This window comes from Parambassis ranga, chromosome 15, assembly GCF_900634625.1.
Source record: "Parambassis ranga chromosome 15, fParRan2.1, whole genome shotgun sequence".
NCBI lineage: Eukaryota > Metazoa > Chordata > Actinopteri > Ambassidae > Parambassis > Parambassis ranga.
Window position 1 is genome coordinate 18,570,184 of NC_041035.1, and position 246,674 is coordinate 18,816,857.

Sequence of the window (246,674 nt, forward strand, 5' to 3'; positions counted from 1 at the left end):
ATTTTAAGGATAGAAGAACTTCAATTCAATCTGAATCACTCTCACACACACACACACACACACACACACGGCTCCTTCTTTGTCTTTTCTTTTTCAAAATACACACTGTACCGTCACCAAAAATACAAATGTCAGACTGCCGAGTTAGGCAAACGCAGGTCTATAGAGTTTAATGCATCTGTGTCACAATCATGTCACCCCCAAGAATCTCAGAGTTGCTAAAAGAAAGAAAAAAAAAGTCACTGACTCAACCGTCAACTCTCAGAGTCTGGTCGTCACAGAGTCTGATGTGCAGAGTCGTGCACCTTTTTTTTATTTTTCTTTCTCCAGTGAAAAAGTTTGATGTTTGTATTGCATCAGTGTGATATAGGCCGTTCAAATCCTGCACACACACACACACACAGTCTGAAGAAGCTGCCAATGGACTGAATAATTGTGTTAATTGATGTTTATATAAAATAATTTCAGTTTTTGAAGCTCTGCTTTTGTGCCATGAGCCAATTTGTGCCCAGCAACAGCTGAAGATGCAGCTGATGTAAAATTACAAAATAACTCATTTCCTTTCACATATCTTTGCCTCCTATTCGGTATTATATACATGTCTGTTTGAGATTTTGTTGTTCCCATTTATAATGTCACAGCAATGGCCGAAATAACACGGTAACCAAGGCAACAAAATGATCCATCATTTCTAACAAACTTGTAAAAAGCTACAAATTGCTGTGCTGATCTGGCTGATGTGTCATCTCTGTTAATAAGCATAAGAGGGTGCCTACAAGCCAGGCGAGAGCTGGAAATCTTTGGTGTCCGTTCCGTTTTAACGCGCTGTCCCTACATTAATAAATAATGGAACTTTAATGGATGAATAATACATCAAAATTACAGTCCTGGTCCGGATCTGTCTCCTTGCTGCATGCTAGATTGTCTATTTGTGAGGCTACGGTGAGCTGAAAGCCATTTGCAATGCTTGGTCAGTTTGTGGGGCACCTCATACAGTCCTAATGTCCTCATAAGCAGCAGTAGCTGACCCCGCTTAATGAGGATTAATGCAGGATCAGATTGGAGTTTGTGCCTGTGCTCAGGCGCACTTCCCACCTGCCTGTTATTGATTGAAGGTTCGTGTCCCTGTAAAATAAAATAAAAAATATATAAATTGTTGGATAGTGACAGGAAGAGAAATGAGGGAGCTGGATTGTACGACCATGGAATAAATGAGGTACAGTAATAGAGGAGATTCCAGAGAGGGAATGGTGATTGTTGCTTTTGACATGGAACAGTGCTTCTAAAAGCTTATTGGTTCTACATTTGTCAACACGTTGCTAAGGAGACACGAGTCCAGGGATAAATGTAAGGAATTTTTTAAAAAAAAATCCAAATTATTTACTGTGCTTTAATTATTTATATAGCAAAATCTAAAATTTTGGAAGCTTTGATTCTAACAGATCCACACCAAGCCACCATATCTGTTCTCTTCCTTCCATTTCCCAGGTTCCCTCTCCAGCCCATTAAGCACATTCATGAAGGGTCAGGTATTGAGTGGCCTTCGGATCAGGACGGGCAAATTCTTGCACAACTGATTTGGTTTCACGAGCTGGAAGGATTATTTCTTGTGTTGATTTTTTGTGCTGACAAGCACACATATTGTAAAAATTCTCATAATATGCTCTAAAGCTGCAGCAATTAGTCAATATTTTTCTGGGCACTGGTTTGTCCATACATGTCAGAATATATGAATCGATAAATCATTTTAAATAATCCATAAATCAAAAAAACATCATCAGCTCCAGATCTAGTAGCTGCAGCATTAAGATTTCCACCTTTAACGCCAAAAACAAACGTTCGTCACATCGTGTATCTCTCAGTGCGACAATGTCTCGGTCTGAATTCAATTGCTGTGACATTTTATGGGATTTTTCCGGAGCTCCTAATTATTTGACAGCTAAAGAATAATTTTCTCCAACATAAAAGAACAAGCCAACCACATCTCTCACAAAAAGTTCCAGCAAAAAAACTAGCAATATTTCCATCCTCCTTCCCCGCCATTAGTACGACTTTTCCTCAAGTTTTCTGCATCTTTCTCTCCTTTCCCTCTCAGCGGTGATGTCCCATATTCATAGGTTCATCACATCTAAATATAGACTTTAACGGCTGCTGAGCAAGAGCCAGATTGAGGAAAAAAAAAAAAAAACACAAAGAAAGTAGGTGCCACCGAGACAGGAAGAAACAGCATGGGAGATGGGTGTGTGTTTCACTGTCCACTGGAATGTATACAAGAGGCCAGTCCGTCACTGGGAATGAGGAGGCGAGCCTGGTGGCTTGGTGAGGGTGTTGGGGGAAGTCTCGGTGGTGGCCACTAGTCATACCGGCCCTTCAGTCAAGCCCTCCAGGGGGAGGGTGGTGGCATTGTCGGTGGGCTGGGAGTTGTCCTGAAGGTGCGAGGAGGGCACGTGGGCGGCTGCAGCCAGACTGGCATAAGGCAGGTGGCAGTCGGTGTGCAGAAACGGTGGGTAGTGCTGGCGGTAGCAGATGTACGCAAACAGCAACCCGATCACTCCTCCAACAAAGGCATCTGTGAAGACACCAAAACACATATATTTTAAGGTATGCATCCTGGGCTAATTTTAGCCTGTGTGGAGGAAGAGAAATAACACCAGCTCTTATTTGTAGAATGAGCCCAGTTAATTAGGCGTTACTGTATGTGCTATAGTGCGTCACTGAGCATTCATCACGCCTGGCTCGTTTAGAAGTTGATGGAAGTAAAGAGAAAGGAAAAGCCATGAATCTGAGCGCAGGGCTCCTTTGCCCCTGGACAGGCTGTCTCTGTCACTTTGTCATACGCTGAATACTTTTGTATTATATCTGCCCCCCTTTAAGCTATAATACATCACATAATATCACACTGCCTTAGTGAATATAAAGCCTATATTGCTGGATATATATCAAAATGACACAGCCAGCTGGTGACTGAAGCAGCTGAGGTAGAGACTTCCATAGCATCAAAATTACATTTTTCCATAAGTCTCCTTTTATTTTCTGCTTCTGGGTAAAATGAAAACATTGATTTCCACCAATCAGGAGGTAGCTCTGCTGGTGTTTGATCCACTCATGTCCACTGAACTTAAAAGACTGTGATTATTAGTTTGGTGGCCTCATTCAGACAGCGACGTGAGGTTCAGGAAGAAGAGAAACTCCACATGAACATCTAGAATATTCATCAGGCATGGTGTAGCAGCCATGCTAAGGGGGGGCTCCCAGCTTGTGTTTACACTGCGAGCAGATTGTGGCCCCTCAAGTTTAATGGGCTGCACCCCTGCTGCTGCGTTACAGTCAGCTGAGGAGGGACAGGAGGAAAAGTAAACTCGGCCTGTAACTACTGCCTGCTTTGGTCTACTGATGTCTGCTCTAAACAAAACAAATACATCCATAAAAGCTGACTGTTGTGTAGCCGCCCTGCAACCCAGGAACATATGGCTTTTTTAGAACTAATTAACACCATATGACGGAGCTGTCATCGTATTATCACATATTCTCTCCCACATCCCACTCACATTTGCACCCCCCTTCAATTTCAGTTCAAAAGAGATGAACACTGGAGCTTGTAATTATAGTGTTTCTCATTGATGCAGTTTTTTAGGAAATCAAAACCAGCCTTTATGCAAAAACTAAAATAAAGCAGCCTGTTGGGCAAACAAACAAGCACAGACCCCCTTCGTTTATCAGCCATGCTGATTGAGTTTAAATGTTGTGTGAATACACCAGTACAGCTGTTTTAAATGTGGGCTTTATACAGTCTCTGTATCATAATTACAGAAGTGTCTCAGGCTGCAGACTTCATGCAGATGCATCCTTCTCCAGCTGACACAAGCACGTTTAACACTTTGGTGAGTTAGGAACACAGGACCTTTTCAACAATGGTTCGGATTGATGCAGGTGTGTCAGTTTTTTGGGGGCAGACCTTGCCAGTGGTGTTTATAGTCGCAGGTCCGGGACAATGCAATCATCATGGCGCTGTAAAGAGGCAGCACCATGGCACAAAGACGCCAGCTGCGGCCTCGCCCCTGATCGGTGAAACACTGCAGCTTTCCCGCCAGGTAGAAGGAGGTGAAGCCAAGACCGGAGAATGCAACTGTGGCAGATAGACAGAGAGAGAGAGAGAGGGAGAGAAGGTTAGGTTTAAAAATGAAGTCGATATGGTTGCAGCCCGTCCTGACCGGGAAAATGTAACATTAGGTCGATACTGCAGTCCTTGAAAATGGAAAATGAGCGTTTTTCTTCAGCTGCATCACTACATGGTTATGAAGGCAGAGACTCACTGAGATGGCAGACAAAAATGGCATCTGCATCTTGTGTGATTCATTGTGCATTGTGCAAACATGATGTCAGTTCTAATGTGCATACAGAGCGGGTAAATGACACTCAGTCACAAGCTCTAACTTGATACTTATGTGAGATATGTAAGCTGTCCTCTAGTGATTAGACACGTGTTAATGCTAGGTGTAATAAATGTAAATTAATGTTATGTTCTATAAGATGATAGTTAGATATCTACGTGTTAAAACGAAGGATACTGGACTGGCTATACAAAGATATATAAACATCTCACACTGAAGGAGACGTTTTGAACAATGTGCCTATTTTCTGCAACGTTTACAGTATGTGGCATCAGTGTGTGTCATACATCAGACTTTCCATGTAAACAGTGCTTACAATGAGGACAGATACAGTATAAGAGGCATATAATGAGCATAGCTGGAGCATGTTCTCCTCTGCTCAGATACAGCTTGAGTTCAGAGGGAAAAATAAAGGCCTGTGTGAGAGATAAATGGAACTGAGCTGCTGGCCTTGCACAGGAGACCCCTTGCTGATGTTGGTTAGTGTGAGAGAAACAGCGGCGGCCTAATTGCATGAATTAAAGGTTCTGTGATGGAGCCATAAGAGGTAGTACTGAGACAGGGTCATTAGTTTACTGCTACAGCAGGCCAAATAGCACCCATCAGCACCCATCAGCTGCCCATTCGTCAGTCAAGCTACAAACTGGCCAAGAATACTAAGGACACTGGGACACGTGTGCAGCCTGAGAGAAAGAGAGAGAGAGAGAGAGAGAGAGAGAGGGAGAGAGAGAGAGAGGGGACCAATGGAAGAGGGAGGCAGACAGTCTCACAGACAGTCCTGCTGCCAGCCAGAACTCTCTATTAAAAATCTACATTTTCCATTAGGCCATTTGTATATTGGATGGCCGGTGTGGGCTGATATTAGTTTTCTATTAAAAAGTGATTATACATTGGTAGTCATGGATATATTGTAGTTTGCTTGATTGGATTTTACTCTACTCCTGCAGAGGTGGTTGGACTGCATTGTGTTGCAGCCAGGATGTCCTGAAGGCAGTGTTGGGGGAGTAAGGGATTACATGCACCGACGTTAGAGTACACAATATGAGTAACTGTACTCTGTTACAGTTACAGTCTAAAGAGATTAGAATACATTACATACATTGTTAAAATCAGTGGATTGCACGGTACTTTCATGTGTTTATTCACTCAGGGGGATAAAACTAGTTACATAAAAATCATTGTCTTCATTGCAACAAAGATCTTGTTCACAGCAGATGTCTGACGACTGTCTCCTGCTCGCTTGTCTCACTGTGTGGTTATGTACATGTGTATGATGGTGAATAGTCATTGGCGTGAGTGCAGCCGGACTGATGGAAGCTCAGAGTCTGAGGATGAGGATGAAGACTGAAGCGTTGTGCTCCTCAATCATGATGCCGGTGTTGTGCCAAAAAGTGATCATCTGCAGCTATAAGGCTCTTTGCGTTGTCCCTTTTTTGTGCTGATTTTTTGGCAGATGATTACTTTTTGGCACAACACCGACACACAGTTTACATCACTTGAATGAGTGAGTTAGCTATTGGCTGCTAGCTAACTCTGTGCAGTCAGTTAAGAACCTCTGTTTTATGTAAGTATTCAAACATTGTTTCATGTGTGTAAAATGAGCTTGAGTGACTGCAGGGGGTGATTGCGGCATTCAATTCAAAAATGCAATTCAACGTGTAAGTAATCCAAGTAATCAGAATTGAAAATGTAATTACATTACAAATGACATTTTAGGGCATGTAATGTGTATCCTGTAACTGCATACTTTTTTAAAAGTATCCTTCCCATCACTGCCTGTAGGCACAGGATGTGACAAACTCTGTGGATCAAAACACATGTATAAGAATTGTCTGTCCAGGAGAATAGATGGAAACATTTGTACTTATCTACAGGAGGACAGGTGTTTTGAAGGAATGAATATTAGATCGCAGAGGCTGTCAGACTTTCATCTCCCTGTAACAACACATTGTACAGCTCTGCAGCTCACAAAGGTTTTCACAGAGCAGCTAAACTGGACACTAGATGGAAAAATCAAGAAAGAAATCAACAGAAGGGTAATTTAAAGTGTAAGAGGACAGATTAAATCATTACATTTTTAAGAGATAGAGAAAAATCCATTATGTTCAAGGCTAATTGGATCCTAGTTGTGTAAAAAACATTGTGCAAAGTCATCATCACCACTCACACAGTTGTACCACATGGGCTTTACAGACAACAATTCATTTACTTTCATGCTTTCTGGCTCCGCTCATCAGCCCGCTCCTTCTGTTTGGAGGTTATGAACAAGCCATCCAAGATGCTCGGCCTCAGCATCCCTCAATGCCCATCCATCTCACTTCCAGACGACCTCTCCGCATTACCAATCACACAGCGGCTCACACCATTCATTTTAATAGCTCTAACCACAGCTAAGACAATTACATTACTCATTTGGGAAGACAGAACTAAATTATCCATGAACCACAGACTCAGTCTGCTGACTGAACACTTGAACTTTTAACTCGAAGCAGCTTTCAGTGGAGCTGAGCCCTCATCGCTCTGCCATTAATCACAGTTTGGTAACACTGACAACACTGGTATATATTAATTGATCCACACACATGTGCTTCTCCTGCTTTTATACTTCTGCATAATGATTACTCACATTATATTTGTGAGGACAGCAGCAGTGGTCCTGAAAAGCCCTCTTATTTATTTAAAAAGATGCAACCTGGAGTTTATTCAAAAGCAAAAAAAAAACAATACATCCAATTTTTAGAGAGTCGTGAGAAGTTATGACAACCTGACAACACATAAGGTGACTTCAAATAAAAACTGATAGGATTTACTGAACAGATTGAACCTAGCCAACCAATAAAACCAAACAAAACTGTATTACTAAAGCTATGATAAGGGAAATTATTCATTGTAGAAGAGCAGCAAGCTTGCAGTTTTATCTCCATACTGTACACAACCAATGTTTGCTGACTCAACGAGTCAACATCTTGAGGATTACACTAATAGAAATGCTTTGATGATTTGCATAATCATGCACGAGTGGGGACAGCAAGTATGCATCCTGCACATACTACACACAAACCCATTTTCCCATGTAAAATTAGCAGGATAAACTGACCCAGTGGCTTATACAATGAATAGTAATAGTAATAAGCAGCGGAGGGCGACCCTCATGAGGCAAGCAAGAGTCCGCGAAAGGCTAGAGGACATGGAGGAGGCTCAGAAAGAGAAAAACATCATGGTTTGCATTTCAAAAGTTTTTAAAAGCAGTTCCTCTGAGACAAAACAAAGATCCGTAATGAGACGGATGAGTGAAGCGTAATTGCTTTTTTTCCATCTTTGAACAAGCACAAGGCTTGTTGAGAATTTTCAGATGATACGACCTATTCTGACTTCTACGTAAACAGGAAAATGCCGTATGTACACAGACGAATGACATAGCAGTCATATGATGTGGTTGTGTGAGTGTAGTTTGTAAAGCCGCCTGACTCATCAGCATGGTAGTTAAAATGGCAGAGAAGCTTGTTGCTGGAAGTAATTATCCTGTAACACGTTTAATTAATACTGTGATGTGGTGAAGTGGTGGTCGAACACTTTGCTACATGACAACATACATGTACGGCATGGAGATTCATTGAGATACAACATATTTGTTGCTTTATTATGTCAAACTTTTTGGAAAATCCAGACAACAGAACTATGAGAAACTCCATCCTAATGACAGTGTTGTGATGCATATATATGCAACCATATAAACCCATTAACCATTAGCAGAGCCTTGCAGAGGCAGTATGTGACTGCAGGCTCTCACCTTTGTTCTCATGAGCCACTTAATGTATACAAATGTATTTTTTAATCTTCAGTATCGTTATGTAGAAATGTTGTTTCTGAACTCAAACAGGGAGAAAGTGCGGGATGTATATAATTACACTCTCCATCTCCCAGCCTCCCCCACATTCTCTCCTATTCAGCCCTTTGACCCAAGCAGGAACTGCTGGGACACCACTCTGACTCTTGCCAGAAGTAATGCATATTAACCAGCCACTTAGGCACCAAGGCAGTTTCATCCATTAACATACAAAAGCTCAACAGAACCTCCTTATTAGCGCTGTGTAATTGCTGCTTCACTCTGCACTGAAGTGTGCCTGATTGTGTTACCACAAAAAATATGAGCGCACACTTTGCAGGATTCACTTCAGGGGCTGAACTAATATGATGGACATGGCACGTTAGGGTTAATTTAATATAGATTGTGTGCATAAGTAAAAGATGGTGGAGATTTAAAGATGGGATTAGGTTCGTCTCATGGGCTTCATTTAGGCTTTGGAGAGATTGTAGATGGTAAAGATGGCAGATGGTTTTTAACAGAGTATATTAATTGATCATATCTAATTACTTAATATGCACAGGGGGAGAGGGTGGGGTGAATATTAACAAGAAACAGACAATTACAGTGGATGCTTTAGGGCGTCTGCTTGTATATCTGTGCAGTGGGTTCAGGTTTGTTTTTCTCTTTCTGGGACCTGTCTCCTCCAATTCCTTCTACTCAGTGTCTTCTGCTATCAAGTGAAGAAAAGGAACCTAATTACAGAGAACGTGAGCAGCTTTTAAAAACTTTGAAATGTAATAACAATCGTTTGCCAGCTTCAGAAAATAGCTGTCATCAAACACTGACGTCCTGTGTGTATTTATATCCTCGTCCTGACTGATGATGATGATGGATTAGTTTAGGTTGTGCTTTTTGTCGCACGCCACAGCATCCTGTGAGGATATAATCTGAAGGTCTGTGAGTGCATCTCTTGTCTGTGTGAATGCAAAGCTTCACACCAGCCAGAAGTGATGTTGTGTGTTACCTTCAGACGCCACTTTAAATAAGACTATGCTCACTCTTGTCATCTTGTCTGGCCTCTATTTTTCCGTCTCCTGCCACATTTGTCTGAGTAAAAGCTTTGTAACTTATGTGTAGTCCAACAAGCATTGTCTGGGAAAAAAGAGGACACAGACAGGAAATTGGATTTCTTCTTCTGCTGGCATATGGGTGCTCCGTGTGTCCCCATCGCACTCTTCTCTCAATCACATTCTTACTCGCAGAGCAACAACATAAGGCTATTAGAGCTGTCGCACAGATGAATGTAATCCACACAGAGTGCTGCTGTGAAATACAGAGCATCATCCCTCTGTGCCATTTCTAATGGGACACAGGCAGCACTTCAAAGCATTTCTTTCTTAAAGCAGGTATTTGAAAATCTGTAAGCGTTAATATTATGCAAAAAAAAAAAAAACATGATTCTAAATCAGGTTGGACCATGAAATTACAGCCATCTCAGTTTTTACTGCCACATCACCTACTTCTGTTTGACATATAACACGCAACACTGTACATTACAATTATGGGCCAAGGCAGACAAATTGACAGCTTAAATATGATAAAATATATTAAATATGATAAGATTTCAAAAGATTATTAGACTGTAAAATAAAAGTTAAATATGTTATAGTGTCAAGAGTTTTTTCTTTCCAGCCTGTGAGGATTAAAGCAACCGTCTGACAATTTACATATTCTGCCACTGTTCATAAATCCAGCAGAGTTACCTTGTTATAATGTGAACATGAGCAAACAATGAGGACACAGGTCGTAAAAGACATAAAGATTTTTTTCCCCTTTGCATGATAAATAGTGAAAAGTTCAATGTGATATCATTGTAACTGTGATATGCAGTTGCTAAAGCAACAGCGAGGAAAAAACTTTGAAGCTATGCAGTCATGTGTTTTATGTTTAGTGAAAGCGAGGCCATTAAGGGGTGTTTTCAAAGATATATCCTCTTAAATGCTGTCTTTATGCGCCTGGTTCCACCATGTAACGGCCTATCAAAGGATTATTCACATCTGTGCAGCCCATAACAGACACTGTGTGCAATACTGTTTAACATTCATCTGTCGGACAACAGAAAAACATGTGAATTATTTAACACGCTGCAGAAGTGAAAACAGCTTGGGAAGCACTGTGGCTGCAAAGATGTCCAGTGTCCCACGTTAGTCTGCACAGCTGTGCACAGCAGGAAGTCACGTGCAACTGGTGCGTACTCTCATCTACAGCTTGTAGGAGACTCAGACCTAACAAGCTGTGAACTGATTCAAAACTCAATTCAACATGTTGTAAGAGAGGCAACACGAGGAAGCACCTTTCACACTGCCAATCAGCACACATGGTTATTTTCTACTCGGTTACTAGCTGCTGTTGTTTGCAGTTTTAATGAGCCGGTGTGAATGTGAGTGACTTCTGTGCTGGCACTGTGTAGTGAGTGCAGTGCAGTGATACTCACAGGACGAATGGCTGCTGGGGAAGCTCTTGCGTCCCTCGATGATTACCTCCGACACCCCGTTGCACAGCATCTTCGCATTCCCTTGTCCATCTGGGAAACAGCGCTCGTAGTAATCCGGTCTGGGCCTGAAGATTCAAGTGCAGCACAAGAGACTGTTTCAGTATCATCACTACAGAGAATCCCATTTTATACGTCAAACACTTCAAGTAAGCGTACCTGCCAACAATCAACTTGATAGTATTCGTGAAGACTCCATTCAGAGCGAGAGCCAGAGACACAGCTGGAAGAGGAGACTCATACAGAATTATAAATGGTAGCTTTCTGTGGTTTATTGTCAAAACTGGTTAAACAGATGACAAAATTACATTAAACAGGAATATATTTTTCTTTTAATGCAACAATTGGTTATGGGGATTTCCCTCACAGCTGGACAGATTCAGTCAAGATTTATGTGTGAATCACAGAAGCAGAAACATCAAGCAGGGTTTAAACTGAGTGCATGCTTCAGCAGCAGCTAAAGCATCAACATGCTAACATACACACAACAGCAAGTGACAGTTTCTTATCAGCACAAAAAACAAGCTAAGGGCTAGGCTACAGCTGAGGCTGATGGAAGCAGGGATGAGGTGTTTAACCAACATCTCATGTCAATCAATTATAATTATATCACACAGGTATCTAAAAAGGGAGAAAATGTTATCCATACTCAAATACTGCAGCGACAAGTTTCTTAAGAGCCTAATAAGTCTGGGAAGTAATTACTTCTCCAGCTAAACTCCCATCCTATCAAAGAGGATGACTGCAGCTGGTTGACAGGTAGGCATTACACTGTGAATGTATGTTCATTTAATTAGCTCTGAAGAAAGCCACTGGGGCTCATCATCAGCCAGAGTGTCTGCCCCCGTAGGTTAATCCCAGTAGTCTGCGGTGGAACTGAAATTACCCCTTGTCGCCAGCACTCAAATGTGTGAGAGGAGCCCAGTGTCAATGTTATTTAACCGGCTGTTAAACTCAGTGAAGATCAGATGGAAGCTCAAACTGAGACACCTTCTGTTTGACCAGTTCAAAATGGGACATTTAGCTGCAGAGTGTTCTCTTTGTCGGACTTCTCGTGTTGCTAGGAGGCCGAACTGATGGTCTTTTTTCTGCAGACAGCAGCTGTGTGTGACAGTCCATGTGTTTGATCTCCAAAACTTACTCCTGGCATCAGATGTGCTGGTTTCATTTCCAGCAGCATGCATACAGTCACATGGTACAGTTCCCACCATGCATTAAAGTGTCTCCACTTTAGCCAGAACTCGCCACACATCTGTTAAATAAAGGGCCTGAGCTGGGTTGGAGTGATTGGCCATTCTTGTAGCTCACCACAGTGCACCTACTGTATTGATCATTCTAATTATGTACTCGACCTTGATCAGCCTCTCTGCCAAAGACATCTACACTACATTTCATTGTGCTTTTGCCTCTGGTTGACAAGACTGGCCTAGAGTTTGCTCTTGTGATTGCAGTATAGGGTACAGTTTAAGGAAATTAGAGGCCTATTGAATAAAGACGGGCTGGATCTGTCTTAATTACTATCACTGACAAGATGAATGATAAACTACGGCTGACCAAAACATTTCTACTGTTTCAGGATTTTCTTTAACATATGTATGAGGCAGAGTGCAACAGGAGGCATGCAAGGATGGATGGATGGATGGCTGGATGGATGGATGATGGATGGATGGATGGATGGATGGATGGATGGATGGATGGATGGATGGATGGATGGATGATAGATGGATGGATGGATGGATGGATGGATGGATAGATGGATAATGAATAGATGGATGGATGGATAGATGGATAATGAATAGATGGATGGATGGATAGATGGATGATGAATCGATGGATGGATGGATAGATGGATAATGAATAGATGGATGGATGGATAGATGGATGGATGGATGGATGGATGGATGGATGGATGATGGATGGATGGATGGATGATGGATGGATGGATGGATGGATGGATGGATGGATGGATGGATGGATGGATGAATCGATGGATGGATGGATGGATGGATGAATGGATGGATGGATGGATGGATGGATGATGGATGGATGGATGGATGGATGGATGGATGATTGATGGATGGATGGATGGATGGATGGATGGATGGATGGATGGATGGATGATGGATGGATGGATGGATGATGGATGGATGGATGGATGGATGGATGAAGCTCTGGCACATTATTAGTTACTAATATAAACCATGCTCATACAAACATTATTACATCTGACTGGTAGATGACTTCCTCTGCACACAGTAAACAATAATATCTCTGCGTGCTCGTCTCATTTCACAGTCAGAAGATGAATAACATTATTCATGCTTTGTAACCAAAATTAAAAACAATCACTACAGAATCACCTTTGTGCCTGAGAGCAGACGTTTGGAAAAAATATAATCAAACTTCCAAAATGGCTTCATTACACCCTGACTGATAGATAATCATATAATTAAGCAGCAGGAGTTTGGGAATGATAAAGGGTTATGAGCCAAGTCTACACAAGGGAACACTGCGATCGAATAAAGACACAATATGATAGCAGAATGCATTGTATCAGGGAGGACACGCACTATATTTGCAAATGTCTAATTGGTATTCAAAGGATGAAAATGTAACTCGGTCATATCTGTTTGAAAATTTGATTCATGAATTCAACCCTCAGGGGCAACTTTGAACTCAACACATATAAGGTGCAGCTACGTCTGTGATTTTTGCTTACAAACAGGTCTGTAGTTAGCTACACAGCCAGCCGAAGACGTGCTCTCTGGCACCTCTTTCTCATTAGGTTGTGAGGTAGCATTGATTCAAAGCAATCTTCAAAACCATGATCATGCAGAAACGTGTCAGAATAATGGGCTTCCTTTTATTCTTTGTTCTTCTGAGTGATGCTGTATCCCTGTACGGCTTGCAGAAGTGCTCCTCCGCAGGCGGTAATGGGCCCTGTTAAATTCTACACAGTGCTGTAATCTCTGCACTGATGCACTGAGCCACCCTCTCTCCACCTGATTCATCTCTGCGCGTCTCTTTAATTGGATTTGTGCTAAACTTTCTTAATGCTCCCTGATATGCCAAAAGCCTCCGCAGACCTCTCCACCCAGGGGAAAATGTCAAACAGGGAGAAAAAAAAAGTGCTCAGTGCTAGAGAAACGCTCAAATGCTGCTTTAGAATGAAACAAAGAGTGTGATATTTTACATAGTCATGACTGATGTGATGAAGAGTAACACGTGGCTGCAGTACAGGGTCACAGAGTTGAAAGATCTGCGCCATTAAACACAATCAAGCATTTCTGTGTGACCAATTAGCCATGCTTTTAGGGAGTGAAATGAAATGAATATGAGAAAATTTTCATCATTAATATAGATCCAGCCTCTACAGTACCATAGGTGCAGCAAGTATGATATTAAAACTATATATACAGTCCACATTTCAAGTCTGCTCCACCCACCTAAACAGGCCTCTTTGATGTCCGTCCTGTCCGTCCTCTGAATTATCTTCACCACAAATATCACTGCCAGCGGTGTAAGGAATGAAATTGCCTGTGAGCAAACAAAAGGAAAATGTACAGTTATTAATGTGTCATTAGACATGTACCGCAGCGTTCCACTGAGTCTGTTTTGCAGGTTAATCGTAAGTGACTTCTGCCTCTGGGAATGACCTCAACCTATCCATTATTCAGAGTTCATTTTAACAAGGCAAACTAAGGGGCCAAACAGCCTCCTTTATTGCTCAGTGGGTCTTCCTGCCTGTTACGGAGAGAATTTCTCCCCTAACTTGATAAGAGATTTGGGCCTCCTAAGCACCTAGGTGATTATTCATGCCTCAGGATGTATTAATTACTTTCGGGCCAGAATCAGTATTTTCTTCGCCTTAAGAAACGGCGGTAGCACAAACAGTGACCGAGTTTTGGTTCCATTATTATAACACACATATTTCATTTCCCCCCGTGTGCTGTTCGTTTGCTCAGCTTTGTGTATATCTGTGTTTCTCTGCCAATTATAAACTCATTTCGCAGCTCTGTTCTCTTGAAGTATCTGCAGTCACTCTCATAAGAGCTCTAAGAGTTGTTCACTGAATTACAATGATTAAACCAGCCACATTTATTTACAGTATGTCCCTGTGGCAAGAAACCTTAGCTGATACACTATTATTACATTATGTATACATTACAAACACTCTTGCAACTTTATCATTTCTTTAACAACACTAAAACTTTTTTCTTTTATTTTGTAATTCTCTCTTTATTCACACTGGAAACACTGGGTCCTTGATCAAGACAAGAAGCAGGCAGACTGAAGTAAGAATTCATTTTCCAAACCCCCATTAGGAAACTATAGCTCAATTATTTACCACTTTGGACTTTTGTTCCAGGTGTTTGGGCTGATTGACTGCTTATAGCGCAGCTTTAACACTGCTGGTGTGACTTTGTTGGCTGATTCTGTGGCAGACACTAATAGTATTTTCCGCTTTAAGAGGCATCTCCAGAGCATTATACAGTTATCAAAGATGAGAAGAGCATTACTTGGGAGGTTGTGCATTGCCATGGAAACAGATGATATCTTAAAGGTTTAACAATAGATGATTATTCTATTACATTTCCTTACAAAACAGGATTTATACAGCATATTGTCATTTGACTCTAGACCATAATGATTGGATGATTTCAGGTGCTTTGCCCACCCTGCATCAGTCCTGCATCGGCTCAGTGTGTTTCCAGTGTTGCTTCATTGTGAGCCTTCTTTTGTGGTTGGCTGCTCATTTTCTCTATTTTGTTTCATATATTTCAGGTGTTTTTGCTTTTTGGACTTATTTTGGATTTTCATAGCTCTCCTAATTTTAAATTATTATTATTATTATACTGCAGTGTACTAAATAAATAAATGCTGCTAGAATTTGAGCATTTAAAGGATTTTATTCATTAACTGCCTAATAAGCAAAATTCCAATACGAGCCCAGGATTTAACTGAACAAGAACGTGTCAGAATATTTTCTAAAAGTTTCTTCTTGTGTGTTTTATTAGTTCGTTAGCGCACACAAACTTTGCAGAAGTGGAATCGGTTTCATATACTGACAGTGTCAGCATGTTTGCACTTTCTCTGATCTGAAGCGTGACCTTTAGTTGTACTGATCCGAAGGTATGCACTCTCAGATCATGGCGGCCGATAACAAACACTATGCATTTTTCCTGCTACTTCTCATAATGAGAACACCCAGCAGTGACTCTGCAGGCTACAATACAGATATATAGATATATATATATATATCTATATATCTTAACAAGGTCACAGTGAGTAACGATGTGGCTTCATGTAAATCCCCTCTACGGACGTCTTTTAACAGCCAGATAAATTCTGCACACCTCCAGGGACTCTGTCAGACCAATGACATTGAGGGCTGTTAGGTATAAGCAGTGGCTGTGAGGCCTGCTTTTCAATTCATAATTTACTGTATCAACAAGTCTTCAGCACAGATCTGTGGACATTGAACTAAATATTAACTGTCAGCATGCTTATACAGCATGTTGGAAACAGAAATAAATAGGGTGCAGATAAGCTGTAGATGTTTATGTACTGCTTTGGCTGGGCATTCAGCTCTAGAGACAAATAGTCAGATTGTGTTTGTATATGCATGTGTGTGTGTCTGCTTGACTCCTTTGTGTGACTTATGCCCTTTCAAGTGCTTATCAGTGCTTATACTCGTCAAATATTTATTGATGAGAATTTGTTTTTCCATCATTTATTTATGAGCAGATCTGCCTCTGTGTATTACTTTATTTTATAAAGGCTTCTAAATATCATGAAGAACTGCTAAGCTTATCTTACAGGCAGTATTTAGATTTAGTTAGACTAATAAGTGGGTGGAAGGGTATTACCTATGCTAAAGCTGCTGTCTTAATTTGAAATGATTGACAGTCGGAGCTCTTTGCCATCTCTGCAGCTGTTTCTGCACACAGCCAGATGATTGATGTGTGTGGAGGAGCACAGGATAAAGTGGAGTGCCAGTCAGTCAAAGGCTGACAGGTTGCTAAGAGGTGAGCCAAACAAGCAACAGGCAGGCCTCTTATGTTAGTTTGATATTTTGATTAAACGGTCAGTGCCTATTAGAAAGTCTTCTGACAAGGCAGCATGTAGCCAAAGATGCCCTGCTGTATGCACATAAATACACATATTAACCTGTCTGAGCAGTGACATGAAACTGTGGACCATTGGGTAAAAAACAAAAAAACGATTTCAGCAGATTTTTATAAGGTCATTATTAAACAGAAAAAATTTGATCACTGTGATAATACTGACAGACATAATGTTCTGTCTCTGCCTTTCAGCACAAATACATTTTTGCAGGAATTCAAATTGTACGAGCTTGTGTGTTTACGAAGGACATTTTTCTGAGAATGTGGAGCGTCATAAAATAAAGTTTTTATATTTATTTTCTGCTGTGTGGTCTAGAAATTACTTATATTGTATATTGGAAATGTGCATGAGTAAAGGCCAGGTAAAACTGTAGTCAGAAGGGATTCATGGTGATGGTTAGACTGCCGCATTTAGAGTTTATATATATATTTATAGTTTATATATGTATGTTTTTTGAGGGTATTTGGTTGAAATGAAGTATTACAGATTTATTTTTAGCTTGTTTTTGGGCTCCTTAGTCATTTATTTTGCCATGATGACTCTCTAAAAAATATGACCATTTGTGTCTGTCAATAACATATGACTCACAGCAGTGTTTAGTCATTCACTGTAATGGCCACTTTGTTGTACTTTAATTGAATTGAAGCCAGCAGTTCCGGAGAACTTTGCTGCAAATAATATATATTTTCAGTCTCTGCCCAAGTGGCTGCAGATCCATCTTAGCGCAGAACAACCAATATTGCTGATTAAAAGAGGATGATGTTTACATTGGAACTGCTAATCACCACTGATCATATCCATCAGCAGGATTTAGGCTTTACCTCAACAGTAGAAATAAAAGTGATCATCCAAAATGAAGGACGGAGCACCACACAGATAGGAATTAGGCATTTAAAATCCACAAGTGAGCAAGTACTTAGTGGAAATCAACTCTGGACAGTTAGACAGCAGGTACTTACGAACATGACCCTCTTGGGAATGCGGTCTGACTCAACTAGAGGATTCTTGTAGAGCCACAGCTCCTCTGGTTGAATCACTCTCTCAAAAGGCTTCAGAAACTCTGTAACTCTGAGGCAAAGAACAAAATGTACATGGATCAGTGACACACAGTGAGAGCTGCACGGCTTTAAATGTCTGTACAGCACATCAGCTTCCTGTTTGATGCAGAGGTTAAAGTAAAAGAACAGTTGGTTCTGTTAAAAAAAAGGAAAAACACAATCAAGGCGACATCGCCCAAGATCACCTGCACTGTTGTCTTGCTCACTTACTGACTGGGAACAAATTAGCATGCTGGTACTTCCTCCAGCTCTCCCTGCCCACCCTGAGATCTGTCAGCCACAACCTTGTTCTCTGTCATTTCAACAAGGTCGTTTTGTCACCGCACGCTAAAACAATTCAAGTCTCTGCATGCTCTGTTCCAGCACTTTGCTCCACAGTAACTCTCAACCATGAATACAAGTGTTTGATTATTACTAAAAAATGTACCTTTAACCATGTGAATTCAGTCCTTCTCTCTGTGCTTCATAGCTGACTGCTAATGTTGTCTTTGCATTATCTCTCACCAAACTCAGGCCCATAACCAACTGAACCCTAACTCAGCCCAGTGCAGAGGACTCTGATGTGTGTGGCCCTCATTTGAGATCCCAGAAGCCCGGCCTTGGATAGAGTGAAGTAAACCCTTGAATTAGGGGTTATGCTTCAAATCATGAGCAACTCATAGATGATAGGTGAATGAACATAAACTGGAGTTTGAAGCATGCAAAGAACATTGTTCCCCCCTGCTGACAAGAAGGATACTGGTTCCTAGAGTCTTTGTACTCCAAGAGGGGACAGTTGTGGGTGTAAGATCCTTGGGGGATTTTAACTAGCCTTTGGTTTGAAAGTTCTTGTATCTATGTTGAAATGACAGATCTTTATGGAATACAACAACCTCTGGAATATAACCCTGTGCAGGAGGAGCACGGTGTGCTGCCATGGTCAGGCAGGTCACGCTCTCCATTGCCAAAAGGATCATTTCATCAAAAATGACTCTCTCTCTCTCTCTCCAGTTCCACAAGAATCAATCTGCTGTTAGCAGCAGTGCACTGGTAAGGGAACGGATTTGCAGCAGAATGTATATCCAGTCCTGTAAGAGGGAAAGTCAAACACACAGGACGCCATGTCGGACTTGTTAGTACAACAAGTCAACAACCATCTACGGCTAACAGGAGGGTTCTTGCCAATGAGCCACTCTGGACTTCCGAGACAAAAGCATGAAAGTGGACGATCTATGTCTGGTTGTTGACTCGGTAACAGTAATGATGGTGTCAGGCCAATCATTATTCTTCAGAGTAATAGTCCATCTTTTAAATTATGCTACCTACAGTCAAGTTTTCATTTCCTCCTCAAACGAATTAAGTGCCGGCATCCATAAGAGGAGAGCTGTCCTGAACTGACAAGACTGATAACTCAGACGGGACAGGAGGAGGAAACAGGACTGTTGGCAATTAAAAGCCAGGCAGCTAAAGTAGTTCTTTCAGTAACCAGTTAGGGTTGGACCCTGTGAAAGACCTTGTCCGTTATAAGTTCTGTAACAGGATTTATAATCCCTGATATCTAACATCACCTTTTCTCATCAGTTGCCTCGTCTACAGTAAAGGATATTACATCTTGCAGATCTAAAATCTGGAAGAAGTTATAGGGTAATGCTTTCCCCCAAACAACCACATGCCCTTCAGCCATGAATGTATCTGCTCCAGTAGTGAAGCTCACAGGCCAGCAGCAAAGACATGAAGATATTCTGGATCCATGCGCGCCTCCACAGTGTGAGGAAGAGTCCAGTGGTTAAATGGCACATAAAGGGGACAGATGTTCTTGTTTTTCCACTCTTTACACTACAGGGAAATCAATTATACATTTTTAATCTCTGTAATCGACATCCACTGTATTACACACAGAGGAGAGTCTGTTTGTTGGTCTGCTGTTTGCATGTTTTGCATACGAGCCGCCTAATCAGCACCAGCTCGTTTTACACCTTGCTGAGTCCGTGTGAACGATTGGCTTCAGCCGCATTACATTAACCGTATGTGGTGTACAATAGATTATAGTGCGCTAATGACACACAATATGCTTCCTGAATTACTCCATTTTCCCAGCTTGTTCCCTCATCAGCTTTCTTGTTCAGTGACTAGGAATGTTATTTTAGGATCAGGGGATTAAAAGCAGAGTGAGACATAAAGCATGGACAGATAGAGTCAGTGAAGGTGAACCTGAAATAACACACACAAACTAAAGCATCCATTGTAACAACATTTAACACACACATGCAACAGCCTCTGGGTCATTAAATACTGCAATGATCGCAAAGCTTATCCTGCTTTCCACCCTTAAAGTCTTAATGGGTTTAAGGAATAAACTCCCGGAGGTAGATAAACCTCATCTGCACTATGTTTTATTTCATTGGGAGTGATGCAGTGGGCACAGGCTTGCTAATAATAAGATTAAATTAAAATAAATAACATATTTGAATAATAATAGCTAAATCCTATTATCAGTAGTTTTTCATTGCTAAAGTGAAAACAAAGTGCCTCTTTTATATCTAATATTCCTCCTCCTTTTGAAGAATTTGTATCAAACCTCCTCCACCAACTCAATGCCACTCTGGCAGGATTTCCCTGGCCATCTTCTCTTTTCCAATGATAAACTTTATTAAAAAAATAATCTCCACAGGTGCACTTGAAGCACTCCAGACTCCAAACGTCATGAGCACAGCTGGAATTAATCAAGGCTTCCTTTCTTGTTTCCAGGGATAGAAGTGTCTGGTGTTTTGTGGAGGTTCGGTGTAATTTAAGGGCTGGGGTGATCACAGTAGTAGTGCATCATTTGCAGCCTAAAGAGGAGACCTGTGTGTGTGTGTGTGTGTGAGGAAGGACAACATGGATTACAGCCACATTAGTATAGTCAATATCTGAGATGGGAGAGGTAATGACATACGCAGCATGGGCTGCGATTTATCATGCTGGGGAATAATTGTAATCACATTGATTTGAGGAGACAGACAACGAGGGTGGAGAGCACCAGCAGGATGCATTATAGAAAGAATGAAACTAGCACTGGCACATTCAGAGCGTCAGAGTGTCTGGTTAACTGCCAAAAGAGCTGTTTTTTTTCCATGTGTGATTTATGGCTTTGAAATTTATTTCCTGCTAAATGCTTCTATTTGTTTTGCTCACACTGGGAAGATACATCAAATGACTGAGAAGAGACATAAAACAGAAAGCGAGGGGGGAAACTCTCTGATGAGGCCCAGACACGATCTTCTGACCAGAATACACAGCTTGATAACTGTCCGTAAACACAAGGCTCACAGAATGCCCTGAACTCAGCACCGCCTGCTGGCTGTCTGGGAAGTCCCTCATTATTCTGTTTGCTCTCTGCAGAAACATCACTGAGCAAAGTATCATGAAGGCTTCTATCAGGACCAAACCCTTAAAGATTCACTGACGAAGAGACACATCTTAAGTTGAGTGTGCAAACTCTGAAAGTTTAAAAGAAGTGGAAACCTTTAATTTTTTGTAATTATAGGGACCATTTATTCTCAGTGGTACACCACATACATTTTTATAAAATGTGCATTACAGCTACCCTTTAGACTTGGCTTTAAATCTTCATGACTGACCTTTTCTAACTCAAGTACTTTATAGAATTTTGTCTCTTCTCTATTCCTCTTCATTAAAACTCTGAAATTGGGCCAATTTATCATCACCAATTCCTATCCATCTCTGCTGCATGAATATCCAAAATCTGATGAGCCACAGCCACGGCTAAAGAAATAAAACTGAATTATTTCTCACAATATTTCCGCTCTTCACTGTACCGAACCACTCGGGAGATTTAGCACACAACAGCACATAGAACAATGTGAGCAGCTAATTTGAAAGCTTGTGATTTACAATGCACTGTGGGCAGAATACATATCCTCTGCTGTGCCACAGTGACAGAAAGTATAAAAAAAGTCAAGAAATTCCTTCTTAATTAGTTAAATCTGCTGTGAAGCAATTAGGCATAGAGAAGAGTGTGGTAGCTTAGTTGGATTAACTTCAGGCATGCTCCCATTTCCACCAATCTAAGTAAGATTTTTTGCTCATGTTCGTGCAGCAGCCTATCACAGATATATCCAAACCGAAGCTGAGCTTTTTCATCAATATTGATCGCATTATATCTGCTAGCAGAGCGGTTGGTTGAGCTGGAGCCAAATGCCCAGAGCCCTTATTAAAGTACAGTCACACAGCATTTATCTAAAGGTGCAGGAGGCCACAGAGCAGGGCTTACACTGCGTCGCTCACTTGCCTGACAGAGCGTCTGACCTTTAACCCCAGAGGGAACAGAAAGAATTAGGGAGCCTGACAGCGTCCAAGGCCTGTGTCCAGTGTGCCTAACTCTGAGCCATGCTTGATGTGGTTTAAGCCATTTTCCTCACTTTGTTACACCTTGAGTTGTTCAATACCTGCTGCAATCCAGGGACACATTCGGAAGGATGCAGAGCATTTTGACCATTCACGTTTGATTGCATTTGCACTCTCAGGAGGCAATCAGCTGAGGTACTAAGAGCTAGTTGTGTGTAGTGAAGGGATGGGGGGGGGGGTAGGGTTGGAGAAGGAGGAGGTGGGGTGAGCCCATCTGGCAGATTTGGGACAGAATTCAAATCGACATTTTGCACCAGAGGTGGGTGTTCATTATACTGCCTTTCTCTCAGTCTGATGGCACCCACATGTCAGCCCCCACTTATTACCCCAGTCATCTAATCATACAGCAGAGAGCTATTGAAAAGTGACTTATGAGATTTACAAGCTATTAGGATCAGAGGTTATGTGGAGCCCTGGGGGAAATCCGCATCCCTTTTTCTGTTTTGTGCGTCTTCTGGTTCATTTACTGCGGGTAAATTCCCATTCCTCCTCTTACACACCATCAAATCCAGCCAGAGAATACGGCTGTTCAATAAACCTAAACGGTCAGTGCTGAATGTTGGGAGCTCGGGCCTTGACGTGTTTTATGTTTAAAAATATGTACTGATTGAAGAGAGGAGAGTTTCTGGGAGAAATGTAAAGTGCTATGAAGGGAGAAAATAGAAGAGCAGACTTTGCTGGCTTTCTGATTTCTGGCCGAGTTGATGTCCCAGGGTGGCTGGCACACAGACAGCCGGTTCTGGCCAAATCACTAGTGCACTGCTTGAATGGCTCTCTAGATTGTCTGAGCAGGGGACTTGGGTTGGTGCACAGATCAGCCCTAAATTAAAAGGGCAATAATCCACAGACTAAGAGCTTTTAAAAAATCATTAATGTTTTCAGAATATCATCCATGCTCTCATTCATCCAGGTCATAGTCATTTCCAAGGGTTTAGATCGAGGCAACTGGACTCAAGGATTGTTTTTGAAGACGGCGATTTAAACTCTTGGAAATATTTTCAGAATATGTTTAAAAAAATCTGTGTTCTGGTTAAGGGATTTTCCTTATGACCGTATTTTACGAACTATAGGTTGCACCGGAGTATAAGTCGCACCAGCCAAAAAATGCGTGATGAAGAAGAAAAAAAACAGATAAGTTGCACCGCACAAGCGGGCCAGCGTAATCACTACGTTTTAAGCGTAACGTTGCCTCCTGAATTCCTCTTAACTTAAGTGGTGCGGCTGCAGGGCATTGAGAGTGAGACACACGCATTTCAACAAGTCCTCACGCGGAGAAATTAGCTTCACCGCACAGAAACTCCTATAAACACCCTGTAAATTAGTAAAAGGCAGACTACTGTGCGCTCATATAGCTCTGGAATTAGCGACATATCGACCATGAGCGTCACCTGTTATAGTCCGGAAAATACGGTAATGAGTTTAATTCTTTAAAGACCTCATAATCAAATGGTTATTGGAAGATTGACATCATGAAGCCGATTTGAGCTCACTTCTAACTTAATGTCTAAATTGTAAAACTAGAAAAATGCCTTTTCAGAAGTAAATGCATTCGTTTGCTGCATACTCAAAGACTGAATCACTCTGAATGGCTGAAAATGCTGCAATCATCTCTGAATATGCTGAAAGAGGTTGATAAAACTGAAACTGTAAGTGAACAGAGCAGCACCCTTTTTAACTGTTTAAGGATGAAATTATATCAGAAAAAGAGGAAAAACTGGGATGCAATGCTAAAAACATACTAGATGATGTAAAAAAATGAAGTATAAAACAGAAAATAAAGTCACATATTTTTAAGTAAAAACTGTAATGTCATTTGTGCTTTTCTTCAACTGAGCAGAAATGTTATTCATATACCTGATAATATGTAATATTACAGGGAAATAGGTGCAGCGACACTTTACCAGGGCAATATCACTTTTTCAAAAGCGGTTTAAGAAGTATGAAGGCCAAAACAAGATAAAGAGTCAAAGGTATTGTAAATAGTTTTTACACTTAAAAACAGTGGTTAAAAAAGTCCTTCAAAGTTGGATGAGTTTAGAGGGCTCTTATATTCACTTTATTGTAAAAATCCTTTTAGAAAAAAGTTGAATAAGAAGAAAAGAATGAAGAAAAGCTGAAAAGCAGCCAAAGAGCTGAATAGATAATAAGCTGAAAGTAAATGTAGATGTAGCTGAGGGTCAAATTTTAAATGATTTTTAAAAGAATGTCCCTGTTCATCCTTTTTCTTAAGCCACTTTGCAGGTTCACAGGTGTGCTGGAGGCAGGATACACCTTGGACAGGTCACCAGTCTATTGCAGGGCTAATATAGAGAGACAAACAACCAGTCATGCCTAAGGCCAGATAAGAGACCCAATTAACCTTGTTTTGCAGCAATCAAACTAATTAAGGAGTTGTGGTTTTGTCATTGGCTGTTTCTAACCAGACCAGCTGGGGCCCTTCTATGTGGAGTGAGCATGTTCTTCCTTTGTCTGCATGGCTTCCCCACAACATTGTATCCTGGCGCTCACTAAATGCCGGGAAAAGCTCCAGCTCCCTATGACCCTGTACAAGATGAGGTAGATTGGGAAAATGTATTTATGTATGGATGAATCAATGGGTGTTTCTCCCTGATAACTTGGTAAAGTGGGTCAAAAACTTGGAAACACTGTGAAATAATGAATACATCTTTCTGCTAACACAGTACAAGTCCCCTGGAGCTATGCATGCGCAAAATATGGTGTGACAATATTTTAACCTAGGAAAGAAACGAAAAGTAAATCATTGTAATGACTGATGGAGGTGAGCCTCGATTTATTATTAATCTGCATCCTACACATTCGACATTGCTGGAAGGAAACAGGTTTTGCTTAAGTTACAATTTCTTACCCAACAGAGAAAAAAAATTCATACATCTGCGATTCCTGCAAAATCAAATCTACCTCCTCTGCTACTGCTGGATTAAAATAAAGACAAGCGGGTATCTGTGATTTAATAAAGTGCTGCTGCTGCTGCTGCTGCTGCTGCTGCGATTCGATTAAGGGTGGGTCACAATGGAGAAAGAGTGAAGCTGAGTGACAAACCGAGGACACATTCTGGATTTAATCATGCCACTTTATGTCATTCATCATTGGACCCTCAGACCAGAGCACAACGCTGCTGCCTCAACAACTAATGTGTGCTTATGTGTGGTGTTGATTGAACAGGGACTGGGGGGATAGCTGAACTTTTTAATCAGACTAGCAGTACCTAGCAGATTGTCTTTGGGTTCCAGGCACCTAAAATAATCATATTTCACTTTTTTTTTGGCTGAAAAGAACCCAGACAGCAGGAAAACAAATGGAAACAGAAAGTTTCAAGCCAAGAGGTAAGGTTGTGTGACTGAGTGTGGTGATTGGTTTAAAGGCTGAAGTCTGGAGACAGAACTGAGGTCTGAAGGGACAAAGGCTTTATGCCGAGGCAATGTTGTGTCTCTGAGGGGAAGTATGTTCTCCAGCATAGTTAAGCTGGATCCATACTCCGCGAGACAAAGACATTTTTCCCCCGTGCAGACGGTACGCCCACAAAATGACGTCATTTTTTGTCTCTGACCGCCCGCTGATCCGCACTCCTGTGCACAGGGTCCGGGCCGAACTTTGTCTTTCAAGGCTGTGCGGCAACCATGCTGCGATTGGTCGGAATTTATTGTGGGCGTGATGAAAGTGGAGAAGCGCAAGAGCCTCTCCAGGTATATAGGTAGGTGTATAAACAGCGCTGATTCAACAGATTTAGATAAGACCATACTGGTTTGCATGATGAGCAATAAAAGAAAGAAAGAAAGGCAAGTCAGGGTGATTTGTCACCAATAACTCCAGACAGCCATTCACACATACCAGATGGTGACTGTTACCATTCTATATACTCCTACATACCCGGGCATAATAGGCTCGTTAACAATGTCTGTATATCTTTGCTATTGTTACTTTTAATGTCGCATCTTCACAGCTCATCACCGGACAGTTTGAAGTATCGCAGGCACATTGGAACACAGTAGATGTGCAAATGTGGTCATAAAGGCACAAACACTGAATCTTTGCTATTGTTACTTTTAATGTCGCATTTTCACAACTCATCGCCGGACATCTCACGCTGTTGCAGGCACCCTCTCTGTATAATGCCCTCTTGCCATGGCACAAGTCCTTGTGGTGTGTTAAAAAACTCAGTAAAGTCTTTCCTTATAGTTTAGTGGGCGGGCCGTATGAGGAGTTCTGCACACACACGTCTCGCGGAGTATGGTACCTCAGTGCGGAAAAGACCTTTTTTTTTAATCTCTTACCACCCGTGGAGCGCGTTCTCCGCTCTTTGTCTCGCGGAGTATGGAACAGCCTTTACAGTCAGAGTCTGGAATGCAAACAATGATTTCATTATATTAAATTTAAGAAATAAAGTATTATATTATATTGCTTTGGAGAAAAGTTTTCCTAATATCCTCATCTGAATTACCCACAATGCAACCTGCATGCCTAATATAATCACCTTTAATCAATATGATTAGTTAAATGTGTTTTTGCTTAAGGTTTCTTATAGTGTGCTCTACTGCTTAGAATCCTGTTATAAATGTCACATGCTGTATCTCCATTTCTGTTTGTGTTAGTGGTTACAGTCCTGGTCTTGGCTGAACGTGTCAGGAATGCACAGCATCAGTCCTGTCACAGGCAGGGGAGAGAGGAATGGAGCAGGATAGATGCTGAGTGACACTCAGCTAGCTCAGGCATCCCTGGAGATATCCCTTCTCAAGTTGGCTAAAGGGGGAGAAAAAAGCAAAATACTACCCTTCGCTTGTCACGCAAAACCCCAGGGTAAGGGGAAATGCTGGGTTTAAAAAAAATAATCATTAACCAATGATACCAGGGAAAATGAAGGTGTATTAAAAAGCTACTGTATAATGAGAAGCAAAATGAGGGCTCGCTCAGTCAGACTACAGGTGTCTGTTCACGATAAAAGCCCCAGAGGCACTTTCAGAAAGGTTAGAGGCCCGTTTTTGAGACAGGAATTAGGAAAGGCAGCAGACAGAAGCAGGCAGGACATGGCCATGGGGACTAGGAGGGATTGCAGACTTGGGGAATCATGGAGGTAGACATGGAAAGATAAGTTTCCCAGCCCACAGCAGGAAAGAAAGAAGCAAGGCTGCTATGCACTGAGGGTTTGCCAGGAGGCTCTGTAAACGCTCCGCGGGTCCAGGGCTTATATTCATTTAGCTTGCTGAGTAAATGCATTGACTTTAGCAGCCCATTCACGTTAAAGCTCATCAGATTCCTTGAGCTTCCTCTCTCTCTAATGAACTGTCTAGAGTACATTTTTAACTGTATAATGGTCCTATAGTAATCTAACTCAGAAAACATTCTCAACACTGCTGCTGCCTTTTCTCATGTACCCCACCAGCAACATCTTTTTTTTTTTTTACTTCCTATTTTTTCCACCATGACTTTAGTTCAAAAATAATCAGGCAGGAACTTTTCAAGAAATAGTTTGGGACATGGGAAAAATATGCTAATTTGTTCTCTTTCTCAGAGTTAGATGAGAAGATTGAAAAGTTTTTCTGTGAACATTCACAGCGGAAGCAGCTAAATATAGAGCTACAGCCAGCAGCCAGTTAGCTTAACTTAGCAAAAAAAACTGAGAACAAGAAAAAACATGTAGCCTGTTTTCCCTCAAAAGTTCCAACATACATTCACTAACAATGTTTTTGGTTACACGAGCACTGCATTTGACTTCTGAACACCTGCTGATGATCATCAGTGACCGATGATTGGCAGCACCTGGCTGCTTTGTAAAGACCTGGTGCATATTATTTAAAAATAGACTCTTATTAATGTTTGTCTACCCCTTCAATAACTTTAATTAAATATAATACTTCATGTAATTTGTACCTACAGTACATTACAGCAACACTCACCCTGGTGCTCTGTAATTATCCGGCGACCTTTAGTGAAACCACAGGCACTGAAGGGTGAATTCAGATAGGAATTATGTATTTATCAGCTAACCTTGGAACATTTTTAATCTGAAAAGTTTCACTGCTTTGCAGATGAGGATTATCAAAGAGGAGATAATGAATTCTGCCAGTGGAATATATGGCATTTAAAGTCACCTCTAATGCCTCACATTTGTGCTTCAAAACTAAGCACAAGGTACAAAAGATGTGATGGGTGGGTGTGCATGTGCTTTTGCCTGAGTGCGGAGGGTAACCATGCTTGAAGAGAAGAGAGGGAGGGAACGGGGAAGGTTGGAAGAATTAAACACAGACACCCCGATCACTCACACAGGCTCGATACAGATATGGGAGTGGGATACAAGGCTGACATTTATCCCTGCTGTCATGCTAGCAAATGTCAAAGACGACAGCAACAGGAAAAAGATTTCAGCTTCAAAGGACGGGCGTATGTATACACCACTTTACAACACTCACAGACAGTTAAAGCCGGTCATTAGCCGCATCAGGCACTCGCTACACAAATACTGTTTTCTTTCAAATATGTACAAATGCCTAAACACACACAGTGAAGCTGACCTTCCATACATCTGCTATCACATAATTAAATGCTCTTTTTGTGTCTTGGTTCAGTTGCCTCAAGTGAGTTCATTTTCACATCTAAGGCTTAAATTTATTGTTTTCATCCTCAAAATGCTGAGATTCCACCACATAAAATCATACATGGTCATGTTGGTTACAGTTTAAGATAAAGCCCATTTTAAAGCTCCAGTTTAACCTCGTTTAGACAAAAGCTGATGTCAGCAGGTTGTCATAAAGGTTGTCCAGACTCCCACTGCACATTAGCATGACCAGCTTGGACAACTCTAAGTTTACGCAACCCCAAAGAGTAAAGTATGCTTAGCTAGTATATCCATCCTTCATTCCATCCATCCATCCATCCATCCTCATCTTCTACCACTTATCCTGGGTTTGGTCATAGGGACAGCAGCCTCAGCAGGGAAACCCAAAGCTCCCTCTCCTCAGCCTCCCTCCTGTGGTTGTCAAGACTTTTCCAGGCCGGCCATTAGATGTAATGCTTCCAGCATGTCCTATGTCTGCGCCCCGTAGACCACCTCACCAGGGAGGTGCTGGGAGACATCTGAACCAGGTGCTCAGATCACCTCAGCTGGCTCCTGTCAACATAGAGGAGCAGACCCCACCCCCCTTGCCTCTCTCGTCACCAGAACAAACATAAGCAGGGCCTACAATATTGTGGATACCACACGACTCCACCTGTCAATCTCCTGCTCCATTTTCCCCTAACTCGGGAACAAGACCCCAATATACTTAAGCTCCTCTACTTGAGGCAGCATCTTGTCCCCAATCTGGAGAGGGCAAGCCTGTTTCTGGCTGAGGACCATGGTCTTAACTAGAATATATAAGATACATTTTAGATATTGTGTATATGCTTAGGCTGGTTGTGGGTGGAGTTACCTCAGGTCACCCAATCCCATGTATTAATAAAGATTACAAAGGCAACAAGGCTAACAGAGGAGTGAGGGAGATGCCAATCAGCCCCATCTGTACACACACCTACACAGTGCCGAGGAGAGATCTAATTAGCCAAAATAAAAGAAACCACCTGTGTGGGTTTGCTCGGCTTTTCTTGGGCTTATTGGTTCCGACGTAACAAGTAATCATACTCATTTTCTAAGCGTTTATTTAAAATGTGAAGGCAATTCTTCAGCACTGCTGCTCATGCTTGAAAAACATATATTTTCACATTTTCCTTGAAATTAGTTTTAACACCCATTATGCTATTAATTTATGCTAAAGTATGTTATGCTGCATTATAATAAGTCACTGTTTCATTTAAGAGTTTTTAAGTTACAGAATGTTGTGCATGCCTAATGAAACAGAGCCAGCATTAATGGGATTACTTCCACCTGTGTGCGTCCTGCTCTGAAAACTGTGTGGAAACATTAAAGACAGATCTTCCTCTTGTTTGTTTTTACTGTGACAGTGACAGTGTCACTTTAATTTACCCTAATGCTGAGGTCGCCAAATGCCACACACATGCCATTTAACTCAAGGACAATTCAATCATGCATCCACACAGTTCAGAGACCAGAACTAATCAGCCTAATTACTTTTAAAAAAAGCAACCGTGTGTGTGGCACTAAAGTGTCTGGCATTTGCAGATTAAAAGGTTAAGTTTGACTGGGGCCAAAAACTGTTGGCAGCTGGAAGGTAAATTTCATAGTGTATGAAATTCTGATTGCAAACCTCCTGATTTAGTTGCTGTCAGTCATTTCCAATGGGGACAGTAACAATACAGAGATGTGAGGCAGCTGTGGGACCTTTGGATTTTGGATAAATGTTATGGTATGGATTAATTGACTTCTAGATTAGATGTGATTTGTAAGGCCCCGTTCACACTGGAGAAAGTTAATCCAGCTAGAGTAGGACTGTATCTGGATAGTCTTTAAACTGGATACGCTCAGACCTATTTTCAAATCTGTCCGCACTCAATCCGGCCTAATCCGGTGTGTTTGTGGTCCTCCAAACCGCTAGGTAGCGCCTTGTAATATACAGAGTCTGTAGGACCGCGTGTGCACATGTGTCGTGCGTTTTTTTTTTTTTTGTCCTGTCGCTCGTTACTTCGTAATTTTTTTTCGGTTTTAAAAAGCAGTTTATTCCTTTGTAGCCCTGTGGAAAATAAATAAAAAGCTGTCATAGTCCGACGGTTGTTTACATATGGTTTTTGTACGTGAACCGGAAGTATTGTCTCTAACCAGAAGTATCACGTCGCTAGCCGGATTCGCTAGCTGCATTTGTGTTCAGACGTAAGCCACATTTGAGCCAATCCGGCTAGATCCACCTCCAAGAGGTGGATTGAAATCAAGCTGGATATAGCCGGATTCGCGGTGTTCACACTCAGAAAAAAATCAGGATATATCCAGATACGGCCCGAATCCCGCTCTAGCCGGATTGATTTCCCCAGTGTGAACGGGGTATATGATACATTTAGAAATGTATAGTCAGACTTCATCCACCCATCCATCCATTTATATACAGCTTACCCGGTGTTCGGGTTGAAGGGGCAGTAACCTAAGCAGGGAAACCCAGATTCCCCTCTCGCAACTCATCCGGGGGATGCCAAGGTGTTCCCGGGCTAGCTGTGGGATGTAACCCTCCAGCGTGTCCAGGGTCTGTCCCGAGGCCTTCTCTCATTTCACCATGGAGGTGCTCGAGGGGCATCCGAACCAGCTGCCCAAACCACCTCAGGTAGCACTTGCTCATAAAATATGGGTAGAAAGTCTAGATGCAGAAAGTGACATCATTGTAACAACTGCTGCTCACACATGGCTGTGCTTGATGTGATTTTCACCTCTTGTAAAACACTCAATCTGGAATCAGAGGTGACGTGCCAACATTGGTGATGCTGGTGTTTTTTTTTGTACACAGCTGTAACTACAGTCACAACAATATTTTGTACAATATAACTTAAAACTGTAAAAGTTGTGGATGCGTTTCCTTCCTTCGACCATGACGTACGCTGTATGCAATCTTCCTTCCTGTAGCAGAAAGAGCTATCACACTTTCGTTCATGTTCCAAAGGAAACCATCAAGGAAAGAGTGGTCTGACAGCAAAACCTTGAGGCCCAAGGGACATGCACACACAGACATGATGAAGGCTTTCCCACAAGGAGAAGGGCTTGCTTGGTATATTTTAGTTCAAGGCTTGGACCAGGGGACTGCCTGTGTTAGAGGGAGGTTCTTTCATCTCTTCTGCTTCCTTTGTTTAGGAAGAGTAAGACACAGGAAATGATGGGGCAGGTCTAAGAAAATACTAGATAGTGGGGCAATAAATGGGGAAAGTGACAGAAGAAGGTTTAAGAATAGAAATATCATGATGGGAGGAAGTGTAAAGCAGTGCAAGGATCTTCCTCCGACAGGAGCTGTCACCTTCACACTGCTTCCACACTTCTACAGCACTGCCGCACACCTACACCTACACCCACTGAGCAACACTTTCAGATATTCTTCATCTGCTTAGATTTAATTTTTACAGAACACATCTAGACAAATTCAATAGAGCAGAATTAAGATTTGCCATCGTTTCCACCTCATGTACTCAGAATTGTTCAACTTTTGTACACAGAATTGTTCAAATGTTGAACATATTCTCACATATAGGGACCTGTCACCATCTATTTTCTTCTATTACTCCATGTCCACATCCTCATACAATATGCTCCCTCCCTAAATAGAGGACACTCTAGTGTGTGGTTCCATATGCTGCAAGCTGCAATGCACAATTTTCTTGTTTGTCCTGCAATAGCTCTTTGCTATATGGGCCAGATTTTGGTCCCATGCATCATTAAACCTTGGACCCTGCTATCCTTCTTGGACCAGTTTTTCTTGCCACTGCACAAGACCTGCAATTTTGGAGATGCTCTGACACCCCTGTTATGTACCCATCACAGAGGCTGTGGCTCAGGTGGTGGAGTGGTTGTCCGCTAACCGTAAGGTCTGTGTTTCAATCCCCTGCCCTGGGCTGCAGGCCAACCATATAAATATCATTTTACAGATGCAATAGTAGGAGAAAAATATCAATGAGACAACAGAGTAGAGCAATAGTTACATTTCACCATAAGATATTCTAGCTAAAAATATTACCCATAAAGTTCTAATAAGCGGCTTTTGTGACATTTTTAAATGCCCTTGTCAAACATGGTGGCAGCTGAATGGGTTTATTATTGTCACTTTGTAATTCGTGTTGTGAAAAAGCTGGGAATTAAGTCGAATTTGCGAGTGATATGTGTGATATAATATGATAAATTATTAATTCACATGACTACACCATTAAAGTTGTGAAGTTTGCCTATGACTGTTCTCATATCTTTTTGTGATAGAAGTACACGCAAGAGAAAATAATGCGCTAAAAATCATGTAGATGTCAACATCTTCTTTGACTTGCTTCTCCTTTCCTCTCATTTTTTGTGCCTGCAGTCAGTTTTCATCATGTAATGGATCACTTGGCCCGGAGGGTAATTTTTACAAAAAAACTTGGTGTGTCCCTTCAAGACAGAATAGTGACATGCAGAGAATAACTGAGACTGATGTTGTGGCCGTGGAGGGATAAAGCGATGGGGTTGAATAGATGACAGCGAGGACAGCAAGACATAATGAGCTGATCAAATGATAGGGGAGAATGAAATGCCAGAGTAGCTTAGAGCGGTGACAGACCGAGCTGTCAGGGAATCCCTGGACCTGGTGCGACAGTCAGCTGCCTCCACTCTCACTGGAATTATTTTTATTATTCCTGCCACAGCGACTGCATAGTTTGCTGGTTGCTTTCCTGCCTTCCTTCTTCATCTGTCCTCTTCATCTCTGTCGCTCGTGTTTCCATTAATCTATTTTCCATAACTTTATGTTTACAGACCACTCTGACTCTGAATTCTGATCAAAGATGGCACACAACACACAAATCCTGTTAAATACCTCATACTCCGCCTTTGTTTTCCTTTGTATTTTGTGGACTTATCTGCCTTTTGTGTGGTTTAATTGGATGTTATTGAATAGCCGATTTATAAAAGCTTCTTCAGTAATTAATCAAGTTGCTTTTAGTCTATGTAATCAAGCACAACAGTGGGTTGTTGTAGACAAAGATCTATAAATGAACATGCCTGGAGGCCACCTTTTTCCTCACACATTGTGTTCTGTCAGTCTCTCATCCATTTGTGTCATTCCGTCGGTACATGTTTTCATACCCTGCAACCACTCAGCTGTCAAGTACCAGTTGTTCCTTCATCTCTAAGATAATGAGGGTCACCGATTGAATGACCTGTGACTCACTGCCTGAGACGTTAACTGCCAAAATTAGATACAAGAGAATACACTATCATAACCATGCATACACTGAAACGTAAATAACTGGCAGATGACTCTAGTTACAAATCTGTTAGTGATTTCTGGCCACAAGAAACAGAAAGAGGCACAAGAGTAAACTGACAAATGGTAAATGTATTTACATAGAAACAGAGCAGTGTGAGCTCTGGAGCCTTCTTCCTCACCAATATTTACTTGTCTGCATCTGCAGTTCAGTCAACTGGATCCTGAAAGCTATATCTGGGTTTAAATGTTATATATATATATATATATATATTGGACTTGCTGAACAGCAGCACTTACGCTCTGTGCTATTACCTACTGTGTACTTTACTGCACTGGAGTGTTTGCTTGGAAATTTTCCCACTGGGAAACAATGTTTGGACTAAAGCAATATAGACAGTGGAGGTAAAATCTCAGTCTTTCTTGGGGCTTATTAGAGGTGGATATGGCACATTTTCGTCCATTTTGGTCCAGATACAACACATAGATGCTTTTATGCTGAATGGACACACCAGAACATCATGCCATCCATATCATTAAACCTACCGGTAATTTGAAATTCAGCCAGTGTTGTATTTAGGTACAGTTAATGCTGACAGAACATGCTGCTTCACATTAAACGCATTCAACTGGCAAAACATGGGGGACTATAATTAAAGAGCGGTCACAGTAACTGCAATGTCACTGCAGAAAGAGCTGGCTGCGATCAAGTTTTCTCCATTTTTTTCCTCCTATGAGCGGGCCATTTAATTTTTAATGGAACAAGAAGGTGCAGCAGCAGTGAGCTGTTAGAGTAGATGGAGGGCTGCAGGCAACAAGGCTGCACACATCCTCCTCAACAGGGTGACCATTTCCATTGTGACCTGCTGTGTGTGGACAGCTATTTGCTGCAAGAAATCAGATTGTGGGTGCAGTAATTTGTTGGTTTACTAAAACAATGTGTTGCTTGAGCTGTTAACAGATTAAAGTAGCCATTTATGGAGACATACAGTTGGCTAATTAATGGGGAGTAATTCAATTTAGAATTCTAACATGATTTAAACACGTTTTCACAAAACACTTTTAACTTTTTAACGGATTAGAAGCATTGATGACGTCACAGCCAATCCTCTAAAAAGAGATTTTCTCAACAAATGTAGCAGCACTCATTCTTAACATGTAGGCTTAACAATCGGCTTATTTTTAAATAGTCTAAGGCCTGACATTCTCCTCTGCCCCAACATCTCGCAAGGCTTTCTTAGACTTCACCAAGCCCATCCTCTGAGAGGAGAGGATGATGTGCTGTGAACCCAACGCTGTTTTTGATGGATGAGTTTTCTAGGGCCACATGCTATTAACCTCCTTGACAACAATGTCAGAAATTATCCTTAAAATAAAGACTGTTAGATGATATTTAAGCTCATCACACACTGGATATTCTGGCATGCCTCCGCACCACAGCAACTGACAAACTTCTGCATTATCCTCAGAATTCCCTACAATAAAGGCCCAAATTGTTCCTCCTGGCACAAACAAATCTCTATTTTGTTGTGTACATCAGGCAGTAAAACAACTGCCCTCCTCTGTGGCCAGTCACTCCATCAAGAAGCTTTTAGATCGTACTGATAGGAGTTCTCAGAGTGGTTTTGGTGCCTCAGTATTTTCTGAGCCTCAGGTCTTAATCTATAAAATCTCAAAACAATCTCCATCTCCCTAACTGCATGGCATCCATCTTATCTTCGTCCGCTGCCTCCTTCTTTTTGTCTGTGTCCTTCCTGCTTTGTCTGCTGTTCTACATTTAATCAGTGCGCTGGTGTTTATAAGAATAATCTGCTTATTCAAATGTCCATCTCAGAGCTTTGGAGCAAACACACAGAAACCCAAAGCTTGTGCTGATTTATTGAGGACACAAGGTCTGTCACACAAGCACTCATGGAAGAAATGAATTCTTAGTATTTGCCTAAGCTCTTACTTGTTATACTTCGGATTACAAGGAAAGTGAAATGGCACCATTCTGATTATCCTCTTGTTCTATGTTGAGAAGCTAACCACAAAAAAAAAATTTATCCGTTTCTGACTCCTTGTTTCCTTCGTTAAATGTCAGAGATCAATTTCCATTTAGATTAAACCTTTTGCCTTTTACACTAAGAAGCAAAGCGTTGATGACTGCACAGCATTGGCAGTTTTGTAGCACAGGGTCAACCTAACATCACACATTTGGTCCGCCGCCAAGGTCAGTGTACCTCCCGGGGTACTCAACAGACAAGCAGCTTGGCAAGCAAGGGCATATAATAAGTTACATCCCCTTTAAGGCAGGTTATCTTTGGCAAAATGTGAATGTGAATAATTCAGGGTTTAAACTGTCATGTTTGTGTGGATGTTTGTTACAGTCAGCACTATAAATCAGAAACACAAACAGAATGATCAAATTGAAATGTGTGATCTCTAATGAAGGACACCTCTCATATCTGAGCACAGTGATTAATTAATTCCCATCCTCCCCTGGTACATGTTCACAATTATGAAACAATATGAAGAGCAAATGAGGAAATCAGATCTTATTTTTTTCCCCCTTCCACACAGTGAAATGAAGTAATACTCTAACGGGATTTTAACGAAGCAATGAAGCAAGGAGCAACGTGATTTCTAAATCTCATTGGTAAACATGCTCGGATAGGCCATTGTCTCTCCGAGATAAAACCCCAGCGCACTACACCTACACTGAACAGCAGCCACAAAAGGCGACAGCTAAAACTGTCCTTTACACCTCCAGAGAAGAAAACAACAGATTCTAGTTGACCCCAATTATCCTGCCTTCACCTCGGCCTTGGAGGTGAGACAAGAACAGGGAACTGCTGCCCCTCAAGTCCAGAGGACGATTCTCGCTGATCTGCTGGGAATAAAGCTTGTTCGATACAACAATTACTGCGAGACCAATCGAAATGTCTTTACTCCACTCTGTCAAAGTCCATGATTACACTTTGCCATCAAAGATAAATAGGCACAGAACTCAATTATCTTCTTCTACAGTGTATCCATTAAAGTTAGGGGCTTTCTTATACACATTTTGTTCAGCATGCGTGTTTAAGCATAACTACAGCCGGCCCTGGATGCCTGTGTTTGTTTACGGCCTTAGCTGAATGTAAATTTATTAGCTTGCCATAAGTAAGAGAACAGATCAATTGTACTGATGGAGCTTCATACCAAACACTTTATTATCCTCAGTGTGCTTTCTGTGTAGTGAAGAGGGAGTGTGAAGAGTACAACCCACTTCATTACAGTGATCAAGGACTTTGTGACTAGAGCTTGTGTGGCAGAATACAGCACTTAGTTGATGATGATGAGGATGATGACAATATTGTGTGAAATTGCTTTTTATATGGCCTCGCTTCCTGAACACCAAATCAGCCAGAAATGTGACTCTCTCTCTCACACACACACACATAAAAAGCCAAACCGAGCTGCTCCTTGCCTCCGCTCTGACACGTTTCATCCTTTTGCTCAGACCCCTACACTTGATTTTGCCCATGTCAAACACTGTGAATGCACAGCATCAGGCTCTGTAATCCATTTGCTGTGACAGCACACAGAGTTAGACCCAGGTCGCCTGGGGACAGATACTAATGATAATGTACACAGGCAATGCAGTGCTCCAAATCAGAGGGGCTTATTTTTGACTTTTTTTTCTCCCCCCTCAGTGATGGAATGAAAGCTGCAGCAAGGTGAGTCATTTTAGATAACAGGACTTGGGGGGGGGGGTCTTCTTTTAAGATCACATCAAGCAGAAATCAATAAATGACACAATCATGATGCAAACTGGCTTAATACCTTCAGGACAAACAAAGAATTAATAATTTATGTTTATGTTCGTTTTGAAGGGCGCCTTAGAGGCACAACTGTCCTGCAAAATACCATGATAATAAAAAGTATGACTGTCTGTGGGTTCCTTACTTTCTATGGGCTCCCTTCTTACCATCAGTGATCAAAAGAAACAAAGTGCCACACACAGAATGGTGACTGATGCACGACAGGAAGTCAAATTCTGACTGAGGTTCAACTTCTTTGTTTGCAACCTGTTAACACAGCAGGGATCTGTCCGTGGTGCTGATCTGCGGAGCGGCAGAGAGAGCCGCTGGACCAGCACCACACCGCGGCACAAACACGGCGTCCACAGTGTCTAATTCACAATAAGCCATGTGAACAACGTGAGTCACGAAAATCAACACCAACGCTACGGGCGATAAAATGAAAGAAAAGTCAGATACTTACACAAAAACTCCGAAAAGCAGAACTCGGATTCCAATCTCCAAAGCCAATTCCCGCATGTTTTTCCTGCGGTCTGGAGGCGACACATTCATGGTTCTGGAAAAAAAAAAAATCCGTCAAGAGAAATTCACAAAGGCGGTCCCGGTCAGTTCTGAAGAGTGTTCACTTTTGTAATCCACCTTTAAAACACACACAAAAAAAGCCAGCCCTTCCAGAAGCGGTGCTCCTTAATCACGCACGCCGTGCGCCTCCATTGCAACTGGATCACCTGAAGCAGTCTTCCCGTTCCCTTCCCCGCTCCTTTCGCCTCTCTCCGCTCGTCTCCGTCTGTTTCAGCCCCCTCGGGCGATTTTTTTATTTATTGCAACTCTGTTGCTGGCAGCTGTTATTCTATCTAGAGACAGTCTCCCCCTCTTTCACTCCATCACCAGCAATTACTTCATCTGACTTATAGGAGAAGAAGTCCTGGGCGAAGAATGGCACAGGTGTTAGGTTAGTACTGTGAGGGAAAGTGGTGGGAGACGGCAAAGTAAAAGGGAGAGACTCCGAGCGTAGTCTCTCTCTCTCTCTCTCTCCCTCCCTCCCTCTCTCTCTCTCTCTCCCTCTCTTTACTCTAGAGAATCTGATGACTACAAGAAGTTTCTGGAACACCACTGAGGACCTCAGGAGGTGCCGGATGAAAAAATTCATCGCCTGTGGCCAGTAATGCAATACTGTGCTGTGTTTCTTTTTGTCTGGCCAAGAGACATTACACTTGAACAAACATCTCCCCATAAATAATGAAGCACTCACAGAGCAATGTGACACAAACAAAGCAGAGAGCAGCTCCAGTGGCGCAGTCCAGGTAGGTGTTCATGACCACAACACTGTCATAACTGTCCAACGGCTGGTGGAACTAATCCATCAACCCCCGGTATTAGGCAGGCAGCCTGACACAAGGTATTACATTACTGTGCCAAAAGAAGGCCAGTTCAGGGGGAGCCCTGCTCTCTGTTGGCTCTTCCCCCACCACAGTGTCCAATCATACCGCTATGAAGAATCTAGCACCTCGGGGTCTAAGCAGCCAGACACTGATAAAGGAGCGCAGGCAGCGGCGTACCTGTGGGCAGGGAAACCTGGCCAGCACTTCATAGACACACATGAATTTTTAATGGTCTCTAAAACTGGCCTTCCTCCATTACCTGCTAGTCCAATACATTCATCTTTGTGTATGTATGTGTGTGTGTGTGTGTATCATGTGTGTGTGAGGGAGTAAGCATTGTGGAAAAACCCCTGACCCAAAAACTTTCCTGCCTCATTTCTAGGTCACGAGCCCCACCAGCTGAAAGTGTGGAATTAGAAACTGCATTCTCACTTGTTAACAAAGCATCCTGTTAGCTACATATGATGAAGACAAAGGAACGTATACAAGCACACACACACACACACACACGCTGTGGAGATTTTGATCTTTTATAGAGCTCTGGGTGATGTGCTTGGAGTCTTTGCCAGCTTCCTAATAAAAACAAAAACAAAACAAGAGGAGATGTGGTGGTGGGTTGGGAGGTGAGATCCAACTTCAAAGCTCTCTGACAGCCATCACACTTTGCAGCTTTTAAAGACTGTGGCATGTTTATTACAAGGCATTGGTATGTTTTTTTTTTTCCACCGTATCGCAGCACTCCACCGTTATTCTGGTCAGACAGCCTTTCCTAACATCAGAAACACATAAGCATTTAATTTCCTACTCTGCTCTGTGTGGTTGATACTATGCTGATTGGTTCTTTGTTATCGACAAAGCACACAGGAGTTGTTTGAAAAGGCGCCGCTCTCTCCTTTCATCTTTCTTCTTTTATTGTTTAACTGTAATTATCATTTGGATGTTTCCTTGACCCATCTGAGTGCTTGTTTTTTTTATATGCAGAGAAGGCAGTGAGTCATATTCCCTGTGGTTGTGGTTACTCTGCAAAGTTGACATACTGTGGCTCCCTTTGAAACAGACTGCACCTCAATAAATCCAAGATGAATGCATCAAAGTGTTCCTAATCACTTCATTGAGTTTTGGTGCATGTACTATCCAATGTTTGAGGATATTCTCTGAAACAGAGTGACTCATCAGTCTACGCAGGGATTGGTTCATTGCTTCCTGAGTTCCTAGCTGTATTGGACATCACTTTTCATTACACGTTGGGTTCGGTTTGATTGGAAAACATCCCTCATTCATGCTTTATAGAGTGAGTTGTTTTATTGTGTGGGGCAGCTGTGTAAAGTGTGATGCTGTTGCATAAAGCTGCATGCTACTGTGATTAAATAAGATCTAAAGGCAACGGTGTGTGGGAGCCTGGAAAACGAAGCTGAACCTAGGGTTGGGCGATATTGGCAAAAACATTAATCAACAAAAACATTAATTGTGGCATTTAGCCGATAACGATTAATTTGACGATTAATTGATGACAATTGCACTTACATGTTTTTGACTCTAAATCGCCACATTGTTCTAAAATCATACTGACAAATCATCAGTCAAGTTAACTACTTCATTCTAACAGGTTAAGCTGGTAAGTAGTGATTAGGCACCAACCAGCCATGTTTGAAATCTGTATTTTCAACAGATGCACAAACTGCTTCAAAATAACAATGAAGCAAACGTTTAAAGAACGTACTGCTCTGCATCATTTAACTGAATACCACTGCCTTCTGCCATTATTGTTATTGTGGGCTCACATGTGCGCACTTGCAGGTGATGGTGAGAGTACATCGCACACAAAATTGCGTCATCATGACGAGGCACTAATCTCCGTAATCAATAAGTGGCAAATATTAATCGGTGACAGTTTTTCTGGCGATTAATTGCACACGATATGATTTTGCACAACCCAATACAAATGTGGCATAAAAGGGGGAAAGCCACTCATTTTTTTTCTATAATTAGTAACTGGATGAGGTCCGAGCCAGAACTGCCAGCTGTGTCAGTGGAGAGACACATTTCATCACTTTTAGAATGGCTGGCATCCAATTCACACTAAACGAATTATTCATCCAGAAAGGTCCATTTTGTAACTGAGTAGTCTTCAGGATTTTGGGGTTTGTTTGTTTTTTACATGATGAAAACTGATTGAAGCTGTAAGTGACACAATATCCCCAATCTCCCCTGCACACAGTAAAAATAATGTTTGTTCTCTACCACAAACTTGTTAAATTAATTTATCATGTTCGACAAACTGCACCTCGAATGCACAGCTCAGTTTCAGTATCAGCATTGCACAGGAGGCTGAGCACGCTTTGTAGAGGGATGCAAACTAAATCAATTGGAACTTGGAATCACAAAGAGATGGAGGACTTCAGGGGTCAGGAAGCCAGGGGACTGTTTAAAGTTACTGGAGTCAGCATCAGTGTAAGCAGAGATGAGCAGTGCAAAGTAATACATCTACTTTAGGGTACCAGCCCAAGTGCTAGTTTCAGAAAAAGTGGGTTCTGTCCCAGAAATGACCCTGGAGTCTTTGTTGGAGGTTGCTATGGAATTCAGTACTGTGCTGTTTTTATTCTTTAGCTGTGTCGATTTTGTTGACCTGAATCTAGTATAATAATAAGATAAGATAAGATAAGATAAGATAAGATAAGATAAGATAAGATAAGATAAGATAAGATAAAACTTTATTAATCCCGAAGGAAATTCTTGTGCCAGAGGTATTAAGTTACATTAAATGCAGTTAAGTACAGAGTATAAGTGTCACTATAATCCAAAAAGAGTACAGTACGCGGTATGAGCACAATATATGATACATGGATACAATATGGAGATGTAAGGTGCTAAGTAAACATAATATAGGAATGACAGTGATGCCTGACATGATTATCTAGCGCTTCTCCCTACAGAAAGGGGAGGAGTTATACAGTCTGATGGCCACTGGCAGGAAGGACCTCCTGTGGCGTTCTGTGCTGCTCCTCGGTAGTCTCAGTCTACCACTGAATGTGCTCCTGTAGGACAGCAGTGTGTCGTGCAGGGGGTGAGACGTGTTGTTACGAATACTGAGGAGTTTCCTCAGTATCCTCCTCTCCGTCACCTCCACCACAGACTCCAGCTCCACTCCCAGCACCGAGCCAGCCTTCCTAATGAGCTTGTTGAGTCTGTTGGTGTCAGCCGCCTTCATCCTGCTGCCCCAGCACACTACAGCGTAGAAGATGACGCTGGAGACCACCGAGTGGTAAAACATCTGCAGCATGGTCTGGCAGACGTTAAAGGATTTGAGTCTCCTCAGTAGATACAGGCGACTCTGTCCCTTCCTGTATATTGCCTCTGCGTTTGTGGACCAGTCCAGTTTGTGGTCAATGTGGACACCCAGGTATTTGTAGCTGTCCACAATGTCCATGTTGGTACCCTTGATGCTGACCGGGTTAGGGAGTGTCTGGTGCTTCCTGAAGTCCACCACCAGCTCTCTTGTCTTTGTGACATTCAGCTGCAGGTGGTTCTGTCCGCACCACTCCACAAAGCTGTCCACCACACTCATATACTCCGCCTCCCGACCTCTGCTGGTACAGCCCACAATGGCAGAGTCATCCGAGAACTTCTGCAGGTGGCAGGACTGTGAGCAGTGTCTGAAGTCCGATGTATAGAGTGTGAACAGGAATGGAGACAGTACCGTGCCCTGGGGTGCCCCCGTGCTGCTCACTATCGTGTCCGAGACGGTGTTCCTCAGCCTCACAAATTGTGGTCGACCTGTAAGATAGTTAGTGATCCAGGTGACCAGTGGGGTCTCTACCTGCATGTCCAGGAGCTTCCTATTCAAAGTTAATAAAGGTCTATTAATATTTATTTCCTAGTTGCAAACAATATAAGCAGCCTATGTATGATATGGTATCACATCTAAATAGGCTGCACTAAAACTTCAAAACTGAACTGCAGAGGTTGATTGTAGTAGGCTGACAGAGAAACACAGCACTACGTGTTAAATTACATTTATTTTGGCACCAGGTTCTGTTTTAATCACTAACAGTGGATATATTTTTTAACCACCCCAAGGCAAAGAGTAGGCAGAGATCAATACACCATTTAGTCAGACTGCACTGCTTCACAACAACTTGACTACATGTTCACCTCCTGTGGCGTGTTATGTTAACAGCTTGGTTCAAGCCAAATTATGATTTATGAAATTAATTATTACTTGAGCTTGGGACTTACACAATATTAATAAGTAGCACAATGTGCAGAGGCCTCAGATCAATAGCAGTGAGTTTATTTAATTTGAACACTATGTGACTAGTAGTCCTGTGGTCATTCTAAAGGGTAATGGATACAGTGACCTGTTCAAATTAAGTAACCTTTGTGTCAAACATGTTGCTAACCAGCTAACCCTGAACTCCACCTGTGTGGAGACAGATAAAGTTCAATAAGCTGTCTATATGTACAATTGCAGAATTTGGATTTATCCAGGATAATACTACCTCAATATTTGCACCGGACTTTCAAACTGCTAGATTGCTAACATGGTGCTGATAATGCATTATTGTATTGGGTTAGTAATTTGACATCTGCACTAAAGACATTTGGCACCTGGCACCTGTTATAATCTGAATTTTTAATAAAGAAGAAACTATATTAATGTGTCCATTCATCCAGAACATTTGAACTCCACACAGAAACCAGGAACAAGAATACATCTGAAGCAGGAACCTCTTGCTGTGAGGTGACAGCGCTAACCACTGCACCACAATGCCACCCATATTAATGCATCATGGAGGTTTTTCCCCATTGTCAGGCTATGAAGCTACACTATATGTTTATGATTTTGCTAAACCTGTACAGTCAGTCACCTGCAAATAGGCAAATGATAGGAAGACACTTTAAAAATCTCTCTATCAGTGTCCCTCATTTTAGTGTGCTCTCACTCTTGCTGTAGTTCTTTAAGCATAATACAGTCTGACTAATCCAATCACTATCACACTTATCAACGCTACTGCCATCAGTGAAATCAGTAATTAATGTCAAAAATTAGTCCTGCCTTTGAAAATGGCACACACACACAGTAATGAAATATTAAAGTGCGACAGGAATAGGAATATTCGTGGTGCTCTTTTTGTCTGGCCAGGGCCTACTGAGGCTTTATCTGATTTGCAACTCTGTCACAGTGTCATCTATTATTTTTTGTTATTGTAATGTGAGTTCTTGGGCAGCTAATGCAAAGAGGGATTTACTTCTGGGTGGATAAATCTCCAGTCTATGTGAGGGAAAGGGGAAAAGTGAATCAGAGGTGAAATGACTGCACCTTTTTATAGTGTGAGTTTATAGTATGAGCACGCTCTCACAACATGTCCAAGGCGTGCATATATATATATAAATATATATATTTTCACAATGTGTTATGCAGTTATTTACAAACTATATTTATCCACAGTGTGCTGACAAACAGAGCGTGACTGTGAACTACTCCATCTTCTCTGCTCATATTCGGATCAGATATCACAGCTTCTCAGAATAACCCAGAGTTACTCAGAATAAGAATCTGATCATTGATCAACCGCTTTAACACCTCAAGCAAAACAAGGGCACTAGAAAATACATTGATTTACCTCTGAGATGTTTCTGGCTAAGAAAAGAAAATATATTGATTACAGAGCCTCCTGTTTGCTGGTGATTACCAACCTGTTTACAGCCCTGTGGCCACTCCACCCACCTGCCGTATGCTTTAGGACAACCATAATACTGAATGCAGTAAAAACAGATGGTCTTATTAACGTCAGATTGTTGACACACAATTAAGAATTAGGAAATTCTATAACCCTCTTCATTCATACTTTACCATCTCTACCATTTAACCAACTGCTTAACCAGCTGACCAGTACAGCCGAATCAAGTGGGCATGATGTCCTTCTCCTTCCCTCGCCCCCCTTCAGATTTAAAATTTAGGCTATGATTTGAGTTAAATTGAGCATAGTGCTAGCTCAGGTAGGGCAAAAATCCCAACACCAGCCATATTTAACCCTCCATGTTGCTTCCTCTGCATGCTGCATTGCCCCTCATAATGTGTCTGACCTAATCAATGTCATGCCTGTTGTCAACATTGCCGGCTCTGTTATGTACCCTGGGGCGGGCTGCTGCTTTCTGGCTTCATGGCTTTCCTTGTATATATAGATTTTATGTATATAGAACTGTAAGGAGGTTCCCATAGAGCAGAACCATACTGTCAAATTCACTAGCAGATTTAAAGTGGATTTATGTCCGTGTTAACAGAGGATTCATTTTATTAGCAGCATACTTAAATTGTCTGCTTCCAGAAATTTAATCTCTTTGAAGAATAGTCTACAAACACAGGTGTTTTCACTTTATCTACCAAATAACAGAGTGGTTGTTTATGACTGACCAGTGCTGTCTCTTGGCAAACCTCCCTCCAGGAAATTATATGTGTACACTCTTAAAACATTCATTTATACATTATTATATTCTTGTTGTTGAGAATATTTTGTGTTTTAAGACTACAAGGGACACATTGTTTATAAAATATAATAATAATACTCACACAGTTGACACACCCATAGAGCCTCACATCGTGGTATTTCTGAAAGCTGGGAGAAATGAAAAATGTGAGAAAAAAAAAAAACAATGGCAATAATTAACCCTGAAGTAAAGTGCATGAAGAAATAAAAGATCGCAATCGCTTCTTCTCGCTATTGGTTAATCACTGCAAAATCTATTAGAGAGAGAGGGAGCTGGGAGCCAAGAGATATGACTATCTAATTAACTGAACAACATCCTAAATCCGGTCTCAGTTCAGTTGTTTAACTCTGTTTAACTCTTTGGTAAAGGTCAGCGATGACGCCGGTATTACATTCACTGCCTTTCACTGTAGAGCCTAATTACTCCTTCAGGTTCAGAGGATGCATTAGTCTAACATCCGACACTTTCTGCACAGCTACCACTATTTGCATTGATCTCTGGATTGTGGCCAACATGCTCCATATATGGTTATAATGAAACAAGTGTGAACCTCAGGAAGATAAAGTAAAAACACACATTTCCACTTAGAAAGGGTTGAGCTTAGTTCCACAGTGTGCGAGGGTGATGCATCTGCTTTGTTTATTAGGAGAAATTCTCTGCATTCTCCCCACGTTCCTTTTAAAATCTGGTTTGGATTGTGCAATAAAGCCAAAAATCCAATAAACCCACAATAAAATGATAAACAAACAAATGAATGCATACTGACATAAAACAAAGGGGGAAAACAACAAAGAAAATAAAAACACCATACTGTGTTCGCAGAAATGTCCAATTAAAGTTATTACCCATGAGTGTTTCTAATTTGAACTCCCCAGTGACGGTGAACCTCCGCAGGGAATGGGATGCCTGAGAATGTGTAATTAAGTAAAAGAGAAGTCGGATGGGTATCAAACACAGGCTGCCATCCTGCCTGTGCATCTTCTCTCCTTCAAGCAAATTACGCTCTCTCCTTTCATGCTATGCTGCTCCCAGTAATTTTGTTTTAATATGATTCTAAGAGAAACAAGCCAGGTCCTACCGCGCTTCTTGTTATTCATGAGAACCCAACCTGCCATCTGTTATCGCAACCAAGTCTGTGAAAAACCAACTTCAATGTTTTACTCTCACTCTGCTGCATGTCTGAGTCACAGACATAATATTGCAAAGGGAACCATAATACTGCCTTCAACTTTATGAACAGGAACCAAAATGAAGACCAGCCAAGTGCCAAATGTGAGTACATTTTAGTTTAAGGTATAAATAATTTGGAATTATGACACTGTGTTTTGTACAGCTTACTACTTTTATGTTGCTCTGTCCCCACTGGCATCATGATGCAGTCTTACCAAAAATCAGCACGTTTAAAGGTTTGTTTCATCCTTTGCAAAAAAGGAAACTAAAAATGTGCACATTTTTATTTGCCTCCAACATCTACTCGTGTTTTGGAACCACAAAGGTCAATTCATGACAATTAAAACCACAGAGAAATAAGAAACATGCTCAGCTATTATCTGTGTTTTGTGTGTTCTCAGAAAATAAACAATGGCCTCTGTAAAAGGTGTGTGCCACCTTGGCATCGAGGTGCTTGGAGGAGGCTCCTTCCTTCCTGCACGGAGCTGAATTCAAATACAGCTAGAAAAGCCTGGACAATAAGCCCTCCATCCTGAAAGGCTGGTTACCACACAGCATATTTAAATCCATGACTTGCTCAAGATGAATAAGCGGTACACCGCCACTGAGCATCTCCCAGTATATGTCAATGCAGTTATGCACAACAAAATGACAATGGCGACAGCTTGCTAGGGCCTGATAAGAAATGAATTCAGTACAATGTGACAAGCTGCCATTTTTGAGACAGATCCTGAGAGATTTAGCCAGCAATTTGTAACTGTGTATGAGACTCGGGTTCACCATTTCCATCCAGAGGCAAAAAAGAGCAACAGCTGAAATGACCTGAGGCTTCGGCTACCAAGAAAACCAAATTGCAAGACAAGGTGATGGCCTCCATTTTCTGGGATACACACTATTACAGGGACTGTTATTAACTGCCGTCTTAACACAGGTTCAGGGGAAATCGAGAAATTTGGTGTGGGAAGCTGATAAGTGCCGTTTCACTAAGATAACTCTCAAGCCTGCCTTATTTGATACACTCATAAAGTGGAATACAGAGGACACTAGTCGCCAAATGTCATGTAAGATGATGGTCAAGACATGATTGCTCCACAACTATCTATGTGTGTAAACGCAAGAGGACTCAGTGTGCTCAGTTTGGTTTACAAGGGTCATTCAGTAGTTCATTGCTGAGTCTGTCTTACAGACATCAAGTTTTTCCAGCTCATCAGACTGTGCAGACCTTCCTCCAAACCACTGACTGTGAAAACCAGACAGTTTCTCTGTCTCGCAGTAAGCTACTGGCAGCTGGTTATCCCTCCTTCAACATTTTTTTTGTTCTCTCTCTGAATGCTGAGTTATATGTTTTATATGCCTCCAGTCTTTCATGCTGTTTTTTTTAAACATGTATGTGACATGACAAATACATTCATGGTCTGATAACAGCCCACATCCTGCCCCTGGCCCTGAAAAAGAGCACAGCAGCGCTTCCGATATGCATGAGCCGCTGTGTGTAGCCGACAGAAAACACACCTTCAGCGGGGAAGAATGATGGGACACTCAGAGCAATACTGGAACCCCGGCGCTTCTTGGCATGCTCTAATGCAGAGTCCTTCCAAAGGTGTTTGGTAACTGCCACTAATAGGGTGCACATTAACCTCGGCCAGCAATTGTCTATGTACTCATAACTGCCAAGGGAAGCAGCCGTGGAGGAGCAAGTGTGTAATAGACTGTGCTTTCTTCACCTTCCTGCCCATTTTTGGCACCAGCTTCTTCCAGATGACAGCTGGGAAGTCATTAGCAAATGACCAGATTCTTCAAAAACACAGAAGAACCTCTCTCACTCAGTGTGTAAAGATGCAACTGCTCAGTGTCGAGGAAGAGTTTCAGGGGACAATACTGGCGTCTGAACAATATGAAAAACTATCAGTGTTTGCATCTTTAAAGGGAATCTTTCTAAAGTCTGAGATCAAATAAAGTGGGAATCTGTCATGCTGTGTAAAAGCATTCCAGTGAGATCCCCTGATACACATTACCAGTGTTTTGTAAATCAATAATGATGGTTTGTGTATCTACTGCCAAGCAGCAACGTTTTGGCTGCTGCCCCTGAGTTTCATAAAAAACCTATGGCGGACATGGGAACTAAAAGTCAATAAAAGACATAAACAAGCATTACACATATTACAAGGATGTATTACTCTGCCAACCAGTCGAGCAAGGATTTATACGTGTGCTTCTCCAGACTCATAAAAAAAAAGACTTTCATTAATAATGTTTGTGCACAACATTAGTTAAGTTAACCTTTGAACTTTTGGCTATAAAAAAATAAAAAAATCTCTGTACATATTCAAGTGAAAATCTGGTATGATTCTTCAGTTATATTCAGAAATGAATAGTCATTCTTTTGTATTGATGTAACACATCATGCAAATACACCAGAGAAACATATAAACACTGAATTTACAGAGATTGTTAGGATCATACAGGGTCAACACGTGTTGCCCATAATAACAGCTTTTACATCATTGATGTGTTCTGGTCAGAATCACAACTTATTTACCTAACTGAATGTAGAAAAGGTGTCAAATGTGTGTAGAAATGTGTTCCATCCTTTTTATGAAAGCAGATGTGTTGACATGTAGGAGCTGGAAATCCCCAGGTGGTGCTAATCATTGACATTTAATTTAATGAGCCTTCAAGTGTGTGCATACTGGCTCATTAGCTTGATTTACACAAACTATAAACTAAACTCACAGCTGGCCTTGATTTCATTTGTTACACCTGTGGTTTTCCTGGTACAGTGAAAATGGCTGGAGTCGAAGAATTTGGTAAATTAGATTGTAGTTTTACTTAAAATAAATATATTTAAATGTTCACAATAAACTTGGCTTACACTCGTTTTTAAGAAAACTGTTGTATTACGTTGTCTGTAAAAGTGCTGTCTTAACAATCCAGCCCAGCTGGTGGCGATAATGCGCCACTACACTGGCTTACCAACCGCTTTTACCAGAAGAAGAAGAAAAGTTTTGGACACAGGTGGAATGGAGAGGAGGGTGAAGAAGAAGAAGAAGAAGAGAGAGGGAGACAGGAGCGGGGGAGGACAGGTAAACCTGTGATACCTGTCCTTTTCAGGCCAACAGAGGTGCTCCGTAAACAAAGCAATAGAACCGCAAACTAATGTTTAAAATCATATCGGTCATGAGGAGATCTATTCTACACATGCTGCATACCTTTTCAACCGGAAGACGGTTGACTACAAATACTAAGAATTTGCTAACGGTGCATCAGACAAAGCTAGCTAGGACCATGCTAAATACAAAAATGAAGGCTAATACTAAAAATTACAGCGCTGTAAAATCCTCAACTCAGTGCAAAAATGCATTTCAGTGTAAACTATAAATGATGAATCTTATCTTTGCTGTTTTTGAAGTGTTGTCCAAGTCTCATTATCCATTCTTGATGAATTTGATGATTCCAAACAGTTCCAGGTCACTTCCGCTTCCGGTGTTAGCTTAATTGACAGTGAAGTTATACAAACTTTTTAGCAACGGCCAAGACATAATATAGATCATAATATCGAACATTTTAATGATTTGTTGAAATGGGAATGTCTTCAGGTGGGGAAAAGCAACAACCGTATAATTGGCCTTAACTTAAAATATGACAAGCAAAGTTACAAATTTATTGTTTGGTAATGCTAAGCACGTTTAGCCGTAATGTTCATAGAAAAGGGGCAACCGAGTATGAGTGTTCTTACCTATTGGGGCTCTGTGAAGCTGACATTGTTGAAGTATAATGTTGTATTGCTGAAGAATAAAAACTCTAGTAGGTCAAAAGTTTGAAAGGTTCAGTAGCACTCTAAAAAGCTCAAAACATATGAAATACAAAAAGGATGCATGTTTATCCACACAGCATCATTTTTAATTAATAAGGAAAACACAGCTGTAATGATGGCTGCTTTCCACTGCATAGTGTTTGTCATAACTTACTGAAACTTTTATATACATATATATGTATATATACATACATATATATGTATATATACATACATATATATACATATATATATGTATATATACATATATATGTATATATATGTATATATACATATATATATATATATATACATATATATGTATATATATGTATATATACATATATATATGTATATATATGTATATATATGTATGTATATGTATATATATGTATGTATATATATGTATGTATATATACATATATATGTATGTATATATACATATATATGTATATAAAAGTTTCAGTAAGTTATGACAAACACTATGCAGTGGAAAGCAGCCATCATTACAGCTGTGTTTTCCTTATTAATTAAAAATGATGCTGTGTGGATAAACATGCATCCTTTTTGTATTTCATATGTTTTGAGCTTTTTAGAGTGCTACTGAACCTTTCAAACTTTTGACCTACTAGAGTTTTTATTCTTCAGCAATACAACATTATACTTCAACAATAAAATTCAACATATATATGTATATATATGTATATATACATATATATATGTATATATACATATATATATGTATATACGTATATATATATATATATATATATTAGGCTCAAGTTATATATGTGACAAGCCTGCTGTAAATATCTTGGTTCCTTATATAGCTGCCACAGTCTTAGTCTGTATTTGCGTGAAATATCCACTAGAGAGCAGCAGAATATCATTGATGATCACAAACCAACGTGGTACACAGAATAATGTGCATTTTCTGATGATAATTCGCTGACATGACACATTTCTGTTTGTTTTTTCTTAGGCTGTCCATTTAGTTTCAAGACTGCGCCATTGTGAGTATATTTTTTTTCTGTTTACCCATTAAATTGGTTTTTATAGGACAATATCCTACTAGCTACATTTGATAATTTAGCAGCTCATTAATAAAGAAACTGAAGCTTTGTCATATTTTTCCAGCATTGTAAGAAAAACTTTTTATTTTAAACTATCACTATACTTACTCTGAAACTTCTTTTGAAAAAAAAAATGCATAATTAGTGTCACTAAAGTTTCATGTGATTGTGGGAGTTCAATATATTAAATCTAATCAAACTTTCTGCCCAGTTTTTTTTTAATTATAAGGGTTTAAACTTCCTGATGTTTGATCTTATGTTGTGGTTGGTTGTAGTTCTTTGTTTGTACACTAGGTGTTGCTGTCACACTGGCCATTCTCCCCAGAAACATGACCTCTGCGATTAAATAATGAATTATACATTTAATCAGTGTAATATATTAGCTCACGACTTTATTAGGAAGGCTCATAAATAGATCTCTTTAATCTCACTCAATTCCACCCTGTTTGGTGAAGCTTCCAGATGATTTGTCATCGCGTCCCAGTGTAATTGTTACATTTTTCACCGCGCACTATAAGGCCATGTGTCACATTTGGTGTCTATATAAGAGGATTTAATTAAACAATATATATATATATACAGCATATATGAAACATACCGGCATAATCTGTGAGTGAGAAAGTTTTTAATCGAGAAGAAACAAATAATTTCGCATATTTAAAACTTGTGGAGCATGCGCTGGAGTGTAACCCCCCATGTTCAGGAGGATATGAGACATGTAGGAGCTCCAGCCATGAGAAGCTTTGCTGTGTGGTGAACATTGGGAAGTGATCTTTGCAATCACCAGGGCGTTGGTGGTGACAGAGTAAAGCTAACGGGAGAGAGAGGGAGAGGGAGAGCGAGGGGAGAGAAGGGAGAGAGGGAGAGGGGAGCAGATACTTGGTAACGCATCACAGCAGGACAGGCAATCGAATCTAAAGGCGCTCAGCCAGCGACGGACACGGACGAGGAAGGTAGGACAAAATGATAATGACATGATCATGCTGCTGTGAGATGGCAGACACGAAGCTGAGTTATTGCGATTGCTGCGGCAGAGAGAGGGTTCACAAATAGGATAATGATTTTTCAACATGGAGCACATGTAGCTGTGCGTAATGTATGACTTTTACGCACACCAAGAGTTCTCTTACTTTACGGTTTGCTTATGTTAAATTTGTGCACTAAAGAAGAGTTGTGAAGTAGTTGGTAGATACGTAAAGATGCTTTCATGAGCCATCAGCCCACTGGCAGGAGGAGCGATTTGATCATTATGGTTTTATTAAATCATATTTGCGTCCACTTCTTTCAAGTTATGTCGTTTTTCTCCATGGCTCCGTCCAACTGTTGCTGTTGTCTCGTCAGAGGTTATTATGTCAAGAGTATGTGAAGAGTCAGTGAACGTGAGGTAATGTGCATGCTTGCGCAGAGGTGTCAGGTGTACCCTGTTATCTCAGGTAGCCCTGGTGACTCAAGAGGTGCCTGCTGGGAAGCGCCTCCGTGCCCACTTATTTATTCATGTGTCACCTGAACGCAGCAGTGACGCCGGGTTAAAGGGGAGCACCGCTCACTTTAAGAATGGCAGCTATGTTTTATATATTATCATCAGAAGCGTCAGGCGTTGAACATTCAGTTTAATAGGTCCTGTTTACATGACACATGTGCAGTATGCAACACAGGTTTTGAGGGTTAGTCACTGTTCACTATTGTGGTGCCCTATAGGCCAGGCTATGGAAAAATGCTGCTTGCATTTTTAACCCTGATTTAAAAGATTATGATTAAATGAGATTATTTGTATGATTGTATGTTTTAGTATTTATCAGTTCAACAAAAGACCTGAGTTATTAGATTTATCTAGATAATAGATAGATATACTTTGGGAAATTGGTAATATTTATAAGAGGTTATGAGAGTTATGAGATTAAAAATGAGGAAGACCATAGAAAAGAAACTTATACTAATAAATGGATTAAAAATTAGTCGTAGCCTCTCCTCCCTCTCTTGGCCTGATGGGCCAGTTTTACCAGAACTCTGTTACAGCTTTTTCACATCCATCTCTCTGCCCTGTACCATGTCAGTAGTTTGGACTTTGTATTGACCATCTTAAACCTTTGCTGATTTTGAACCGCAGTTGTTGACTCCTCACCTCTCTCTCTCTCTCTCTGCGCTGCCGGTCTGACACAAACTTAATTGTGGGACCCTGTTTTTTTTTTTCCTTGACCATCCGCTCCCGTTTGAGACAAAATCAATCCTGCTGGACTCTCAACCTGCAGCAGCGCCCCCTAGGTGACCCCCCTATGTCCAAGGAGTGAAGGCATTTTTTTAAATGAATCATACCAACACATATTAGGTGCTTGCATCTATAAGCAGTATACAAACATCATTATGAGAGAGCAAATAATTGAGGACAAGTACAGAGAAATCACTTTTTTGGCCTTGAGCACCACATCATGACACCACATGACTCTTGTGATAATCATGTAATGATGTGCTGGTACTGTAGTTCTGCCTCTGTGGACATGCTGTCTCTTCTCCTGTTGTAATTTACAGCATGGAAATGTTGTTTGTTCACTACAGTCCATCAGTGTAAGAGTGACCTGGAGCTGAAGTTTGCTGGAATGCACATAATTTGCACAAGAAATGATTATTAATATCATCAATATGCCACCTGCGTTCAGACAACCCAAAAATGCCATATTCTGTATGAGAATGTTCTTTGGTTTTTCATGTGGGGGAAGCTCGCCTTTGACAGTTGCCCTTTCTGAGTCTCTGAATGCTGAAATGGAGAGTCCATATCTGACAGACACCATGACTGACAGGTTCAAATGAAACCCAATATGAGGGATAGAGGAATGAATTGCAGATACAGTGACTCTACTGGACTTTTTTTGTATGAGGTCTCAAACAGGAAAGGAGCCAGGTATGAGAACAAGAACGATTGGCGGTGCTGTAAAATTGATGTTGTGGAATATAAGGGTGAGAAGGACATGGCGAGTGATAGCTATTAGAGATGGAGCATCTCATTTAATCCTTTTGTGTCCTAACTGTTGTAGCTCTGCTAGTCTGGGGTCTGTGAGTGGAACTGCTGGGAAAGGTTCAGTGTTAATTACCAGGTGTGAAAGCGTCTGAACAGTCTACAATTAGTGGCTCATGAATACATTTATTTATTTGTATTGTTCATTTATCATCAATTATTTCCTGTAGAAAACAGAAATAGTTTTTATTATGATCTTTATGAGACGACTTTTGGAACAGATGCCTTTTCCTCTCTGCTTTTGTATCCACACAGTTGTGATTATGATCATTGTACGCTCTCCACATTTCTCATTTCTACACACACACACACACACCACCACCACCTCTCTCCTGGTCCAGCTGTGTGTGGTCATTAAATCAGCCAATGCAGCCGAGCAGAACTGAAGAAAACAGGCTGGAGAAGAGGGGAGGGCCTGGAAGATGATTCTGCTTCTCAGCCCGCTGCCTTACAGGGGAGCTGTCAGTTCCTGCATCCTGAGAAACCCTGCTGTTCTAGATTCATGATAGTAGAGACGCTTATTACAGTCGACCTGATCATTGGCAGTGATGTTTTAGAGAAGACGACTGCTTAAATAGTTGAACCCAACCATCCAGAATAATCCTGTTGTCTTCTATTCCCTGTGTCCCTGTATTGATTCATTATTGTGGAAGTGTGAAACCATTATGAATGAAAGTGGAAATTGAAATTTCCTGAAGGAATGCACTGAAGCTTTTAATTTCTCACTGTGAAAACATGAGGGGATTCATATCTAAGCCACTAGCGTTTAGCATATCCAAATGCATTCTCCTCTGGAAATAAAGCGTGCCATGTAAAACAAACAAAACAGCAATTTAATGGCAGCTTTGTTGTGTGACAAATCCTTGTTGCTGGTATTTACGCCTGGAATCCTGCCCTGAAGTGGGGCTGAAACGGCATGGAGGAACTGCGGGAGAGACAATGAGGCCGGAGTCAAGATTGGGGAGGCAGGACTGAATAAGGAGAGAGGTGAAGTGTAGAGCTGCAAAGGTCATCTGTGCTAGAGAGGAGCTACTAAATGGTGTGTTTTGATCTTTCAGCCAGAATAGAAACCGTCAGCTGTTGGCAGAGTAGCATGACTGCATCCTAACAAAGAAAGAGACAAAAGGAGATGAATGAGTCTCTACAGGCTATCAGCTGCCCTCTGACACAGCTGTCTGTGTTTATGTTGTGTGATATACACGCAGGCCTATGCCGGGACAGCTTTACCAAGCTCATTGCAGCGGATAATGGCCAAGTGGAAGGAAGGCTTGGTGAAGAAACAGGCTGACATCAACATCTGGGGGGGAAGAAGTAATCACTTCACATTATGGAGCGTTTGAATTTGCTTAGTGTCACATTATTCTAGGGAGAAAAGGAAAAATACTGGTTAGTTGAGTCTACAGTATAGCGAGATGAATAATGCGCTAATGTAGCAATTACAGGATAAAACGAGGGACAGTACATCTCATTGTCTCATAAAAAATGTTACAGGCTGTGAACTGGGGTGCAGATGAAAACATTGTGATTCAATACAGCAGGGACCAGGAGGGTCATGACAGCTTATTGATCAGTCCTTTTTTTTTTTTTTTTAATCGGTAGATGGATGAGAGGGAAGAGTCAAGGAGTGTGTCATTATGTTCTCGCCACACTTTGTCCCTTAAAAGCCTGCAAGCAGAGAGCTAAGATTGTTTTGTCAGTCTGCACTCAGGGAAGAAGGGAGGGGGCAGCAGCAGACATGGCTGCTGGCTTCCTACTCACTTTTTTCTCTGCGATGGTGTGCTGTAGTGTTTTTTTCATTCATGAGTTGTGTGTACACATTTTAAATACAGCTCATATGGTTAACTTTTCTTTGCAAATGATTGCTGATCTCATGACTCCAAACAAAAACGTGCTGCCCTCTCTTCAGCGTGTATCCAACATTTTATGTCCATCAGCCTTTCAGTCATAGCTCCTTAACTTCCACTTGGAGCATACATCTCAGTGTCTGACACATCAGCGGGTTCCTACTGATCACACTACCACACTGATCAACTCCCACCTCTTATCATTACACACTCACACTATATATGCATCATGGTACTGGTCAACACAGGACAGGGTGTGTGTCTGAGTTGTGCCTGCTGAGGCATTTTGTGACAGGGTGCTGTAATGCGGCGCCTCACAGCGCTCCCATCCTGTTGTGGATAATTACCATCACCTTTGGTTCTCCCCCTCCTCCTCCTCCTCCTCTCTCTCTGTCTCTCTCTCTCTCTCCGGGTGTTTTGTAAAGCACTACTGTCAGTCCACACAGGATCAAAGAAGACACATGCAGCATTTCCAGTGAGAACATTCTTGTCTTGGCATGTTTGCTGTTGTCCCCCTTTCTATTTTTTTTTTGCCTGGTGGGCAGTTAGAGATGCTTTGAGGTGAGGATCCAACCACCTTCTGTACAAGTCAATCAGTAGTATTCTGCCTCATTGCTGCTGAGGTTGAATCTGTTCTTGTCCTGACAGTTAGTGTATTAACATCTTAAAGATTTGGTGGTTTTAGTAACTTCTGTTCCAAATTTGAACATCAGCACCAGCAGCTTCATACACAACATGATCAACAGTTCACGCAGAATGAAAGTTCAGTGGCAGTTTGATTAGGATTTCTACTCAGGAAGCACTGCATGCGCTGTAATCTTAATGCCATTCTGTTTACACTGCAGTCTTGTCATGTGAGTGAGGTTTGCTGAGTAAAGGCTTTCAGAAAGTCATGTCATGTTGGAGATGAAGAGATCAGGAGGGCGGGAAGGAAGACATTACTCAGCTCATCAGAGCAGCGCTGTCCCTCCTTCTTCCCTGACAAAGCCAAATGTCTGCTAATCTGTCCGTGATCATTCTGCTAATGAGTGATGGCTTTTTCATGAGGACGGAGGGCGGCAGAAATCTCTCATTGATTTGCTGTGATAATCCAGATTTGGCTGCCGGCTGAGAGACACTGCTCCCCTCTGAGGAGAGTGCCTTTGAGGTTAAAGCAAGTCAGACACAATTGCAATGTAATCAATACTATTGAGTGCTGTAAGCTGGAAGATACAGCTGTGTGGGCTGGCGGGCTTCTTTGGACAGAGCACCCCAGGGGTAGATATTAGTCTTTTCTTCACACTGCTTTAATCACATATTACTGTCCGACAAGCTGTACGTCCCGACTCTTTACACAGACCCTTATCCTGGTCACTCCAAATTAAAGGTCCTAACAGCTGTATTTGGCTTTTAAGACAGGATTCTCCTGCATAACTGTGGGGAAAGAAAACTCAGGTGAGTAGTCCTTCATGAAAGCCAGAGCAGTCCTAGGTTAGCCTGCCATTTGAAACAGAAATAATTAAGATAAGATATACTTTATATTTTTTGCACGTAATATGACCACGTAACTAATACACAGAAAACAAGTGTTTGTTCTGCTGACATTTTACATCAAGAAGCTGCAGACGCGATTAACTGTCAGATCTTAGCACAAAGAAAACTGTTTGAAATGACTACAGAATAGATATATAATTGGACAAGCCATGCTGTGCGGGGAATTTTAAAAGAACAGACATGAGCCAGTGTAGATAAGACCAGGAACAAAGAAGATGACTAAGAAAGTGGGGGGAAAACACAAGGAAAATGGCACGAATCTGGTACAAGATGTATTAGCAAGGGGGGGGTTGACCAGTAAGGGAGTAAGGGATTGATAGATGGTGACAGTATAGCCAATGGAGTGGGACAGTGCCACAGCAGGGCCCAGCTTGCAGCGAGGACCACCCCCTGCTTTGCCTTGTTCTCTGCAGTTTAATTGCCCCAGCCCCACCTCCAGACGCTCTGGTTTCATTTAATTCTGTTCATCTGCTCTCTGCCTGATGCCATTCGACTTTTAAATGTTGCAATCTGGATTTTGAAACTTTATCATCCCAACAAGGTTTTTTTATCATTTTACAGGCTTGAGCAGCATTCTGTGTAGTTAACAGGCCAGGATCTTTTTGGTCATAACATTTTTTTCCATTTGATCTGCATGAATTTATTGGTACGCTCACATTTGCTATAATGATATCATATGTATATATAAAACCTGATTTTAAATTTTTGATGGAAGCCACAGACATGGCCAGCTCCTGGGGAGTTTGATTGCCACAGCTCCACCTTCTCTCCCTCCTACCACATTATCAGTGAAGTGATTGCACCATATAAACCGTTCATTGTATGTTCACACAATAGCTTGAATCTGCTACGTTTAAAAAAGAAAGAAAAAAATCACTGATTACCATACAATTTCCAGTAGTGTTATTTCAATTGCTGCTAAAACATAATAGTGGTTTTAGAAGGGGTATCACATGGTCAGATGTTCACTTCACTTTAGTCACAAAGAACTGTTGAAATGTTTCGGGACATGCACAATTTGAAATCTTGCCATCTGGGCAGAGCCCCGAGACAATAAATGAAAATGAACTTCAAAAAAATACAGTTCAAGTGCCCTCAACCCCAAAGTCCTGGCTGTGCTGCATGTATTTAGGAAAAAACAAAACAAATGAACAATTTATAAAGATTATGACTCTTAACCTGTGTGTTATGCCATTATTAAGCCATAAGGTCGCCCTGCTGTGCTGCTGTTCTGATGGTTATCTTAAACCTTATATTCTACATTTATTTGCATGACTATATATTAAGGCTTAAGGTAGAAATAAAGTACGAAATTCCTACATTAATATTTAGTTATGATCAGTAAACTTCAGGGACAGTTTGCTCAGAGCAGCAGCTTACTTTGCTTATTCTTCAGGCAGGTGTGACAGGAGTCTACAGTACACCTCACGACAGGACAACAGGCAGGTACTGTAGGTCAGTGTGACAACCTAGTCTTCTGGCTGTGGCTGTGTGCGTCTGCAGCTTTGTGGGGGTGCTTCTGTGTGAGAATATTTAATATTAAATCCTCCTGCATCCTGGTGAGAGCACAGAGCTCTATGCTGCTGCTGCTGCTGCTGCAGTGTGTTTTCCATGGCTGCTCCAGCTCTCTCAACCCCAACCTGTCTGTCTCAACCAGTATCCATCATTCATAATCACCCACTCATCATCTCAGAAATGTCCCTTAGCATTTGGAGTAAGGATTAGTGAGGAGTCCTGAGAAGGTGTGTGTGTGTGTGTGTGCGTGCAGTAGTGTTCTGAGTTGTCAACAACAAATTAAATGTTAATGTACTATGCAGTATATACAGCAGAAAAACAGACCTTAATGGTTTAACAACAAGTTTTAGGCTCTAACATCTTTTAAAATGATGAGTTTTACAGTCTCATTTTTTTCATTGTGTTTATACTAAAAGAATCAATAGAGCACAGTCAAATTCCATTTAGGAAAGTAGACAACATATATATAAGTACAGAGGAGATTGTGGAGAAAAGAACTTTGGTTAATGGGCGTTTAAACAAACCCAGAGCTTGTTCACTGCTCTGTACATTTTATTTATTTATTTTTTTAGTGTGGTGGAAGTGAAAATGGGCTTTATTGATTTACTGATCAACCCAAACCAAGCATTGAAGTAGAACATGGAAAACACTGAGATTTTGCCCTCAAGTCTTGTTGCTTGCTATGTTGTAGTCAGGCTTGACAGACTTTGAATGTCTCCACATTCAGGTACATGAGGCGCTGCAGGGTGTGCGAGTTAAGCAGCCTCCTCAGTTATGATGGTAGGCTAAAAAAACTAAACCACAGAGGAAGTGGATATCTCTGCATATTTCTGTTAGAGGTGTTTACTAGGGGATGGCCCTGATCTGACTTTGAGTCATCACAACAAAACCTGGGCTTTACATATCAGCTGATAATCACCAACAATCGACCTCAATCAATGTTGCAAGTGCAAGCATGAATACCTCCATAGAGATGTTTCTTTGGCTTGTTTGTCATGTCTAACAGCATACTGTGTCTGCTCCTGACACACGAAAAAGCCCCATGGATCAGCTGTAGTCAAGATATTTAGTCAATATTTGGGCTGATAATAAATTTAAAATATCCAACTGGTGCTTCTCTTGTGTTTTTCCACTGCAGGAGCTTGGGGGCAGATTCAGAAATGCCCCCTAACTGGCTCGTTCAGCATGTTTCTGCTGCCGGATATCCTGGATTCATTTTTGCCAATGTTAAGTTTAACATTTACCATCAAGCCCCATCTTGGTTATTATAAGAGATGTATAAGATTTTTATCTTTACCCAAGCAGCATGAAATTGAGCGCACAGTGCAGAATTTTGCAGATTCAGGTCAAACAAACTGTCATTCACAGTGTGCATAGTGTAATGATGAACTGTGTGGTGGATGCTGACTCCTCCAGATTCATCACCTGTAGCCCGCAGAGTGACCATTCACACTGTCCATTGTTTCACAACTTTTTGACCATTATGAGCAAATTTCAGGTACTCATACACTTACACATTCACTTTGTGCTGCCATACTTCTTCATGGTCCAGCGAAGAGAGCTTGTTGCGTCTGTGTGTGTGTGTGTGTGTGTATGTAATAAATAAGGAAGGGAAATGAGGAAGAAATAAGGCGAGTAGACACAGCCATGCAGGATGCATTGTTATAGAAATTGGAATGCAATAATTCTGGGGAAACAAGAGTCCAAATGAAAACAAATGTGCCTATTCAAACTGACACACATGCACAGCTTATATAAACACGCACAGAGACATATCTTTACAATGACAGAGTATTCTTTTTACCTGGCATTTCTTTCTCACTCACCTATAAATTTTAGCTCTGAATTGAATCTACTGCACAGTGTTTATATTCTACAGCACCACAGCAAAGAGAAGGCAACACAAGGCAGACTTGGAATTGAATTTTATTGCCTCTTGCACTAACTTGTGTAGTTTATTTACAACTTTTTATTTTGCCGTCAGATACCTGAAGGACACGCTTATGCGTCTCTGCAGGATTTTTACCATGAGCTTGGGCGGCTTCAGGGAGGAGGGGAATTTAGAGAAATAACCTTTCAAAATTAACTTGTCACATGAATGAGTTTGCTGACCAGTAAGGCCTTGCTGGGACAAGTGATGACAGAAAGAATGGCAGATGACAGGAGGATGTAATGTGGAAAAACATTGTCCTCCCTGAGCTTCCTCCTAACTGGAAGCCTCGTGAACCTGCTAGTTTCAGCAAGTAAACGCACATAAACGCATATATATAAAGTGTTTATCACAATGTCCCTCAGATAGGCAGCCACCAATGAAGCTATGCAGCAATTTACAGTTAATTATTGTCTTAACTGCTTTGCTACAAGCCAATTGACAGTAAGCACCTCTCAGCAAACATGCAGCTCACAAATACGCTGTAAAGATCATAATTATACTCTCCACATGTTGACTGACATTATTTGTCGTTCATATTGACCTTAAACTGTAGCTGCCCTGGTGTCATTGCCACTGTTATTTTCATTTTTTAACAGTACACTGCATCTTGATAATGGCTGTGTGTGTACACTGTACTGTAAATGAGCTGTTGCTTATGAATTTTCTTTCATCAACACCCGACCCACACACAAACACTCAAGAAAACACGGTACCTAATCTTTTTTTGTTTTTTTGTTTCCCCTGTCCTCTATTTGTACTGATCACATCCTCTCCTCACGTACATGGTAATCACCTAACATAGAGGAGCTGCAATGTGTTTGGGTATTATGTGCTTAGACAGAAACAGCAATGTGAGTAATCAGCCAGTCCAATAACCGTCTGTATTCTGTGTTTCATCAGGTGCAGGTGATGTCGTGGAGTGTGGGTTTAGGAGGCAGGATGACAGTTGCCAAGCTCCTCCTTCCGTTCCTAGTTCTCCACTCTTTCTGTGAAGGTGAGTGTGCCTGACTATACAAAATGAATATGTATGACTCCACCAAGACTAGCCTTTTTTTTCATTTTTTTGTGTGTGGTGGGGTATTTTGCTGCATAATTTGCACACTGGCTGGTAGAGTACATGCATTTCATTTTAATTTATGCTTCCTCAGTGGCAAACAGGTAGAGAAAGGGGCTGTTTTATGAATATGAAGCTGAATTTTGTTAGACAAACAGAAGATTATGAATACATGTGGTTATTGTAGTGTCTTTATCTTTCACACAGTGGATTCACTCAGGGAGAATTGTAAAGACTTTTCTAGTGCTTTCGTCCTTCTTCTCAATTCTATTAAGCACCTGAAAATATTTTCTGTCCTTACACAATATATATATACACATACATTCCTTTATACATTTTCTTCTACACCTCTTCCTATCACTCCTGTGCAGGATCTATTTATTTTTTTCCACTTTTGATCTCCTTGGTATTTCTTCACTCTTGCTCTCCACCCATGACTGCATTGCATAATGTCCACTTCAGCCTTCAGACCTACTTATAAACACTTTCATACTTGCTGAGTAAGTCTCTCTAAGGGCTGGAGATGGAGCGAGGGAGAGTGTGTGAGTGTCAGTGTTGTGGAACGTCATGGTAACAGTCACACGGTGACAGGCAGGAGACACCTCCAATCGCACACAGCGCTGAAGCAGCAGGGAAAGTTATTAAGTGAATGCCGCAACCTCTTTCCATCAAGCACAATGAGTTTATCAAGGCTCTCCTGCTCTGCAGTCCTCCAGGCTCTCACCTCTCACTCTCGCCTAACACCTTGTGTTTTCTCTCTGTGGTTCTACTTCACTCCTTCTCTCTCCTCACTTCCACTTGCTTTCCTCTAAATAACCCATTAGCACACTGACCCTGTGTGTCTGATCTAGCAAATTGGATTGATGATCATCACAGTGATTGTTTTGTCGCTGTAATCAATCTGCATTGAACTGTCTGAACCCGACAGAGGGCCTCGCTGTAACTAATCCAGAGGTATCAACATCTTATTAATCCCCATTCTTGCCCACCTCTCAAAGCACGGCCCATGTTCTTGATGCTAGTAAGCCAGAGATGAGCATCTTCTTTTGCACAGACAAGCGCACGACTGAACGGAAAGCTCCTACTTTGAAAGCATCGTTTCACTCCATCAAGCACTCTCACTTCAAACGGGCTGGCCTTCCCGTCTTTCACTTCAGCGTCTCTGTGGTCTGCCACCCGGCTCAGCTGATCAAAGACCATCAGCTTTGTTCCCTGATCTTTCCAAAATAACAGCTTGTATCGCTCTGCCCTCCGACACACATACACGGCACACTATTAACTGTTTAACAGACACTGATGATAAACTGGAAGGATTTCCCTCCCATACAGAGGAATCAATATGACCTACTAACAATTTGGCCTCAAAAAACATCCAGCATCAAGGTCAAGGTTTTGGAATTACCCCCTTTTGCTGTGGAGTTTGTGACGTGTCTGACATGCCCGTGCAGTCGTTAAACAGCAATTAAACTTTTAAAATAGGTGAAGGAGGTGAAACAAGAGAAAGTACAAAAGACTAAAAGACACGTGAATGCCATTACAAAGATCTTAGGTGGATTCCAAAGGCTTTTGTTGAAGTGTGTATGACTATAAAAAAAATTGCATGTAAGGAAATGTATACTGTATTTCTGATGACATTTTCACTACCTTTTACAAATGCTTTTTCCATTTTCACTATTCATTCAAAAAATTTGGCACACAGGGTTCTTAACAGAAGAGATTAAAGAATGGATTTTGCAGGACTTAAAATTATTACAGGCTTCTTCAGGCTTAACCTGCAGTTTAGTCTTTTAACAAAGTCAAAGCTGTTAACCCATTTTAGATCTCAATACACAGGCTGCACAATAGCTTGAAACAGAATTAAAGAATTGGCAGTGTTTACAAAGAGCAGTGGCATCAAATGGGAAAATGTGCAGGTTGTTACAAAATCACATCAAATTTAAACAGCAAGGTTAATCAACGTGGCATAGAGCCACATGTTCAAATGGGTGAGGTCAGGTGCTCCTAAAATATAGGGAATAGTAATTATATGACAGTGTCATATTTATATATACACTGTGTATGCTTGCCCAGTGAGATAATTTCCCTTCTTTTTCTCCACAGGCTCCAACCAGCCTCCACGTTTCGTGAACTACTTTTTCTCAACGTACCTTCTCATCTATGAAGACACGCCAATTGGTGAGTGACGTGTCAGTGTGTTGTATTTGGTGTGTTTACATGCTCTATAGAAAGTTCAGTAGAACTGCCTTTGCTTTGTCGACATATTTCCCGCAGGGAGATGCTCTGTCCTCTGTATCCCCTGAATATAAACAGTGAAGGAAAGAAACAAGAGAGAGATGTCATAACACAAGCTGACAGTGATAGCAATCCTCTATCCAGATGTGTATGTGTGGTGTGTGTCTGTTGCTGTGATGAGAGCGAAACTTTGTCCAGATTTGGTATCTCCATATATGTTGTGGGGATGGGGGGGTTTCCAGGATATTTCTCCCAGATCTGTTATTCCCGGTCTTATTTTTTTTATTTATTTTGTCGTTTTGTTGATTGACAGGGCAATTTGAAGATGTCTGGCTTTTCATCGCCTCTCAGGGTGTCAGTGGCTATGAATTAAAATCCTTTATACTAGATGGATTTTTTTTTTCTTTTTTAAGAAGTTTTTTTTTATCACATGACCTTTAAACTCTGCCAGTCTGTCACAACACACCCAGTCTGAGTCTTAAAGTGTTTGTGTACATCTGGTTGTTTCCTGTGAGTGGAAACTTGTCGCGCACATTTTCTTTTTTTTTATTTTTGGTGGAGGGGTGGAGTTCTCAACCTCCATCATCATGAATGCCACAGTCATCATTCATCTATTATCTTCTCCATCATCATCATAGTTGAAGTTTTTTTTTTGTATATATTTTAAATGCAGCCAGGAAAGGTTACAGTATCCCACAGAGCCTACACTAAATCATCATCATCATCGCACCATTGCCCTCACAGTTTCCTGGCGTGGCATGTTTGTCCAACAGGACAAAGCAGATTCTGGCAGGCGGCCATCTTTTCATAAAGTCAGCTGGTGTTCTAACCAGTGAAGGGCATGGTTGTGTTGGTGGGTGGCATTGCTGATTTCCCTAACTGCTTTGTTCAGGTCGCCCTCTGGCTATGAATCACTGTCCTCTCCTATAAGGCAGCTGGGCTGCGGTCCAGCAGCACTTTCCACTGGTCCAGAGAGCTGTCAGTCATGTCCTTGGCTCGGCCTGTAATGGCTTCTTCGGTGGTGTGACTGTGGGGGCGTGCTGAGTGATCAGACACTGACAATTTGTCAAAATTATTGTTTATTAGCTCAGCAGATGTCCTCATCTAGGAGGCCCTCCAATTCATAAACACATGAAAGCACAGATGCACACACATCTCCAAGCCTCAGCCCGAGTCAAGTGTCTGTGTGTGAGAGTCGCTAAAGATTAGTTTTCACCCCAGACCTGTCTCCTCACCCACAACCTCAAGACTACTTATCATCCAGCGCACTGCCTTAATAGACTCGCCCAACAGCAATTTCAAAGCCGACATCACTCTTTCTGTTGATTTGAATAAAGGGCCAGAATAAGAAATACATATTTTCTCATCTCAAGTTTCACTGCAAAGATTGTGCAAAGAATAAAGAGTTGTTAAATTGGGCTTTCAGGGCACAATGGGGGCAGTTTAATCATATTCAAATCTTCATACGTGCCTCTGTACTTCATTAGACCATTATTTCACCACACATTGAGGAACGTAAATGAGTACCTGTCTGGCTGACTGGTAGCCAAACCACATGACTTGAGCACAATGATCAGGTTTCCTTCAGCCCCTCTTATTGGTCCCGTTTGGTTACCATGGTGGTTGTTGGCTCAAGTTTTGGCCGTGATGTAACAACATATGGTTCATGGGAGCAGGAGGCTGTGTGACACTAAGACCTAGTTTGTGTAATAACTGGTTGATTGACATGTGCACAAAGGGACCTTTCAAAATAGACTATCCTGTGATAAATGTGGTCTACATGCATGCATGCACACAGACACACACACACACACACACACAAAAACATTTTTTGGACTTGTCAAGCAGTAAATTCGGCACACAGATGCCCTCTGAGCCTGCAGCTTCGACTCCATGTGGCAGCAGAAGCACATTATTTATTATGTAGATGAGGGAAGACATCCAAACATGGATATTTGATCTGAGAGCACAGCAGCAGCAGGAGGTTTGGTTTGGGAACTGGCACAAGGTGTTTGGAAGATGCTACAGATGTGGACTGTGTTAAACAATGAGACAAGTGTGTACTCACTGTCTTTCACTACAGAGTTTTATTTATTTTTTTTATTTGTATTTGATATTTGTAACAAAATCCTCCTGTTTATTCATGACCAGTTTGTGTGTGTGTGTGTGTGTCCGTTTGGTGTGCATGTGCATACACGTGTTTATGGTTTGTGAGTGTTTTTTTTTTATTTTGTCACATCTAGGCAGTGAGATCATTCATTCCTGGAGGGGGGAGGGCAGCTAAACAGAGGCGCTGATGTTTAAATGCAGTGGCAGATAGCAGTGTGTGTTGTGTCAGGAAATGGGATGTGTAATTAGACTGAGAGAACACTTTGATTAAACGCTCTCATCTCCTAATCCACTTTGCCCTGATTCGGCAGATTAAGCTCTCTACTGAGTAATTAACTTGTGGAAACACAACATTTGTTGAAAATAAGAAACTTCCACACTCTGCTGGGGAAGGTGTGTGTGTGTGTGTGTGTGTGTGTGTGTGTGTCTTGTAATTTATGCCAAATGAGCGTAAGGTTTTGCGGTCTGATTCAATTTAAAAATGTGACTCCAGCTAATGTTATTACAACACGTGTTCATTTGTATGGGATGAGATATTGTGTACATGTAAATCCTGGAAGTGAGAGGGCACCAAGAGAAGGCTTCTGTATCTCTGTGTGATTCATTCATAAAAATCATCCTATATGCAGCAACAGATTCTTTTCATATAATTTGCACAAGAAAAGCACACAGAAATGTTCTGTTGCACAGCAGAAAAGCAGCTTTCATACACAGCCAAACACTGCAGAGCACATTCTGCCTGCTGTTTCTGAATACCTGCTCTTTTTAATTATTTATTTCATACCTTATATATTTTCCTTTTATGTGAGCACAGATCCAGATGGCTGAAGCCTTGTATCAAAAAACATGTAGAACATTTGCTATCGTATGAGGATGCTGTTCAAACAATTAAAATACCAACCTTGTGCCTGAACTCCTACCTCTCCCCCTCTCTCTCTCTCTCTCTGCTCCCTCACATTTTCTCCTGCCACAGTAAATACCTCGCACTTTTAATTAGCTCTGTGGCATTCCCAATTCAGTAATAATTAAAGAGCAAGCAGTAGCACCAAGGAGCAACTTATTAAAGTCTTCCCCCTAAACGTGTTGATAATGTCCATGCACTCTCTCTAACCAGCCTGTTCTCCCTCTGTCAGCTGTCTGGCACAGTCTGCATTAACCATGCCTTCTGTCAAAACTGTCTGTCTTTTCCAGCTTTCTGATTGAATGTATTCACAGTGTGAGCTTGCCTGCACTCATAAACAAAGCAGTGTTCAGAACTATTGATGGCTGTTCTGGTGTGAATGCCTCTCCAAGGAAAGGAAGGAGTCTGTTGCAAACTCGACTTAAAGGATTTAGCATATGTTTAAATTGACGCCATTTTCTTCTTTGTTGAATATCTTTAGAGGTATTCGTCACAACAAGATGGTTTAAATACCTACACGAACTACACGATGCTAAGAAAAGACTGTGAATACTACTTTGAGGCTTTACGTAGCTAAACACAGTGATCAGTGACCAGACTTGAAATGACTGTATTTCAGAATGGTGCTACTGCCATATTTTACCAAATTGCTCTGTCCTGCCATCTCAACACCATCATAAATCTGATATCTTTTGATTACACACTCCCAGCTTTTTATGTGCAGAAACACATTTGTTTCATTGAACAAATGTAATTTTCTTTGTTGATATAGTGCCTAATGTAAACCTGTCTGCATGCATAATCATATGAAATGATGGCACACCTGAATAGCCTACGTTATTTTAAAGAAAACAAGGTATAGCTAGTACTTGAGAAATTGCCCTGAAAACCACCTGTAGGGTTCAAAGTGACTGATCTGGCAAAAACATGCTAATTATGCAACTTCAAATGTGAATGGACGGTAGGTCCATTCACATGAACGGTAGGTGAATGGACGGTAGGTTTTATTAACGTCTTTTACTTTGACAGAAATGAATGTAAACTGCAGCTTGACTGGTCGGTGAGGTCTGCATCTGTGAGGCAGTAATTCTTCTTCTTTGAATGCTGCTTTGAGGCTTTTCTCCTCCTTGAGAGGTTTTCGTGCTAGGCGATGGGAAATCCATAATTGATTCTCCGTTAGTGGCACCTGGCAGGAGATGAGGGAACCCGGCTCAGTTTTTTTTTTTTACTCTGCTGATCAAATAATTGGCCAGACCATTACCTGCTTGGAGAGAAAAGCCTCCTTACCTGGCTGACACTCCTGGAGCAAATCACTGAGACCCAGACAGGTACACACTCACTTTCAGTGTCTACGTTAATTAGCTCTATAATACATTCTAGATAAAAAGCTTACTCTTTCTCTCACTTGTATCAATTCAATTATGCCCAGCGCAACAAATTTTCTTTTACTCCGGCACATTGTCATCCACATAGACCCCCCTCATGGAAAAACTTTTCCACTTTCCGTCCTAAGTTTATGAACATGTGTGAGGTAAGTAGAAAACTAATGGATAAATGTTGCCTGTAAATGAAACACACTCTGTTACCCTCTTAGAATCTATTTAACATTATTTAACAGAATTTATTCTGTCTAAGCAAACAATCAAAAGCGAATGTGTTTTCTTTTTGACAACGTGTGAAATCGAAGGTTTGAAACTGAAATCTTGTCCTTCATGTTTTATTAACCAGGAATCAAAGCCTAAAACATCAGAATAAGTGTAAATTTCCTCACCACACTGGCTGAGTGTTTTTCAAAGAACTCGAAAAACATCCAAGAATATTTTGCAGATTCCTTTGCCTCTGCACACGCGGTGTTACAGAGCAGAAATAGAGAGCATAAAATGAGGAATAAAGGAAGATGAGCAGTGATAAAATGAAAGGGTAATTAGGCTCCTGTCAGGAGAAAAAACAGGGGGCAGTTCCTCTGAGAGATGATTCAGTGTTTTGGGATGCTGGCTGGTATCCAGGACTGCCTCTTCTTGCAGGATGCATGCTCTGGATATTTATTATTGTCCGACTGCTTGCAGGGCAGCACATTGGTCTGTTTCTGTTTCTTGTTTAGCCCAATTGGAATTCAACATGTGTGTCCTTTCTGTATCTCTGGCAACTGCGGCTGTATCTGTCACTGTAGGTTTGAGTTGGTGGATGCGCTATATGAGAGTGCCTGTGTCTCAGTTTTTATAAATCCTATCTACCAGCTGCAGACGTGAAGTCTTCCTTCCTGTTGAAGTTTAAAGCACCTGATCTCAGTTGGAGATGAGTCCTAACATGTCCTGGAGGTATTGTTAATGACTGCAAGTTTTTCCTCTCCACATGAAGAGTCCTCGCCTACCTCTCTTTAGGAAGTGGATGCACTTGATCTTTTTTACTTCCTGTGACAGCTCTCTGCTGTTGTCGTTGAGCTGTTGCATTGACTCCCACAGCATTGCCTCTCCAATAATGCCAGCAGACTGCCATCCACGAGGGACCTCTGTTTTGGTTTAGTCAATCATTCCTTATCTTTCCCCGGTGGTGCCTTGCTTCCCCCCACCCTCTTTCCTCCCCCAGGAAATAATGGGGTCCATGGTTCAGCAGTGTCTGCAAACATGCCATCCATCATGACGCTGTGCAGCACTATATTGTCTGCACTTACCCAGCATGTGATGTGTTATTATGGCCCATGCAAACACATGCTGGCCTATTATTGCAACAGTTTCCACAGATCCCACAATACTCGGAAATTATTATAATTTCCATCACTTTTCTTTCTTACTGTAATTTTGTCCTTGTTTGTCTCCAACATGTGACGTGTCAGAGGGTTTCTGAGAATACAGGCAAAAGTGTATCATCCGTAGCTGTAGTTTTGGTCATAGTAGGTCCATAAATATGTCAATATTAGATCAAACCAGCCTGCATCTTATTAAAAAGTGGTATTTCTTCAGAGGTAGTATTTCATGACTCGTGACCAGAACAGAGAGTGAGAATATAGAGAGTGGCACAGACCAGGATGGTGGATAACTGTAGTGTGTGTGTGTGTGTGAGTGATATTTCTCTGGGTTGTAAAAGTTAATTGAAATTGTCTGTGGGAATGTGGCGCGACACCAGGTTGAGCAGCGCTGCCAGGGCGCCCAGCACTGAGCTGACAGGCGTCACTGTGACGGTGGCAGTGGTTAGATTACCTGACCAGCTCAAGATGTGCTCTCACACAGCGACACACACAGAACACTGTTTTAGACTCCAAATAAAGGTCTGCCTGGTCTGAGGCCTATGATGCTAGCACTTATACACCCTATCCTGTGTCACTTATATCCATAATATTTTCAGTGTGTTTTTGTATGAGTGGTATTTCTGACCTTTATCTGTAATGCCTCAGGTTTAATCCCAGAAGTCCCAGCATGTCAAATGATTAAAGTATCACGAGGATGAACCCTCTGAGCATTGCTCATGTATTGTCCATGTTTAAGTTCATCCTTAGATAAATAAGGATAAAACACCTTTCATTTACTAAAAAAGCACAACTGTTAGCTATCGCCTTTTCCCTCTCATTAAAATCATTGTTTCCAGTTTTATTTGTTTACTTATTTGTGTGATTGTATGCGTGCATTAATCTATTCTCCTGTACTGAGAGGTTCATTGCTGGGTGGCAGATCAGCTTCTTGCAGCTGCTTATCTTGCCCAGGTGGGTCACGGCTGATACCTGCCTGAGCCACGCAGAGCAGCTAACCTGGAAATTGATGTTTCACATCAGCGACCACCTCTCTCTGCTCCATTGCAGGGAAGCTGTAGAAATGAGGAGGGGGGAGATGCATATGTGTGTGTTTCTCTGTGTGTGGTTGTTTTTTTTTTTCTTCTCTTTGCTGTTTTGAAGGTAGACATGGATGTGGCTGTTACTGTGGCGACACAAGCACAGATATATGGTTGCTTTTTAATGCTTATGCAAAAAGACACTTTACTTTTGTCAAATACAGGGAATAATAAGTTAAATGTCATGGAAAATTAGGAGGTTACAAGTCTTAAAGAAAAGAAGAGTCATGTCTGTTTCATGTCATGTCTGTGTTTTGGGCACTTTTAATCAGCATATCTGGCTCAGTCTCACAGTCATTGCCAGCTGTATTGTGTTTTCTGTAAAACCTGCTCATGCTAGATTCCGACGTGCCCCAGTAACATAAAACTGTTTCATTTTACTGTACCTAAGTTACCACAACATCTGATCAATTCCAGAACAACATATTTGCTAAGCCCTTTGAATTCTGGTTTTGGATGCCATGCTGGATCAGCTGTTATTAGCCGCCTGTAGTGTAATATCAACGCCGGTCGTCGGAGGCTGGTGTACATTCTATGAAGAAAGGTTATCTCGTCCTTGTCTTGAAAGCTGACATTTGTTCTCATAAAGGCCAGTGTGCTGGTGCCAGATAGGATTAATTGACAAACGGGGTGCATGCACTCTGTCCCCCATTTACCGACCAACCTCTGGCTCAAATCTGCTGTTGTTTACTGGATTGTCTGTGTTGTTTATATTGCTCTGAGTATAATTCACTGCAAGGTGATGTAACAAAAAAGACTTTTCAGTGCAGATTCATGTGTTTACAGTTAAGTGGCAGCTCTTTCTGAGTATAAGTATGTACAGTGATCATCCAAGAAGGCATGTGAGTGTTTATATATTCATGCATGTGGTTGACAAATAGGACTGCAGTGTAATGGAACTCTCTCTTATCTGAGAGTGGAGAAGGTGTCACATTTAACAGGCCTCTTTAGAAGCAAGGACCTTTTTTTGAGAATAGGGAAGCTCTTCCTTTTTTATAACACATTCTTGTTCTTTGTCTCTTTCCCTTCTCTCTCTGCTATTTGTCTAGTTGCAGTGTTTTGTCTCTTACATCCCTTTCTGCTGTCAGTCCTGGCTTTTCTAGCTGTTGATGTTTTTTTTTCTGCACAAATTGTATGATTGTTTATACTGTACCAAGATTGTTCATTTCTAACCCACACCTGTCACCATTATTTGGCGATGGTGATGAGAGTGCAGCATCTCTGCTGATGGAGAGGTTTGCACGGTAGTTTGTGCAATAAAGTGCAGGAGAGGACAACAGAGGGAGGGAGGGAGGGAGGGAGGAAGAGGAGTCTGATCAACTGGAGCAGCTGTCACTGCCCAGCTCTCCCCTCGTCACTTCTGTCCCTTTCTCCAGATTGACCAAAGAGGTCAATTGCCAATTTGCCAGTGCCGATGTCTTTGTCAGGAAACAATATTAATTTTGGCTAATTAGGACCTGAAGCTAATGAGCGCTACAGATAATGAGTTCATTTATAATCCATAAAACAAGTGTGGCGTGTTATGGAATGAAAAGAAAATGCTGTAATAGTGGCAGCCGGACATCAGGTTTAGGCTGCAGTCTGGACACAGCATCCGCTTTGACTTACTCATCCTCCTTTCATCCTTTTCTGTCTCAAACACACACACACACACATTTGAGGCTCTGGCATGTCTGCATTGCAGTCCTCTGCTGGTCAGCTTTACAGACAGTGATCATCTCGTCCCCCCGATTTCTTCCATAATTATCCTTCCCCTTTCCTCTCGTTCTCTCTTTCTTGCTGTGTCTCCTTGTCTCTTTTTTTCCCTGCCTGTCTTATAGAAAGCAGTGTGTGATGAAATAAGGAAAGAGAAGAGAGAGAGAAAAAGCATGGGAGAAAGAAATGAAAAGAAAAACAGGGTGGAGAAGGCACAGGGAATATTGAGGGAGCAGGAGAGAAGGATGGATGGAAGAAAAGAGGCAGGACGAAGGAATGAGGGGCTGGCAGAAAATGTGGATGTAAAATTGAAGTGAGACACACAGAGAGAGAGAGATGGGAATAGATACTGGCAGAGGGGCAGATGAGGGTGAGAGGGGCTCCACAGCAGATGGACATAAGAGAGTGAGCACAAGAGATGAGGAAGATAGAGATGCAGTAGTATCTCTGTCTGTAGGGCAGATAATGTCCAGCTGGCCTTGGCCTGGCTATACAGGGCAGAGCTGGACCTGACCAGGATCAGACATACTCATGTGACGGCTGGAGCACGGCGGCAGCTGTTAAATCAGTAAATCCTCTCGTCAGTGGCAAGTCCATCTCATCTTTGGGCAACAGAATGCTGACTATCAATTAAAAATAAGTAAAAGGTATTTACATGTTACCTTAAATATGCAATAATATCAACAATTTGGTGTTGATTGAGCAGATACATCTGCTTCAAAAAAAACTGGTGGTCCTATGTCAACATAAGACATTGTGCAGGTGGGGAAAAAAAAGATTTATCGGGATGAAAAACCCTTAAAATTCATATAATCTACATCAGAGTCTGTATTCACTGACTTATTTAACTGCTTAGAAAAACTCCATTGAATGTTTAACTGACCTAAAACTTATGGTACATTAATTATATTCCTGTCAGTTTTTTTTTTTTTTCGTCTTTGACATTTTAAAATTACAGTTTGATTCATTCAGCTCAGCATGCCATGTTTTACTGTGAAAAAATATGTGGCTGAAATATAATAGTTCAATGTTAAAAAAAAGTAAGGGAGCTTTGGGGACGGGACTCGTTACCCTGGCAACCTCCAACACTGAGCAGACATCATGGTCTCTGTTTTAATTCTAGGCATGGCAAACAGGTAGTTCATCCACACACAGTAAAACACACAAGTAAAAATTTAGAAAACGGGTATCACAAAATTGACAATTTATTTACTTAATACGTAATTGTGAAAGTGGACTGGCTGATTTTTATGAGTAATTGTTTTCTCAGTAGATGACAAAAAAGTTTGAAACCATTAACCGTTAATAGTGCTCCTTTCTCTGGAGAAGATGTGGTGGAAAAAAAGAAATGATTGCCACAAAAACTATAAAGGTATAGACCTTTAAATTGCCCCCGTGCCCTTTTCCTCTTGATGATTCCTTCACCAAATATAGAAGAAGAAAAAAATACTCCAGCTCCCCATCTCACTGTGTCAGTGACAGCGAGAGCTGTAGGTCAACTCCGAGAAGCCACAGCCTCATTCTTGACCCCAGCTCCTGCCGTTCCCCCACATTCACATCCACATCCGCAGGGCTGACAGAAACAACATCACCCCTATATTTCAGCAACACCAGAGCCAAATGATAAACATGTAAACCTGGGAGAGAAAAAGATTAAAGGTTAAAAGGGAGACGCTTTTGTTTTAGGGCAAATGTGTTTATGTGTGTGTGGCTTCACAATGAAGGTGGCATGTTCCATTACCTGACCATGATTTAGATGGTTCTCAGGTAATAGTCAGCCCTGGTGAGGTCAGCAGAGGGCCACTATGGGAGAGAAAGCTGTGCAGAGAGAGGAGAGGGTGGCAAATAATAGAATACAAACAGGATTAAAAAACTGAAGTGAGGAGGAAAGCTGGACGAAAAGAGCAAGACGAGAAGTCAAAAAGAAAAGGAAGGAAATGGGCAGGCGTCACACTGCGTGCCATTGGTGATGGACGTTTTGGCATGTTGGCAGGAGTGGTGTGGTTAGGGGTGGATGTGTGTGTGTGTGTGTGCGCCTGTGTGTGTGTGTGTTTGGGGCGGGCGTTTGCTTTTGTGGCGACGACAGGCCAGACCGGCTCAGCCGTCACTCCAGAAACCTCAGCAGCACACGGCCACCTGTCCACTCCTATCAGTGCTGCCTGTGTCCCTCTGTCTGGCCTCCACAAGCAGGACGAAGCGTGACGAGAGGATGACAAAAACGAAAGAGAGAGAGAGAGAGAGATTGGGGAAACAGACCGGCTGTGATGGGATGGAATAGAAAATAGCAAGAACAAAGAGCTTTCTTTTGTGATCGGAGCTGTGTGTGAATTTGCAGTGACAGGTCTGCCTCTCCTCACCAATGCGTGGGATGACTGTCCACTAATGTCCTTCACTGTCCTCCGACTTTCCCAGTGTGATTGGTTAGTCACAGCCTTGTCACTCAGTGTTTTCATCATTTCACCATTTGGGTGTATTAGAAAGCCAAACCAGAGCTGGACATCCAATCATAAGCCTCGTCCCTCTTAGTTCACTTTACATGGTGCTGAATCGCTCCCATCGTATGCGAGGTGATGAATGATTCATATCTGTACAACAGAGTCAACAATATCTCTACAAATTCCAAACGTCAATTGTTTTACTTTTTGCCTTTTTGACATTCTTGCACTTGAGGTGTTCATAACGCAGTCTGAGATGATGTACATCTTTATGCTCCCTGAAAACAAAATATAAACACACCAAAATCTTCATTCTTCCTCACAAGGTTAAAGCACAGTAAGGATCTTTTGTTTCAAGCATCAAGTACATAAAGCATTTGTTTTCAGCACCCTTCTGCTCCTGCTGGCCTTCCACTCCAAAAACAACTTTTTGTCTTTAGTGAGAAAAGGATGGATGGACACTCAGATTTCTGCTGCAAAGCTGTGCCATGCTGGTTGACTCTCTCTCTCTCTCTCTCTCTCTCTCTCTCTTTTTTCCTAACATCTGAGATTTAAGTTGGCGAGATGAAATATGTTAAAAAAGGAAACCTTTAAACGCCATAGGCAGCACAATGGCAGCAATGGAAAAGGACACAGTCAGCTTTTTTATGTTACTGTTGAAGACAACCATTTACATTTACACACTATTAGGCTTTCATTTATGTCAGTTGATGGTCAGGTAACATTTCAGTCTCAAAAGTTTCAATTTGATGTGTACAGCATCTTTTACAGTTATCACTTGGCTCTTTACAGAAACCTAGAGCCTGAAACAGTGGCGAGGAGGAGGAGGAGAAGAGGGAGGTAGAAAGGACAGGGAAAAATGAAGAACAAACATAAAACATGCATATTATTACAAAGGACAACATGGCAGGTTATTGCTGTTATAAGGCGAAACACTTTGTTATTGTGTGGCATTTATTTATATTGCAGCTGATATGTTGTTAATTATACAAGTACTACAGAGATGATTACCACAGGCAGGTGTAGACAATAAATGTGTGTACCTGTTAGTGTCATTGCTCCTAAATGTCAGTTCTTTCCATGAACATGTGTAACTTATGTTAACAGTGTACACACACAAATATTCAGTGTGTGTGGTTGGCGGGGTGTGTATTTCTCTCAGGAATGGCTAAAGGAAAGGCAGAGGGTGTTCTCCTTCCACCCGTGACAGATTTAGTCATAAATCTGTTGGATTAATACACAGCCTCCCAAGGACTCTCGTAGTGTGTGTTGTTGAAACACAGGAGTCACTTAAAGCCAGACCCCAGGCACTATTTGTCTTCGGCTCTCTTCCCCATCGTGGTTATTGATGTCTGCGTGCACACACACACTTACACACACACAAAAAAAGAGAGAAGGCCAGTGAGAAAGAGAGAGTGAGAAGCAGGGAATACATATAGATGATAAGGATTTGTGTGATAAACTAGATTTATTCAACACATGAATATAACTTCTGTAAAGAGTTTCGGTTATAATTGTGGGGCTATATTGTCGGTTTTAAGTTGTCGCATTTGTGTATTTGAGACAAAGTAGCTTGAAAACGTGAACCACATTTTGTCCTTCTTTTTTTATTGTTAGCGTTCTAATTGACCACCCTGGGGAAAAAAAGGCTTTACTGTCCGTCTCCCTGGCTGTCTTCATCCTACAGGAATATAAGCTATTTGCATGCATCATCTTTTCGACTATTAAAGATGCCCCCTGAACACATACACCTCTCTTTGTATGGAAATGCAGGTCCACTGCATTATTGTTATTCCAGGTAGATCAGCCAAGTTTATTTCCAAGTCCAGGTGGCTTCCCAGAAGCAACCTGAATCTGCAGACATTAACACACACACACACAGCACCGTGGGCAGAGGAAGCATTGATGAGTCCATTTCCATCTTATTTCTAAAAGGAATAGAAGTAGGATTAATTTACTCTGTGTTTGACTGGTGCTGCTGGTATAAGCTAATGCATGTGCCCCCAAGAGGTATCTTAAAAGGAAGAGCTTGAAACAATGACTTAAATCCCCTGATGGAATCTGACACATAAATCACTCTCAAAGTGCTTCATATGAGCCACACTGACTGTGAGAGTTGGGGTCGCACACTGGTGTGACTGCAGAGGGCTTAGAAGTGCATTCTGCTTGATCAACACTAATATGCAGCTTACATTTTCACTCTTCAGCCGTGAATAGTAGAGGAAAGTTCACAGCGACCTTGGGCTGTTTAACTTAACTGCTCATAAGTGCTTCTGTGCTTGAGCCTGGGTGTGTGTAGTTAACAATACACTGCCTTTTCCTTATTTTTTACAAAGGTTAAGTGGGGTTCCTGCATAAGTGTACAATTGTAGTTTGAGTCTACAGATCCCTCTGTGCATTCTGATTGTCCTGATCACAGCTGCTCCTGCCGCCCCATGCTCAGGTGTGCACCTACGCGTTCTTTTTGTTGGAAGCTGCACAAAGCAGATCATTTCCTCCTCCTTTCCCACATTGCTGGCTGTCCCTTAGCTCCTTTTTTCCTCCTCCATCCGGCTGGTTATCAGCAGGAGGTTATTCCTGTTGGGCCTGGTTCTTGTCAAGCTTTTTTTCCTGTTTACAGGGAGTTGTATCTTGCCACTGTTGCCTCATGGTTTCTTCTGAAGCACCTGCGACAGCATTAAAAAGCAGTCGATGCACACACATTTGTTAATTTTGTTGAACTTTTTCTGCCGAAACACCTCCACAATGTTGCTGTTTATAATATATATATATAAATAAATATGGTAAAGCCATGCAGACGACAGACCAAAACCACAGCATGGTCACTACATCTGCTGTAACTCTGGTGTCTTTGAAGCAGAGTTTTAATGGCAGGCAGTCGGTTAGCACGACCTGGTTCGGTGTGATCGCTGTGCCTGTTATTGCATACTGATGGATACGATGGTGGGAAGTAGCATTGTAGCTTAGAGTCACACTCTCATAATCACAACTCATCTATGTGACAGATGTGAAGGCTTTCCATTAGTGCTTTCCTCCTCAGAGTGTACTGTTCAATTTTTCTTCACATAGTAATCCATGAAGTGAAAAATGCTCCACAAAAAGTAAAAAAATACACTTCTCCAAATGAGCTCATGATGCCAGTTAGCCAATGACTGTTTGCCTGTGTGGATTTTTTGATGGGAGTGATTGATGTGAGGCAGCATGGCTTCAGCCTGCTGATGTGTTTGAAGGCTCTCTTTGTCAGCGGATAGACAGTGCAGTAACATGAGTGGCATCACACTGACTCATCAGCCTACTGATTGCATGACGTCTCACTGGCCCTGCTTCAACACGATCCATCAAGTATTTATACAGAGCAGGTGAAGATCAAGATCCTCTCCTCCCTGTCCGCCTCTGTCTCAGCGCTGTGCTGAGTGGGGGCCTCATCTTTGCTTTTGTTTGCCCCTGCTCTGGTGGACAGCTGAGCGTTGGCCGTATACCCATTAAGCCATAAAATTCAAAGCTATAATTCACAGCATGCCTGAAATTGCAGTCCTGACAGTGCCTGTCCCAGTGAATCAGAACTCAGATGAACGAGAGGTCTGGAGATGTCACCCACATAATAAACAGGGCATTGGCCTACAGCCCCTTTTCTTTCTAAAGCCTGAGGCCCCATGGCAGAGCCGAGGCTAGTCCCCGTCTAACACGCGCCACTCATATTGATCCAGCAGGGATTGATGTCCTCCAGTGGCTGATTTAGCTGCCCCCCTTCGGCCCCCTTCCCTTTCCTTAAAGGATGGGCTGAGTAAAAAAACATGCAGGTGTTCCGGTGCATAAGTCCTTTCCCTCTCCCTCCACATTTTTAGTCTGTAGTTTGGATGTTTTCTCTTTGTCAACAAATATCTTGTTCTGTATTTGCATCACACAGACAAATTAATTGGGAGTGTGCTCATGAAATATTTCATAAATATTCTTTTTTATAAACCCAGAGGAGGAGACACTTCTCCATATCCAGATTTATAGCACACTGTGAGGGAGGTCTGCTTCGTTTCCCTCACAGCGCTCTCAGACATTGGGTTTTACCGTACCGTGTGAACACAGAAGCTAAAAGTGGAGATTTGTGATGAAAAACTGAAGGGTTTGAGGACAATAGGAGAAAGAAAGGTGAAGCAGAGAGATGATTCCTGGAACCCATTGGTCTTGTCACAAGTGCAGTGTTGCAGAGTAGAGAAGGAAGAGGAGGGGCAATGTTAATATGCACTGTATCATTCATAACAGTAATACTGGCATCACTTAATGCTAAATAGCATCATTTGTCAGGGGAAAGGGCTCCGTGCCACAGTGTTACAGATAAGCGTTAGAAGGATACCTCCATAACACGTACACAGGATAAATAAGTATACTTAAACCTTGACCCTCAATCCTGTGTGCTTCTCTGTGACTCTTAACCTTGTTTTAAGAGTAAATATTCATTTAGTTTATCAAATTTTGACATTTTCTTCTAACGTTTTGTCCTCAGGTTATAAACAACAACCAGCCACAGATACACTGTACTTTTTTGACCTTCATTAAACCATTTTAACTCAACTTGTACCTGATTGTCTGCAGAATGTAACCCAAATTTAAAACATAAAATGGCACACATGGCAAGTACCTTAGTTTGCACTCTTTCAAGGCAAATCTTCATAACATTCCTAGTAAAATTATCCCAAACTAAGCCCAGCTATTTGGCTTTTAATGTTTGAAACCATAGGCAAGCCAAAAAGGCATTAAACTGAGTGAATGCTTATACTATAAAGTCTACATTAAATCTTCATATAATCATAACCACAGACTGAGCACAGCACATATTGCATGCTTCCTCTTAATCTGAGGAGTCAATTCCACTCATATGCTCAGTAGGTTGGTCTTGCATTGCTTCCCTTTTCCCAGAGTAGGAGTTAATCTTCCACAAGACTGTGGTTCTCATACATAGTCTCCTGAAATAACCATTTGTTATCCTTCACTCGAGTGATGTCTACCCTCATGGAGCAGACAATTCCTTCACAGTCGAGAGGGCAGAAAGGAGGACGGAAAAAAACTGTTGTTATTGATGACTATGAGGTAAAATGCTTAATTTGTGCCGTCTTCAACCAAATTATAACTCATATAGAAAGCAGCTGAATTAGCATAAATCTCATTAGACTGCAATGAGACGGGTTCATAAATCGTTATATTAATTAGTCATTTTTGCCACCCTTTCATAGGAAAATGGAGTGTATTAATAAAACGAGAGGGGTGTGTGATTGTGAAGCCTAATTGGTCGCTGTGTTAAGCAGTTCGGTGCACAAGTGACAGGCTTGATTTAGTTTGGCTTCGCTTCTATTGTCTGACCAAGTAGCTGCACAGAGGGAGAATGGTGGGCATGTACATGTGTGTCTACTATACATGTAGTGACTGCATGTGGTATGATCTGTTTATTTACCCTTACTGGGCTTACTGAACTTGTTTTGTGTGTCATATTCTCTTCGAGGTTGCTTTGGCTTTAAGGTTTGAAAGGAAGGTGGAGAGATTTGGGCAGACATGCACAACAATGGAGGGCTACCAAAAATTAGGCAAAGACTCCAAATTCAGAGACGTCCTGTTGTGTGACAAAGGCAGCGAGGATGGGCTTGTAAAAAAACAATGGAATTAGTGAGAAAAAACAGTAAGAGTTTGGACATGTGATGTGTTAACTGAGCTGATGTCTGCAGGACCATGGACAGCGTCTAATCCCTACAAGTACCCACAGTTTTTTTCTTTGTTTTAATAATAATAATAATAATAATAATAATTGAAAACTTTATTAGTCCCACAATGGGGAAATTGCTTAAGGCAGCCCAGCAAAGAGCACCATACACCAGTGAGTACACTGGAGGCTATGCAGGTAAAGTGTCTTGCCCAAGGACACACAACAGTGACTGCTATACCACTGCGCCACTGCTGCCCAAAGTTAATGTCTTGCTGCAGGTTGTATGTACTTCTGTGTAAAGCACATGATATATATTCACATTGTTTTGGATGTTTTACTGATGGCAGCAGTAAGTTGAACCCAGTAATGAGTCTCGCCCCTGCAGGGTCCCAGGTCCTCAGTGCAGCTCTTAACCTCAGCTTTGCCCTTCTCATCACACATCTGTCCAGCCTGGTGGATTAGCTGGCCTGGTGGTGGTGTGCCACCTCTGGCTTTGATTAGTCAGCTTGTCTGGGTTCTAATGTCTGTGATGAATGAACCACTGCAGCTCTCATTGTAAACCCCCCCCCCCCCTTTGCTCCAACTCCTGCACATTGTGCTGGATTTTTGTGGGAGATTTGTTTTGTTCCCGTTGCTTCTAGGATGTGATGAGGATTAGCTAAACTTTTCAAACTAAATTATAGTCAGTTGCAAGAGTCCTGGATGTCATGTTTTGTAGCTTAGCAACTATGTATTTCAAGTTCTTTAAATTGATCAAATTCCCTATTTGACCAACTTCTGTAATTGTAGGTTCGTCTGTGGCCCAGCTGAAGGCGACTGATCCTGAGGGGGAACCCCTCATGTATGGGGTCTCAGGAGAAGAAGCCATGAGGTATTTTTCTGTAAACAGAGACACTGGTGTCGTCTGGCTGCGACAGCAACTCGACCGTGAGGTACGAACACCAAACAAACGCCTTCATTACCAAAACAATTAGATGTTGATGATGAAAGATACAACGCTGCTATGATTCAGGGGTGACATGTTTTTAGCTTGTCTGCTTTGGTTTGCTGCACTGCTCTTCATGCTTCACATGTTCATGAAAGGTCAGTTCTGACGTGTGCTTCTGTGTCCGTCAGACCAAGTCAGAGATGCAGGTCGAATTCTACGTGAGTGACTTGCAAGAGGTAAGAAAGAGATTTGCACTGTGATCATAGTCGTGACACGTGCCTTCACATGCTGACATGCTGGATGTAGCCTGACCACATGTCACATGCGGGCCTCACGATCTGTCTCTTTTTCAGTCTCTCACTGTTTCTCTCGCACATGACACCTGTCTCACTCAACACAATTTAGCTGCAGAAACATACTGACGTTCAACCTACTCTCCCCCTGCGGGTAATCTGTCACACACTTCTGTTTTCTTTCTTCTAAATCTTGGCTTGGTGTGTGTAATGCACATTTTCAGTGACTGCAGTTCCCTGTCAGGAAATGTGTGGAGGTGTCTTTTGGAACTGTTTTACCAAGGTGTTTCCTCCCTCAGGTGGTCAAAGACACAGTAAACATCCAGATTGGAGACGTGAATGATAATGCGCCAAACTTCCACGGGCAGCCTTATACCGTCCAGATCCCAGAGGTAAGGATGAGAACATTTCATCTTATTAAAAACTAAACAGGAATCAGAGGTTGTTATTCACTTTTTATTAAATAAATCTTACAAAACATGAAAAATTGACCCCTCAAACAAAATTGCTTTGATCGGAAAAAAAACTCAATTTTTGAAACAATATAAAACATGAAATCCACCTCACTGTTCTGCCTGTTGTCGTAGTAGAAACTGCATAGTGGCTACATCACATTTTTGATTGCAAATCGACTATTCATAGTGCATTTTGGTGCCTGCCTTACTGGAAATAGCTGTGTTTTGCTGCACCTATGATCCTCCTACTGTTTGAGGAGTTGTCTTCTAGCTGATGTTTAGAGAGTGTGCGTAGCCTCCTTTATAGGGGGGAGAAAAATGCTCTGTACAGTGGGGACCTCAGCCTCTATTCTTCTCTCAGTTTCTCTCACTTCTCTGTCTGAATCTGCTACCTCCCGTCTCAGCTCTCACTTCTCTCCATCTTTGTGTCTCCTCTATGCCCTCTCCCTCATCTAATCCTTGATATGAAGTAATTGCCAGAGTGGAGAGGAGGACTTCAAACAGGGGCTAAAATCCACACACACACACAAACACACACACATCTTGTTGGTGTTTATATTGAGCACATACCCCTTTCTGAGTCTTCACCAAATCTTCAAAGCCATTGGCTTTTTCTTTCCACAATCCATAAAGTCAGGCAAATAAATGGGAGAACTAAGGACTGTTTAGCCGAGGCTGTTTCTCCCACCAGGCAAGATTCTCCATTGCGACCACCGCTCAGTTGTGCAGGACTAGCTTATAGTCCACATGCAGACTTTTCCAAGCCCTGCAAACAATAGGCTTCAGTTGAGCCTGAAGAAAGCCATTAAACTGGGCTGTGTTTGACCCTCAGTCGCTCACATATTGTTAGTTTCCTTGCATCACTCGCTGAATTACCGCCCATTTAAATCCTGCCATCGTCACTATAAAGGTTTTTTTTTATTTGAGGCTATGGAACAAAGAAACGTAAACCAGCTGATGCCTTCTATAAGTCACTGTATGATGTGCAAGTGTGCTTTACTTATAGATTTGTGTGGCAGTGCTGTGAGACTTGTCTTCATTCAGGAGTCAGTTTCTTGCTCGTTGTGTTCCTTCACTTTTCACCACAACTTCCCTTACTTGCATTTTTATGGCCTCATTACCTCTGTGACCCGAAATGACCTCTAGCGGGCAAAGCAAACATGCAGCGACATCACTTCATCATGCTGTCACTCACTGTGCACGCCACAGTAACTGGGGGTTAGAGGGCCATCAGCGCGACTAGATAGTGCTGTTGAACTTTAGTGCACAGAGGAGAAGATTGGAAAGGCTGATGGACGTGAAGGATGGCAGAGTGGTTAAAGTGACAGAAAGGCAAAGGTTTAAATGATGAGAGTTAACACACACAAAGTCACACAAGCCAAATGAAAACAAAGGGGCTTGAAGAAGCAAAGTGTATAGAGTATTTACTACATATAATGTACATACTAGTATGAGCCATGACTGGAGATAATCCACAGCTCCAACGTGCGATGATGTGCAAACTTTCACCAAGGTCTTGCATCATTCCATGTTGGTTTAGACCAGTCACCACCATCTGCCTTACAGCACAGGGCTGTGTATCTATCAGCACAAATGGAGGCATGTTTGTCTTGCCTAATGAAGGCACTGGTAGCTTCATCTTTGTGAAAACAAAGGCGCAGCAGTCTCTAAACTCCCGCCACACAGTCTGTTGTGGCGCTGAAACTAAAAGCCTGCAACCAGCAAAAAAACTGAGATTTATGGGATTATTTCTATACTGTGCATGAATACAGTTAAATGTGATTCATGGCTGGGCAGTGCATTGCTTCTTCTTCAGACTAGATAGTACATGAGAGCATGGTGCCTACAGTACATGGACATAAAGATATTTCTTGATTATTTTAGTGAACATTTTTAAACCACTAATTCTACAGATGCTCCTTTAAAAGCTGTGGAAACAGTCAGTGTAGGAGGTTTTCGGAGATGGGCCTGAACAGATGAAGCAATGTGAGTGGCAAGGTGAGCAGGGAGAGTGGGGGAGAGTGTGTGTAAATGTCGTTTTAATTTGTAGAGCCATAAAGAGGGTGAAGGAGAGCAGGTGGGCGGCTAGCATTCCCTCTGTCAGTGCTAATGAGCTGGCCAGATTTACAGCATCCACACACTCAGGAAGCCAGCAGCTAAGACCGGCTACAACGAGGGACAACTATCACTAGAAATAATGTTTTGATAGAGCAGCAGATGGGCTACAACCCAATTCCATTATTGGACGAGATGATAGAGCGAGCCTACGACATACTGAGAAGTGTTTTTCACATTCCCAGGTAGCCTCCATAATACCGAGGCCTCTATTGACAGACTCAAAATGTTTTGCCCAATGTTCTGAGCAGTCTGAGCAGCTGTGAGGCCATCCGTGTGGTGTAAGCAACATCCCTCCCCAGCTGCCTGACCCTCACACTCCCCCCACTGGGAGTTAGTCTTTCTGTCAGTGCCACTGCAACAGTATCAAACAGGAATGCTAACAACTTCTGTAACTTTACACAGTATGTGATGTCTCCTGCAGTTTCCACAAACACAATATTCTTTAAGTGTTCTGCTCCTCTTTCTCTGCAGCATTACACTCATACAGTAAATATGCACACAGTTTCTTTATGCCATTAGTGAAGGAACACTTTCACCTCATTTAAATGGATTAATTCATGATGTGTCGATGTTATTCAAACTTTATTTCTAATGGCCTTAGCAAGGTATAATTTTATTGAAGTTTATTTTTTTTCATGTTGAGCCCTTCCACTTCTAACATAGCAGAATTCAAATTCTCTTTTTCAACCTCTCAATACTCTCAATCATGCCTCCTTTCCGTAGATACGCAGTGCAGTGGAATCCTGCCTCCGATAACACAGTAATGATGCTCACAAGATTGCGTAGCCGACTTCACACCAGTGTTGTATTGCGGCACATAGATGGATTAAATGTATTGGCAAACAGGCAGACAGGCATGAGCCTCCGAGTGATGGATACCCAAACTTTATCTGTTTACTGTCTCTCAGGTATGTCAAGCAGGTGAGCAAATCCCTCCTCAGCCTCTATTTTCTATCAGCCATATCTCAATGTCCCTCTCTAACCTACAGTAAGCTCTGATGAACTACGGCTGATGTTATAGAACACAGCTGCCCAAGGTGGAAACCTCTTTAGGTGAAAGTCAGACATCTAAAAAAATCCCTCTATTTTAGTCTGGTACTAAAAAGTTTCTGCACTTTGTTTTTACAAGATGCTTTTTTCCTAATTGAAGCATATTAACATGGTTTTTGGTGGTAAATTATGGCTACCTTAATCTCCAACCCTTTTCTTGTCACCTATTTAATGCATACGAGGCATGACAAAGGTAGTGCTAAAGGAAGGTCTGGTGGTGCTTGCTTTCACCAAGCTGCAACCTCTGGGCTGAGAAATGAAGCCCATGTTGAAGTGTTAAAAATTGTTGTTCACCTCACAGCCTTCAAAAGCAAGTCAATCTCCATAGAGTCCATGTGAAAACGTCCAACTTCACAGCAGAAATCAGCCTCAAAAACTGTGTGTGAACCCTTTTTTCTATGGAGGGTGATGGCTTGGAGTGGAAGGCTATAGGACTTCCTGCTTCTGTGACTCCCTGCCTATTTCAGCCCCACTCAGGATCCACCTCTTTGCCTGTATTTGGAGTTAAGGTTGACTGAGATGCTGCTACCATGGTGCCAGTCAGAGACTAAAAACAGCTCTTCAGAAACCTACGGCCAGTGTTGGGGAGTAACGGATTACATGTACCAACGTTACGTATTTAGAATACAAAATATGAGTAACTGTATTCCGTTACAGTCACACTTTAAAGAAATGATAATCAGAATACAGTTACATTGTTGAAACCAGTGGATTACACAACAGTACTTTCACGTGTGTTTTCACTCTGCTGGATGAAACAAGTCACATAAAACAATCATCATCTTCTTACAACAAAGATCCTGTTTACGGCAGATGTCTGACTCCTTATCGCTGGTCTCATTGTGTGGTCATATACGTGTGTATGACGGTGAATAGTCAGGAGTGAGAGCTCTTACCGCCAATACATCTTTGATCAGAGCACGCATTATAGTTACCATTGCTGCAAATTCTGCTATCATTCTACCAATCATGTTGAAAATTAGGGCCAGTCAGAGAATGAACCCAGTCAGAGGGAGACTGCCTGTTTTACTTAATTCTTATAATTAATCTGTGAGTTGTGTGTTGGATAATTGTATGCTTTGGCGGCAGAGTTATATACATTTTGTATAAGTGACATAAACCAGCTTTGTTTTTAGCCTCCAACTTTTTGGCTTCTACTTCCTCCAAACACTTTCCAGTGTGACAACATTTTTACAGACAAAATCCACAAACGCACACAAATGCACTCGTATTTCTGGTAATACTGGCAGAGGGTGTTTGAGAGCTTCTATTATGCCTGTGAATGAGCTGTTTAGTGCTTGATGTGGGCTCTGGCAGGAAAACAGAGGCACCTGCTATTTGATGTGCCCTCTGTCGCTGTCAGGTAGAACATAGATGAATCTGTTTTACTCCTTTCTTCTTTGGCTTTGTTCACTTCTGAAAGCTGGAATTAAATCCCTAATCTTTTATCGCCTTCTGCCCCATATCTTACAGCATCTAAAGATAATTTGTTTACCAGGTAACACGAAAAATATTTCAGCTTTTAAGCTGCACCTACAGCATATGGACCACTGATGTCTCTGCAGTTGCAAGGCTGCCTGGGAATTTGGAAAAGAAACTTTTTTTGAAATCACATTCAGTGAATATTAGTGATTTGCGTACGTCCTGATATTTACATGCATTTCCCACCTCTTTCTATATGATGCACAGCCAGCGCACACTCTGCTGCCTAGAAGTTGGATTTAGCCGATCATTATTTCAGTATCATCGCTCCTGCTCTCTCCTAAAGTGTAATTGAATCTAGTGGTTACCGAGCTGAGTGGTGGCTGCTTGACAGGCGCAGGCCTCAAAGAGAATTCTGCCTGACACTAAGACCCTGAGCCCCATAGGGAGGGATGGAGGGATTTAGGGAGAGGAGAAGAAAAAAATGGGTAAAGTGAGAAGGTTAAATGGGAAGCAGTCAATATCCTTTTTACCTCGGGCACCGTTTAGAACTTTCTACTACACAGATTTGCTGCTAAGGATATAATTCGAAGCAAAAGTTCTCTTTATTTACATTGTCATTTTCTCCATTTTTGACGCCGTGTAAAAAGCTGCCCCGCCTTATACGAGTACAGCTTAAAAAGAAAGTGTTGAGACTGTGAAGTATTGGTAGTTGTGCATAATTTTTGTTTATGTTTTTAGAGTTTTCTCCATCTGCTGTATGATTATGTCTGACGGCACTGATTAGAACACAGAACATGATCATCCTCTACAAACTAATCTAACTCCTACACTAAGACTCTGTACATATGGCCAATTTATCCACAGACCTGGGATGTTTCAGCAGATGTTTGCTCACATATTTCATGCAGAAAGAGTCCCTTAATTTCAGTTACTGCGTTGCACTGATGGAGGGGGGGGGGTGGTTGTTTTGGTGTGTTCATGTTTTTCTTAAAAGGATATAAGTGCAGGCATTCTCCTCCATGAATAATGATTCATTTGTAGACTTCAGTACACCTTTCAGGGCAAATAGCCGCCTAAATGAGTTGTCAAAGAGATTGTTGGGCCTGTACACCATTTTTCCGCGCATCCTTTCCAGTCCAAGGGGTTAACGCAACAAATACTGCCGGAGCGTCACGCAGGCTGCCATTCGTGAAGGTAAATCACCTTCTCTTCCTCTATTTATCTTTCTGTCATTTACTTTATCCCGCTGAGCATGAAGAGCACCTTGATTTGCGTGCTACGCAGAGATGGGTGGAGATTTGTCTGTTGTGAGTGACCGTTGAAAAGTGTACTTTAGAAGAGAGAGAGAGAAGCACATAAAGAAAGAGGGGCAAGACTGACGGTAGAGAGAGAACGGCTTGCTCTCCCAAAAGCCATTAAAGTTTGATTCACCCACTCCTCACTCTTTGAATAAATCAACCTGTCGTTCCCTCTCTCTCTTTCCCTTTCTTTCAAGTATGTGGTTCCCACCCCTTCATGCCCGCCCCCACCCTGCCTTTGGCGCTCTCCTTCCCTCTAACACTCGCTTGGCAGGATTGTGAATTCTGACAAGGTTTTGCTAACGTGGAAGACAGTTATTCATCGTGTCAGTCCCTCCATATTTTGCAGCTGCTTATGTTTATGTGTGTGTACAGCAGAGAGGGAAAGAAAGACGGCTCTCATGGCTGCACGGGAACAACAATGGGACCAATCTCTGGGAAGAAAAATGGAAGAAACGAATGTGTGGGAAATATTTGTTCAGCTACAAGTCATACCTACAGTCTCACCAGGGCTCCAGTTGGTATTATGCAAATTCCTCAATGATTCTTTCCCTCTGACTTCTTCTCTGACTCAGTATGTACCTCCCTCTCCCTCTCCCTCTCCTGTCGACTCCCCCCTCACGTTTCTTCCACCATGGCTTGAATTTCCTTAATAGAGCTTCATAGCCTTTCCAATTTGCTCAAATCTGTTTGGGCTGTCACTTCCACAATTGAGATAGTAAGTGGAGCGAGTGTAAAGAGAAATTAGGCATCATGGTGAGGAAAGGGGAACAAGAAAGAGACATACTATTACTACCTCCGGTTTCCCACATTTCTTTCACTTTAAACCATTTACAGTGAGATTTTGATCTATGGTATCTGGTTTAGGATTCTTTTCTTTTGTTCAATTTGCACTTCTGGGCCGTGTTGCAGCAGACATATGTACTAGCCTGCCACAACAAACTAATTAATGTGACAAACAGATGTTTAAGCTCCAACTTTCTCAAGTTTGCTTCATTTTCAGGTTGTCAGTCAGATGTGTCTCGCATGGTGTTGTGTTTGGCACTTCCCCTCATAGAGTAGATGATGTTCAGCACAGTGTCCTTTTTCTTTGTTCCTCTGGATCATGGTGCAGCGGTTATTGATCACATTGATTATATTTTTTTGACTCTTGATGACTAAAATTGGGCTAAAATGTCAAGAAAAGATGCCACACTGTGTATCATAATTTATTATGCTGCAAAGAGATTTACCCTGGACGTTTACGCTTACCACTTTGCTTTTAATAGCATCGCTATCAAATGTTATATTTCAGCAGCACTCCTAGTAAAGCTAAAAAAGCAATTCATCATATCGTAAAATCACTGTGTGCTCCAGCGCCTTTTTTTAACAGGGCTTTCAGCTCAGTGTTGTTTTCTCTGCAGGATTGAATCGAGTCTTTGAGCACACAGCTCGCACAGCTTTCTCTTATTTTCTGTCACATTTTACAGTCTCACCATGACAGCGTGCAGTTTTACATGGATTTTTATTTAGTGTTAACCACTGATTACACTGTAAAAAGAACTCATGAATTCTTTTCCTAAAATATGCTTGTATTGTATATTGTATGCTTGCTTTAGTCTATTTTTCTCTCTTGGTGTGGTTTATTTTGTCTAGTTTGTACCCTATAGTCACACTTGGGTATGAACCTGAATATTCAGTTTGGGACCTCCAATAAGAAGTTGCCATTATCTGGCCAGCTCCTGGTGAGAGAGCATACTAATTCAAAAGCTATGACTCACATTGGATTATGGTTAGATTTTACTTTCTTTTTTTAGTAAACCCAAAACATGCTGCAGGGTGAATCTGTGCGTCAACACGTTGCTTTCGCTGGTATACTGTATGCAAACAGTGTAATAAAGGATCATTCTGCACAGGTTAATCTGTTAGGCCACAACACAGGATCTACTTCCTGTCTTCTCTCGTGTTTGTTCATTCAGCAGACGATGTTCTCGTGTGGTTTGAATCGACCGTGTTTGGTCCACTTTGATTTTTCTCTGTGTAAAAAAGAAACTAAACCAACCAACTTGGCAAACTCACCTGCACAGATAAACTGGATCAGATACATTTAGTCAGTGAAGAATGTGTTTGCACATTTAGATTTAGTGTAATTGATTGTGAACTGAAATTTATCAGGTCTTCTCTTTTAAACGGTTTCTGTGTTTATTTGTAGGCGTCTGGTGCTTGTTTTCTTCAGCTTTGTTTGTGCTGGAGGTTACCTCAAATATTTTTTGGTGAGATTGTTGTTTTCTGTTATTATATCTGACATGTCTCAGACAGAAGCACTTCTTTCTCTTAAGTAAGCAGGTTTTATTTCCCCTGCAGTTACCCGCTAACACCGATAAAAGTAACTCTCACTTTTTGTCCCAGTGAAACCCGTTTTTGTCCTCCACCCCCTTCCTCTCCACCTCCACCTCCTCCTCCTCAGCTCCTCAGTTCTATGGTGTCCCCAACATAAGTGCTTTGATGTATAATTGAGTTGTGCACCCGACCGCTCCTTTCCTCCTTTCTTCCACTCTTCCCTTCTGCCCTGTCAGGACCCAACTTATAGAAAAGGTAGGTTAAAAGGGGAGAAAAGAGGAAAAGAGTACAAGTGGGGAGGGGAATTGAGACACTGCATAAGTGAGATTTTTTGGCAGGAAAGAGGCTGTTTGATTATAATAAAGTAGCTTTATAGTAAAGTGTGAGGCAGAACTAATACAACAGAATTTCAAGAGTCCTTATGATAAAATGCTCATATGAACGCTTGGATGAGCAGAGCGGATTGAGACAAAGACGCAGACAATCCACGACACTCGTCTTGCTGAGTGTGCCCTAAGTGATGTCATGTCTCATCAACAAGATGTAATTTAATTTGACAACATCACATTCTACTAATTGAAATAAAGAGAGATAAGAGGGGAATGGAATGATGGAAATTACAGGTTGGGGTATTTGCTGCGTTACAGGAAGTACCCATTGACATCTAATCATCACTTTTATACAAGGAGATGATTATATATGTTGCCATTCTGCATTAGTGTTATTTATACAGAGCTAACATGCACACTGCCTTGTAGTCTCATTTACCCTCTGCTGTAATGAAGAAGTGCCAAAGCGAAGGTGTGTTTTTTTTTTTTTTTTTGTCTCACTCGTGTCCATCTCCTTCCCACATGCAGCACTTTTCTGTGCTCTCTCATCTCTGTCCCACTGTTCTCTGCTGCAGAGCTACATGAAGTGATTGCAAACGGACCCCGGTAGTGCAGAGGTTTCTCTGTACTGGCTGTGCAGATCAGTCTGGCTTCCCATCTGTGACTTTTAAATTTAGTTTTAACCTCTTTTCGCGTTCTTTTCATGGTATTCATCACAGCATCTTAACTGTTTTGCTGTGCACAACCCATGCTCTGTGTGGCAAAAAAAAATATATATATATATATATATGTGTGCTCTTTTTAGTTGCAAATGCGTAAAATCTTAATTTGGACGAACCAGGAGAAAATGTCCTGAAAATGTTCCTGTTTTCAAACTTCCATTCAGTGACTAACTGTCGCAGCTTTATAGCACATAGAGTAGATGATACCTTGATCTACCCAGTGTAGTGTGGAAGAACTCATCATCCTTTACAAATGCTTAATGGGCTAGACAGAAAAATGGAGGCCATATGTTGACTGACTGTCTACATCACCTTTCTTAGTTCTCTTCATATGTAAAACTTAGGAAATGTACTGCAGCCCCGTTGATAGTCAGACCAATTCCACTTTACTCGCCCTTTTTTCTATTTACAACAAACATCATGGATATGGATTTGAGGCAGAACACCTGTTTACCTGTGTACCTACTCCACTGTCTTTTGTTGACATTAGTCTGGTTGTCCCTCGGCCTTAGTCGTATGCTTTGTTTCTCTGAGTAGTTCTGGATACAGTTTACTCTGAAAATCCATCTTAAACCCACAGCGAGCAGACTAATTCTTATAGAACAGAGAAAGAATTAGGATGGCTGGCCAAGCTATATTACACCTATAGCTTACAAGCTGCACTCAGTAGTGGTGTTACCATCTCTTAATTCGCAGACAGAATTATAAACTGTTTCTCTCCTTTCATGCAGCTCTGAAGCTTTAGCTGCCTCATCTGTTGCCAAACTGTTAACACTAGCTGTGGGTATAATAGTAAATCTACAACTAATGAGGAGATTTTCTTGCATTAGTGTTGCGTTGCTTTTGGTGTTGTGTCACAAAAGGAATTATTCTATTCTGTTCTGTTTTTCAGTGCAGAGCAGAGGAGGCACATGTGAGAAAGAAATGTGGGTTACTGGCATCGCAGTATATTTTTAGGTTGACATGACAGTAAATTCTTCGGTGCCAAAGCATCACTGTATATCAGCTGAGGTCTCTGACCAGAACAGGTGGCTTGTAAAGACTTGCAGTATGGCTGGAATGCAATATTTCCTAAAGGAGCAGATTTACATTGGCAGATGTGGAAAGTGAAATTAGACATTTTAACTCTAATTGCTGATCCGTCTGCCATCCTCTCTCTCACACACTCAGATGAAAATAAAAATCCTGCATATTAACACATATGTCATCCGTGTTTTTTTAACCCATCAAACCCTTCAGTGCTATAACAGTCCCTTTGCTGGTAGGCAGATGGAGGCTTTTTACTTCTTTAAATGTGTGGTCCCTGCTGAAAGTCAGAGAAAGGAGTGATGAGTTCAACCACAGTCTTTACTTTGGGGAGTAACCACTGGCATTCTTCAAGTTCTGGAATAATGCATGGGAAATTAAAGGGTATTTGGGGGTCATAGTGCAGGAGAGAGTCAGCCTGGTTGTATGTAGTCTGACGTGTCTGCACTTGATTGAATTCCTTGAATTATGTATTAGAAAGGAAGCATGTACATTTCTGCTTGTGTGAGTGTGAGAAGAGACACCAGAGACATTAAGACTCGTGGAAGCAGAACCCCCATCTGCCCCTGTGATACCCCATGCCCAAGGCTACAGATAGAAAGAGATTGATACAGAATGTGGTGTACCTGTAGGTCCAGACTGCAGAACGGAGAGATTGGTACAGAGTTCACAGTTAAGTGAAAGCACACAAAAGGCTTGAAAACACACCAGAATACAAGAAGATAGAAGAGAGAGGCAGTGAGGGCAGGAGCACAGGGTGTCTGCTGCACAGCACAGAGAGCACTGAGTCCCTGGTGAAGTTGCTGAGATGAAATGGCCTCAACAGCAACTTTGGCATCACAGTTGGTTTGAAAAAAGAAAAGTATCTTCTCTGTCATCTCTTGGTTCTGTTGAGGAGCTGAAACTTTCACAAGGCAGTTGTTGTTTTGTTTGGACTTATGAATGGCGGATGTATACAAAAAAATATTTAATGCATTGTTCCTCAATTTAGCTCAAATTGTAACTGTAACCTGTGTGATCCCTGAAGGGAAGTCCCCTATTCTCCCCAAGCAAAGAGATGAGAGGAAGGCTGATTTTAAAACTCCTTGTGCCATCTTCCATTCATACTCAATCTGAATAAACTTTCAAGAAAAAGAAGATGTCAAGAAGAACTTTATTTTTCCCATGATGGGAAATTGTGTTATAACCAAAAGATAGGTCAGTTGAATCTTGGTTTCAAGAGTAGAATATGGGCTTTTGGGTTTGTTGCTATGCAATCCCCCTACAGGCAGTGCAGGAGCCTGGTTTGCATTGCCAGCAGCCATACTTACCCTCAGATGATGTGGTCCTGTTGGCCTCATTGAGCCAAGACCTCCAGCTCTCACTGGAGTGGTTCGCAGCTGAGTGTGAAGTGGTGGAATGGGATTCGGCACCGCTAAATCGGAGGCCATGGTCCTAAGCTAGAAAAGGGCTGAATGCTCCTTCATGATTTAAGACCAGTCACTCCCTCATGAGGAGGAGTTCAAGTACCTCTGGGTGTTGCTCATGAGAGACAGTCCTGCCCTCCTTTATGGCTACAAGCTGCGGATAGTGACCAGAAGGGCGAGACCGCATATGCAAGCAGCCAAAATGGAGTTTTCTCCACTAAGTGTAGAGAGCCTTTGGCACTGAGACAGGAGCCAGTTGAGGTGGTTTGGGCATCTGGTCAGGATGCTCCCTCGGCATCTCCCCAGTAAGGTTTTTAAAGTATGTCCTGGGGGCGCCTCGGTATCCCCCTGGATGAGGTGGAGGTGGTGGCTAGGGAGATGGAGGTCAGGTTTCCCTATTCATGCTACTTAGGCTTCTGCCCCCATAACCTAACCCCAGAATAGCAGCCAAAAAAATGGAAGGTTGGGTGGATGAAGTGTTGGAGATCAACACAGACATGCAGGCTGTTTAACATTTTTAAGCTGCACAGGCTTTTCCTGAGTCTCTCCTCCCCGCTCCATGTTAGCTCCAGGTAATTGCCCAAACAGAATTGGATCACTTGTACTGCTAAATAACTGCAAACATAATCTTACTGCCATAAAAAGCCTCAGCACCACTGTGTGAGATTACCACTCAGTTTATCAGATTATGAGCTTTGTAGTGTTGTTCCAGCTGTGTTCCTCTACAGGTAATTGCCCTCACTCTTGAGTAGTTAAAGATTAAGAATATGGAGAACGTATCCGTCTGGCTTATTGTAGCACTAGTCTACATAACAGTAATGAAGCTGTGCAGGTCTATGCGGTGCTCGTGGTCACATTTCTCTCACACACACGCACAAACACACAGAAACCCACGCCTCGTCTCAGCCGGTCCCTGATTCCCCTACGTCTTTAAAAGAAAGTGTGGACTGATTAAAGTCAGAGCTTTATGGGAAACTGTGAAAAATATGACTAAATAAATAAATAAAGCCAGTGTCTTGCCCCCCCTAGGCAACAGCCGTTTATATGATAATCAGCTCTACACTAATTTGCATTTAATTCTGCTGTAAAACAAAAAAGAAAAAAGAAAAAAGAAGACTCCTTAAAAAAAAGAAGTGGAAAAGATATATGAGAACAAGATATTCTGTTGGAGAAATCAGGGTATGTTGTCATTTACCTTTTACTGTCATTCATCAGCTGGTTAATTATCATTGATTTATGTCAGTGTAGCTCCACAGTCTGCCTTAATGGACTAATATGCAGAAATTTTACTTAAAAATGTACAGATCCATCATGTTAGGTGCAGATTTTTGTAGTTCCAGCACAAAACATTCAAATAAATAAAATCAGGCACAAGGTTCTACTTACCATTTCTACTGGATGGCTAAGATGGAACTTATAAACGTATTGCGTGATGCATTCATAACAAGAGAAACTTCTGCCGTTGCCATTTTTGGTTATCACTGTGACAAGTTCTGCTCCCATAAACACAAACAGATGCAGTTGGAGAAATATGCACTCCTTCCGTTTTCAAGGACTGAAATATTGACCTCATGTGGTGTTTTCCTGGTGAAACCAGGCTGTTCCTGGCAGAGGATGAGGCAGCATAACAACCAGGTTGCAGTGCTGTCACTGTGTGTGCAGAGAGTGGTCCAGTTTTAAGTTTTTACACATTTTCAGTCTGATTTTTTTTTTTCAATTGATATGGATAACTTTCCACAACAGGTAAGGAGGAGGGTGCGGAGAGTGTCGATGTGGCCCGTCCTTGTACCCCTCCCCTGGGATCTCCCCATCTGTCTCTCTCTGGCTCTGTGGATCCCCGTGGCACCCTGGGCCTGATTGCCTTTACATTTAAACAAACAGCTCCCTCTCTTTGGAGGCAGCCAGCCATGAGTTCTGACAGGGAAGCTGGGGTTAGGCAGCTGGAGGTAAAGATGAATAAGGAGATAAACATGCTTTTTTTATTTATTTTCTTTACTGATAACACTGTCTATGCCCATGCATCCCTGCACAGGTTCCCTTGTACCATAACCTCGCTCATCAACCAGCACTACTGTAACAGACGTTCTGAGCCTTATTAGCCTTTTCAGATAATGATATAACCTGATAGAATTGTTGCTTTTAGCAAAAAAAAATGTAATTCTGTGGTGCTAAATTAGAAAACACATGACTGGATGAATACGAACATTGTGAGGCCGTCTTTGCCTTTTTAAAAGTGGCTCCCCCTCACTCTCTGTCGGTGTGGAATCATTTTGTTCGGCTGAGTGCTTCTCCAGAAAATCGCTCAGCCAGGCCACAGAGTGGACCGAGAGGAGAGCAGTGCAGGAACAAGATGGAATGAAAGAAGGTTATACTGCGAGGCTTTCTGTACAGTACACAAAGACTTGGCTCCATAAAACTGTGTTTGTGCTCTATTATGTCTTGCTGACCAGTTTAACAGAAATTCATTGGGTACAGGAGGTCAAATGAATTGCCTAGAAAAGGCTAAGTGCTGTTACAGAAAGAGGAAGAAGAAAATGACTGACAGCTGTGTGAGGGACATACATTCAATCGGTGTTGTCAGCCAATAATGGTAGCCTCACCAACAGTGAAGCTTTATTCAGCTCATATTTGGATTCATTTAATTTTAGTTACATTACATATTACAAATTGATAAATACTGTGTGTACATTTCTGTCTGAAACAATCTTATTGTGAGATGCTTTTATAAGTCATTGCTTTAAAAGGTAGAAGAGCAAACTGGAGAATTGGGGAGCTTTGTGTGGCTGATGCTCTCACTGCAGAGTCCTTGAACCTGCTTTACCACAGCTGTGTGGGACACAGAAGGGCTGTTATTACTCAGAATCTCACAATAGAAAGGTTTTCATATCAGCTAGTAAAGTCAATAAAATATAATGCGGCCAGAAACACAGAAAATTAACGTTCGTGATACACACGCTTTTCACACATTTGTGTGTGCATGATGTGCTTCTTGCATGACTTGTTACCCTGATTTATACCGGACGCGTCAAGCGCTGTAAAACGCTTCCATTATAGTCAATCAGAGTATTTACACCGGCTGCGTAGCAGCGCGTTTTAGAAGCGTCCCAGAAGCGTTGCTGCACGCTGCTCCGCGAGAAATACGTTGATACGTATCATTGATACGTGATACGTTCTATTGTAGAGATGTGTCGCACCCAAGACGCATCTATTTGCACCAACTACATCGAGCAGACAGGAAGTCAAGCACCAGAATAAAAGAGTTTCTGGTGGATTTTCAAAATAAAGCGCTGTCAGACTGAACTCTCGCTGATTTAACATCGCTACCGGAAGAAAAACACAGCCACAGCCATGTACGAGGAGAGATTCTACGTCACTCTGCGTCCAATCGTTTGCAAAGCTGCCGATGGTGTTAAGGAAGTAGAAAAAAAACTTCAACAATGTAAACCGAACCGAAAATTGTTATCTCTGAACTGTGATGCAACCCGAACCATTTTGGATTTTGTGGACCATTCCACCCCTAATGTCAAAATAGATGCATGCAGTGATGAATTTTATGGAAACAAGGCCATTTCATCCATGCACACTGGAAAACATAGCATGCCTAGACTAGCTAAACAATTGTGTCAATCCCTTGTCCACTGAGACAAATTTCTACAAAGTCATGCAGACTGTGAAGTCCTTTGGCGTGCCCTCTGTTGTAATCCTACTTCACAGATCTAGTAAGTAAGTGAGCAGTCTGACACATATAGGTTTGTGATCACAATTCAGCGAGTCATGCACAAAGCTCAGCAGCTGCTTGCACAACTTTCATCACTCAGCTGAGGCCCCTAACAGCAATCTGTCTTCCAAGATTGCATTATCCCTGGGATTGGAGTTGAACTACTGATAGGCACACCTATCAGCAGATTGCATGTTGTCACTCAGGCAGTGTGACTCACAACTATTCAACACTCAGGCTGCAATGATGGCATCAGCCACCAAGGCTTTACCACTGGGGCTGCTAAGATTGAAGGACTTTTATGAGGTGGGGCTCCTACCTCCACCTCAGATCCAAGCATGGCATTCTCCACGATATCGCAGGTAGATACTGCTGGTCAGAGCCACTGGGAAATCACAGGCTATAAAGAACCCCCCCCCCCCCCCCCCCCCCCCCCGTCACAACAGTTACCACAAGTGGAATTGTGATTGCACACAATTTTAAATATAACACAAACCAATGCTCATAAATAGATGTCACTCCTTCGTTTGATCCTGAGGGTTCCCTTTGCCAAATACTGTACGTTAATCCATAAACTAAGCTTCTCCACGTACAGCATGTTGAAGGGTTCTCCTGTCTGGATGTTTATGAGATTGTGGTTGTGGTTCCCAAGGTTCCTATTGGACACCATCGGAAGGAACAGCTCAACAATTTGACGCAACATTTGTAATCCTTGGCATCCTGATGTCTTGGTACTGCAACCTTGAGTTGGAAAATCATATTCATAGAGAAGCCCTTACAAAAATCCACACAGACACACACATACTGTACAAAACACTGCAGGTTTATTTCACACAGTTTCACTGTAAGCTGCGTACAGCAGGGTATACATCATTTTTGTGTATTTTTTTCTTGAAACTTTGCAGATGAAGGACACTTACTCTTGTTTCAATATCTGTGAATTATTGATAAGCTAATTTCAGATGTGAAATATGGCTTTGTGTGTCACCTCCATGATTAATTTAAGCGCTCTTGTGATTCACCTGCTTCAGCGTCTCTGCCGAAGCCGCACACTGTGAAGTCTTTACCAGCACTCACCTCTCCGAGTCCATCCATCCATCATCATCATGTAGTTGTGTGTGATTGTTTATTTTCTGAGTATATATTGTGTATTAATTCAGATGATAATGGTGATTGCATAAACCTGTAGCCTGTAGCATGGACCCAATCTGAAAGTGGCTCTGGCTGTGCACAGAGTTACTGTTTGTATAGTCTAATGGCTTGTTTTGCCTCGATCACCTCAGAGTGCCCAACCGCACCCGCTGACTAAATGCAGACTTGGGTGGCACTTGAGCACAAGATCACTGAAGGGTGCTGTGAGTTTGAACTGAAATTAAGGTGTTTAAAATCTTTGGCTTTGTTGTGTTGTTTTCTTTTGTTGACACTCAGGAGAAAAGTAGACGCCATGTAATCGAAGTTTCATGGAACAAGTAGTTTGATTAATTGTTATTTTTGAAATATGAGTTTGGACTTGCCTTTAAAGGCACACAAACTGGGTGCGTATTGTGACTTCTGTTATAAACCAATAATCACGCTATGGCAGCTGTGAGAGTTCTGCCTTTTAACTGTCTTTTTGCTGTGTGTATTGATAAAAACCATGTTGTTTTCTTAGACCTTAAGTACTTCAGGTAGTTTTGCAGACTGAGAAGTAAAAGTCGAGGACTTTAGTGTCAAAACTTAATGTCGTATTCCAGCATTTATATGTGAGAATGTTTTTTATTGATCCTTTTAAAAGCTGCAGATTAATTTAAACTGCTTTTAAACCTTGCACCATTTTGCTTTGCCTTCACATAAGTCTCTTTTCATTAACATGTGTCTCTACTATTACTTTTATCCTTTCTTTTCTCCTAATATGCAAGAAAATTCCCTCACATAGACACGAATAATCCCAGCGGCAGTGTGACAAGCCGCCACATGTGGGAGGCGGTGATGGAGGGACAGGGGGCTGTGAGAGGCAGGAAGTGAAAGGGTGAGCCGAGCCAGTACAATCACAGGCCTGCTGGGTTGGAAGCGGAGAGCAGACAGCTGGGGAGGAACTGAGAACGTTGCGCACAGTGTAGGTGTAATCATGGCTCTATTGTAGTGAACAGTTGGGCCTCTGGAGCTGCGAGCAGCAGGGGGCCAAAGTCCAGGCAATGCCCCTACAAATCACCATGTCTTTAACATTTCTGACAAAATAAGAACAAAGCTTTGTGCCTGTAAGTCCGTAGGGTTGCCATGGCCTTTACCAGGGTGGACAAAAAGTTAGCTCGGCTTTATGACAGAAATAGCACCAAAAAAATCCCGACACTGTTCACTGAATCAACAGGTAGCAGCTGCTTTTTTTTGGAGTGAGAGCTGATCCGTCACTCAGTCAGTCACTGACCTAAAATCAAGACAAGTCTCAAAATCTTGTGACAAAGTCAGGAAAAGGTTGAACTGTTAAAGATGCTTTTCACCACCAGACTTTTACAGAACAGATGTCTCGAGCAGGAGTGTGAAGAAGAAAATGAGTTTTACAGACTGTGTTAAATGGGGACGACTTTTCATCCATATGAGATAAATCTTATCCACTAATTGTCATGTTTCTTTTTTCTCACACAACAATGTTTACATTTAATGGTAAATAAGCTCAACCTGTCACAGCCACAATCAATGGGACCAGAATCAGTGTGTAGAGCAGCATCTTTTTCTTATTATCAACAATCTGTGGACCATTTGGCTTGAAATTCTCAGGTTGAATACATGAACACAAAATCAATACAGTGTCTGTGTTGTTAGAAATATCATAGATAAGCAAATCCCGAGCAAATCAAGTGCTTAAGCATGGAGAGGCATGCTGCCACGGATCCAAAAATGACACCAGGGGCTGTTTCAGGTCATTCAGGGGGCGGTGAATTAACTTAAAGTAAATGTGCTAAGCTAATAGAGAGAGCACTTATGTGATTGATCAATATTTATCCAGCAGCATTAGGAGGGAATGAGTTGTATAGCTGATGGGGACAAATCTACATCTCTCCCTTACCTTTTGTCTGCTTTTTAAAGAACATTACTGACATGTTATCAATGCTAGGTGTAAAAAAAAATCAGTTTAAGCTGTTAAAGTGTGAAAGAAAAGAGTTATTTTCATATGTTTTACATATTTCTCCCACATTGCTTTCAGTAGCCCTGTACTTACTTCTCCATTGCAAGAGCTCTGTCTGGATATTTGCATAATTTTTTGAACAAATCATACACTAATTCTGGGCTTTTAGCTTGTGCACATGAAGTGCATAATTTGCCTCTTACATTGCAGTCTGACTGAATCTGGCTTCGACGCTAACACAACAACAGTGAGGCATAAATGAATTAAGTTGTTGTTGGACAGAACGCCGCCTCTCTCGCTGTGGTTACGACTCCCCTTGGGACCTCCAGAGGAGAAGAGCTGACGTTAAAATGCTAGAATCCATTACAGTCGCAGCTCTGGCTCTCGGTGGACTCATCATCTTTCAAAGTCCCAGAGAGGAGCTGTGCATTCCTAAGCTCTGTCCCGCACTCACTCTCCGCAGGATCACAAGAGTCTCCCTGTCATGTAGAACCTGAAATTGGGTCCACCAGAGACGGACACTCTGCCGCTGTCTTCATCCAAAGCAGCACAGCAAACAGAGACGCGGTTGAAAGCGAAGAGGGATCCCTTTCTTTATTAGAGGTGTCTCATGGCTGTTAGTGACAGGCTTTCAGTTTGATTGGCTCATCCAGTATCTGTATTCCTGCTTGCTTTCCCTTCTTTCCCTCTCAGTCTTCCACTCTCTTCACAACTCTGTCATTCTCTCATTTATCACGCCTGTGTTCTCCTTATGCCCTCCTGATACATGACAAACACTCATTCGCTCTGTTTCTGACATGACCTCCTCACAATGAATCTTGACAACATTAGAATGGACAGCTAAAATAACACAGGTGTTCTTTAGTTTTTCTCAGAAATCCATCTAAAGCACTAATGGTGCTGAGCACCTTTTTGTGGTTCACCCTGAAATTTGGCATTCTAATCAAACAGATGTAATCCTTGTAATCCCTCAGATCTGCATGTTTTAAAATGCTTATCAGCAAAGTTGTCCCTGCAGAGCCCTGCCTGATGTAATGCTATGGAGATCATAGAATGTCCTGTTATCAGTATTATCACCTGTCTCTGCCATGTTCCCAAACATTGAGACAATGAAAACATTCTGACTGCGGCCAACGAATATTCCAGTCGATGCATCGCCTAATTTTTCTGACACATTTCTTACATATCAACTCAGTAGGTAAAATACTTAGTGAACATGAGACATAGTGTGACAAACAGTAGTTGTTGCAGTAGTTGTGACCCTTCTAGCCTCCAAAACATTCATGTAGCAGATATGCATCCTTTCATTGCTTGTATTGTTGAATTAATGTAATTAGTGCGTTCGTATTGGGTTTGAATATATCTTATCTCTGCTGAGAGGTCTTTCATACATTTCTTGCTGTGTTAGTGCATGTACTGTAACATTTGAAACACTGTTTACACTAGTATGTGCCTGTAAACCTCCCTCTTCAATGAGGCTAAAAAGATTAGCATAATAGCAAATGTTATTTTGTACATTTGCAAAAATCTATATTTTGAAAATCTGAATTGGATCTCAGTCTGATTTGAAACAAAATATTGAATGTGAATTGTCAGTCTGTCCTTGCTTTAACTCTCTCTCTCTCTCTCTCTGCAGTATGTGTCTCTACTTCTTCCATAAGTAGTAGCTCTCAGAGGGAGAGGAGGGCGATTCCTGCAGTGCACTTCAGATAAGACACAGCAGGGAACTCTCTTCATCCCTCTTCAGCCGTCTCACTACCGCTTAACATTCTTCTTCCCAAAGGAAATAGCCTCCGTTTATTCAAATGCTACAAAGCACTGTCAAGGAGTATATGCAGGAATATGAACCATGGCTATGAACCAATTGGCTTTTGCACTGGGTGAAGGAAGAGGCAGTGACACATACGGCGCTTGTCGGCCAGCGTGCACTGGTATCCAGTGTATAGCGGCCATTCTTTTCTCCGTATTGTTTATTGTGTGTCCCATATATGGAGAAGTGATTGGATTGTCTTATAGGTTAATAAAAGCAGAGGGGGATTCACTGCTTGCATTTTGCGCCTGGTCACACACATTGACTTCACAGGCGTCTAATCAATGGCCTGGTGGCAAAGCTATTGAGAGCCAACAGAAGGTACAAAAGGCCAAGCAGAAGACTAAATGTGCGCCGGTTCTTTGATGAGCTGCGTGATGAACTACTAAGACCTTATTACTGACTGGGGAGCTCTGTGTAGTGATGGATGGCTAGGATGCAGAGAAACTCATCATTTGGATTTGACGATCAAATCGATTGCTTTATTGTTTCCTCTTTTCATATTAAAATGCACCAAAGTGAGCATTTTGACCTTCATAGTAGAAAAACAAAAAGATAAGAATGAATAATGTGAATGGGTAATGTTCATATTCTCTTTGCTGGGTGAGATCAGAGATTCTGAAATCTAATAGCAGCTCAGATATGATCCTCACCTGCACCCGGCTCAGCCCGCTCAGCTCTGAAGCTGCACACTGACACACTGACACATTCTGCTGAGAGTTGGTCATCTGTGCTTCTCAGCCGAGCTTTGAACTTTTGTTGCTTGAACTGCTTTGAACGCTGTGGCTCTGTCATATCTGGGAGATCAAAATGAGCAGGTTTGTGTGTGTTTACACTGGAGTGTGTGCAGTCGTTGGACCTTGTGGCATTGGTGTTAATGAGTTATTGGAAATAAAGGGATTCTGATTGTTTTACAGTTTGCTCTGTGGAGCTTTAGGAGAGGAAAAGGATGCATCGTATCTCACACTGGTTTAACACACTGCTCACACACACTCTTCCTACACAAAACTTAACTATCAAACTTCCTTCCTTGACATCAAAGCAAAGTTGATAATGTAGACATCCATGCCAGCCGGAAACATACAGGCACATACACAAAACTAGCAGAAGCATGAATATTTAAATAATCCACCTAGGTTTTGATTTTGTATAATTTTATCCGTTTAATTTGTTCCTGTGCTCCAGTGTCAGGCTGCAGGCTGTGGGCTACCTTTAGAGGTGTTTCCAGTTTTCTCATAAGCAGACGACTTGACAGGCATAATAAATATATCAGAGACATGCAGCTTAGATGCTTATTCAAATGCAGTTATTGTAGTGGGGAGGTGGATTTGTTTCTGTTCCTTCGCTATCGAAGATGTTAGCTGCAGTTACACTGAAAATAGCTGCAGTGGAGTGTGTCAGTGACCAAAGAGGAAAGTAGGAATGGGACTTTTTTTAACCAAGAAACAAAAGCTTCTTATCAGCTTTTCTTTTATGTTACATAGAGAGCTTTTATTTTAGTTAAAGGTGATGAATGAACAGCCTAAAACGAGATAGAGCTTCAGTCAGTAATCAGTAATCAGTAATCAATCAGTACAGGAACCATCAAAACAGTACAATCAGCCAAATCAGTGATGGCCTGGGTGCAAAGGAGGGTCCACTATACGCTGATTTCTTGAGTGAGAGGTGTTATTTCACAATGCATAGAAACATTTCCACACTGCCACAGCAATATTTACACACATTTTACACCAACATGTGTAGCTCAGGCTACACACATGCAAATACACCTCTGCAGTCCCCTGACACCAGCACACACAGACTGTGGGGTCAGCTGCTCTCTTACTGTGTCATTTTAGCTTTGGCTCAGGGCCCAGCTTAGTTTAACACCATGACCTCCCTGTGTGGCCACACTCTACCCCCTGCAATAAACAAGACCACACACTCTGACTGACTGCGTGTGTGTGTGTGTGAGGAAGAGAGTAGGAGATGTCCCCTTTCTTTGTATATTTGGATACTTCCCATCCTCCCATCTGCAGGCATTCTCAGTTTTTAATAATTGTGTGTGTGTGTGTGGCTGGTTTGAGATAAAATTCCAATTAATGAGGATGTTCCTCAAATATGTGGACAAACTGTTCTGCAATACCTGAGGACTTTGTTCCTTAATACCCCCGCCCTCCCCTTGACCACGACTGAGACAAACCGCAACTCTGATGTGGCTTTCCTACTTATTGTTACACAATGTCATTTCTGTGGGTAACACAGATAGACTACATTTATATTTACAGGCAACATGGTGCAACAAATTTGTGTAATTGTAAGAAAAGAAGTGTTTTATCAGAGGCAGTCACAAAGTAAAAAAAAGGTTCTCTCTTTCTGCTTAACTGAGATTTCATTATTTTTGCCTTGTGTGCCCAAATTGAACCCACATGGGGATGCTTCTCATTTTGCAAAGTTACTAAAAAAAACATGTTATGCACCATGGATTAAGGGTTGTCTCATTTCCTCCAATGGGCTTGTATTCTCATCTGGAGCATAAATATTCCTCTTAGAAAGAGTATTGTTGTATTTCTAGTGCAAGTTTTCAGATACTTTGAATTTACATGTGTTTAATTTTTTCTTCTTTTGCGTATTTGCTTTCCAGTATGATGAAAAAAAAATCTTTTTTCCAACACATCCTCAAAAAGAAAACTGCCACCTTTGGCCCTACAATGCATAGTTATGTTTATCCTAATGGAACATATGATTGTATTGACCAATGTCATCCTAACATGGGACTGATATAGCCCCAAAGACTAAGGTGTAAGGAGGCAGGTGCGGTTAGAGGGGGTAAATGCAACTTTCACTCAGGAGTCTGAGGTTCAAGTCCCCCTGACACCCACGGTTAAGTTTTTAGATTTTGAATAAAAACGAATTAAAGTTATGGATTAAAAACAGAGCAGTTAGGTAAAGATCATCCTAAAACTTTATAGCATTGAACACATTTTACAAGGAAACTGTTTCCCTTTGCCCTGCCCTCATGAACATGCAGAGATGCAGGCTGAGAAACACACACATTCCATTTTCAAGGACTGAAATATCAACTTCATGTTCTGTTTTCCTACTGAGGATGGGCTGCATTTTGTCATATGTGGGTACTGATGTGATACTGAGTTAACACTCTGTCCAGCAACCAAGCAATCACAAAGTAGCCACCTTAGTAATTGTTTTCATTTGTCAGTATTGATCTGAAATGCGTTGTTATGACATTTGTTGTCATAATCTGGAGGATGAATATGCACCCTGCAGACTGTGTTCTCAAACTGTGGCTACATTAAGTTGTTGTCTGCAGCTGTGTACCTTCTGCAAACCATAAGAAGGTCAGAAGTTCACACTTTAGCAGCAGTGCTATTCATCTTGAGCATTTCTATAATAATAGGAGTACATAGTTCCCTGCAGTGTCAGTAAGGTTCATGTTTGTGTTCATTTGTTGTGTTTCAGGACATAGCAGTGGGCCGAACAGTGTTTATAGTGAATGCCACAGATCCAGACCAGGGCACTGGGGGCAGTGTTCTCTTCTCCTTCCAGCCACCTTCTCCTTTCTTTGCCATTGACGGGGCCCGAGGCACGGTCACTGTCACCCGGCGTTTGGACTATGAGACAACCTCAGCCTACCAGCTTACTGTTAATGCTACGGTGAGCACACACAGACACTGTCTGCAATCTAAGTTTGTCACAACAGCACAAATGAACATGTGGGTTTTTTTTTTCAGGATCAAGACAAACTGAGACCTCTGTCCCGGCTCGCCAACTTGGCTATCACCATCACTGATGTCCAAGATATGGACCCCATTTTCACCAATCTGCCCTACAGCACCAACATAGGGGAGGACGTCCCCCTGGTCAGTAATGCATCTGACATCACTCCGCCACAGTCCAGCGCCTTCATGCAGCTTTTATGTTTCCATTTCTTTCTTGATCCACTTATCTTTCACTTCATTGCTCATCTCCAGCTTCACATGTCCAGTGTCCATACTGCTCTTTGATTATTCAGTGGAGCAGTCGCAGGAGAAACATGGCTAAAAATGAAGACCTGAGTTATTATCAGGGCAGGATGTCTCACCTCTCACCTTTAGGGAACTTACACACACACACACACATTCAGCCCCAGGCCCCTCCACAGAGCACTGCAGGTGTTGGAGACTGTAATTACTGTGGGAGATTTACAGTCCTGCTGCATGGATGTAAGGCCTCTTGCAAAGGTCACTGAGGCTGTAGAATTTATGCTCATCAAGCTCTCATGAGCTCATACTGTTGCATGTGTATGAAGTATAAAGTTCTAAGCAGCAGGGTCCCACTATGCTCATACCTTTTTTTGTATTGCAGGTTTGTAGTGTGTATGTGTTAAGTGTCTGTTTCCCTGTCTACCATTATGTTCACTTCTCTGACTCAGCCTGTAAACTCAGTTCCCAGGCAGCTAATGGTCCGGCTATTGATGTTTCTTCTTGTAGAGAGGGGATTATACACAAGGGCACAATACCATCCACGCTTATTTCTGTTTCTCACTCACTCTATCAGTTTTCATTCCGTATCTCACCCAAACCAGCACCTCCCCACCCAGAATCGCACAGCCACCCTACACCTCGCTCGCCCTCAGCCTGTACGGGCCGTAGTAGAAATGTCAAGTGCTACATTTGCATGCATATTAACGGTGCATGACGGAGTCGAAGCCGGTGTCTCCCTGACTCTCTGATTCATCAACTGTCACCAGGAAGGTCACAACAAGAGGAAGAGGAGTAGAGGAGAGCATAGAGGGAAGAGAAAGACAATAACATGTTTGGATGAATTGAGGAAAAAGGTGGAAGTTAGACAATAGAATAAAGAGTTAAAAAAAGCAATTATTTTGGATCACAAAGTTGACACTAGTGTAAGTGGATTCCAGATTTTCCACAGCAGCTGAGGAGCATTAATCCTCAGTAATACTGCCTTGGAGTGCTGCAGCTCGTGCCTCTAACAGTAGGGGGCAGTGTGCAATCCTGTTAGAGTGAAACTGTAAGAAGAGGTCATGACAGGCGCACACCCAAAATCTAAAATCTGTTTGACCCCACAACAGCTAGGATTACATCAATGGCCTGAATACAGGCCAGCAGAGCCGCTGTACACATGCACACCTCCATGACCTCCAGTGCTATTCAAACAGGCATGTGTCATTTCCATTATGTAGTGTTTGGCGGTGATAAGCTGAGGGCGTACAGTGACAGAATGAGTGTCAACTGTTCTCAAGGCCCATGACATTTACACGTAGGGATATCAGACTTGGATCCCTGTCATAGGTCATTTCTCAAAGGTGTGTGTGTGCACACAAAAAAGCCCTCCGCTTCCTCCACAGACTTTCTTTCTGTTTCTTGAGCCGATCAACCCGTCATGCAGTGAAAAGTTTGACAAAGGAGTAGGAGAATTTTTTTTTTTTCCCCCAAAAAGAAATCACAGGGCAGGGTTTTTAGCTGTTATAGCTATGAATCTGTGTTTGGACTGACGTTTAAGCCCCTTCTAGGACAAACACAATTTTGCTGTCAAATCAATGAGAAGAAGGAGAGAAAAGGAGAATAGGTTGGGGAGGGGTAATGCACTGTATAGCTAGAAATGAAAGGATGAAGAGGGGGAGACAAATGTTGTGGAGATGTGCTGGTGTTAGTGTGTGTGTGTCTCTGTGTGTGTGTGTGTGCAGGAGGGGAGGGATTGTATCTTTGATGGTTGATTGAACATATTCCACTTGTGTGGACAGCTCGAGAATATTGCTCATATTACTTCAGCATCGCTTCTCCTCACTCACTTTCTCGGTCCCTTATTTCTCTCTTAGTCTGTCCCTGTATGTGTGTGTGTGTGAGAGAGAGTGTGTGTGTGTGTGTGTGTGTTCCCCTCTCAGCTACTGAATGGTGTGAATCAGTCTCTCTAAAAGGCTTGTAATTGATTCTGCTGTAATTGGTCAATGACAGGAGATGCTTTGGCAGAAATGGAGCATAAACACGTCTTAGATACAATTTCCAGGATCAATGGGAGGCAGCATGCTTGGGTGTGAGTGAGAGGGCTGAGGAAGGGAGGGAAGGGAGGGGAGTGAGGGAGGGAGGGAGAAGGAAATTTGGAAGTGGGGAGGGACTCTCAATCTCTCACTGCAGCACAGGGGTTTTTAAGTATCACCACCGTGTCTGATTGAGGCACGTATGCTGAGAAAGCTCAGTGGATCAAAGACTTTTCAAATAGCTTTCTGTCTTTCTTTTTCATTTTTTCAACTGTCATATTGTGGTTTTGTTGAAGAGCAGGTTCATTGGTGAGTTTAGTAACAATGAAAGGAGAAATAAACCCAAATGAAATGCTAACAACACCCACAGGAAGAAAAACGTTGTGATTTGCATGTTGTCATCTTCTTGTGTATTTTTACTATTTTGTTTTCATTCCAATTAAAGAAACAGTGTTTTTCAAGTGCTCAGTAGTTTTAGAATTTAGATTACCTTTTTGAGCAAACACCAGAAATTAATTAGCCAAAGCAGAAGTGTTTCTGTTTTATTTTTCCCAGAATGTAATTGTTAAAAATCGTATTTTATTTCTCAATAGCTGCTAATTGTGAAACTACTTTGACATGCTGTCAGATTAAAGCTGAAACTAACTGTGAACATTAAAGGCAGCTTTTTTTTTCTGTGTGTCTCTCTGCAGGGATACGAAGTGCGGAAGATAACAGCCATTGACCAGGATCTCGGCCAGCCGAGAGGAATCGGCTACACCATCATCTCAGGTCTGAGTCACATAATCAATCTGACATCCACAGCACAGAGAGGGGGGGATCGATCACCTCTTATCATAATTCTGCAGCAATAATAGACAAGTCTCATCAAGCACAACTGTCAATAAGAGCAGAGAGCAAGCGCCTCGGAATGGGAGGAACGGCTTGGCTGTAAGCGGTTATTAATCACTGCTGTGGTGCAGTTGTGCAGGAGTCAGTCTTCGTTTAGTGTTATCGTTCTGAAGTTGGCTCGTGCCATCAAAACAGGATTATGATTTGTCAGAGTGACAAATTTCACCTTCGGCATTACAGAGTGATCTCCGGATTTTCTGGTCCTGCTTGGGTGTTGATTCAATTGTTTTTTTGAGTAAAATGCTCGGTGTCAGAGGTGCTGACCACCATATTGAGTTTCGTTTTGAGATCCTTAACTTGTGTTGGTGTTACTATATCTGAGTGTTTGACTTTAAAGAAGCCACAGTTTGCATGGTGCAGATAAGGCAGCAGCAGTGATCCCGCTTTTAATACTCTGTGCTCAGTTTTCTTACCTCTGCCAAGGATGTGATGTTTATGCTGCCAGTGACTCTGTCTGTCGGTCTGCCAGGGAGATATCTCTCAGAAACTCACGATGAACAGACTTCCATGAAAAATGGTGGTGGACAAATTGACCCGGGGAGCTCAGAGTTAGTTTTTGGTGTTGATCCACATCACGGATTAATAGACAGGTGTTTGTTGTTAACCTTATCAGAGAATGATGACAAGGGAAGATGGGAAAATACAGACATGATTCCAAGTCATTTGGAAAGTCAAAGTTTTTTTAATTTAAGGAAAAACTTTTAACGACAGAGATAATTTGGAACGGATTAACAGAACTTGGGAAAAAAAACATCTAGTCTTGATGAAGGTGTTGATTCTGTCCAAATACTTGCTGTACCTGCATGCACTGAAGGTTTAACCCTTTGGGTCTGTCCAGGATCTTTACCTTGCTTTGCCTTTCTGTGTGAATAATACAGAGGTGGGCAGCTGGAGCTTTGTTCCGTCTTCATGCCAGCAGTTACTGAAGTGCCATATTATACATTCAGTCGGGTTCATAAATATGAACAATAGCAGTTTGTTTGTTTTGGCCTCTGTACACCACCATGTTAAATTAAAAACTTAAAACACTCATGATGTGAGTGCAATCAAGAAACCTGCTCTAAATCAAGGTTTTTCTTTTTAACCATTCAGGAATCATTTTCATACACACACACACAGATAATACAACCTAATTACAAATAAAATACAAGGATTGCCTTTGCAGTAATGGCCATTGAAGAATATCCCAGTCCTTTGCTTCAGAAACTCTCGGGTAGCTCTGACTGTGTGTTCTGGGTCATCATCCATCATCAATATGAAGAGGTGCCCTTTAGGTTTGGGAGCATTTGGCTGAGAATTTGTCTCGCTGCTTCTATCAGCAGTCACACCATCAATAAACAGCAGTGATTCTGTTCCATTGGCAGACATATGTCTATGCTATAAAACCATGTCTGACTGAAGATGTGCAGCTTTGGATCATCTGCTGTTCCTTTCCTTCTCCATACATTCTCCTCCATCATTCTGGAACAGGATAACTTTATCAGGTGAAAGAATCGGGTTTCAGAACTGGGCTTTTTAAGGTGTTTTCTGGTCTTATCTGGCCTTTCTGTTCTTGAGTTTCAGCAGTGGTTTGCACTTTGTTGTAAAGCCTCTGAGAACACCTACCAAATGCAAATCATGGCAGACACACAGGTCAGTGTGCACATAAAATAAAGAAAATGTAGCTCAGTGCTGTGAACGAAAGCTTCGAAATCATTTTATTGTTTCCAGGTGGCAGTCTTTAATGTCTGCCCCTTTTTCTCTGCATTGATCTGAAACCTTCTGCCCAAAGAATAAGATGATATAAACTGTGTAATTCTCACCTGCGTGTTGAACTTGAGCCAGCAGCCAGCATTTAGCTATTGACCTTCTTTATCAGTCCTGCTTCTAAAGAACATCCAGTGTGATACCTTTGCACACAAAGATCAAAAGTTAATCCTTTTATTTTCCTCATTTTTATAGTGTTGTTAATATTATCTCTATGCTTTAGATTCATTTATTTTATTCCTTTAGAATAATATTTTAAAAAGTTGTATTATATCTCTGACATGCTGCGTGAGCCGATCCTGTTCCCTACTTATTCAATCTGCACACCTTCTGTTTGTTGCAGTAAACAAACAATCAGAAATTGTCTGTAAGATGCAGTTTCTCTTTTTGCTTCTTTCTCCTGGTAAACTCCACATTTCTATTAAGATAAAAACACTTCTGACTGTGTGATCATGCACGGCTGTGATGCTGCTTTAATACCCCTGCAGGGTGTTTATTTTAACCACAATCAGTGTTTGAATCCTGAAGGACGAACAATCCCTCCCAAGATCCTTCCTTGAAACATTGATCAGGGTGGTGGAAATAAACACCCATGGGGAGGATTACAGCCGTCTGTGGTCTGTATCCTTTAAACTCTGCTTGCCCCCTGTCGTGCCCAGAGTGGCCAGGATGGAAGGACATCGATGCCTCCAGAATGGCCAGCTGGCTGATAAGAGCTGGCACTGCTTGATAAACCTGGCACACCATGGGAATTTGGGTTGATGAAGATATTCATTGTTCTGCCATCTGCTGAGTCACAGCATGACCTCACACCAAAACGAAGAAATCTGACCCTCTGTGTGTGTGTGTGCGTGTGTGTGCATGTGCACAGTCATGTATTATTCGTAAACATGTGTGTGTGTGTGTGTGTGTGTACGTTAATGCACGTGATTGCTGTACACACAGGACCGAGAGTCCACAGCCCAGCCCACCTCTTCACTGAGAGCTCACCATAAACCCTCTGCTCCCATTCAGTACACACACCTACTCAGTCTTACTTACCGTCTGCTGCCACATGTTGTATTGTTGTGTGTGTTGTGTTTGTTGCAAAGTTGAAGGGCTGAGTTAAGCTCCAGAGGAGAAGAGCATTAAAAAGACATTAATTAGGCGGCGCGATGTATTCCCAGTCGTTGCAAAATCAAGAGTTATAGCACTGCAATGAACCCTTATGGAGATGGAGTCTGTAGACTTGATAAAATCATTATAAGTTTGATAGATAATGGGAGATGAAGGGTGAGCCAAGAGATAAAGGTGGGAGGGTAAGGTTGTCAGGCTTGTTTTTTTAATGTGTGTGTGTGTGTGTGTGTCCTTCTTGTGCATATGTCTCTGTCTATCCGGGCTGGTGTGTTCTGCTGCAGTCAGATTAGCGTGAGGGCGTTCTTGTTTGCAGACTTAAGTGTGACTCTGCACGACGCCTCTCTCGCCTCCGTGCTCCTCGCCCCAAGTGTCCTCGGAGAGCCGCGTCTCGCTCCTGCGGGACTCGTCTCATTAGTTCAGTAATTAAGATAAACGAGGTTTTAATTGCAGCTGTGATTCACGCTAATGATTGTGGGACTGAAGATGAGGATTTCCTCTCCTCCTCCAATCAGAGGGTGGATCTGGGATTTGATGTGTGCAGGAGATAGCATCTCAGCAGCGCCACTCTGCCGGCAGATTTGCTATTGTTGGTTATGATGGTGGAGATTCGGGGGTGCTGGTGGAAAATCCCTTGTCCACAGGGGTAGGATTTCACTCTTCATAGACCTCTGACCCACTGGTCTGGTTATACATTCCATCCATGGCACACTACTGAACAAGCCACACACTAAGCAGGGTAAGACATATTACAGCCACTGATAATAATTGTATTAACAGATCTGTTTAGTCGACAAAAACAATTTTACAAAAAAACTAACGTCTTCACATTAAATCCACCAGTAATCATGTTAATATGCTTTCAGTTGCTGAGAGGCACACAGGAGTCAAATTAAATCATGGGTCTGAAAGATGTTTGAGTCACTGACAAATGCTGATTGATCAAATAAAAGTTGTAGAGACACTCCAGCTCTCTTCTGGTGCCGCTAATATTCAGCCAAACATCTTAAGAAAACCCAAACGCACTCCCACTGAGATGAAACTCTACATGTTCTCTCATCACATATCATTCATATTATATCGTTTGTTACAGCCTTTTATGGGTAATTGGCACAAAGCAGAGTAGCAGCAGAAGTCAGCAGGTGTTCAGGTTATCTCTTCTGGGTTGCAACCATGTGTTTTAGGAATCAAATGTCTGCTTACTGAGTCTTGTGTCACAGGTTGTTACGAGTCTAGTTACTACCAGGAATATTAAAAGCCCTTTTCTTGTAAATGTTCTTTCCTTAACACCAGTGTGATCTCGGTCCTATTATTGTCTATCTGATATCCTCGCTCTCCTGGATGAAAGGAAGGATTAGTCTACCAAAGAACACAAGTAAAGCTATAACAACACATCACATAGCCTTACCACCTCTGGAAAGCTCGGGTCGTGGTAAAAATTATAAAATTATACATCACCAGTGTCACCCATTAGTCCATTTTCATGCTTTTTAACCCTGCTAAGCCACACCAGCAGCAGACAGTATTAGTGCTGTTTGTTGTTTTTAGAAAATGGTCCCTCAGCGTATTGAATTATTAAACTAAGCTATTAAAAAACAACCCCTGCATGTGAGCTAGTGCATTGTCATAATAAGTCCACTCGTCTGCTGGATTAGCTTAGCTCTCTTCCTGGTCTAACAGCATTTCATGAAGAATGTATAGACCCTTGTCTCTAACCAGAAAAAAATAACTTTCACAATAACCATCATCTTATTCACATTACATCACAGCTTCTGGCCAGCAGCCCCGACAACAAACCGTCCCGACACGTCAGCCATTATCCACTCAAACCCTCCCTTGAGGACGCGACTCAGGCAGGAGAGCAGACAACACTGGTCAGTTTCACTGACATCGACGACCTGAGGGACTGACGCTCCACGAAGCCCGGACAGACTCTCTGTGGCACAATGTCCACACGACACATGCTCATGCGAAGATGTCTGCACACATATGCGGATCGATCCGCACACAGAAGCACAAACGTCAAAATACCCAATACTACTTTTTACATTTCTGAAATAGAACTTTCTGTTTTGCTGTTATTTCGGAGTTGGCAGCCAGGTCCCCGACTAGTTCTGTGTGCTGGGATGAGAGTTAAGCTTGTGTAAAGTTTGTGCAGCCTCTCTACTGTGCTGTAATGATAGTGTAAGAATAAGCAGAGTAAAAGTCATCCTAGCGTCTCATGGAATGAAAGGACATCCCCCAAGCCTTTCATATCAGCCTCTTGTTTATCTGTGTGTGCTTGGTTCTATCTCTTTTGTCACACACAAGCACAACTAATCCCATCCTAAGCTCCCTCCATCTCTACCCTTTCCTTTTAGATGATTCTTCCTTTCTTATTGCAGCGTTCCATGCTGGGAAAATGTGGAAAAGAACTGATTTAATTTGCAGCAACCCATGCAGTATAAATTGTCTAAATTGATACCAGATGATAACTTTATCATTTTATTATGATGTTAGTCAGAGGCTGCGGTGTGGGACCACACATTGCACAAACACAGTGTAGCCACAGGCATCCCCTGACTTCTGTAGCCTTTGTCTGGGCAGCATGTGGACACCCTGTCTGTCTAACCCCTGCCACAGGACTGAGATCTTCTCCAGTGCTGTAGGTGCTGACGCGGGGGCAACTGGCACTGTGTCCCCAGACACCCCCCCTCAGCAAACAGGCCAGACAGGTATGGACACCAATTCCTGCCTGGACACGCTGATAAGTAGTAAAGGCGATTATTTCCCCCTCGTCTGCCTTTCCACACATACCTTTATCCCCCAGTACTGCTACACTTTGATGCTCTGATTCCGTGTCACTACTACCCGGCTCGTATCTGCAGGCATGCTGTAATATGGACAAGGCTAATACCTGGTATTCTATTGGGAGCGCATATTGTCACTGCAGCGTCGCTGGGATTTCTCCAGGTTTTCAATTAGACGCTCTGAGGCTCTCCGCAGCCCGTTGCTGTGTTATCTCCAGAGGGACCAGATAGTCTGCGGGACACATGATGGTGTCTAGTAGAGTCTAACAGGAACAATCACAATCAAGTCCAAAACTCATGTTATGATATATAAGAGGTGACTCGTTTGTTTTTTTGTGGCAGAGCATGTGGATCAAAATGATGTTTGGTCTTCAGGATTTAGGAAATATTTGAAAAAGAAGCATTGAACTGTGAATCTACAGCCTGATATCACCAAAATGTGGTCATAGCGACTGTGGTCAAGTTTTTCTTTTTTATTGGCTATGAATGTCTTTCTGGAGACATTGTCTGAAAACAACCAACATTATCCTCATTTTCTATCATGTCTCTACCTCTCCCAGTACACAGGTCTCTGCAGGATCACCAGTGATTTAGAGGAACTTTCAGAGACTCTTTTTCCAATGTGGAAGTTTGGAACACCTGTGCAGTGTGTGCCGTTACAGCAGAGAGCTGCATTGAAGAAATTGGACTTGCTGCACCTTTAGTGATGCTCCTCGAAAAAGCAAACATCATTTGTCATAAGGTGGACATTGCCTTCAAAGGAACACTTAAGTTGAATTCCCTAGCTGTGTCCGAGCAGTAACCTGGCTCCAAAGAGTAAGCCAATCCCCACAGACTCTCCATGTTCAAATTGCAGAAATAAACACGTTTACAGCCTGAAAACAATTGTACTTTCTATTGATAAGTTCCCTTTTAGTGACAACGCTCACCTTAGCTTCACCTCTTTGTCTGTATTTGATGTTTAGGTGGACTGTGACACTGCCAAAATGGCGACGATCAGAGTCTCCGGCAGCTTCTCACAGGGGCACTTAGCACAGCACTTCAGACACTTATGGGTGACGTTATGAAAGCTTTGTCCATAGTTTTCAGTAGTTGTGTCCCAGCTGAGGCCCTTTCTGGTCTATGAAGGTGTGTGCTTCATAGTCCGCGTGTGTAGCCCTTGAAGGTTGCACCAGTGGTTGTTAAACCGGAGAGTTCAGTTGATGGACTCTGCTGTGTTCTGTTGTGAAAAGAATCAACTGCCACCGATGTGCAATGAATCCTAGGATACATTCTGCTGGATCCACCTGATGCATCCTTCATTTTAGGGGAAAAGGGAAAAGGATGTAATTCTGCATTTGAAGAAGCCTTCAAAGTGGGATGGCCTCGTCGCAGCCTGTGATGCAAAGGGTCTACAAATGCATCGTTTATCTGATGCAGCCCTTCATTTGGGACACACTCCTAGATATGCAGGAGCTGCTCAGCTTTGGCAACCAGGGCACCAAAGCCCTCCATCCTTTGTCTTATAACATTTGTCCTTTGTCCTTTCTCCTTTTTTTGTGCAGAACTTTTGAGTTTTGGGTATTCATTGAGTATTCATGTAATGCAGCTTGTCTGCCAATGGCAAGACACCCACGGGGCCATTATCACCCTGCATCACACGCACACACAAACACATACATATGCACTTGTGGCTGTCATGCACTAAGTGGTGTGTGTCAATGCACAGATGAGCATGTGCAGAAGCATGTCAGTGTAGGTGAGAAGCTGTTTGTTTTGAAGGGAGTGCAGTTTGAAGACAATAACTAAAACCTCATCATTAGCATGATTTGCCTGTGGGCGTAATCCTTAAAAAGTGACACTAATTTGTGTACATTTAGCAAAGTACACAAAATCTCAGCCCCAAGACTCGGGAGAACTGGATGGGTGCCATATCACATTACTAGAATGTTCCAGCGCCCCCATGGTGTTGTCACAAACTAGAAGAAACAGTTGTCACTAAGCTTAGTCATAGCGATTACACTTGGAGAACGCTGCTGTCCTCAAAAGCTCATTGCGCGAAGAAAGTCATTGTCACCCACTTGTCGCACGCCCGATCGAACTCATCAGATCAAACTGCCTTATTTCCTCTGGTCTCTGCGGCAATCCCTGCATAATAACAACACATGTATGTTTTCCATAAACGCTCCCTTTTCTACTTTCTTTTCCCACTCGATCCTTTGCTCTCTGTAAGGAGAGGATTTCAATGACAAAATAGGACATGACTTCATGACACAAGAATGCAAATATGTGTGTGTGTGTTTGTCATTTATCTCTCAGTGCCTGAGAATACTGATTTTATTCCAAAGTGGCAAATTATTTGAAATCTTGTAGCACTAGATACTGAAGCTTTTGAGCACACATTCTCGGGAAATAATAGCTGTTTGAGTTTGTGAGCGTGTGTGTGTGTGTGCGCGTGTGTGTGTGTGTGCGCACCCTACTCTAGACAAAATCATGGCATGCTTTCTCATTTTCCAGTCCAGTACTATTGGTAATGTTAGAGCATGGCTAATCCCTGAGAGTCTCACATCATAGAATCAAACTCTGCCACTTAGGGCGCGCACACACACACACACACACACACACTGGTTTCGGATTGAAATACCTACACTTTAACACATGCATGAAACACATCAATACCATCACTAAATATGAATATTGAATGCAAATGGAATGCATGCAGTTATTAGTGCTGTGTGTGTGTGTGTGTGCAGCAGTTTTCACCCCCTGGGGCTCTAATCACAGTGTCCTGGCAGATCACTGGAGAACACTCTGTCAGCAATTAGAATATGATTATATTTTCTCTCTCAGTGGGACCTCAGAGTCGGTCTGGGTAATTTCAGTCCGTCTCAGTGGTCAAGCCTGACATGGCAGAGCTGAGGTGGAAGGCCTCTCAGTGGAACCTGAGGCTGGGAGTCAGTCAGAGCTTCTCTGCCAGGACACATACAGACGGTCCGCTGTTCCCGTGCCCGCTGTTCCTGCGCTTTGGCAAGTGTGTGTGTCTGTGTGTACACACGTCAGTGTTCTTTGGCCAGGTGAGTGCCCAGTCATCTGAATAAGGGGCGGCTGTTGGAGTAGATGGGCATTCTAGTCAGGCCACTGAAGCTGACAAAGCAATTTAGAGGCATGATGCCCACACTGAGCGGCTCTGAGTCCCTGATGCACGTCACCCCCCCACCAACTTCACCACTTGTTACCAGCATTGATTGCCTCTCCCCTGAGAAACGTTGTCAGCCACTGGTGCATGTTTTTTTTTGTCATTTCAAGTCTTATAACACAGATACTCCTAATGAGCAACCTGGGCCCAGCAGTTAGTGTGGGATTATTACAATGATTACTTGGGGTCATCTTTTTCAGATTTATTGATCTGAGGTTTCATTGTGCTTTTGCTTCTGTGAGAGTTCTTTTTATTTAGTTTTCTCCTCATTTTAAGACAATAAACCAACATTTACATACGTACATAGTGAGGACTCTGCTTAAACAATGTAGGAACCACCTGAAGATTACAGAACCACATATTTCTCCTCTAAGAAACCTTTATTTTGGTTGTCTTTGTTGGGTGGTGAATATTTATACATTCATACTTCTCCTCCGGGCAGGTTGTTTTTTCTCCCTCTCTTTTTTGCATGATTCATTTTTAGTTTATTCTGGCAGCAGCAAGCCCAGTACCATTGATTTTTTTTCTTTTCTTTTGGAAGAGCAACAAACAACTTGCAAAATGTCCGTCATTAATGAGCTCCTCTGCAAAGTTAAAACAGGCTTCACAGATACCTTGGTGTTGTCTCTTCATCAGCCATTCTGAAGGCATTTTACAGTGCTACACCCAATATAATTGATGATTGATTTGCAGTAATAAGCATATAGCACCTGGCTGTAGCACACTGGCCTTCCTCTATCCATAAACATTTTTTTACCTTAATAATCAAACCTATCATAAGTGTATGATCAATATTAAACATATAATGTGTCATTTTCCTTGTGGCAGACCACTGACTTGCTGTTAGCCCTAGAATTTTGTACATTTTAGATATTTTCAGCTGTAATTTCGGTCTCTTTTCTTCTTTCCAACCTTTTGGCCTCAGTTCATCCTAATTACCCAAGAGCTCTGTGGTTTTCGCCTTCCCGCCTCCATCCTACACGCCCCCTCCGTGCTCTTTCTTCTGTAGCTTCCCTCCTTTCTATTCCAGGCTGTAGGTACCGGGCAATAATAGAGCAGCTTGTGGGGACCGGAGAACACAGGCATGGGTTAATCTGTTGACCTCTGGCACATTGTGCAATGAAGACTTACTATCTGAAAGTGTTTCTCTTGAGTCTAGACCACAGCTTTTACTATAAGCTATCTGATAGAGTGTAGTCCTGAAGCCCGGATAGTGCAGAACAGGAGCATTTTTTCTGGTCGTCTGTTTGGTTTTCACCTGTATTACTTTAATTTTAGGCAATTTATTGTTAAACAAATCAGAAAAAGGTCATGTGAGAAATTAATTTTAGACATTTGCAAATGAAATGGAGCAATATGTAGCACAGAGAAGCTGCTGTGCTACAGACTTAGCAACTATCTGAGCCCGTTCATTTAGTCCTGTCTGCATCATTGTTTGTGTTCAGCTGAACAGATTTTTCTGATAACGAGCCACTGACTGAAGATTGCACAGGGAGCCTCCCCGGGTCCCGTACATCTCATGTGGAATCTCAATGAAACTGTGAAGGCGGTCAGTGTTTTAAAATGTGAAATGATTTGATTTGATTTGAAAGAAGGAGCGCGGCAGTGCGGCGGCGGGTGTCTTTTCAATTGTTGTCTCCATCTGCTGGGTGTAATTAGCAGACAGAAGCCACAAGATGCCTGAGAGAGTGTCAAAGAGTGTGTAAGAGAGGTGAGAAAGTCAACAAGAGTGAAGGTAATTTGAAGGAGGAACAGAGGGAATGAGAAAATATAAGAAGAGGACTCAAGTGGGCCTCAGTCTAATATTTGAAACAGTTTAATTGAAGTGAATAGAGAACATGGGGCGCACTTGAACTCGGTAATGAGAACAGTGCAGCGTTCATAATTTGAAACGCTCCTCTCTGAAGGAGTGCATAGACTATAACAAAGTTAATGCAGTTCATCACCCTATGAAGTGAAGCAGTTCAGTGTGCTAACATACAGGAGCAGTCAATCATTTCTATATGCATTTTATATTAGCATTACAAAGGCAAAAGATATTATAAATTCTGAGGAAAATCACTGTCTTCTTATAAGATTTGATTAATAGCTTATTCTAAAACTAAACGTGACTATATGTTAATGTGTTCTTTTCTCATGAAGCCACTGCCTGTGTGATTTAACTATCAGTCAACAACAGTGATGGAAAAATGGATTTGTTCACATCATCGACACAAAAATAGAAATAACATGAGAAAAAAAACATTCATTAAAGGTTGTTGAATTTCTTCACTATGCTGAAACTGTAAATAAGTGAAGAGTTTGGATGAGTTGACAAAGAAATGGAAGCAGCAGAAGCTGGGCCGACAGTGACAGAAACAAAGGGGAAGCAGGGGAGGCAGCTGGTGGACAGGTTGGAGGTGGTCGGTCAGCCTAAGGCGGGAAGAAAGATAAAAGACAGCAGAGGCAAAAGCTGTATCTATATTGCATGAAATGGAGACATGCACATAGCTCATCCACCACCTTCCTCCTCCAGTGGCTCCCCGCTGCATCCCAGGAGTTAGGCTGAATTATCCACAATGCCAGTTTCGTTTGTGTCTGACTTTCTTTTCTCTCTCTGTCTCTCTCTCTCTGTCCATCCATCTATCTAGGAAACACCAACAGCGTATTTGCCCTGGACTACATCAGTGGTTCCCTGACAGTGAATGGCCAGCTGGACAGAGAAAACCCGCTCTACTCAGCAGGATTCACTCTCACTGTCAGGGTGAGCTGCTGACTGTGGGAATGTAGGGGTGGATGGGGCGGGGGTGGTGGTTGAGGGACTGTCGCAGCCAAGAGAGGAGATCGAAAGTCTGTTTTGCGGCTGGATCAAGAGAGAGCTTTGATATGATAGTGTATTAAATCAATGCAGTCTGCGTTTGATATCATCTCCAAAGACCTGCTAAGTGCTCGCTCTGGTTAGTGCTGCACATGTTGTGATGTGAGGGTCTTTGATATAGAACTGCTATAATTAAGAAGGTCAATGTACCACTTAACACAGAGTAGATACACGATGCTGCACCATATGTGTCTGAGCCAATATGCACAAATGCCACCCAGACAAATTCGAGTACCTTTATGGGCTCATTAGTGAAGCTATTCATGTTTGTGATTCTATGATAATGTCGCCTTGTGTTCAGTGAACAACCAGGAGGACAGAGGCAGCGGAGGAGAACACCATCAGGGAATATCCTCTTTGATGCAGAGGCCTTCTTTGTTCCTCCACTCTTTTTCTTTAGTGTGAAGCAGGTGTGATCTCTGAATCCCTGTGTCCCTCCTCTGAGCCTAAAATCCGTCTCACTTGGCTTTTTAGCAGGTTTTTCAGCCCTGCTCTCTCGTCCTCACAGCACCGCCATGTTGTCCACTCCCCTTTTTGTGCTGTACGAAACATATTTAGTTAGAAAGTATGGATGCATTTGCAAACAAAGATCTGGTTTTTACATCCTTAATTTCCTCTTCTCTTGTAAATTCAAATTAATTCACACATTAAATGTCCTTTAAGAGCACCTAATGCTCCCACAAGCACTCATATGTTTACTCATCTAGCTGCAATTACTGTTAATAAAAAGGCAGGCGTGTGACATTTTTATACGAGAGACCATTGAGATACAGCAGGTTTCAAGGGTTTAACTCTAACCAGATTCTGGCTAATGTATTGCAGCCTCAGTCTGTCTTTTTAATCGAAATCGATAATTACAAACAAGAAAAGTGGAATGAGTGAAAGTGCTGAAAAAGAAGAAAATATCGCCCAAAAAATGTATTTATAAGATATGGATTTTTTTTCTCCTCTACATTTTCTCTCCTTCTCTCTGCTTGTGCTTTCTTAGCTGGTGCTGCTATTGATTGTGGTGTGCCATAGTAATACAACTAATTTCTCAACTTCAGGCAGCTTAGATAGTGCTGAACGCGTGGAGGTGGAGGTCAAATGATTCAGTAGCGTCGGGACGAGAGAGGCTAAACTACCTTGATTACCCAGAGACCAGCATGTTGTTCCTCCCTCGCCTCCTATTGCTTGTGACACTCCTCCATCGATAAAAGACAACGGTTTGCCCATTCCTATGTTTCTCTCCTTTTCTTTTTTTTTTGTTCATTTCAGGCCTCACATCTTCAATACTCAGAGACAGTGTGTAATTGTGACTTTCTCAATGGGTCTCCTTTCTCCTTAAATCTCATTGTGTGTTCATGTGTGTGGATGTACATGTGCTGGCCCTCTCGTGGCCTCTCTTTGAGCCGATTTCTATGATTGCTTTGAGTCTGTCCACCTTTTGATCCAATAAATGAACAGCTGTAAATACCTTGTGAGATTGTGTGCTGACCGCCTCCATCCAGAATGACATTTTCAGTCCAATCAAATGCATCTCATGTCTCTCTCTCTCTCCTCTTCCTTCCTTCGGTTGCTCTCTATAAGGCCACGGAGTTGAGAGAGGATCGCACTCCATCACAGGCAACAGTGATGACAACCTTCACCATCTTGTTAATTGACAGGAATGACAACGCCCCAAAGTTCAACAGCTCTGAGTATCGGGTCCACATCACTGAACTGGCCCAGGTGGGCTTTGCGCTGCCACTCTTCATCCAAGTAGAAGACAAGGATGAGGTGGGTGGTCAACAGAAATTAAGATGATACGTATGAGGATGTGCAGATTGGCAATATAATCCTGACCATTAGAGTCATCATCTCATCATCACACAACCACCAGCAGCAGGTCATGTAACACTGGAAACAGGAACATCGGTTTTTATTGATTGATTGAATGCAAACAATAATCAGCTGCAGATCTAGTAGGCTGCAACTAAAACATGGTGTCCATTTACTTTTGGTCATATAGTTAATGAAAATTAATGATAATCTTGTGCAAATAAAAATAAAGTTAGTCTTACATTTCATAGTGATTAAATTCAAACCAAAAGCAGCTTGGACGTCTCCATGTGCTGGTGTATATTCAGTGTTTTTTTATGATGTATGATTTTTTTTTTATATGTTTGGAAATGCATCAGGCAAAAAGAACATCAGCCACATCTTTGAAACTATTTGCTGGGCAGCAGTGTGTGTGTGTGTGTTTGGACTGTCAGCAGCTGTGTATAACAGCCTCTTTTAGTGTGTCTGCCACTTCCCATTAGCTGTATCTATCAACCTACTGCGGTGACACACAGTCACACACACTCAGACACCAAAACATACACAGAACTCCAACATTTTACGCTCGCTCTGCCACTCTGTCCTCCTCTCCTTCCCTCTTCGCCTCTCTCTCTCTCCCCCTCACACATGTGCACATGGTGCTCACACCAGCGCATTGGACTCGACTACAATTTAATTTGCTCTGGAAGAGATGGGATAGAGCATCAAATTATACATAACGAGGAAAATCAATCACCTAGGGTGCAGATAAGCCGAAAGCTAGTCAACTCTGATTGATTCAGGCACAGCAGCCGCCAGGGTGGAATTTGACAGATAACTGCGAGTCAAGTGGATAGAGAAAAAGGTAGAGGAGAAGAGAGGAGAGGAGAGGAGGGACTCTGTGATTGAACAGAAAGTAGCCTGCAATGGAGCAAAACCAGAAGTCTGAATAATTGGTGAAGCAGGAAAAAAAAACCGAAGAGAGCGGTAGTGAGGGGAGAAAGAAAAGCACTTTAGAGAGAGATAGCAGAAATACTTAGCAGCAGCTCTGTTTATCCATTCCAGGGATGGTGTGTTTGCTTCTGTCTGCGTCGCAGTGGCAAGCGGAGAAGGGAGCAGTGCGAGCGTGTAGCTGCACGCAGGTGGGGTGACGACCCAGACACCTGGCATGTGATAAGAGGTCTCTCTGTGGGTTAGCAGCCAGCATTTTACCACTGCCATAACAGCTCTCAGTCTGGAGGGGTAGTACCTATCTGCTTAACATAGCTGCTTTTTTTTTTTTTTACTAAATGTGGTATTTCTCTAGACAGTTTTACTTCACCAGATAATTGCAGCATTTGAAAAAAGCACTTACCGTAGAGCACTGGCAGCCACAACTCATATTCATAAAGCCAACAAATAAAAGGATCCAAAAAATAAAAGCTACGTTTTCAATTTGCTGCAGATGCGGTGATAACCTGCTTTATGCCAGTCTCCCATTGTTACCACACAGCAGTGCCACAGGTATACATGCTTCTATGGAGGAAAACCTGAGATGTTTTTTTTGTGTGTGTTGCAGCTTTTTATTGCTGTTTTGATCCTTTAAACCTGCATGTAAATGCCGATACACACACACTCCTTCACACTCCGCTACACCTGTGCTGTAATCTCACCTTCTCCACGTGTGAGGGATTACAGGCAGGCGTTTCATTTCTTAGACTATGACACAAGTGGTAGTTACCCCCTCTCTCTCTCTGTCGCTGCCTTCATATTCCCTTCTGCTCGGCTAGAATCTTTAAAACTTTCGCCTCTGGAACTTGTCACTAAACTTTGTGGCAGGATGACAGGATGCTTTTATTGGGGGCTTCTAAAGGCAGGAGCAAATGGACGGGCAATTACGTTTATGGGCAGTTTGAGGTGACATCCCTGCATATTGGATGGTCTTTTAAATAGGAGTCATCAGCCACAATGCTTCTTGCAGAGATGAAAACAAAAACAAGGCGGCTATTTCAGCTGGCAGCATAATGCCGATTGACCACCCCACCCGTCTTCTTCTGTCTGCCACAATGGCTTCGTTATTGGCTGCCTTGCAGCCTTATATATCAGGGCAGGAGATGTTTTCTCAGCTCAACACCGCCACAGGTATTTTGAGGGCTGCTTTGACCCTGACTTGGTTTATATTTACCCATGATGCTTTTTACACTCACACACAGATATTCTTTCTAATACCCGCTAACTCCATATTCACATCATCCACATAAAAACAAAACATTGTCTTGGCAACTTCTACAGCAGAGAGCTAAAAACCAAACCTTAACATTCTGTGTTAAGTAGATAGTCGTGCTTGTCATCAGGAATCACATCATGAAACGCACAATACGATGATCGCACACGTGGTCCTAACCTTCCTCTCTCTGGATGGGGGGAGTGTTCTGGTCGGCCGCTGTGTGGGCAGTGCAGGGGGATTTACTGTTGCTCTCAGATTATCTAACATTACAGGTTTTATGGTGGAGACACCAAAGAGATGAATGTGTGGCAGTGATCATAATTTGATTCTTACATCTAATCTTGTCGTATCTGTTTTATCATACATTTTGATTTGTTGTTACATCCCATATTTCCTGTAAAAAAATATGACACATTTGTAGTGTACCCTGAAGTAATTGAAGAGTTACACACACACTTTGACATTTTTTATCAGGAAATTATTTAATGCAGTGATAGAATCAGTGTTATACTTATGGTCTGCCAGGCTGTATCTCAATTTAATTTGCATATAACTGAAAAAGCTCAGAGACTGTTGTGTTATTACCTCGTTCAGGCTTGATATTCTTTACCGGTCACTGTTTTCTTTTTACACTTTTGAGGCCTCTCTGTCCCACAAATGCTGACAGACTGGTGTTATTTCATCATGTCCCCTGTTACAGTTAAAGTAAGTGACAGTCATGTAAATGCTTAAAATGTTTCTATCCCTCCCCCCTCCTCTCTACTATCTCTGCGGTGGCAGGGGGTGAACAGCATGTTCCAGGTGTTTCTGACAGGAAACAACTCGGAGTACTTCACCATCTCACCCACAGCGGTGCAGGGACGCGCCGACATCAGGGTGAGGGTCGCGTTGCCGCTGGACTTCGAATACATTCGCAGCTACAGCTTTTCAGTAAGTGTTTCAACAGTGAGCGTTTAGCAAGATGGACAAAGTGACCTGCATTTCCTTCATAATGAACAGGGTTTTATAAAGAGGAAAAGGGATCCTTACAGAGCTCATATGTCTGGGATCACTGTGGTGAAGAGATAAAGTGATATAAGAGAAGGCTATCTTATTTTAATGACCACACTGAGTAGTAGTGGAAGTGTCTTTCTGTGAAGCTGACGTTAAGTGAACTCTGAACTCAGACCGGGACGACTGAATATGGCTTCATTGTTTCCTCCAAGCAGATTTTATTTATTTATTTGAACAGTGAAATTGGTATTTTGTCACCTCAGTTTACTTCTCAGTTGTTTACAGAACCACATGATGCTCCACTCTACAGTGTATAATCCAAATCTTGACCAGTTCAGTTCAGTAACAAATTCTGATTCGATTTTCTAAGCCGCCACTAAAATGTCAGTATCTTGTATGACTAAGTGGACGCTGCTTCTTCTTCTTTGACTCTCCTCAGCTTTATGCCAACGAGTCCATGTCTGACCATGTTGGATTTGCTCGTGTTTTTATTGATCTGATCAATGAGAATGACAACCGGCCCATCTTCAGCCAGCCTCTGTACAACATCAGCCTGCCTGAAAACACACCGCCTGGTACATCACTGCTGCGGATCCTGGTGAGTTCTCCTGTAAACACTTCCTACAGAGGAAACTCAACAGATTACTATAAAGCCTGACTGGTACTAGTCACTTTTACAAGGGCTCTTTTATTGGCAGTGAAATGCTGGAGTGTTTGTTTGGCCCATGGGACCCAGTAGTCTCTTGAGACTTTACAATATGAGTGATGATTTATGGTGGGCTGCCTCAGACCAAAGCACAATATAACACCCATCTGACTTAGCCACTCACCTTACTGTATGAGGTCGCAGCAGCTAAATTACTTACAGTACAGCGTGGCTGCTTACTGAGTATGTACAGTAAGAGAACAGCATTGATTTAGCAGGATAAATGATTTAGTTTAAGTAAACATTAACACTTTATAGCACTACAGAAATCAAATCTGCTATTATGAGAGTATTTTAAAATGCATTGCTTTAATGTACTGATATTAATAATAATGACACGGCCACCTCCAGAAAACATCATCCAATTTACACATTTAGTTCTTTTTCAAAACAAAATGTATCCCCTTGGGGCGTGTGTGTGTTTTCCACAGTTGATGTGTCACCCGGACAAAACGGCTACAAAAAAAAAAAAAAAATGTCCGGCTATCTCCCCATAACTCTGCATTATTATTCATTACCACTCATTCCTGTGACAGAACGCCCACATTCCACTAGATACAAGTGCCAAAAAGCACAGTGTGAAAATCAATAGTGTTTATAGACTGGGTGCTCATGAAATGGAGATTGCAGGGCTGTCTAATACCTGATAAGTCTGGCTGATGTTGGCTTGATGCTGGAGCGCGTGGTGGCCCCCTGTGGAATCCTGATTGCTGGCTGTGAGGAAAGAATGTGCTGCAAACAGAGTGAGATGTGACGGCACGCAGCGAGGACTATACGCTGGCACACGCACACACACACACACACACTGTTAGGTGGAGGTTTCGATAGACTGACCTGCACACACACACACAGAATCCCTTCTAGAGCCTGCTGGAGACAAAACACGTGCAGATTAAACAGATGCTTGACACAGGGATTTAGAAGGAAGACACAGTATAAACAAACAAATATAGCATTACATTAGCAACTTTAGTTAATTAAAATGTAAATAAATAATGTCTTATGATGTCAGAGATAATTACCTTTCATTTCTTTAGCTGCATAAATGCTCGTTATAATTGGTGAGTGGTGCTGAGGTGGGGGTAGCTGCTCTCACTGGTCTTCCTTAGTGTTCATGCAGTGGTGGGTTTTAAGTTTTTTGTTTTGCTTTGGTGCATTTGGGCTCATCCTACCGACTGCAGTATGAATCCCGAGCCGTCCTAACTTGTCCTAAGAGTTTGGCCTTGTTTTTCCTCCTGAGAATTAGTTCAGAGATCCTACATGTCCTCTGAGACCACTGTTCTCTCCCAGTGCCTCTGCTAGTTGTGCCTTCTTTATTTAGCGGCTTCTAGTGTATATGTGTGCTTTTCAGTAAAACAAAGCTCGATGTATTGATCTTCTGTCTCTGTTCTGGTGTTCTCTCCGCTGCTCTGCCTGATACAACTGATAGAGATGCTGCAAAAACTCCTCTTTGTTTATTTCTAACCCCACATTTGCCACAGACCAGGTGCTTCTGAGTGTTCAAACCTTCTCCTGTGAGTCAGCAGGTAAAATAATAGCCGGCCCTGTCCATCAGCGCACTGTTGTGGTCAAATTATGACACTCACCAACTGCAGAAAGTCATGCTGAGTTGAAGCATTAATTGCAATACAATTAATACACACATCTGCTATTATATTTATACTCAACATGTTTTATTTTACAGCTTTTAAACAATTTCCTCATATGGCAGCTGAAGTTGTCCTGTCTCACAACAGTTCAGACTAAAGAACTGAAAAACTAAAGGCAAAGCGAACTCAAGGTGTCACAGTATTAGCAGACTGCTGGACTCACAGAGTTCACTGTCAGGTGGCTGTAAGGTGCAACAGATGGAGGCCAGTGTTTTATGTTTTAGTACCAATCAGGGTACAACGCCTCCACTTGGGTCCTGGTCCTGGTTCTTACATACCAAAGATGTGCATGTGAGGCCACCTTGCTCCTTGAGAATATGACTGGTACCATAAGTGCATATATTTAGAAAATCGAGGAGAATCTTAAATATTTCTTTATTATTCTGCATCATAGCATCATGTTTGGAAATTTCATTGTACACAACAATCTCAATCCCAACACCCTCAAGGTCAACACATGGTGACAAAAACTCAAAGTCATTGATCACTGCAGCCTTTTTTCTGTTTGTCACTCTATGAGATTAGGATTTACTGTGCGTGTGTGTTTAGTAATGTGTTTGCACAGACTTGTTTACCTCTGTGGGCTTGTAATAATTTAGTTCATTAGTAATTTAGACAGTAAGTTACAGCGGTTGTAATCCAATCAAAAAATGACTGTTGGTGTTTATTTATGTGCTGCAGTCGGATCAAACGGGTCTCGGCTGCCTGACGCGTGTTTGTGTGAATAATGCGGTGTTTGTTTTGGAATGGGCACTGTGTCCATGTGTACTACAAAATAAGTTATAAAGTACAAAAATCCATCAAGCTGCAGAGTTTCAGAGTTTCTGAAGTGGAGGTGGAGGAATGATAAAGCAGGTCTTGTAAAGGTGATAGATCACTCTTCTTTAAATGAATCATCTGTTCTGGTCATACATTTTTTAAAATACAGAAATGTAGCCTTGATCACATTCAACCTTGCACTACAACGCTTCTCCTGTGAGTCAGCAGGTAAAATAATAGCCCGCCCTGTCCGTCAGCGCGCTGTTGTGGTCAAATTATGACACCATCGCAATCTGCAGGAAATCATGCTGAGTTGAAGCGTTAATTGCGATAAAATTCATACATCCATTATTATATTTCTACTTAACTAGTTTTATTTTACAGCTTTTAAGTGATTTCCTCATATGGCAGCTGCAGTTTAATTTTCCTGTCTCACTCCAAGCAGTTCAGGCTGCCTAATTTTCTAAGTGCAGTGAGAAACTTAAAGCATTATTATACAGGATTACCAGGTTGTTAGACTCTCAGAGCTCATGCTCAGATGGCTGTAAGGGACAACAGATGGTGGTCAAATTATGTTTTAGTACCAATCGGTGGGAACAACAGTTTCATTCTTAATCTGTCAGTGCAGCCAGACCTGCCCTCCCCAGTACAAAACAACACATAAAACACATGTGGCTTAAGGTAGAAGGAGATGAATTATACAGCCCCTCTTTACCAGCACATGTAGTTCAACTAAGGTCGAAGGTTTTTGTAATAATTCTGGTTGGAACTCTCATAATAAATACAAACCACCAACAATGTATGGTGAAGAGGCAGGCTGCTGGAAGGCTGGTCACTATCGCCGCACAGTTAACAAGATCAATGTTGATCGATTTACAGATTGATCACGTTGCCACAGAGCTGGTATCTCCCAGAAATGTGTCCACGCAGTCATCAATAAACTCCAAATGTAACCATGGACGAGACCACGTCCAACCACACGACTCTCAAGAAAAACCAGATCATAGATGGATTCACAGGCGAAGTGTTGGCCTCTGTATTCTGGGGGTTTGTGCTGGTAGATTACCTGGAAAAGCATCAATCACAATATTACCAGATTACTTAAAACATCCTAATCTGTACTAACCAGATCAAGCAGGCAGGAAACCAGGCAGATTTTCAAAATAAAACTGTACAATTGAAACGTCTACAAGTCCAGTTGCCTCGCTTCAACCCTTTAAATGAGAATGACCTGGATGACTGAGAAGCTTCATCAACCTCCTCAGTAATGAAATCTCTGCTCCCATAAGTGAGGAAGTGAATTAGCCTCTCATTTAAAGGCAGTCTGGACCTCCAGTGTAGCACCACCACCATCAACAGGGAGGATCATCAGATGTAGTTTAATCACACTAACTGCAGCATAAGAGGGTCAGTTTTGTGTTGAATACGTTTCTCTGACCATGAAAACGTTCCTGCAGCACATCAATTCTGCAGTGAGGCAGCTTATGTGTAAAGTGGGTGGACCCGGGCCGATGTTGATATAATCCTTTATACCTATGCTAATTGAAATTATGCATGTTGGTTCCCAGATGTTTTTAAAAAAGCGCCAAACAAGCAGTCTGATAATGTAATTGAAATGCTTGGTTTGGGTTAATATTCATAGCTCATCTGATCAGAGCTTATGTACAATGTTAGTCCATGCATTACTCAGTGCCCGCTGCTGCATCCCTGTGGACACCTACGCCGAACGCACTAGTCTGTACTGACACACACACACACACACACACACACGGGCAGTGGCTCTTTAATATTTATGGTCTGCAGCATTACTTATGATTATAAATATTTATTGTGATTTACTCTTTTGTCTGGTTCCTTTTCTTTCTCTCTCACTCTTTCTGTCTCTTCCTTACCCCGAGGACTTTAGACACCAAGCAGCTGCTTGTATCAGTAATTTTTTTCCCTCAGAAGATACTTCCTTCTTTCATTTCTTATTTATTGTATGCCCTCAGTTATTGTTGTTTTTCCCCTTTTTTGCTGTTTTACCATTAGATTGCTAATGGTTTTCAGGTGTTGCATTGATTTGCTTTAGCCTCTCTGCATGGATTACCCTCACTCTCTAGCTCTTTCTGCCCACCAGGCTCCACTTTAGATAATACCTAAAAATATGCAAGTACAGTTTACTCTCCCATCCTTTTAACTCATGCTCTAAAATATCTGAGGTGCAATGTTCCTGTTGTGTTTGGGTCTTCTGCACGTCCCATGCTGTGTGTTTTAGAGGCTCTGTGCACATGCTGTATGTTTGAGGGTTCAGGCGCGATGATAAATGCTTCTAGCTGAAGGTTATAAATTACACGGTGGAGGATGTTTCGCTACCACCAGTGTTTAGACAGGCGGTTATGGGGTAATAGTCACAACAGTAATTATAATTCATTATTGTAATAAAAGGGGTGAGGCCCAACTCTCCAGCTAGCTGCTGCTTATACGGAGTTTCTGTTAATAATGGGTGTTCTGACATTGTGAAATGGGGTGTGCAGGCCAGAGTAATGAAAAGTTTGATTTTCTTTTCCCACTTTGAGATGGTTCACTGTCAGCTCTCTTAGGAAGCACAATTGACAGCAAAAAAAATGACAAGGGAGGTGTGAACGGCAGAGCTAAAATCCAAATGCTAAAATAAGTGCTTGAATATGCTTCAACCACATCATACAGGCAAAAATAAAAAGAACTGCAAGTAAACACAACATAATGCACTTCAATGTGTTGAAGCCATTTTTACAGTGACGCTTGGGAGCCTGGATGATATTCTACATTGTTTGTATTACAGCTGATAGAAGCTTTTAAATGATATGCTGGCATCCAGCCAAAACAAACCATGATTAATCCACAGCATTAGGGTGTACACACACCACAATGACACCACACTGGGGAACTATATGACATAAAATAAATATGGCAGGTTTTACATGTATCATGATGCAGATGAGTACATATAGCCACTGCCAGTGGGCTCTCTTGGAGTTAAATAATGTTTTGGCTTTGCACCAGATGAACTTGGTGACCGTCTGCTGCTGGGACAGCCTGTTTAGAGCTTTCTGAAGTTTTTTCCTTTAAATTCCATTCACTGTCCTTGTTTTGCCTCCATGCCTCTTCCCCAGACCTGCTAAAGATTTGACCCTTACATTATTAGTTAATATTTCTTTGTGGGCAGCTGTTAGAGTGTTAGAGTGGGTTGGACCCCTCCACATGCCCACAGGTCCTTGGGCAAGACATTGAACCTTATGTTTCTCCTGATGCATGTTGTCCTTTTTGTGTTTTTGTAGAACTGATGAGATGAAGAAGCACTTTTTAATCACCATTTTCTGTCAGCGTAATATGATGACAGCAGCTGCTGACTGTGTCCGTATCATTTCCTGACCTCAGCCCTGCTCCATGAACTCCACAGTCTTTCTTTGTGTATCAACTGTGTCTTAGGTGCTCTTTATCATTCTCTGCATCCTCCCTGATCTTGTGCTAATCTCATTCCTTCATCGTTGAGGCCAGAGGCAGAAAGAGAGGGGGAGGACCGAGGGGCCTGTCGGCAAAAGTGAAGCTGCCAGCCACTGAGAGCTCTGCATTAAGCCTTTTCACTGGCAGCTCAAACTCGTCTGCAGCTTATGCCCACAATACAGTCATCTCTCTGTCTCACTCCTCTTTTTTCCTCTCTGTTCCAGAGTTTGTTTTTTTTTTTCCAGATGTAGTTGGAATATCAATATGGCGACTGTTTATAAAAACCTAGATGCTGCTGTCACCCTTCACTTTGTTTGGCTCATTGTTAGAAAGTGTTAAACTTCTCTCTCTCTGTCGCTGCTGTTATCTGTGTGGTCAGGAGGAGGAGATAATAGAAACAGGCTCTTCTATCCAGCAGTTGCTTTGAGCACCTGCTCCTTAAATGGTTTAGAAAAATAAAGAAGCCATAAATGTAGACTCACTGTCGTCATTACGGTAAAGTGTCTGCAGTAAAAAAAACACACACACACAGCTTCCATCAGCCCAGCAGCTGCTCCAGGTCACAGCCCAGGAGACTAAAAAAGAGAGATGTGATTAGTCCTCGTTTGACCTAAAGAAGGAGAGGGGTATTTCATTTCATCGTTGCTGCAGCGGTTTGGCCGCCCAGCTGCAGGTGTCGGGAGTGCTGAGTGAGGATCTGTTCAGGATATGAGATGATTAATTGGACACATGTCTCAACAGCCCCAGTGCGTTGTCACAGTTTCTGTGCGGTGTCTTTCTGCTCTGCAGTATTGATCAGTGAGACACACGTGCTCTGAACAACTTAGCAACATGTCTCCTCACATGGACGAAAGGCAAAACAACAACAACAAAACAAACTACCAGTAATGGACAGAGAGGCAGAGTAGCATGGCTGTAAGACTTGAGGTCTGCAGTAATTCTGCCTTTTTTTGTTGCTGGTGATTAGCAAGCAGATGTGGTCTGAAGGAAATGATTTACTGGAGTAAAATTGCAAGATACACACAGTATCTCACACTGAATTTGCATTTTTTCCCCCCTCCATGGTGCCACAAACTTCCACACTGCTGATCCACAGGCACTTAATTTTGCTGAGATGATGCACAGCAGAAGTTCACCATGTAATGTGTCATACGAGTGCCTCGGATACACAAATATGGAGACGGGGTGCTTGTTTAAATGTAAGGGTTCTCTCTGCACCCCACATGTAAAGCATTTGTGAAGATTGATCTGTGATCTTGTCATGGAAATGGAAAATGTGAGGAGCCAAGCTGAGGAGGATAGCCTGTCTTTATCATTGTCTCCCAACACAGACATTGGACATGTTCACTGTGTATGTTTGTTATCGGCTCTCCGTGGTGGTGTGTTTAGGTGAGCAACGCTGAGACAGAGGGGGTTGTCTGTGCGTGGACTTGGGGTCATTTGTATTTTGACAGCAGGCTTTGACAGCCAGTAATTGGTTTCCTTTTCCATGCCTCTCAAAGCTCCTGCAGAAAAAGCAATTTTAGGAGCCAATCAATTCAAATTCCAACTCTCTCAAGATAGAAAGGCCCGTGCAGCTTTAACCTCTCTCGCTGTCCATGAGATAGCTGGGTTGATAATCGGCTGCTGTAACCCCCTGCATTCCAGCCCCAGCTTAGACACACACTCACACTCACACACTCACACACTCCCTTGTCTTTGTGTCACCCTTGTGGGGAGGCTCTCATTTACACTTTCCCTTAAAGGCAATTGAGTGTAATAATGGGTGTTTATACTGTAAATCGGCTGCATTTTTACCACGCGTCTCTGTCCATGTGTATCCTTTTCACATGTCCACAAACATGTGCACCCTCATACACACTACACATTACAATATACACAGGTACACACATGCACACGGAGCACTGCGTTTGCCTGCTGGCTTCGCCTCTCTGATGGGAAGAAACACATCATTTAACCAAACTGGTCAACTGAGAACTAATTTCTCTTTTGTACTTACCGCCTGAGGACCCCGGGGTTTGCAGAGTTTATATTGCCAATCAGCAGCACCCTGACTCTTTGCGCAGAAACTTCGTCTGGGTTTTGATCAGGACGCTGAGTCTGATACCTCAGGGCCCTTCTCCTTAGCACAGATTTTCACCACCAAAGTTTAGGCTCCCATTGTATAATCTGTGGGCCTCTTGGCAGCAACAACACACAGAAGAACAGTAATCAATTAAATCAAATTTATCCTATTAGAGACCTCAAAGAAACATCTATGATGTTACAGTTTATATCATGATTCTTTTTTTGCAGATTGCCAATACCTATGTTGCACATTATTCAACCTGATTGCTATGAAGCTTTTTCCTACCAAACCAGCAGCCATGCTAGCATATTCTGACTAAGTGACATATATTTGATGTAATGAGACATGTGACATGTAATGAGTATTAGTGTCATTTTTCCTGCCAATATCCCCCCCTGGCCGATAAGCTATGTTTCATTTTAAGCTCATGTCTGCTGATATCAGTGTCTTGCCAATAATTATGCATTAAGTGTTTTGTCTCCCGTTTCTGGAACTCTCCGGAACGTCCCTAATAAGCAACGTATTCTAAAATCATTAGCATAAAAACCATATATCCATGTGAACCATCACTGCACTTTAAATGCTCACTGTAATTGTCATTGAGGATTTCAGGCACATTAGTTAGGCAGCTTTATTTCCATGTCATTTCTTTCCTCATTAAATCGCGCGCTCTCCCTGTGTACCCCACCTCTCAACTTTTTCATCAACTCCTCTGACTTAAAAAAAAAAAAAAAGGAAAAAGTTTGAGCCACTGTGGCGACATGGGGCACATGGATAATACTCTGGTGTCAAGGGTTCGAGCCCGTGGTGTTAAGTGACTGCAAATCCCTGCGCAAACCAATCTCTACTGTCCATCTGCCCGAGGGCCCTCTGCTTCCAAAGTTGAAAGTCTTTGGCAAGCAGTTTGCAAAGTGACTAGACCGTATTATCGTGGTGAGGAAAAAGAGAGCAGGATGCTGAATGATTGAAGGAGGAGGTGGAGAAAGATGGCTATCGTCTTCCTCTCTTTATTTCTTCCTGTCTCTCGCTCTGTGTCTGTCTGTCGTGGTGGTGAGAGAGGCTCCCAGGCCGAGCTGGGCTCCTGTCACTGCCTCGATAGCTGTCACACTAACACCCCTACCTCTATCATTGGAGCACTTATGGGGCTGTCACTCACCTGGGAGCAGCGCAAAGAGAGTGGGGAAGGCCAGGGAGGGGCCAGGGTGTGCTAAAGAAGATATGTAAAGAGAGAGAGAGAGAGAGAGAGAGGGGTGACAGTGGAGGTGGAGGCGGAGCTCGTATGTGGAGTGGAAAAGTGAGGTAAAGACAGAAGGGAAGAAAACAAGAGAGATAAAGGAGGAAGAGAGAGGAGGCGTAGGCTAGAATGCAAAAACAGGGAGAGTGAGAAGCAGCTGAGTGGCAATAAATGATGAGGTCATCGAGACACAACAGATGAAAACTCAAAGGTTAATATAAGAACCTGACTGGAGTTCCAAACACCTCATAAGTATTTAGCGTCCCACTCTCTACTTGTCCGGCAGGATGTGCTTCGGTGCACTTGACAGCAAAGCGAGGACCATTTGGACATTAAAAAGAAACATCGATTTGCCATCCAGAACAATGTGGTCGGAGCTCTCGGAAAATTACAGGCTTCAGCTAAACAGCATGGTGCAATTTTTTTTAGAAGGAAGTGAAAAACACAGCGATGCCTGCAGCTGTTCAGTCTGTGAGCCCTAACACACATGTAAATAAATACATATCACCGAAAAGGGACAAATATTCTGTGCATCCAAAAAAGAGTCCAGCAACACGCGTTGTGTCCAACAGACTGGTGTAAACATGTACTTTACGGCAAACATAATAAGGTCGGAGTCAGGGCATCAGTGAATCACAGTGACCAGCATTGTGGTTGACAGAGCAGACTGCAATACGCTGGAGTTCGGCCCTTCAACTGACTGCAGAGCCACTGAAGTGAAACTCTATTACAACACCCTCTCCAGCCACGATCCATCAGCACTGCTCTGTGTGCATATATGCGTGTGAGTGTGTGTGTATGCAAAGACAGATTGTGTTAATGTGTCCTTTCATAAAGTACAAGATCCCTGAAAATGTTGCTCTTTATATGGTACATCTTTGACACCCCTTTTATCTGCATAACACGACAGCAGCTGCTGCTGCTTTTACGACGGTGCTGGGTCATGTGGGTGATATGTTATGTTATCACATCTCCCATCAGACTGAAGCCAATCAACACCTATGGAGAGTGAGGCATGGCTTGATGTTTTATCATGCACTCACAGACAGCTGTTAGGGTGAGAAATTTAAGAAACTGAGCAAAACCCATGATAGATGATCTTCGGCAGGCACATGAACGCACAGGCACAAATGTATGCACATTAAATTCTCACGAAAACAAACAAGTTTATGAGGTTTATTAAAGCTGTCACAAAATGAGGTTTAATTTTTATTCTTTGTGAATTACATCGGAAGAACTTTGGCACACGGATGAACTTCTCTGCCTTGAGTTTGTGCTTTAGCAGCATGAGTGCTGGAGTATTTGTCTCTGTAATCTATCGGTCTGCGTGCATGTTGACCCCAGCTGGTCAGAAACATGCTGTGCTAGTGACGGCCATGAACAGTTTTACAAGAGGTGCTAATTTACAAGTCAAGTCCTGTGCATCTACAGAGCTACTTGAAACTTTGTGAAGCTTATAGAATTTTTGATATTGCTGCATAAATATGGCCCAAAAGTCCAGAAAGCAGAAAAAAGACACAAGTAATAGAATGCATCCTCAATAGATGGCGCTCTTCTATCATCAAAGATTTGAAATAATTTCTCATCTCAGTAAAAAGCGATATCAGAAGCAAACTTGGGATAAGTAGTAAAACTGAAACCTCGACATTACAGACAGTAAACTTGTATTTTTTCCCGTCTTTCCTGTCCAGGCTACAGATGGAGATGCCGGCACGTTTGGGATTGTTCGTTACTACTTCAGTGATGAGCCAGACCAGTAAGATCCAGACAAACACATTCATACACACATACATTCAAACAAAAAGCGTTAATTATTTAAATTGTTGTGGCTCCTTGTTAACAATAGTACAGCACTGTTTCTGGCTTAAAGCTTCGCCAGACACAGCTGAGCTACAACCACGTCTCATCAGACCACATCACACACTCACATAATCTGACAAAAAGTGTTGTTTTATTGTTACAGTGCCCTTACTGAGCATTATTTTTATGTGTCTGTTTGTCTATGTATTGATTTTGAATGAGTAAATACATCAAATGTATTTAAACAAGGTAATCCCTGCACCTCTACTTGTCTTTCTCATGCAGGTTTTCTCTGGACGATGAGACCGGCTGGGTCCTCCTGCGTGCCAGTCTGGACTATGAGTTAATGCGCCGCTTCACGCTTACCGTGCTGGCGAGGGACGGTGGTGGGGAGGTGACTACGGGTAGGATCCGCGTCAACGTACTGGACATCAACGACAACGCACCTCTCTTTCAGAAGGAGGCGTATGCGGGCTCGCTAATGGAGAATGAACAGGCCGTGCAGCCGGTGGCGAGGATCAGGGTGAGACTCATCTCATGTGGGCTACAGTGAAGAATCAGCCGTCTCTTTGTTTCCTCTGTGTGTAACTATAATCATACAGTTAAGTGTTCACTGTATTCAAGACATGCAGGCCGGCCTGGTGTGGAAGCCATCAGTCACTGCTGCACAAAAGGCAGAGGTTCACAGGCACAATAGTAACTAATGGCTCAGCATTTGCTTTGATTGCATGCGGGAGAGAAAAGGCCATTACATCTGCTGTGGCCCACCCACGCCACGCTGCACTGTGGCAGCCCGCCTTTACATTGTGAGAGCGTGGAGTGGATGGCAGGGCTCAACGCCTGGCTCCCTGTGTTTGATTAGTCAGTAGAGTTAAACGCCACTGATATTAATACGCCGCCCGAGAGGAAAGCAAAAGCCAGAAGTGCAGTTTTGCGTGTCAGCAATTTGCCCTGGAACCTACTACACAAACACACACACACACACACACACACACTACTACTACTACTACTGTAGGAAAACACGGAAAGAAGGAGGAAAGAGGAGACGACTGTGTTGAGACACAAAGCAAAGAGAAGCTTTTCTGCTGCTCGGAGGTGTGTACCTCCTACTTTATGCATTCAAAACACTAAACCGTTTTTCTCTTCTCCTCCTCGGTTATTTGATTTGCTGCCCCTATTCTTCTTACCTTAAGCGACTGTCTAATGTGAAAATATTTGTTGAAATTCGATACAAAAAGACAGTCTGGAGGAGAAAGCCGCTGCTTAGGAAGTTGTGGGGGAAGAAAGGTATTGCTTACTCAACATTCTGGCATTAAATCAAAGAGTAGAGATATGCATGTTACAGAGAGATACAAGTGAGTGTTTTTGACAACCTGTCCAGCTTCTAATGATGCCAGTGAGGCCCAGTAGACTTTCCTCACAGCCGGAGGACTCGTCTTTAAGTTCCTGCCAACTGGAGAATAATGAGGGGGTGTCATTGTTGTTGTTGATGTTGTTGTGGATTAGTCCTGCGAAGTGCGGTTTCATCTGTCCTCTGCCTGCTTGGCTTGTCTGGGCTCCGTTGGTGTTCATCCAGCATTGACGCCTGCACTACTAATAACTAGAATCAGCTCTTAATCTGTCCAATAACACGCCACCGCTGACTGACGGCTTCCTGGCTGCATACATATGCACAGACTCACACACCCATGCTGTGCAACTATACACATGTGTATATAAGTGCTGTTCACAGCAGCATCTGCCCGGTTAGCTGTCTGTCTTTTTGTCTCGCTCAGTCCAAACTTTTTCTCGCAGTGGGCTTTCTGACTGCCACTTAAGCATATGTTAAAGGCACCCAACTCTTCCCACCCACAGGCTACAGATGAGGATTCTCCTCCCAACAACTTCCTGACATACACCATCACTTCAGCCTCAGCCTTCCCTAATTACTTCAGTATTATCATGGTGGAAGGCTACGCAGGTACGCCGCCTTTTCAAACACATGTTGATAAAGCTACGATGATGCTGACAGCCAATGAAAACCCCCCGTGTGTGTGTGTTCCCTTCTCCAGTTATCAGTGTGATGAGGCCTCTGGACTACGAAATGGTTCCCAATGGGATGATTTATTTGACAGTGATGGCCAGAGACGGAGGAAACCCGGCTCTCAACAGCACCGTGTCTGTCACAGTGGAGGTGATTGTAAGTACAACGAACACACAACACCTGCAGGGCCTCAGCTGTAGTAACACAAATAGTACAACTACTGCATAGGTGCAGATAGCAGTGTGTCCTCTGAATATGATAAATGTCAACCGCTGCAGGGAAGAACTGGCTTTCACCGTGTGATCCACAGCACATTTCCCACCAACATATGGACGTAAAAAAGAACATTTCCTGCCACAAAATAAAATGACATTATGATCCTCTGTTCCTTCTGACATGTACAGAACATACAACAAAGTTTCAGATGTTTCAGAGTAAGTGTCATCCCAGTCTGTGCACACACACACACACACTGTTACTGTTTTCACACATAAAATATGGACAGAGTTCAGGTGTCAGGTGTTATTGTCTTGCGTTGCCCTTTCCAATAAGTAGAAGACAAAAGGGGGACGATCAGACCCCGCTCTATTCAAACATGGGGACAAACTGACATTACATAGACTTCATGCTGATGAGCTGACAGGAGAAATTATGTTTAATATCCAGGTTAATTGTAACATAGAGGTGATGGACAAGTTCAGGGCTGCAGTGCATGTGTGTGAAATGAAGCTGATTCAGTTATTATTATTATCATACTCAGGGCCAAAGTGTGGCACATGGTGCATACCTTCTGACAATAACCTTCTCTCTTTGTATCCAAAAAATGCACCAATAAAAACTTTCCATCTCCTCAGATGTGATTCGGAACATGTTGCATTTGTCCTGATGGAAGATTAAGCTGCGTCATATTCATCACAGTGATGACCCGGTGTGTGACAGCTGTCAGCTGGCTCACGCTAGATTGTTTCACATGTCTCTGACTTTTCAGTGTTTTCTCCTTTCTCTTGAATTATTCCTTGTACCTTTTGATCAATGCCAGGCTGCAGCTTTGTTTGCAGTTTTATCAGGGTGTGTGCAGCTATCTCAGCTTCCAGTTGGGTTGGCTTTTGTCAGTCTTATCATTAAATGTCTTATTTTAAGGCACTGGAAGAAGTCACAGCTGTCTGCTCACGCTCTCGGTGCATCAGACGTGTTTAAACGTCATAAAGAAATGAAAAGAGAAGACACTCTGCACAAGGTTATAGGTCCTAATTCTACCAGGCATTGCTGCACTGCATTCAGCTGAAAGTTTTTTTCAGATGCTGCATGTTGGTTTTCTTATCTCATGATGGATACACATGTTCACATGTAACATCCACGACAATTGTTGACCATCGGTGCACAGACATTTTCTCCTATGTACATGCTCTCACAGGGTTTGCTTGTGTACATAAACTTTCACATCTTAGTGAAGAAAGCCCACCAAAAGCAGACATATTTATGTTGCTAGATTAACATCACCTACATTTAATAATAATATAATAACCTCCACATAGTCACTATACAATGTAATATAAGCAACAGTTAATAACAAATGCTATCTCTCCTCCTTGAGAATAAAGCTGTATGTTTCGGTCCCCACAGAATCCTTCCAGGTGTGCACATCCTGTTTGTTTTAAGGTGCACCAGCATCACACATGCTTTCTTCTTTCTGCTTTATCTCAAGCTTTGGATGGTAGACTGTGAAATGTGGGCACAGTGTAAAGGTTTGCAGTCAGTGTTCATATAGCTTAATGCATCTCAGCTTGCCACGCTACAGTTGGCAGCTTCATTATACATGCCTCAAAGCATTAAGCAGAATCTTCAAGATAGAAATTAAAACACACGGGCTATTCTCTGAGAGAGTCTTTTCTTTCTGCCTTTTGCTTTTGTTTTCTCATTATTTGACCTTTGATAAGAAACTCTAAATACAGCAGTAAAAACATAAGGAACGACCCAAACTCATAAACACAATCTCCGCTGGCTTCTCAGCTCGTCTCCTGAGATAGACATCTATTATACATGTAACTTTTTATTCATAAAAGAAGAAATGGCAGAGCAGAATAGATGAATCCAGCTGGAATTTTCCTTGATATGCAAGGGCAGTGAGCATATCTATACACATCCTACATAAGGGACAAACACTGTGTGAAAGAATGCTTAAGCCAACTGGGAGATTGGGAACAATTCAGCAGTCCCTCTATGTCTCTCTCTCTCTCTCTCTCTCTCTCTCTCTGGCTCTCTGTCCTCCACAGTGTCGTGACTCACACCACAGGGGTTTATCACTCGCTGGCAGCATCGCACACACACAATGCTTTGCACCAGTTTAACACAGAGCCCAGATAGATAATGGTGCCAGTGACTGTTGTTAAAGTGTTAACATTTCTCAGCGGCTCACACAGTGGGGAGCCTCTCTGTGAATAGCCACACAACGGGATGTGTTGGTGTGAAATAGAGTCTAATTCAATGAGTGGGAAGCTGTGAGAAATGTAAAGTCTGTGTGACAGTAGATGCACTTCCATTACAGGTCTTGATTACTCTTTGTTTTACTTAATGGGACTAATAATGATGCCTTTTTTTTTCCTGTGCTTTCATTGCAGCGATGTTCCTTTTAATATCCACCTCAGCTGGTGCATTATTCCGTCTCTTGTTTAAGACCATTTTTCTAAAGCGTTCTAAAGCGACCAATGCAATTAGCTACAATCTATTGCCTGCTTGGATAATTAGTTTAGCTAACTGCATTTACTTTACAGAGCAGGTTTAAAATAGTACCTGATTAGATGACAGAAACAGAAGCCAGCACACGGTTTGTGGACATAAAACACATCAGTCCATGGAGATTTCACTTTAATCAGCTGAGTATCCCTCATCAGAGAGATATTTCAGCACCGTTTCACCATTACAAACATTTTGTGCTTCTTAGTGTCTTGTTAATTCCCAGATGTGCTAATCTCGGTGCTAATGTGCAATGACAGCTTCAAACCGTATTTAGTTTCTTTCTTTTTTTTTTTTCAAGCGACATTTGCATTTTCTCATTGTTTAGCACGTTGATTAGAGCTGTTGTTGATGTTTATGCCTCCTCCAGGATGAAAATGACAACCCACCCGAGTTCAGCAGGCAATCCTACATCGTCAAAATCCCAGAGAACATTATTGCCGGTGAGTCACTTTATACTGTTTAGCTGCTAGCAGCAGACATTTTCTGGTCTGCACAACCAGCACTTAAACACTCCAAACAACTCGAACACTATGTGTGGTGCACAGACTCACCTCTTACTGTTAGCATATTCAACAAATACCTCTGCTTTCTTCAGGGTGTTTTTTATGTTTGATTTTATCTCTTTCCTCTGGCCTGTGCTGTCTTATTTGTTTTGATTTTGCATAATGTTTATAAATGCTCTCAGAATATAGGATATTGAGTCTTCAAGGGAAATCACAGGCTGCTATATTCATTCTCATGCATGCATTTTGAAGACTCTTTCATCCCAGACAATAGATTAGTTTCCAGTCGCTTGAGGGAAATGAGATATTTGACCGCCCCCTTTCTCTCTTTTGAGCTGCTGCTGCAGATGCCGGACACTTTTTATGTCTCGGACCCGATTTGAAGGAGCGTATTGCTGAGCGGCTTGGGCCGCGACTGAGGTTTAGGGGACTATCTAAAGTGTTTGGCCCTGAGGTGGGGGCCTAAGGCCCTGGTCTGCAATGCTGAGCTCAGGGCAAGCCCTGCAGCTCTGTCTAGCCTCTCATCCCTTCGCCTGCCTGGGTATTGATCACGTCTGTGCCAAGTATGGGCCGTGCCAAACAAGCTGATAATCCACTAATCCATAAACCCACTCACTGCCATGCCATCAGTTGAGCTGTGAATGGGGGCGGTGAAGAAATTAGCTCTGTGAATGCCATTTCAGCCTGTCTCTGCAGCTTCTCTGTCTTTCCTTTTCACTAGACTTCACGTATGTTCCTCAGAACTCTGGGTGTTTTTTTTCCCCCCTGTTTCAGCCTCACTAACTTTCTTTGTGTTTCCCTCCCACCCACTCACCCCCACCCACTCATCCTCAGGGGCAACTGTGCTGCTTGTGAATGCTACTGATTTGGACGCCTCACGGGAGTTTGGCCAGGCCTCACTCATCTACTCCCTAGAGGGCTCATCTCAGTTCCGTCTCAACTCACGCTCAGGTATGTGCGTGGGTGTGTGTACTGTCACACCGATTCCATCTCAATTTCAATTTAGAATTTTGTTTTTTCAACTGTCACACACAACACTGCTTATTTAAATCTGTGTTTGCATTGCTCTCCCTTTGCTGTGGTTAGCTCGTTCCTCATCATTGCACTTCACTCTGACATGAGAAACTGCATTATAATGTCAGTTCAGCCCTTCACTCTGCAGTTCTGGTTGTTCCATGTGTGTTTGTAGGAGAGATCACCACCACAGCCCTGCTGGACCGGGAGCTGAAGTCAGAGTACATCCTTATAATCAGAGCTGTGGATGGAGGAGTGGGCCCCCAGCAAAAGACTGGCATCGCTACGGTAACAACATCATTTGTCTGAACATGAAAACAAAGCTCCTTTATGTTGTGTTACTGGAGTTAATTATTGATCCTCATTAATGTCTCTCATTTAATTTAGGTGAACATCACTATCTTGGACATCAATGACAACGCCCCCGTGTGGCGAGACGAGCCGTACGATGCCAACGTAGTGGAGATGAGCCCAATTAACACTGATGTTATCTCTGTGAGTGCACCTAGAGCTGCCTGTTGAAGTGATGACATGTATGACAGTGAAAACACTTGTTTTTAGATTCAATCGGTGTTTGTTCTGACTTTGCAAACTTGAATGAGATCAATGATTTTTCTTTCAGAGCAGCATGATCAGAGTGTGAAGTTTCCTCAACTGTAACTAAAAAGCTGTCCACATCCTAGAGTGCATCTGTATGCATAGTCAACTATTGATAGACAAATTGTCACATCATGGTGTAGGTCATCACAAAGTAAACTCCTCTATTACCCCCCAAACTATCACATTGTCCTGCTGGTGTCTTTGGCAGTGTGTTGTTGTTAATTACGCCCTGATTGTCCATTAATTAAAGAGGCGTCAGCAAGTGTAATTAAGGGAGTCCGATTGCTAATTAAAATGTAGCCTGCAGTCATACGCATAGCAAATTATTCAGCTGCTAGGCAGAAAAGGATGCGTGAGCTTCGCCTCACAGAGTGAGAGAGCGGAAAAGTGAAGGAAAAGAAATGCAAGTCTGAAGTGTTGCTACATTTTCCAGTTATTCACGCTCTCTTGTAGCCATTCCTGAGTTACTCATACTGAATGTGACTCTCTGCGCTCGGCGGACAGAGGCTGTTGCCCCTCTGACCGTTCTTCAATAAATCTGACCACCCAGCCTTACAGTCCTGTAATTGGCCCCAACGTAGCCCTGGTCCAGCTAGTGTTTCCATGGTGACAAGAGGCCACCTGCTGAGTCGTCCTGGAGGTGTCCAGTGAGCCAATGAATTTGGCTGCTTCGTCCAGTGCAGGGATCAGCCCGCTCAGATCTTAGGAGCACCCCATCATCAGCTGCTGTAGCCTCTTACATTCAGCTGCTGTACACACAGACAGCACTGAGGCTCCTCTAGCATCCTCTTTTGAAGCAGGATTCCCTTTTCTGCCACTCGGCAGTCAGATCAGGACCACAGTTCAAGAGACAAGGCTAATATATTTGCTCACCGCCTTTAATGTGCTCCGCTCAGGCCAGAATTGATTAGTTCAACTGGCCAGGCACTACCCTATGTCTTCTATCACCTCCGATTGTCTGTGCAGCTGCTAATCAATGGCACTGTGAGACGCCTGCCTACCATGTCCCTTCAATAATTAAAAAACCTCCAAAACCTTTGTTCCTCTAATGACCAATTAACCAGTTTCCAGCATTTTTAGTCAGCACGCTGAATAATTGATCAGCTCTTTAAAAATCAGCCAGTGTTTTTAGCCGGGCTCCCGGCTTCACACATTAAACACCCGTCACCACTTTGTCACAAAAAGAGACGTTTCCATTTTTTAACTGACTGATGTGTTGGAACAGTAGGAGGGGTTGTATGAGAGGATGCTCAGGGGCTGGTATGAGATGTGCTTTTTACTAATACTGCTTAAACTCTTATTCCTTTCCTGGTAAATCCTCATGTCTCTCCTCCTGCCATTATCGGCAAAAAATCTGGTCTATCTAGGTTTTCTCATCGTATACAGAATACAGGACGTTGTCTGAAGTTTTTCCTCTGTCCTCCCTGTCCAGGTGTTGGCTGTGGACCCTGACAATGGAGAAAATGGGACAGTCACGTACAGTATCAGTCCAGAAAACCCTTTCTACACCATCAACAGCAACACAGGGAAGATCCGCACCAGCGGGGTGACGCTAGACAGGGAAAGTACAAACCCCAGGAACGCAGCGCTTATGAGGACCATCGTCATCTCTGCTGTGGACCGTGAGTACTGACAGTGTGCGCAGGACCTCAGTTTGCTTTTAGCTGGGTAAATTTGAGTCTTTGCACCATCAGCAAGCAAATCATTCTCAGTAGAGAGCTTTTAGTTCTCAGCCTTTAGCCACTTTCTTCAAGCCACCTTCCTAAAGTTTTATGTTGACCATGAACTTTTTACTGTGGCTAATAAACTCCTCTGACCATAAGACCGTGTGTCTGTGTGTGTGTGTGTGTGTTTGTGTGTCCTTGTATATCCCTCTGGCTCCCTCTTTAGGTGGCACACCTCCACTGCGTGCGTCAGTGAGCACCACTGTGTTTGTAAACCTGCTGGATCTCAATGACAATGACCCGACCTTCCTCAACCTGCCGTTTGTTGCTGAAGTACCAGAGGGGCTGCCTATCGGATCCTCGTTTTTTAGGGTAAAATAATGATGTTTTATAAAAGTTCTGAACAGAAAAAAATGATCTAACTCTGTAATTTTTCAAAAATTCTAGAAATGCTGTTATTATTAAAGAACAGTATTAGGCTGCATAGTCACTGCTATCCACTCAAAATCATTTACACACCCATCGTCTGCTGTCTCTACCCTTTCAGTAACCTCCTCACCTCTCTCTCTCTCTAGGTCCAGGTGGAGGACCCCGATGAGGATAAAAATGGCTTGATCACTTTGGCCTTACAGATGGGCATGCCTCGGCTTGACTTCCGCCTGAACAACTCCACTGGCGTTCTCACCTCCGCTGCAGTCCTGGATCGTGAACAGATTGCTCAGTACCAGCTGAGGATTATTGCATTTGATGCTGGAAAGTTCCCTCGCACCTCGACTTCGACCCTCACCGTCGCAGGTTTGATTTCCCTCTGCTCTTTTTCTCTGAGATTTGAAGATTAGATGAAGTAATGTGTTGAGTGAAATGCTGCCATCTGCTGGATGAATATGAAAAAAACCCATAAAAGGAATAAGTGGAAACATAAAATGATTGGTATTTATGGTATTTCCTAAATGGATCAGATGAGTCAGAAGAAGCTCAGAAGAACACAAACAAGAAAGAAAAGTGAAAAGTGTTCATATTTACTGTCCTCATGTACATCTATCTGTGTGTCCTCTTGTCTTTCTGTCTTTGTGTTTGTATGCGTGCGTCAGTTCTGGATGTTAATGATGAGACGCCCACCTTCAACCCTCGCGTGTACAATGTTTCCCTGAGTGAGAGCGTCCCTAGAGACTACATAGTAGCACGCCTCAGCTGCTCTGACAACGACGCTGGTCTCAACGCTGAACTTAGCTACTTCATCACAGGTCAGAGGTCACAGTGGGAAGTCTGTTTTCTTTTTGTGTGTGTATTTGTGCAGTTATGGGGACTGTGTGCACGTTTCCCCCATCATCCATCTCTGTGTGAGTTTATGTATGAGTTGAGCTCCTCATGCATGCATGCTTCTGGTAGAAACTCTGGTCTTTAATGGAGGGTTCAGCTTTGATAGCAGATCTTTAGCTCACAACTGTAGTTTTTGGCCTAACATTAAGATGTTTGACTGTAAGACTGTATTTGTCAGTAAAAAACTGAAACAAACACAAAAGTTTACAGTGGTATATAATGTACATATATCATTTATCTGTAATGTATATTGTATTTTCTTCGCTTCTTTTGGTTTCTGGGTAGTAGTACAGTAGGTGAATCAGTGAAATGATTGAGTGTTGTGTATTTTCAGGTGGTAATCAGGATGGAAAATTCAGCGTGGGCTTCAGAGACGGAGTTGTCCGGACAGTGGTTGGCCTTGACAGAGAGACCCAGGCAGCATACACGCTGATTGTAGAAGCTATAGGTGTGTCATAAATACCTATCATGTTTTATTCATACAAAAAAAAAACTAGTTTGTTTTTGTCACACTCATTGGTGCTCTAGATAGATAGATAGTATCAGGTAGCAACATAGGAACAGACAGCACAGCATGCATAAGGGTATAAACATAGGGTACTAAAAGCAAAAAGCAAATCTACTGTGTGAAAATGATGGAAAAAAAACTGATGCATGCACAGCTGCAGTGATTTCAGACTCTTGCTCAATGGCCTTTGTTCCTGTTTGAAGAAAAGAAAGAACAAAAACTCTGAGGTTTTCCTGTTTTGAACCAGTGAGTCAAAGTAGCTTATCTGTGCTTAGAGACCAGAGTCACAATTGAGTTGCAGAGATAATGTAAAACAGTGCAAGAGATCAGAATTACACACAATGTAGCTGAACATGACGCAAGCCTTCATGTACCAACGGTCTTACAGCTTTATAAAAAAAAAAGAAAAGAAAAAATGTGGGATTCTGGGTTTATGACAGTGTTAGGCTTCCTATACTCTATGGAAAGATACTGGATTGATTTATAAAATATAACATTTCTGTGTGCAGACAATGGTCCAGCAGGAAGTCGGAGGACAGGCACAGCCACTGTCTTTGTGGAGGTGCAGGATGTTAATGACAACAGACCCATCTTCCTCCAGAACAGCTATGAGACCAGCATCCTGGAAAGTGTGCCTCAAGGAACAAGCATCCTTCAGGTAGAAAACACACACACACACACACACACACACACACACACACACACACACACACAGTGAAACACAGGTTTATAGTAAAGTCATTTTTATTTTATCAGCTACACAGTGGTGTCTTTTTTGGCTCAGGTTGCATCTTGCGTCTTAATGTACATGAATCACCAGGTGGATGCGGTTTACTGCTTCAGAGCAATTAGCATTATAATGTGGAGGAAAGGAGCCCGTCCCCAGGCCCTGGGATTGCTGAAATTAAAAACTCATTTAGAGCCTATTATACAGAATAAACTGAGATGGTGTCCTTTGAGGCATTTGTTTGCTGGTTTTTTATATTAAATTATTGTTGTCTGTAATTGAACTGAAATCATTTTGATCTCTAGTGAATATCGTGCAGCGCTGTGATGAAAGAGACCATCCATGCCTAACAGTTGTACCTGCTGCAGAGGATAGAATCACAAAAACGTGCAGCCCCACTGAAATGGCTTTTCGATTGCCTAATTTTTAAGTACATTTACAGCAAACTGCATCTACCTAGAATTCACAGAAAGTTGAAACAAAAACTGAAGTCGCTCCAGCACAGAATATCACTGCTGTGCACCAGTCAGTCCTCCGTCACTCTGTCCTCCAGTCAGATTTCAGTAACATAGTCGAACAGACAAGGCGTGCTGATGTGGGGCCCCTCTCTGGTCTCCGGCTGCAGCGTCTGTTGGGTTGGAGGCTGGGATGTATGCACGCTCTCGCTCTCGCGCTCGTGCGGCCTCCGATGAGCCGGCCGTCTGAAGGAGAGGTTGTATGAACGGCGATATGAGCCCAGCCTCCTCCACTGCTTGAGCTGAGGCTCACTGGACAAGCTTCTCCCACGAGCCAGGCCCTCTCCTGGGCCGCAGCTCGCCTCAGAGTCCCCGTCCTGATCCGATGGCCGACACACAGCTAAGAAGACTGCTAACGCTGCCAGCAGCAATGATAAACCCAGCACCACCATGATGGTGAATTCTGGGTCATAGGTGTCTGATGAATAGGATGGTGGCTGCTGGATGGTGGGGGGGATGGTGGTGGTTGTCAGGCTGGAGAGAATGATGTTGTCTGTGTAGGAGGTTAAGGTGAAGTTGGAGTCTGGACTTGTGATGTTCATGTTGTCTCAGTCCTGTCTGGAGAAAGCAAAAGAAGGAGGTTTGAAGCCTTTATTAGGATGCTTTAGAATGTGTGTGTGTATGTGTGTGTGTGTGTGCACTCAGCCTCCATCAAAGTGCCAGAGCAGCACTCTTGATATGGTGTGTTTTGCCTCACTAGCCAAGCCTAACCAAGCTGAGTAGGTTTATTTAGGGGCTTATTTTCATACAGTATGTTCCCTTCTGTAGGATCACACACATACACACACACACACACATGTGTAAACATGCATAGAATCGCATGCATGCACACACAAATGCTGTGACATGTTTGGCATTTTGTGGCAATTATGTAGCTATTAAATCAAGGACTACAAAACAGTCAATGCTTGACAGGCTTTCTTCAATGTAAAACAAATTGGGTTTATTAAAATGCCCCCTTGTAAAATGCATGGCACCCACCTCTTCTACCAGTCACCAATTATCTACCCCCCCACCCCTTTTTTTTTTTCCTGCACGCCCCCATCTTCAGCGTAGTAACATTTGTAAATGTCATCGTCCTTAATTCAGCGGAGACAAAGCATGGCTTATCGGTTTAAGGGGAACACATTGGGACGTGAAATTATTTTTAAGACCAAATGCCAGGAAAGCTGTGAAAAGGCCAGTGGAGCAGGATGGCTCGTTAGAGAGTCAGTTCATTAGTCAGCGCCTCCAAGCACATACACCACACACTCTCATACACACACACAGCTATTGAAAGTTTCTTTCTCTCCCCACACATACTGTAGCCTGCACATATTCGTGATTAGGCACGCTGTTCTTAAGCTTGGCAGCCTGGCTGTAAGGTGCTCTCCCCCTCCTCTCTCTCACCCCACATTGTTGCTCCTACAGATCTGACTGCTCAGCTACTTTTGAAACTTCTTCAGACTTTGTCGACACACATTTGTAAAGTTCTCCTGTAGTTTCTTTGTAGCAATAATATTTGAATGTGCAGCCACTGTTTGCTGTTAATTGTTGCTATATAGCATACAGCACATGTCAAGCAGCTCTTCATTGTGTAAATGTATCATTAACAACTTGAGAGTAAATCAGACAAGATCACATCACAAGAGACATCAAAAAGATTGGTTGCAAAGTAAATCTTTGTGTACCCCAAAAGCCACTTCCCAGCTTAGATCATTTGGAATAAACCTTCAAAAAATATATACTCACACCCTCACTTTGAAGACTCTTTAAAACAGCACCTTGCTTAGTTCCAATAACTGACCTGTTTCGTGGCTCCACGCACTTGTTTTCCCCCCTTAAACTGCTGCTTTCCCAGAAACAGAGGGGGAAACCGTGAGGAGGAAGAGGGGATCAGGGAGAAAAGGGGGTAAAATGTGGGCGACAGCATCACAGTAGTTATGTCTCACTACTGTTTTAACGCCAAGGAGCCAAAGACAACGGTGTGTTTTCTCATCCATACACAGACATAATGAAAAAGCTCCTGGTGTTCGCTCTCCACATCTCCACACTCACAACATCTGGCTCTGCAATGTAGTTGTGCACTTTCTACACCCCCTTTTATGGCCTAAGTGGTGCATTCCACTGTGTAATACCCTATTCATCACTCACCAATCTGACCCCCCAGCCTCTTTTGCCTCCCCCTCCCCTCTCCTCCTCTTTCTCCTCTCCCCTCCACATCTCTTTATAAAGCTAATGAGACTGAAGTTGGGCCCCTCTTCACAGAGGAAGTGAGAGAGAGAGAGCAAAGGAGGACACACAGGGCAAGACAGAGACTGTGAGTGTGTGTGCTGAGTTTGTGCATATCTACCTGAGTGCTCATGCGCTCGAGTGTCTTGAGTGAGTGTCTCCGAATGCAATTCAATATGCTCTTTGTAGACGGCGCCACAGATTTTGACACATCTGCACAGTGGAGCTGGATGTGTGACATGGAGTCAGCTTCATCCAGTGCCAGCAGCTGTGTGCCGCTCTGGATTCTCAAGTCAGTCTTATGACATGGCCCATTCAGCAGCAGCCCAGCATGCTCCACTATTTATCAGTGTACGCCGTGGAGCCGTGCTGTCTGCACTCGCTTTGGGTTTTCTGGGTGCTTTCTGGCGATCTGCCTGCAACAGAGAAGCAGGGTTTCTCACTGCCAAGCAGCAGAGTTGTTGTGGCAACAAGACACGGAGCACTGGCTAAAATGTGGTGAATGGAAAAGTACTGTATGAGTTTGGCAATGCTGTCGTTAGGCTGGAGGAGAAATCGCCTGGGTTATCTCCACATTGTTGTGCATGCTTGTGTTCATGGCGTCAGTGCAGATATTTAAATGCACAACACACATGGCTCTCTTTGATTTGTACAGGTTCAAGCTACAGATGCAGACCAGGGAGAGAATGGCCGAGTTCTGTACAGGATCATCACTGGTAAGAAGCTAAAGCTCTGTAATTCTGTATTCTAAAAAGGGTGCGACACAAGCAACAAACATTCAGGAGACGAGGAGAAAATATCGTTAATGATAGGTCCTTCACACTTGATTTGCACTGTCAGCAGAAATGATCTCACCCACTATGCAGATACTTTCAGAGAAATAACTTTAAGGTTGCCCCCCCCCCCCCTTTTACTGCATGCAGGGAACAGCAACAGTCACTTTAGCATAGACAGGCAGACCGGGCTGCTGACAAGAGGCCTGAGGGCTCTGAACAGAGAAACCAGCAGCTCACATTTGTTGGAAGTGGAGGCCTACAACAGCGACGAAGGCAGCATGAGGAGCTCCGTGAGGGTAAGTAAAAAAAAAAAAAAAAAGGAGAGCTTCATGGTAAATATGATGAATTCAGCACCCTGAGGATCAGAAGAAGGTGTTGAGTGGCTTTGGTTTGTCACAGATTCGATTCTTTAATGTATTGCTTCTTCTCCAGGTGATCATATACGTTGACGATGTTAACGACGAGGTGCCGGTGTTCACACAGCAGCAGTACAACCGCCTGGGCCTGAGGGAGACGGCTGGCATCGGCACCTCCGTGATTGTGGTGCGTGCCACGGACCCTGACACCGGTGAGTCCAGTCTCGGATAAAGGAGAGAGAAATGTGTTTGTTAAGCTTTCTAAATCAGGCCTTACACATCATCTGCAGTGTTCAGAATGTGACGGCTCTGGTGCTCTAGATGCAGATCACTAATCTAACACTAGTGGGTGCTTCTTTGAAGAACCCATTTTATGTTATGACACCCTGGTTTGCACAAAACACAAACACTGCACTGCAACTGGCATTTAAATCTATACTTCTGCTGTGCAGTACTACTTCCTCTATTCACTTCCTGTGTTGCTTAGTGCTTGATAAACATGGCTGCTGCTTTGACATACATTTTCCAAAACATCAAAGCAGGCCTGAAACCAAAATAAATGCATTAAAGCTAAGGACTGTGCTGGTAACTGTGTTAGACAGAGGTCAGCTGGATAGAGCTTTATTTCAAGTGAATAGTCCTAATTATTTTATTAATAAATCCTAATTATTACACCCACAAGAGCAGTTTATTATATACGTTATTACTGTAAAGATCACACCTCTTACTTGTCTTTCTGCCCAGGTGATGGAGGAGCCGTTGCTTACGCTCTTGTGTCCGGCTCGGACCGCAAGTTCGAGGTGGATGTGAGCACTGGTCTGGTCACCACCGTGGACTATCTGGACTACGAGACCAAGACCTCATATCTCATGAACATCTCAGCCACTGACCAGGCTCCGCCCTTCCACCGGGGCTTCTGCACCGTCTACGTCACCTTACTCAATGAGCTGGATGAAGCCGTGGCCTTCTTCTCTCCGGGCTACGAGGCTTCTCTTCGCGAGAACATCGCCACGGGCACAGAGGTGATTCAGGTGCAGGCGCAGTCTGCCGACAACTTGAACCAGTTGTCTTACCGCTTCGACCCTGATACGTCGCCTGCAGCTCTGGCTCTGTTCAGGATAGACAGCGTCACGGTGAGTGGGGGACCAGAGGAGGAAAGGTCACTGATTACATGAGCACAATACGTATGCATCTTTATTTTATACTTCAAAGACGACGCCCACCTTCTGTCAGATATTTTTCATCCATTAACCGCAGTGATTCCATAACACCTCGTCCTCTGTGATTTAAGCTCCTGTTGCTGCATGACTGTGAGCTGATCAAAGAGCCTTTGTGCTTTGAAGTCATTTGATTCCTTTCAGAGATGAGGAATGGGGATTTCTTTGTTGATTTGTATGACGGCTTGTTAGTTTTTCTGTCCTCGCTCCTGTCACGCCGGGGATTTCCATCTTGTATGGAGTCTTATATGGAGGTGGATGTGTGTGTGTGTGTGTGTGTGTGTGTGTGTGATGTTTCAGGGCCGCATCACAGTGACGGGCCTGCTGGACAGAGAAAAGGGGGACATGTACACCCTGACTGTTGTAGCAGATGATGGAGGCCCCAAAAAAGACTCCACTGTGGTGCGTGGCTTCTTTATGTTTTCACGTGCCTTCCCATCAATGTGCACTTTTTAATGTTTTAATGTTGTGTGTATTCTGTTATAGAAGACTTAATGGCATTCCTCTTTTATTCATTGCATCCCTCATTGGATCTGCAGAAGGTAAGATCTTATGTCCGTTTCTAAGTAGGTCTGTTTCAGCTTAAAGGTAAGTATCACTTCAGTCATTTGTATTAGAACCCACGCTTGACATTACTTCCTCTCAGGTGTCCATCACCATTCTGGATGAGAACGACAACAGTCCAGAGTTTGACATCACATCTGATACTTCAGTGGACGTCCCAGAAAACACCCCCATGGGGAAAAGAGTGGCGGTGGTGCTGGGAAGGGACAGAGACGCTGGGTTAAATGGACTGGTGAGGACAAAGAGGAGATGGACAGAAATACTTTTTTTTGTATGAAATGTAATAATTTAATAGTTACAAATCATATAACACATTTTTGGCAATAACTCCAAAATTAATACGATAATTCTGATATAAAGTGCCCCCCTTTTTTACCTCCTGTCCCTGGATGAGAACCAGGACTGGAGGCCTCCTTTTTTGAATCACAGCGAGCTCCATCATTCTTTAACATCTGTGCAGAAATCTGATCAAAGTGTTTGTTATAGTCTTGTGACATTTTGCCTGCCTGTCTTTCTCTCTGTGTGTGTCTCAGGTCAATTTCACTCTAGTGGCTGGCAACATGCAGGATGTCTTCAAGATCAAGACGGTGAACAACACCTATGGCGAGGTGTACGTCAATGCTCCTCTGGACAGAGAGTCAGTGGATCGCTACCTGCTCAGGGTCAGCCAGCATCCAGCAGATATCCATCTAACTGTGACATTTAAGCACATTCACATGTTTTTTTGTGCGGTATTTGATCTCAGGCCAGCTGTCCAAACATGTGGCGAGTCTTGCGTTCTAACACACATCACTTCTTGTGTGTTGTTACAGGTGCGTGCCATCGACAACGGCTCGCCTCCTAGATACACAGACCTCTCACTCACCATCAACATCCTGGACGTCAATGATAATGCACCTGTTATTGAAAGCCAGAGGGGCTACAATGTCAGCATAAGTGAGGTAAGGATGCTGTGACACACGACATTTTATTAGTGTGTACGTTGCTTAAGATTGTCTTGAACATGTGTTGTCCACAGTTAATCCATTTTATTGTATTTTGCAGAATGTTGGTGGAGGCACCTCAGTCCTCCGTGTGATGGCTACTGATCGAGACATCGGACCTAACGCCATGCTGTTTTACTACATCACTGCCGGAAACCAGGACCTGACCTTCCGCATGGACCGAGTGACTGGCGAGATGGTGACACGGCCGGCCCCTCCAGACCGAGAGCGCCAGCAGGAGTACAGGCTCGTTGTCACCGTGGAAGATGACGGCACGCCACCACTGTCGGTAAGGAAAAAAAGCACCAAGCACATCGCAAACATGCTGCAAATAATTTGCCATTTTAATGTTGACCTGAACTTTGCAGAAACAGGTCATTTGAATAACTCAGCATCACGTTACGCAGCCATTGCTCTGCAAACACGATGCGTACCTGTTCGTCTTCCGGCCTTAAGCTGTAGCACAGTACAGACATGAGGCATAGTAAGCCTGACAGAGCCCACACAGTTCAATTCAAATGTTTGATCTTCAGTAAAAGTTCAGTGGCTGTGTAGGCACAGGAAACACCTTATTTTGTCAACAGGAAAGCCACAAGGAGGAAGAAAAATGCTGCAGCTTTTAATGTGTAGAACTGTTTAATATTTAAAACACATTTTAAATACCTTTTATATATATATATTAGAATAAATATTGAGTACAATAAGTGATTTATATTATATGCATTCATTTTCATGTGACACACAGTCACACTGTATTGTCTCAGCCACTCATTAAGAGACATGAATGATACAAACCTGCTATAAAATACTGAAAAAAAGGGACATCATCAGACATTCACCCCTCCCACCCAGCTCTCTGTCTCATCCCATAAAACAAGATACTGAGCTTGTTTTATCATTTTCTCTCCTCAATGCCAGTCTCCCTCTGGTGTGCACCATCTTCCAGGCACACAAGTGGAACAACCTTGTTCTATCTGTGATGGCTCCCTTGACAGCAAGTGCAGCACGTCCTTGTATAGTAATAGTTTTGGAGACCTGCCATTGGAAAAGGAACAGTGATTTCAGAGACCAGACACAAGGCTTTAAAGGTTTACGAGCGCCATTTTATTATACAAGCTACTAACTGGACAATTTAAATGCAATATACAGAATAAACATGGCATCTGTGTCTAATATACACTTTTTATAGTAAAAAAAATAACATATTGCATTCAAGTTAACACAGAGATCATTCTTGAAACTGTATCCTGATGCTTTAAAGATTTGAAAACACACACACAGACACACACACACACTCATAAGACATACTGTACATATTACCCTGACCTACACTTGCTACACATCGCTTTGGAGCACCTGCTGTGCACCATTTACCTCAATATGAACACAAAACCACCAGTGGTTTTAAACACTTATATAAACACTGCAGTCATTTGCAATTATATATTTCCCTCTTGTTCCACCTTAATATGATTCATCTTTGGTCAACATTTTAAAGTTTACACGTCCTCTAAAAACATCTCATAAGGCACATTGCAAACATAAAAACAGAGCTCCTTGTTGAAATGCACAAATACAAAAATATTCACCAGCAGAGGTGGGATGGCAGTGATTAAACTGTTTTTTGGTGTCTGCTACATTCAAGAGGAAAAACTATTTATTATTTACAAGCACAATATTTAAGGCCACTGTTAGGAGCTCTCACATTTGTGAAAGTTGGAAGAGTGTTGGAAGAGAGTATTTAAAGCAACAGAGCTGACAGTAACTGAGGTAGCAAAGAAGGAAGAGAAAAAGAGAACCAGTGTTGAGTAGAAATCATACAGAGGAACGGTGTAATGCCATGAAAACAAGTTACTGTCAACTGGAACAAAAATATCAGGATTTTAATGGACCCCTTAATTACAATAAAAAAAGTGAAAGGTAAAAATAAAATGGGGATGTGGTGCTGATGTGTCTACCATGTTACCATGGTTACAAAATATTGGCAAGTGTATAGAGATACATTTGCTCCCGTATAATTCCACAGTCTAGTTACACACTAAATAAAATTCCCTCTAAAACTGGACACAGTCATACAACCTGCAAACATCTCGCCTTTCTGTCCTGTTATGACACATGATCTATGATTTCTGCCACAAATTCCACCCATCTGCATTTCTGCAGTGCCAGGAAATTATTCAGCAAAAGGAACAAAACAAAGTAACCGCCATGCTGATTTCCACTGTTTACCAACCGTGTTCTGGTGCTCCTGACCTCAAACGCATTACTCATCTACTGGCAGAGGGGAAGGAGTAACATTTTGTTAGCAGGTTTATTTGTTTTTGTTTTTTTTAACTGCATGACCGTGCTAATTTTGGTGTGAAAAGCCCGTCCATGACACTGATCATAAGCAGCAGGTCTCACCAGACCAGGGTACCTGACGGTTCATGAGGCGTTTGGATTCTAGCCACGAGCTAATGTTTGCTTTTAGCCTCCAGCTGTTGTTGCAGGTGAACATAGTTTTTGTATCAAAACAAAAAAAAATACAGTCTTTCCCCTACTGCGGTCCAGACAATGTACAGACGTCAGTCCCAGCTGAGTGTATTGTGAGACGGCTCACAAGTACTCCGGAGGCAGAGAGAAGAGGAAGAGAGTGGCGGTACTGTTTCCAGATCAGCAGTGAGAACGAAGAATGAGGTTTCCCCTTTATATCAGGAAGTCTGGAGACTCAGGGATGGTGTCTGAAACAGAGCCACAAGCATGTCAGTGAGCCGGCATTCGACATGTGGAACATTACACATGAAGGGATTTCCACTTCCTGCTCTAAAAAGCGACAGATTTTTGTCGAATGTCAGACTTTCCAAACCTCACACATGGACACGTGGAGACTGAGCTGAGAGAATGAGATGTGTTTTGCTGGAAACCCATTAAAAAGCGGAACAGAGAGGCCTCGAGTCTTGAGTTGCGACATGACGAAGATAACAGGGAAGTTAAATTCCACTAAGCTGAACGTCAGCAAGCTGAAAAACCATGAAGAGGTCTTTCATCCATGTAACATGAAACCTTGGACAAGAAAGCAGGCTGGGTGTTTTTCTGCACGACATCTGTGCACCACTGAAGGAAATTGGCTCTGGGACAGAAAATCCACCTTGACAAATGTAAAAGATATTGTGTTTTCTTCTAGAGAACTTGATGGTTCTATCAATATGTGACTCTCCTCTCAGATAAAGGAATCATATCTGTGATTTGTGACATTTCTTATTGTATCAATATGTTGTCCTGTTTTATTACATTACCCTTTAAGAGGATGTGATTTGGGGATGGCCCATATGTGAGAGAAACAACACATGTGAAGGATTAGGCTGCGTTTTCAGCAGCAGGTTCGTTTGTATGCCTTCTCCCTGTACCAGCTCAGACTGTGCTGCAGGGAATCTGGCCAATCCGCCTCAGTATGCCTGGAATGTCTGCTCAGGTGCCCCGGGAACCGGTAGAAAAACACTTGGGATTGAAACCCTTAACCGTAGCTAATGTTTCAGTATTGTTTCAAGTTGAGTCCGAGAGAACCACTGAAAGGGGCCATTAGTGCCAAATGAGAGTGCTGATGGGTGGAGAATGACTTGCTGGGAAGGCGGGAGAGGCACTCAGAAGATGACAGCCAAAGGAGGAGGTTGTAGTGTGTGTGTGTGTGGAGGGGTAGAAACTGAACTGCCTACTTCTTTTTTTTTTTTTCTTTACTCAGCCCAGCTGTTTTGTGCGTGCAAATTAGCACTTGCATGTCTAAGCCAAATGTCATAGTTGTTCTTTGATTGCATCAGTCTTTTACCATACGGAGCAGATATTTTGAAACAGGGGTTTCAGATATGTGTACGTGCTTAACACAGATATCTGATGTTTTTCTGACTCTTTAACATTTGCATACAAACAATATATTACATTAGAGGAAGCTGAACTTCTGAAGCCAAATGTTCATTTTTTACTTTATGTTTATGTTCTGCTTGTTTAATGGTGGGATTTCTACCTTTATTCTCTTATCATACTGATGATGTTGCTCTGTTTAAAACCTCTTTTGTTACAAAATCCTCTTCCTTCCTTGTGCAACTGCATGTGTAATTTAAAAAAGATATTGCAATATACACACTATAATCCGAACAAAACAGTGACTTATAAACTAGTCATCTTCCTGGGAGGAACTACTGCTCACTGGGTGCATGTTTTAGGCGTTGAAGTTTTCCAGACACCTACTACGAGGTTCTGTTGGACCTACTAGAGGACGCTCACACAATAAAATGTACATGAGCTCCTAGGAGTGACATATTCAATACAAATTAATTCAGAAGAGTCTCTGGGCCTTTACAGAAACCCAGAACCTGATCCCCAAGAAGTACCCTCACAGTCTGTGTCTGTGTGCTGTGGTGTTAGTTCGTAGGGCCTGTCTTGTGTTATGAGTTGTTTTATAAGGGTGTCTTCTTACCTTCTATTGGGAAGAACACGTCCCCATGTGCGGGAGGAGAGAGGGGCGTCCCCGGCTCAGACAACAGGTGGTGACCTGTCTCTGAGGACTGCCTGGTCATGATCTGAGAAACAGTGCGGGTCTTTGTCTGCGGTGATCCTCCAAGAAACACAGGGTTTTCATGGCCAAGAGCCTCACTGAGAACACACACAGAGATACACAACAGAAAGAGAACCATGAGTGAAAGACCTCAAATATTACTCAAACTGCTTCAAAACTCATCTGTTGCTTAAGACCTTAAGAAGATTTACGTTAAACCCCCGTCAGACGTGGGATATTGCTAATAAAGTGGCAGCTTTCTGTTACTTTGTGTTCCTCAGGGTTTCACTCTGACGACACCACAGTGACAAGTTGTGTCAGATTGGAAGCTGATCTGAGCACTGAGCTCTGGATATAGTCAGCCTCTCTTTCATAAAGTCTATGTTGGCCAGATGTCTGTACAGGTCTTCAGAATCTGAATGTGCTGAATGGAACTTTTGTCATATTTGATCAGTAATCAGTTATACCTGCAGTCCGGTAAGGAACATGAAATACTACACCAAATGTTCAGCAGGAAGTTATTTTGGTGGTTTTGGATGAAAGCTAGCCACTGTATAGGACATGTTGTGGTTGCTACATGGTACACAGTATTATTATTCTGCAGAGCCAGCTGTGTTTTGAAGCAGGGTCATGTGGGATCAGCTGTGTAACAGTCTGTGGGAAAACGTACCTGTCCATCCTCACCAGCTCCTGTGCACCTGGAAGTGGAGAGGAAACAGGAAATGGGCTATTGTGAATGTATTGAAGCGGAGCGGAACACTACAGATATGAGTGTGAATGTGCTTCCCACTGTGTGAAATACAGTTAATCCACCCCACTGACAGGAAACATGTGTCAGAGCAAACACCATGGGAAGCCCAGTGTGAGAGATTTATATTAGACCCACAGCGTGAAGATGGAAATGAGTTTGTGTGTGTGTTTGTTTGCACGTATCAATAATACATACGTTTGTGTGACTGGGCATTCTGCCTCTGTTTGTACACGAGCACCAGAATGAGAGGCAGAGCGAACAGAGCCAAGATGCAGGCTGCTATGGCCAAGGCCACTGGCACAGAGCCTGGGGACGCAACACAAGAGAGACTGTGAGTTAAATACACACAAGAACCCACCAGTCATCGCTTGGCTATAAGGTTGAATTAGGTTTCGTACCTCCAGGTGGTGTGGGGTCCCAGATGGTGCAATTTTGGAAACCATTTCTTCCTGGAAATGGACAATAAGTGCATTACTTGTGACATCTATCGATATATTGTAGTGATTACAGGCAGCTGTCTCTATTCACTACAAGTGGTAGACCATAATAAGCACTCTAAGACATCATCAGGTTGTTATAGGAACATAACATGTCCTACATTGCAGCTTACGAAACACATACAAATGTCTGCACATTCACACATATGATGCCCTTACGTGGTGTAACTTGCAGAACTACGTGGCTGTGGGGCTTCTGCATGACAGAACCATGTTTATGTTCCAACACCTTGATGTCCAGGACCATGCAGCAGTAGCGACCCTGGTCAGCATGAGTCACGTTCTGCAGAACCAACCACATGTTGTGCTCCGTATGTCCAACCTGCACCCCCGTGTGGTTGTGATGCAGACGACTGTTGGATATGTTGCGAGGGTGCTTCCCTCCTGGACAGTACTGGTCGCTGTGAGGTGTGAAAAGCCAGCTGTGCTTCAAAACATCATGGGGGTACATAGCAGCACCTCTCTGAGTGCACAGCATTTTGACAGTGGCTCCCTCCGGACAGGTGTAGTACAGGTGGGGTGCAGCAACCCCCAGTGTGGAGTGAGAGGTGGACATCTCGCCTTTGGCTAGAGGGAGGAGACGAATATGGCAGAATGTAGGTCATACATACAACAAATTGAGTCAGTCCTTATCAGTGCAGTCACAGGAAATTGCTTTGAATAATCAGTTTCTGTGACTGGCTCCATGACTCACAACAGAAATCACCACAGTGCAAAAAGTAATTATAGCAACTACCAATTTCACTCTTTGAAACCACCTATTTGCACGGCCTGTTTCTGCTTGCTGTGTAGTTTTTTGTGCCTTTGGGTCAGCGCAGTTGTTTTCTCCCTCTCTGCCTATTGGAGCTGTGGTTAAAAGCAGTACGTAGTCAGCTGGCTAAAATAAATACACTGAGCTCCTGTGGGAGTAAAATTGCCTGTTCCTCTTAGACAGCTGCAGAAATATATACAGGAACCTATGACATCTCTGCAGCCACTGTAGGAGTCGGCTTCTGTCATTACTGAGTCAGTGCATTGAATCGGCCCTTTACTGGCCACATGGACCTTTATGTGTACTTTCAGGAAACCAACCAGCAAGACAGCTGTGAGACGTTTCCTTACATATCACATAAACTGTTCTCTCACTCTGCCTTCAACCACATCCTGTTCTGACTCTTCTGCAGTGTAATGCACACATGGATAAACTCTTCAATGATCATTTTACTGCAACTAAATAAACATTTCCACACTCTGAACCCCTCCCTTACCACGCAAGAATGTCCAGCATGTAAACAAATGAAGAACTCTCGGGCTTTATCTTCCTAAACAGACCTTGACCAGCCTTTGTCTGTGAGAGATATGAATGTTTAGCGATGGATGTGTGAGTGATGTGCACGTAGAGGTGAACAGCAGGAAGTGTGACACGGTGGATGCGTGCCTGAGTGATGAGGGTGGAGGGTGGTCAGTGCCAGGTCTTGAGGAGTAGACTTCCTTCCTGAGTTGTCCTGGCATGTAAAGCCTCCTCCTGCTCCTCCCACACTTCTCCTCCCGCCTGGCTACTCAAAACTGAATTTAAAGGGCCACAGCTGTATGTGTCTTTATGGGGCTGGAGCTGCTGATTGTGTTTGCAACATTTAATGATTAATGAGTTATCCTTGATCTGTCCATTGGCTGCTTTTATGCACTATTACTAATTCCGTGTGTGTGCCCGACAGCCATGTGTGTTAACAAGAACATAAATGAGGACGCGCATTAATTGTTTTAGTCTAAATGTCAGTACCAGCTTAAAGCAGCTGCTTTGTACTCAGCAGGAAGGGAAATACAGTAGCTGAACAGCCTGTGACCTTTGCTCTTTGATTAGCGGTGCATTTTTTATATGTGTGCATCCTGTGTGTGTGTGTGTGTGTGTGTGTGTGTGTGTGTGTGCCCCGTGCCATGTTCTTGCCTGTGTGGTTTAACTATGCATTATCTATTGTGCACTGAGGAAAAGCAATAGGAAAAGCAGGGAGGGTGATTAAAGTGAAACTGTTATCCCATGCCTGTTCCTGTCTACATGGTGGACAATAGGAGGGGGGAAGCCCTTCTCTTCTCCCGTTTCACACCCACCCTGCCTTCCTCTCTGGCCCATTTTGGATTTTTGGCAAAGAAAGAACTATAGCAGTCAGATATATTCCAGATCTCAGTGACAAGACTAGATATTTTCAAGTAATAAATATCATTTGTTTATGCACTTGTTAAGGTGCCAGGTTGGTGTTGTTTACAGCAGTCTCAGCACAACCTGAGCTGACTGATGTGGTTGCAAAGCAGGTAGAAAAAAACAACAGACAGCAGCCTCTGTATATATAGCAGACAGCTGTGGTTTGGTTCTATTATAGATCCACATTGCCTCCTCTGATCTCTGCTCTCAGGATCCTGATAGCCCCTGAGGGCCCCGAGACAGGCTCTCCTTTGTTTTAAGCCTGAATGCCACCTGTTTTGGACATGTTGCCACTGACAGCTTTCTCTCATTCAGGCATAAAGCATGTGAATCATAAGGGCAATAAATTCTCCTAAAAATTAAAGATAAGGGTGATACAACGTCCCTAATGTTTAAAAAAAAAAAAAAAAAAAGTGCTGCTGCTTCCCGACTCTCCCGCTAACCCCACCCGTTTCTCACCTAATGTGATGGTAATTATTATCCAACCCATGAAACCGGCAGGAGATCACACAGAAAGCAACAGAGTTTCAGTTAAAGAGACAGATGCATGTTTCAGCAACAGGAAGTGTTCAAATGTGCCACTCAGATAGGAGGAAGTGGTTAAGGGGTCAGTGAACTAGGCCTCCATGTTCAGAGATCCACGATGTTTGGTTATAATCAATTTTTTGTGCCTTATAGTAGGTTTGTGTTAATAAATAGCGTGCACTCAGTCTCAACCTTCCTCTTTTGCATCTTTTAAAAGTCACTCGATTAACACAGTTACATCAAGAGTTGTGTAATTATTTCAACAGTCTCTGTTTCACCAAAGCAGCCATGTAGAAAGTGTTAATTGAGTTTTGAAAGAATAAAAATGTACAGATTGACTTAAGCAGGGACATTCCTGCATTAACCAAAACACACTGAGTTGCGGTTTTTGCTGCTGTGACGAGAAGAAGAGTCAAGGCTCTACAGCAGATGATGTGCTGTATCCTTGGACTGCCCAGAGTGTAGGAGATGAGCCTTTACCAGCAGCATGAAGGCCGCAGCTGCTGCTGCTGCCGGGGCTTTCTTAATGCATCATACTCACTGCGAGTTTTCAGCTAAAGACCTTTAAAAAAACACACCCGAAATATCACAGAAAAAATAAGGGAGCTCCCCTCCACCACTGCTTTCTTATTACCCCCACACATGCCCACACAACTGTTGCACATCTCTTCCCGCCTGCTCTTGAAAAGCCCTAATATAGATTTACTCATTTGGAACAGGAGATCAACACATGCTCTACACCAGCTCTGCACAGCAAGAGAAGACATCAGAGGAGCAGCGAGCGGTCGCATCCTGAGCACTTCATTGACCATTTCTGACTGTGCCATTGTCCTCCATAGGGAGCTAATTGCTTATCTAAACTAAGAGGAAAAGAGGCACCAGTGATTATCGCTCCGTTGCTCTCCACTCACAGAAGAGTAGAAAAAGCTACTGTTGGCTGTGGCACAAACAGCTGTTTTTATTGTAGGCTGAAAGGAAGGAAACTTCCTAACAAAGACTGAAGGAGGGCAGAACAGAGTCCAGTCAGTCTGTAACCTTTCAGTTGTTTTAACAGGACCTCTGACTTTCACAGGCCTGCAGTTCAGAGCTGATTAAATCTGGCCCACTCAGTGTTTTTTTAAAGATCTCTGAATATCTGCACACATTTAGTGTAAAATTTAAATGACTTTAACAGGCTTATCCTGTCAGCTTATCTAAATACAGCAAATCCTAAAGCTGTAAACTGATAACCTCCACAAGTTTTCAGGGGCGTTTGAAGTGAGGCGTCCCAGAGGCAACAGCTGCTTCTCCTCTCTGCTCCTGCGTCACTTTGCCTAAAACCTCAAGCAATGCCAACAACAACAACAACAACAACAAAACCCTTATGTGATTATAGCTTTAACCAAAACGCGGAACTCAAAGGGGAAATGAAGCAGTAATTAGGTGGATAAATGTCTGGACGCATGGTTACGCACTGGCGCGCCAGGCGCTGTTGTTTTTTGTGTTTGTGGACCACATCTCTCGACGCGCCAGTGTAGTTTGCGGTTGAGTTTAAGGTGGATTTAACACTTCACTTCATCCCATGGGAGGAGCTTTGGAACAGCTTCACACCATATGTTCTGTCTCAAAGCAACAAACAAAACAAATCTGTAAAGGTTTAATGCGCACAGTTCACACACGCACATCTGCGTCGGCACGCTGTGCCAGACTGAAAGTCCAAGAGGAAGGCACGCATCAGGCCTTTAAAACCCCTCTCCTACTGTTATATTTCATCCATCTAAATGTTCAGGTGTATGCCAAATAACTTTCTCTTGCTTGGTGAAAATAAATGTTGCCATCTGTGCGTTCAGTCCATGAGGGTCACTAAAAACAGCAAGCCCCCACACGCCCTGACAACGAGGTGAGCAGGTTAAACCAGTCAGACGGGCAGCATGGATGTCTGGGATTTTTTTTTTTTTTTTAGTTTTTCTTACCTGCAGCCACAAAAAACAGAAGAAAGACAAAACAAAACACGGATTTCCCTCCCAAAACTGACGTCCGACGGGATGATCTCCACTCCATGGTTTGTCGGGATGCAGGCACAAGAAGAAGAAGAAAACAATGTCTGACTCCAGCTGTTTCCACAAGTGGCCTTTCTTCAACTTTCTGTCTCACTCCCTCTGAAAACTTTTCTTTGTCAGGCTGAGTTGACAGCACCTTGTTGTTTTCTCCCCGACTTGACTCGTCTGAGCTTTAAAGCGCAAACGCAACGTGTTACGAGCAGTGAAAACGCCCCTCCTACATGTCAGTCTACACCAGCAGGGCCGGCTCTTGGTGTTGTGGTGCCCCAGACAGGATGTGGGGCCCCTTAGCCAAGTGGGTTTTTTTAGATTATAGTAATTTTACACATGTTGGTTGATGTTGATGTTGATGTTGATCCTTTACATAGCACAGAATGAGAGCCTCTCAGTGGATTATAGGGTTAAAAACTTTACTTTCACTTAATTCATCACTTCCATTACAGTTCACACACCCTTACTGCCAGTTTTCAACACACAGGGTGGTGCACACAACCATCATTTGTTTTGTGCACCTGCTTTCTGTCCTGTACAGCTGCTGTATTTACTTATTATGTAAATTAACTACACATCATCAATTTCAATTTTAAGATGATTTCTTTGTTTTTTTTTTAACCTGATCAAATATCCTTTGCAATGGAAATCAATAATATATATTCCAGATGTAGCACTTGCAGTACTTGTAAGTACCAAGTTCCAGTACTTCCTACACCACTGGCTATGATTAGGCGTGACCAAATGCCTCAGTGGCGCCCCCTAGAATGAGATCTGGATCTCAGTTTGACCTAAACACATGAAATTTTGTACAAATGTATCTCATCACAACGAGAAAAAAAGAGTGTCTTTGAGGTATCATCTAAAAAACAGGAAGCTGACCATTTTAGGGGGAAAAAAAACTCTTCCATAGAAAATAATCAATCTGAAATCTTGTTTGGTACTTATGATTGATCCCACACCTGTGTGGACACACAACATCACCTGATTCAGAGAGAAATCCTTCCTTACTAAGAACCTGTGGGGTCAATTCTTTGTGTGGCTGTGAACCCTGTTATTTGATTAGAATCTAGTTTGGCACCTCTCACCTTGCTGCCTGTGACTTTCTGCAGTCACATGCTGCCTGGCAGCCCACAAATCCACCACATGGAACATTAAGATTACGTAGAATTTGAAGAAGTGTAGCACAGCTTTAACCACCAGGATTTTACTTCAACTTTACTCAGAACATCTCAGTGGTTCCACAGATGTTTTTCTTCCACTTTACTCACATGTCATGTTTTGCTTTTTCCCCTGAGATGAGATGACAGGAATCTGAGCTTTTAGCTGCCGTGCAGCTTCGCCTTGTTGCCTCACTTACTTTTAAGATTTCACTTTTGCTCTCCTGTCCCATTTGCTTTTGGCTTTTACTGGATCTTTGCTCTCGGGTATGACAACACAGCTTTCAGTATTGGGTCAAATTTAGTCACACTTTGAGGCCCTGCTTGTTAGATACAAGCAGGGTATACAAATACACATATACATATCTGATACAATGTTAAATGTTCCCCACAACTCTTTGACTCTTAACGCAGGCCTCCACCACCATCTACGTTCGCATTGTGGATGAGAACGATAATGCCCCAGAGTTCCCAGAGGAAGAGTATGTCACAGTGCTGAGAGAGGGACCTGAGACAGTGGGTGCCACCATCGCTACGGTAACAGCCATCGACCCAGATGAGGGTCTGAACGGCACCTTGCAGTACGCCATCGTTCGTGGCAACCTGATCCAGACGTTTAACATCAACAGCATCACGGTGAGTACGAAAACTGTTGAGCTAAAAAAGGTACACATGACAGATAAAACTAACTCTGTGTGTGTGTGTGTGTGTGTGTGTATTCAGGGAAGAATCACTGCTGTGAAGGAGTTGGACTATGAGATCAGCAATGGGCACTATGCGTTGGTTGTGACAGCGACAGACCAGTGTCCCAAACCGGCTCTTCGTTTGACATCTAGCACGACAGTAATGATGCTTGTGAATTGTTGTTCATCACAGTCAGTCGGCTCTTGCTCACAAACAATTCTCCTCCTCCCTTCACAGGTGCTGGTGAACGTCTTAGACGTGAACGACGTGACACCCACTTTCCCCAGACCCTATGAGGGACCCTTTGAGGTGACTGAAGGCCAGCCTGGGCCGCGAGTCTGGACTCTTCGAGCCAGCGATGAAGACTCTGGGCTAAACGGCAAAGTGGAGTACAGCATCACGGGTGGAGATAACCAGAGTTAGTACAGATGAGTTTCTACGATGAAACTTGTTGTGATAACGATGTTGTGTTATCTCTGAGTGTGTCTTTTTGTGTGTCTCTCTCTGTCAGATGAGTTTATGGTTTCTCCAGTGGAGGGCGAGCTTCGTGTCAGGAAGGATGTAGAGCTGGACAGAGAGACCACGGCTTTCTATAACATCACTGTCACAGCCCGAGACCTGGGCAGCCCGTCTCGCAACAGCTCGGTGAGCAGCATTATGCAAGCAGACACATAGTCTCACCATATCCTCTTTGAGAAGGATCTTACACGCATCACTTCTGTATTGCCGTACCAAAAGTCCCAATCTTTCACAATTCAGAACATCTCGAATTAGGTGTTTTCTTTTTTGATGTCCTCCTCAGGTGGTGGTGGGGGTCCTTGTCTTAGACATCAACGACAACGACCCCGTCCTCCTCAACCTGCCTTTCAACACAAGCGTGAGCGAGGGCGCCGCCATACACACCTCTGTGGCCAGAGTCCAGGCGCGTGATGCGGACAGCGGGCGCAACGCGCTGCTCACTTACAACATCACTGCTGGAAACCTAGACGGAGCCTTTTACATCAATGACACAGTGAGAGAAATGGAGGCTTTAGGCCGAGAAATAAGGAAAAGTGCAGATTAAACATACTCTTTCCCTCCTCCTCCTCCTCCTCCTCCTCCTCCTCCTCCTCCCTCAGACAGGTATGGTGCAGGTGAACAGACCGTTGGACAGAGAGCGAGTGGACGAGTACAGACTCACCATCACTGTGAAAGATAACCCTGAGAACCCCCGGATTGCTCGCAGGGTAATCCCATCGTCCTGTACTCAGGAGCAAGTGTTCACATAGGCAGCCTGATGCATGCAGAGGCTTTCTTTGTCAAGGTGGAGTTCACACCCTGCCGATGTCTAATAATAATACATGCACATGAAAGAGCATCGAAACCACCTGTGCTGCTCTTGAAAAACAGACATCTGCTTAAAGTAGGCTTCTGTGGAGAAGGTGAGAAATTGTTCTGCAAGTGCTGCAAACAGGTTAACCAGAAAGCCTCTGAACGCAGCTCGTTGCCTTTACACAGCAGTCTGTTCTTTCTGAGAGTACTCCAGTGTGTTTAAGGAATGTTTTTTTCTTCTTTTCTCTTGTAATTGCCCCTTTACTCATCTCTCCAGGATTCAGACCTCTTAGTAATCACCATTTTGGATGAGAATGACAACAGGCCTGTATTCACCAGGACCAGCTACAGGGCAGAGATCATTGAGAACTCTGCAGCAGGTAGCCTCCAAGCTCTTGTGTCACATGTAATTTGTCTACCTTTCTCTTTCCCTCTGAGTGTGGCAGGCAGAGAGCATTGAGTCAAAACAGCCATCTGCTGTCTGCCTGTAACACCTTCTCACCCACTTCCTGATGCTGTTTACACGCTGTTCATGTGAAGGTTTTTCACTTTGTAAGCTGAGAGATACAAGGACTTGAATTGACTTCAGATCCATAAAAAATATATATTTGTTCACAACATGGATTAATCTGCAACCGCACAGTCACTGAAGATGTGGAGTCTGACTGTTAAAGCATCACTGTCTCTTGGCATAATCAATAAAGCAGCAAAGACTGTTCCAGTCAAATTCACTTGGTAATTGGCAGGAGACACCAGAGGCTGGCTGGCTGTGTGAAATGTTGTTATTTGGAGCTATAACATCAGTACTGTGAGGATTACATCTCTCCCTGTTGTTGTGTGTGTCCGTCTCCTTTAGGCAGCACTGTAACTGTTTTAAACGGGCCTGTTCTGGCTGAGGATAGAGACATTGGACCCAATGCTGTGGTGAGGTATCGCCTTCTGGGAGCGAGGGTGGACCTCTTTACCGTGGACACTAACACTGGTAACTATCCAGCAAGTAAACAGAGATTATGAATAAATAAACCAGAATACAAATTCTTTGCGTCTGCTTCCAGGCGTGATCCTGGTGCGACAGGGAGCGAGGTTGGATCGCGAAGCATTTCAAGATCCTCGTGTAGAACTGTTTCTAGTTGGGGAGGACATAGGAGGCTTGAACAGCAGCGTCCCCCTCACAGTTACCATCCTGGACCAGAATGACAACCCTCCTGTCTTCAGCCCATCTAGTTTCAGCGTTCGGCTTCCTGAAAACAGCCCCACAGGTGCTAGTATTGACTTGTGCTTTTGATTTGTGTTAATGAGGGGCCTGGGAGGAGTGTGACTTACATATTAAGACAGAAAAACACACCTGCAGGTCACAAATGTGTGTGTGCACGCCTCTCTCCACTCATCACTTGTGCCTCCTTCAGGTGTTGTGGTGACTCAGCTGTCTGCGACCGATGCCGACTCTGGCTCTAATGGCTGGCTGATGTACCGCTTGGAAAGCGGAGCTCAGGACCGCTTTGTGGTGGACCCGCTCTCTGGCGCCGTTTCAGTGGGCAACACCACGCTGGACAGAGAAGAGCGGAGTTCTTATCGCCTCGTTGTCATGGCGACCGACCGCGGCACACCCCCTTTGTCAGGCACAGCTACGTTGACTGTTATCCTGGATGATGTCAACGATTCACGGCCACGTTTTTTACAGCCTATAACCATGATCAATGTCAATGAGTCCACTCCGCCTGGTGTGGTTGTTGCTACGCTGACTGCCGAGGACCCCGATCTGCAGCCACGCCTGGAGTATTACATCATTTCAGTAGAAGCAAGGGATGATGGGAACAACCCAGTGGATGGCCTGCAGGAGTCCTTTGGCATTGATTTACACACTGGTGAGATCAACGGCTTAGATTCAGATCTAAGATGTGTTGTTTTGATTGATCAGAGTGGATTTCCATTGTCATAAAAAATGATTTTTCAGATGTGATTTGGTGAATTTTCAGGCGCTGTGTTTGTCCGGAACCCACTCAACAGAGAGCAGGTGGCGACATTTGAAATTATTGTGTCCGTCCATGACAATGCCAGCGAGGTTATTGACAAGTCAGGCAGTGTCCCCAATGGTAAGACCGTTTTTTAAACCTGACCTCTAATTCATAAAATCACAATTAACCCTTGATTCATATCCGTAATCATGACCCTCTGCTCTATAGCGAGATTAACGATCAACGTGTTGGATGTAAATGACAATCCCCCTCGTTTCCGGCCGTTTGGAGTCTCCAACTTCACTGAGAAGATTTTAGAAGGGGCTCAGCCCGGCACAACTCTGCTGTCAGTGTCGGCTGTTGACCCGGATAAAGGTCCTAATGGTCAGGTCACCTACCAGCTGCTGCACCTGCCTAGGGGGGGATATGTTAGACTGGAGGACCCTTCCATCGGTATGAGCTGCTGTCACTGATTTATTGTGGTGAGACAACCTTAACATGTTGACTAGAGGAATCCCAACTACTGATATTTTTCAGGTAAGATTGTAGCCAACCAGACGGTGGATTTTGAGCAGGTACAATGGCTGAATTTCACGATCCAGGCTCAGGACCACGGCACTCCTCCCAGGATAGCTGAGCTGCCAGTATATCTGCGCATAGTGGATGTGAATGACAACAACCCTGTCTTTCGACAACCCTCCTATCAGGTACTGGACACAGGGCTAACACTTCAAACCATCTCAGTAGCTAAATAGGATTAGCTCAGCTCAACTCAGAACATGATTGACAGCCTCCAGAATATTGTGTATTATCAAAACCATAATAATATCATGTATATTTGTTGCACTGTCCTTGATGAAGGTGTGTTTTTTCTCCTTTGTAGGAGCCTGTGTTTGAGAACGTGAACTTGGGCACCACCGTCATTCGTGTCAGTGCCACAGATGCTGATTCTGGCCTCTTTGCTGTCATCGAGTACAGCCTGGTAGACGGGGAGGGAAAATTTAGCATCAAACCATCCACTGTGAGTTAACACACAGTCATCATCAGCTGACATGAATGTGACTCCCCTCTTCTTCCAGAGAAGTTCCAACCCAAGACAGTCACAACCTCTGGAGCTGTACTGTCCGCCTGCTGTGTTTTCTCTCCTGGCAGGCATCATCCTGCGTGGAAATGAAAGTTTAAACAAGCATTTTGACCGTCTCAGAGACAATCTACATATGTGACCTCCAGGCTCCATTTCTGTCATAAACACACTGGAATAAATGTCTTAATACAGCCGCCACTCCCAGTCTGTACTTGCACTTCCTTCCTAATCATTCCATCTCCTCTGTGGCAGGGTGAGATCTACATCCTCTCCCCTCTGGACAGAGAGACAAAGGACCACTACACTTTAACAGCCGTCGCCCGTGACAACCCCGGCGGCAGCCCCAACAACAGACGAGAGAATTCTGTCCAGGTGGAAATCATCATAACGATGTCTTAGATTTATTTTTAGATAAAAATTAGGATGACAGTGAACAGTCTCCCAAACCGAAGAGCGGCGTGTTCACCCCCAGCTTTCAGTCACAATCTATAAATAATTCTTTTTGGTGAATCTGTAAATTATTAAACTCACAATTAATTATTTATTGACTGACAAAGTTTGAAGTGTTAGACAATCTTGGCAGATATTATTTTCCATGCTGTACTTTATCTTTTATCTGATGCAACCCTTCCTGGAACATACCTTTGTGTCTGGCAGGTCCTGATCACGGTGCTCGACATCAACGATTATCGGCCCAGATTTACAGAGCGAGTGTACAACACAAGTGTGTTTGAGAATGAACCCAGCTTTACGTCTGTGATAACCGTGAAGGCTACTGACCTGGACGAAGGAGAGAATGGTGTAGTACTGTATACCATGCTGGGTCCCCGTTCAGGTATGAATATACTGATGAAGGTGCTATAAATATGCACATGTAATTCTTTACTTATGTGATGCTTCATCTTCGGTTTTTCTCTTTTTGGGTCTATAGATGCGTTCTCCTTGGATCCAAACACAGGACTGGTGCGGTCTCGGCGTCTCCTTCAGTCTACGGAACGTTTCAACTTCACAGTGGTGGCGACGGACCAGGGACGTCCTCCTCTCTGGGGCACGGCAGACCTGATCATCACTGTCATAGATGTCAATGATAACAGACCTGTGTTTATCAGGCCAGCCAATGGAACCATCATCCATATTTTAGAGGTAGCCGCATCCCTCTAACATGATTACCACTGTGTGCATGTGTGTTGAAGGAAACTTTGTAGTTCCCTCCACACAAGCAGCTCTCAGCTGCCGCTCTCTTTGCAGGAGCAGCCCCCGGGCTTGCCGGTGTATGAAGTGTACGCGACAGACTCTGACGAGGGGGTGAATGGAGAAGTCCGCTATGCCTTCTTGCAGTCCGGAGGAGACTGGCAGAACTTCAACATCGATGCTGTGTCTGGAGTCATCACCACCACTGTGAAACTGGACCGGGAGAAGCAGGCCCTCTACAGCGTGAGTCAGCTGTGTGTGTGTGTGTTCAGTTAAAATAACTGAGCGCACAGACATATGTGTGTGTCTAATCATGTGGAAATGACTCCTTCAGCTCATCATTGTGGCCCGTGACATGGGCCAGCCAGTGCCTTATGAGACCACAAAGCCTCTGCAGGTGGCGCTGTTGGACATTGACGATAATGAACCTGTCTTCCTCAAACCACCGGTGAGTATGAAGAATGTGGTTTTGTGTATGTACAGTAAGAGCTACTGCTGATCTGTTTGCATGTTTTCCTGTGTGTGTGTGTGTGTAACCCTCAGCGTGGCAGTGTGCCTTACCAGACGCTGACAGTGCCTGAGCACTCCCCTCCTGGTACTGCGGTGGGGAACGTAACCAGAGCTGTGGACGCTGATGAGGGCGCCAATGCCATCGTCTACTATTTTATTGCAGGTGATAACACTCACAGCCACATTCTGTGTGATTTTACTGCTCAGGATAAAGTTATTGTTTATATGTATGCACTCAAGAAGAGAGGATTTGTCTTCTAATGCTTTTTGTGTCCATTGTGTTGTCACATGAAAGGTCTCGTGCTTTAAACACTTAGGAATTATGAAGACATTTCAATAGCTCCATCTGTCTCTCTCCTTTATTTAAAGCTGATTTCTTCTGTGTTTGATGTCACTCTTCCTGTAGGGGGAAACAGCAATGGAAAGTTTGGCTTGAGTTTAGATGGAGAGCTGAGATTGTACAAAGATCTGGACCGGGAAGAGATTCCAGCCTACACCATCATTGTCAAGGCTTCCAGCAACAGGAGCTGGACTCCACCCAGGGGTCAGAGGGCATTGCAGGCCAGAGCCCTGGACCCAGCTCGTGATCCCAGCCTGCTGGAGGTCCGCATAGAACTAGAAGACATCAATGACCAGACGCCGCGCTTCCTGAAGTCAGAGTACACTGCAGGTGATGCGTGCTCTTACATGTACAGTGTGTGTGTGTTTGTGTGTGTCAGTCTGTTTAAATGCAACTTCCCTTCACTTCACTTTCTTGTTTCAGGAGTTGCAGCCAATGCCAAAGTGGGCTCAGAGCTAATCAGAGTGGTGGCCATAGACAATGACATTGGCAACAACAGCGTGGTTCAGTACCATATTGTTACAATCCGCTACTTCCAGTCTCAGAGTAATGGCAGCGAGGATGCTGGCAACATCTTCACCATCGGTGAGTTTCCTTATAACATGCAATTTCCCCATTGTGGGACTAATAAAGGTTTCTTAATCTTATAATACCTTCTTAAACATCGAATTGTGTCTTTGGGTACTTAGCACGCCGTCCACTATGACACACTGTGAGATCTTAAACTAAATTAGAATTGTGTTTGTGCAGATTTTCATACTGTCCACATTTCACAACAGCAGGAAGAAGAAGTGGTTCTCACAGAAATAAGTAGTAGGAACTGCCTAAATAGACAATAGTGTATGTTTTCAGGCTGCACTGGGTGCCTGCACAGGCTGTATGAGATAAATAAGGATATTTTTGAAGCTAAAATCTTGCATAATAGCTTCCTTTTAACAGATAGCAGCTGAGGCCTTCAGCATGACTCAGGTCACACACTTTGTGACATGTAGCTGCTTCTCCTTTTTTGTTTATTATTCTTGTTCTGCCAGACAGGGACATTTTCCCTCATAAAATGTCTATTTTCAGACCTTCTCCACATGCTTGCTAATGAATTTACGTAAAGTAGAGGGTGCCACATTGCACCAGATGGCTTTGATTTAATCCCACGTTCTGTCCCGTGACGTCCACAGGTTTGACAGACGGAATCATCCGCACCTACGACCTCTTCACTGCCTACGATCCAGGCTACTTCCAGCTGGAGATTTTGGCGTGCGATTACGCCGGACACAGCACGACCACAAACGTCAACATCTACATTCTCCGGGACGACCAGAGGGTCAAGATAGTCTTTAATGAGATACCTGATTTGGTTAGAGAAAACCAGGAGGATTTCATCAACCTGTTGTCCAACATCACCGGTGCCATTGTCAACTTAGATGACATACAGGTCAGGCTTTAAATGGTTTTACTCGGCTTTTGTATCTGTGTCTGTCTGACATCTTTGAGTCTCTCTTCTATCTAGTTTCATGTAGACAAGAAGGGCAGGGTGAGCTATGCTCAGACTGACATGCTCATCCACGTCGTCAACAATATGACCAACACCATCCTCGATGTTGAAAGGTTAATTAATAAACTACTCACAAAGCCTGTGCATATTTAAGCCATTGTTTATATCTCTCATACTGTTTGTGTGTTTCATGTGTTGCAGGGTAATCCAGATGATCGATGAGAACATGGAGCAGCTGAGAAACCTGTTCAGGAAATACAATGTCGTCGACGTTCAGCCTGCTATTGGTGACAAACTGCCTGACGACATCTCCACGCTGCAGGTCTGCACAGCCGAGGCCGCCTGAAGCCCACAGACTGCTTTCACATTTCGTTTCAGCTTTTTTTTTTTTTATGTCTCTCTTTCACAGCTGGTCATCATCATCCTGGCTGTGCTGCTGTGCTTGGCAGGAATTTTGTTTGTCACGATGAACTGGCACTATCGCAGAGTGTAAGAAATGTTCTCCAGATTTACTTTGGCGACATTTTATTTTGAAAGTGTGCTCAGTCACTGAAGCCATCAACACATATTTCTCTTCTTACAACATGTCTTCTGCTGCTTTGCAGACATCAGAGGAAGCTGAAGGCAATCGTTGCAGGATCGACAGGTGAGGCGTGGCTTTGCTGATGCGACGGCCCCTCCAGCTGTTCAGCAGGATGTGGTTTTCTGTCTGCTCATATACAATATCAAATCTTTCCTCTGCCATACAGGAAACCAGGGTCTGATGGATATCCTGGACATGCCCAACACTAACAAGTACTCTTTTGAGGGGTGAGATAGCAGCTTCGTTTTTACATCTCAGTGCCACATAGTGTATAAAAAAGCTAAACATTCTGCACACCTCAGCACAACCAGGAAGCCACGTTTGACTCACTGGCAACAAGCAGTCACGTACATTCAGCAAGTGTCTGATCTGCAGGCTCTCTACAGCTGATCTGAAAGCAGAGAGGCTGTAAAACTGAAAATCAAATAAACACATGGACTTTTAGTTCCTTTTAGTATTTCTCAAATCAATAATCAGAAATTCAACTTCATGGTTAATTTGCGCAAAGGCACGTTTGAGTTCCCTTTAATTTGAGCCATAATTGTGCAGGATTTCAGTGAACTACGAGCCCACACTGACGAAAACAGAACAAACATTCTACGAATTGCTTTGCTTTCTAAGGTTTAAAGTGAAAAACATTGTGTGTTTCTTCATGCTTCTACTATGTGAGTGTAATATGTTTGCCTCTTCAGTGCGAATCCAGTGTGGTTGGACCCATTCTGCCGGAACTTGGAGCTGGCTGCTCAGGCCAACCACGAGGACGACCTGCCCGAGAACCTGAGTGAGATAACCGACCTGTGGAACAGCCCTGCGCGCACTCACGTCAGTACCAAGCTGAGCTTTATTTGACTGTTAGGACTGTGACACACTGAGTTCAGAGGTGAAGCTGCTGCGGTGCCTCCACTCTGTCTGAATCGTGTTTCTTTCTCACAGGGCACGTTTGGTCGGGAACCTCAGGCGAAGCCTGATGATGATCGTTACTTAAGAGCAGCCATCCAGGAGTATGACAACATAGCTAAGCTGGGCCAGATAATGAGGGAGGGGCCTATCAAGGTGAGACACCTGCAGGACACACACACACACACGTCCAATTTGTCATTGTTCACAAAACGCAGTGGAGGACAAGGTCAGAAGACAGAAACTAAGACCTCCTGTCTGTCCTGAGGAGGAAACCTGTAGAGAACAAGCGCCTCATTCATGGGGGGCTACCCCTTCCTGCTGTGGGTTCTGTCACAGTGAAGTGTGTAAGGTGGATGATGCTGTAGACTCTATTTGATCCTAACTGCCATCCTGTCAGGGTTCCCTGCTGAAGGTGGTCCTGGACGACTACCTGAGGCTGAAAAAACTCTTTGCAGCACGTCTTGTCACCGTGTCCACCGGAGAAGGGGATCACTCATCAGTCACTGAGGTGGGCTCGGAATAAAACGATGGTCTCTGCTGCTGCTGCTGCTCCTCCTGTCTGCCTCTGCTGGAGAGTGATCCTGCGTTCTTTTGATTTCTCTTTTTGACATCCTGTTGGCCGCTCTGACGCGAAACCTTCTCACCACTTCTGCTTTCTTTGTTACATTGAACCAGACTTTGGGTCAAATAGAGTTTGCACTCAGGTTTCACATGTTCAGTTCTGCTGGCAATGATGACGTACACATATGATGATATTGTTGGAGTGTTGCCTGCATTTTGTGCCATCCTCCCTAAAAAGGTGTGAAGATTTTTGCCTCTATTTAAACCAGGTCTGGTGTAACATCTCTGCTGATCTGTCTTTACTTCTAGATACACTGACTTCTTTCCTAAGCTTCCCTAAAATCTAGTTTTCTTTTCTTTAATTAAAGCTCTGTTTTCTCTCTTCTTCTGTCCTCCTTCAACAGCTGATCCAGAGTGACCTGGATGATGATGAGGATGAGCACCTAGGCATGGGTGGAGGCCGTGGTACTCTGCGCTTTAAACACAAGCTTCCTGTGGAGCTGAAGGGGCCTGAAGGAGTGCACGTGGTCCACGGCAGCACCGGCACCCTCCTGACCTCTGACCTCAACAGCCTGCCGGAGGACGACCAGCGGGCTCTGGCTCGTTCTCTGGAGGCACTGAATGCTGACGGGGGGCTGTATTCTGAGCGTAACGCCCGCACAGAGTCAGCCAAATCCACCCCCATGCACCGCCACAAGGACGGGGACACCCTGTCTGAGAGCCCTCTGGAGATCACAGAGTTATGACTAGCCGAGGCCTCGCTGGTCTGAGCGCAACCATGACTCGTGTGTGTCCTTGTACCTCCACACCACCACCCTGATAAGGTTGGGACTGGAGGAGGAGTGTGTGTAGTCTAGGGAACCTCATCAGCCAACCTCAGTGCATCCACGGGACACCCTGCAAGTGGACTTACTCACTGCTGGGTTGGGTTGATTGGATTATGTTAAAGATGGTCGTACATTTGGTGCTTTAAAGGAAAGGTTTATTTAAACAATGAGCGAGGAAACTAGTGTCATTGACCTTCATCCAAAGAGCTGAGTGGAAAAGAGGGCCTGAGCTTTCCTGTAGGAGAAGCCTGTGGAACTGTGACCTTAAAATCGTCAAAAGGTGCCTCATTCTCATCCTTTTTGAAGTCATGCCTGGACTGCAGACACTCACACAAACACAAATACACACACCAAAAAAAAAAAATTAAGTTACACACTCAGACCAGCGGATGGCCATCAAAGGGACACTGAGAAAACGACAATTCAGTTTAGTCTGTTTTTCTTTTTTTGCAAGATGCAAAGGATGTTAAAGGATGAAGGACTTTTCTTTTTTAGATGGTTTTATTGTCAGGAAATTACTGATGAACATTTGATGCAGAAGAACGATTATCATTATGATTATAGAGTGGAGTTTTCCCCTGACACTGACAGGAGGAGGCATCTTGCTGCTCTTGTAGTTTGAAAGAACTCACAAAACAGGGCAACAAGTGAACATTCAGACCCCGAAGAGTCCTGCTGTCCATCGTCGGTGTGACTGTCAGCCATACACTGCAAGACTTCTCCAGGTCTGAAAACAATGTATGCTGTGTGGACTGACTGGAGCTACAGGATGGGAAAAAAGAATCTTTTATGATAAATTTGATATTAAAGGCATTTAAACAAAGCCTTAGTAAAAGACTTATAAATGGAAAAACATGAATTATGAGATTTTTATAGACTTAAAGATGGCATTGTGCCCACAGACTTTACACTGCCACCTGAGGGAGTAAAAGTCATGCTCAAAATGAGCATCATTTGCTTTATTTTTTTATTTTCTAGAAAATGTGATGAAATTAAAAGATATTTTTGAAGAAAAATGCTGGCTTACCAAAATAGGTAGGAATAATTTTGGATGTTTGGAGTATGTGTATATTGTGCTATGGTGACACGACGCTGTTTCTGATTGAGTGGTGTGTTCTGAAAAATTGTTTTTTTTTTAATATTTCCATTTTTGTAAGTTTTTATTTGTCATTATTGTCACCAGCCCCGCAATCTGTGTTGGGAAATGTTGTGGGATGATCTGTGGTAATTAAAGAAATATGCAACAGCCTCCGAGCTCGGTCCTGGTGATGATGAGAGGAACAACGAGAAGTCTGAGGAACTTTAATGGCCTATGACAGCTTAATTTCTTTTGCACTTGCTGCATAGACATAAGCATACCAGGCAATTCAAGATTTTAACCTAAAGGATACTGAAACCTGTAAAAGAATCACAAGTTCAGCCTCTGGGCCAGTGTGAGGGCTTGTTAATTCTGCCCTCTAGTGGTCGTTAAGATTAAGCTCTTTCCAGGCAATAAAAAAAAAACAAGTAGTTTCTTTTTAGCACAGCACTTCATCCTTTTATTGTTCAGGGTTACATAGAAAGGTTCTCAGCAATAATTGTCAAAAACTTAAAGCCGACCCAAGCGACACCATCGCTGCGGTCCACTCCACGGCTGCTCGTCAGACTCATCGGCCTGTAGCTGCTCCTGTTGTTGTTGTTGTTGTTGTTGTTGTAGTGGTGCTAGCGGCTGGCATCTTCTTCAGTGTCCTGTTCAGCTACAGTGAAACAGCAGAATGTTTACTCACACGTGTTGTAACTACATAGCAAAAGGCTTTTTTTCTTATCTCTTAAAAGTATACAAACTATCCATCATTTTCAAAGGCCTGAATCATCCTTACTCACCTCCTCAAACTTGTGGATCTGTCTGATGAAAAAGTCTCCATACCGACGAGCAACCTTGGTGTCGGCAATGTGGATCATGTCCTGTGGGAGGAAATGGTCATTAAATACAGTAACATATTCTCACAGCTTTATTTCCCTGCCTAATGTTATCTACACCGTATATGATCATTCAGCCTGTTGATTAAACAGACCTACCTTGTCAATGTAAAAATCGACCTCAGAGGCAGACTGGAATTCTCCATCCAGCGCAGAGATGCCGCTGGTCCACACCAGGTTCTTCATCTTGTGCTTGAAGACAAGCAGCTGAATACGGAACTCCTGCTCCGTCATGTCCAGGAATCCTGCCAGCTTGGCGACTGGCATGGTGGTGTACAGCTTCAAGAAGCTGAAACAGCCACAAACAGTGACTTCAATGATGTGTATAGATTCACAGACATCAAATAAATAATGTAAAATTACATTTCCTACACAGCAGCATTGAGATGATGAGTTAGTTTGCTCTACCTTCGGATGGTGGAGAGCTGAGCCTGCTGCTGCACCTCCTCAGCGAAGACCTTCAGCTGCTGCTGGAAAGGTTCTTTGTGGTAGTTGGGGTGGACGTTGTCGTAGTTTGGCACCACTGGTGACAAAAACTTGGGACAGGCGAAGCTGAACAGCTCCTCAAACACCTGCAGATCTCTGAGATGAAAAAGGGGAGTATTATTATTTCAGAATCAGAAAACGCCTGTCCGGCTGATATACAAGAGTCTACGCAGACAAAACAAGGTAATACTAAGAGATAAATGCTGCCCTACGGTTGATACACAGAGAGTGGCGAGTTTCTAGCCTACCCTTTCTGCATACGCAGCATCTTGTCTCCATACTTCTCCCGCAGCTGGGTGTGGATGCTCTCATCAATACGCATCGGGTACATGGTGAGAGCGATTGCCAGCAGGCCGTGCATCTGCTCGTTCTGTTTATTGATCTGGAGAAACATACAACGATAGTAAGAATGACGACAGTTTGATTATTTCTGAGGGTTATTTTAAAGTGAAGATAATATATATGACTGTGATTGCCGAGAGAATCCATACGACTTTCACTGACCATCTCATATTTATATGTCGACCTCTGGAACATGTTTCTCGTCCTCTGGATGTAGAGCAGGATGTTGGCAAAGACTCGAATAGCGTCCTGATAGCGCCTCATCATCAGGTAGGCAAAACCCACGTAGTAATAGGTGGTGATCTGGCACTCTGGCACACGAGAGTACATACTCTGGAAGAAAGGAAACCCAAGGTGTGGACAACAGTAGGGACTAAAGAATAACAAGGAAGCAGGATAATGCCTTACCTTTTTGTTGAGTTCGATGTTCTCCAGGACTTTGATGGCCTGGTAATAATCACCAAGCAGAGAGTGAAGCCTGAGGAGTCCAACCAAGCTGAAGTAGCCCAGCATCTTGTACAGGGAGTGACGCCCATATTCTCCAGCCACACTCTCTGGATCACCTGCATCACACCAACAGATAATGTGTATCACTAAGCCGAGTAGTCTTCAAGCTGACTTGTAGAAATAAATAACTGTGTTCTCCCTTCTAGGTCTACAAAACCGTTTTCCTTACCTCCACTGGTGTAGACTTCAAGCTGACGGTTGATGTTACTCTTGTCCACCAGGGAGTGGAGGACGTTGAGGACGCTGTGGACGTTCCAGATCTTAGGGTTGTTCCTCAGGAACTCGATTTCCTCCTCTGACTTTTTGGCCGTCTTACAGCGGTACTGACTGAAGGACTGGAACTGCAGAGGGAGAAGCGAGTCATTCTCACATCAGTGTTATGGTCAGTGGATAGGAATTCAACATCACTTGTACGATCTGGGGGAACAATGTATTGTACCTGGTAGATGAACTCATCGATGATGTCCCAGAGCCACTGGTTTGGCAGCTCCAACGGAGCAGGACCATCAGCATCTGTTTACAGTAGCAAACGTTCTCATGTGCCATCACTTATTATACAGATGAAGAACAAGTTTAAAGAAAAGATTTCACTTACTGAGAATGTAGTTGAAGAGGTTGCAGTAATTGTAGTACGACTCAAACCTCTGGTCCAAAGTTGGTCCGCCCTGGTTCACAGAAAAACAGAATTAACCAAAATTCTAAACAAAAACAAATACCAACACAGAGACTGACGGAAAGACGAGTTACTTACGCTGACTTTAGCATAGATGTGTCTGTAATAAAGTTCCTTATAGAGGATGAGGAACACAGCATCTGCATAAACACATGAGTCCAATTAATATATCTCTAAAAGCACCTTTTAAACTACAATATCTATCAGCATTCAATATAATCTCATAATAATTTAAACAGGTGATAGACGACTCACCGTTGCCAACGAGGGATGCGATGGCCTCGGCCTCTGGCCAGGGAGAGGTCTTGAAGAAACGGTCCGTCAACTTGTTCCAGCTTAACGAGAAGGTAAGATACTCAATGCACACACAAAGCAAAGTGACACAGAGCTTTATACACAGAGAGCAGAGCTCACCTGTTTTCATAGACATCCTGGATCTCATAGATCTTCTGCTCAATACTCTCACTGGAGACACGGTTGGACTGCAGCTCATAAACCTTCTGGTCAATCAGGTCAGAGATGGTTTTATGGAAATACTGCAGGAAGTTCTTGATCACCTCTGGGATGACGTGGTAGGTCTGCTGCTCATACTGCCTCTCATAGGCCAGGTCTGCTTTAGGGTCACCTGCAAGAGGATGGGAGGATGAGAAGGCACGTTTAACACAGCGCTGTAACGACTACACTCCTAGTGGTAGCATTCTTCATTGAAAACGATTTTTTACGTAAAATCTTATCTTAAACAATTTAATAGAAAAACCAGAGTACCAACCAGTGTGCAGGTCGTAATCGTTTGAATAGGCGTAAGGATCGTACTGTGATGATGAACAGGAGAAGAAATTAGACATTTGTAACTGATGCACAGTTAACATCTGTCAAACAGGCAGTCATCGCTAGTTATCTTTCTTTGCAAGCAACGTTATCTCTGCTTTATATGAATTTACGGGACACTCAAAGACGTTAAATTTTCATGTAGCAGTAAATTCTCAACAGAAACGAGACCACAATAATATCCTCTTGTATTATGCTAGCTCATCACAAGCTAATGTTGCACTGGTTACCGGGTGGCGTAAAGCTAGCTAAATAGCTAACTAGCCTATCGGCTACCGCTAAGTAGCGAATCAGTGTTATTATATTGATTGAGTTCGAATATCTGAAAGAAAGGGTTGGGTGTACTGACTTCTTCCTCTTCGTGGTACATGATGTCAGACAATAATCCAAGCTCGTCCGATAATGGAGTGAAAAAGGTAAAAATGTGTGCCCGGCTAAACCACGCAGCTGGGGCTGGAGACGAAAGGAAACGGAAGGAAGGAGCTGTGACGTACACGTGTGTGAAACGCAACGTTATCCGAGCATTGTGGGAAATTGAGTTTATTTGACGCGTCCGTTAGCTGAACCGTGCTAAGGGAAACCGTTGAGTCCTAAACTTTAGTGGCACAGTATAAACACAACATTTGACAAAATATGAAGTATTTTACTAAAATGACATTACGAATATCTCAGCTATTACCTCTGGGAAAAGGTAAGCCTCTTTGTTTCAGGATATATATATATATATATATATATATATATATATATATATATATATATAAACACATATAAACACATGTAATTTATCACAACAGAATAGTTTTAGCTTTACTATGTTAAAATCTTAAGGTCACTACAAAACAAATAAGAAAAGCTAGATTATAAAGTTTGTTTTAAAATACTTTTGAAAAACTAGGGCTGAACTCTACATAATAAAGTGAATGCAACAGGCTGCGAGAACTTGCCCCTTCCTGTAAATGCTGGTAGATGGCGCTATAGTAGCACGGCGACAGAAGGCCCTGATGGTCACAGACAAACTTAGCTTCAGTAGTGAAGTGAACTGATTCATGTCCTTTCAATCAATTCATCACCATCACAATTCATTTAATAACACCATCATGTTTATTGGTAGTAGTGATGTTACCACAGTGTGTGCAATACAAGTGTATTATTATTTGGCTTTGATGGTGGGGATAGCTTCAAACAATGTTTTTCTAGTGTGTGTATTTTGTCAAAATGTGTTTGGAAAATCCTTTTCTAAGCTGCGAGAGAATCCAGAATCTAACTTTTCTATATGTTAGCGGGTTCAGCAGTAATAGAAAACTCTTGATGTCTCCTCCCTGCATGTAGTGGTCTAACAGAACCCCCTCCTCCTTTTGCCAATTGAACATCATCACACGTTCCTCTGTGGACAAAAAAAAGAAAGATTTTCTTGTTGTGGTTTTGAAGGAGAAGGGGGTGAAAGACAAGAATACCTGACGTGTTTGCCTCAGCTACCAGCAGCAGACGGAGTCCCTCTAAACCTACACCTACCTACCTGCCTGCCTGCCGTCTGGGGGAACTGCCTGCATCCGATAAGGGATCTAGTCCACAAAATCAAGTGTGGAGGAAAAGGGGTGTGGAGAAAAGAAGAAGTCGAATTGGAGAGAGGGAGAAGGAGAGAAGAGACACCGAGGGAGGGGAAAAGGTCAGGGACACGGGGGGGGTTTAACGCACTGCCAGAAATAAGGAGAGTGTCTACACAAGCGCTTTGCCAGACGAAACCAAGGAAACGAAGCGAAATAAACCAGAAACCCCCAGTCTCTCCTTCACCTACAAATTTCGGAAGGACCAGTGTGGATTTTGAAGAATTTTGAGTTCCTCCTTGAACACATTCTAAGCTGAGGATAATTCAAGGCAACTCATTGAATTTTGGACCGTGCGTAATTTGGAGAGTTTATTGCCACGCTGCGTCAGGATGCGCGTCTGTCGGCTGCTGCTCTTTCTCTGTCTGCTGTGCGCTGGAGGCGCGCAAAAGTTCTCTGCTCTCACGGTATGAGGAGCCACAAAGACCCCCAGATATATATGTCATTCTTTTTAATTTACAAAATGGGTAAAACAAGGCTTGTGTATTATTGTGCGTAATGCTGGCCAGTAATGTAATTATATTATGATTCGTGGGCACTGCTTCTAATAATTGTTTTAATATAACAAATGTATTTAAAGATACAGTTAAAATTCACAATTACACTATATTTAGATAATCTACCCACAAAAGAGAAGAGTTGAGCCCTGAAAATCAGGTCTGTGTGTATTTCTATAAACTCACTGTTTAAGGGTTTTCAGTGTGTGTGCGTGTGTCTGTGTAAAAGAGAGAGAGAGAGAAAATAATAATGCTTCTGGCTGAGTGTGTAAGGAGTTGACTGGTTTGTTAGTAGCACCATTGTGCTCTCCAGCCTCTTGGCTGTCTGTCCTCTTCACTGTTTTTGTTTGTTGCAGAGGCTTCTGAGCAGCCTGTGCCGCCAGGTTTGTTGCACTAAAACACATGGCACTGTTTACACCAGCAGCATCCTAACTATTTCATATTAAACTACAAAAAAAAGAAGAGAAAGTGCCCCGTGATGGAAATTTCATGGCCATGATCAAGTGCAGTTACAGTGCCAAAGGAGGATTAGTAGAGAGCGGAATGTGCATTGTCAGAGGCTTCCCCCCTTGATTTAGAGGCTGATTTGGAAGCCGCCTCCGCCGGCACCATTATTTATGGTTTTGGTTGAAGATGCCTCAGTATCCAATTGGAAACAAATGGCCATGAGTTGCTAACCTGCAGGTGAAGGGTCGGAGATCCTTTCTCCCTGTCGGCACTGTGGAGTTGTGGAATGTGGGAGGAAGTGTTGCTGTGAGCAGATGCTCCTCTGAATTGATACACATATTTACGCTCGCCAAGTGTAGAGATAGTGTGAGTGTTTCTTGGTGTCAACGGGGGTAATATTTACCAGGTGAACTGTTTTTTTTGTGTTTGGATATGACACAGCACCAACTATGGTCTGGGTATAGCTGTGAGATTAAGAACCTCCTCTATTTCATTGCATGTTTAAGTGGTAACTGTGTGTCTGTGTCATTCTGCCCCACTGTGGTTCATTAGAACTCCTTTATTGGAATAGCACATGGACCGCTGGACTCTCTTGTACAGACGTTGTGAGTGATTAATGGGTTATTGTTTGAGTGACACGGGGGAGGTCATTGCTGGTTTGAAGAAAATGTCTCCATGTGATATTTTGTGCATATTTGAGGTTGAACAGGCAGTTAAATAAATGGGATATTTGCCCAGGTTATTCATGAGGCAGACATTTTCCATGGTTTATGGAAGTATGAAATTTTGAATGAAAAGATGAGGGCACATAGAACATTAGCTGCTTCTTTTTCAAACTCGTCCATAGAAATCATGTGCTTTCATAAAACCGCGCACCTGTCCGAATAGACGTCTTCCATTATCGCATGACCATCAGTGGTCTTTCACAGCGCCTTTTAACACCTTGCACACCAATTAAAGACGTTTTTCTTTGATTGAGTTGGTAGGCTGGGTAAAGGCTGACACTTTCTTCCCTGTCCACCATGCTGGAAACTAATGATCCCCTTTTGCATCCTAGCATCCATGCAGGAAACTCCTGCCAAGGCCATTTAACACGTTCGCCACAGCTCTCAGCTGGGGTCCCCATTGACCCTGAGGGGCTGTGGTGTGAGGGGCCTCTCGGGGCGCTGGAAGCAGGGGCCTCACAGCCAAGAAGGCCCTTATCAGCCTACAATGTGCTCTCTGCTGGAGGCTCGCCTCCTCCATACTCCATTCAGTCCCACAATGCGGCAGTACCAGGGGGAGGTAATAGGATTTGATTTGTATGCTGGTTGGTCTTGGAAAAAAAAAATTTCCTTTACACTCCGCCTGTCTCGTCCTCTCTCGCCTGTCTCTTGTTCATTTGCCAACCTCTTGTATTATTTGAGCAGATGCAAAAAAGCTTCTTCCTAGACAGATCATGCAAAGAAAAAAAAAGAAATCATGAATGGAAAGGGAGAAAGACAAACAGAGAGGCTGAGAGCCAGCTGCCTGGAAGCAGACAAGAAAGGGATTTGAGCAATAAATGCATCTGAGTCCCAATATGTGTTCTGTCTTGCATGAGTCTTGTGTTATGATAAATCAGGGTGGAAGCCTGTGCTGCATGGAGCTGAGTAGCAGGCCATCCATCACTCTCCACAATGTTGCTGTACATGATGTTGGTCCTGACTTGGAGAGGCTGGAAAGAGACATCAGGGAAGTGTCAGGGCCTCGCCCATTCACCACCACAGGCCAAACACACAGAGATCTGCAGCAGACAGCAAACTGCCATTAGGTGTACACAGGAGGAGGAAGAGGTATTCAACACACCATTACTCTCTGAAGCTTTTTCCCCTCACTGGTTTTCACGTCTTATTTGTTGTCCTCCTTCAGTGTGGCCAACTGTGACATTGAGATGAATACTTGGATGTCTGATAGTGATTCTGGGTGGCTGATTTCATGGGTGGCTGATTTCATGGCTAACTGTGTTTTTTTCCATGCTGTGTTCTTGGAGCTTTATCATGAAATTGCTGCCACTGTGTGCTTATTGTGTGTTTATTGGACATCTAGCAGGATGCTGGGCTGCTGAATGACTCTGTTTGGGTTGTCAGTCTGTTTGCTGGCAGGGGTTGCTGCTGTGATGGTGCTGCAGTAGTGCGAGCACTGGGGCGACCAGCAATAGCTGAGGGAGATGGGCCCAATTTTATATGGAGAAACTAGTTAAGTAGCTGCTGTCATGCAGTACTATTGTTCTATGTTAGGACATCAAAGACAACAAAAGGTGTTTAGTCGATAGGACCCAATGTGCAATAACCTTGTATTCAAACAAACCCATTTGGACCGTATCACATCAGCACCACTGAGATGCCAGCCATCAAAGTGTGTGACCCCCGAGCTTTAGGTAATGTGCTTTGACCTGTTGTTATGGCTTTAATATAGATGTGAAAGGCATATTTATCCCCTAAGACCTTTCCATTTCAAGGTTTTAGATGCACACAGACTAAAAATATCTTGTCCCCCCCTAAAAACAGCTAATAATTTCATGGCAAACTCAAAGTATCAACTGAAACAGAAAATTGTTTTTGAGAAATTTCATTCATTCCGAAGAAAGTCATCTTCCCTCCCTCCCTCCCTCCCTCCCTCGCGGCATCTCTGCCGATGTGTTTGAACGGGCCTCCCCTCTGTGATCTCCCCACAGGAAGATTTATGAGTGAGGTTGACAGAGTGGGCTGTATCTTCCCCACTGGCCCAGGGCGACTTCATCTTCCCTGCCAACCCTCTTCCAGGTGCATGCAGCCCTGCAGCCCTGCTTGTCTGAACGCAGGGAGGTTGCCACCGAATCTCATCCCTCACTTCATTTGTAAGATGTCAGACACAACAAATTTTTTTTATTGGTGATCAACCCGCCCACTGAGTGGAGGTGTATCTTTTCTTTTGATCACAGACCTTTCAGTGAGGGCTTTGATTGTCTGGTTTGTGCTGCAGATTCAGAAGAGTATGAGAGTGAAAAGAGAGAAAGTTCCTGTCTGTGTGTTTGCTGTGAATACTTGACAGTGACAGATTTTAGGTATTCGTGCATCCACAGAAAGAAAACTGAAAGAAAAATGAAAAGTGTTTCACATGTGCAAATATTTTCATTATATGAGAAGACAAAAGGGGCTCTCGGACTTATTTAGCTTTGGATATGACTGCACCTGCATCAGCATGAGTTTTCCACTCTACCCGGAGTCATTATTCCACCGAAGTGAATGAATCACACAAACTTTATGAAAACACTTTCACTGTAGCCACACAAAGCTCACTGACATCTAGTTTATTCAGCCACTCATTCACTGTCTTTTCATTCATTGTAGCAGTCACAGCTTGTTGCGACCCCCCTTCCTCCTTCTCCCTTCTTACCACTGCTACTGCCCAATTGTGTGGCCTGGTGAGGGGGTTTCATACCAGGCTGGCAGATACAATGGCGGCATTGATACAGGTGATCCGATGCGTTCAGCCAGAAGTCTTTGTCCTTGTTTCTCTTTTCATAGCAGAGTAAAACATCCTTAGGAGCGATTCCAGGTGAAGACCTGTGCAGGTGTTGGTGCAGACAAAGAAAAGAGGAAATGTCAGTCAAGTCTTCTTCAGCCTTACACACAAAGACGAAGCATGGCTATACCCTGACAGGCTTGTAGTGACACTGCCTCATCATTGTGTGTACTGTTTATCGGTGCTTTCTGGTGTCAAACAGACAGTTTGTGCTGACATTGTTTTGCACCTACAGAAGCCCCGCCTTTTAGTCTTCATAAATCCCTCAGGAATCACATCTGTCGTTGTGGAGATTAAAATGTTTTTGTGCAGAGCTCACTGATTCTTACAAATGGCTCATTTAGCAAATGTTTTCCCTGCTTATCTGCTGCTTTCTCACTTCTGCAGTTCCTGCGGGTGGATCAGGATAAGGAGTGCAACATGGAATGCAGCACTGCTACTCGCAAACCGTTGTGTGCCTCCGATGGCAGGACCTTCACATCTCGCTGCGAGTTCCTCCGAGCCAAGTGCCGCGACCCCCAGCTGGAGGTCATCCGAGGGCCATGCAAAGGTCAGGTCATGAGTCACGCTTCAGCGCCGCCTGATGCTCTCAAATGCGCAGAGGGGGTCAAAGAAGAAACTTGTGGGTTAAATTCATTTCAGCATAATTGATTCTTTGAGTGCTGGGAGGACAAGTGGGGCTGACACTGTGAGAGTGGGTGAAAGGGGGTTCACTGCTGCCTGGCTGGTTTCATAATTTCACACCATTTGCGTGATGAAGGAGGTGTCATTAATTTGTCAAAATAATAAATTGGTTTGTTTTCAGGGGTGAAAGTGTGTTTTTTACATGCTTTGTTACGTCAGAATTACACCATGGCGTTGTGGGACCAACAACGTCCTTGCTGATTTCAATGGCTTCAGCTCTCTGAAGTGAAATTATTATGCAGCAGCAAGGGCCTTTGAATGAAATATCTTGACAAGAATTAATGGTCTCATTTTCATCATGATAAATGTAAAGCTCTACATATGTGACCAATAGAGGACTGAGGATGAAAAGCGAAAGGGGAAGCAGACCCCGTGAGGTCAGGCAGCTCACAGACTCCCTTATTGTTAGTCCTTGTTTGAAGGAAGAACCCATATACCCCAAAGCTTCAGCCCCAAAACCCTCTCACTCCGCCCAACTCACTAACTCTAATATGCTAGTTCATCGTTCTACAGACTGGGGGACAATGCCCCATTCTTACCACATTACAACATTAAACCAGTCATTCAGGGAATGTGAGGAAAAAGGTTTGCGTAAAAAGAAGTCTCATATGATGGAAAAGCATTCCGCGATTTTATGCCCGTGCTGGGTTTCTATGGCAACATCTCTAAGCGGACATCTGGATGTGGCGGACAGCGCCGGGACACAGAATAGAGGATTCCAGCCAGGAGGCTGAAAGGGTCGAGAGTCCATGAAAGTCGCATTGTATGCGTCAATAACATCGGGTCTATGAGAGTTCGGACCCCCCCTTGCTTCTGCATGGGATGAATGAAAGACACAGCAGAAACGAACGAATCAGCAGCAGAAATAAACCAGAGGGCCGACCCATCCTGAAAGCACAGAGATGGGATTGTGTTTAAGGATGGTGAGAGTGGCACTACATTTGTTTTCTATCACTGCTTTCGGATGATTCAAGTGTCCTCTCATTTTTTCCAGTCAGCATTTTGGTCGGAGCCCCCTGGAGAAGGACGATGGTTTTGGGTTTTTCCACTGCAGCTAACTTTAGCGCTCCTCAACTCACTGTTTTCCTCCATCCGGAACATCCAACGTCTTGCCCCTTCTCCTCACCAGTGTCTCACACACACACACACACACTAGACTGAGAGAAACCAGTGCACATTCCCCTGCATGTGTCTAATGGACAATCTACTGCAGCCGTGCCCGCAACGTGAAGCCTGCTGACCAAACTGGTGAACGTTTTTAAACTTAGCATGAGTCACTGATCCGAACCTGCCAACCAGACCAACACTGTGTGTCACAATGAGTTACCATCAAGCTCATCGCTGCCCAACACTTTCTGAGAGTTTGCACAGCTGGTGTTGTTTGGCCAGGTGAGGTGAAGCTGCTGTGGAATGACAGGATGAGCCATGGTTCTGACAGAGTGATGCGAAAAGGCCTGAGGTGTAGCTAGGTGAAAAGTTTCTAAACCACGTTCATATCAACTTGGACTGAACTTGAACAGACAGTCAAGGTTTAGGAGACAGACTTTAAGGAAGGGTCAGGTTTTCCCTGTGCATCAGCCCTTTTCTTGGGTGACTGGAATGTTCTACAGGAGCAGCTCAAGCTGCCTCTCCCGGTAATGGCTTTACCACCAGGCACTGTGCAGGCTTGTCTGACTTGCTCCTAATAAGACTGGGGATGTTGGTTCTATTCCCAGCCACACAAGTATCTGCGCTTCCGAAATGTCTCAAATTGTTTCCCCTCCGTCTCTCCTCTCTGCTCTCTTGCATTTTTCATTTAGTCTTCATCATCTGTAAGATTCAACGTCTTTTTCTGACTTAAAGTATGTCGGTTTCGTAGCTGTGCACCATAAGAAAATAGTTGAGCTGTGGGTTGAATCATGGGTCTCTGTGATGTGTAGTGATTCTGGTGATTTGTGGTGCTCCTCAGATACATCCAGATGTGTAGCAGAGAAGAAGTACACGGAGCAACATGCCAAGAAACTCTTCCCGCAGGTCTTTGTGCCTGTCTGCAACCCTGATGGCACATACAACGAGGTAACAAAGGACTACACACAAATTCTTGACTAAGGGAGGTCTTTCAGTCCCACATTTTGCAAGCATTGTCCTACCTCCTGGGTTTTTAAACTTCCCGCAAACAGTACATGCTGTTTTCATTGCAGGTTCAGTGCCACAGTTACACTGGATACTGCTGGTGTGTCACCCCGAATGGTCGACCCATCAGTGGCTCGGCAGTGGCCAATAAGAAGCCTCGATGCCAGGGTGGGTAAAACACAAAATCTTTTAATTACTAACTCTCAGTAATATATCATATTAAGAATACGCTGTTTGTAGTTTACCGTGTGGGTACCATTATGTATGACATTCGGTTTGTGTAGCAATGTTGACAAATCGAGTTAAACGCAGCAAAGCATGGCATTCCATGTTTGTGGGGGGTGTATTGTTAGGTCCTGTGGGAAAGTGGTCAGTGACTGGACTGACGTCCGCAGCGTTTAAAGGCCACCCGAGGACTGAGCGTTGCTCAAGGCACAAAGCTGCGGTGTAAATAAGCCCGGTAGAAAATCTGCGCTGCAGAGTTGAGCAACAAAGTTTAACAGTAAGGAATGTAAGTGTTCTTGGAGGATCGCGTCTGCCAAAGAGTCAAATAACCAATGCCACATGTCCTCCCTGTGCGTCTCTGTGGGGCTGCCTTGGAGGCTGCTGCTCCCCATAGTGAGAGGGCTGCAGGAGGAGCAGTATTTGTATTCCAATTGCCAGCTCACAGCTGTGTACATAAACTCTAAATATTTCACAAAATACATGTCCATCAGCATGCTGAGTGTCAGTGATATGAGCCATTACAAATACATTATAAAATGGTTAAGAAGAGGTGCTGTGCCTTACTCTGTCAGCACGCCACTTAAGTCTGGGGCTGTTTAATTATTTTATTATATTTTTTTTTTTTTGCCACAAATAATAAAAGGAGTTTGGTGCTACAGTTTTTTTTTATTAATCTGAGCATGTCACCTTCCAGGATCAAAACAGGAGAGACCACCCCCCAGGGACCCGGGTAAAGAAGGTGAGACTTTAACTCAAGAAAATGACTCCTTGTCAATGCATGTTTGCTTTTGTGTTTGTCCGTGTGCATGTGTGTACCTACACAGTGTGTGTATCTGCCTGCATCTGTGTCAGAGGTGTGCAGGACCAGTCTCCTGTTAAGGCTTGTCTCTCTTGTATTTTGTCAATTGAAGAGCCTGAAGGCTGATATAAAAGCAGTGTTGTCTTTACAGGCAGAATGGAGGAACACTGACTTGTGACTTCTTCTTTAACTTTCTTTTTCAGCCATAGTGCGATAAGATACAAGGAAATGTTCACACTTTATCCCCCAGTTTACTTTCTCTCTTCCAGATAGAGAACCACTAAGATTCCCTCCAGCTGCAGAAACTGTATATCTTTCTCTCGTCTTTTAAGAGACCATTTGTTTTGTTAAAGTGATGTGATTTGAAGGCTGACATGGAGTGTAATTTGGGTTGATTCAGATCGATTCCTTATGTGATTGTGTAATTGTGTGTGTGTGTGTGTGTGTGTGTCTGTGTTTGCATGAGAGAAAGTGCACATGCATCCACGTGGGTTATTCCTGTCAGTGTGACATTTATGTCAGCGCCTCTCTCTCTCTTTGTAAACAGTCTTGGGTATAGTGTCTGTCGGAGGCCAGCCAACTCATTACACATAGATCAAGTGGGAATGCAAGATTTGAGAGAGTACGAAGGATGATGGTTGGAGAGGGAAAGAGGGAGGAAGGGAGGTGGAGGGGTGGGCTGTGGTTCAATCTGAACTGGTTGGATAAACAGGGTGGTGAAAAGCAGAATAAACTGTAGGTCTGTGGTGTGCCAGCACTGAAAATAGCAGTGATTGCATCAATATTTTGATTCGGCAGAAGCCCATCAGTTCCTAAACATTCGACAGTGGCCTTTGCTGCACTTTTATCATCAAAATATATGTGAAATACTTTGCCCTAAAACTATTTCTGCTGCTCGACTTGACAAACTCATTCACATGCTGGAGTCATATACAGCTGACGACTGACAAACAGCAGTAAAACTAATGCTGTATGACCACAAATAGCACAGGGGTTTCCTGGCAGATGCTAAAAGAGGTGTTACAGTCATGTAAAAGGCCACAAAGTAAAGATGGGTCATTAGTGGTTTATCGTAAATCCAAATCATAAATACACATTTTTAAATGGCATTTCCATCCGTGAAGTGAGCAGAGTAATGACATGTCTGCCTCTGTCGCTCACACTGCCTCCAATGTATTTTCATCCAATAAACGTGCCCGAGATGATGAATAGCTGGCACACACCACTCGCATTAAATGCACGCTCCTGATTGTGCAATGGAAATTCATTTGTTTAAGGAAGGATGTATAAGCTGGATCCCTGTTTGTGGAGAGATCCACTGACTCACACATTAACGGAGCTTTGCTTTGAGCAGAAGGAGTGACCCCCATCTGAGGTTAACCACACCTACGGCCGTGGTTTCACCCTAAGCGGTTCAAAACCTCCATCCCTGTCTCTCTCCTGCCGCAAATCAAACAAACAGAGACCAAACAAACATACTCAGTTCTCCCACTGTAAATTGGTTCATCTCAGACTTGGCTACTGCATCTTTCAGCCCGTATATATATATATCTCCCACATTCACACACTTCTCTCTTAACCCAAATGCAGGCAAAGAAGGGGTGGAGACTACTGATCCTAATTCTCTCTTCATTTATTATAACTGACCTCAATCTGTCCTTTATAGCAAAATAATCTGCCTTGTTGCATGAGGTGAAACCATGGGAATACTGCACAATCTGTGACCACTGTACTCTGTTTTCCTATTATAACTTACCTCTTTCAGTTTTCAGCACACACACACACACTTCCTCTCCTCACCTCTACTTCTGCCTTTATCCTTCCTGACCGGGCAACGTGCAAATCTCATTCTGTCCAGTGTTCTCTAATCTAGCTTACTCTCGTAATTGTAGTCTCCTTGCAAATATTCTCCATTCTAAATGCAGATGACGCCGTCATAGTGGTGGATCCGCCGCATGGTGCAGATGACGAAGGTGAGCTCCTATTCATTGTACTGTGAGTGAAAGATGTTTGATACTTTGCCTGTGTTTATTGAGACACCACTGACTGACTCGAAGTGTAGTTCCAAAACCTTTAAATCCTTAAAAGGAAACGAGGAGTCTGCACATCAGGCACTGGGGAAAATGTGATAGTAAAACGTTTTCTAATGATCAGGCATAAATATTTGATATAAAACTAAGAGCACAAGGTGAGTTTTTCTGCTTTTCCCTAAATCTGTGTTTGGTGTTTGAGCACATTTTTGTGATCAGGCCTCAAGTGATAACTGGAAGATAGCAGAAGAGAAGTAGTAGATGTTTTATATCATAGTACAGCTGTTTTTATTATCAATAAAGTATACTTTACAAGTAAATACTTTTCTCCAAGGTAATAAGTAAGTAAATAAGTAATAAGAGCTAATGAGGGAGCACTGTTGGCAAGAATGGTTTAAGAATCAGAGAAATGAAACACTTCAGACTCGGTACACTGATGTATCGCCTCGTGACAAGAAAAAAAGCCTCTTGGACGAAAATTCCACGATGTACTGGAAGTCCGCCATTTTGAAGAAACCACACCTTGTTCCAATTTGCACACCCCGCAGTTTTGCAAACTCCTCCTAGTGGAATTGCTTGATGCGGCTGAAAATTGGTGTGCTCACCCTTCTGGGGTCAGGGACCAAAAGTTGTCAAAAACGCAGCACTTCGTCACACGGTCTGGCTGTGGCGCCACCACGAAGTTGACCCTTCGCCATTGCACACGAAATGGGTGTATTTGTGGCTGTATCTCCCACATGCTTCATCCTATGTGGATGAAAAAAATCAGGCATGCTGAGCCTGTCATTCTGACCAGATTGATATGCTAATGACCAGAAACTCTCATAGTGCCACCTACTGGCGGTATGAATTGTGTTCACGCTGATTATCCATGTTCCACACCTCATATTTGAACAAACTCCTCCTAGGGAAATACTCTGACGAACCTGAGATTTTTTCACCTGGTTCTGAAGACATGGCTGAGCAAAAGTTATCAAAAACGCAGCTCGATGTTACATCGTGTGGGCGGGGCATCGCCACAAAGGTGACCCTTCGCCACCATACAGAAAGCTGCTGTGTTTCTTGATTTGTTCATCCTACCTGCCTCTTACTCTATCATGACATCAGCCCCTGTACACCTTTTCATATCAACTCATCGTCATATGTGGGTGTGGCCACATGGCTCAGCAGCGCCCCCTGGAATGAGATCTGCTTCCCCGTTTCACCTACAGACATGAAAATTGGTACACATATGTATCACCTCTAGACAAGAAAAAAAGTCTCTTGGGGGTATCCTCTAAAACAAACAGGAAGTCCGCCATTTTGAAAATATTTTCACTCCCCGCACTTTTACGAACTCCTCCTAGAGGATTTCTCCAATCCACCTCAAACCTGGTCTGCTTACTCTTAAGGCATTAGGGACCAAAAGTTATCAAAAACGCAGCACTTCGTCACACGGTCTGGCCGTGGCGCCGCCACAAAGTTGACACTTCGCCAACGCACAGGAAATACATGTATTTTTGACTGTGTCTCCCACATACTTCATCCTGTGTGGATGAAACTTTACAGTCATGCTGAACATCGGACACTGCACAGACTAACATGCTCATATGCTGCGGTCACTGCGCCACCTACTGTCCAGAGGACCTGTCTTTTGTACATGTGTGTTTTGTTGTACTCTTCTGGCCTGCAGACCACTGCTCCTGCCGGTAACGGGGGGAGAGAGGTCGTGGGACGATAGTCTCTGTCCAACTCGAACCCACAGAGACCAGGCTTATTCTTTGTATAGAACAGAAAAAGAATTAGTTTGACTGGATGAAGCACAAGACGCTCGTTCAGAGGGCTTACAGGTGGCCTGGAAAACTGGGACGGCACAGTGCTCGTTGGTTAAACCCAATGTCTGTATGATGCAGGCTTTGTTGGTTTGTCACGACACTAATGAAGTCCAGAGAGATTTAGATGTCACCACAAAAAGCTAAAAGGAATGATTAGTGGGACATTTCTGAATCCATCGCTCCACCACGTGTCTGGCTCGATTAACTACAGTTATGACCATAACAGCATTTGCAGTCTGCCACTGTTATTAGTCACAACCACCTAGAAGTGCAGCTCAGAAACAGCCTGAAGAACTGAACTATGAGTGATGAGGATTTGTTAGTTTTTAGTGATGTCCTGTACATTTGTGCTAATGTGATCATTTGATGAGAGTCATTTCAGTCACCGGTACTTCCTTTTTACTGCTGCACAGTATATCTCATCACAGCTGTCATATGCTGTTAACTCACCACATCCAGTCCAGCAGTTTGAGATAGGATAACCTTGATGTGCGTTTTACAGGCTGTGAGTTTTGGAAGCACCAGGTTTGGCTCGGGTAATACACCCGAGTGTGTTTTCGATTGAAACTAATAAAGCTGTCTCGGTGGTTTCTTTCAGACATCATTTCCCAGTACCCCACTCTGTGGACGGAGCAGGTTCGCAGCCGACAGAACAATAGAACCAGAGCACCATGTGAGTTTCAGAGACTTGTGTTTCTTTAATGGTGGCGATCGGGTGTTTGCAAACCTCAACTGAAAGCACGCTCTGTGTTTTTCCTGCTTGTGTGAGCAATCATGGTTTGAGGCTGTTCCTGTCTTTTAAGGACAGATGGTGGGTTGTGAAACCAATACATCTTGGTGTTGGAGTGCGTCTCAGGCTTTGAGGGTCTGCTTCTCTGTGGTTCTTTGCATTGCTGCATATCTGTAATTATCAGCACATGGCACAGACACAGGATCTCCTGTTCGTACAATTTCTTTTTACACACATGCATATTTATCATTTTTATCAGCCGCCTCTCTGCTTTTGGGGAAATGCCTTCTGTGTAAAAAAATGCAACTTTTAAAGCAGCGTATAGATGAGAGCGCTCTGTGCATGTGTGCATTTGCGTGTGAATCCCATTATAATAATTTACAACCAATAAAAACCATGAGAAATGCAGCATTGATGGTTTTGATTACCATGTGCTCTTTGGGGTAAAAAAAACACACACACCCGCCTCCAACAAAGAGAGCCCATAGAGAAGAGCTGGAGTGAAGAGAAAACAGGAGGCATTTGCTTTGGTCTCTTTTGTGTGGGTACAGATCTCTAATGAAAATAAACAAAGAAAAGGGATATCCATAATCCTGCAGGAGCTTCCGAGCCTCGAGGCGAGTGCTGAAGAGAGGGAGAGATTGACGATGGAAGCCCTCGTGTCCAGAAGAAACTCTTCGTTCATTCCTCAGTTTAATGCTCAAATGTCTGTTGGAGAGCTTCATGGCAGAAAAAGGAGGCTGTGATCCTGCTGAGGCTCTGCATCTCTCTTCAAACAGACTGTTGACTCTCTATGTGTATGGATACAAGAAAGCATGCTGTTTTTCATGTAAAGATCCTTTACAGCAGTGTGTGAAGGCAAAGGCCCAACTGACCACAGTTCTACCTTTTGTCTTTCCTGCTTCTCTGTCTGTCACACACATCCACAAAGGCCAGTGGAGTGTCTAAATATTTACTTAACTTGGGACATAGGGAGCTGTTCTCAGTCATTAGCCTGTTAATGTCTGTAAACAGTGCCATGGGGGGGCTGATATAGCCGTCTATACACACACTGTCTCCAAGCACTCATCCTCCAGGTCTTACTGCTCCACCTCAGGAATTGATTAGCAGAAATTCATTCAAACATACTGCACGTTGCATAAACACAAATGTGTCAGTCAGATCTGCCTTAAAAGCTCACACAATTCATACAACGCAGACCAGCAGAGCAACTTTATGGGCAGTGTGCTCTGTGTTTGACACCTTCACTGATTCCTGCATAAACTTTGACCTCTCCTTCCAGCCTCATCGTGTGACCAGGAGCAGCAGTCTGCCCTAGAAGAGGCAAGACAGCACAAGAACGATGCCGTATTCGTACCAGACTGTGCACAAGGAGGACTCTACAAGCCAGTCCAGTGCCACCCCTCCACCGGCTACTGTTGGTGTGTGCTGGTGGACACTGGACGGCCCATACCGGGGACCTCCACCAGGTGGGTAAAACCTGTGGGTATTTTAGGACCTACTCACAGTGATTCACAAATATTGCTGGAATTTATTGCCGTGCTCCATGTGGCCAACAAACCAGCAAGTTGTTAAACAAGCAGGTGAGTGATCATTAGCCACCAGACGATAGAGTGTCTGTCCAAATGATGCTTTGATGATGTTATATTGGGCTTTGTATTCCCACAAGTCTGAACATCCCTGTAGGTTTTGCAAGCGCTGAAGAAGTAGAAATAAGCCAACTTTCAGACAGTATAGAGACAGTAAAAACATCTCCAGTCTTCGAGACTTGTGAAAATGCACGTCTGACACAAGCATGTGAACAGACATCCCCATTGCAGATGGCACAGAGTGACTCAGTGGTCTGATGAGCAACAGGTCAGAGGTCAGTCAGGTTGGCAGAGCAGGGCACTGGTACACTCTTACTGAGCCGCATGGCTGGTATCAGATTAACAAGGCTCCAGGCAGAGTGCCAGACAGCACATTAGCACACATATGGAAGCATGGATTTTCTTCCTTGTCCCAGGCCAGCTTTTGGCCCAGTCGCACAGCAGCAATCGGGGCTCTGCTGTCTCTCCGAGGGAGGCTGTGAAAGCTTCCTTGTGTCCCACGCTCCCTGTCTGCCTCTCTTCTTCTATCTCTCTCTTTCTCACCCTCCCTCCCTGTTCCTGTCCTTATAACAGCTCCCTCCCCTCTCCCCTCTTTTTGGATGTCTTTCCAAGCCCCTGGTTTGCCACAGAACAATTATTTGAATCCCAAAGATTTAAGCGTATGGAGGTAATTGGAAAACATGGGATTCCTCTGTGATTTCACAGTAAGGATAGTTTTACTGATATAAACAACCCCTTTTCCCCATTTTACCCTGAGTGAATTGACATTTTTCATTTTAGTGCATTTTCTGTCACAGGTACGAACAGCCAAAATGTGACGGCAACGCCAGGGCCCACCCACCTAAACCAAAGGACCATTACAGAAGCAGACATCTCCAAGGTAGGTCTACAAAGACTGGACTCTGTCTTTCCTCTTTGTTCAGACCACATGGTGAAGCTCCTCAGCTGCTGCCCTTCCAAGGTTGTGATAACAGTGCGAGTGTTGCGCTGTTGGTCAAGGAAATGCCAGATAAAGAGTTGAGGATTGCCAGATACTGCCCTTCACTGGTCAATAAGCAAGGAGACAGAGACGGATTGGGTGGAGGATTAATCTTCAACGGACATGGGAGATGGAGGAAGGTGGGATGAAACCGCAGGGAGGTGAGGGAGAGATAATGGATAATAGGATGCCAAAGACAAGCAGTGATACTAAGATAACAGAGGAGATAAGTGATTTGAAGGCGGGAGATCAGTTTGAGAAGGATGGTGGGAGTTACAGGTGAGACTGTTTGTTGTGTTAAGTAGACACTTGCTCATCAGGATTTTATTTAAATGGTTATATTTTTGAAAATGTTTTTGGAACCTTCTAAAGCATGTGATGGATGGGGTGAGGGTGGTTGAATGGTTCAACAAAACATCATTTTGACACAGCAGTGTTCCACCAAAGATTGAAGTTGGTCGCTGAAATTATTCCTAAATTATTCCTCTTAAGTTTGACCATAAACCGCTCTCTGTGCTCTGTTGTTATGCCGATATGTGGTGTCAGATCAGAAAAAAGAGCAATTATAATAAACTGTTTATTTTTTACCATTGAATTTGAGATGACTGCCATGGTTATGAAGACGATTTCCCCAAAAACACAGAACATGTAGTCCAGCCCCCCCCAAAAATAATCATGTATAATAAAAATGAATTGTTTATGTTCCATAAGTCACATGTTTGCACTGCACTCTGATTGAATCTTGATCATTTGTACAATGCACAGGATGGTACATTCACCTTTGTTTTCATCACATAACTGCAAGCCTTGTCCACGGCGTAAAAGCAATGATAGGTGAAGCAGAGTTATAGCTTTCAGCTGCTGCTTACAACCAAATCACAGTTTCAAACTGAACGCTGCTTGGCAAATTTGCTGTTTTTTTTGGTGGTTTGGTAAACATGTTAATAATCCAGCAGCATATGAACAGAGCTGCCACTGTTCCAGTCCCATCCCTTAACTGTTTATGTAACTGTGTGCCAGGCCAGGACTGCGCTCTCTGCTCGCAGGTGCTGCGTTCAGCAGCAGGCCGGCACTCTGTCTCTGCTCGAGCATCGTATACTCTTGTACAGTTTATATAAAACAAAGGCACAGACGGTGACAGATAAATACTTGTTTGACTCATCTTTGCTCTCCAGTGGCTCTGCTGGTGTGTATTGTTTCTAGGATATTGAGCAGGGATAATTACAGCCTGTAAGTGTCAGCAGAAAGTGTGAGGTGGCAATAGGAATGGAAAACAGGCAGAAAGACTTCAGGCCCAACTGAACACCTCCTAAACACACAGTGGCAGAAGAGAAAACAATACATTTATTGAGGCATGCAGTCACCTAACACAGGCGCTCACTCAGATAAACCTGCACCAACGTCCTATTATAAAACACACCAACAGCATCTTGTTTTTTTTTTATGAGCTATTGCGTCAACGGCTGTAAACCCTGTTACTGTATGAAGCAGGGATAATTATAAACATTGCCTTCACATTGCTGCAGCCCATTTGCAGTTGAAGCGCTGGTGTTGAGAGGTTTATGGGGCGAGATGCGAGAAAAGGAGCAACTTGCCCTGGAAGAAGCAGGAAAAGGAGAGCTGAGTATTTGGCCAGCTCTCTCCCCCTTAGACCAGGGCCATGGGATAGCATTGGGGCAGGCATTGGGAGCTGCGGCTGTGAGTGCTGACAGGGCTCTGCCCCATGTGGCTCCATAGAAAAACACTGCTGCTTATTGACAGTAACACACAGGCACACACATGTAAACATGCACTTACTGGCCAATTTTTTTCAACAGATATATGGATGGCTATGAATAGTGCTGCAGCTCTCAGCTTTTCAACAAGGAAAAAAACATTCAATCATATAAGCTTCCTGCATCTGTCAAACACCGGCATTACAGAGTTAAAGTCATTATGGAATAAGACAGCAGCCATTTACTGCAGCAGACCCAAACTGAACGGAAAAATGGCCAGACTGAATTTCCCTTGAATGACAGCAGGCACATTTGCGTCCTGACCCCTTAGCTAAACAGTGTCCAGACAGACAGAAGCTGATCTGTCCCGCCCCCAGAAAAAAAAGGTTGCAGCCAAGAGGAAGGGACTGGAGCATTACCTGATGGCTTCCCATTTGAATGGACTGCAGACACGCTCAGATTCCTGCAGCATTACGGAGAGGACGGGTGCTCTCCATGAAAAACACTAAGCCTTGAACAAGTCCAACTGCATCCCACAAATCTCTCCTCAGTCAGAAGCCAGATAAAAACACTTTACCTTCTGAGGGTGCAATTGTGTGACTGTCTAGACTAATTTACCACAAGAGGCTCCACAAGGCACCAGTTTGGCTATTAACAGGTGGGTCCGATATTTTACTGGGCTTGGGCCGGGGAGGGCCTACTAAAACTTAAGGGCAAGGCTGTTCAGGACGTAAAAGGAGACTGCAGAACAGTTTGGACATGCAAATGTTTCAGCTTTCAGCTCAGTGCAGGCTGCTAAAGCCCCCAAAAAAAGGTGGAGTGGGGGCTGGAGGCTGGGTGTTTATGCCAATGCTGGTCGCCACCTGTTAGAGAGGCTCAAAGCATGCTATTATCTCCAGCACACGAGAATCTGGGCCCGCAGGCCTGGGCCATAAAAAAGAGCAGCAAACTGTGGAGAATTTCTTCTGAGCACGTGGAAGCTGGACTTTGAGAAAGCAGGGAAGAGCTGGGAGTGGAATCCAGGAATCTCACAGGCCTCCGTAGCCTTCAGCTCTTCGAGAACAACCCTGGTTTCCTCACTCTTAAAACTAACGGCCTAACAGACAATTACTGTCATTAGGGTCATTCCACCATCGTCGTCGCTCATTTGAAATTTTCCCGTCACTCTCCGTGTAATAATTCTTCACTGTAGGTTGTTATTGATGAGTTTAACTCACAGCTTTTTCAAATAGAAACCCTCACCTGTAAATCAGACAAAGTCCTTCCTAACAATGTGTCAGGACGGTATTTTGAGCCCTTGATGCCTTCTGTCCATACATACAACACTCAGCCACATCCTCTGTGTCTACAGCTGTCAAAAACCACTCAGGGGGCCTCCAGGATGATTGGCAGGTACCCTCTTCCTCCTCCAGATTGAGGGGAGGTCTGATACTTTATGAGAGAGTAAAACACAACTGTGAGAGTCGTGGGTTTATTTTCTCCTCTGCTGTTTTTATGTGCTGTTCACTAAAAACTGTGCCGGCCTGTTACATGACGTCCCTCCCCAAACATTTATAAGGCCACCTATGATGGCAGCATTCCACGTTGTTGTAATACTTTTGAGCGCGGGATCGTTTGTTTGCTGACATGTGTGTACACTTGCATTCATATGAACCGCATCGCTCACACACACTTTTTTTTCTTCCAGGTTGTCCTGGGGCAAAGAAAACAGAGTTCCTGACAAGTGTTCTTGACGCGCTGTCGACAGACATGGTGCACGCTGTCACAGATTCAGCATCCGCCGGAAGGTATGACATTTAAAAGTGGATGTACTTATGCGCATCAGGGGTTCAGACACTCACCAACTATAGTTCGACTCTAGACCTCCAAAACAGTTTTTAGCTGGGAAACTGATGAATTTGTGTCTGACCTTTTTAGGGTGGCCGAGCCCGACCCTAGTCACACCCTAGAGGAGAGGGTGGTCCATTGGTATTTTAGCCAGCTGGACAAAAACTCCAGTGGGGACATCGGAAAAAAGGAGATCAAGCCTTTCAGACGTTTCCTGCGCAAGAAATCCAAGCCAAAGAAGTGTGTAAAGAAGTTTGTGGAGTACTGCGACATCAGCAACGACAAAGCGCTGTCCCTGCAGGAGCTGATGGGCTGCCTGGGAGTGACCAAGGAAGATGGTATACTGAACCAGCACATTTCTGTCCCCAAGCAGGGCATAAATGCCTCATCAGATTCTTTCTGGGCTTAAACTAGCTTATATTTTCTTAGTTTCATTTACCATAGTTCTGGATCATTGAAACTCTTCCATCAACCCCTGTGGCATTTTGTTTATCATTTCTGTGGCATTAAATTACAGACTAACAGCCAAACAGCATCCTCCAGGCCTGAGAATTGAGCCCCAAAAACACTTTTTGCAGGCTGCAAAAAGTGTGTCAATCCCCATAGATCTTCATGTTAAACTGGCCAGCTTTACAGCAGATATACCACAGCCATAGGTAGCCACCGCTGGAGTAGTGCTGTCTCTCTAAGCTAGCATAGCTATGCTGCTATAGGCCTATGTTGCTGGGGGACGCAAAACATTAGCAGCAAAAGAAGCTTCCTGCCTTCTCAACTCCCAACCCCCTCCCCCTCTTTGCCTGTATTTGGATTGACCAGACGTTTAGGCAGACCATTTGTTTTATACATTTTCATTATCATAACTGATGAAGTTATAATTGATTCATAACTAGCATCAGTTGTCATCTTAGCCTGCATAAGTAACAGCTAGGGCAGAAATAGCTTTTTAGAATGCATCTGTTTGAGGTCAGCGACACACTGTTCTGCAAATTAAGTGTGATTTCAATGAAACTGCAGTGAATTTATCACTTCTGTCTCACAGGAGCCAGACCAGGAGAAGGCTTACCTTCCAGTAAACTAGTAAGTGTAAAATACTCCTCAAAATAGTGACTGATGGGGATGAGCATGAAAATGCTGTCAGGGCACACGTCCAGCTGAACTCTTAACTTTTAATTTCCTCTTTCAGATTCCCTCGAAGAAGCAAGGCTAAGCCTAACGACTGAGACTTCCCCTGTCGCACGGAGAATCTGCCCTCACCAATCGGCAATAATGGAGACCATAGTATTTGCACTTTGTACTTTAAAAAAAAAAATGTAAATTCACTTTGTAGAAATAAGGTATTTAAACAGACTGCTGAATCTGTGAATGATGTAGTTAGCTTTTTATGTCCTGACAAACAAAAAAAAATATTTAACACATACAATGTATGTGTCCTTTGTGTGTCTAAAAAGTGTACTTTTCAAAGTTGTACAAGTTTTCATGTTTGATGTTTTGTGCCCCTTTTCCCCTCGTTTCCATGACAGCCGAAATAAGGATAGTTTGCTACACAGCTACAATAACTTACATCATACCATCTCTCATTTACTGACCCATTGCATTCTTGAATGTTTTAAAGATACATCATAAAACTTGTTCACATATACTCATGTCTATTAGAAATAAAGAACTCTTTTCTACGTTTTGCTCTGTGGGGTCTGTGTGTCGGTGTCACAGACGGTGAATTAGGTCCTTTGTTTCTCTCTAATCCAATTAGTCTTCTGTTTTTTTCCCGTCGATGTATAAATCTTGTAATGTGTTTGTCGGTTGGTGTTTTTTTCTTGCTGTGCTTTAATAAAACACCTTGTTGACACAGCCTTTAAGAGCCAAGTATTAGTCATACATAGCAGAGGTCGTGTATCATCCCATTTACAGACAGTTTGCCAATTCCCCCGAGGCAGCATGTTAGAATTGGAAAAATGAATGATACTTATTTCTGTCCTCATCCCACATGGACTGAAGACAGATAAATAGGCCAAAGTAGACTGCTGTGTGTAGCATAAGTGTGTGTATGTGTGAACGTGTGTATTTGCATAAGGTATACTTACATGTAGAAGTTAAATGTAAGCTTGAACAGTCAGTGAGGCTTGAATCGACCCTTTGTTGAGGCTCAGACCGGCCTTGAACATATTACACTACTGTACATTGTTCCTGCCTGATTATGTTGGGGCTACTAAGCGGTAAGCTGTGGCTTTTCACACATAACGTCCTCCATAGGGCTGAGCGACTGACCTTAGACTGACCTGCTCGCTCAGGCTTAGCCTCTAATTTATGATTAACACATCAGTCTACTTTATGTGTTATAATCCAGCCCAATGGTCTGGTTTTAACACCCCAGGGGAACACAGATGGGAGATTATGACTGATGGTGGATTAGCGATGAATAACCTTTGGCCTTTATAAGCATCTTCCCCATCTAGATCTGCAACAACAGTCCCAAAGCAGCAAGAGTATTTTTACACCATAGAAAACAATGCAAACATTTGAAGACCTTCCAGGAAATAATGTGTTTTCTGTGTGTGCAAAGGACTCAACCTAGATTAGATCAATTCCAAACTCGCAGTTCGACAGCTCGACTTTTAGCACAATATTTAATTTCCCCCCATGTTTCTGACCTAACTCTATCTGAGCTCAGAGCGTTTGCTTTTCCCAAACAGCCATGTAATCTGTTAAAGATGCCATGCTGCTCACAGGTGCAGCAGCGCATCCAACAAACTCATCAACCTGCAGCTGAATCCACAGCCAGACCCCGTCCAGCCGACACAATGCTGCCGCCTTGTCATGTGTGATTTTTACTCCCCTGGGCTGAGATGCACGTAAACACCTTTTATGATTTGGCAGGATGTCAAGGCATGGTTTTCCTGAATATGTTCCCCTGATGGCTTGGACTCTCGCCTGAACTGATGGAGCAGCTGAAGAAAAGCATCCAAACCTTTTGGCCCGGGTTACCAGGACCTTCTCACGACTGGCTGCCTGCTCCTTAGTCCTGCTTCCCCACTTCTCTCACTCACATTTGCACAAACACACTCGCAGAGCACAGAGATACTATTGAGTGAAATTTGTGGGCACAGTTTGTGTGCTTTAATGGGCAAGAGGAGGCACCCAATCTCACCGCTGGCAGGCCCCTGCGGGCTGTGGACTCATGAAGAAATTACTGTCAGAAGCCATCAGGGCTTTAATAGCCTCTGGCCCAGCCGCGGCTTCCCCCTGGCCTTCGGAGGGGTTCTGGTCTGGGTGGGTAAATAGCACCAGGACAGCCTGCACCCTGGGACCCCCGCTCTTACTGCTTCCCCTGGTGTGGCCCAAACACCCCAGCAGTCCAGTCAGCACCGCAGGACACGGTTAGACATTACACTAAAAATGAATCGCTAGAGTAGGTGTGACTTTTTAATGGATGGGGTGCAAAAGAAAAACAAACCGTGGTGTAAGAGGCCGGGTGCACTCACACAAGGAGCCTTTTCATAAGCTTTATCTCCTCTTAAAATGATTTCATTTGTTATGGCGTCCTTGAGCGTTAAGTTTGTTTCGTTTTTGTTGTTTGTGCAAATACACTTACTTGCTTTCTTGCTACATGTTAGATGAGAAAAGAACTATGTAAACAAGACCCAAGCAGCAAAGAAATAACCTGCCAGCCAAAAGTCAAATATAACCAAAAATCACTGCATGTACTAATTTTATTTAAAAAAAAAAAGAAAAAAAAGAAAGAAAATAGAAAGGCACAGGAAAGCTGTTTTGAAGTACCTGTGTCTCGTAGGCCAAATATGCGCAAAGAGGTGGAACTAAAGTGGGCTGGAAGCCATGTAAGGAAGTTAATCCCAAAGCAATTAGACCCTTAATTTAAAGGTAGGGGAGGAGATTTTATTCTGATGCACTTTTTGTTAAATTAGTGTAACTTCTCTTTACAATCCGATAGCAACCAATTAGTTCGGCAGTTTGGCATTAAAACGAAGAATATGAATCATCTGTGGAAGCTATAAAACGCTAAAAACATCAGCCAATCCTCCGGGTGGACCCTGCGCGGAGTATTGGCTGGTTGTCACTCTCTTCCTGCTCTGCCTGCACCAGAGAGGTACGTGCATGATGGCCGAAGCCACAGACCGCAGCTCGTCTTCAGGTAATGCGCGTCCATGTGATTGGGAGGCGTGGCTTCAGGGTGAGCTCTGAGAGCGTGTGTTTACTTTCCAAATCTGGCTGACGCTCACTGAGTTTTCAAAATCTCCTCCCCTATCTAAACCAAAACAATTCAGTTGTCAATAGAGAACAAAAAAAACAATTTATACCATCATCGGCCAAAATGTACGGTAAAATCGGCATCATTAACTTCTGTGTGCGATGCAGCGCTCCTCTTCTGAAGCTCTCCCAGTTGAAAGTTGCACCAAGAACAGAGCAAAAATGTGGTACAGCAGAAACACGAACCATGTTTAGGTTCTATGTGCATCAATTCACCTTTGGAGCCACCCTCAAGTGGTCATTTGAGGAACTGCAGGTGTGGCTGTGTTATCTGTGTCCCCAGAGGCTGCAGCTCTTCCACTGAGGACTAAAGCCAGATGTTAGCGCTCTTGTTGTCTGTGAGACACTTTCTGTCTCCTTTGTTTAATGGGCACAAATGTTGGACTGTGGAGGTGTTGAGAGCACTCCTGAGTCCAGCCAAGATTACACAAGTGGGACAACAAATTTTGTTACCTTCAGACAATGTCGTTTCCATCTGCTCCAGCTTATTGGAAGCTGGGACTCCAGCTGCTGCTTTTGTATTTATCATACATTGATGATGATATTCTCATCAAATGCTCAGCTTTCAACAAAGCTCAGCAGAGCTGAGAGTCATGAAGATGTAATAGACTTTCTGCACCATCTGCAAAAACCCCATCCAGCTGCTATTATCCCCATTCATGCATCAAACCTACAACTGCTGCTGTTGTCCAGACTGCTGCACTGATATACGGACACATACAGCATCAGTCATCTCTGCCAAACAGCCATCTGAGCAAGATAAAATGTTCCTCTCAAGATAGAGTGTCTGCAGTGTCGAGGGAAAACCAAAGGGAACGTCATCTTCTGCGCTTGTCGGGTGAATTGTGCAGCTTTTCTCATTTATGTGTTCCAGCTGAAGGGGGGTTGCTGCCAAGTTCAGGATCTGGCCTGACATCAGAATTTCCCGGGGTGATAAAGAGGCTCTTGTTTGATAGACAGAGAGAGAGAGCGACAGAGAGAGAGAGACAGACAGAGAGAGAGACAGAGAACTGTGATACTGAGAGAGTGATATGGGCAATTAGAGGAGTGAAATTTCTAGCAGACAAGAGACAGAGTTATCTATGTGTGAATGGCTTTTACACCAACAAACGCACTGTTACACACACAGAGCAGACACAAAACAGAGGAGGCTGAAGGTAGATTACAAATCAGAGATACAGTCACACAGCCCTTTTTTTTTCTTCCACCAGATCTGCACATAATATTTGCTTTCATTCTTGAATATTTGGGAGGATTAAAACCTCTAGGCCTGGGAGCTGGAGGGTGGGCGTGCATGTGGGGGGTACTTGTCCTTTAATCTCATTCTCACAGTGTCCACCTTTGACATAGCAGTATCCCATCTGAGCCTGACCAGGGCGTAGAGGGGAAAACTGGGGGGGCGGAGGCAGCGAGGGGTACTGGAGGTAGTGAGGGACGGGGGGGGGCTGTCGGGCCTAAACCCAAGGGATTAACAGGGTGACTTCTCCTCTGGAATGTTCCACTGACAGCCAAGACCCGCCCACCCACAGCTGCCTGTACCAGACAGGTGCACGGCCAAGGCGAGGCGGGTGGTGGGAGGATGTGTGAGGGAGACAGGGTGGCTGAGGTAGAGAGAGAGAGAGAGAGAGAGAGAGAGAGAGAGAGGAGGATATCAGTAAACAATTAACAAAGAACAGCAGACCACCTGAAGCAGACGTCTGCTCCGATACAACAACAGCGGAGGCAGGATTATTGCTCACAAACACCTTCCTAAGCAGATTTACAAATCAGCTGAACATGTGGGCTGCAAAAATGTGGAAAGGCAACACCTCTGAAAATTAGTAAGCTGAATAAAGAGATCACACACAGAACAATGCCCGTTTTATCTCAGGCCAGACACACACACACAACACTAAGTGAATTCATTTGTCATGCCATAATTTACGTTTGGGAATGTACAAGATCGTGCCCGTGCTTGCTCTGCAGCCTTTAAGTATTACGTTGCAAAAAAAAAAAAAAACAAAGGCTTAATTTTCTTCAGTATTATTTCAACAGTATGTTGCATTAATTTGTAAACACACAACAGTTCTGGAAACATCCTCTGGTGGTGCCAAGCAGCAACAAAGGACAATAAACTGCTGCTGTACGGCCGTCCCAGGAGGGAAAAATCCCTCACACGCTCCCCTTTGAAGCCGGTGGGATTCCTGTCGTGTGATTGTGCCTCTAAGATGTTTGATTGATAGAGGGTGTGTGAAATGTGACTCTTTGTTTTGCTCTGTCTCTGGTGACCTGCCCTGTCATGTCCTGTCCCCCCCTTGTTTTGAGAAGCAGGTAGTCTATCTAAACATCAGCTGAACACCGGGGGGACAACGCTGGGCTCAGGTGGTGGGACTTGAGTCTGTGAGAGGTCAGAGGTGACAAAGTGGGGTCAACCCAACATCCAGGTGGAGGCTGTGGAGGAACACGGCAGAGGTTTGGTTTGAGAAAGCAAACACAGGTGGCAGGATCTTTACTTACACACGCAAATCAATAAAGAATGTGACACTTCATAAATATAGTTGATTTTCTAGGACGCTGTGCCACGTCCCTACAAGACACTCTACAAAACAACCGCCAACATGGCTGCCTTCACAAGGGAAACAGGAGTAAAACAAATGATTGATTATCTTCTTAAATGATCTGAACTTGACAGTCATCCTCAAAACTTACAAAGACATTAGAAAATACAGGAAGTGAAGCCTGAAGCCACAAAAGCCTCAGATATCACATAGTTGGGGTGTCGGGGATTACAGTCATGCAGGTCTCAGGTGTTTTTCCTACTGTCCTTTTTCCTATTTGATCACATACGTGTGATCACACTAGACACCATTACACTATTAAACCAGACGCTAATCCTGTATTTTCATAACTACACTTGTCGAGCAGCAAAGAGCAGGAAATGAAAGATCTCCACACCTGGATCAAACTCAGTGTTCTTTCCTTTATGTATTCAGATTAAGCATTCAGTATTCTCAGTTCAAGTCTGCTTCAAACCTGTGGTGCCTTACAGTCTTTGCAATTATACAGGATGGATTTTCAGTTGGCCGCAGTAGTGAGGAAGATGGTGTTGACAAAGCAGGCGTGTCTCTGCCGCACCAGCATCCAGGCTGTTTTGGGCAGATCATCCAGGCATGTGTGCAGACCACCAGGCAAGGCTTTGTACTTTCCCCTGGAAGAGTCTGACTGCTAAGATCAGGCTTTAACGGAGTCCGGGATGAAGCAGCTATACTCCTCACATAACTCCCCTCTCCAGTCAGTCACTGTGCACATATTCAGAAAAACACACAGGTAGATTAATAGATGACTTAATCACACCACTCGCATAAAGCCAGAGGCAACAGGAAAAGTCACCTCATGATTCTTTCCTTCATTCATCCTCCATGCTCTGACTGTCTCTGTCCACTGAAAGCCTTTTCTCACTGACATGTTCAATGAACTTATCTCCCTGCAGACGGCTCTACTGCAGCTTTAATCCTTCCCCCCTTACTTTCTTATGGTGAATAAGGTGATTTAATGATTTATTAGATCTGCCGAATCCAGCAAAGCTACAAATCATAAAGGCCTTATGGTCACATTGTTCAAACGCGGGGAGCAGTCAGCCGCTGTAATCCCCGCTGAAATGCCCCTGAAAGGGACTCTTGTTGCCGCCCTCCCGCCCCTCCACCAGGTTAGAAGTAAAGCACTATGTGAACGTCCAGTGTCAGAGGGCTGCATTAGGTTTGAATGTCTTTATCAGAGCAATGAGCCGCCGTCCTGCTGAAGTCGCCTCAGATCAAAGTCCTGCAGGCCAGACAGTGGGACCGGGATTAGATGAAAATATATATTTCAGAAAAAAAAATCCAACACATGTGTGTGAGTGTGCCTGGTTGTTTCGAGGTTTCTCAGCTTGACTCCCCGCTGATATGTGGAAAAAATCTAATGTACACCATGACATTAGATTCATAATACATTGAGTTTTTACAGGGCCAAAATATGTGAAACATTCAGACCTCTCAGGCCAGCTCAGTGTTTGCAGTTCCCACAGTGAAAATGGAACATGGTGTCGGCGTCTCCAACTATTTTTTCCTTTTTTTAGTTAAGACTTTTATGTTTATCACAGCCTTCATATTTAAATGGAACATATTGTTGTTGTTTTTTTTGACAGGATGAGCTGGATGAGCAGATGCTGTTGGTGTAGATCGTATCCTGCTTGAAATTTAACTGGAAGTAACATCCCAGAGTAAAGTCTACAGGTGAGTGTCTTGAGCAAGTTTTTATGCTCGATTATCTTTATACTTTAAACAAAATGTCCGGTTATGGATGAAATTCAGTCTGTTACAGTTGTAACTATTGCACTAAAATTTGGTTCCTGCATTAGTGTCTGAGCCTTAAAGGTGGACGAGGGATGTCAATAAATAGCGAAGCATGTTATGACAAATGAGACAAGGCAACTGTGGCACTATCATGGCTTGATGAAGGCACACAAAGCACTTTGTTTTGTCTTCACTTGGACAGAGATTCAGTCACATATCACTTCAGAGTCGGTCCTGGGGGGGGACCCTCTGACACCCCAACCCACAATCACACACCAGCCTCCACCCTCATACCCCCCTCAACCTCCATCTCTATCAAAGGCTTAGCATGATCTGTGGACAGATGAAGGGGAAAATGTGATTTGAAAAAAAAAATTGAAAAAAGGAAAAAAAAATGCAAGAAGGCAGTGAAGTGTAAGAGAACGGATAATAGCACTCAGTTCAAGTGTTGATGGAAGCAGGCCATTATCAAACAAAAAGCTGCTTCACTCCATAATTCTGCACATTTTATGGAGACAAACTGTGAGAAAGAGAATTGCTGCACAGTTTTCTTAGGCCTGCATGTATTTTTGACTGTGTTTCTTTGTGTGTGTTTGTTTTTTTGACAGATTTAGTGTGGTGGGGAGCGGCGGTGAAACATGTGTTGTTGAAGGAGACTGCATCCGAGGTGTCAAAGCAAACAGGGCTGAGAGCAGAGGGGGCCACAGGTGTGCAGGCTGCAGACACAGAAGCATGCATGCATGCCTGTGCCCTGCAGGATTCCTCCATCCACCTGGAGCTGCTGCACCAGTGACGGGAGGCGGGCAAAAAATAAAGCAACAAACCTTTGTTTTGAAGTTCGACACTCTAAAAATGATCCATTACAACACAGACAAAAAATGTGAGGCGCCTTCTGTTCCATTTACTGACATGTTTGTGTGTCATAAATACAATGAAGTGATGTTTTGTCTGAGAAGAAGTTATGTTGTGGGATTTTACCACTGAATTGCATCTGAAAGCTTTATTCTGACTTCCTATTATGAGCTTTGGCATCAGCATGAAGCTGCGTTTCTACGGCAGGGACAGAGAAACATGTTTTATCCTGGACTCAGGCCTCCTCTTCCTAACTAGAAGCATTCACTTTCCCTTTTTTCTCTCTCTCTGCAGCCATCTACAATGATTTCTCTCCCTGAGTCTCTCACACACTCCGTTTTCTCACACAACCACACTGCATATACTCCCAACATCTCCCCCACCCACCTCCACCTCCACCCCCACCTCTGAGGATAAGCTGTGGTTGGGCCCTGACATCCCAAGTAATTTACTAAGTCAACACAGAGTGAAGAGGGCCCGTGTGCTTCAGAGAAAGCCCCTCTATATGTAACAGGCCCGGTCTCAGAGGAGACATGGCACACCACAGCACCACGCTGTCCTGCTGGGAATCATTTATAAAAAAAAAAGCATTAATGCAATAACTAATATTATACATACAGTCATTCACAATATATCTTATGTATTAGAAATGGTACAAATGATCACTTATTAAACATTTTCTGCTGCTGACATCATGCAGCATCATTACAAACTCTCCCTGTACACATTTAGTGAATATGTTCAGGACCCGTCATGGTTGAGCTTCTCTATTTGTTGTTGTCTGTTAGACCAGTGATTCATTAGAATGCATGTGACAAAATCCCACAGTAATGTCTTGTAGGTAAAAGAGAGCAGAAGGAGCATGCTTAGGTCAGTCTTGCTGCTCAGATACAACAGTGGCTTCACAAGAAGAGCAACCACAAGTCATCGCCTTTAAAGGCAGGGTTGGAGATTTCATTCTGATGCACTTTTTGTTGAATTAGTGTAACTTCTCTTTACAATCCGATAGCAACCGATTAGTTTGGCAGTTTCACATTAAAACGAAGAATATGAATCATCTGTGGAAGCTATAAAACGCTAAAAACATCAGCCAATCCTCCGGGTGGACCCTGCACGGAGTATTGGCTGGTTGTCACTCTCTTCCTGCTCTGTGCACCAGAGAGGTACGTGCATGATGGCCGAAGTCACAGACCGCAGCTCGTCTTCAGGTAATGTGCGTCCATTTGATTGGGAGGCGTGGCTTCGGGGTGAGCTCCGAGAGAAAAGGGGCGTGTGTTTACTTGGTTAATCCAAAAACAGGCAAAGAGTCGCCGCACCAATGGAACTGATGCAGGCAGGCGTGGAAGCATAAATCTCACAATATGAACGGGTTTCCTCGTAAAATGAGTAAATCTTTAACTTACCCTTTACTTCTTAGCTTTTAAAACCTGATCTTAACCAGTATTTTTCAAGGACAAATCCAACCACAATAAAAAACTAAAGTTTACCATGAGCAAAAACAAAACCGCTTGTGGTGTTGGGGGACTCAAGCCTCATGACCCCCACCAGCCCCTGAACTAAATCCTTATTCTTTGCTTTTACTTTATGCGTCTATATGTTCCTTTAGCAGAAATTTAACCATTTGTTGTTGTGTTGGTGTATTATCCACCAAATGTGGCATCTTTTTGTGAGGACATGTTGAATATGGCACCACTACCTTAATGCATCGACTTTAAAGTAGTAAAAAAAAACAAATAGGTGTATCATTACAGATACATACAGTACATGGACATGAATGTGCACACACACACACACACACACACGTTCTTGTGCTTGTTCAGGTGCAGCAGTGCTCCCTCCCTGCAGCCTGCAGTCTTGTAAAGGGGCCTTGGTAATCACTGTGTTTGCTTTCCCATTAGGCCTCTCTTCAGATGTGAGGGCTACCTGGGCATGTTTTCTCCCCGAGGAGAGCTTTTCACTGCTCTCCAAAATGCATTATGAAGAATTAGTCACATAAACACCTGCAAATTAAGCTCACACACACACACAGCAGAGACAACATCCAGACGTTTCAAATGTTTAGAGCATCTCTGGATTCTCTGCGGAGTCGCATATCTCTCACTGGCTTGTTTTTCTTGTTGCAATTGAGCAGTCGTTTTTTTGAATTGTACAGCTGCTGTGCAACAGTTGTGTTTGTGCTGGCAGCCTCCCAGGTGTGTGTAATTATTCCAAACGGTGCTGCCGAAGAAGCACATGCATGCTCTGCCCATTGTGTGTGGACAAATAAGTGTTGCAGTGGCAAAACAAATAAAAACCTGCAGGTGCAGCCGCTACAGATGTTCATAAGAAAGCAGCATAAAGGGGAGGTGATGGAGCGTCCAGAGGCGAGAGCCCTGACATGTTACTGCTCACCTCATCGGGAACAGAAGAATAGACTGCACTAAGTGCGGAGCTTTATGCAATGACAGACGATGAGTCAGGAGGAACCCTGTCCTGAACCCAGCGTGGAATGTTTCATTTACAGTCACCCACAAGGACACCCCGGCCTGTGCCTCGCCTGCCAAGCCACAAGAGGGATGAGGATTTTAAACAATGTAGATAATTCAGAACTCCAACTCCCCCCCCCCCCCCCTTCCGCCGCACAAAAAGGTCTACATGCACTCAGATAGACCGAAAAGCACTAAGCACTCTCACTCACTTTGTCTTCCCTTCCCACACTCTCAGCGGCACTCTGTTATCTCACTGTCTCCGTCTCTGTCTTCTACCAGTGATTCGTCTTTCCTAAATGATTCCACATAAACGATTCCAGACCAGAAAACAGTACGCGGCATGACACAGTTTTTTAACTGCAATTATTAAAGCCAACACCGAGAGTGTAAGCAAACAGGATTTTCACCCACAAATCCTGCTTTATGTGTGTATTCTGTTCAGATCCTGCTTCTCAGGCTTAGAGACAATATTTTGACGGCGGTGTAATTGCAGTATGTGAAATGTAATCATTGTCAGTAAAATCAGGTGTGACACTCGCCTTTGGCACCTGAAGATGGAGCAGAGAGTCGGCTTATCATTATGAAAACATCATGATGTTGCAGTTCTGATGAATATCTGGCAGAAGAAAAACTGCTGAAATCAAAACCATGAAAGAGCCATCCATCCAGGTATGTTATTCCATGCTCAAGTTCAAACTCTGCACTTAATCCATCCGGTCCGAGATGTTATAGCTTCACGAGTCCTTACAGACAGTATGCTGGGTCCGAGCCCACCATATTAAGGTAAGTACTTGTTTTGCTTTCAAGAAAACATCAACATTCAAGAAATATGGAGCTGCAATATGGCGTCGATTCTACCTATGATGTAAGCTGAGTAAAACCCTGTAGTGTTCAGTTTTCGGGTCAGTGCTGGGAAGGCTAGGTCACGTCCAAGCCGTGGTCATCAATCACAGACAGTAGGGACCACGCAGCGACGAGCTGGCGAGGGGAGTTGATGGGTTGACATGATTTGGCGTTCGGTGCCTCCGTAAATTCCGAGCCATCGCTGCCTGAAAGGATTAATGCATAATCTAATATTTGGTGGTACAGGAAAGCATTCATGCCTCATTTTTGCTACGTTTTTATTGGCTTTTTATATGTGATTTAGTTCTGTGTGGCTCCCCGTGCTGCTTCCAATCCTGGTATTTTTCTTTGCATATCATTAATACTTTTTCTTAATAGAATTTTAACTCTATAACTTCTAGAGTCTGTTCATCCACTGGGATGCAACACAAGCCCAGGTCTCAGTTAGAGGTAACAGTGATGTGACCAGCAGTTACCAACACATCCTGTCTCTGAAAACACACAAAGAGCGCTTTAATTACTCCTCATTTTCTCTGTTAGTTAGTCTCAGTACGGATGAGCTGCAACAGGATTTTTCTTCAGCGTGTCTTCTAATGATGTGATCCATACCCACATTCGTCCTTCCAGTGAAGTGATGATGAACGTTCACGATAAAGACTTGGCACCCTGGCACGTTTCCTCTTTCTCTCATCATGGCGATGACACTATCTGTGACTCATCCTGCAGTCTGTTATTCTTTACCTTTGCTGTCGTCCTCGTGTACAGATCGGAGGGAAGGAGAAACGGAGAGGAACTGTTCCTCTGTGACCCACATCGGTGAGTTTACATAGCTCAGATACCCAGAGGAGATACCCTGGCCTTTCACTGTGCACATCCCCGTCATGCAGATAGGAACTAATCAGTAAATGGTGGTTTTAACTGGCAGGAGGATCTGACGTGAGCCGGACCTCACAGGATCTCCACCATGTTGTCTGAATGGGAGATTCTATCAGCACAAAACCCCTGTGTGCGTGTGTGTGAGGGCGGCGTTCAGCAGCACTGACATCAATTACCATTCATCGAATTAGGTTCACCATGTTCCTATTAGACCAGCTGTTAACAGCTAATATGCTAATAATAATGATCATGCTTTTTTTCTTTAAGCTGAAGTGATGAGTGACGTTGACCTTTGACCCTTTGGGTGTAAAATGTTGGCACATCTTATTACACATTAGTGCTAATAAGTGTTAATTAATAGGCCTAATGTTAGATTTTGTGTCATCGAATTCACACTTTCTCTCTCTCTCTCCCAAAACAGATCTGATCTCAGTATTAAACCGACACATGCACACAGATCATGACAGTTTAACGTCAACTTTAATCTGAGTTATTAGTTGAGGAAATCCACCACAAATGTTTAATGCAAAACATGTGCTGTGACTAAAGAGCAGAACGCTGTCGATTGGTCGCTGTGTAGTTCAGCCTGGAACGCCATTAAAAGAATATTTTAACTTGGAAATGTGTTAATTACAGTATATTGTATTGCCAGGAATTCAATGTGTGGGTTGACACCGCTCTCATGTCTGTACTGTAACAACAAGCAGCCTCGTTTAATAAAGACAGATGGAAACAGCGAGCCCAGCTTAGAATGTGTTCTGAAAAGGTAGCCTATTAGCATGTGAGGGTTTGTGTGCCAGTTAACTTTACAGGTGCTAATTGCTGGAATTTTTTTCTCACTCTGATGCACTTTTTTGTTAAATTAGTGTAACTTCTCTTCTCCGATAGCAACCGATTAGTTCGGCAGTTTCGCTTTAAAACGAGGAATATGAATCATCTGTGGAAGCTATAAAACACTAAAAACATCAGCCAATCCTCCGGATGGACCCTGCGCGGAGTATTGGCTGGTTGTCACTCTCTTCCTGCTCTGCGCGCACCAGAGAGATACGTGCATGATGGCCGAAGTCACAGACTTTGGCCTGTAATGCGAGTCCATGTGATTGGGAGGCGTGGCTTCGGGGTGAGCTCCGAGAGAAAGGGGCGTGTGTTTACTTTCCAAATCTGGCTGACCCTCACTGAGTTTTCAAAATCTCCTACCCTACCTTTAAGCTAAGCTAACCAGCTAATAGTCTCTCTTCAGATTGCAAAAATTAATTTTGTTCATTTACAGGACTCATATAGGCTCAAGACTTCTAGATAAGAGCATTTACAGTCTGTAAACATCTGCATGTGCGAAACAACATGCAGCTGATGCTTCACAAATTAACAGAGTCAACATGTGGCTGTTGTGAGACGCCGTCAGCGACAGCACACTGGGGTTTCCATGCGCCGCACAGAGGTGACAGAGTTTCTGTGGTTGGCTCGCCACACAGACCCGCTCTGTCCCCTTCTCCTGCAGAGCGTCGGGCTCCCTGCGTCAGACCTGGCCTTGGAGAGAAGGGCTATATTATGGGGCCTTGGCCCCTGCCTCTCCCCTGTAGTTCACAACTTTTTCACCACAAGAAAATGTCAGGGATGGAGTTTTTTTTTTTCTGATCACATGTTTTTTTCGGTTCTTGGCTCGAGCAGCCAGGCAACTCAGCACCAAGTTGTGTCCAGAAACACGTCTGTGCTATCATCCACTCCATCAAAATGTATTTGCCAACCAAACACAGCGATAAATGAATTCAGAGCTGATTTACACAGTCGGCTGGCTGTGCCTTTTTAAATACCTGCCCTGATATGTGATACAAGTAGGATTTACATAAATGCTTTGCGGGTCTTGTCAGAAGAGACACATGACCAATAAAGGCAGCAGAGACTTTCACCACCACCCCCCATCTCCACATCTCCTTTTATTTTATCACAGCGTCCATAAACATAGTATGAGCCGAACCTTCAGAGCAGGGATGAAGATTTAAGCCATCCGGTAGATAAAAACTTTCCAACGACCACTTTTCTAAACGACTCCATAACTCCCTCCACAGCTTGACCTCTGACTTCCTCTATATAAGGTGTCAGGTCCTGGTCAGAGGAGGAGATGATTCAGTATTAAAAGGACTTGGTGCTGGTGCAGTTCAGAGCTCTGATTCTTTGGATATGTGAGGAGTAACGCAGAGGAATTTGCAAACATTTGCAGCACATTATCTTGTTACAAACACTCCTAATCCTCACTCTTACCCTGATAGGAGGGGAAGATAATTGCCTCCTCTCCTCGGGGAGAGCTTCAGAGCAATTGCTTCTCTTATTGTGCAGAGCTCTGTTTGCCAGATTCATTGTACTTTAAATGACAGATAAACTTGTTGATTTAATGTTTGTGATTTGGCTTCGAGGTGAAAAAACAGGAATGTTGACTGCCACAGTCCCTGCTCATAAGTTTAATGATGTAAACGTTGAAAAGGTTGTGGGGAAACACCTCTGAAACAAAAGGTGCATTTTTCAGTGGACTTTTTCTCCGTGTCATGGCTCTGGGAAAGTCGCCCTGAGTCTTTGTTTGTGCAAAGATCAAACTTTAATCTGCTGCTTTTGATAGATGTTGCCTTTTATTTCAAATGTTTATGGAAGTAGCGAACAACAGTCTTGTGTGGTCCTGTGTCTAATGAAACACACTCACGTATGCCTGTCGTAGCCATCAGATCACTGGCCAGCATACAGTCTACACTCCGGAGTCTGGTTCCTAAAAGGGGCGAGCCCACGGCGGGCATGGATCGTGGGGGGGTGGTAGGGGGCAGGAGAGGGGCAGGGATCACTGTGAAAGAGTGCAAGGTGGGTCCTACAGCTCTTGACTCGACGGCCCCAGCTGTGTTGGTGCTGTCAGCCTCATTGGCCTCTGCTCCATCTCCTCTGCTGCTCCCATGGAGGATTAGCACACCAGAGGAGGGAACGAGGGGTTCAAGAGCAAGTGGTCACGGGTCAGTACAGGCTTTAACAGTTGATCTCCTCAATTAATGTGCTCTGATGTGCTGTTTTTGATTGAACCCGCTTGCACAGATTTACTTTTTTTCTTCTCCTTAAGACGAGTGTTCAGCCGCCGAGGAGAGGGAGCCGCAGGCTGTTTTGATTTGACTTGACAGATTGACGGTGGTGGCCACAAACCACACCGCACAATGGGATGCCGTCAGCTCAGAGGCAGCAGCTGAAGCACCTTCATTCATTCTACCCCTTAATATGTGTGCGCACATTTGATGAATTTGACGATTCTGTGCGGACACAAGTGTAGCCCTGAGGGCACGAGTGGATCTGTCACACACCCCACAGGTGGAAAAACTTCAGGTGATTCTGAAAAAAAAGAGGCCTCTCAGAGGCTGCAGAGTTCCAGAGCTGAATAGCCTGTGGTGATGTTCCTACGTACAAACTCAACAACACAAACTCATCTCCTGGGGAATCAGATGCTGATCAGACATGAGGGAGGTTTAGACAGTTACTCCACAGTTTGTGCTGCAGCGTCATTGTGATGTCTTAGCGGATGTCTAAAGCCACGTCTGCCGGTGTTCCTGTGTACAAGAAGAAACTTGCTCTGTCCCTTTTAAAGGAGGCGAGGAGGATTTAGTTGTTGCAGCCACCACCACCATCTTGATAAACATACATAAACAGTGCACACACGACAAAGGGGCACAACAATTGGCATTGTGTGGCAGTTCACTATGACAACAGCGACCACATTATTCATCCTGTTTTATTGTCACATTCTCCAACCTAATAAAACATATTAAAGGGATATTTCACTCAAAATGACAAACATGAAGTGAAGTTGTCAGGTGATTACCAACAAAGACAACACAGCAACAACAGAAGCTCACCTGTGAGATGTCCACCATGGCACCTCACACACATGATTTACCAGCCTCAGAATGTGACCCCCTTTCTCTTCTTCAAGGTGAACAAGGAGGTCAGCGGCCATTTTGATTGCAATAGACTCTGGGATTGGTCCAGCCCCCCTGCAACACTGTGCAGGTCACAAAAGTGGATGGATGGATGGATGGATGGATGGATGGATGGATGGATGGATGGATGGATGGATGGCCTCTGGACTAAGAACATGAATGCAGAAGGAAACTCTTACGAGGAATAAATGTGCAGTTTACTTTGTGCGGCCCCTTTAAACCACATCTGTGTTTTTGGTTTTAGTTCTTAAAGAAGAAACATGGCTCCTCCTTCTCATTTGATGACAGATAATTGTGACGCTTGTGTGGTCATTCTTTAGCTTACATCTGATTAAAGGTGCAGTTTTTTATTGACAGATGTGGATTTTAGTTTCTCCTCTGACTCCGATGGAGTCTGCAGCATCTCAGGGTCAACTAAGTACGATATCCAAGGATTTCACTCCTCAGACTAGCTATGAAAAGATACGGGCCACTTGAGACTCGCCATGATAAGTCTCCCTTGTATGGACTCTGACACTTTTACATCCCTGAATGAAATGCAGCCGTCCTCGGGTAAATGATGTCTTTTAGCCGTCTGTCTAGTTAATTCCGTTTTTCTCCTTCTGAAGCCCAAACAGACACAGACGTGATCCCAAACCTCTATAAAAACCTCTGTGGGCGAAGCAGGTGTAAACATATAAATATGATAAAAAAAAAATAAAACTTCACATCACATTCAAGATGAGTGTACATGGCACACTGCGCCTCTTGACAAATCCCACAGAGGTTACACACACACACACACACACACACATTTTCCAAACTGCTCTCCCAGCTTGTCACACAAGAGGTATAGACCATCTACTGGAACTTGGCTGCAGTCGTAGGTGAGGCAGTTCTAAATCAGTTAATTTAGACTGATGTCTTTATGATTTGCAGGAGTACAGCATGGAAGCCAGTCCCCCTCGCTCGCTGAATAAACAAAAATTTGTTCGGCTCAAATAAAATTTGATGAGGAGATAATTTTGCGAGCGTGCAGCATAAAGGTCTCTCTTATGAGCTGCACTCAGAGGGCAAATCAAATAAAAGTCTGAAGAGGTAGCTTAACACACGGTGGACATGGGTATAGACAGAGTCTAAAGGACAGACCCGCAAAATAAATAAGTCTTTTTAAAACCACATAAACAAAACGCTGCTGGATTTCACACTGTATTGTTGAGTTTTATACCCACTTTAGCAGTAAGTAAAGCTGCCTTCAAGAGAATCCCAACAACATTAGACAGGTCATTCAACATTTTTTTTATCATGAACAACCCACAGAAGCAAGCCTCTAATCTGGGATTTCATCAGCAGATAAATCCTGGAGCTGCTCCGCTGACAGTGAATTGGAAACTGACATGGTGGATTGTGCGGCAGCCGCCTGAGCTTTCTACTCTTAAGTGTGTTTGACAGTAACTGTAGGCTCTAGCAGTTATGAAGTAGAACATATCTCAAATACCTTGTTCCCTGGGAACTGTCATACGTGCAGTGGATATCAGTCACTGTCAGAAGAGCAGCGACAGCGATGTTTTTCTTGGATGCAGCAGACTTTTTTATTCTTATGTCAATCCTGTTTTCTGTTTCTGGACTTAAATACCAAGAAATTCCCATGCTGCAATTCTGGAATGACATGGTCTCATGGGTGGGATTGAGTTAAAGCTTTAAAAAAAAAATCAGTTTCAAAACATCCCAAAACCACAGAGAGAGATGAATTCCCTGCAAGGCTTTCTTTATTTTTTTTTTTAAAAAAGGACACTCGGTCTGTGTAAGAGAGAACAGATGCATGTATTTATGCTCTTGGATAGAAAATCTATAATAATTCTATAATCTCCCTCTGCAACTCATCAGAAAAAAGCTTCTGTGTGTGTGTGTGAGGTCATGATGATTCCTGCAGTTTGTTGCAGTGGTCAGAGGCAACACACACACACACACACACACACACACACTTTGATCTCTGAATCTTTGTTACCTGGAAAAGGGATTTTCAATTAGCGAACCTGCATGGGAATCCCCTGACAAGATCACCACAAACACACACACACACAGAAATATGTGGAAATAACACAGCCGCCTCAGAAATAGTTAAAAAACTTTTTTGTGTGATATCAGATTCTCTTCCTTTGAAGTCAGACGCAGAAAACGCCTACAGATTCACTGCCCCGCTCTTCCTCCGACACATACATTCACATATCCCACATATGACAACAGCCCATGTTTACCCTTCTGACTTCCATCCCACACATCCTGTTTGCAGCAGCAGCAGCATCCTTCATTGTTGTTGTCTGAGCAGGTACACTCACTCTTTCCACTGTGTGTGTGTGTGTGTGTTTTTTAAAATGATCATGGATACAGTATAATACAGCTCCTCTGCTGCCCACGTGTGTTTTTGTTTTGTTATCAACATTTATCATGTCTTAAGTGGATGGAAACAAAGCCAGGGAGGGAGGATGGAAACATCTGCAGATAAATGCAGCACACAAAGAAGAAGCCACACACAAAGAGCGCACACAGATCTTCAGATTCAGACTGGAAAAGTTGTATTTGTATTTTCGTTTTCGCTTGTTTTTTTGTTTTTTTTGTCACTTAAATGAGAGGGCACCTTTAGCAGTAGCACCCCAGCTGATGTCACCCCCGGAGGAAGCACTTTGATGGGGATGGGGGCAGAGGGACATCCAGGCATCACAATGCTGTGTTGTGTGCCTGCACCTTCACGAGGGACAATGACGCCATCTCTGTGAGGAGTGGGCTTCACAATACACTGTATATTTGCTATAATGTGAGCATGTTGATGATGAGGGGCCTACAGTGCACCATCAAAGTCAATCAGGGACGCATAAACAAATGATCTAACGCCAATAGTCATCATATTTGGTGATCAGCTGCGCTTTATTTGCAGGAGAAAGACGTGTAGTGTGTATAAAATGTGCATTTTGCCCACTAAACGTGTATTAAACTAATACCAGAGTATGAGTAGCAGTGTAACACTGCCCTCTAGTGTCCACATGTTGACCACTTCAGGGCTTTTTATTGTCCATTTTAAAGTGTAATCCTGAGATAACTGAACAGAAAGATAATGAAGCTCACATTTAAAGTACTTTAATCAGCTTATCTTTAATCAAACTGTAGTGTGTGTGTGTGTGTGTGTGTGTGTGTGTGTGTGTGTGAGATCCTCACACAGGTGTACATCTCTCCTGGTATTCTGGTATTTCCTTTGAACTCCAGCTTCCAGATAGCTGCAGATATCAGCATGAAAGCATCTCCACCACCTGTGATACAGTGTGAACAGCAGCAGTGTAAGTGAACAGTCTGTCTTCCTGTGCCATGAGGGCTCACCGCACCCCCTGTTTGTACGTTATCAGATTATTGACAGTGAGATCCATTCGTCTCAGTTAGATGAACACATCTCAACTGGAAAAAAAGAAACACAAATACTTGTGCTATGAGTCATATTGTTGTGGATCTGAGGACAATATAGACCTGAGCATGTGTTTTTCCTCATCATGGTTCCAGTTTTGTCAGAGGGACGTGGTTTATTTGCTTTAATTTCCAGGCCTACAGCAGCCGATGAGAAGTGAAAACATAAAGTCCACTTCCCTTTTATTCAGGCTCTTATTAGCCTAGAGTCACATCACATGTCCTGTCATGTAGACTTGTTGCATTCTCTTGAGCTTAGTAAGAGCGCTTTTTTTATCCAATTTATAGTTTCCTAGCAACCATGAAAAGTATTTATAAGCTCCATTTGTGGTGTCCTGCCTGACCCAAGAGGAGTTAGATCACCTGTCAGAGCACTAACAGAGCAGCTGAAGCCTCATTTTTATCTTCAAGGACTACATACATATATATATATATGTTCATGATAAAAAGTCACAGAGTCAGACCTGAGTGGACGTGCAGCCTCGCCTTATATAGAAGGCTCAGCTGCCCACCCAGGTGTGCTAATGCTGGAAGACGCCACATGGAGCTAATCTGCAGACTGTTTGACCGTGTTGATTTAAATCTCACTGTATGTAGGATTTCTTGAACCGGTGAGAAGGAAGCAGACGTTTAGTGTGACAAGTCACATTTATTTCATGAAGGAGTTGATACTGTGAAATTCTTGGTAATTGAGTTCAGCTGATCAGACAGACTGAAGGGAGGGGCTGAACGTTTATAAGCCTCAGACCACCAAAGCTCACAAGAGCAGTCTGAGGGGCTGGACACCAAAGAGCTGAGCTGATTTTTCTTCTCTTTTTGCCTGATGTTTGTGTTTTTTATTAAGTTTCCTCATGTTTTTTGGTAAATAAGGTGATGTGTTTTTGTGACTTAGAACATCTTTTGTTTGAGTTTGTTTTGATACTTGCTGCTGCTGTCACACCATGTGGCCAAAAATAAATAGCATCCCGTGTCTAGATGTGCAGCTGATGAGTGTTTGCAGTGATTATCTTACACACATCTCCTGAACACAGCAGTGGGACATGTCCTATAAAATATTCCTGTTTCCATACTAACAGTTCCAAGCTTCCACTCCGCAGCTTCAGAGCATAAACAGAGTTTACTTTTCACTTTTCACTAAACCTGACAGAACCAGGACACAAGCAGAGTTCACATAGTTTTGTCCATGTAATGTATGTTGGACAGAGACACACTGAGGAGGGCCTCCATGTGAGTCCATGGGCCATTTAAGTGTACTGCCGTCTACAGCCACCAGGGGGAGGTATTTATTTCCAAATGGTCTCCTGTGTGTTTTCTCTGGCAGAGCTTGTTTTTCCAGCACTATTATTTAAAGTTGTATATATGTCACATATTGAATTTGAAATATGAAGTAGATCTGATCGCTTTGAATTGTTTGGTGTGTAGATATTTGCTTCAAATGCTTCTCATGTGCATGCATTTCTATTGCCGGGGGAGGCTTTGTCCTGCTGATGGGAGCACTATGAGATCACTTTTTACAAAGCTGCCTGCTACTGGAGAGAATAATAACAACAAAAGAACGAGGAAAATAGCACACTAATATGCTCATCGTGCCATGTGGTATTATGCAGATGAACTTAGAGCATGCCCGGGCAGCTTCACTCACAGTGAGGACTTGAATGGGAAGGATTAGAACCAGATGTTCATTGGGACTCAGCTGGCAGCCAATGGGGAGGAGGACCATTTGGCGTGTGGGAGGAGCGTCGTCCCTACTCTGCACTCAACATTTATACTAACAGGTAGTTTAAAAACCAAACAGGTCAACAACAGTCGCAGCAGACGAAGCGCTTACTCTGTGAGGACTTTTCTTTCTTAGCGTTTTCTTCCTGGATATGTGCGGACTGCGCTCTTCAGCATGCTGAGCAGGAAGGGTTCTTGCGCGGGGATGATGAGCGCCGCAGCCGGAGTGGACCGCAGCAGGGTCGGGGAGAGGCTGCAGGCTGCCCTGGCTGGGCTGCAGGAGCTGCATCTGCTCAGAGACCGGCAGAGCGACATGGTGAACTGGGCGCTCAAGGCCGACCGAGAGGAGCCCGTCACCTCCGTCCACACAGACCCGGAGGAGGCTCAGAGGACGATGGGTGCTGAGGAGCAGCGGCTGGAGGCGACCCTGACAGCCCTGAAGCAACAGCTGGTAGGAAGCAATTTAAAGGAGAAGCCATAAAACAGAAAGATAACGCTTTACTGCTGTGCATGGTTGTTATTTATGGAGGTGAAACCACAATGTTAGAAGAGTTTGGAATAAAATCCTGTTTGTCGTCAGCTGATGCACATGCGCATTCACTTCTTCAATTATTACCAGACACACTTTCATGCTCTCAGCTGGGGGTAGGAAGTAGGATAGGTGTCATAAATCAAGGTTCACTGCAGGACTTTTGGTGGTGGTGTATGTGTGTGCGTGCGTGCACATCGTGCATGTGGACTGCAGGGGGTCAAACCTCAATCATTAACCACTAATGTCAGGAAATAAAAGAGGAGCAAATGTGATTTTTTTTTTATTGTTGCTGTGAAGCAGTGAGAGTCTGACTCTGGAGGGGCCCCCAAGTGCTGGAGACAGCTGCCTCTGAGGAGTTTTCCATGACAAGATTTTTCCATGTGGGCTGCTGTTACACTCAGTTGGAGGAGGGATTAAGATGCTATATACTTGACATGTAGTCGAACTGGGCACAAAAACACAACACATTTTGTGTTACATTCTTGCAAAAAAAAAAAGTTTTTGTAACGTATACGTGAGAATACAACAAGATTAAATGGTGCATCTCCACTGTAAACAGTAAATTCCAAAGCAAGCAGCCCTTGTTCCCAACCCCCCCTCAAAAAAAAAGCTTTCCTCCTGTAGTAGTTTACACAATGGCCAGGCCTTCGCTGTGGGGGAGAAATGAGTTACCCTCCACTGCTTCTTCCATGCTCCCCCATGTCCTGCTGGGGTTAATAATCAGCCACAACTGGGTCGCTTTTGTTTTTTCTGATAGCTGTACATTAGAGCTCCCTTTGTCTACCTAACAGACCCTGTTTTAATGAAATTATAGCACTGCTGACATGTTTTTTTGACTTTTATGGCGTCTTTTCCTCTCCATGCCATTTCCTGTTTGTGTTTTTGGGTCTTTGGGTAATGTTGTTTTTTTTTCCCCTTTTACAGTCTCGTCTTCGGAAACAGGACGTTGGCCTGAAGTCTCACTTGCAGCAGCTGGACCAACAGATCAGTGAGCTGAAGCTGGATGTGAGTAAGGCCTCCACAGAGCAGCTGGAGAGTGACAGCCGGCCCAGCTCAGGTGTGTAAGCGTACACAATGTTTGTATTGTAGCGAGTATTGCAACACACACCCAGCCTGCCTCACACGGATCGAAAACATTCTTGTCTTCTCCAGGTTTCTATGAGCTCAGCGATGGCGGCTCTTGCTCCCTGTCCAACTCCTGCACTTCTGTGTACAGCGAGTGTCTGTCGTCCTCTCAGACGAGCCTTCTCCTTAATCCCATGAGCCCTGCTAATTGTCACATTAGCCCTCCACCACAAGTGGAAGTATGCCGCCGGCGTTCCGCTGATGAGAGCACTACCCAGCCCAACCCACCACGTGCCACAGGCCTCCATCTGGGCAGCAGCAGGATCCGAGCAAGCACTGCAGGCGCTGAACAGGCACGACCAAGACCTGTGTCAACAGGTAACCTTATCTCTCCATCTCTGACTTTTTCAGGCTCAGTACTGTTGTGTTTTTTGTGATTTTTAAAGTTTATGTCTGTGTTTGTGTGTACCAGGTGATCTTGATAGAATGTTGGCTCAAGGACTAGGCTACCCCAAGTGTGTGGATGCAAAGAAGCCTCCAATATGCCCAAACTTGAAGACCTCCGCAGTGGACCCCAAGTTCCAACGCAACCTGGAGTCCCGCACTGGTGTTGAGATGTACCACTACCCCAGCCCACTGCATGCTGTGGCACTCCAGAGCCCAATCTTTTTCCAGGGGGGTGAAACAGGCACGCCTGGACTTTTAGAGGGCCACGGGCCCCCAGTGAACAGTTTCGACACCCTCGGGAGGACACAAATGGGGTACATTGACAAGGTCCTGCAGCGCAGTTTAAGCAGAATCCAGAGTGAAACTGGTGCAACGACTTTGGAGGCACGAGGCGACCATCACAGGAAGCCCACTGACGAGTTCCAGAAAGAACTCTCCAGGCTGCAGCAGCCTCCACCCAAGACCATCCCACAAGATATCAACCAGCAGAGACACTGCATGACATACTCCAGCCAAGAGCCAGCTGATAACACGAACCACAAACAGTCACTGAGAGCACCAGAGGTTTCATACCGGTACTCCTATCCTGCTGCCATGAAGGAGTACAGCTCTGATGAGGTCACCTATTCATCCCTAAAGAAGACCGATAAACAACAAGGCGAATATGGTAGTGTGGCACGAAGTCATTCCGAGAAAAGGTCAGATCATCCAGAGCCAAGGCCACAAGAGAGGAAAGCTCACAGGCAGAGGCCAGCAATGGCCCACAGCTCCAGCACTGAGGAGAGCCAAAGTTTTGAGGTCCACAGTGGTCACACGGCGTCACCTGAGTTTGTCCATGCCAAGTTTGTCCCTGCTGGAGCACAGAGGGTCAAGGTGAGACAGGCTGATCGTAAAACCAAAGCCCTGAAGCTGAAACGAAAAGGCAGCGATAAGCCTCGAGGAGCGAGGCAACAGCATAGCTACTCCTCTGGTGAAAGAACCAGAGAGACCGGATCAAAAGGGGAGCAGAGGAAATCAGGAAAAGGGAAGGTGACCCAGAAATTTACCAGCTATCACTCAGAAGAACATAGACAGGGTTCAGGCTCAGACTCCAGCCATTACAGTCCAGGACTCATGTCCAACCATAAGATCCATCCAAAGCCACATCCCATTCCTGCCGCTGTAAAGTCCAGCAAAAACCGCAGACCGCAGGGTCTGGAGTACGAGCAGCCTGCGGAGCAGAGGAAGAGGAGGCAGACTCCCAAATGGCCGTCCGACATGGACATGATCCAGGCCCCGTGTGCTCAGCGTCACAGGTCAAAAGACCCCTGTGTTCAGGCACCAGGGAGCATGCAGATTGTCCGCAGTATGAGTGCCAGGCCAGGCCAGTGGATAGGACCTGCACGGCCCTTCCAGTCCTCCGTGTCAACCAACTCTTTCTTCCACAGTCTTAATGCCAGATACCCTCCCGCACCTTTTCACATAACCAGCAACTACCCACCCAGATGTGAGTCCGAGTACTCAGCTGAATGCGCCTCGCTGTTTCACTCCACCATCGCGGAGAGCAGTGAGGGGGAGATGAGCGATAACACCACTAACCGCTTCGGAGATAGCGAGTCCAGCCAGAGCTTTCAATCTATGTCAGACTCTGACAGCAGCCTGTCTCTGGACGAGGGGGACCAGCTGGAAAGCCACGAGGAGGAGGGAGGCCTGGTGTGGGCTGAGGCTGCGATGGGGCCCACCGCTGCGGGACGGGCCCTCAAACAGCTCCCAGCCCGCCCTGAGCCGTCAGCCTGCCGCATCAAAGCTTCCCGAGCCCTGAAGAAGAAGATTCGGCGTTTCCAGCCTGCCTCCCTAAAGGTCATGACCCTGGTGTAGAAAGCCCCCCACCCCCACCCCCACCCTCCTGCCCCAGGCATAAAAACACAGAGAACTGTGGGAAGGGTTCAAATCTTACATGGTCTCAGACTACACTGCATGTGTGCTCTGATTGTTTTGGGATGTTGAACATATAACTGTAAAAAATGGTGCACTGTATAAAAGCATGTATAACACAATTATTACACTTACATTTTAAATACTTATACTGCTGTAACTAATGTTAGCATGTGGGCGCGTTGGACAATTCATGTCTTTACCTGAGAAATAAAGCTGATTGTCACATTTCTCATGGCGAAAATCATTGTTTATCTTCTTATAATGCTTTCAATCTGCTCATTGATTGTAATTACGAAATTAGAATAAACATATTTAACGTGTATTGATTCATTTTGTAGATTTTTTTTTATACCCACCTCATAATGTTGGCAACATATCATCTGTCAGCTCTTGTGGCCATTTATCTCCACTTAATCCTCACAAACGTCCCACTGTGGCGCCCGTTTTAGCATAGATAGCTCCCACAGCTCTTATCTGGTTCCCTGATTCTGCCCAGCTGTTGGTTTAATAAGTTGCAGCTTCAACAATCAAACCAGACAGTCATGTTTAATTAAAGGGTGAAACTTATCAGACTCATTCATTTGAATGCTAAGTAAACACTGTCACAGTCACACTCCGGTTTCACAAACAGACGGTAGGAGGTAGAAGTTCAGGTTTCTGTGCGTTGAAGGGCACCCACGATTTAGCAGGAGTGACAGATGATAAGAGGCTCCTTATTTTCGAGCTGTCATGAGAAGCTTAAGACAGTGGGCAGCTGCACAGAGTTGTCCAATAATCTCATTTCTAAAATCTGCCTTGGTATCTTTCCATTAAAATTCTTTCAGAGACGGGGTGAGGAAAAGGGCACTGGTGGTGAAGGTGGGCAGCGTTACAGCGCCTGGTCGTCTACACATCAGACCCTCTCCGCCGCCGTCATAATAATGTTTCCTCCCATCAGGCAGCCACTGTGACCTTAAAGTTCCCAACTAAGAAGCTTATAGGCCTGACAAACATTTTCAGCATTTCATCAAATTCTACTTTGAAGTGCTCCCTGCAGATCCAATCACTATGGTGACCATTATTTTTAAGACTCATGAATCATTTATTTAGTCAGACTCTCCCTCTCCAGGCAAAGAAAAGGCACGTTATTATTTTAAGCACAAGTGCTGACTGGAGGCTCACAGTTGTGACTTGTCCTCTCCTCTTCAAACACAATGTTCAAAAGGGCAAAAACCTACAAACGCATTTCAACTTGAAGAAAAGTCAGAACAATTGGATCAGCTTATTGGGATTAATGCATCTGTCCTCTCTATAAGACCGACAGCAAGTGGTTGGTGGGATTAGCGCAAGCATGACGGGCGCTGGACTTGCGTTTGATGTTGAGCACAGAGGGACCGTGACGGCCTGACCTTGTAGGCCTGCTGACCTTACCAATTGTAGTAAAGCTCATCTCTCAGGGACCATCACCTCACAATGGAGAGGTCAGGGGTCATGTTGTATGTAAGCTGTCTCAGGTTTTGCTTTGTTATTGTCAGAAAAAATCTGGAACGTTGTGTATTATTTACACATCATAAATGTAAGATATATACTGTAATGTAACAGTTTTTACAGAACTATTCTGGCAACCAAAGCTGCCATTTTTAACACTATGACGACATAAAATAATTGCTGAATGACCGTAATTGAGAGAGACGATGAAACCTCGGGGGGTCGAATTAAAAAGCAGCAGCTTCAGCAGCAGGTGTACAGCTGCACACCTGCACTTAGATGATTTTTTTTATAGATTGGGGATTACTCTGTTAAAATGAAAATCCCAATGGATGGGTGTCAAGTCAAAGCAAAGGACTACAGATGTCATGTGGGATCAGATAACACAGACTGCAACATCAGAACACATGGGCCCATAATCACATGGAGATCATACAGTATTAGCTGACACCACACCTGTTGTGATGACTTTTTACAGCAGATTATTGATGGCGCACCTCCAGCTTTCCTCGCATGTACTTTCTAAACCAGTGTGCGGCAGCTTTGTCAGTGTCCAGGTAGATATAAATAGGTGTTAGTGTAATGCCAATCTACTCTCAGTACTGGGACAGGTAAACAGTGAGGTAATGCATGAGCAGCTTTGGTCAGTGATCTTATTACACATTGGGTCACTGTATACTGCTAACACGCATGAGCAAAATGAATCCAGACTTAACAATTTTGTGACAATGTGACGTCTGTTAAGCAGAAAAAACATTACAAACAAACGTAAGTGAGAGAAGAGAAGGGAGTAAGAACAAAGGGAGTGTCGGCAGACAGGTAGTAATTAAACTTTGGCTCGGTTCACGTTAGGTCACAGATGGAGGAGGGGGTTCTCTTTTTTTACGTGTGCATGAGGTAATCCCCAAACCTAACACACACCAGCCCATCCCAGTCTGTCTGTACCAAGCGGTCTGTGCTGCATCTTTTCATTGCATCACTGACTTCTGTAAATACTTTTTCATCTTGATGTGAAAACAAGACGGAGGGTGCTGGGTGTTTAGATAGAAGAAGTAGATTTACTGTGTTGACAAGTGTGAGCTCAGAAACTCATTAACCACCCCGATCAGAGCAGCTTTCCTGCTCTCCTTCCCTCGAACCATGAAGCAGAGAGGACGTCATCGCTTTCCTGCAGAGCGAGGAGGATTATCTTTACTTTAACATGTTAAATATCGGAGTCTAAGTCTAAGTCAGATTCACTCCGTATGAAGTTAAAGCCAGATTTAGTCAGTGGTACACGTAGTTAGATCGGTGACAGCTTTACAGGCAAAAGAAAGATTATCAGCTGAAAATGATGGAAAATGATTTGGTGTGGATCCAGAGGAAGAGGACCTGGGTTTGAATTGTCATCCTTTCCTTTAGTGAAACCACTGCTCCTCCTCTGCAGCTCTCTGCATAGTGGGGGATGGGCTCTGGAGTGTGTGGTGACTTTTGTCCCGTTGCTTACTGTACATATGAATGGGGCTGGACCGGAATGTCCAAGCTCATGAATGTCAATTGTCTGAGGCCCTGGGTTAAGGAGCTGGCTCCTCTTGTTGCATAGAAGTGGACAATAGAGAGATAGAGAACGGAGAAACGACAAGGGGGAGAAATGAACAGGAAGAGATCGAGCAGTGTGGATGATCCAGAGCGACCGAGACGTGAGGATAAAGATGGAGCAAACTAAGAAAAATCCTCAGGGAGATGCGTGAGGTTCCGCTCCTGGAAGGCTTATAGGTGGCCCCTTCCTTTACCACCACCTGCTCCTCTTTAAGCACATCCTGTCATTTAATACCTAATCCCTTCATTCACTCCACTCTGTTTACTGACCATTGTCTCAACTCCCTTCAAGCTGTGGTCAAGAGGTGGTTCAAAAGTTCGCAGTGTATGGAGAGCACGCACTCACAGTAACAGAGGCCATTGTGAGTGTCTTCGCCCCTGCCAAGCAATTGTCTGAGGCAGAGAGGGTGAGACTGCGCATGTAAGCAGTGAAGGGGTCCTACAGACCGGCTCTGGACTTCATTACCATCCTCCCAGAAATAGGCAAGAATGTAAGAGAAATAACCTAAAATTAAGAACATCAGCACTCTAATGATTCTACATTGACAACACTAAAATTTAGGGAGAGTGTTACTGTGGCAACAGCTGCTAATTAGCGGTTACCAGAAAGCACAGCTGGGGCAGAAGGGAATGCGATTAGTTTTTCAGGCATTTGGTCATAAATCAAAGATGGACGCCGGCCTGTGAAACTGTTCGGAGAGAACAGGGCACTTTTAAAAGATACTTGGCAAGACGATTGGATGACTCATCTGTCCATCACGGCTAACTTCAACTAATCCGCTTCTCCCTCTAATGACCCTTGCAAACACCGGCGAACGCCGCATTTAAATTAGGTGTTGGGGTTCATCCAATGGGGAGCAGGAATCTCAGCAGAAAAACAAACACTGTGATCCAAACTGTATGTTTCAGAGACAATTATCAAAAATCTCTGTTAACATAATTAAACTGAAGCTAAAAACAATGTTGAAAAAGTAAAAACACTTTCTCATCCAAAACAGCTGAGACATAAGATTATACAAATGAGTGGGATTTGAAAAAGTGCTGTGGGAGGAGTAATCCAGTAATCCTGAAAATGTGTCAATTTATTTGGCTTGAAAATGTTGGTGCTGTTTGAAGCTCAAACTTTATAAAAACAGTCTCGCCCAACCCTTTGAACAAGTCTTTGTGCTTGGCTAGTCAAAAATAATTGCTTCACAATCCCTGTGTAGTTTTTTTTTTTTTTTTTTGGACTCTTCCCAAAGTGTGCAGTTTTCAAAAGAAGTCACGAGGAAAACAACAAGTGCATCTGGTAAAGACGCTTCAGGTGAATAATGCTGCTTCCTCTTTTATCAGTCCCGGTGTCTCTGTGAGGACGTCCTGGTGGTTTTATGAGCAGGATGTCCTGTGTCAGCTCACAGGGACTGCTTGTCTTTTGTCAATCCTCAGGCTCTAAACTGCTAAATTGAACCAGCCCAACCCCACACATCCTCAGAGAGCTGTAACTATCTGGCTTTATCTTCTGGAGGTTTTTTTTATCTTTTCTACTGAGGGGTTCGTCAACTGGCTCACCAACAAAGCCACCAATTCTCATTATGAACAAAAACAAGCCTTGACTCTTCTGAAGTGGAGTGTGTGAGATCTCTGAAGGAGGACATCAAAAGAGCGGCGAGAGTGACAGCTGGTCCTCCTCTTGGTCAGGCCCCCTGATAAGATCAGAGTGACAGGAGAACATGGGACCCAACAGGTACCTCCCTCCCGCCCCAGCACCCTGCTTGTCGCTCCCATATGGCTACTAACAAGGCTGACCTACCAGTCCTTCTCTGACTGAGACCCGAGACACAAAAAGGAATAAAAATGAATGTATTTCTCCAGTTACAGAGCCTCATTTCTCTTCTCTTGTTATCACCTCCTCACTGTTTGTCTGCCCTTCATGTGTGATTGCTCTCCTTCTACAGGATGCCATAAACCTGTTGGGTGTATTCACAAGCTGTGGAGCTTCCAAACCTAATGGACTCTAGTCTAACACCTATAAAAATATCTTAGACTTGTGGCAAAGGCTGCCGTTTGTCTCTAATCTTGTTAAAGTTGGGCTCAGCTGGCTCGTTTTTAAAGAGTCAATACACTGTTAATTTTATGAGCACTGAGCTCACCGTTTTATGACCCCCTCGTTTATTTCCATAATTCTTCTGTTTTAATTATGAGGGAAAAACAGGATGGAAGTAATGATAAATTAAAATGGAAAAATAAAAACACAGCGGCATTCTTGTTCCAAAGCATAAGAGAGCATCCAATTAAATGTGTTCAGCTGGGGGTATGTGCTTGTTATGGGGGAAACTGCAGCATTTCCTTGGGGTCAGTACCTCAGTGTTTGGTTTGTTTGCCTCTGTCTCTCAGGTATAGTTAGTGGTTAGCTTGCACAACCCCCCCATCTGAGACAGGTCCCAGCTCGCAGGTGTGGTGGAAAGAGTCCAAGTCTCAGAAATTGTGGGAGATAATAAGGCTCAACAGACCCCCCCAACTAAGACGGAATTACAATGTCCTCCTTTCTGTCCTCTTGTTTTCCCATTAGGCTCTATTTCACTTTTTTTTGTCTCAAGGCAAACAAACACAAAACTGCAGCGCAGACAAATGTAATTTCAGCTGGCTCCACTAACACACTGCAGGACACCCTGAGGTCTTGTCTCTGTGCTGATTTAGACAGGCTGGCCCCTCTCTCATCGCCGGGGGTCAGGGGTCGTGCAGGGAACAGACAGATCCACCACACGGTATCGAGTCACTGCAACACAATGACGACAGACAGGTTCAAACAGCTTTCACCGTCACGCTGAAAGGTTGCAGTTCAACACACAGGATATGGATGCTAATGATGGACACAAAAACTGTTATGTCAGCAAAGACACTAATATATAGGTGTAAATAAAGTGATCGTACATCATGGGAAACTTGGATCACTTCAAGCTGAAATGTGTCATGTGTGGTTTTGTCATTTGTGGATGTTATACTGATGAATGGGTCTTTGAAACATGACACAAAAGCAACTGCTGGGGGGATCTAGGTGGAGTGGGGGGGTAGGGTGGGGACTCTCCTGGCCTTACAGACTGGGTTCATCAGACAAATATCACTGCCTCATACTTTTATTTCATTGATTATGTTGATTCTTGATGTGTGTTCTCACAGACATTCCTAAAAGCAACATATGGCAAGCCTCCCTTTATCACTCCTGGCTGTTAGCACCACAGCTTCCTGGCATAAATATCTTAAAAGGGTGACAAGTGAACTTCCCTTTATGGCTTTAAGATAAACATTAACACCTGACAGTGAATGGGCTTCCAGATAAACCAAGATTAGAGATTTGATTTATGCTCATGGTGGCAAAGATGAAGGCATGTCAGAGGTATCATACGCTAGCTGTGGCTAATGTTTCATGATGTCAATAGCAAAAGAAATCTCAAAATATGGACCATGTAGGACCTCCTCACGGGGCCTGGGTGATGGCATGTGGATGATATGTTTATAAGGGGTGTGTACCGAGGCAGTAAATCACAGTGGAAGGAAAGGATGACAGTCTATCTGGGGGCCCCATGTGTTTTTAGAGAGAAGGGGGGTAAACTCTGTCACTCTGAGAGAGGTTGACCTGGCAGGTTTGACCCCGGCAGCTCCCTTTGAACAGGACAACACAGGGTGACACTCCAGGCCAGTTTGGTGAGGGATTTGCACATGAAGGACAGGGGATTTATCTCAAAGGGGGACTGCAGCTGAGGTCCCTTATCTTTTTTTTGTCTGTGTGTGTCATACATTAAAATAAAAGCAGATGAGGTTTACATGTATTAAACTTTATTCCCTCATGCACACCAATGAGGTCAAATCTCTTTAAGTTCAGGATGTGCTCAGCACGCAGTGATAAGCAATCACTCTGCAGAGTTAACAAAAGTATAATCAGCGGCCACGTTGCAGGTTTATTTAGATAAAAACGTACACCGGTATATGGTTTTGTGAAAAGCAGCTTAAAGGAGGTCCATAAAACTCGTTGTTAGCGCAAAGTACAGAACATTCAAAGCATCTGAAGCAAACTGACACAAGAAGCTGTTTACTTCTTCCACATGAAGTGCTAATTTCAAACAATAACTTCTGCATGTTCGGGTTGTGAGGTGCTCCACTGTAAAAACAACAATTACAGCATTTTCCGTGGGAACCCTGCACACTATGGCCTCAGTAAGGATTACGCAGTCACGCTACCTCATGGCGCCTCTTTACAAATGCTATAATCATTAAATAAATAAGGCAAATGATGACGGATAGGGTGACACGCAGGCTCCTGTTCTCTCCAGCCGCTGTCCGACTTCACTCTGTATAACTTAACACATTTATGGCTCCCTAGCACATCCATTCTATTGATCATTGCTGGGCGTAGCTCGAGCTGGATCAATGCCCAAACCTTTTCACTTCCTTTTTACAGTCTGCACCAAAACCATATCCTGAGATCGATGACAGGATGGCTGCACACGTTTTTGGATTTCCTCCCCTCCCCAGACAGGAAAGCTTTAACAGAGCAGTACGAGACATTTTGGAAGAGAAAGTCCAGCTCTAATGCTGGCTCAGTGTGGATCTGGTGTCCAGCTGAGCTGTGCTTCCAGGGCAGATTATCCTTGAGAGAGAGAGGAGGTCATCTAGAGCTGTCTGGAGATTCTCAGCCTCCCAGTGAAAGGACCAGAGCTGAGGTTCGCTGAGTCTAAAACCCACACAGAGTGGTTCATGTGGCCTTATCTCAGAGCTCCAGCGTAAAGATACATGGAGCAGATTAGAGTGTTTACATTTAGAGATTTTTATCCTTACATTCCTGCAGAATTAGACATGTGAGAGAGCCAAGAGCAGATTCCTCTCTAAAATAGTGCATCTCTGCAGCGAGAGCCTTCTTATTTGGGTCTGGGCGTGACAGACAGCACATAAGCCAAAGCTGCACGCCTTCGCACAGAAGGGCACTGCTTGGGCATATCTCAGTGTGTATCCACCTAACAAACACCCCGGCCCTCCGGGAGATCCACTATGTGTTGTCATGGCAGTCCTCCAAACACAGCAGGGATGTATTTAGGGGCTTTGTATTTCCTGTGTTTACCGAGCGTCTTGGGCAATCCTGCAGTGAGGCGCAGGATGCTGGGCTCCACAATGGCAGTCTGTGGATGCTCTATGGAGGGAAAACACACAGGCAGAGAAGCTAATCTGAGATGACAATAGTGTGCGAGGCCTGAGCTGTTATGTCACCCTTCCATCGGACGGAGTAGCATGCTAATGATAGACATCCTCTCTTCTTTTACCCTTCCTCCCATCACACTGGACATCTCTGCGCCATAAGTGGATTTGTCAAGTAAGAAACCAGGCTGTATATAGAAGGATCTAAGTAAGGGTCAGAGGACAGTAATCTGACCCGATTTAGCATAACATTAGCTAATGGAGCTGACTGCAATCTGGGTTGGAAGTGTAAGTGGCTTTTCCAGGTGTGAGATCAATCTCCCCATGCAATTGTCCCTATAGCATGCACGCAGTAATGGACTACTGTAAATCCTAAATGTACCACTGAGTCTGCTGGATTGGTGGCAGGGGAATAACTGTCATCAATCACCTATTGTAAACACCAGCTCAATTAAGAGGTGATGTGTGCCAGTGTGTTTAGCATGATGAAAGGGCAGGCCTAATGAAAAGATCTTTACTGGTGAGGAAGCTTCTTAACACATGCAGGAGTCAATATGGTGCAGCTGTAAGGTCTCATTTGAGAGGATTTATTCCTACGGCCCTGAAAGGGACATTTTCTCTGTTAATGTTTGCATTAAAGAACATTTTTATCATTTGTTTTTGTGTCAGCTGTTGGTCTGGCGTTCATACTCCCAGGTGGATGAATCCTGGTCATTTATAGACTTTTCCTGTGTGGTTGCCTTTTGTGAGTGTGATGTATTAGATGGGTTATAATTACATGTTCATGTTCCTCAGAGGATGAACCCTAATGACACTGATGATCCCTTGACTTTTTCCTCTGGTGCTGTTGTGGCTTTGAAGACGTCTCAAGAGTCCATCCGACAGCGCTGAATCGACCGTAAGAAGACACAAAGCACGCTTCACAACAGCAAGAGCAGCATGCCCTTTAGGAGCGCGTACTCTGATGGCATGACGTTGTTTGTTGTTTATTAAAGAACAGAGCGGAGTGTAAGCAGCATGGAGAGGAAGTCTTGAGAGAGCAATCTCTGTGTGAAATAATGGGATAGATCATTATGAAAGACATCCTCAGAGGATACATCCTGAAGGCTCCGGAGATCCCCTGACTGTTCCTGTTGCAGTTTTTTTTTATGTCTCAGCTGAACAGACTGCTCCCTGATGGTTCATCGATCAGCTGACACATCCATTAAATCAATATTTCAATTTATCTAATACCTTTATCCACTTTACTACACCAAATGTAGAAAATGCATCAAAATTCAACCTGAGTTTATTTGAATTAAAGGTAGGGTAGGAGATTTCATTCTGATGGTTCTGGGTGGAACCTGTGCGGAGTATTGGCTGGTTGTCGCTCTCTTCCTGCTCTGCGTGCACCAGAGAGGTACGTGCATGATGGCCGCAGTCACAGACCGCAGCTCATCTTCAGGTAATGCACGTCCATGTGATTGGGAGGCGTGGCTTCAGGGTGAGCTCGTGTGTTTACTTTCCAAATCTGGCTGACTCTCACCGAGTTTTCAAAATCTCCTACCCTACCTTTAAATGCATCCTAACAGACTAATTTGACAAAATATAATTATGATGATTCTTATGGTGGCTCAGAAGGGCCACACAAACCCAAAAGCTACAACACCAGTGCAAGAACTTGCAGCAAAAGTTACCTCCACGATGGATGTCGCCAAAAAATGGTGGACTGTGTAAGTTCACTAACTTACAATTATTGCTGTTTCTTTGTGTTAAACAGTGCTGATAACTTTTATTTTTATATTTATGTACTCTCAATCTTCTGTTGTCAGGCTTTTGCATTCGTGTTGTGTGTTTTGCCTTTGCATGGCCCTTCTCAGCCACCGTAGATTCTTTGAGCTTCTCTTCAAATCTCTACCAGAATCTGTGTTTTGGCATGTCATCAACAAGCTGCAAGTTTGGACATATCTGCTGTCAGTGGACAATAATGATAGCAATGAAAACATTTCTTATTTACATATGTGATCTAATATAAAAAAATATATACATTGAAAAGAAATGTCAGTTTTGTTATGCAACATAAAAGCTAAGCCAGAGGGTCAAAATAAAAAGAGAAGTGTTAAATCAAGGGAAAGAAAGCGCAGTCAGCTGACTTCACTTCACTACACATTCCCTGCACTCGGCCATTTCTTTATAGTAAGTCTGACATGGCAGCCCCCCTGCAGCGTCCCATTCTTCATCCCTGGATGAGTCTCTTGCCTAATGAGGGGCTTAGATTGTAACCCATTACTTCATCACTATCCAGAGCCTGTCTTTGCCATCAGCCTGGCTGCTTTTGCTTTTGCCTGCTTCTCCGTTCAAAGTGCTCTGAAAAGAAAAGTGCGAGCTAAACCTCCCGCCTCACTGGTGTACACAGATAAAGGATACATCAGCGCGTTTAAAACATCAGCCATCATCCCTGCACAGCGTTAATCTTTAAAATTGGAGTCGTCCTATTCATCTTCATAAGGTGCGTGAGGATTCTTGAATCTTCATAGCGTGACACCACTGATTGATTTTATTACCCTCAGGTCTCCCAATACAACCACAGGAATGTTCCAGTTCCTGATTTGACTTGATGTGCTGTCGGTACAAATGCACAGAAACACAAAGGATGAATCAGCACATTCAAATTAGACTTATGTAAAAACTTAAAAATTCTGGTTCACATGCTTTGAGGCAGATATCTGTCTCGTCTGTTCTTCCGTTTCTTTCTTTTCTTTTGGAAAGAAGGTCAGACAGAGTTTTTGATGTTCCACCACTGTCATGAACCCTTTGTGGAGATAATAATTTATATTAATCAATCATCTGACAAGTTAATTTAGTCGAACATAACGATTTGATTGAGTCAGTTTCTTGTTTTCTAAAGCGACCTATCCTTTTAACATTGCACAACTTCCCTCACCTTATTGTCCCACTAAAGTAATTACAGGGTGAACAATGTAATTAACCTGCCTATTCTAATGATAATGCTAAGATAACAGGTCCAAAATACAGGTTATAATCATGCAATTACATCCATTATGCTGTCAAAACAATGAGAAAAAAGCAAACAGCCAAATTCATTCAACCTGTATTTATTTTACCTTAAAAAAAAAAAAAGGCTGGTGGCGCACAGACCAACACGCAGCTCCGACTGGAGAGCGGCAAAACGAGTTCCTCTTTACACACAAACACAACACGTCTGAATGAGTTTTGGTGTGAGGGTTCGACCTCATGGTGTGAGGTGCTTTTTTCATCTAACACCCTTTCACCAAATGTCAATTGGCAAATAAATCCAGCCCACCCCCCCCCCCACCCCCCAAAAGAAGGCCCTGATTAGTGGAGCTATTCTCTTTAGAAAGGGTGGCACACATGAAGATGCTAAACATAAGTAAATAAAGAATTATAGACCTTTAAAAGGTTGCCCCTTTACACAATTCTAATCATTTTAAATCCTGCAAACACACACACAGAGGCAGACTGCACACCAATACACAAACACATCAGCCTTTAATTATGCTCTGCTTTTTACCGACTTTGCTTGAAATGTTATCATGCAGCGATCTCTGCATGAATGGGGTCAAACAAGCAGAGAAACTACACTAACACATAAGCAGCAGCAGCATCTGTGACAAGATAAACACAAAGTGTGGCCAGAAGGCCTCTCCGGTGAGTGGACAGCATTCCATTTAAACTCCCTGTGCTGCAGGCCTCTCTCTCTGCAGACTGCTGCTGTTCTGGTGTGGTCATCAGCTATGACGTGGGTTGGGTGTGCGGCTCCACGCTCCCCTGATTCTGGCTTTGCTATCTGAACAGGCCTGGACGACACACCCCACATCGCTAATGCACTTCTCAGAGAGACAACAGGAGAGTGGATGAGCCACGGACCTGACGAAACCAAGACATCCACAATGCATGACTGCCAAAGCACAATCCAATTCAAATAGAAAGCATAAAGCATATATATCATTCATGACAGGTAACTGAAAGATACGCTCTGTGCTGTGGTGAATGTTGTCAGGGAGACAAAGTTGCACAAACAACAAAAAAGCTTATGTTTTCCACAATCTTTCTGTGACAACGTCCTTTTGTTATCCACAAACCAATTAAAACAAATGTCCACTGCTGCCCTGAGCATTACCTCAGGCTTTACTTCAGCTTCTTGGTGTGTAATGACCCAATTACCTCCACTCACCATGCTCACATAGGACAGCCAGTCACCGGGTTCAACCCCACAGGTGTCCACAGTGCAAGCCCAGAAACATCAAAAGACATCGTTTATGACCGTTTTTATGGTCGACTTACTTTGCCTGTGAGACGTCTTACTCAATGCCAAATCATCTGTGAGTTTTGTTTTCCACATCCAGCTACAGAGATAACAAGAAGACGCTTTAAGGGGGTAAAAAGCAACAAATATATAATCTACACAACCCTTTTTTTTAAACTATATTTACATCATAGGGGAAAGAAATGGGAGCATAAGTGCAGGTTATGAGACTAATTATGTGTTTCAAGGACAGGCTACTATTTCCCATGAGCTGCTTTGTCAACTTAATGTGTGTGTTTTCAGCAGGTTTAAACAAATCATTAGCAAAACTACCCATCATGTCATATCAATGTTTTGTGACCAATTTTGTGTGAGACAAAATGTTTATGCACAGCTTACTGTACATTTTTCTTGTGTGTTTTATTCCAACCTATGACAGGATCAGGTGCATTCAGCACGTAGCTCCCCCTCTCCCTGGCTGACGGTGCTAATCGGTGCACTAATGAGTGAAAGCTGCAGACCTGTAGCCGTCTCTGACATATGGCTGCTCATCATGGCTCCAGACTGTAATGAACGGCCACTCTAACAGGCAGAGCGAGCTAACCACAGCACAAAACAATGCACATACAACTGTTTATAGGATCTCATTTGTGTCAAAGGCCTACTGTCCACCCTGCGTCTGAACAGCCTCTGTTATATCTGTGCAGACTTAAAGGGACGGTGGGTGGGGGGGGACTATACCATCCCCCTGCTGCGTCCACTCTCTTTTTGCTGTGTTCCTGGAAGACCGCAAAGGAGTAATCAATGAGTCATGTGTCCTGATTACAACCAGCTCCCTATGGAGCATCTTCAAAGGGCTCCAGAAGAGATGGGGAGAGGGAGAAACATAACCCTCCATGGGGTAATTACAAGTTGAGGCTCCATGATTTCTACTCCCTTTCTGTAGACAGTCAGGCTTAAAGACAGACCGGTTAACAATTCAGCCGGTCCTGTTAGCGCAGTGGGAGACCATTCCGACCACTGATCACCAACTGGTGGTGCATGCCATCCAGAATTATACCAATCAGCCTTTACTCACACTCAGGATTACACTGTAGCTGCTGCGTTTTCTAGGTGAGATTAGCAGATGAGAGGAAAACAAAGGTATAGCAGACGGGCAGGGTGACATTCGGGTTCGGTGCAGCTGAGTACACGCCTGTTTGTACCAGGAAAACAAGCCAAGTGTTTGACTGTTTATGAGTTAAAAGGGCCATAAAACTAGACAAACACATTTAAGCACTGTCTGGCTGCCTTCAGGCATTCTGTTTCTCTCCACTACTTCCACCTAAAGCTTCTTCAACACACATTTTTTTACTTTAGATCGCAGAACGAGATGGTTGTTTATTTTTTTTTCCTGTTACAGTAGAAGATCTTATTACAAGCAGGGCAGCTGTTGTCCACACTGAAGGCTTTATAAACTGCATTTTAAAAGAATACTTCCATATAAAGATCCCTTTTGTTCTCTTGTTTTATTATTAGTACCGTTTGATCAGCAGCTGCGTAACCAAATTCAATGTTCTGCATGTGCTTTCCATTTAGACATGATCCTTTATCATTACTGACTGTAAAGAAGGGTTAATTAGGCTTCAAGTGATGACTGCACAGAAAGTTAATCAGGAGCGGGAGTATGGAGACAGAGTGGCTGTTGGTGTCTTTGGGTTAAGACTCCTGTAAACCCTGCCTGCACGGGAGCAAACACTGAGGTCTGATCGGAGTCAAAACAGTCATTAGCATTAGTTCCCTGCAATGAAACATGAAAAAATGAGCGTGTGTTTGTATAACCCCTGAAATTCCCAAGCAAGTCTTGTAGGTCTTGTGAATAATATCAATCTCCATGCTTGACATGTCCATGCTCTCTTGTGCTCTGTGCTCTGTGTGTGTTTTTTTTAGCTGTGTCAGACAAATTTTTATTCAGAACAGATGATTTTAATGTTTCAATTTTACTAGAATAAACAGAAGTAGTATTTGCACCACAGACTGACAGACTGGATTATGTGCTTGGAGCACCCACATGTGGTGTAGCTGAGTACAGCATGCCATTTCACACAAACAAGAAACAGTTACTGTCCACTACTGCCCTCCTGTGGACAAATGTGTGACTGACAGTAGACAAATGGGAACACATGGTCAACATATTGTATTATTGATCTTAAAACTTTAAGATAACTTGAACCAATATGATTAATTAGTATATTACACAGTAGTAAATTACAATGTGTTTGTATCATGTAAAAGGTAAATGGAAAATATGTAAAATCTTAATCTATTGTGACCTTTTGTTCTTCAACAGTAGTTCAAAAGCCAAAAACAAAAATACAACTGGCCTGTTTTGTTTCCTCAAACTCACTTTTTACAAACTCACACACATTTTTGCTTGATCGGTTTAAAAGATAAAATGATTCTGCTGATGAAGCAGCTGATAACAGGCATTTAATGGCATGATAAGCAAAATTATTTAATA

The 246,674-nt window shown here is 43.2% G+C and overlaps 7 protein-coding genes across 9 annotated transcripts; 3 read left to right on the top strand and 4 right to left on the bottom strand.

Annotated features, from left to right (window-relative positions):
- Positions 1 to 2,357: 2,357 nt before the first annotated feature.
- plpp4 (phospholipid phosphatase 4) lies at positions 2,358 to 38,488 on the bottom strand. The gene is made up of 7 exons (XM_028423606.1): positions 38,400 to 38,488; positions 17,839 to 17,947; positions 14,197 to 14,287; positions 10,910 to 10,973; positions 10,694 to 10,818; positions 3,956 to 4,126; positions 2,358 to 2,569 (listed from the first exon to the last, which is right to left on the bottom strand). Exons 1-7 carry the CDS (start codon positions 38,486 to 38,488, stop codon positions 2,358 to 2,360), a joined length of 861 nt encoding a protein of 286 aa, XP_028279407.1.
- Positions 38,489 to 49,998: 11,510 nt separating this feature from the next.
- cdh23 (cadherin-related 23) lies at positions 49,999 to 180,733 on the top strand. The gene is made up of 70 exons (XM_028422897.1): positions 49,999 to 50,098; positions 51,753 to 51,783; positions 62,579 to 62,672; positions 64,833 to 64,907; positions 82,405 to 82,547; positions 82,732 to 82,779; positions 83,136 to 83,228; positions 107,075 to 107,269; positions 107,347 to 107,475; positions 110,285 to 110,363; positions 121,937 to 122,049; positions 123,733 to 123,921; positions 126,929 to 127,078; positions 127,581 to 127,739; positions 138,714 to 138,778; positions 139,108 to 139,345; positions 140,677 to 140,782; positions 140,874 to 141,001; positions 143,949 to 144,021; positions 144,919 to 145,035; positions 145,274 to 145,386; positions 145,486 to 145,593; positions 147,131 to 147,320; positions 147,589 to 147,734; positions 147,938 to 148,157; positions 148,454 to 148,606; positions 149,017 to 149,130; positions 149,700 to 149,848; positions 153,299 to 153,359; positions 153,567 to 153,715; positions 153,852 to 153,987; positions 154,520 to 154,908; positions 155,293 to 155,394; positions 155,532 to 155,534; positions 155,639 to 155,788; positions 156,090 to 156,218; positions 156,369 to 156,497; positions 156,601 to 156,828; positions 168,621 to 168,842; positions 168,930 to 169,049; positions 169,128 to 169,308; positions 169,402 to 169,535; positions 169,693 to 169,902; positions 170,009 to 170,116; positions 170,479 to 170,581; positions 171,058 to 171,183; positions 171,257 to 171,460; positions 171,608 to 172,066; positions 172,178 to 172,294; positions 172,385 to 172,609; positions 172,694 to 172,863; positions 173,040 to 173,177; positions 173,493 to 173,612; positions 173,898 to 174,075; positions 174,172 to 174,383; positions 174,489 to 174,674; positions 174,766 to 174,879; positions 174,975 to 175,104; positions 175,348 to 175,611; positions 175,705 to 175,866; positions 176,454 to 176,710; positions 176,786 to 176,883; positions 176,972 to 177,092; positions 177,180 to 177,259; positions 177,376 to 177,416; positions 177,520 to 177,580; positions 178,046 to 178,175; positions 178,287 to 178,406; positions 178,651 to 178,761; positions 179,219 to 180,733. Exons 3-70 carry the CDS (start codon positions 62,588 to 62,590, stop codon positions 179,558 to 179,560), a joined length of 10,098 nt encoding a protein of 3,365 aa, XP_028278698.1. The 5' UTR covers positions 49,999 to 50,098; positions 51,753 to 51,783; positions 62,579 to 62,587; the 3' UTR covers positions 179,561 to 180,733.
- LOC114446974 (uncharacterized protein C10orf105-like) lies at positions 150,194 to 152,268 on the bottom strand. 2 transcript variants are annotated; one of them, XM_028422899.1, is made up of 2 exons: positions 152,164 to 152,268; positions 150,194 to 150,990 (listed from the first exon to the last, which is right to left on the bottom strand). In XM_028422899.1, the coding sequence occupies exon 2, from the start codon at positions 150,972 to 150,974 to the stop codon at positions 150,471 to 150,473; it is 504 nt and encodes a 167-aa protein (XP_028278700.1). In that variant the 5' UTR covers positions 150,975 to 150,990; positions 152,164 to 152,268; the 3' UTR covers positions 150,194 to 150,470. The 2 variants fall into 2 exon arrangements, with proteins under 2 accessions (XP_028278700.1, XP_028278702.1); XM_028422901.1 differs by having other exon boundaries at positions 152,172 to 152,245.
- vsir (V-set immunoregulatory receptor) lies at positions 157,621 to 167,226 on the bottom strand. The gene is made up of 7 exons (XM_028422898.1): positions 166,969 to 167,226; positions 162,475 to 162,882; positions 162,217 to 162,267; positions 162,014 to 162,124; positions 161,738 to 161,765; positions 160,990 to 161,165; positions 157,621 to 159,259 (listed from the first exon to the last, which is right to left on the bottom strand). Exons 1-7 carry the CDS (start codon positions 167,054 to 167,056, stop codon positions 159,225 to 159,227), a joined length of 897 nt encoding a protein of 298 aa, XP_028278699.1. The 5' UTR covers positions 167,057 to 167,226; the 3' UTR covers positions 157,621 to 159,224.
- Positions 180,734 to 181,151: 418 nt separating the features above from the next.
- eif3s6ip (eukaryotic translation initiation factor 3, subunit 6 interacting protein) lies at positions 181,152 to 184,942 on the bottom strand. 2 transcript variants are annotated; one of them, XM_028423149.1, is made up of 15 exons: positions 184,786 to 184,942; positions 184,378 to 184,420; positions 184,023 to 184,233; positions 183,864 to 183,943; positions 183,687 to 183,748; positions 183,531 to 183,600; positions 183,375 to 183,448; positions 183,105 to 183,276; positions 182,837 to 182,991; positions 182,591 to 182,761; positions 182,335 to 182,468; positions 182,009 to 182,182; positions 181,700 to 181,889; positions 181,505 to 181,585; positions 181,152 to 181,377 (listed from the first exon to the last, which is right to left on the bottom strand). In XM_028423149.1, the coding sequence occupies exons 1-15, from the start codon at positions 184,804 to 184,806 to the stop codon at positions 181,288 to 181,290; spliced, it is 1,728 nt and encodes a 575-aa protein (XP_028278950.1). In that variant the 5' UTR covers positions 184,807 to 184,942; the 3' UTR covers positions 181,152 to 181,287. The 2 variants fall into 2 exon arrangements, with proteins under 2 accessions (XP_028278950.1, XP_028278951.1); XM_028423150.1 differs by lacking the exons at positions 183,864 to 183,943; positions 184,378 to 184,420; positions 184,786 to 184,942 and having other exon boundaries at positions 184,023 to 184,101.
- Positions 184,943 to 186,080: 1,138 nt separating this feature from the next.
- On the top strand, positions 186,081 to 206,686 carry smoc2 (SPARC related modular calcium binding 2). Its single transcript, XM_028423256.1, has 13 exons — positions 186,081 to 186,447; positions 190,897 to 191,059; positions 193,142 to 193,248; positions 193,374 to 193,473; positions 194,225 to 194,269; positions 196,255 to 196,302; positions 198,772 to 198,846; positions 200,186 to 200,372; positions 201,290 to 201,372; positions 204,874 to 204,973; positions 205,104 to 205,351; positions 206,053 to 206,090; positions 206,197 to 206,686. Exons 1-13 carry the CDS (start codon positions 186,373 to 186,375, stop codon positions 206,218 to 206,220), a joined length of 1,293 nt encoding a protein of 430 aa, XP_028279057.1. The 5' UTR covers positions 186,081 to 186,372; the 3' UTR covers positions 206,221 to 206,686.
- A 21,133-nt stretch (positions 206,687 to 227,819) lies between these two features.
- On the top strand, positions 227,820 to 231,783 carry dact2 (dishevelled-binding antagonist of beta-catenin 2). The gene is made up of 4 exons (XM_028423296.1): positions 227,820 to 228,186; positions 229,192 to 229,324; positions 229,420 to 229,710; positions 229,805 to 231,783. Exons 1-4 carry the CDS (start codon positions 227,911 to 227,913, stop codon positions 231,634 to 231,636), a joined length of 2,532 nt encoding a protein of 843 aa, XP_028279097.1. The 5' UTR covers positions 227,820 to 227,910; the 3' UTR covers positions 231,637 to 231,783.
- Positions 231,784 to 246,674: the final 14,891 nt, after the last annotated feature.

Bases quoted from the DNA above. Each gene is read 5' to 3' on its own strand.
- vsir (XM_028422898.1), bottom strand. From the start codon at position 167,056: ATGGAGTGGAGATCATCCCGTCGGACGTCAGTTTTGGGAGGGAAATCC. The intron at 162,268-162,474 runs GTAAGGGCATCA...GTCCATTTCCAG, and splicing joins AGTTCTGCAAGTTACACCAC to GAAGAAATGGTTTCCAAAAT. The intron at 161,166-161,737 runs GTACGTTTTCCC...GTGTGTTCTCAG, and splicing joins GAGCTGGTGAGGATGGACAG to TGAGGCTCTTGGCCATGAAA.
- smoc2 (XM_028423256.1), top strand. From the start codon at position 186,373: ATGCGCGTCTGTCGGCTGCTGCTCTTTCTCTGTCTGCTGTGCGCTGGA. The intron at 198,847-200,185 runs GTGAGTTTCAGA...CTCTCCTTCCAG, and splicing joins CAATAGAACCAGAGCACCAT to CCTCATCGTGTGACCAGGAG. The intron at 200,373-201,289 runs GTGGGTAAAACC...TTTCTGTCACAG, and splicing joins ATACCGGGGACCTCCACCAG to GTACGAACAGCCAAAATGTG.
- dact2 (XM_028423296.1), top strand. From the start codon at position 227,911: ATGCTGAGCAGGAAGGGTTCTTGCGCGGGGATGATGAGCGCCGCAGCC. The intron at 228,187-229,191 runs GTAGGAAGCAAT...CCCCTTTTACAG, and splicing joins CAGCCCTGAAGCAACAGCTG to TCTCGTCTTCGGAAACAGGA. The intron at 229,325-229,419 runs GTGTGTAAGCGT...TGTCTTCTCCAG, and splicing joins TGACAGCCGGCCCAGCTCAG to GTTTCTATGAGCTCAGCGAT.
- LOC114446974 (XM_028422899.1), bottom strand. From the start codon at position 150,974: ATGAACATCACAAGTCCAGACTCCAACTTCACCTTAACCTCCTACACA.
- cdh23 (XM_028422897.1), top strand. From the start codon at position 62,588: ATGTCGTGGAGTGTGGGTTTAGGAGGCAGGATGACAGTTGCCAAGCTC. The intron at 64,908-82,404 runs GTGAGTGACGTG...CTGTAATTGTAG, and splicing joins CTATGAAGACACGCCAATTG to GTTCGTCTGTGGCCCAGCTG. The intron at 127,079-127,580 runs GTAAGTGTTTCA...GACTCTCCTCAG, and splicing joins TTCGCAGCTACAGCTTTTCA to CTTTATGCCAACGAGTCCAT.
- plpp4 (XM_028423606.1), bottom strand. From the start codon at position 38,488: ATGAATGTGTCGCCTCCAGACCGCAGGAAAAACATGCGGGAATTGGCT. The intron at 14,288-17,838 runs GTAAGTACCTGC...GTTTGCTCACAG, and splicing joins TTCCCAAGAGGGTCATGTTC to GCAATTTCATTCCTTACACC. The intron at 2,570-3,955 runs GTCTGCCCCCAA...GTGTCTTCACAG, and splicing joins CTATAAACACCACTGGCAAG to ATGCCTTTGTTGGAGGAGTG.
- eif3s6ip (XM_028423149.1), bottom strand. From the start codon at position 184,806: ATGTACCACGAAGAGGAAGAA. The intron at 183,601-183,686 runs GTAAGTAACTCG...TCTGTGAACCAG, and splicing joins ACATCTATGCTAAAGTCAGC to GGCGGACCAACTTTGGACCA. The intron at 181,586-181,699 runs GTAGGTCTGTTT...TTCCTCCCACAG, and splicing joins TCGATTTTTACATTGACAAG to GACATGATCCACATTGCCGA.